The 265,873-nt window shown below is 47.3% G+C and overlaps 1 protein-coding gene across 1 annotated transcript; it reads right to left on the bottom strand.

Moving 5' to 3' along the window:
* Positions 1–62,851: 62,851 nt before the first annotated feature.
* Positions 62,852–246,835, bottom strand: LOC149352139 (neuropeptide SIFamide receptor-like). Its single transcript, XM_089581300.1, has 5 exons — positions 244,940–246,835; positions 80,069–80,168; positions 72,848–73,130; positions 69,773–70,176; positions 62,852–64,556 (listed from the first exon to the last, which is right to left on the bottom strand). The coding sequence occupies exons 1-5, from the start codon at positions 245,403–245,405 to the stop codon at positions 64,439–64,441; spliced, it is 1,371 nt and encodes a 456-aa protein (XP_089437426.1). The 5' UTR covers positions 245,406–246,835; the 3' UTR covers positions 62,852–64,438.
* Positions 246,836–265,873: the final 19,038 nt, after the last annotated feature.

Genomic DNA, 265,873 nt, shown 5'->3' with positions numbered 1-265,873 from the left:
GCAAACCCCTCAATCGAAAAAAAAAACTTGCAACCTAACAAAGCTGCCCTAAATAAACCAGTGTTTAATTTATGCCTATAGTCAGTTTCACAGTTCAGATTTTTCTTGTTAAAGGTGAACCGTCCGATACATTAAGTGGCGGTGAATGACTACGTTTTTCAATTTCAACGTCTTTAATTTTTGCGATAAATGGCGTTGGTTTGATTTCGTTTCTAGGCATCTTTCGAAGATTTAAGCAAGTTCAAGAACGTACGTGGTTGCTCCTCTTGCCGTGCTCGTAACCACGCACGTTCCTGACGTTAGAAATATATAACAGGTACAACGCAGATCATCGCTGAATAATCTGCGCATAATTGTCGAAAATATAACGCATCGACTGTCGTTGGTTTTAACGCGACAGCCTTAGAGCGGACGTCCGTAGGAAAAGCCGGGCGCGTTGTCACACTTAACTCAGGATTGGTCAAGTTTGGGACGTCCCAAGTTGAGCTGTGAAATGAAAACAAAACTCGAGTCAGATTGTAAATGGGGTCGTAACATAACTGAAATCTGATTATGACATACAAGGATGGGTGGGAAAATAATTATGCTGAGAAGGAAATTGGGGTAATTAGTTGGAAATCTGACTCATGACCCTTGGGTTGCGAGTCAGACACGCTACTTCTATGCCATTGGTGGTGGTAAATTTTTTTTGTCATAAAGACAGGGAGGGTGAGGGGTTAGATTCCGTAGAGGCAGGTACGTTCGACTTCGTTAAGGGTATATACATTATGTGCCCTTTGATGTGTAGTATGCCTACTGATTTATGCTATTAAGTGTGTGTAATCAGAGGTGCTAAGTAAGAAAGTGGCAAATAACCATTAGCGCTGTCGCGTCATAACCTTCAGGCGGAGCTTAAGCGTCCCCCTATCTAATCTCGTAGTGCGATGGCATAAAAACACTACAACCTACACTGTAACCCCGTAACGCACAGCAAAAAGCTGTAGGCCCGTCATTGCAGCTGCTTGCAAGGTGTTAGCGAATGACGATGATGACAAAGCGGAGCTATGAAGCATGCGCCATTCTCAAACAGCATCGTATCGCAGAGTTCTGTAAGTTGGCATGGTCGCACTCTCACCGAAAGAAGCGAAAGGTTTGGCGAAAGAATGCATTTATTGTGCACTGTTTGCCTTCCACCGTGGATAGACAGATAATGCCGGAAAAAGGAGGCGCGCCTTTGATGCACCCTAAAAAGGCATGGCTGACAGCTTCCGGCGAGTGTGTAGATATACATAGAATATTGTGCGGATAAGGCACAACATTAATATTTGCGGTATCACGTTGAAGACATTAAGCGGCGCTGGCGCTTCGCATTGCAGAGTCTGGTGTTGTCGAAACGTGGACGCGGCACGCGCAGGGTGCGCTTGTGCTGCCAAACGTGGCTTTAACTCGGTATTTTATTGTTTGCTGCTTTTGCGTGTTCCGCACTGTCTTCGTTCTAGACTACCGTTACGCAAAGTTGGGGAAAACTGGGGAGAACGCGAAACTCTGGGCATCCTGTATATATCAGTAGAGGGGCCGCGCTTTGTGACATTTTATTTCTTGGTTCTTTTCTTCGTCCTTGTGTAATTGGTAGTTGAATCTGTGACGTCATGAATGACAGCTAAACAAGCAAAGTCGTTTACCGCTTCCGCTATCGATGGCCGGGCTGACCAACGGCAGAGGATCAGACGAAAGAAACTCGAAAAAAAAAATCATCGAATATAGGACCCAGAGTACATGTATGAGCTTGGAAATAGGGTATAAGTAAAACACATGTGGCGACTCTCCACGTTAACGCCGTGAACTGCGCCTGCTAACTTGCATTTTAAAGTGTTTACATGGCGAGAATGGTTCATTGCTTCCTCATGCAAAGGTGTATCGACAGGCATGTGCCGTCCAAACAGGCCGAAAACCGCACGGCGAATGCCGTGGTCATATAATAATGCGAAGCGTCGCTTGCCTGACATGTTTTTCGCTCGTCCTGCGAAAGAAACTTTATAAGCGCAAAGTAAGCACCAGCTCTCAGGATTATTCGCCCTCTCGCCAATCGGTGAGGGCGACCTCCCTTGAGAGGACGGAGCGCAGAATGATGGGTATTGCACGTTAACGTGCTGCTAACTATATTGATAGCTATTGTAACAAAGGGCCCGTCTAATCGGCAGGTCAGGAATTTTTTTTTTTATTCGTTCGGTTTCTCTGATTCGTCGAGAACCCAGGATATTATAGGTCACAAAAATGACGCCGCATTGTGCGCGTTCCGTATTATACAGGGCTTGCAGTTCAATGTAAACAGGATCGTTTGTTTTTGTGGTACGTCCGTCTCATCATGTGTTGTCCACGTTGGTCGTAACGTTGGCTAAAAAGGCGAGGCAATTGAGAATGCGCTGCATTTATTTTACATTGATAGCTGCATGGAAGCCATTTAATGATCTTCTGATCTTCTGGGTTCCGTGTTGTTCTTCGAAGGGTAGGAGCCGGGTCACAAAAGAAACAGGTAAAAGAGCCTGCAAATTAAGGATAAGTGATAACTTCCGACGGAGAAAAAGTTTGGCATTCCTTTGCAGCTCCAAGGTCTTTTATGTGATATGGCAGGCAGTGGTTCCTTTAGTAAGCCAACGGAATTATCACGTATAAATGTTTGACTAGATTCAAGAAAATCCAACAGAAGAATGCAAAAAGTGCTAAGCAATCCTATGCCATCCAGCAAGCGTGTCAGGTGTTGGTTCCGAGGATGAGGAAGAGGAATATGTTTGGGAGAGAGAGCGGAAGAGGCTAGCTAAAAGGAAAGGAGGAAAGCTGCAGATCACGCCCTAACCGCGGAACCCAAGGCTGGCGTCTGTGCATCGATCATCAGGTGAAGAGATGGGAAAGGGGAACAAACAATTGATGACTGATTTATTAACGAAAAATTACGTGCAAAAGCAACATTGTGCGCTATGAGGGCGCCTGATTAATTTCAACCATCTCTCATGCACTGAAATCTCAGTACGCACGCGTTTCAGCACGTCGAGTAGATCGAAATGCACCAGTCTCCACTACTGCCGCCGAGGTCAGGCCCCTACACTTGTTCTGGGCAGTAGCAGAAAATACAATCGAAGGCAAGAGACAGGTGGGAGGACAGGAATAATGGCTGCTCCGGACGCGGTAGCTACCCTATATTACTGGCGTGCTTCGTTCTCTAGGTGGGTGAGATACAGGTTATCGCGCTGTGAACCTGCACCGGTTAAAGACAACTCTTTTACTCGGTTCTATTCTACCGTTGTTATCCGTCTCGCTGACTGGCTGCGATCACGACGGTAACGAAGGTGTGGCGGCACCTCAGTCGGTGACAAGGGATGAAAGAGAACAAGTGCAGAGTTGGAACAGGATTGTTATAAATCCCGGCCCGAGCAGCCATCCTCTGCAAGTAAAGAACTACCCGGAGAAGAGCATCCGGGCTGCATCTCTAGACTCGCGGAGGAAGTGCGCCAGGCTGCGGCAGCTTTTGTCCCGCGTGCGTGGGGATCTGCGCGGTCGCGGCGATGCCTCCAGACCACGGCAGCAAGGCTGAGCACTAGGTCCAAGGGAGAAGAGCTGGCGGAGCGCAGTGAACGCGGCGCATCTGAGCAGCGAAAGTTTGGACGTCCCTGGCTCGCCGCAGCTGTGGCGAGGCAGGGAGTGCGTGATAGCGCTCACGTGTCCCGTTTTGCAAGACACCAGCAAATATACATTTTTTATACTCACAAACTGCGCTCTTTGAACGAAGATAACATCAATTACAACCGAAGAGGTTCTTCCTTGACTCTCGATCTAAACATGCTTAGGCCGCCGTGGTGGCTCAGTGGTTATGGCGCTCGACTGCTGACCCGAAAGACGCGTGTTCGATCCGGGCCGCGGCGGCCAAATTTCGATGAATGCGAAATTCTAGAGGCCCGTGTACTGTGCGATGTCAGTGCACGTTAAAAAACCCCAGGTGGTCGAAATTTCCGGAGCCCTTCACTACGGCGTCTCTCATAGCCTGAGTTGCTTTGGGACGTTAAACCCCATAAACTAAACGAAACTATCCAAACTATTCAGCACTGAGACAGCTGCGTTACAAAGAACTGGTTACTTTTGGCGCAGAGCGGACACGAGCTCAATGAAAACGAAAAAAGAGCCTGTCTCTGATCATTGCGTTGACCCTGTATTATACGCGCTGTGGGATTTAGGCAAATTCATCCCGCACGACGAGAGAAAGCGGTTAAACGAGGTACGCACGCTAAAGCAAGATTTGCGTAAGCAAGGCCGAGGTGAGCGTTTGACCCGAAAAAAGAAAGAGGTTTCGCTTTGCGTCCCATTTGAGAATCCCGGCACTCTTTCACGAAATCGATTTGCTGCGCGCAGCACCAGGCCTTGGGGCAACGCAGGAGGGAAGAAAGCGAAACAGATTGCGCGCATAAAGACTCTGAACCCGCCGAAGTAACGCAATAAGCGGGAAAGAAAGCGGAAGCATGCGGTATCGAGTAAAGAGGGGGAGTCCGTGCTGTCAGTTCCATCCCGCTCCTTGACCAGTTTCACAGGAACGAACAGTCCCAAGCATTTCTTCCTTGGTTTTTACTCCTCGGCATCGCAGCATGCCTCTGACACAGCTGCAGCCGCACGGCTAGAAAAGGGAAACCCTCGAGCCCAAAGAGAACTGACTGCAGCCTACGGCGACAGAATGAAAAAAAAAAAAAAGGAGGGCGTAACGCCAAGGCGCAAGGGGGAAGAACATCGGGCGCAAAAGAAGATAGCGAGGAATAGATGAGAGAGGGTGATGTTGTGGGGAGGGGTGGGGGGGAGGGGGAGGCTCTCCTGCCGGAGCCAGAAATGCCGGCTCGCTGGATAGCGTGCTGGCTGGCCAGGCTCTTCTTCCCGGGCTCACATCGGGATTTCAGTCACATTCAGGAGTGCATTAGCTAGCAGCGCGTTCCCGCCAGCGTCGCCGATGCGTGCGGACAGCTTCCCTAAATCTACAACTGCTCGGTAAGCGCATGCCAGGGCCGGCGACGCCGAAATAGTCGCTGACCCCAGAGCGTATGCGGCGCACACGCCACGTCCGGTATGTAGTAAAAGGACCCGGCTTACACGCTCATGTGGCGGGATTTAGGATGGCTGTATCGCCCAGTGTTAACGAATGCGCGCGCGCCGGTGTCGAGCTTCTTCTCTCGACTCCGTACTTGGTCCGCATTTCCTCCAGTGGTAGGGCTTTGTGTTTGCAAACGCAGCGTGTATTCAGGACTCTATTGTAAGTGGAGCCGGAAGTAGGCTGCAGCGCTCATGGACGCTTTTTTTCTTGGTTTCTAACCTACAAATTACTCGAATATAGGTTCATGGGATCGGTCTATTTAATTTCTCCGTTCTGGCGACCTCTAGGACCCCCGTAACCAAATAAGCATAGGCAGGCAGCGGGTTGTGGCTTGAAAACGGTACATTACCAGGAATTCGGGACAAGCGTTTCTAGTTGACTTGGCAGCCACCACGTGGTGCATAGCTTTGAACATTCAAGAATAGCACGCTGACATCGTCCGTGACGTAAGAAAAAAAAAGAGAATGACCGAGTGGCTGCAGAATATAACGTGCTAGGCCGCTAGACTTAGCGGCACCGGCTGGGCGCAGTCCCGAACTCTTGGTAATGGATACCAGGACAAAAATATTGCTTTCTCCGTGAAGCCGATAATGCACACAAATACGCATCAAGAAGGTTAAGCCTTCTAAGGCGTGCTTGAAGAAAAATGTCGACCCAGGTTACCGAAGTTGCAGCGACATGGTCCGCAGTGCACGTTTAGGCATGCAGGTATGTAAACCGTGAAACGCAAGTGTGCAGGGGCGCCCGCTAGTAGTGGAAGTGTTCGTTATATTGTGAGGTTTAGTCAAAGCGTTAAAATGTACAGATCGGCATGCCAGACAATGTCTGTAAGTATTCCCCACAGACTCTTCGAGTGAAAAACTCTCTTTACGCATTTACCTAATACACTTCCCAGACCCCACGTCGGCCAGCTATGCTTCTTCTTTTGTGCATAAACTTCAAAAGGCATGCTACCGAACTTTTATCGCGGGGAAAATGTTGCGAAGACCCGCTTCCCTATTCCCTAACGCGGAAAATATTTTTATATCATATTTACTTCGCCTCATGTTTTTTTATGAACTTTCATAAAACGCAAGAACATTCCATACATTGGTTTCCTTGCCCCATAGCGTTGGTCGACGTAACTGAACTTGTGGTGTTTGTCGTGTTTCTGTGTGTTTTCTTGTGCAGACTTTTCCGTTAAAAGTTTTATCGCCATTACATTATTCTGGATATAATTTTTTTGGGGGGGTTTTCTATCGTTTATTCGTGCATATGTGCACGGGTCGGATAGAGGTATGCGAAGGGTAGATTAATTTTAAATAGTGCCCACGCACGTCTTCAGTACATATTTTTGTTCCGTAATGAGAGCACTAGCCAGAAACAGGAACTCGCGGTTCATCAGCGGGAAGTTATTCGTATGACACTGACACACTTCTCTGTTGACAGCCACAGCTCCTAGCTAATTGAAGGAAGACTCGGGATCGAAACTGCTTGATCACAAACTGCTTCGTGCCTCCTCGACACCGCCTTCGTACCCATGTTTAGAAGGAACAGCTGCTAGAACAGATCGAACCTGTGCATTGTCGACCCGAGTCAAGCGACGCAGATTCACCGCTATGCCACTGCTTGTATGTACTACTATTACAGTGGCATATATACCCTGCCCTTCACCGCTGCTCTCTTAGATCACCGCGTGCTCCCATTCGCATTGCAAACAACTTTCATTAAAAAAAAAAAGACGGACATTCTTGGTTGAAAGCGGTCTCGAAGCTAATCAAAGGGCGCCTTGTGCGAGCTCGCCCGGGTCATTGTTTTGAGCAGGGATTCACCTGTCTTCTCTTTCATGTCCCCGAAGCCTGTGCTGGCGCTGCGACTGCGCTGCACGCGCCTGATGGGTGGTCGGAGAAGCACCTAGAGCAACAGCTGTCAGGAAAATCTAATTAGCGCGACGCCTCCCTCTTGTGGCGCGACAATGTGGACAAGGGTTTCTAATTAGAGCTGAAAGGGCTGAATAGCCGAGGCTTGCCTCCCAAAGCCTAAATTTATCCGGGAGAAGTTCGGAGTTCAAAGAGTGGGCTTAAAAGCCTCTTCCGGGCGGTAGGCCTTGAAGTGTATGCGGCCTTGAAGAGACATTGAAGGAATAAGGAAACTTTAATTTGCTTTAAACTTTCCTCTGAGCTAAAGCAAAAATACGAGCACTGCAGCCTTTTTCCAGTCAGAACACCCCAAAAGAGAAAAGTGAATTCCCGCTAGCGCGTGGCATGGAAACACTCGAAATTCGCACGAAATTCTCCTCAGCTCAAGATACTTAGGACGTGTTGTAGGAATGGGTGAACTCTTCGAGTTCGTGCATGATATTAGGAAATTTTTGCCAAGTCTATCAAACGTGAAAATAAGAGCACATTTGAAAACGAGCCATTATTAGGGCTGAGCTTGTGGATTTTTTGCCACTGTGGTTTCGAAAGCCACCACCACACTCCCCCTAACCGGCACGCTTTTCTACTGCCACTTTCGTCATTTAAAGAAAGCATTCGTGCACGCTTGTTCTCCATTCAAGGCCCATTTTGCATGTGAGTCTGAGTGGACAGACGGAATTCTGTGGTGTTTTACTCTTAAAACGAATAAAAAAAAACGCACTTTTCTGCAGGTTTGTATAGGGGTTACTGCAGATAGGAGAGCAATCCCAATACGCTTCTGGAACTGTAGCATTGTTTTACCACCAGCTTAATCGGGAGTTCCAGAGATAGCGCCCCTTAAATTGCCAATATACAGGTTAATTTTTATTGCTTAAAAGCAAGACAGCAATGCCCCCAGCCAAAACGTAACTGTATTTGTCGTGCCAGCAACAGTCATAGGCCACGCAACCAAGGCACAAAATGGGTGAGGAGAGTAGGTGTGTCTACACCATTTTTCAGTGGAGATCACTCCTATGCAATGTGATTTCCATTTCGTAACGTAAGCGCCGGTTATCGCTTGCACAGGCAGCTTGCGAGGAGTGTCAGCCATGCGTACTAAATGCGTGTCGAAACGACTCCCGCTAGAATTTGTCATGCATTTTGTGCAAGGTATGCGTACCTTCGCACCTTATTTTATTGACGACAACGCTATTATCTCGCAAACGAAGGAACTCGCGCAGACGAAGATTCTGCGCGCAATTCATACCGGCCGATGTGTACGTGACGTGTCGCGCAACGGAAAGCGATCGCAAGCGGCAATACCGAAAAAAGCTTGATGCAGCAATGTTTTGCGGATGGAACCAATTCGTGCGTACAGGAAACGCGGGTAGAAAAAAAGAAGTCCTAGCCTCATTTTCTCACGAATCCATACGTGTTTTATCATTCATCTAAACTTAAGGCGCAATAGGAAGCGATGCCCCTTATCGGCTTACAGGGCCCCAAAGCAGCCCTCACAAATTATTTATGCCTTTGTGCAAACGCTTACCATGCTTGAGTTCGCTGACACGCTACTCTCTTCCTTCACGGGGCACCTCAGAAGTGGCACGTGAGCACTCGCAGGCGTGCAAGCCAGGAAGACAAGGGGATGAAGACGCCGTCAGAAACATGGCGGTCGTGCCCGTTGACTGGTTCAGCGAAAACCTTAAAAAAGAGAAAACCTTAAAAAAGAAGAACAAAGAGTGGTGATGTTTGCTTGGATTAGTATATCTAAATCACCTCACTTCAACTCCATCCACTGTTCAACAGGTCGTACTGAGAGCTCACTTACGATACGCCTAGTTTCAAACTTTCGACTGTGAATCGGAGCTCAGGTGGGGCTTGCATGGGAACATAACTGACCTTGAACGAGGACTAATGAGTGACTTAATTTCAGTGTATGTCACCCGCCTGCGAAACTGAACATAAGACGACCACTAGTGGGATCTTTTTTTCTAGCTCTCTTAATCCTGCAACAAATATATCGTGGGAATGGCAGCGACCCGAGAATTTCGCCATTGTCTAAGTATACTATATGCCTTATAGATCTTAAAGCGTTGGTGGCTGCATCTGTGCACAAGCATAAACAAACGATAGGGATAAACAAAAGAAAAGTAAACAAGTAAAAGGGCAACGGGTGGCGACGTAGAAGCGATAAGACGTCCATTTTGAACACGACAGGAAACATCGCGCCAAATGGCGCCCATGCCAGAGGCAGAGGCGAAGTTTGCCTCCGATCTTCGCGCTACCCTCCCTAAGACTGCTCAGAGAGCCTCGCTTGCAAACACTTCGCGGGCGGCCCGCGTTATGGGCGGGCCTGGATGTACGACGCCCACTGGACCCTCTCTTCGAGCAGAAGCAACATTTTTGTCGCCGACCGACTCGCAGCGCAGTTAGGCGAATGGAGGGACCCCTTTTCGGCCCTTTCCTCCTTCCTCTTCTGTGTCCCAGCAGCCGCCGTTTACTGCCTCGCAACGAGGATTCGAGATAGGCGCAGGGAGGCGGAGAGAACACGGGAAGGCGCATGCGCGATGCGAGGGTCGGGATTACGGCCGCGAGCTTGCATTATAGAGCAGCCAAGCCGTGCCGCTTATCGCCATGCTCGAGCGGGACACGTTTCGACGCGAAAAAGCAACGCTCGGGATCACCTGAGGTTCGTCGCCTGCTCATTCCCTCGGTCGCTGCGAGTAGGGTGCCCGCTGCATGCGTCGGTGTGCTTCCCGGGCAAGTAGTGCCAAGAGCTGGCCCAAGGCAGAGCGCCGCCCGTTACTCTGTTGCGCTTATTTTTTGATGCGCGGCGAAGTCGCGCTTCTGTCTCGATCAGTGGTCTTTTGGACAGCCTCGGGTCGCGTTCTTTTTCCGATAGCGCCTAAAGGCGGTGGCAGGGCTTTTGTCTTCAAGTGTGTTCGAACGGGAGGGTGAACATCTAGCGAGGAAAAAAATAAAGAAAGAAACAGTTCTGTCCCACGCGAGAGCAAAGAAATGACTACAGTAGGGCAGCAAGGGACCCTAAAATGGAGGCTGGTTGGAAATACGGATCGTAAAGCTGAATGCGATGGAAAGAGAGCGGCGAGCAGGCTCCCAAAAACGAAGAATACAAAACACAAACTGCTACGGAGAAAACTCCCCTTAATATTTTTGACGCGAGTCGCCGATCGTACTAGTAATATATATATTTTCGTCGAACACAGCGTTGTTGGAGAAAATCAGCGCCGCGTGTCGAAAGAGCATTGAACACGCAAAGCTCGCACAAAGGGGACAGACACCCCGAGACATTGGCGCGCTATACGTTATGCACGCGCCATCGTGAGTTACGACATCACAAACTTAGAAAGAGCCGTCAAAGTTTAGTATTATGCCGGTCACAAAGGGCGCAACGTCTGTCAGTTGGCCGCCTTTGCGTTGCTACGGAGCTGGTCTTTCTGTACGAATATCCCGAAAATGAGTCAGAAAAAATGCATATATACAGACGTAAGGTTGTGCTGCAGTTTCGCGAAGAATATGACATCCCGCCGGAAGGGTAACGCTCATCCGCGTCCAGGGTAACCCTCTAAAGAGCACATTTCGTGGCTGTTGCACTGCCTTCGGCCAAAAACCCTTCGCAAAGTAGCCCCTGCAGCAGCTACGACCTTACGATGCCTATGCTGCGCAACGAGGTCGTTTTCCAGTTCAAGGAATCTAACATAAAGAGGCCAGCAAAGCGAAGACCTTGCTATCATATAGGTCTACGCTGTGAGGGAAAAGAAATGAGAAACGCTATAAAAATAGTAGGGCTGCAAAAACACCAAGAAAAACAGAACATGCCGGCAAGCGCTAAGATATTCCTGGAGGTATAAATCTCGTATTGAAGCACATAACAGTAACACCAAGGAAAGGATGTGGTGGGCGCCTTCCCTTTTCTCTTGCTTTAACCACACCGGGTCCGTTAGACCACAAGAGCATCCTCCGTGTAACTGGTGCAAGACATTCATATGCACCAGCTCACTCAGCACACAAAGACTGGACAGGTAAAGACAGCCACAGCACTCTTGAGCCGTCTGCAGGACAAGTGATCCCAATAATGAGCGCCAACACTTCAGACAGTTGCTCTCACTTCGCTTGAATTCGAAGAAGAGGTTGAGCATTTAAAGCAGATATATTCCTGTCACGAGCAGCGTGTAACATCCTGTTTTCGTACTACCGGCGTTTTAATCTAAGTGAGGGAAGAGGGACTTTCAATCAAAACACAGTGTTATATGCAATGTTGTTAAGGGTGCCCTGAAGAGGAATCTGAACTTGTATTTTTACCCCAGGAACTCAATCTACACGTTCCGAGCGTTCTTAGAAGTTTTGAATTATTGCCATGTGCGGCCGATTTCTCTAATTTAAATCCGATTAAACGTCCCGGCACCCGCCTTTTTTTTTTAATTCCCCGCAGATGGTGGGAGGAGTCACCCAACCTTTCAGCCAGACCCGTGGCAGCTTGCCGCTCCGCCATCGGTGGAATGATACTTAGCGATCGGCGAAAACAAAGAGTCCACGCGTATTTTTATTTCCATGGGCCTAATTTGCAGCTATGTAGTCTCTGACTAGACCTATTCATTCACGGAAACCTAAAAAACAAAATAAAGACAAAAGCAAAGCCACCACGCGACTGCATTAAAGACACTTCATGCGTTGGTTGACTCCTCTCACCGTCTGCGGGGAATTAAAGAAAAGGCGGGAGCCGCACTTAAATCCGATTTAAATTAACGACATCAGCCACACAGGGCAATAATTCGAAGTTTCTAAGAATGCTCGTAATGTGTAGATCGAGTTCCTGCCGCAAAAAGACGAGTTGAGATTCCTCTTCAGTGCACCTTTAAATGACGTAGAATATGCTATGCACGAAGTCTGTGAAAACTGACTGATCATTGTTTGATTAATGCAGCAGTTAAGCTACTGACGAGTCTTATAGCCTGCATGCATCCTTTTCTGTCTAGAGAGCAGAGCGCGTGTAAATGAATGAATGAACAGTGAATGAAATAAAAGCAGCGTTAACGACGCACGAACGCACACGCTGTAAAACAGAAAAGTGAGAGCTGCACAATTCACATCGCAACAAGAATGTGTTACAATGCAGGAAATGCTTGTGTGAAAGAGAAAAAAAATTGCAAGGACAACATCATAAGCATGCGAACAGCTCTTATATTATGAGCTGCCTCGGCTTATTGAAAAAAAAAAGTAGTTTGAGATCTGTAAGGGGTAAGGCAAGATGTTTTTTTTATTAAGGCTATATTAATTCAAACCATTCGGCATAAAAAATTGAAGCGCCTCTCCTACACTGTTGGAGGGTTCTATAATTTTGGTTCACAGAGAAAACGATATTTCTTCTTAGGTTTTCATTTGGCAAGGAACAAAATAAGCTTACTGTATACGATAGGAGATGACCTCAGATATTGTAGTGACCGCTGTTCTAAATGTAGCTTAGCATGACTGATTTTATAGTAAATAAAAAGTTCTTTTGTGTGAGCCAAATGGCTGGTCGAAGCCATTATTCTTATCGCTTAATTATTCTTAAAAAAATATCAGTTTATTGATGTCTGTTTGTCCTTGATATAGTGACTCAGGACAAGCGAAAGTAGTTATTATATGATTGAAATGCTGCAGTCAAGATTAGCAGATTTACTTACGCAGGCAATTTTGATAATTTTGATCTTCAATGAACACCAACAGATCGAGATAGTTTCTTTTTGAAATATGTAGAACGTCCTATGTTCTACTAAATTCATACAGACATCAAAATTTACTCCAAGAGGGTTTAAATCATCAGGAATCTGCATTCTAACGTTACCATAGAAAAGTGACGCGGGCAATGGGATTTTAAAATCAAATGCAAAAAAAAATGTTTACATTTCATCTTAATCGCAAGAAGTCAGTTTGATGTGGACCATCTGCATACAGATTTGAAGAAAATGCTCCCCCTCCTTATTAAATCATTGCATCATAAAGTAAAGCTTTATGTAGAAAAGCTGGCAGACCAAATAAACAAGTTGACAATACACGAGAAGCATGGCAGTGTAATGTCAGCAACAAATTAAATTGGCCTGTTTTATATAGGCTCTCGTGGCGTGATTAACGCAGCCAGTAGATTTTAGGTCATTATGATAGTAAAAACTCTCTCCGAAGGTTTTGGGTAGAAAATTATAGATTTTCCAGTATGTTTAGTCGTAAAACGTATGGATATATCTGAACTACCTACAGGAGTTAAGACGTGCGAAAAAGTTAATTCACTGGCAAGAGATATATGACCCACCCATAGGCTTACCATCGGTTTTTATTATTAAACAACTGCAGAAATGCTTCGGGTCATCTTTACTGATATGCCAGTTTGACTCATCTGAATTAGTACAACAGAAGCCAACAGCCACAGAAACCAAGAGGCACAGGGGATTTTTTTAAATTTATTTATTTAATTTGTGGTGTTGATCAGTTTAGAATATTACTGAATATGTTATCGCTTAATGCTAACTGATTAGAAAAGCAGAAAAAAAACAACCACATGCCGCCGGTGGGATCCGAACCCACGACCTCCGAATTACGCGTCCGGTGCTCTACCTCTGAGCTACGGCGACGGCTACCAAATCTTCTGCTTTCGGGGGTATTTATGTTTACAAGTAACCTAACCTTGAGAGTGTTCATCAGCGCCACCCACGTTCATAAGCGGCGGACGTGGAACGTCCTGAGTTACCGCAGGTGTGACGTAGAACGTAATCGAACGAAGAGGGTGGAAGCTACGTGAGAACCCTCTTATGCTTCCTATGGCGTCAAGGCTGCGAGAACCGAGGCCCTCGCTAAGCAATTAAGCAAACAAGGGAAGGGGAATGAGGGGCTCAGAAGATTTGACAGCCGTCGCCGTGGCTCAGAGGTAGAGCACCGGACGCGTAATTCGGAGGTCGTGGGTTCGGATCCCACCGGCGGCATGTGGTTGTTTTTTCTTCTGCTTTTCTAATTAATTAGCATTAAGCGATAACATATTCAGTAATATTCTAAACTGATCAACACCACAAATTAAATAAATAAATTTAAAAAAATCCCCTGTGCCCCTTGGTTTCTGTGGCTGTTGGCTTCTGTCATTTATAACGAGCCCCTCATTCCCCTTCCCTTGTTTGCTTAATTGCTTAGCGAGGGCCTCGGTTCTGGCAGCCTTGACGCCATAGGAAGCATAAGAGGGTTCTCACGCAGCTTCCACCCTCGCCGTTCGATGACGTTCTACGTCACACATGCGGTAAATCAGGACGTTCTACGTCCGCCGCTTATGAACGTGGGTGGCGCTGATGAACACTCTCAAGGTTAGGTTACTTGTAAACATAAATACCCCCGAAAGTAGAAGATTTGACAGCCGTCGCCGTAGCTCAGAGGTAGAGCACCGGACGCGTAATTCGGAGGTCGTGGGTTCGGATCCCACCGGCGGCATGTGGTTGTTTTTTCTTCTGCTTTTCTAATCAATTAGCATTAAGCGATAACATATTCAGTAATATTCTAAACTGATCAACACCACAAATTAAATAAATAAATTTAAAAAAATCCCCTGTGCCCCTTGGTTTCTGTGGCTGTTGGCTTCTGTCATATTTATAACGAGCCCCTCATTCCCCTTCCCTTGTTTGCTTAATTGCTTAGCGAGGGCCTCGGTTCTGGCAGCCTTGACGCCATAGGAAGCATAAGAGGGTTCTCACGCAGCTTCCACCCTCGCCGTTCGATGACGTTCTACGTCACACATGCGGTAAATCAGGACGTTCTACGTCCGCCGCATATGAACATGGGTGGCGCTGATGAACACTCTCAAGGTTAGGTTACTTGTAAACATAAATACCCCCGAAAGTAGAAGATTTGACAGCCGTCGCCGTAGCTCAGAGGTAGAGCACCGGACGCGTAATTTGGAGGTCGTGGATTCGGATCCCACCGGCGGCATGTGGTTGTTTTTTCTTCTGCTTTTCTAATCAATTAGCTTTAAGCGATAACATATTCAGTAATATTCTAAATTGATCAACACCACAAAATAAATAAAAAAATAAAAATCCCCTGTGCCCGTTGGTTTCTGTGGCTGTTGGCTTCTGTCATATTTATAACGAGCCCCTCATTCCCCTTCCCTTGTTTGCTTAATTACTCTCAAGGTTAGGTTACTTGTAAACATAAATACCCCCGAAAGCAGAAGATTTGACAGCCGTCGCCGTAGCTCAGAGGTAGAGCACCGGACGCGTAATTCGGAGGTCGTGGGTTCGGATCCCACCGGCGGCATGTGGTTGTTTTTTTCTTCTGCTTTTCTAATCAATTAGCATTAAGCGATAACATATTCAGTAATATTCTAAACTGATCAACACCACAAGTTAAATAAATAAATTTAAAAAAAATCCCCTGTGCCCCTTGGTTTCTGTGGCTGTTGGCTTCTGTCATATTTATAACGAGCCCCTCATACCCCTTCCCTTGTTTGCTTAATTGCTTAGCGAGGGCCTCGGTTCTCGCAGCCTTGACGCCATAGGAAGCATAAGAGGGTTCTCACGTAGCTTCCACCCTCTTCGTTCGATTACGTTCTACGTCACACCTGCGGTAACTCAGGACGTTCCACGTCCGCCGCTTATGAACGTGGGTGGCGCTGATGAACACTCTCAAGGTTAGGTTACTTGTAAGCATAAATACCCCCGAAAGCAGAAGATTTCACAGCCGTCGCCGTAACTCAGAGGTAGAGCACCGGACGCGTAATTCGGAGGTCGTGGGTTCGGATCCCACCGGCGGCATGTGGTTGTTTTTTCTTCTGCTTTTCTAATCAATTAGCATTAAGCGATAACTATTCAGTAATATTCTAAACTGATCAACACCACAAATTAAATAAATAAATTTTAAAAAAATCCCCTGTGCCCCTTGGTTTCTGTGGCTGTTGGCTTCTGTCATATTTATAACGAGCCCCTCACCCCTTCCCCTGAATTAGTACAGTACGTTGTAAAGACCGCCAAGGCAGCGAAATTTCGGGTGCGTAAAAGAAATTTAAAAGGCTTACACTGAAGAAGCATGGACAGCTGGGCGAGTTTGTAATAATTCATCATGGGGGGCACAGCGCGAAAAAGACGAAGGACGAAGCAAGAAGACTACACAGACTACATGGGCTTACGCTCCCTGGTTTCCGCCTGGATTCTGCATATCACTATATACTTTATGTGTATTCAACAAATCTGATTGACTTGGTTAACATGATCTTGGGTACGCTGGACTTTCATTGTATTACGTCTTTATGCTTTACTTTCAGTCAAGACACTGATCGTAGATCAGCTTCAACACGTTTATGAAGATTTCAAATATCTCATAAGACATCATCATCATCATCATCATCTTTAGCCTGACTAGGCCTACTGCAGGACGAAGACCTTTCCCATGTGTCTCCAACTAACTCTGTCCTTTGCCAGTTGCGGCCCCCCTATCCCCACAAACTTCTAATCTCATCTGCCCACCTAACTTTCTTCCGTCCCCTGGAACGCTTGCGTTATCTTGGAATACACTCCATTACCCTTAAGGACCAGCGGTTATCTTGCCTTCACATTACATGACCTGCCCAAGCCTATTTCTTTCTCTTGATTTCGACTAGGATGTCATTAACCCGCGTTTTTGCCTTCACCCACAGACACAGAACACTAAAAATTCACCCCCAGTCGGTAACATTTATTTTAGGGAGTGACGTGAGCTTTCACTGACAATACTATGACAATTCAGCATCTCGCTGAAGAAAGCATGCACGAGGATGGAAATATGGCTCAGTGAGAACTAATGTCTCATGCTCTCAGCACACGCCACCGAGGAGACAGTATCTATAATAAAAATATCAAGAATGCTGGCATCAGTCGATGTTTTGCTTGTGGGTGTTTCGATTACGTTGCTGTATAGAAACTAGATTGCGCACAGCCCGGTGGGTAAGTTGTGATGACGTCACAAGGTCACGAAACCTCTCTCGACTAATCAGGGAATTTCGGGACACCGGACATTGGTGGGTTTCTGGTGTGAAAACTCTAATGCCGTGCATTAAAACAAGAGCTCACACATCTGGCCGAGCGAGCGTCACGGCGACGACCATCGATTACCTGTCATGTGTTTTCTCCCAACTTTAACCCCGTTCCTGTCTATTTGCATCTTTCTATGCATATCAGGTGAAACACCTCCAACGAACGCTATATTTTACGGGACTTAATGAAAAGATAGTATGTAGGATACCACGCGAACAGAGACATCACTTGGCATGCGGGGAAAACTACTCCACTTTTCGTCGTGCGAAGAAAACCAACGAGCTCACCGTACTGTCTCGAAAGCACGCGATGAGATTGACGGCACTGGTGATAGTGACGTGGTTGCTAAGGTTGGGAGCTCGGTCGTGGGGAGGTGATTCCTTTGCTCCGAAAGACGTACAGATGCAGCGCGGCTGGTACCCGTGGCAACGGCAGCGCACTCCAAGTGGGAATGGCCGTTATGGGGCCGCAGATGCCGCAGGCATGGACTTGGTCAAGTGACCAGGCCTCATGTCGGAAGAGAAAGTGGCGGCCGGGAACCGCGGTAACAACAGGTCAGTATCCTGTCTGAGGTCTGTAGATGCAGAATACTGTTCGCGTCAGCGCCCCGTCCTCTTGAACAGCAGTCGACAGTCAGTCGCCGGCATGGGAGACCGAGGCAGGAAGCGGTCTCAGGTCTAAATCATGACGGAACCGATGAACGCTGAAGTTTTTTTCTTTTGACGGGCTTTGTTCTGCACGTTCTCCTCCTGTGCGTTCACGTTCTTGTGGCCAGCCTGTCAGCAATTGCCCACACTCACGACGTCGGAGTAGTCGCCGTGGGTACGGGCCATTGCTACGTGTCTCGGTCTAAATTCCTAGGAATATCTTCGCATATAAGTTACGGCTCGGCGGTTGCAGTAGCGCACATAATTTCTAGACATCGATTGCCCCAGAAGCTGCCCACACATGGTATTATGAGAACTGCAGCCGCTGCCATTGTTTACTCTGTTATGATTGCGTAGCAGACATAGAACACTCTATCGCACACACCTGCTGGGAATCAGATACTCGCGAAAGTAGTAGTGGTTGACTGCTAAATAGCGACACCAGAAGCTAGGAGCTCGAAGCCCGGCCACGGGCAGGCCACAGGTTGCAGCCGTGGTTCTGCGAGGAGCGCGGACTCTTTCTTTGGATATAGTAATGAGTATGAAGCAAGAACGCGAGCACCTCGTTTTAAGGAATAACACAGACGATTTCTTCCAGTCAAAAAGGGGTCGCGCCTATGCTGCAGCATCATTCTCCAAGTACGATGAAGCATCCGTGCTCTTTGCAGAACCACATCGTGATCGGCGGCTGGTTTATTCACTGTGACTTTGTGTAACTGATTTGCTTGAGGGGGGACACTTTTGAGGGCACCTACAAAGCAACGCGGGCGATCATAATAACGGGACAATTTTATTGTTAGCGATTAAGATGTTCGTTAATTTATCTTTGTTCATTAGCAAATTTAGAACATTTAAATATACGCTGACGTGTTGACGACGACTACATATCAATATGCACTAGTCGAATCCTCGGAGAGGACGTTACCGTTTTTTTGAAGCTTGGCACATGTTAACTGTCACACCCTGTTCACACATTGTACTGTCTGAGAACTTGCAATGAGTTCCCTTCGGTCGCCCTTCAGAAATTTCCGGATGCTGTTTAGTTAAGACCTTCAGCATGTTCTGTATCATCCTAGAGTTTATTTCTATTATCGCTCCATCAATGTCAACTGACATAGGTTGCGAAGGCAGGGCTCGATAGCGGTCTGGAACTAAGTGCCAGCCACATCAAATGGAGTGGAACTGCAGCACCAAAATTGTTAATGAGGACGACATCAATAAGAGAAAAATAATTGTTATGTATTAAGGCGGAAGCCTTTAATGCCTCATCGTTGTAAGCAGGAGCTGTCGACAGAAATGTCACGCTTTTCAGTTGGTCGAAACGGTCGTGACGTCAGAGTGCGCGAATTTCAAACGGGGCCAATTGTACTTTGGCTACTAACCATGCAACCAATTAAAGGGATCGTATAGTGATCCAAGTAAGTTTGACTGAGTTTATTGAATTGATTATTTAATCAATTAGTCTAATTAACCTTTCTAGTAAGACCAGATTAATAAATAAAAGCTAGTAGGAAATTGGCCGAGCTTGGGAATCAAACCCCGGTCTCCGGAGTGCGGGTCGAGCACGCTACCACTCCGCCATGCCAGCTCGATGGTTTGGAATGAACAAAGGTGCGTCTAGTGAATATGGTGTCTTCGTTCACTCCCATCTTCCTCCCTTCCCGTTACGGCGAGGTTTAGGGGTCCACCGAGATATGAGAGACAGATACATTTCCTTTCCTCAAAAACCAATTTACCGACGAGCAAGGCGTATTTCTCCGCTTGTCGTGACATCACAGCGCGCTAATTTTGACGGGTGTCCACCGAACTTCCTTTCCTCAAATACAATTTTCGACTACTGTCTACTGAGATATGTGAAACAGTTACTGCGTAATTTTCTTTCCTCAAATACAATTTTCATTTTCTTCATTACGGCCCCTCTTTCTTCTTTCACTCACACTTCCTCCCTGCCTGTACGGTGCGGCTCAGGTGTCCACCGAGATGACAGAGAATTACAGCCCCATTTTATTTCCTCAAAAAGCGTTGCGTTCAAAGGGCAACGCATCGCACCGAACGGGTGGTGGCGTTCGTTGAACTCCGTGGCAGCGTTACAACACGCTGTCGCGTTCCACTCCTAAAGGCGAAGCTTAAGCGTCATTAATTGGCAGTTAATTAATGCACCAACAAAATGTACAGTGAACAATCGCGTAGCAGAATGCAGCACTCAGGCTTTCGCCTTTCACCACTTTAGCTGCTAAAGTTCCGCGGAGTTTTTTGTGGTCTTTTTACCGCTTTAGATACCAGTACATTTACTGATTTTGAAAGTGGTTTAGTTTTGTGCATTTGGTTGGAAAGTACAAAGCTTTTCTTTTATAAGTTACGTTGGCGTTCCCTCGCAGAAACGGGCAACGGCTCTAATGCCATCCATCGTGACTATTCTGCGTCTTGCCTCCAGCTGTCGGCTTATCTCGTCATCTAGGGACTTCTTTGCTCGCGGCTGCTCGCCTTTTATCAGCGTTGATTTCAAGTGCTTGGTTACTTCTTTTATTTATTTATTTATTTATTTATTTATTTATTTATTTATTTATTTATTTCTACCTCACAGGCACCGAAGTTCATTGCGTAAGGGGGCATATCAAAAAAAGGAATATGCAGTAGTTCGACAGCACTACTTCACAGGGTCAAACCCAACCAGGAATCTCGCGGCGTCCATGAAGTTGTGGGCAATAAATAGATAAATATTGCCGCGACCAGGTTTCGAACCCACGGCTACGCGAAGAGTTCAGCTCCGCTGGCCACTGCACGAGAGCCCTAGGCTATCACCGCTTTTTTTTCTTTACTGCATTTTCACAACGGGTACAAAGAAGTAAAACTTGTCAGCAACACTTGCACTGACACGGCAGCGCCGCAGCCGACCACGCCTCGTGTTAAACTGCAGCACACTCTCACGCTGTGCATTGCACAGCAGCCGAAAATGTCTTATAAAGTCAGTGTGGGAGCTCAGTCACATCTAGATGTGAATTTCGGTTGATTGCTTGGCAGTTTGTATGGAAGAACATGTTACGTAGTGATTTCTGTCAATTTCCAGGCACATGCAGTAGGATTGAACGATTGTGTTTTGTGTTTACTGTGCTGAGTGAAATATTGCATAACAACGATATATGGTCAAGAAACGCTACAATCAACGTGCACTTGGCAGTAATTAGAAGAACAGATATGCTTTATATCCCTCTGAATATTGCAGCATGCTTTGATAATAGATAAATTTATCGCGCTATCTTTCGCAATACGAAGAGAATGCTGCCTTGTATGTTGTCTTGTATGTTGTATGTTGCCTTGTATGTGTGTTGTGTATCACAGGTCCTGGCCTTTAACAGAATATAGGAATGCTCAAGTGCTGTTTCTATTCGTGTGTTAGGCACAGATCAGTCTGTAATGTGGTCACTTGTTTCATTGAAGTCTTCCTTGGTGGTCGCCTGGAGCACGTGGCTGCTTTAACGTTTCCTGCGCGTGGAAGGTCACTATCTGTATTTTCTCATTTTCCCGTCCCTACCCTTGCTTTCTCCTTCTGTGGGCGCTTGATTGAATGTTTCACTTGGTCTGCATAGGTTTCGACTATCCTCCATATGTTCTAAAAGGCACCTATATATTCGCTGGGAAAGTGCAGGGCTATTTGCAGCACTCTTATGTCATTTATGCACAGGAAGCAACTAGTTTGTTCTCTGCACATGCAACTTGTCACGTAGGTTAATGCAGCCACTTCTCATTGTATCACTGTTAAAAGTTTCTGTTGTAGCTGGCAACAGAGAAACAGAATTTTATAAAAAAATTGCACTCTTGTCTCTTTATATAAGTACAACTCAGCCAGCACAATTCCGTAACACGCATATTGCTCTCAAACTTGGGTGCAGAAAAACAGATCCCAAATAGGAAGCTATAAATATACCTAAAAATGCAACTCTTGGCCATTAAGACAAGTAGATGACCCTGTTGGCACGCTAGTGCCTTGCAGTTCAGCGTGACATGTACAGGAGGCGAGCGTGAAGGAAAAAGAAAAAAAAAATGACATTCGTAGTCGGTATTCGTCGTGTCTCCTTTCTTCGCCCTTGTCTCGTGTGTCCCGCTGAATTGCAAGGAACTTCGAGGCGTTCGAAGATTTATTTTGACCACCAAAAAACACGTGGTTATCCCGTCACGGTTTTGATTTTTTAGTTATGAGGTCATTGTTTAGTTCGCTTCACACTCGGAAGACGGCGCTGGCTCCGCACCATGACTACATGTTTTGCACGTAAAGCCTTCTATGCAAGCAGCGCTACCACTCTACGTCTACCTACGTAACACCACAGAATCATGTTAATTCTGTTTTTTACAGAACGATTCAAGAGGGAGGGCTTTGGCCTGCATACTGGCGGAATGGCAAACCAGGATGCCGGACCTCCACCAGGGGAGGTCAAAAACCTCTACCCCGAACTAGATATTAACCTTAATGGCAGCAAAAAAAAAAAAAACGAAAGCCTAGGCAAAGCACCCCAATTTTTGGAACAGCCTCACCGGGCACTGAAGAGCAGGCTATTGGAAGAAGGTAGCAGGGTTGCAGCAAAATGCATGTGGAACTCAGTTCTCGAGCACGCAGTACGAGATGAGACTGTGTTCCCTTTTAACTTCACTTCGTCTTCCCTTTCGGATGCAAGTTTCCTTTTTCAAATTCCGTAATTTTCTGTTTCTTTTAGATGCTTGTCTTTCAGAAGTAAACGACTTTCAAATGTTCGAGCATTTGAATAATGTTGCGCAATCATCATCTCTCTGCGTGGAATGCTAGTGGCCTGCTAACACTACTTCGTAGTGACACGTGGAGTTGCCTGGCGAAGCTCGAGAAAAAAACAATGGTTTTGTAGAGTCGTTCAAGCTGCTGCCACAGTTGTGTCTGCAGCGACCGGGCATAACCCTCATCGTTCACCAATCATTAAACCTAAATATGATCGCACCCCGCTCAGGACAGCTTCTACGAAGCTTAAAACTGCGAAACAGAACAGGCACTGCGAGTGGTTGTGAAGGCCGCCCGAATTCGGCCCAAGACACTTAACTTACGCCATTCGGGTCACTTTTCTCATTGCTTCGATTAAGACTAGTGCTGCTCTGGATACCGATCGTACTACTCACCAGTGAGCTAAATGCGAGCTTGTTACATTTTTTTTTATGCGAAGCATATTACTAGAGCTACACTACAGCCCGTCGAGCGCGGCAGTGGAGCTACCATTGACCTTTAGCGTGACCACGTGGCACCACGTGACAACATGACGTCACAGCAGAGGAGAGATGGGCTGCCGGCTCGCGCGGTCGGCCGCGGCGGTGGAGGCTCCACATCAGAGGCGCTGCAGCTGACCACGTGACGCTACAGCAGCGGTATAAAGCTGAGCTTGCCTCGCTCTCCGGGCACTTACGAGGCGGCCAGGTGTTAGGATGCCGCCTAGAAGCAGGGCTGATTTGAACGAGAAGCGAAAGCTTCAGCGTGCCACAGAGACCGATGAAGAGCGGTATGAACGTCAACCAAGGAAAGCCATGTATTACCAAGCCTAGCCATCAATATGCTTCGCATCTGACTAGGCTTAACCTTAGCTAAGCCTCAGCCATTTTTTTTTTTGCTGTGAACCAATAGAATTGAACTGACTGACCCTTGCCCCTTAGTGATATTGCCGATTGATAACCGCGTTCTGATGGTCAAGAGGGCACTTTCACTAAAATCGAAGCCTTTATAATTCAGCACAGACGCACAAGGGAAAGACAGGTATCGCCGCCACAGGACGTTTTCACGAGCAAACTCCCACAGGTGGCCGTCGAGGCTCACTGAAGCTAGATCGCACCGCTCTTCTATTCTCTCCAGGGATCAAGGTGCTCTTAGGACATTCGACGTAACAACAGGAGTCACGAGTTCACCAATGCTAATCACCAGCGTCGCAGAGCAGGAGGCAATAAAATACTCCGATTAATATTTCTCTTTCAGCCAGTTGGCTCCTACTTGAATCATAAAAGGACAGCGCGAAATCGACACGGAACACAGAAGTTCCGTCCTCTCCGGTCCTGTCGTGTTCTGTCATCAGCGTTACTAGTCACCAGCCGTCCTTTCTTCAGTGCTACTTCTGTGTTCCGTGTCAGTTTTGCGCTGCTCATAGTCCTATGATTAAAAAAAATGCTCCAAATTAAAAACATTCAGCAATAAATGCGTATTTAAGTGCGGAACAAACCGCTACAGAGCCGATAAAAGCCGAACTATCTGATTTTAATAAGATAAATTCGGTGTAACTATCCTTAGTGCCCCTTCGAGAGCTACAGAATAAATTTTTAATTGGAGGCTTTAACACGATCATTCAAAAATTTTAGTTTTCTGTGGAAACCAATCGGCTAGCTTAGTTAGAGCAACATGTGAATTTCCCAGCATAAGTTACGGAAACTGAAAAATCATAGCTTGAAGGACCTGTGTAGTACTGGAACGCGCTAGTGGCAGAGTTATCGCATTTCCGAAAATCGCAGTGAAAAAACACCCAATGTGAAATGGTGTTTGCTCGTTTAGCGTACTTCGCTCGCTACAACGCTTCGTCCTGCGAAACAATATTAAACAGAATGGCGCTTCTGACATGTCCAGAGTACTCTCCAGTTTGGGTGAGAAAAACTTTTATTGCTGCCTGCTAGCTCTGGCTTAACAATGTGTGCGTTCCAACAGCGAAACCTATTGCAGTGAAGAATTAAAACATGGTATTTTCCATCTTGTCGACCACAGCGATACATTCATACAGATCCGTATGCTGTCTTACATATGCCTATGCACAACTCGATTTGGAATAAAATTTGTGAAAATAATATTGTTCACTGAAGCTCCAACGCACTTTCTCAGCTCCTAAAAAAACATGGAAAGCTGACGGCAGCACTTCCCTAGACAGCCAATATTCTTGTCTTCAGAATCGAGCCTTGAGCATCTCTTCCGAGTAAGTCTAATATCTGGAGCGAAATTGCGCTCATGGTGTCAATTGTACGCAAAACTTCGAGAAGACAGACACACGTGAGGGTCTAAACGTTGTATCCGCCAGCACAGTCACAGCAACGCACGCACAAACTGTACGCACAGACGCAGGCGTGCGACACAGCCACCCACAGCATCGCGCGCCATATAATCTGTCAGAGCTGTTTCCGAGCCATTGATTTCCATTGGCCGTTCGAAACGGCGTGCTGTCAGACAGACAGCGCGGGGGTTTCTCGCGAGTATCGCGTCCTTTTCCATGCCCCCCCCCCCCCCCCCCCCCCCCTCTCTTCCTCTGGGTCGCAACTCCTTCCAGCCGCTGACAAACGACCTCCAAAGTGTTCGGGAGCGGTGGTCGACTTAATCAGTCGCCGCCGTCGCTGCAATGCCGAGGCTACGAGGATGCGCGCAGCCGTGCGCGGCCCCCGCCAGCCGCCGTCATCTCCGCTCGCAGCTGCTGTCGTCGCCATCCACAGAGCAGGCGACGACGGAGACGAGCGGCGCTGGAGATAACCACCCCCGCAAAGGAGTGCGGCCGCCGCCTTCTTCCTGCCGACTCATCCCCACGCATTGGAGTCGGAAGCCAAGGAGCTGGCAGGGAGGACGGAAGAGAGGGCAGGCGACGCGGGTTAACAGGCGGGATATTTGTGAGGATTTGTCTCGCCCCCGCGGGTTCGAAGCCAGATTATTACTACGATCAGGCTACCGAGAAATAAATGCCAGCGAGTGCCCCCCCCCCCCCCCCCCTCGCCCGACACACACTATCTCCTCACGGCTTGCGGAACTCTGCGCTGCGAGAATTGAGTCTGTGACCGCAACTTTGCATGTGGGCCAACGAAGGCTGCATTTCTCTTTCTTGCTTCTTTCCTTTGAGTGGTATAAACTTCGTGCCGCTGCTGTGTCTGCAGGCTCCAAAATTACGAAACCAAGAGAACTGCTCCGAAGGCGGCAGATCACCAAAGCGGCCTGGGATGAAGGAACGTCTTCCCTGTGATTACGTAAAGATGCGCTTCGTGGCAATGCCGCTGCGTAGGAACTAAAACCCTACAAGTTTGTTGGTCATAAAAATGGGTCGACTGGAGAGAGAAGATGCTAGCGATAAAAGAGGGCACCTGTAGAGGAGTAGGCGCAACAAGCATAACACTCCCCTAAGGCCGGCTATACATAGCGCAGAAAAATGCGGAAAACGAAAGGACCAATCCTATAAAACATTTAATAACTAATTACTGGTTAAAACAAGAATATTGAAGGCATTTTGTGCATTAATATTTTTTTCTTGTGGAAATAAAATAATTGCGCAATTTTACGCGTCTTCTTCCCTTGGTAAAGTTTTGAGTTCGTGCTCAAATGTAAAAACTAGACGTAGTAACGCTTGCGACAAAGAGCTACCACAGGTCTTCCGAGGCTTCTTTTTTGAGCAGGTAAGCGTTTTTGCGAAACAGGAATTTCATGCACCTTGTGGCTAATATGTGGTCAGTCGTGAGAAAGTAAGACGTGTATTACATTTTTCTGAAAATTTTTGTTACTTTACAAGCTTTGGGTCAATTATGCGGGCCCCATGCACCTTGTACATCATTGCGCGATGGCTGCATATTTTAGTGGCGACCGACAGAAACGCTTTAATCTTGTGACATCCTTCTACCTATTACAAACACAGAAATATCTTTATCACCTTTGTTTTTAATTTTGAGAATTTTCTCCAGTATATGCGCGGCTAGCTCTGCGTGGAAGGGACAAAAAGATGAGCATTAAATCAATGATAACTGAATGGGTATAAGTGACAAGCACACTTTTCCCTGTTTTCTAAGTATAATTTTCCTCCGTACGTACAATAAACACGAGACATTTTCAGCTTCATTCCTGAAATAACCACATAATTCTTTCTTGTGTGCAAACTGAGTATTCCCGATCATGCTGGAGCTGCCTGTGCTCCTTGCACAAAATCTATGCTTCTTTATTGAAAAACTTAAAAACCTATTTTTATGGGCGTATAGGACGGCAGCTGGGCCTTTTCTGCAAATGATATGGCTGTGACAAAATCCCCGAGTAAGGCTTGCATTCTTTTCGTTTCTTATCTGATCCGACATCTTTCATCTATATTTTATCTATCTGGTCAGAAGGTTTGCAAAACCATTTCGTAGGTTAACCGGCAGTCTTCGAGACAGATTCCGCCATTTCATTGCCCCTGCAAGTGTGGCCGGGTATTGTCAGCTTTTCGCGCTAGTCGTTTTATTTCTTGTACATTTTAGGCCGATGTGTTTCTAGTTCTGCCATCTAAGTCCACATGAAAGGGAGACTAACCTCGCATAGAAAGGCGTTTGATTCAGAAGTCTTTATACTTATCATCCCTTCTCTTCGTTCTTGACGGAAACGTAATCGCACAAGAAGACGGGGGCATGACGCACTTTTTCAACAGCGACACATCAGATTTTTTTATCTTGTGCGCTTACGTTTTCGTCAATATTCTGAGCAACCAGCTAGCCCGAAAAACAGCCTTCGCTTTTTTTTTAATTTTTGGTCCATATTTTTTGGTATATTGAAATTGCTCATGCCGTCCCCGTTGGCGCGTGTCTGTCACAAAAAAGAAGGCTTTTGCACCTAATAAATGGTGTGGACATTCTTCCTCATGGTCTATTTATTTAGGTGATAGCGAAAAAAACCATTCCATTTCTCCTTTTCTCTCTGAGGAGTGCTGGGGGGCTGGGGAGTATGGCTTTTCCTATTTACCACCTTCAGCTGCAAAGTAAGACGTCTAATGTAAACACAACTAACAGTAAACGCAGAACAAGGCAAGCGCAAAAATAAAATAAAGTGGATACAGCCTCAGGTGCAGAGCACAAACTAGCCACGACGGATTAGCGGAAAATAAAGCGCGCTCTTACCACTCGCAGGGCTGAGACAAAAAAAAAGGGCAGGGGGGGGGGGGGGGGGGGGGACTCGCGAGGAGAGACAACTGGCGGCATTATAGCCTCCCTGCCATTGCCTGCAAACTTCCTGCGGGCAACGTCAGCGCTGACGTGAACGATGGCCCTCACCGCTGCTGCGGCCAGTAGTAGGGAGGCTCGAAAGGACGCGGCACAGCCGCGCGCTCCGTCACCGTGCGCAATACAAAGTCAATCTGGCGCTGACGGGAGCAAGGCGAGAGGGCAATGGAAGAAAGTGGGGGGGGAGGGGGGAGTTCTGCCCTGGCGCCCTGCTCCTGGCGAATGGCGACAGGTGCCCCATATTAGCGGGCGTGTCTACGCCGAGAAGGAGAGTGAGCACAGCAGACCGGCGGCTATACTCTCTTGCTCCTTTTACGCGAATACCGTTTACGGTCTTCTTGAGATTTCGCCGATTTTTCTCTTTATTGCTCTATTCCTCGCGGCGCAAGCTGCACACAAACTTTCCTCAGAGCGGGGAATTATGTGGAAGGGACTAATGCACACGGAAATGGAGAACAAAAGTGTAGCTTTCGGCAAACACGGACAGCCGCTCTGCTCGGGCGTGCTGCGCTGGGACGGGAGCGCAGCTCCGAGGGGTCCTGCCCCCTCGTGCATGCCCGATAGCGCAGCGCAGTCGGCGTTTCCTTCTCCTTGTCAGCTCGTCGCCCCGAGAGGCCTGCGGCAATTGGCGACGGCGTTTGTTTCCACTCGGGGGATTCTTCGTAACGCCCCTGTGAACAACGTCTTCCTCTGCGCCAGCTCATGCTGTCCGCTGGACTCTTGCAAAGCTTCCGCCGATGATGTGCTTAGGAGGAAGGCGGCGGAATTAAGCTTGTGGCAGCAATACGCTGCGAGGAAAAGTTGCATTAATATCAACATATAGGATCTTTTCTGGAGCAATAGCTGTGAAGGAGTGGAAGGGGCCTTAAAAATTATAGAAATTTCGTCTTGTGTTATTATTAGTTACGCAATAGCGGAACATGACACGTTCAAATGAAAACATTCTACAGAGGTCTCTCTGGTAGGGAAAGTAATTAAAGGGACTAAAAAGGCAAGCTGCAACTCGCCCGCGTTCACACCTGATAAAGGAACCGAGTAGGTTTTGAAAAAGTTGAGAAACTGCGCAAAATGAAGAGGGCAGGAGATAAGAAAACGAATACGACATAACCACGTATTCGTTTTTTTATTTCCTGTCCCCGTCCTTTTGAGCGGTTTCTAGCCTTCATCGAAAATGAACCAACGAGCCCACAAGAACGTTCTAATAAATCAGGTTCCGAAAGATTGGGTTATTTCATATTGCGTTGGCGTTCTTGTCTCACTTAAATAACTTGCGTTACTTAAGAAGACAACTACTACTTCCCCGATAATAATAAAAAAGTTACATTGTAGCGGCAAGGTCATCTTGAATAAATTAGCGGTTGCGAAAAATCGAAACGATGAACGCTAACATGCACCTTGTAGGTGAGGGTATTTATTTATTTGTTCTGATACCTAAGCGCCCGTTGGAGGCGTTATGGTAGGGTGGATACAAGGAGAAAAATGCATTTTCATAGAGAAGACACGCTATATTGAAAAGGTAAAAAGAACAAAACAAGTAAAAGTATCAATACAAACAAAGAAATACGATACAATGCATCCTAATCTGAAAACAAATGAGTACTAAGGGAGAGTAAAAAGCACAGGAAGGCAAGGTAAAATTAGTTTGTCATATAGCCAGCATACAGCAAGAACACAGTACAGATTATCCGAAAGCAGTCAACTACAAACGGGAACATACTATGCCGCTCCTAGATAAAATGTGTGTTTAGGAATTGCACAGCAAGACAAAACGCATAGCACTGTCAAAAATACCATTTGAACAAAAGACACGCCAAAGTATTTTCAATATAAGATGGCGAGGCTGACGCAACCGCCTCCGGCAATTTATTCCAATCGTGGACTGTTTCGTGAAAGAATGAGTTTTTAAATGTATTTATACGGCGCATATATTCTTGAAATTTCTTAGTATGGTCTAAACGGAGGGTACATAGCTGGGATCTTTAATGTCCGCAATTTTTATCAAACCTGTCGCATCTATAAAGATACTGTGAAACATCTTCAGCCGTAGATACTTCCGTCTCTCTTGCAAGAGAGGCCACCCCAGATTTCTGCATATGATGATGATGCTGGATTTTTCATGGCGCAAGGGCATCTGTGGCCAAAGAGCGCCACGGCACAAGGTGCTTTTCGTCTTCTCGGGGTGGGGACAAAGACCCATTTCCCAAGAATTTCGCCCTAAACAAGCCGAGCACCAGACCAGGGGAAAGCTTCTACCCATTGTATCACAGCTGGGTACCCGGCGCGCAATGGGGATCGAACCCCGCACCTTCCGCATGCGAGGCGGATGATCAGACCAGTAGGCAACCGCTGCGATGTTTCTGCATATCTGAGAGGAGCTTTGGGTAAAATTGTAGTTTGAGGATACGAACCGCGTCGCACGTTTCTGGATCCGTTCAAGTTCGCTGGTCTTACAGTTTTTTACGTTTTCGTGCGCATAGTGTCCTCCCGGCTAAAATCAGTCCAGGCTTGAAAATATAACCACAACGTTCTTCCCAGTCCCGCCTAAACTAGTCGTCGTTCATTATTAATTTTTCACAAGTGGTATTAAACGCTCAGCTGTGAATTGAAAAGTTGCCGACCGCCATTAAAACGGTCATATATAGGTGCTTCCACAAGGTAGCCTTAGCGTGTCCCTTTTTTATTCTGGGAAAATGAAAGCGAGCTAAATTTTGAAATGTACCTACCCCAAGGAAGCGTTCTTGATGCGCCGGAACGCACCGCAATTATAGCGCTCTCGTCCACGGCTTGGTAACGCGATACCAGCTTGGCACCTTTAGCGCTGTCCATGGGAGAGCTTCGCGTTGGTGTTCCGTCAGCAGCCGACCAAGGTGTGAGCAATCACCTCCGCGATCAGGCATAAAGGAACCGTTTGCTAAACCTGCTTCTGTCCTTCCATGTCACTGAGTCTTAGAGGCCATGTATGGGCATTATCAGCGACACCCCACGAATGTACCGCATCGCGGCGCTATACCCTCGATCCCGTGCAGACTTATAGCGGCAGTATGCTTTGCAGCGTCAGAGAGGGACATTTTGCAACAGTCGTCTGAGAAAACTCTGATGTGCCTCTTATGCAATAGAATAAGGAGCTCGTCTTCTCGTTTGGCGGTGTCCGGTGTCACAGTTGGGTACCGAATGTATGGTCTGTGTCGGAGTGGATCATGTCACGGGACCAGACGTATTATCAGGGTCCTGCGGAGTCATGGTCACGACTCAGAAAAAAGACTGTGCAAATGTGACGCTACCAAACTGAAAGTGATGCCCGGAAGTGACCTCACTGAACCGGAAGTGTTCCGACAACGTGTCATCACGGGTGGTGTGATGTCCAAATAACACTAAGTAAGCGCTAAGTCGTGTGGGCGATGTCTACGAGATCCTTGTGCTATCGCAAAGCAGGCTGGGCATTGTCTAGGCATCCGCTTAGTTTTCCGAAAAGGTCTGAACATTTTCGATTTCTTTTGAACAATCTCAAACACGCACTATGTGTTTCTGTCAGGAAATCGAAAATGAGGATATTTGATTCTCGGAATAACGAAACGTTGGGTGAGTTGGTACACAAAAACGCACACGAAAACAAGGGCAGCGGAATAGAAGAACAGATAGGCGCTATCTCGTTTCTAGATATTTGATTCACTATTCGGAACTTTGAAATATTCGCGCACGGTAACACTTTTGAGGTTCTTGAATACACTGTATCCTAATGAGCCCACTTCTCCCGAATTCTTGTCCCCTCATACCTTATTCCAAGCGCGTTGAGTATGTCATATATGTGAGATTTAGTGGCCTGCCATCCTGCGCGTGATTTAGCACGTGAAATAGGAATACTAAATGAAAGAGCCTTCTCGTATAAAAGCAGATACGAAGAAAGCACAAAAATATGGCAGAACGCTAGCGACCGCAGTTCATCCTTCGGACGATTTCCTCGGCTCCTAATTTTATCATCCTCTTCACGGCCAAAACTCATGTGCGGGTTCTATGAAGGACAGTCGTTGGAAGCACAAAAATTCCTTGCCCAGAAGTGGACGACACTTACTCCTAATTATTTTGCATGCTGCTCGCATTTGTAGACCTCTAAACCACTTTGCTGCTTCGGCTGCCGAATGCGGTGCAAGAAATTCACAGCGAAGTGACAATTACCACCATGCTCTAGCGGAGAGGAAGAAGCCTACGAAGCGTTCGGAACGACAGCCGCGTTTGTTCAAGATAAAAACCGACAAATTGCGGAGAGACTGGGCTCTAAAAAGGACGTGGCGGGCCGGAATTTTGCAACAAGCCGACATGCCCAAAGTTCGTGTCTTGCTGGCGGCAAGTTGGATAAAAGGTTCCTTTAGAAAGTATCTCCAAGCCACAGTGATTTGAGCCCGAAGAAGACTAGTTGGAGGCGGACTTCTTGTGGAAGACATTGCGAAAGTGCGAGCCCACAGACCGTCAGGAGTAGCCAGGTATCCAGAAGACGACGTGGCTAAAGTAGCGGAGATGCGAGCTCACAGGGTCCGTCTAGAGGTACTTCTTTGAGAAGACGATATGGCTAAACTACGACGCAGATCCGTAGAAGACTAGTCACAGCAGTGCTCCTTCGAGAGACGACATGCCGAGATTCGTGGTGGTGCGAGGTCAAAGAACACCAGGTACAGACAGGCTTCTTTCAAAAGACAACGCGACCACAGTAGCGCACATGTAAGCATGCAGATGACTAAGGGGTGTGGTTCTTTAAGAAGACATGCTCCCAATAACTGGGATGCGAGTCAGCAGATCTGAAGGAAGAGCAGTGCTTCTGGAAGACATGTCAACAGTAGCGCTGATGCAAGACCACGATGACTATGTGCAGCCCGGCTTCTTTAAGAAGACGACATGTGGAAATAATCCGTGGTGCCAGACCGCAGAGAACAAGGCTGAACCGTGCTTCTTTAAGAAAACGGCATGCCGACAGTCGCGGTGATGCATGGCCATACAGGACCAGCTGTAACCGGAGTTCTTTAACGAGACGACATCCGGACAGTAGCCGTAATGCGACACTGCAGGGCACCCGGGCAAGACATGCTTATTTAAGACGACCACTTATTTAAGGCAACCACATGCGACAAAAGCTGTGATGCGCGTCAGCAGAGACCAAGACGGAACAGCGCTTGTTGACGAAGATGACACTCCAAGAGCAGTGGTAATGCCAGGCCAAAGTGGACCAGGTGTCACCGGGTATATTTTAGAAGACATGCTGACAGCAGCCGGGATGCGAGTGGGCAGAGGCCCAGGTGAGGTAGTGCAGGTAAGGAGAGGATATGCCAAGAGTATCGCTGATTGGAGGACAGAGCTCTTCTTTAAGAAGACATCTGTGCAGTAGTTGTGGCGCGACTGCGCAGAGGATCTGGAAGAGACTCGCTTCTTTAATTAGTCGGCGTGCCCACAGCAGCCATGATGCGAGTCCACAGAGGCCGGAGACGAGCAGAGCTTCTTTAAGAAGACGGCATGTCATGAGTGGCGGTGATGCGACGCCAAATTACAACAGGTGCAGCAGAGCGTCTTTAAATATCCTAGATTGGTATAGTGCCGTGATGAGCTTCTGCTTAGGACTAGGATGAGACGCGCTACTTTAAAAAGACGACATGCCCATAAGAGCTGTGATGCCAGTATGCTGAAGCCTGTGAGAAACAGGTCTTCTTCAAGAAGGCGACCTGCCAAGATTAGTGCGGTTACGAGGCCTTAGAAGAGCGCCGGGCTTCTTTAAGGAGACGGCATGCGGATAGAAGCCGTGATGACAGTCTGCAGAGTACCATGAGAAGTTTCTCTAAGTACCATGTTTCTCTAAGCGGATGGCATGCTAACGGCCACGGCAACGCGAGGCCACAGAGGGCCAGGTAGAGCAGGGCTTCTTTAAGGAGACGACTTGCGGACAGAAGACGTCATGCAAGTCCGCAGAGGGCCACGAGGAGACGCGTTTTTCTAACAATTCGACATGAACACAATAACCATGATGCCAGTCCGCAGAGGCCCAGGCGTAGCAGCGCTTTTTCAAGAAGACAGAATGCCAGGAGTGTCGATGTTGCGAGGCCGCAGAAGGCCAGATGCAGCCGTGCTTTTTTAAACCGACACCAAAATGACAGAAACCGTAAAGCGAGTCCGCATATCAACAGGAGGAGCAGCGCTTCTTCAAAAAGACGATAGGCTAAGAGTACGGGTGATGCGAGATCGAATACCAGGAACCGCCGTCGAAAAGACAACCCGAAGTGGGAGTGATGCGACTCCGCACCCACCAATACGGAGCCGTGCGTCTCTAAAGGTGACATGCCGAAGGTCGCAGTAATCCGGGCCAACTGAAGACCAGATGTAGTCGGGCTTCTTTCAGAAGACTAAATGCATAAAGCCGCGGTGATCGGATCCCGAAGAAGACCAGACGGCGCCGGGTTTCTTTTAGAAGACGACCCGACAAAAGTGCATTCCCACGGACTGCTATGGCAGCTAGAATCATTCAAAAAACGACATGCTCGATGTTCCAGAGATGCCGACTCGCAACGGTCACCTGGAAGTGTGCTTGTTTGCGAACACGATATGCCCAAAATAAATGGGATGTGATTCCGCAGGGGACCATACGCAGCCGTGCTTTAAGGCGACAAACCTTTTTGACAGTGCTGATGCAGGTTCGTAGAGGACGCGTCGGAGCCGGGCTTCTTCAAAGAGACTACACGCCGGAAGTAGTCGTAATGTGAGCCCGTGTAGAGGATGGAGTGGGGGTGGGGGCATTCAGCCAGAAGACAACATACCGTGAGCAGTCGTGATTCGAGCCCGTGGAGGAACAGGAAGAGGGATACTTAGAAGGTGATATGCGCATAATAGCCTGTAGGCGAGTCCGCAGCGGACAATGTGGAACCGTGCTGCTTAATTAACTCGAAATGGCTAAAGTTGTGGTGATGCCAGAAGCAGAAGACCAGGCGGAGCCAGTGCCAAAACCCTGGATTGCGCGAGCCGGCACGAATGTATCTAGCTCTACAGTTCTTTTGGAGACGACGTGCCCACAATAACTGTGGTGAGAGTCCGCGGAGGACCAGGTGTGGCCGTGTTTTTTTGTTTTTTTTTTTGAAGATGACATGGCGAGTGTCTCGGTGTTGCGAGCCTGCAGAGAACCAAGCAAAGCGAGCTTTCTTTTACTAGACGACATCCCCATACCACGGTGATTGGAACCACAGGACGGCCAGACAGAGGCGAGCTTCTGTTAGAAGATGGTATGCCGAAAGCTGCAGGGATGCGAATCCGTAGAGGACCAGGCGGAGCCGGGCTCCATAATTGACACAGCCATCATTGGCACAGGTACAACCATCATTGGCACAGCCATCATTGGTACAATTATCATTGGCACAGAGCTGAGATGATTGTCCCGTTAGCGATCCATACGTTTTTTTTTTATTTTTCGCCTTTCTACAACCTGAGGAGCCAACTCCGCCAACTGCATAATAGAAGTCGGTATAACCACTTTGGTCTCTGCACCACGGTGTCCAAGAAGCATAAGCAATGTATTTAAGGAAAGCCCAAATATGGAGTCCAACTAAGTTAACCAGGACAAATAGCAGATGGCAAGGTGAGGGCGAATAAATGAACAAATCGAAGCGGCCGCAGGGCGCGGCTGAATTAACAAGTTGAATTGAGAATCGTTTTAGAGCAATGTTTTAGGGAAAACCCAAAGGTGGAATTCAACTAAGCTAACCAGGACAGCTTGCCGAAGGCCGGGCGAGGCTAAATTAATGAACAAATGGAATCGAAGATGGTGTAAGAGCATTGCACTGACATAAAGTCCCACAAGGTAGAGCAGATTTGTAATCAGGCAGTAATTACTCTTTTGCATCTACCCGAACGGAGGCATTCGGCCACAAAGAAAAGCTTTACAACTCTATAGCTTTGCTTTGCGGCCGTATGGCTGTGCTCGGGTGGATGATAATGACTAACTACTCGCTAAATAACTACAGCTAGAAGCATTATCGATATCCGGTGAGGTCCTAGACTCTGATGAGATCGGTTGACGTGAACCGGTGTTGACAGCGTGGGTATTATATCGACAGTACTTTGCCGACAGGGATGTAAAACAGATCACAAAAGACACTAGAGAAGCAAAGACGAAAAAAAATGGCTTATATAGTGTCTATAGGGCTTGGGGATACGAAACGATTGTTGCAAAGGATGTTGTGTTTAGCAAAAAAGTGAAGTAAACTTGTTTTAGTCGTCAACTTTAAATATCTCAAAATATGATTTTTTGCTACATGAGACCCATTGCTACAAAACCTGGGGAAGAAAAAGGCCAATTTTGTTCCTGATACACACCTACGCAGTAGTTTTTTTTTTCTGAAATATAAGACGGCAGAAAAAACATGGCTTTGGCAAAAGAGTTACAGAACTGTGAATGCTTGTTATGAAATAATTCTAGTTCAGGGTAAAGAAGACAAATTTGGGAAGAATTGAAAAAATTGAATTAACCTGTTTTTTATGTTTCTGGGAAAATGGGATTTAAAATTATTGCAATATTCACGTCGGAAATTTGGAACGGCTCCTAGCTGGCGCCGGTGAGCCTTGCAGGCTATAGTACTTCTATGGAAGAAGTCTTGCTTCTTGGTAAAACTAATACAAAAAAGAATACAAAAAATTGGGTTATGCAACTCAGCCAGCAACACAGTGATAACTTCAGTCAACGAGGATTTGCAGATGAGTTTTACAGACACAGTTTATTTTTGGAGAACGGGGGGAGGGGGGGGGGGGGGGGGGAGTGGAACCCAGTTGCGCTAAATTCATGGCAATTACGGCATACTGAATGTGCGTACGGCTGCAAAAATACTCCATTTGCGAGAGTAAAATTGGCGCATTTACCCCAGTATCCTAAAGAATCTTCAGTGTGAAACAAAATAGACTTGAAATTAGAGACTAATTTCTGATTGAAATTTACCTCACCGCATCCGTACGGCTGCAAAGTAAAGGTCCACAGCTTCCATAGGAACTTCGAAGAAAAGAAAAACAGTCTTTGTCCAGAGGATATGAAGACTTAATATATTTGACACCTTTAAAGGCTCAAACGATTCTCGGGTGTCTTCGCCCTATAAATTGTGATGATGTGGATTATGTAGACCCTTGGTTTCAGGGGACAACGACGAAGTGTGGCCGTGTGCGACCCGCGCCAATCTCAGTCTTTGGTTTGTTAATTTAAGTCACCAAATCTGCTTTCCTTTATTTAAAAAAAACATTTTGAGCACCTGTCAGTCTCCGCATGCGTCTTGGCCAAGCACCTGCAGTGGGTACCCGCCATTATCTTCTTGAGAACGAAAGCAGCAGCAACTAACGTCGGAGAGCGGCGTCAACACAGCCCCGGCTGTGCGTTGCTGTGCAGCCAGGAGTCCCTTTTTGAAGATCGGCGTTTTCTACAACCAGCTAGCAAACACCGGTCGGGAACATGGGCCCGGACTATAGCTGCTTCGAACGTACCTGCCATCCTGCTGCATTCTGGCGCCTACCTCCCAGTAGCCAGGCGGCTTCCACGTGTGGCCTGTGTGGACAGCAGGCACCCGTAAAAGAGGGAGTGCGGACCCCTCACGAGTGTCAGCCAAAATGTGCGGTTTGTGGTGGTGGCCATGCCACGAACTCGCGGGACTGCACTGCAAAATATCGCCATACCAAGCCAGCCGCCCCTAAGGGCGGGAAATCCAGCGGGACGGGCAGGCAGCCACGTCACCCAAGCAGCATCGGCAGCGATGCTTCAAAACGGCAGACGCCTACCAGCGGGAAGGACGCCAAGACCTGTCAAGTGCCACCAACGCCCCCACACGGCGGCCAGGAGAAGCAAGCCCGCTCCCAAGACAACAATGGCGCGACCGGCTCCTGGGCCAACGCCGTCAAAAATGGCAAACAGGTGAGCGGTTCAGGCAGGGTTGCCTCCTCCTCCCACCTCCTCTCCCCTCCCCCTCGCTCGGCGGCTGACGCTGAGCTCCACAACATTGTAGCTTCTCTCCGGGCACAAAACGAGATGCTACTTGCCAAAATTGAAGCCTTAGAGGCTAAAACAACTCCCCCTCCCCCTAGTAACTCCGACACGGACGCTATGGAGAGCGAGACGGCGGCGACGCCGGCTCTGGAACCTTCCCTTGCCGAACTCGAAGCACGTCTAAATTCCAAATTTGACTCCCTGTTGGAGACAGCGATGGAACGCCTCATCGCTAGAGTCATGGAGGCTATCCCCTCTATGATTGCTCAACACGTCGCGACTAACACCCGCCTTTCTCGCAGAGCCGGTCCTCTTAAGGACGTATCTGGTCGGCCCTCCAGATTGTCCCGCCGAGTAAATGACCTTGACGATGACGAAGACAGCTGCCCCCATCTAGGTGCTGAGCTTCAGCCCCTGGTATCTGGCTCGGGGGCAGCCTCACTTCCACCTCTCACCTCTAAATCTGAGCATGGCGGGACACCCCCGGTGTAGGCGCTCCCCCCTTTCCAAATCGGCTTCCCCCATTACGATTACTCAGTGGAACTGTCGGGGGCTCCGGTCCCGTTCCAAGCGGGCCGACCTCCGACTTTTCCTTTCAACCTTTGAGCATTTGCCAGCCGTGGTTGCCCTCCAAGAGCCAGTGAAAGGCGCCGCACTAACAAATTATACGACGTTCCAGCAGGACCCCTCGTCTTGTCTATTAGTCCATAGAAATTATACAGCCAACCAGGTCGACTTAGACATACAACTTGAATACTCATATGTCATGGTGACCCTCCTCCCACTGCGCAAGCAGGATGCACCGCTACACATACTCAATGTATACTGCAATCCGAAATTGCCGAATGTATCATTCGCGGACCTCTTTAGCCGCGCGCTGAGAGTTGCGGGTCGGAACCCCCTCCTGATTGTGGGCGATTTCAACGCTCCCGCTCGGATGTGGGGTTACTGTCGTGAAGAGAAGCGGGGACGCAAGTTGGCGGAGCTTGCGTCAACGCTGGGCCTCACTCTTCACACTGACCCAGTCCACCCAACTCGTATCGGCAACTCCGTGACTAGGGATACCTGTCCGGACTTGACCTTCACCCGCAACATTCAGTATGCAGACTGGGTCAACACCGAGGAAACCCTCGGCAGCGACCACTGCCTCCTGAACACAATGATTAGGACCCATCCTTTCGCACGACCAACAACGCAAGCCCGACTCCCAGATTGGACCAAGTTCAGGCAAAATTATAACACTACCACACCCATACATGAGCAAGGCTACCAGTCTTGGTCACAACATTTGGTCTCTTGCCTTCGCTCCTCCGAAACTCAAATTCAACTCTCAGAGGTGGTCTCGGATGTGGACAACCACCTGCTCCACCTCTGGGAGGCCCGGCATTGCCTCGTCCGTCGGTGGCGCCGGCAAAAGCACAACCGAAAACTTAAAGCTCGCATCGCCGAGCTCACTCAACGAGCGGCTGAGTATGCGGCCCAACTCGCCGACTCCAACTGGGTGGCCCGATGCAATACGGCCGCGCGGCAAATGTCCAGCCGGAACACGTGGCGGCTCTTTCGCGCCCTAATTGACCCAACGCAAACACGCATGGAAACTCAAAAACACCTCCAAAGAGCAATACACAGCTTTCAGGGCAACACAACTCAATTGGCGCACAAGCTCCGGGACCAGTACTTGTGCATCACACAGGACCCCCGCGGGCCGGCGTACTCTTATGCAGGTTCTGAGAACGTTGAGCTGGATCAACCGTTCCAGCTCCACGACCTGAGGGCGGCCCTGGCAAAAATGAAACGCGGCACCGCTCCGGGTCGGGACAAAATTACAGTCAAATTGTTAGCCAACCTCCCCGACCTGGCATACCTGTCTTTATTGAATTACATTAACTCAATCTGGCTTGGGGAAGTGCCACTCCCCATCGAGTGGAAGACCGCCCTGGTCACCTTCATTCCTAAAGCTGGCAAGGCCATCAACACGGACAACCTCCGCCCCATCTCTCTGACTTCCTGTGTGGGCAAACTCATGGAGACGATGGTACGTGACAGGTTGTCCGAGTTCATGGAATCCAAACACCTTTTCGCAGACACCATGTTCGGGTTTCGCCCACAAAGATCTGCACAGGATGTCCTGCTACAACTAAATCGGGATGTCCCCGACCCCGTCGAATGCCCTCACAATGACAAGGTCGTACTCGCCTTGGATTTGAAGGGTGCATTCGACAACGTTACCCACGAGATCATTCTCACCCACCTCTCTCAAACTAACTGCGGCAAAAACGCCTTTCAATACATTCGGCAATTTTTAACCGACAGACAATCTTACATTCGAGTCCAGGATAAAGAACATGGCCCTTTTCATTTAGGAACCAGGGGTACACCCCAGGGCGCGGTGCTGTCTCCCCTGTTGTTCAATTTGGCTATGATGCGCCTACCGGCCCAGCTGGGCGCTGTCGCCGGTGTGCAGCATGCGCTGTACGCCGATGACATCACCCTGTGGGCTACACAGGGTTCCCTTGGAGACATTGAGGCCAACCTGCAGGAGGCGGCGACCATAGTGGACCGTTATGCTCGCCGCTGCGGCCTCCAATGCTCCACCCAAAAGTCTGAATTTGTGCACATACGCCCCTCACCAAAGTGCACAGCCAAAATTTCATTGTCTCTTGAGACAGGTCCAATTCCTGAAAATATCGAAGTCCGGGTACTGGGGCTCTTCATACATCAAAACAGACGGTCAGAAACAACATTGGCCAAACTCCGTCAGGTGGGGGACCAGGTGGGCCGCTTGGTCCGCCGGGTTTCTAACAAGCGCGGGGGGTTACGATGTAAGGACGCCTTGCGGCTGGCGCATGCATTTGTAACCAGCCGAATTCTATATTCGACTCCATACCTCCACCTGCGGAAGCAAGACGAGGATTCACTCGAAGTCATCCTCCGCAAAATTATTAAGCGAGCTCTGGGCCTCCCCGTGAACACCTCCAACAAGCGCCTCCTGGGGCTGGGCATGGTGAACACATTTCGGGAGCTCCGGGAAGCCCACTTGACCAACCAATACACACGTCTCTCAAAGACATCGTCGGGTCGCCGCCTGCTTGCCCGACTGCACATCCAACACACCACTCTTATGGAAGAGCGCGTACGTATTCCATCCCAGTGGAGATGCGCCCTCCACGTGCGCCCTCTTCCCGCGAACATGAACCGTGAAGACCATAATGGCCGGCGCCTGGCGCGGGCGGAAGCCCTGGCCCGCCACTATGGATCGAAACCCGGCGTATTCTACGTGGATGCCTCCGGCCCCCACCACGGGGGATGGTACACGGCCGCAGTCATCCACCAATCCAAAACAGTGAACGGCCTTACTTTCCGAGCCCGTGACATAACACACGCGGAGGAGGTCGCCATTGCTTTGGCTGCATCTGATTCCAATTCAAAAACAATTATTTCCGACTCGCGAGGGGCATGTCGGAACGTCGAGCAGGGCTGGGTACCGTATCTAGCCTACCGCATTCTCCAAAACAGCGTCTACACCGGGGACCCCGCGCACCGGCGTATCGTTTGGGCTCCTGCTCACATGGGCCTTGAGGGAAATGAGGCAGCTGACGCCGCCGCCCGCGCGCTCTCTCACCGGACATTCCCCTCCGACCCCGACGATCAGGAACTCGAATTCACTCCCGCTTAGTCCTTTAAAGACATTGTTTTACATTATCAATCTGGCCATGGTCTTTATCCCCGCCCGTGTAAAGGTCTCTCAAAGGCGGAGGAGCGGCTTTTGCTTCGCCTGTATACCAATACTTTGCTGTGCCCGGCAGCTCTCAAACACTTCGACCCTTCTTTCTCGGGCAGCTGTCCGCACTGTGCGGAGAAGTCTTCGGACATTTACCACATGGTGTGGGCCTGCCCCTCCAACCCTGCTATCCCCCCTCACCCCAACCCAACCCGGGAGGACTGGGAGGCGACCCTGCTCGGCTGCTCTGACCTGCAGGCCCAACGGGCCTTGGTCGCGCGAGCCCGGGCGGCGGCCGACGCCACTGGGGTCCCGAACTAGGGACCTCCACCTAGTACTTGTAAGGGCTGGCCCCCTCTGGGTCAGCTCATGCAATACCTCCAGTAGTGCATGTGTAAATAAATGTTTTCCACCACCACCACCTTCCACCACCCGCGTGCCTGATGGCACCTACCTTTCATTTAACCAGACCGTTTCCGCCACCCTGGTGCTTGCTGACGCCTGTTTCCCGGTAACCAAACAGCTACCGCCACTCGGCTGCCTGCTGGCGCCTGCCTACCAGTAGCCAGGTTGTTTCACCCATATGGCAGCCTCCTGATGTCTGCATCCCGGTAGCCAGGGTGTTTGCGCAACCCATCCGCCTGCTGGGACTGATTTCCCAGTACCAAGACTGTTTCACCACGCGGTCACCTGATGACGTCGGTATCCAGGCAGTTTCGCCATATGGCTGCCTGCTGACGCTTCCTTCAACGTAGCCGGGCTGTTCGCCACCCCTCTGACTCTTGCCTCCTGGTTACCAGGATATTTCGCCACCTAACTGCATCTGATACCTACCCATCGGTCATGATGATAATCATCATCAGCCTGATTACGCCCACTGCAGGGTAAAGGCCTCTCCCATGTCTCTCCAATTCCCCGTCCTTTGTCAGTTGCAGCCACCGTATCCCCGCAAACTTCTTAATTTCATCCGACCACCTAACTTTCTGCCGCCCCCTGCTACGTTCGCCTTCTCTTGGCATCCACTCCGTTACCCTTAAGGACCACCGCTTATCTTGCCATCGCATTACATGCCCTGCCCAAGCCCATTTCTTCCTCTTGATTTCGACTAGGATGTCATTAACCAGCGTTTGTTCCCTCAACCACTCCGCCCACTTCCGATCTCTTAACGTTACATCTATCATTTTTCTTTCCATGGCTCGCTGCGTTGTCCTTAACATAAGCCGAACTCTCTCTTTGTTATCCTCCACATTTCTGCCCCATAGATGAGTACCGGTAATATACAGCTGGTATAGACTTTTCTCTTGAGGGACATTGGCAAACTGCCATTCATGACCTGAGAGAACCTACCATATGCGCTCCAACCCATTCATATCCTTCTAGTTATTTCCCTCTCATGATCCGGATCAGCGGTAACTATCTGCCTTAAGTAGACATATTCTCTTACTACTTCCAGCATCTCGCTACCAATTGCGAACTGCTGTTCTCTTGCTAGACTGTTGAACATTAGTTGCGTTTTCTGCATGTTAAGCTTTAGCCCCACCATTGTGCTCTGCCTGTCTAACTCATTGATCATGCTCTGCAAATCATGTCCTGAATTCATGTCCTATGGCAGCCTTGAGGCCATAGGAAGCATAAGAGGGTTCTCACGCAGCTTCCACCCTCTCCGTTCGATGACGTTCTACGTCACACCTGCGGTAACTCAGGACGTTCTACGTCCGCCGCTTATGAACGTGGGTGGCGCTGATGAATACTCTCAAGGTTAGGTTACTTGTAAACATAAATACCCCCGAAAGCAGAAGGTTTGACAGCCGTCGCCGAAGCTCAGAGGTAGAGCACCGGACGCGTAATTCGGAGGTCGTGGGTTCGGATCCCACCGGAGGCATGTGGTTGTTTTTTCTTCTGCTTTTCTATCAATGAGCTTTAAGCGATAACATATACTGAAATATTCTAAATTGATCAACAGCACAAAATAAATAAAGTAATTTAAAAAAAATCCCCTGTGCCCCTTGGTTTCTGTGGCTGTTGGCTTCTGTCATATTTATAACGAGCCCCTCATTCCCCTTCCCTTGTTTGCTTAATTGTTTAGCGAGGGCCTCGGTTCTGGCAGCCTTGAGGCCATAGGAAGCATAAGAGGGTTCTCACGCAGCTTCCACCCTCTCCGTTCGATGACGTTCTACGTCACACCTGCGGTAACTCAGGACGTTCTACGTCCGCCGCTTATGAACGTGGGTGGCGCTGATGAATACTCTCAAGGTTAGGTTACTTGTAAACATAAATACCCCCGAAAGCAGAAGCTTTGACAGCCGTCGCCGTAGCTCAGAGGTAGAGCACCGGACGCGTAATTCGGAGGTCGTGGGTTCGGATCCCACCGGTGACATGTGGTTGTTTTTTCTTCTGCTTTTCTATCAATGAGCTTTAAGCGATAACATATACAGAAATATTCTAAATTGATCAACAGCTCAAAATAAATAAATTAATTAAAAAAAATCACCTGTGCCCCTTGGTTTCTGTGGCTGTTGGCTTCTGTCATATTTATAACGAGCCCCTCATTCCCCTTCCCTTGTTTGCTTAATTGCTTAGCGAGGGCCTCGGTTCTGGCAGCCTTGAGGCCATAGGAAGCATAAGAGGGTTCTCACGCAGCTTCCACCCTCTCCGTTCGATGACGTTCTACGTCACACCTGCGGTAACCCAGGACGTTCTAGGTCCGCCGCTTATGAACGTGGGTGGCGCTGATGAATACTCTCAAGGTTAGGTTACTTGTAAACATAAATACCCCCGAAAGCAGAAGGTTTGACAGCCGTCGCCGAAGCTCAGAGGTAGAGCACCGGACGCGTAATTCGGAGGTCGTGGGTTCGGATCCCACCGGAGGCATGTGGTTGTTTTTTCTTCTGCTTTTCTATCAATGAGCTTTAAGCGATAACATATACAGAAATATTCTAAATTGATCAACAGCACGAAATAAATAAATTAATTAAAAAAAAATATCCCTGTGCCCCTTGGGTTCTGCGGCTGTTGGCTTCTGTCATATTTATAACGAGCCCCTCATTCCCCTTCCCTTGTTTGCTTAATTGTTTAGCGAGGGCCTCGGTTCTGGCAGCCTTGAGGCCATAGGAAGCATAAGAGGGTTCTCACGCAGCTTCCACCCTCAACGTTCGATGACGTTCTACGTCACACCTGCGGTAACTCAGGACGCTCTACGTCGGCCGCTTATGAACATGGGTGGCGCTGATGAATACTCTCAAGGTTAGGTTACTTGTAAACATAAATACCCCCGAAAGCAAAAGCTTTGACAGCCGTCGCCGTAGCTCAGAGGTAGAGCACCGGACGCGTAATTCGGAGGTCGTGGGTTCGGATCCCACCGGCGACATGTGGTTGTTTTTTCTTCTGCTACTCTATCAATGAGCTTTAAGCGATAACATATACAGAAATATTCTAAATTGATCAACAACACAAAATAAATACATTAATTTTAAAAAAAATCCCCTGTGCCCCTTGGTTTCTGTGGCTGTTGGCTTCTGTCATATTTATAACGAGCCCCTCATTCCCCTTCCCTTGTTTGCTTAATTGCTTAGCGAGGGCCTCGGTTCTGGCAGCCTTGAGGCCATAGGAAGCATAAGAGGGTTCTCACGCAGCTTCCACCCTCTCCGTTCGATGACGTTCTACGTCACACCTGCGGTAACCCAGGACGTTCTAGGTCCGCCGCTTATGAACGTGGGTGGCGCTGATGAATACTCTCAAGGTTAGGTTACTTGTAAACATAAATACCCCCGAAAGCAGAAGGTTTGGCAGCCGTCGCCGTAGCTCAGAGGTAGAGCACCGGACGCGTAATTCGGAGGTCGTGGGTTCGGATCCCACCGGCGGCATGTGGTTATTTTTTCTTATGCTTTTCTATCAATGAGCTTTAAGCGATAACATATACAGAAATATTCTAAATTGATCAACAGCACGAAATAAATAAATTAATTTAAAAAAATATCCCCTGTGCCCCTTGGTTTCTGTGGCTGTTGGCTTCTGTCACATCAGTAAGGCAATGTCATCAGCGAATCGCAAATTACTTAGGTATCCTCCCTTAACCATTATGCCGAACTGTTCCCATTTCAGGCCCCGGAATACTTCCTGTAAACAGGCGGTGAATAGCATTGGCGAGATCGTGTCTCCCTGCCTGACACCTTTCCTTACTGGAATTTTATCGCTGACTTTATGGAGGACTATGGTAGCTGTGCAATCGTTATAAATATCTTCCAATATTTTCGTGTAGCACTCTTCTACACCCTGATTCCGCAATGCCTGCATGACAGCCGAGGTTTCCATTCAGTCAAATGCTTTCTCGTAATGAATGAAGGCTATATATAGGGGTTGGTTATATTCTCCGCATTTCTCTATCACCTGATTGATAGCGTGAATATAGGCTATCCTTTACGAAAGCCTGCCTGATCATTTGGTTTATTGAAGACTAGCGTTGTCCTGACTCTGTTAGCGGTTACCTAGTAAATGCTTTGTAGGCAACTGGCAGTGAGCTAATCGGTCTTTAATTCTTCAAGCCCTTGACATATCCTTTCTTCTAAATTAAAATAACGTTAGCGTTCTTCCAAGCTCCTGGTACGCTCGAGGTCACAAGGCATTGCGTATACAGGGTGGCAAGTTTTTCTAGCACACTACCTATCGGTAGCCACGTCGTTTTCACCCCTCGGCTGCCCGCTGACAGCTGTCTCCCGGTAGCCAGGTTGTTCCTGTTACTCGGATGCTTTCTGACACCTTCCTCTCAGTAGCCAGTCTTTATCCGGCACTCGGTTGCCTGCTGTCTCTTTCTTCCCGTTAGCCAGGCTGCTTCTGCCGTCTAGTTGCCTGCTGACGGTTGCTTCCTGGTTGACAGGTTGTTTCTGCTACTGAGATGCTTTCTGACGAAAGCCTTCCGGTCGCCAGGCTTTATCCGCCACTTGGCTTCCTACTGCGTCTTTCTTGGTGGTAGAGAGGCTGTCTCTGCCATCTAGTTGCCTGCTGACGACTGCTTCCCGTTATCCAGCAGGCTTCGCTATCCTGCTGCCTGCTGTCGCCTGCCTCCTGGTAGCCAGGTTGTTTCTGCTACTGGGATGCTTTCTGACGCCTTCCTGCGAATAGCATGATTGTATCCGCCATTCGGCTCCATGCTGTCTCTTTCTTGCGGGTAGGTAGGATTTTTCCGCCCGAGGGTTGCCTGCTGAAGCGTACCTTATGTTAGCCTGGCTGCTTCCGCCACCTTGCTGCCTGCTGACGCCTGTCTTCCCATATCCAGGCTGTTAATGCCACCAGGCTCTCTGCTGACGGTTGCAACGGACTGGCCGGCCTGTTTCGGCCACTCAGCTGCCAGCAGTAGCCTACTTTTCCGGTGACCGGGCCGCTCACCTGACGTCCGCTTTAGTTCGTCGCCGAACGGAGCCTGTCAACAGCCGACCGCCTGCGGCGCTCAACGGCATGACGACGGAGCTACGCGCACCCGAGTAGGACGTTTGGGTTCTCTTTTGCTTACTTTTGTTATGTTTAGGTTGTGTTTAAGTTCTCCGCAGTGAGTGTATGTGTGAGCGTGCTTGTTATGGTGTTTCGAGACCTCGTGGCTGAAAGAAAAACATTGTGTAGGCGTGAGTATGGCCTGTTTGTGTCTGAGACTCCTAAACGGGCCAGGGCCTATTAACACTCACCAAAAAAATTTGGCGCTCAAAGACTCGCGTGTGGAAAGGAAATTTGAGACTGCGCAGTAGCACCATATCTTTACGAATGTTACTTACTCACTGCAGTGCCACTTTGTTGTTTCGTTATTTATTTCTGTCATCTATGATGCATAAACTTAAATGCTATTGGTTAGGGTTAGAGATTCTGACATTTTCTTGGCCTTCGGCAAATCCAGGCGCAGATTCCTTTTCAATAGCTACCGCACGCAATTTAGGTGCGCACGTTTCTCTAGAGAAAAAAATTCATATCCGTGAAGCTGAAATTTTGCCGTCATATTTTACTGCTCCAAGGCAGCCCGTAAAGTCTATTTAAGCCCCGGATGTTGACTTTACTTATGCGAATAAGCGCTTCTTTATTAGAGGCCTCGCTTAACTTCCATGTAAGATAAGTTATATCGAACGCTGATAACGAGTGTACAAGGCGGCTTGTCCTTTAATTAGTTCATTGCGCTTCTGATTAGCTCTTAATTGTTTTTTCATTGTCCTTCGTTCTAAATTTTTTTCCTGGGGCTGCCCTTCAATCTGTCCATGCAGGGAGCAGTGCTTTACAGCTTGAATGCCCACAAGATGCCGAGTTTCCCCTTGACTTCCTTCGAAAACTAATTTAGCCCCAGTTCCAGCAGCCGGTCGAAAGGACGAGAGGAGAGTCCGGGATAAGCGTCTCAAGTGATTTTATTACGCGCCGATCGGAAAAGACAAAAGGCGCCCCGAGCCTTTCTTCATTGAGAGGGCCGTTGGTTTTATTTTTTTTTACTCCTCTGTATGGGCTCCGCAAAATGGTTTCCTTATTTACATTTCTGGCGAGCGGCGCTCTTATACCTCGCGTTCTTGCGCCTATACGTCGTCCCGTATCTCGTGCCTCCGTTCTTGCCTGAGCGCGGCTATTGTAAGTGTCGCGGTTCTGCGCTCTTCGTCTTGTTTCGAGCATCTTTCTGCAAGAATCCAGGCGTCAGCGGTCCGGTGCGGACTTTTTACTTTTCTCGGGTCGTGCTCAGGCCGTAACTTGGGGCGGAAAGTGGTTTTGTGTTCGTTTCCCGAATGCTGCGTGTGGACTTACCCCGTCAGCAAGCCCTTCGCGCTGATGAAAACCTGCACTTTGTATGGATGAAAGGCCGAATTCCCGCCAATGCCTCTAATATTGCACCGCCAGTGTGGTGAAAGAGCAGGACAAGTAGCTGAGCGCTGTTTATGAACTGTGTCTGTTGTATTTCATGCCTGTGTTATTACGGCCTAATCAGATTCAAACGAAGCTTTTTTAAGAGTACCATGCCAAGTTCGTATATTAGTCCTTACTAAGTGTGTTCGACTGCGATGTTTGCGAAACAGCATGCGTCATGTCTGATAGGCACTTCCTCGGAAACAAAGGGCAGAGTTATGTTTCTTGGTGCTGCTTATTGAAAAAAATCAGGACACTCATAAGGTCTATTTCTTTCATTGCCTCCACTCAAGTGATGTTATGCCATTCACCTTGCACCAAAACGAGACTACTTCCATGCAGAGTACCGTTCTCATTCCTTTGGGAGCACGCTATGTAAGGCTAGCCATGCGCCAGAAGGCCGGAACTCCTCAAACATAGGTGTGTTTAGAGTGATAAGTCTCTCGCAAACTCGACTTAGACATTGCAGGGCTCGGAGCACACTGCACACTCGTGCTTGCGAAATTGACAACAGAAAGCTTCTTTTCCGTAACCGACGTTCTATACTGCACGCAGTTCTCGCAGAACTCTCGTCTGGTGGAAGCGGTGTAGCACAGGAACAGCATAACTCCCAGCAAAATTTTAGATAAATGTATATCAAGAGCAGCGAGCCTCGCCCGTTACTTCGCACTTCCCCCCTCGTAACCTGAACGCAACATTTTCTTCGTCGCGAACATCGGACCGCAGATACGGCGAAAATGGCGCCTCTTTTTCTTGCCCGGATATGTGCAGGGCTATAAGAGCTCCCCATTCGTCCACGCAGAAGAGGCCTACGCTCTTTGTTCTTCTCCGCGAGGCACAGGGCGTGCGGAAAGGAGCGCAGGGTGAGCAAGAGTTGACGCCGTCTTGAATTTCGGCTTTGCTTTACGCGGGATTCCAATGTGCTCTGAGCGGGTGCGGGTCCGCTGCGGCGGCAGGCGCCCTTTGTTTTTCGGTATGCGGGCATATTCCGTACTGCGGCTAGGCTACGGTCGTTATTAAATATGCGGAATGTCCCGCGCATGTTTTTCGGAAGGAGATCACTCTCGCGCTCTAGCACGAGTTCGTCCTGTGCGCGGCGTGAGTGCCTTCCATATAGGAATGCCTGACGAATAGCCGACAGAGGAACCTGAGATATCATTCCCTTTCGAACATAGGGAATTCTCGAGTTCAATGCGAGCGCGGCTCCTTTCAAAGCTTGTCAAATGTCAAACGTGCATCTTTCACCGTGGTATTGAGGCGAAAGCGGGGCGTCCTAAATGTATCTTCACTTCGTTTTTTGGATTTTGTTTTCTACTTTGCTATCGCACTTTACAAAATATTTTGAAGTCATGCGAAGAAAATTTCAAGCGCACTTTCCCTCCGACTAGTTCTGAAGCTCTTCTGGCAAAACATTCTTTTTCAGCATAACAAGCTAATAATTTCTTTAGCACACTTCAGTTTCTGGGCCCCGCACATGCACGGCGACTGCAAGATCACTATTCATATTTTCTCATTTTCCCGTCCCTGCCCTTGCTTTCTCATTGTGTGAGCTCTTGATTGCATCATCTTTTCTGCGCAGATTTTGATTGTACTAATGAAAATTCCTGCCCTCAATATGTTTTACAAGTCAACCGCAATTCACCTGGGAAAGTGAGGGCAGCGCTGATTACAGCACTCTTATACCATTTATGAACAGAGGGTAACCTGCTTATTCTTTGCACATGCAACTTGTCCTGTGTGTTAGTTCAGCCATTTCTTATTGCGTCGCTATTCAGAGTTTAAGTTCGTGTTGTGGTATTCAAAGAATAAACGGACTTTCATAAAAAATTTCCTCTGTAGGCTCTATGTGTGCAGAACTCTGTGAACACAAATCTGTAACAACGGGTAACTCGCAAACTTGGATGCACAAAAACAACTCCGAAACAAGAAGCTATAAATGTATATAAAAATGTACCCATCAGGCATTAAGACAAAAAGCTGGCCCTGCTGGTATGTCAACCCCTTTCAATACTGCGTGACGCACGAGACTAGGGCAAAGGAAAAAGACACAAGAAGAACTCTCTGGCCAAAAAGGGCGTTTGTAGTCGGCACTCGTCATGTCTTCCTTCTTCGCACTTGCCTTATGTGTTGCAAGAAACCTCGAGGGGTTCGAAGATTAATTTTTACGCCAAAAAAACACGTGGTTAGGACGTCACAATTTTTTTCTTTAGTTATGAGTTTTGACGTCACTGTTTAGTTGGTTTTACCCTTCGAAGGAGTCGCTGGCTCCGCAGCGTAAAACACCATGTTTTCAACGTTTGGGCTTCTGTGCAAGCAGCGCTACCACTCTACATCTACTTTGCGCGCTGTACCATCTGTCGCAGATATCACCAAACGCTCGTTGTTGGAACAGGCTTGCACACGTCTCTTGGTGAAACCGCGGCGTTGATTTGCACGCCGTAGCTCTAGAACGAAAGTTCTATTCCTGCTCGACATCTTTTTTTTTTCTCTCAAAACCCCCTCTGGCAGCGGTCACTTCGTGGTCGCACGGCCTCGCGCACTGTGTGTGTGTGTGTGTGTGCGTGCGTGCGTGTGCGTGCGTGTGTGTGTGTGTGTGTGCGTGCGTGCGTGCGTGCGTGCGTGCGTGCGTGTGTGCGTGTGTGCGTGGGTGCGTGGGTGCGTGCGTGCGTGCGCGCGCGCGCGCGCGCGTGTGTGTGTGTGTGTGTGTGTGTGTGTGTGTGTGTGTGTGTGTGTGTGTGTGTGTGTGTGTGTGTGTGTGTGTGTGTGCGTGCGTGCGTGCGTGCGTGCGTGCGTGCGTGCGCGCGTGCGTGCGTGCGTGCGCGCGCGTCTCTTGGCATTGGTGGTACGTACTTGCTCCATATTTATTGTAGGACAGATTATCCTTTTAGTTTTCTTTTAGTGCATTTTCGGTCCACTGCTTTGTCCGGTTACCCGCAAATAGATACGTAGCATAGGCTTCGACGCGATAAAATTTTCACGTGCTCATTGTGCCAGAGACGTCACATTGTCGTTCTGCTGTTGCGCAGCAATATGACGGGTTCTCTACCTCGCTCAACCGGCTGCACTTCTGTTGGTGAATAATGCGAAGTACCCGTGCACATAATATTTCACTTGGTGGTTGTAGATTTTAAACAGAAAATTTTTTTAGAAGGTCTCCACTATGCATTTTCCTCTTCCCACCTCCCTACCTGCACTGAGTAAAACATATTAGATGTAAAAATGATTCAACTCCTGTCTTTCTAACGATATTAACTCCCAGTGCTACCAAAAAACTGGATGCGGAATCACAATTTAGCAGTGCCAGTACGCACTTATATACTTTCTGCGGGTCGCGATGACTCCCTCTGTATCTGCGCACTCTTGGCGATATGTGCTCGTATTCGGAACGCTGTCTCTAGCCCTATCGAGTGCCTTCGTTTCTTTGACATTTCTTCGAAGCCTCGCTCTTTACATTTCCTCATCGAAATGCTCGTTTTTTCATATCGGTGTACTCTTCTTTATTTCTACCGTTATCACTTTTTTGCTGAAGACGGCCACTCTCCAATTCGCTTGTTCTTTTCAAAAATTCTCTTTAGCATCCAGTCCTTCTCAACGTTTTCCCCTATCAATCTGTTTTCTTATCCGCGCGCAAATGTAAAAGCTACGTCCATGGTACTACCGGGAACATTTCTGAAGGGAGCTTCTTTTTCTAGCTTTCTATTTCTTCGTTGTCTTCATTTTTTTCTCTCTCTGGTAGCAAAACAAGCCCGTAAACTTAATTTTCATAGGTTATCCAAGTGAAAAAGGGCAGTCCAAAAGTGGACCCGTATTTGCTTCAAGTGACCATCGCTCAAAGCTCCCAGTAGCTGGAATCATGCCGATTTGGAGCTTTAGATTTTGGGTTTTTACCATTGATGCGGCACCGCTATCGTCCCTCGCTTTAATGGGGATCGGACGTCTGTGAGAAAATTAGGTTTGCAAATAAACGCGAAAGCTTGTACAGGTACGCTGTTACCATGGCTTGGAAACGACGCATTCCGATATTCATTTCAGTTTGTGCACTTGATTACATTATCTCGTCCACTGCTTCTTCTGGAGATCTAACCGTAGCTGCCTTTAATGGCTGAATCGGTTAAACAGTAAATTTGCTGTCATATATGCTTCCGATTGGCAGTACCTCAACTCAAAGGGGTACAGACACTAAATTTTTAGTAGCGTGTCTTTCCTCTGATGTGATACACAAGACATTAGTGTTTAAGATGAGCCACGAGAAGGCGCTAAAAAACTGAGGTCTAGGACCTTTTTTAAAAAAAGGAGGGCTTTAATTGTGCACCCTAGCCAAAAATGACAACCACAGATATCCGAGTGCGCGTGCCCATGCTCTTCAGCCAGCGATCTTCTTCTTCGCTGGTGCAGTGAGAGAGAGACACACAAATTTATTTGCCGCAGGTATCAGGATTTAGGGCAGGTGGGTCCTGTGTGGCCCCCAAGGGGGTAAGGGGAAGACGTCCTGAGCCCGCGAAATGAATGCAAGTTGAGAGATCTTGTCTGACTGGGTGAGGAAGTGGCGCAGTAATCGGTGCGGCGCGAAATGTGAGGCGTTCAGTTCCAAGGGAATTAGCTTATGTATTGGCACTGTAGTGGCGAATCAGTCGGCGAGTGTCAGTCGGGACTCTGTAAGTCCCTACGAATCGAGCTGAATTATTCAACTTTCGTGGGACATTTTCAGCCTGCACGAGCACTACGTCGCAGACTTTGATTTCAGTGGTGTGGTTGTTCTTTACGTGGTGTGTGGAACGAAGTTAGAGGATATACTTCTTCATCCATCTACTCCAAAAATTCTTGACAAAGCATTGCCTCTACGTATATCTGTGAACTACATCCACTCGCGTCGTAGTCGCTGTTCTGTCAACTCTAATGTTCTGTGGTATCGACATGAGTCTTCGGCCCAGCAGGAGGTCGGAGGGCTACAAATACGAAGCACATGGCTGTCCAATGTCTGACTTGATGAAGGTAATCGGTCTGGAGTTGACCACGGCTTCTATCTCAGTCACCACTGTCATCAATTCCTCAACGCTAAGACATGCCTTGCCCAGAATTTTCCCTAGGGGAAGCTTGATGGTTCTTATTAGCCGCTCGCACCAGCTGGCCCCTGAAGCGGCGTTTGCACGCTACATTTCCACGTGATACGTATGTTGCTTAGGTTCCAGCTACATCCTGACTGGGACGCATTTGCTGTAGCCGCTGGAGGTCGCGAGAAGCCTTCTTGAAGGCCTTGGCATTGTCAGGTATATCACATGAGGTAGGCCTTTTGGGGCGACGAAACGGCATAAGGACATCAGAAATGCTTCAGCGCACATGTTAGAGGTCAACTCCAAATGAACGGCCCGAGATGCGGCGCATGTGGCCAGCGCAAATTAGCACTTCGTTTCTCCGCTGAGCAAGGACACAGAGCGTGCCTGCGGAATCAATGCCAATGACTTTCGTTGAAAAAAATCAGCTACTCGAAATATAGTTCTGTAAGAGCGCTTCCACGCCTAATCTTGAAATGTTGACATAAAAAGTATCCTCAGGTCGTTCGCCTTGCTAATGCCCGTGCTTGGCAAATCAAGCGGCGCTCTCTTAGCTGTGGCAAAGTATCGCGGATACCCCGTGCAGCTCCTCGTAATGAGCTCTAATCACCAGCAGCTACGAAAAGTATTGAGGGCTTGGAAGGATGGCAGGGTGCTTGCGCTTATCTGCTGAGGATAGGTGGGACAGACGTCAGCCGACTCGAAGGACGCCTTCCCTGTCTAATAACGGGTTGTGATGGCTTATACGGGACTTCTTGTCGACTGAACCGCCCTGAGACATGCAACTGATCTACGGATGGAAGGCTTCTTTTTCAACCCTTCTGGCCCCTTGTAGCCCAGCATACAAAAGCTTTTCGGCTGTAAACGAGCCAGTTGCTGTATTCCTGAGGCGAATCGAGGAATCGGAAGATCCATGCCGTAGCCCTGAGGAGTCGCTGTATATTGCTGTACCGTGGGAAATCATTCACCAGGCTCAGAGCCTTAACAGCGGCCGCCGCATGAGCCACAGGCATCTCACTTCTGACACACGTTTCGCTGTCCAGAGAGCTCGGCAGCTGCAACGACCATTGATCTTCCAATCCGTGCAGCCGCTCGGGTCTGCGCCACCATGTGGGGCTGCACAATACATAATATCTTGTCCACGGACGGCCCACGAGTCAAGGGCTCTCCAAGATTGTCTGGTCCCAGACAATGGCTCCATTAGGAAGGATCGGTTCTTTCTCCAATTTCTGTAATCCAGTTATGTTTATATCGCTTCTATTTATTATGCCATTTGGTTTGTAGGTCTTCAGGAAGACCCTTATACGACGCTAACAGACTAATACCGAAAAGCTGAAGGTGTCTGGCACGGAATGCCAATCAATGCCGCGCACTTTTACTGATTTATCACGTGGCCGGACTATTTCTCTACCAGTCGAGTGTTGTTCTTGTTACAAGATGTTTGTTAACCTGTCCGAGATCGTAGTCCATTTCGAACTGTCGTTCCCGCTTCGTGCATAAGGGCTTGGGCATCGCTCCACACAACTACAGGAATGCTTCGTCTGTATCCGCACCATTTATGAGATCATCGACATAAAACGATTCGCCAAGCACCTTGGAAGTCGCAACTTTGTCGGAGGGTGCTTGTTTAGTTGTATTGAATGGTGGCAGTAAGTCGAAACTGGTCGTAGGTTCTTCCAAATGGCACGCTCGTCATTTTCCACTCTTGAATGTCGTGTTCAGAATACGCGGAGCCGGCTCCTTCTCTCAACCAAAGGAAGGGAAGCACGTCTCTATATTCCCTTCTGATAGAGATTTGTAAGAACTCCTTCTTGATTTCGGCTGTCACGGAGACGCGATGTGTTCGGAAGCGCAGCTAGATCTTCACTAAGTCTTGGTACAAATTGTCAATATCTTCAAGACAAACTTCAAGAGAGCTGCATCCTCTGACATGTGAGGAAGGGTGAAGAACCACCCTCACTTGTAGTCAGGGCTTGTTCTCTGGTCACTTCCTTGAGCGGACAGTAATAAAGCTTTTCTGGGTTTGTAGTAATGCTTTGAGGCACTCTCTAATTGTCCGGTCATGCAGGAGTTTCTTTAGTCTTGAGATCGTCTCGGCTCGAGCTTAGTCTCGGCGATACAGGAGCTTCCTTAGTCTAGTGTCGCGACATGGCGGTCGTCGGAAATCTCTGCTCGCTGCTTCCACGGTAGTGCGACTTCATATCTACCATCGCGAAATCGGATATTTTTATCGAACTCTTGCATGGTCGCATGCAAGCCTAGTATCCGAGATTCCTATGCCTTTCAGTTCCCAAAATGAGTGGAGCCATTCGTTGCTTTCTGCTACGTTCGTTAGGGGCATGCAAACCATCATTCCTGATTTGATTGTCTCTGCTCTCATGCACTTCGTGATGCACTGAAAGGTCCATCCGAGCTTGCACCGCAAAGTTATCAGTGACTCAGCCGTGTCGCATCTACTGACCTGACCCGTCATGACAGCCAACATCTGGTAAGATCCAATTCGGACGCTGATGCCGCCTGGCGTAACAACACGGGTGTATAGCAGCTCGTCTGCAACGTGCTTACTGTGCTCGTTAAACGATGCCACAAAGGATGAGACCATGTGCGTCTCTTCGATGCCCTGACAAATGTGAGGAATCGCGATAGTGCGTAGCATGACCTCAGTATCTGAAAACTGGCTTTTCAAGCGCACCTTTACGACGCGTCCTTTCTTGGCCTCCTGGTCGGACATGTTTGCAAAGGTATTGAGGGCGCTCGTGATGAAGCCCATGAATTCTGAAATATAAGTGCCTTGCCAACGCTTCAGTGATGAAAGTACGTTGACTGCCGCCATCGAAAATTCCTCTAACATAGCGGCAGGCATCAACACTCACTGCCCAGGCACGAAAAGTTCCCAGTTCGTCTCACGACGACAATCCGAGGGAGGTACGCACAGTTGTGCCGGTGTTTACTCTATCCTTGCCGTGGCGTGCCCTCCAGGTCGCGCCAACGTTGCACATACCATACGCGTGCCTACGTCCGCAGGTGGGCCTGGATATCCTGCGGCGGCAGTCTCGCGCTTGGTGTCCTTTTGTCGCGTAACGGAAGCATCGCATATTCTTTGACAGGAGCTGCTTCTTGTTTTGAAGAAGCAGCTCAGCTCGGCATAACTCAGTCAAATGTTAGTGAGACTGGGGAAAAAAAATGGGGTCTCCGCAATTTTTAATGAGCGGCCATAAAGAACTACCGACGTTGGCCTTCGTACACGCACTCTCCCGTACTGGCTGTCAGGGACTGTATTACCTGTTCTCGACAGTCTTGGTAGTCAGACTTCTCCAAGCTCTCGCGACTTCCTCAAGCGGGCATTGTTGTTGTGGTTGCGTTAGTGACATGGCACATGCCCACAAATGGGGATTGACCAGGGTTCAATGAGGAGGACCAGCGGTCTTCTTCGCTGGCGCGGTAATCGGTGCGGCGCGAAAGCTTGAACATTTGTGAACATGAATCACTATGTGGAATTCTTCAACGCTTGATACTTAATTTAAGTATGAATTTCCTCTACTCTACTGTTTCAATTTCGGTTTCAGCTGTCCGATAGTGGTCGCGACACCACGAGTATCATGTCACGGGAGGCATACAAAAACTGCAATGTAATAGCTTTTTTGTCCACTCACTGCCTTTCCAGCTTCAGGACCAGGCTAGCGTAAGAGTTACAGTAAATTTAAACGACAAACCAGCGACTATATAGCACTTTTTATATGGCTCACGGGATCTCACGCCTACTTGTAAGTTCGCAACTACCATTCGGCTATTGAAATTGAAGTAGAAACTGCTGAAGAGAAGGAATTTGGAAGCTATTTACCCAGGATAAGAGAGTTTCAATCGGTGAAGCATATTTACAAATCTCCTGTGCATCATGCCAAAGAAATTGACTTATCCGTACCCTTAAAAGAAGCAACGGCTATACCCCGAGAACATTAAGATTGTATGTTTAGACGTCGTTAATAGTTATGTGACTATGCAAATATTCCGCCTTGACCATGCCATTAGACATCGTTAACAGCTATGCGACTATGAAAATATTCCGCCTTGACCATGCCACAGTCAAGAAAACTTTCCAAACACTTTTGTCACAACGTCCTGCACAAGTAAACTTTTTCTTTCACCATCTTACTTTGGCTTTCCTTAAGCCATTTATTTCCGGGGAGCTCCTCCGATGATGTCCAACTGCATTTCTTACCTTTGTACACAGGCTAGTCAAAAGCCACAGCAAGGGATGCAGTGTCAATAGCAGCACCTTCAGTTTGTGAACGAAGCACCGCACTTTGTCTGCATATGAATCTATCATAACCCGAGGCATTTGAGCAGACCATAAGAAAAACACCTGCTCGAGATCGTGGACAAGCATGCCTTGATCAGCTCAATTGGTGCTAGACTACTTGAGGGGCGTGCCTTTGTTGCATCGCTTTGTGTCTTTCCTAAGGTCCGTATCTAATCACGTTCTACTGTCACAAATTTTTTCATTCTGTTTTGTTGCGATCGTTTAATTATACATATGTGTCTTCAGCACCAAAGTCATTGCAAGGCCATTCCACTCGAAATTAGGCGCCGGCAGCAATCTCCAGCCGGCTTATACCTCGTTCCCGAGGTTGCACGAAGCCACCGGTGAGTTCCGGTCATCGCTGCGCCATTTTGGGCTTGCTTTTCTATCGCTGTACATTTATAGATCTGCCATCTTTCTTTAACAAAGCAAAGGTTTCGAGAAGTTTTTGTGTTTTTTTAGAGCGAAAGACTCAACTCATCCCATGCTTAGCATCAAGGTCAACTGGCTCTTAGATTTGACCTCTAACGGGAGGCACGCTGCATGTGGCTATGACGTCATGCCATGTGACTCCCCGACGCCACAGCTGCGCGCTTGGCAGTCACGTCCGCCGCCGCGCCGACCGCCGCTCTGGACGCTCGCTCTTGCACTTGTGCCTCGTGATACATAACGTGATTTGCTCTCGCTAATAAAATTGCAGCGCTTCCTGACAGCTCTCGCTCTGTATATCCTGGCTCGCCTCAACTGAGTTGAGCCACGGCCACTTTTTTTTTTCTTCACACAGTAATAGCTCTGAAGAAGACAGTTCTATTTTCAATGCAGAAATTTCTTGGCGTCATGCAGCCGCGCTTATTCGCAGGTGGTTCATATTTTTTTTTATTATTTCACTGCATTATAGTGTTGTAGGTGCCATGCTCAAACGTCGCGTCTGCTTCGCGTCGAGCCAAGTTCCGCCGCTTGTTTAGCTTCTTGAAGGGAAATTCAGTGCGCCAACAAGCGCGTGCTCCGCTGAGGAGTACTTGTCGTCCGTGCCAATGTTATTGCTTTTCTTTTATCTGCTGCTCCAGCTGCAGCTCTCCTAGTGAATACGAATTTACCAGCGTCAGCTTGTGCTTATCGCTAACCTTATCCTTTTTTCCTGCGAGGCAGGGCATATTTTCTTTAGTGCTGCCAACATCTTCAGAGCACACTGCAGGTTATTTGGCTGCCGGCCGCCAGTAACGCTGCCGCGATTCAGAGCGAACAGAAACGAAAGCTTCAGCTGTTTTGGGGCAGTCTCCAAGAGAAAGTAAAGCCCCCGGTTGGAGACGGATGAAATGCGCTAGAGCTATTTTACGAGAGCGGTTTGAGGAAGCAACGCTATCCGAAGAACGAGTCTTTTAGAACAGCTGGCGCGATAGGAGAGCAAAAGGCGCCACTTTCCAGAACTCAGCCGGATCCCCTGGACCAGCCCTTGATGCTATGGTTTTCGCCGCATCCTCAACATATTTTCGGAAATCATAATTCTTCTTGTGTTTTAACCGTTGATTGTTGTCTAAAATGTGTGACTCTCAAAAAGGCGCTATAATTTTTCAGCGAAATGAGGAAAGCTCAGTGTGGGTCAGCATCCGCCTGCGTAGTTGCTGTTTTTGGTACGAGTCGAACTTCATGAGCGACAATTTCACTAGCTAATTTTGTCAATAACGACACAAATTCAGGTCGAGATTTTCGCTGTTTATTGCAAGCATGTCCTCACTAAAGTAGTTACATGGTCTGTCTGGCAGATGAGGGCAGTATGTCCCCACTTTTTCCAGTATGTTACGTTTCATGTAAACAGGCCTCGAAACACGTTTTGCGACCCAGTTCTTCGCTTCCTTTCATTTCTTACCACCTTCCGCAGCTTCGATGTAGCGTTGAGGTGCCTTACGTGGTGTCACTGAAATCAGTGCCCCCATTGTCCAGTTTTAATTTGCGTAAGGATGGGAAGCATGTTCATGGTCTGCCTCATAAACAGACACCGATTCTGTGATCGCGCCCATCGCCTGCTCTGTACTGGTGATTTTCGCGACATCAACACCACGCTGCGCAGACCTCATGAATCAGTCCAAGAAGAATCGGCGCGCAGAATCGCGTCGCTCGTTCCGTTGCTTGAGTGGTTGGGGCACATTCGAACGTTTTTGTCAGAGTTTTGCTGGAAAAATATTTCTTGGGGGTGCTACGGCAGGGATGTATGCAAAAGAGCCGCTAAGTGCCACTGCGATTCTTTTTTTATGTTAGCGATACAGAAAGATGGTGCGAACAGGAGGTGTCCACGTTGCAGTGAAGCACTCGCAGAATCATGACAGCAGAGTTCTCACCAGATAACCAACCTATTGTTCTGATAGGATGATTTGCCTGGACCTGAAGGTCCGACGTAAACACGGGGGGCTATATATATAAAAAAAAAGACATAGCCGACCATACATGACTAATGGGCACATGACAAACGCGATGAGTTTTGTGCAAGACATTTTAACTGCAGGCCTTATTGCGTCATGCGTGTATGGTTACATGGGGCTTTCTTATCCGCCTAGGGGGCTGGTATATTGATATCATTCGAATTCTGCAGCATTTTGATTACTATTGCACCTCCATTGTCCAATGCATTCGCTGTCACTCGAATCAGCCAGACAGACTGACGGATGACAAGAATCGAATATTAATGAGCGAAAGTAATTGTATCATAGCGACCTTTGATGCATTTCATGCCTTCCATCCACTGCATGCGAATAACCTGAGGGCACAAGGCGTGGTTAACTGCTCCCAGAAAGCAGCGCGCGAAAAAGGCGACTGATCGGCCTCGCTTTCGACCTGTACATATATGGTTAGAAATCTATGCTCATTTAATGTACCACAAGGTTAATAACATTTATGAATATAAAAAACCGCAATATGTTGCACATTTATCAGTTAAAAACCAAGGATCATGACTAACAAGATTTTCTATGCTGTTTTGTGCGAAGCAGCATGACAAAGTGGCGATTGCCGGGTCTTGCTAGCCTGATATAGCCACTCTATAAGATTCTTCACCCTCGATATTATCGATTTTAAATTCTCTCCAAACCGCTTGTCGACCGTCTACCACTTCATCTTCAGGGCGGCCGTTTTCAAGCGCCAGAGCGCGATTTCTTCCTTGTTTCTCGTTTGATTCTTTACATCCTCGCGAAAAAGGGACTATCTGAATCACACGAGGTTGCCTCCATCGGTAAACAGGCGCGAGTTTACCGTGAGATTTTAAAACAAGCTGGGAGAAGCCGTCCGTAACATTGCTTTATTGGATCAATTAAGGTGCATCCACTTTGCCATGAAAATCGCCAATACGCCGAGCGATCTCCTGCACCTCTAGGAAATAGCAGTGTCGAGGCGAGAATGTCTGCGATTTAAATAAACTCAAATTCAAAATTCAAACAAACATCAAAGCGTCACGTATGCGCTCGCGCGCGCAATGCTCCCCTTTTCTGTGAACGCTCTCATTCAGCTCACAAAGGAGCGCAGGTAGCGGATTGCAATTCTTTGTACGATACAGTTTTCCTGGCTCTCCTGCGAGGGCTATCATGGCATCGCGTTTATCTGGATTGCTCGGATATCCATCACCCACCGAGTTAGGTTCACTACTTAACGGCGCGCAGGATTGGTTTTGGTCTTACTAATACCTCTGTCTTTACCGGGCTCGAGATGCAATTATTCAGAATCCTAGAAGCATCTCGCTGGAACGACGAAAGGCACGGCCGGATAAAAAAAAATCCCACCTTGTGGCTTTGTGCTGTCTGCTTACACCTATATTTCGCAGTAAGCCTTAGGTCATTTCGCGCAGAAATCCGTGTGATTATTCAATTTAACATTGAGTTTTTCAGAAGCAGCACTCGTCTCACAAGCTGCGCAGTGAACAAGATAGCCATGGTATAACCTGCGCTAACCAAATGGTTTTCATTACATTCGAAGCGTGATGAAACGATGATCTGATATACGAATATTGTTTGGGAATTAAAAGGACGCTACTTCGATAAGAATCGAGCAGTATTTTTGTTGTCATGTGGTTAGGGCAGCTATTGGTTTACTAGAAGCAACATTTATTAATAATCAGATTAATGTGTTTTTCTTTTCCACGTGCCACTGAAGCAGCTTCTCGAAACCTCAGTGTGTATTTGTGGTCTGTAATTGAAGAAATGGAGGGGCATTCCTGTCGGCTAGGCCTCGCGTAAGCTAAACAAGTGATGTGCAATGTTTTGCTTATTGTAAGCACTTCCTGAATATACTGTGCAATATGAACTAAGGCTTGCCCATCTGCAAAGGAATTGCAAGACAAATACACACTCCTACCTCGCCATAACCGTGGTGGGTCCCATATTTTTGGATACAAGCAAAAATAAATGTCTTTTACAATTCCTGATAATTCTGTCGATAAGATATGATTATGCGGGCCGAAATGTTATTCTTCGGTGGTTGGTACATCTTGATTGCCCCCCTGTTTGAAACGCCGCTGTTTACTTGAGTCTGCCCCAGGATTGCGAAGTGTTCTGTTTCATCTGCAGAAAGTTTAACCGCTCAGAACAGCGTTCATGGGTGGCAAATAGAACAGCCTGAGAAGAGGAGGTCGAGGTGAGGGTAGGTTTCTAAGAGTTATTTGGAAACGTCGCTTCAGTTGAAAGAATAGTCCATTTTCGAACACTCTGAAACGCATGTGCTAGAAAATTCTTGTCTTCAGTATCGCAGAAATATGGCCGAGATACCCTTGAACTTGCACACAAAAAACAGGTAATTCTTTATTGTCGTGAAATACGTTCCTGATGACGTTACGCCAATTGAAGCTTTGGGAAAAATGAAAAAAAAAGAACTGTTACTCACGTTGACTTGTGAAAAATAGCAGCTCTACCAGGACTTACCACGAATCTGTATTTAGATCTTAATTCTTCAGAATTACAGATAAGTCTCCAGACTGTCGACGAAGCACGCGCGTCGATTTGTCTGTTACTCGTGCCGTGCCAAGTTTTCATCTGTGCACAAGAACTGACCAAACATTCAATTTGTTTTTGAGACCACTTTGTTAATGCTAAAGTTTCGTTCCATTTGACACGAGCAAAAAGCGGTGTTTTCTCAGTACTGTGTCCATGACGATGTGAACGCAGTCTGAATTACAAAATTCATGAACTTCATTGGAAACTTACTGCTGTTTTAAGTAGTTTTGCAGCACTTTGTTGGCGAAGATATTGTAGTGTGATCATTTTGGCAGGCCTCTTGGGCCGCTGCTTACGAAGGAAATCAAGCTGTCTTGAGCAAAGTCTTTATTTACTTCACGCACGCACACACACACATACAGTACATACAGTTCATAACGAAGTACAAAACAACAGAGCATATGTTGTCTTTTTTTTAGGTGTTTAGTTTTTATGGCACCCCAAGCGGACGTGAAAAGGAGCCTTCATTTCATCAGCAGGTGTGCTGCAGGGCTTCGAAACCCACGTCCACCCTTGCAGTTAAGCGAGTGCTGACAGCAAGGAGCAAAGTGTTATTTTCCCTTTATCGAATGATCAATAAAAAATTGCTTCGAGATCATTTTATCTCAGATATAAATGAGACCAGGACCACTGCAGATGTCAAGCGCTTTCATTTAATCTTTTGGACATCTTTTAGGTCCCCGGTTGTAGCTGACACTGATTTATAGCGCGAATACCGGCGCCCGAAAGAGAGTTTAACCAGAAAGAACAAAAAAGGAAGAGAGATTGCCATCCCGCTTGTAAGATTCCTGTTTCTGGACAAAGAAAGAAGACCGACAACTAATTAATGGGCAGGCAGGCAGGAAAAAAAATGGCAGTGGGGGAGGCCTGAGTGATCGCTTCACTCTGATTTTGCGCCGTAACGAAACATACGAGCGGCCGCAGGAATTCGTAAGGGATTCAGTGAACATTTCCATGGCTCAGTCAAGGTTACAGCTATTTCGGCTTCGATAGTATTTCCTTTCGACATTTCTTATCACGCAATATTAAGATAAGTAGAGAGAACTGTCGTTGCGAATTGTATCTCAGCAAGCAATTTATTTCTGATGTTCCTCGACGATTTCCTGCAGCTATCACAACTTAATTCTTTTTTGCGGTCTGTGTTTCTGTGTTTCAATATGTGCATTCCTATTTCTTTTTGTTGCCCCATCTCCAATGTCTAGCCGAAGTCAAAACTTCCGCATTAGGTTCTCCTATGAAACCTCGTTTTGTGAGCGTAAAATCTGTGTAATGATTTTAGCACAGATGAGCTTTCTGTACTCCCATTCTTGACAAGAAACTTTCCGTAAATATAACAACCTTAAGTGACTCAGTTTTGTCACTTTAAAGTTAGACACTCCACATACTCTTCTTTTTTTTTCCGCACTCCAGTTTATGCTACCCACGGCGCTGAATTGTTGTGTGCCGGGAAGCCGCGAATTCAAAAACTTTGTTTTCACTTTTCTGGCTTGTTGCGCTTTTAATTAGCATTCTTCGAAAGACTACTGATTGTTTCAATAAAAGATTGCTATTTATTCAGAAGTAATAAACAGTTAGGATGGCAACACCTCTTCCGCAAGAAGATTTACGGGGAGCGGCGAAATAAAAAGAGAAATATAACTCGCAATAAGGAAATAGAGCAAAATCACAAACAGAACCGAAAGGACCGCGACGCTAGTTGACGGTGCGACGAGCGATGCTCGCTGCTGTCAGCAACGTCGCGACCGCATGCCGAACGGCGTCGAAGGTTGGCTCCCGCACTCCCACGTGGGACAGGTTCCACCGATCCACGCACTTTTGTACACTGGCAGGCGCGAACAGCCGTGCAGCGGAAGCACAGCGGGAGGAGAGGAGAGCGGGACAACGGCTAGGGCACGTAAGGGTTAGGCTACCAGGGACACCTTCGCGTGCTTTTCTTCGGCATCCGTCCGGCCGTTGGTTAGCAACGTATCTTTTTTCGCGCTGGCTCGAGGGTGCGCTACGCACTCCGGAATCTCAGACCTGGGATCACAAACAACGTAGCAGGTGTTATAGCACAACAGCAGGGCCATCGCTTTTGCATGCGCATCGCAGCACAAATAGGCACTCGCTATACACGCATGTTGTCATTCCTAAGCGCATCCTGCAAGGAACGGTGCGTGGCGGGAATGTGTGCTTGAGAGGTCATTGAAAGTAAACTTTTTTCTCCTAATGAGTGCCGCTAGCGCAGGCCTTGTGGTTAACTGGTCTCCATCTCGAAGACTAATCTTCTAAGGATAGACACTGTCGATGGCACGTGTGTGCGTCTACGACGTGACTCTGTTGGAGTGCTCCTAACTCACAAAGCCTTCGGACTGCTGCACTAAGGTAGTCAGTTTGTTATAAAAGGCGGCATGTGCGTTCTGTTCCTGATTAAGACTGCGCACTTACAGCAGCTTGTTTATCACAGTCCTCTCTTCTATCTGTGAGTGGATTTCAACAGAACTATTTACACCTATTCTTAGCCTTAGCAGAAATAAGTCAATTATCCATCACGAAGACGAGGACTCCAGCACGTTAAGAAAAATATATATATAAAACTGAAAGTAAAAGTATTCGTAACTTTTTCATTTGTTACCTACTTAAAATAAATCATGTTTTACTGACTAGAGTGAGTATTTACAAGTTGGAAACATACGCGTTTCCTAATAGTATGGCATTTGAAGCTCTCCTCGTTCGCTGCCGCTGAAACAGCAGACCCACTGTCATCGTCCTAGGCCTTTTTGGAGGATATCTGTCATGTTCTGTCACACGTCTAACATCCCACTTTTTTCACCTTTGTTTTCGCCCTGAACTTACGGTCTTTGTAACTGAAATAAACAACTCTCCTCCACATCCTGATGAAGTGTGCAAATCTGATATAAGGCAAACCTGACATGAGCTTATGACGCAGTATTAGAAGTGAATGGGCTATTATTTTCCGTTAACAAATCGAATGAACCACAGCATGTGATTAGACTATCTGTGACTTGTCTTCTTTAAGAATTTCCTCTCGGATTCATATGAATTCCTAAAAATCACCTCAACGTATCCCCATTCATGTTCTAATAACGAAGATCTGCTGCCATTGCAATAGCGTCGACAAACATTTTCACCGATATTGACGATGTAGATCGACCGCACTAACAAAAGACAAGGTAAATATGGCCTTCCATTTCATCCCCCCACAGCATGCTTAACTAACCATAAAGCTACACCCAAACATTACGTGTGGTCATGGATGCATTTGCTTAGGCCCATAGATCAGAGTACACCAGCATGGCGCGCCCTCTGTCTTGTCGTGTTGAAGTGTTTTCGAACTATAGCTGCACATTGATGGTCGTTTTATAGCGGCCCTTGTTCAAAATCATGAAAGCTTCTCATGACTGATGGCTTCGTTGAGGCTTCGTTGAGGTATGAGGCTATGTTGATGCTATAGTCGTAACTGTCCTAATATCTCTGACAAGCGGCGCGGGTATGCTTGGTAGCTACAGCAACACGTGAAGCAGACCTTACTGAGCCACTTCCCAGGGATAAGATTGTTATGAGAATTGTTGAAATGTATCACTATGCTAGGGTGTCTTGTTTTGTGGCAGCGAAAGCTCTCTGGAACACGAATTCAAAGACAACCATTGGGCTCTTAACCTGCAAGCTTACAGACTTACACAAGATGGACGTTTGATGAGCTTGCTCGAAAGCGAAAACTCCTTTAAAATAAAAACAGCAGGAACAGTAATTACCGGTTGGATAAACGCGTAAATACCTTCTGGAAAATGGCTGTCACGATGTGCAAGCTTCGCCATTTTGTATCTGCGTCAACACCTTTGTCGCTTACAATAAACCACTTTCTTTTCAGTTTTTTTTTCTGAAGTACTGAGAAATATTCTGACAGCATCGCCCTTACCTTTCCTTCTGAAGCTTACGGCATTCTTCGCGAAGCTGCAAAAAGCTACACGCAAATTAAAACATGATTTAATTTAGTTTAAGCGGTTCACACAATTTCAACAATTATCTAAAGAGTGCACAAAGTGCAGCCAACTCCTCTTTGCAGTCTCAGCATTTGCGTAATGTTCAACATAAGTAGCTGTAGCATACTACGCGTACTTTTCTTACGAATCGCTAAAGTTTCGAAACAGACGATCCAGAAAATTCAGTCGCTCCTTCTTCAAGTGACCACATTGGGCTAACTCCGTCTCTGTTAGATGCACGAGTCGTCAGCCAATAAAACAAGCATTGAAATCATGACGCGTGATTTTGTCGAAGCCTAAAGATTGTTTTGCACACAAGTAGTAAAAAGAATTCGCAGTGCAGGCAGAAAAAGTGCAAGCCCAGGGACAGCAGCTCAGCAAGAAAAAGATACACAAGAGAACTAATAACGGCAGGTATAATACAACGAGTCTATTTCTTGGACTTCATTTCATTCTTCTCATTTTAAGCATCGGGTGACCGGTTCTATGAGGAGGACCGGTGTGAGAATGTTGAAAGGTAGAAAAGTCCCCATGGAAGCGGAATAGATTCGTTGTATTAGTCTTTGCCGAAACCGCGGAGTTGTGCAGAAGACAAGCTTGTAAGCATGCATACGCAAGGTGGCAAGCAGAAGCAGCCAAAGCGTCTGCAGCAGAAGCAGCACCGATTTAGCAAGCGACAGAGCACGACAGATCAATTTTTTTTATTAAAATGACATAATCTTATCACTTCTCAACACATCACACAAGAGTACCGGAACAACAGAGTGCCAAGCAAAACTGTAACGTCACCACAGCACAGATGTAACCAGAAAAAAAAGCAGCAAAAGAGAAAGCCAAGGTGTTTTTAATTTCTTCCTGTCAGTTCCGTTCGCTCGTGACCACCGATAATTATCTAGCGTCATTTTTTATTTTTTAGACTGAGACTCATATTAGAGTATAGAGTAAGTAGCTGGCCACCATAAGCGCACCGGCTAAACTTCAACATCATCGAACATCGTGTCTACCAAACAGACGTGGTATTTAGCTGTGGCTATTTTTTCTATACTGTCATAAAACCACGCAACTATTCGACATCATCATCACTGCAATCTTTTTTGGGTGAGCTTTGCTATTTTACAAGCGTCACTTTGTAGAGCTTGGCTTCCTTTCGGAGACACGATTTCCCGTCAACTTCCCTGGTTGCCACTTTATGCGTCTCTCTGAGTTCTAGATAGTTTAAACCCAAACCATCGGTGTCAAGCAGAGTTACATGGTGTATCACATGTTATTCTTGCGCAGGTTAAATAAAAATTTAAAACTAGAAGTTAAAACTAGAAGCGAAAAATTATTCCTCGTGGTCATAGCTTAACACAAGTAGGACCTGAGTCCCGTTTTCTTAGTTCAGATTACCTAATCTTTGGAAGCACTTGAAATATCAAGTTCACAGCGTGAAATTGTAAGGCGACACAGAGATCGCTACTGACGTGAATTTCATATTAGAACCATTGCTATTAAAGTTCTTTACGTGCCCTGAACAAAACGCAGCCGATTAAAAATGCGAGTCGTACCGAGAGTTCCTTTTCACCATCCTGCGTTTGGCGGCGCTCGCTGACCTCGTAGTCGTCACAGCGTGCATTAAGGCCGCGTTGCCGAACGCCTCTGCTGTTGGTATTTTGGTTAAGAACGTCATAACAATTCTAAACTGTTAATAGCAAACCGCATGCATCATTAAATACGTTTCTGTTCTATCTAGTTCTCTTTTAATCCCTAGCTCTCTATTTTTTTTTTATCAAGGCGCTAAAATTAGAATGCTCTCTTACTCTCTTGCACTAAGCTCACATTTTAATCGTTTTTAGTCAGCCGCTGGAAGCCGCTGACGCGGAAGTTACAGCTCGCGCCAGTAAGTGAGTGGCTATTTTGAGAACAAAGTATCAGTGACTGCAGGATAATACTCTTTCTGCTTACTCTCGCATATCGGTACTTTTCACTGTAGCAGCCTATTCATAGAGTTGCCTCAGAATAAGAGAAATAACCTTCCCTCTTTGAACCAACCCGCGTGATTGTTCCCCGCTCGATTTTCTATTCCGCTCTAATCGTAACGATTTAGCTGCAGGGCACTTGTTGCAGTTCTTTTTTTATATCATTATTTAACCTGCCTACCACTAATTATTGTTTTGTAGGAAACATCGTCCACGCTTTCCTTTTTTTTTTACGTATCTTCAAAATTAGTGCCTCCCTATTAAGCACCCGCTTGCTTTAATAATTTTTAGTAACTCGGTAAGCGCAGCATATTTTGATCCACGTTGGCGTGTAAACTGTATTTTGAAATGAGAGAGGGGAAAGCGTGATCATTCGCGTTGTATCAGACGAAATATAGTCGTTTTCGAACAGCCTGCAAAAATTTAGGAATTAGGCGTAAAAGTCATCCCCGTATTTTTATACAATTGTAACTTCTTCCAGACCTGAACCTCAGCTTTTGTAACAAGCTTACGTAGCTAGGCAGCCAACCTCTTCTGTTGCTGCAAGACGCGGTGTCACGAGTGAAAAGAACAGCCTATGCGGCTTGCAAGTTTTGCAGATTTCTTGAGGCGTTTTAATAAAAAGGAGGCCATTTAGTTGTTTTTTTTTCACAAGCGCACACTACAAAAACGGTGGCGGAGCCAACAGCTTGCACAGTTGCTGTATTTCCGCATTATTATGGCTCAGAATCGACGATTAAAACAAACATGTAGGTGAAAGAGAGAAACAGAAGAGAGAAACTTCTAAGTGCGAACATCTAAGGCTAAAACGTCTGTTCCAAAAAGCTTGCGTGAATTAATTGAGAGCCTTCCCCTAGAATAAAAAAAAAACGTGACATAGCTCACTCTTCGGACAAGGGGACGCGAAATAAACGCGTGGTCAGGCTCTTTCCTGCCCGTTTACAGCCCAACTTGCAAGCCGTATAGCACCCATATCCATCGCACCCGGTCTGGGCAGAACCTTTTCAGCTGTGCGGTAGGTTCTTAACTATTCACAACATTACGACGATTGCCATTAAATGAGAGGTAATGTTCACGAAACAAAGACGGAGACAGACATGCGCCTCGAACGCACGCACAGTACAGCAGCAGCAGCAGCAGCCTCCGCTCCGTATGCCGCGCACCGAGCCGATTGCAGCATGCTGCCGGAGCCGTTCAACGGCACCCAAGCTACGCATTCGCTCCGCCCTCAAGCGAGGCCAGTCCCGGGCCTCAGACGGCCGAGGTGGAGAGGTACTCGCACTGGGTATCGTACCTGGAGAGCCCCCTGTGGGCGCCGCCCGCGGCCGAGCGGATGGTGGTTCCGCGCAGCGAGCTCGGCTCGCGCAGGGTGCCGCAGCAGCTGCGGCTCTTGACGATGGCCACGAACCCGCGGCGGAACTTGCGGTTGAAGTACGCGTACAGCACCGGGTTGATGCAGCTGTTCGAGGCGCCCAGCCACTGCGCCACGGGCGTCAGGATGAGCATGAGGTTCCAGTCGACGCTGCCTTCCTCGGGGGCGCTGCCCAGTTTGAGCCGCGTGAAGATGATGTAGAGCGGTAGCCAGGAGAGCACGAAGATCACCACCACCACCAGCATCATCTTGACCACTTTGAGCTTGGACTTCTGCACCATCAGGTCCGTCTGCTTAGTCTCGCCCGGGATGTTGCGCCGCCATACCTGCGCCAGCGAGCGAGCACGGCTCTCTGTCTCGAATCTCCCGAACGCCGCTGGCTGCGCTGCTCGTTAGCCTACGGGGTTTCTGGCCGTTTATTCCTGGCGACATAAAGACGTCACTGAGTGCGCCGTCTCTTTCGAACGCCGGAAATGCCTTTACTATCATACTCTTGTGCGACAAAGCCTAGGAAATTCGAATATCACTGAGTATCCCAATTTGGAAGTCACCGGTGTGGCTCATTGTAGTTGTTACTGGTGCGTCTTTACATTAAGAGTGCAGAATCCCGGTCATTGACGGGGCGAGGCCCAATTTTCTGGAAGTATTCTTGGAGTATATGCTGTTCCCTTGAAGGGGAATTTATAACTTGCCGCTACCTTGAAAGGCGATTACGATTTTTGCTTTCCTGCCCTCACTACCGTTTGGTTTTTTGTTAACGCTGTGAAAGCGCCAGCGGAACGTTCTAGACAAGTAAACCTGCCGTTGACGTTCTCTCACTCAAAGCATTTACACAAATATCCTATCTGCAGTTTCGAATTTTGGTTCTCCTGCTGTATATCTCTAACGTGTAATGTACTGCAAGTAGGAAATAAAAATGTTGATGATAAGCGTTGGAGATATTTAGCAGGCCAGGTGAGTCATAACGTACTTCACAGGTGTGCGCTAATCACTAGAGCTGAACTTTGTCGCATACACAAAAAAATGCACCACTATCGCAAACGACCCAGTAGTTACTAGTCTAGTCATCCTCTACTTTCAGACCATTTCAGTGTCGACGTAGACCTCACCGCAAAAAAAAAAAAAAAATAGCGGAGGTTTTGCTCCGGTTAAACCGGGCAAGTTGCGCAAGTAAGCAGCAACTCTTCTGCCCGAGGCGAACGCGCGTATTTATTCCCTGTTTCCCAACCGCTTCCTTTTTCCTCTCTCCACATTCCGACACAAGCGTCGAGAGCGCGCGGCTACGCGCGCGGCACCGGCGGCGGCGCAGCGACTGTCCTGCCGCCTGGTGGAGCGCGGCTGAAACGGTTGCTATGGCAACGGCACTCCATCTGTTTGACCTCGGCCACCGCCGGGAGCTACGCGACGGCTCAAAACCTGGCGCAGTATTGCTTACGCAATAATATACATATTCCGCCATGTTAGAAGACATACACTCGACATACACTACGTTTCAGCTGAGGTATCTCGAAATACTTCTCAACAGGGCATGTGAGGGACACCAGAACTTTCATAAGGATCAGTTTCTCACAGACGAAGACATCATCAAACCAGCACAACAGAATATACTTTGTTGCCTTAATGAAACTAGCTCATAGGAATAATATTCTCAATCTCACTGCTGCTAAGTCCCATGACTGCTTGTGTATGCAAATCTCGGTGCGAAGCAGCCATTTGTGCTTCACTACGAACCAACCAAAAAAAAAAACAGAATAGTGTTTCTGTATAGGTTGTCGGAAATCACTGTGTCTTTCTTCTTGTGATGAAATATACAGATAATTTCGTGGACGCTACCGAAATTTCCTAGAATGAGAGTACATAAGACACCTCGGAGGTTTCGTTTAATAGGCTACCTTAATCTTCTGTGGGTGGATGTACGAATTTTATCGGCACTCCCTTGAATCGGGGTCATGGTTGGCGCCACCTTGCCGAACACATTTTAGTGTCAAATTAGTTAACGCGCATGCCCCATGGCATAGTAGATGACAAGGATTATCCAGCATTTGTCCTATCCTGAGTCATTTCTGCGACGAGTAGAGCGACCACGCACAAGGGACTCAACCTCATTTACATAAAGGTAACGAAGCATACGTTCATTAAGCGTGGTAGCCGTTCACTGAGTCATTTGCTGTACTCCACTCAGTTTCATGCGTTCAAAATTGCTGCATTGGTACACGGGGCAGCACCGACCACTATTCGATAACACCCGCGCTACCTCCTTCCCTAAAATTTGCTATCGTTACTGCAGTCAAGAGCGAAATACCACACATTGAAGCGATTAGCCCGACATTAATTTCTAATAAGTGCTGGCGCCAGCATTCACCCGCTATTGCCACTGCGGAAGAACAACAAGCACGAAACCTATGAGTCCTCCGGCAGTCGTGAAAAACGCGACGTCCCACGACGGGTGCTACAAACGCGACGATATTACCGCGGGCCACGCAAACCGCGCAAGGAAGGAAGCGGCGCGGTGTGCACGCAGAGTGGTCGCCCGCCACCGGGTGACCCATCAGCCTCGGGGGCGGCGCTGGTCGCGAGCTAGGCGGAGTAATTACGCTCTGTCAGCTGCGCGACAGGCCGACAGCAGGCGACTGCGACGCGCTGTTCTGAATCGCTGGCAACGCTCGAATCATCACCAACCTTGCTTACGCCCAGTGAGCAAACAACGCTGAGCGGTACGCGATGGCCGTCGCATAGCCGCGGGTTGTGTGACAGAGTGCGGTTTCATTGCATACTGTACAGAAAATTATGTCGTTGTCGTCCGAAAGATAGGTGACGGGATAAAGGGCGCAAGCACTGATCGAAAAATTCTCGTTAAAACCTTTTGCCGCACGTCTAACTAAAACCGTTCCAGAGTCAAGCACCTTATACAGCAATCTCTCCGTAGTGCCGAAAACAATTGCGTGCTTAAAATTCAGCGTTCGGTCCCATTAATATATGTGCAACGAGCGAGCGTACCTTCACCCATATGCAGCCGTAGCACACGACGATAAGCAGCAGCGGGAAGATGTAGCAGAGCACGAGGTGCGCGAGAATGAAGTAGAGCGTCGAGGAGCGCTCGTCGGGCCACTGCTCGACGCACAGCGTGACTCCCGGTATGCTGGGGTGGATGGGCTGCAGCGTGAAGTAGAGCGCCCAGGGAAACGTGATGGCCACCGAGAAGCTCCAAATGACCAGCAGGATCTTGCGCACGCTGCGCGTCGACAGCTGGCACTTGAGCGGGTAGCAGATAGCCAGGCACCTGCGAGGACAAGCCCCTCCGGACAGTTTACACTGGCACCAACAAGTCGCCCCATGGCAGTAAGCACCGAAAGTCTCTGAACGCCGCCTGGGACGAGACAATTAAGGATCACCGTTCGCTGTATTCTGGCGGCTGTACGGCCTACTCATCAGCAGGGTAAACATTGAAAAGATCACCTGTCGTATCTTCACGTATCATCTTTTTATTTATTAATGCTAAAGCTTTATATGGCTATGTATTAGCAGAATAGCCAACCGGAAGAGGGGGGCGAAGGAGAGAGACGTGTAAGCTGGCGCAGGCATTCATTGTGAGCAGGGTGTATGCGCTTCCCTACCTTAAGCTCGATGTCACAGAGAAGGGTAAGGCAGAAGCTATGATCTGGCAAGCGTACAAGGCTGCTTTGGGCCTACACAACAGTGCATCGACGGAATGCTTAATGAGTGGTGCACAATACCTTCGATGAGTTAAAGGAGGCGCATTTAACGATGCAGATGGCTAGGCTCTCAAAAACAGCAGTTGGGAGAAACATTCTAGAGAAGATCGGCATAGGGTTGGAAGCTCAGCGAGGAGATAGGAAAACACAGCTACTGAAGGCGGTACGCAAGGGGTTGTACATCAATCATTTGCAGAAAAACAAGCATCCGGTGCATCATGAAAACAGAAGGTGAGGGTGAAAGCGCTCTACGCGAAATATGGGAAATACGAAGGAGCTGCCTACGTGGACGCTGCTGAGTATGGAGAAAGGCAAGCATTTGCGATAACGGTAGTGGATGCACGGGGACGCTCGATCGCTTTCGGGACGATCAGAACCAGGTCCTCCGAGACGGCGGAGGAGGCGGCAATCGTTCTAGCGGTAGCTAGCACAAAGGCTGATCTGATTTTTAGTGACTCGAAAACGGCCACCTGCAATTTCACGAGGGGCAGGATAACGGCTACGGCGTCTCGGCTTTTGAGCCGAGTCAGACGTGGAGGTATTAGAGGTTGAGGTGGTATGGCTAACGGCGCACTCCGGAAACCCGGGGAACGAGGCGGCTCACGCACAAGCTCGAGGTTTCGTCAACCGAGCAGGTGGGTCGCCTGTTCTGAAAGGGTTCCCGAGAGATGGGCTGGTGTCCTTCCATGACATTACAAATAAGTACAAATTGAGCCGGAGAGTTTTCCCGCAGCAGGATAAAACATTGGTCAAGGAGCAAAGGAGCAGGAGTGTGTTTAAGAGACTCCAGACGAGATCTTTCCTAAGTCCTTATGTACTCAGCAAAATATATCCGCAAGAGGTGAAGCCAGAGCGTAAATGGTTTAGGGACCCGGCGGCATATGATATATCCTATGGGAATGGAAGAAAGAGCCGTCCCCTGTGGCTCTTGAGCAGTAAGAGGCCGTGTTGGCCAGCTGAGACCCAACCGTCCAGGTCCGGGCCGTGGAGTGGGCCGCCCAGGTCTGCGTCAGTCGAGGACTGATGGCCACCTAGCACAGAACCATCTATACGTGCTTCTTACGAAATAAAGTTTTTCCTCCTCCTCTTCCTTACATGGCTATGTCGACGATTTCCTCTCCGCAAAACGTTTCGGGAGCGATTTCTCCGTTCGTGTGAGAGTTAAGCGAAAAAGAATGTCTGTGTGTAATAGAAGATGATACATGGACGATGGAGGACAAAATTTGTTCCATGTGGAGTAGGCTAATTAGTTGATTAATTACAGCCAAAATGTCACTTAGACGACCAAATAGTATCGAACGTCGATATAGTGCGAGGACGTGAAAACAGTACTAGACGTCAAAATTAGAAAACAACCACGTGACAGATGATGATAAAATGGCGTTGCACAGCAAATTTGATTGATCTCGAATAAATAGTTAATTAATGAGAGGCCAACAGTTCATTTAGACGTCAAAATAGCCCCGAACGTGCATATAGTGCGAGGAGGTGAAAATCGTGGTAGACGACAAAACTAGAAGAAGTAGAAAGAGAGGCAAGCAGTCAGAAGAGAGAAAAAGAGGCAAAAAGAGAGGCAAACAATCTCAAAGAAAGGCGACGAGTGTGAAGGAGGCATCAATGCTTTCGCATTTTCCCAATGCGGGTCGCCGCAGTGACCTCTAACGTTTTTATTATTGTGACTCACTATCACTTGCAGCTTCTGTTTATTCGCGAGCAAAGTCTTCCAGAACACACGGAATTAAAGGCGGGACTATAAAATTTCACAGAGCGGAAAGATTGAATCGTAATAGGAGTCGTTTCAGTATCGTACAGTTTTCTCAAGCGCCACCTCAAGCGCAGTAAGGGTCTGCTGCAGAAACAATAAGTTGAAATTATTGCGCAGCTCCTGTTACAGGGACCTGGTGCTTTGACCTGTACCGCTTCTAAGTCTACGCGGCTGCACGTGAGCGCGTTCATTTCCTGTCAAACCCAAGACCCGTTGAAATCCCGATTGAGATTGGCAGTATTTCTAATACCCCTGTCACACGGGCAATCTCAATGCTCGTTGAGTCAATGGCCATCGAAATTTTCGAGGGTCATCCAGGTGCTCTGCTGCCACACGGCGAATTTCAATGATCATTGGGTCAGTAGTAAGCATGCAATCCGATAGATGTCGCTAGGGTTAGCAATATTGAGTAAAATACGAAGTGAAGCAGAGTAAAACGAGCCGAATATTGAGTAAGTGCTATTTTTAATTGAAAGTTAGTTCAGTAAAGTTTTTCAAATACTTCACAGTTCGGCGCAATCTGGGGACAGCGATGGCGGGGCGACGGAGCAGCGATGCGTACTTCGTTACAGATGCTACGGCGAAGCTGCGGTGACCGTGACCGTGCGCTAAGAGGCGAGAACGGGAGAAACGGAGCGGCACACCGCGACGTCGCACATCAGAAACAACGGCGATTTGTTTACATTTGACCCATGATCTGACCACCGGTCGATCTGAGGAGCTGTGATTTTGACTACCGAATAAAAATTTGTTTATGAACTGGATAGTGTAATTTAGAATTTTGTTATTAAATCAAAAAGTTCTTTTTCTTTGTTTCTAGATTTTAGTAAACTGACTTGCATGAAAATGTCCAGTGCAGGCAAACAGTGGACATATTTTTGTCCGTATTCATTCTTGGGAAAATTTATATCTTTTGTTAAGCCTTTGAGAGTGACCGTCAATTGCGGAGGAAGATGCGGAGGAAGCAGGGCATCGCAGACACTCGCTGGTAATTTTTCCAGAGCAAAGCAGCTGAATCTACCTACGCCTACATGGAAAGGTGAAATAGGAAATCATTATTCAAATTTTGCGGTTCCACAATCCCGAATTCAAGAATGTGCATTTTCCTTGCTGCAACGCACATGTAAACAGGCGAATGTCTTGCCTTAGTCGCTTCCACAGTGCCATCCGCTGGAAGAATTTGATGAAAAAATGATCAGGTTTTGTAAATGAAAGCTTTTAGCTTAATTGGTCGTAGAAACTCGTTGTATATCCGTCGCAATTGAAACTACCAACGTGGCAGTTTCTTCATGAGCATTTTTACTTGCCATCTTTTGTCTGTGATCCTACATGACCTTGCGGTCTTACCCTTGCACACTTTCGTACTGGAAGTCTTTACACTTCAGAGGTTATAAGTCTGAATTTACCGTTGAATTGCTCACACCAAACCAGCAGCCCGGCGGCGACCAACATCATTTGAAAAGCCTTTACACTTCATGTCCCACTCTGCGACGAAGAAGTGAGTGCTATTACAGTACCACGTTCCTCGCGCCATGAGACCGCCTACTGAAAACCCCACATCAGCCAAATGCATATAGATTGCTTTATCGCACGAGGAACACTATCAAAAGCGCTCACTTTTCGACCCATCTAGATTACATTTCCAACAGCAGTAACGATAACATTCCCAATAACGATACGAGGGACGCGGGAGCTTTTCGTTACGATGGAACGCGCCGACGCCGTTTATTCAGGAGAAAATATATACAACTATCCCTGCAAAGTAAATAAATGCGGCTTCCAGCGAAAATACATTTTTTTTTTTTCAATCACACCGCTGCGCATCTGCACAGAATGCGCGTGAAAGAAACACTAAAAGGGGGTACAGTCCTCTTATTCTGGCGAACCTGCGCGTCCAGACAGAATTAAATAAAAAAAAACGCTGGAAGCTATTCGCTCAGGCCGCATCAGCAGATAGAAAAAGATCAAGCGACTAAATTACTTTTCCGCCTGCAGCACTGCGCAGCAGCTGGGCTGGGGAGCCTGGATGACGAGCAGTCTTCAACGTGCCACGAGAAGGGACAGCTAAAGCGGGCCACAGAAATCTATTTTCACGCCAGGGAAGAATTGGAGAGCCAGGCTCTCGCAGCCTATTGTGGCGTCTTGTTGGTGTCTATAAGATACCGGGGAGGAAGGCAATGTGTATAGGGCAGGATACCGATATGAGGGCATTGCCGACGGACCAAAAGCTTTTCTCCTTGATGCTGCAATTAGTTTGCAAGCTAAAAATCTTTTGGTCTGCTCTGCTTATCAGCATGTCCAAGCGTACTCAGAAAAGCAAATGTCATCTGTTATATTTACAGTGTATTCTTTTCTTTTTTTTTTCACAGAGTGAAAATCATGAAACAATTCGCATAAAAGGTTTCCGAACTTCCCGTCCTCCCCTTCCAACTGGCGGATTATTCCGCTGAACGGGCACTATGTGCTGTAAGTGGAAAGCTGGGCAAGTTGGCCTTCATGAAGAACCAAGGCGATAGTGCAAGTGAACACGTACAGAGCCCGAGAAAAGGGACGACACAGAGTGCACAGTTAGAGCTCTGGTTTTTAATGTAGTCTACACTGCCGCGATCATCTCAGCCAATTTAAGCGCACACGAATGCAGCGCGAAAGTAAGTGCTTCTTCTTGTTTCACGCTTTATCAATCCCGTCATCTGACTTGGTGAGGACAGCGTCCGCGTCAACAGGCACTGTCGCCAGATTCACCGTTCAGCAGAGTGGCGGGAGAGAGGTTTTCCAGAGGAAATGGCACTGGCCGCAGCCTCGGGAAGTCAGGCGGCGATCTCTCAGGCGAAGTCGAGAGAAAACAGGACAGAGTTTGAGTCTAGTGAACCGCGGAAAAAAAAATGCACTACATTTAATTTCTCCGCTCCTGCATGCATGCTTTATAAAGTTCTTCCGCAAATAATTCGTTCGACAAGGCGCCCGCCGTACTAGTCTCCCGGGGCGTTTCGTGTGATAAGCAGAGAGGGATATTATCAGGGCTCTAGGGTTCTTTTAGGCGCCGTGCTATACACTTGACACGGACGAGCGATACGTGACGTCTTCCATTTTGCGGGTCTAATTTTACGTGCAGCCTTGTTACACCAAGACGAGCACAAATCAGTTTTGAACTTTTTAAACATGTGTGTTTCGAGATGCCAGGTCGACTAGCGTCGCAGAGCGAAATGTAACAGCATTTTTATCTGTTTGCTTCCCTCATCATTTATAGAAATACACCACAAGGAAAAAAAATAATTCAAGCACGTCATCAGCACCCAGAGTAAACTTTTTTTTTTTTTTCCTGTGTGGACAACATAACAGAAGATTTGGAAATGGTTAAACCTTGGTGTAAATGGTTGAAATCTTAAAACGGCCTCTTGTTTAGTGACTAGGAATTGAATTTTACATGCTTCACTATAAGTAGGGCCCTTCGTTTTCACGTAAAATTCGATTTTGCTTTCTTTTTTTGCACAGCGAGAAAACCTCTTAAATAATCGGCTCGAACCCGATTTCTACTCAAGCAGAAGCCTCTTAGGAAACTTAGTTGCCGTGTGCAGAAAACTGAAAATACCGCGAGCAAATGAGCGGACAGCTTGTGCGGAGGGGAGTTTTCGGTTGAGTGGTTATTTTCAACTTTGTTTAGTCTGTTTATTTATGACGGCGCTTAATTCGGGGCCGAGTTCGGCGAGTACGCTTCGGAAGTGAGAAGCAAAAATGCGGGTACTGACCAGACATCTCATTAGCGTCACTGTGTCACGCGCTGCCCACGCTAACAGCGGTCTGCTTCATGGCCTTGCTGCGTTTAAAATTATCGCGTTAATGTGGTGCAAGTATTGTGACAGGGTACCAACAAAGGCAAATTGGCATTTCGTGGGAGCCGAAATGTGCGTGGTTAATTAATTATAATAAATGAGAAAAAAATAATTACCGTATTTACTCGCATATAGGTCGACCTTTTTTTTCAGAAATGCTGCCCATAATTAGTTAGCGACCTATATTCGTGACCAAAGAACCTCGACCTATATTCGTGACGCAGGTCTCCATCATCATCATGCGGGTGCACACAGTGAATTGCTGTGTGTACCTGCATTGTTATTTCACTCATTTCTGTGGTCTTACCGTGGTAGACAGCTTAGGAAGCAGTATATTTTGGCGTTCTGGGCAGGAGCGGTGTTAGTAAAGCACGGAAGGTTTTGGAGGCATACCACATAAGAACAAGACGAAAAAGTTGTGTCAGCGATACATCTGTGAACCTTTTTAAAGCTGAGATTTCATACCTTGAACGGTTCCGTTGATTGCACATCAGGTTTCTTTCTGCGCATGCCTAGGTTTTTCTATATTTGCTCGCTTTTCAGAGATTAAAGTAGGATGAAGTGTTCGCTTGTCCTACGTCGTATGTGCATGTTTTCAAAAGATATGGGTCGACTTATATTCGAATAATGTTTTTTTATTTCTTGGCGAGCCCAATGTATAGGGGTAAAAACCTATATTCGTGGTCGACCTATATGCGAGAAAATGCGGTATCTGATTTTATAAAAAGTCCGCAGTGCATCCTGCTATTTCCATATTGTTTACCACACAATGCGCTAAAAATGGAGCGTTTGACGTCCCGCTCGAAAACGAAGGCTTACAGCGCACTGTCTGCTGTTATAAAATATGACCCGATAAAACCCCAATTATGGAACCTTTTCTTGAAAGGCCCGATTCGCAGCTGTCACTTACCTGTCCATGGATATAGCTACCAGCGTGTTGATGGAGGCACTGACAGCCACGCCTTGAAGGTACGACACCGTCTTGCACATGAACCAGCCGAGCATCCAAGCTGCACAAAAAAAAAAGAAAAGTTGAAGAGCGTCAGAACTCTTGAAAAGTTTTACAACAAGAAGGTAATCCTTCTGCAGACATCCTGAAAAATCTACCTCAGACAAAAACAGACCTGTTTGTCCTGCTCCTTAAATAAGACGGAAATTGAAGGAGAGTTGAAATCTGGGTTAGTTGGTATATACTTAAGAAAAAAACCAGCCATAAGACGTGGGCAAACGAGAGACGAAGCACACACAACGAGGCACACACAACGGCACACAACAAATTAAACTTTGTCACAAGCGGCGCATAAAAAAACTTTCCATAGAACCTATCAGACGTTGGGCCTCTGAAAATATTTTATACACTGATTCATCTTTCCAGCGCTCAAAACACACGGACTGCGGGAGAGTATGACACCACGGGCGCTGGTTGAACAATGATTTGCACATATAAAGGAGAGAGGACAGGTCCAAATGTAATATTGGGACCTGTTACCACCGAGTGCTATATACTGCCAAATAGCCCAGCTGTCTACGCTTAGCTTCTATTGAAACGCGTGCTTGTCACACCTTCATTTTGGGGAACTACTAATTCTCTGTCAGCAGATATGACGAACCTGACTTCTCGCAAGTATTGTAAGACATGAGCTAGTTCTATTTAAAATTTGGTGACTGTGAAAACGGTGGGGCCAGTCTTGACTACAGGACCGCTGCTAAGAAAACATTCTTTTGTTTGAGGAAGACCACCCCCGCGTTTTCCGCTGCATAGTTGGCGCGTTTCCGTTGCATAGTTGGCATACAGGTGGGTTGTACGTACACTCAGGGAAAATCTAAATCTTAAAGCTGCAATCTGCCTCTCCCTCGGCAAAGAGAGCGGCTTTATTTCATCTTTGTATCGTTCAACAAACACGAGGGCCAGCAGTACGTCATGGTGTACGCAGATCACACGGCAATTTGAGGACTTGCATTTGCAGCCGTAGGTTTAACCTCGCGCCACAGCGGCCCTTATATATAGAGGTTCGAGTTTTGAGTTTAACACCCCCCCCCCCCCCCCCCAAAAAAAAAAAAAAGAAAAAGAAAAATGAAACTTGCGCAGAACTATTTTTCGTTTTAAATCCGGTATTAAACGACAAAGGTCAGTATCCTTCAGATATGTGCGATTGTTCGCTGGCTATTGAGCACGAGTTACAATCGGTCCTAAGAGAGAATTAACAGAGCGCAGAACCAAGGACCACGATGTGACAACGGAATGGTTGGATTAGGTAGTGGGGTTGTACAATTTAGGCATTGCTCTGCTGCTTTACACAAAACGCCGAGTGCTGGCCGCGTCGCTCAGCTACCTCGCCAAGCTTCGTATACTAGCGTAGCTCCTGCTAACAGACTATCATCATTACAGTTTTCCCACCGCGTGTAAGGGCATTGACAGCGTTTTGCAGAACAGTAACAGAACAGATGTTCTGCATAACAGTAACCGTCTGCTTTGCAGAACATCCAGTTCTTATAACCAAATTTTTATTATAACCTATTAAAATCACACAATCGTAATAATAAGGATAGCTAGCGACAAGCACAGCAGTCTATGAGGCCTCGCTGAGCCGACAATTGTGTTTTTTTTTTGCAAAGAATTGCAAGGAACTATAACGTCTATCACCTGGAATAAATAGGCGCCGTTGTGCACACAATAAGACCCAGCGTATTGCAGAAAGTACAGCAGCATATAATTCATCATAGCGCAAAAAAAAAGCCAAAGAATTCAAAGCATTCATTGTTTACTTTCGTGTTTCGTGCTCCTCTATACTTGAAACTAGCACAATATGTACATTAACGTGGGCGTGAGAAAATTATAAGGCAGCGACTACCTCTGCAGTTCATGGGAAACAAACATCCTGAAGTCTCACCATGGAAAGATGACATACTGAGAAGAGGAAACGCGCCTTCTTAGTTAAGGGGCGTCGGCCGATCTCCTGGTGGCAAAAGCATGTCCTACTTGAAAATAAAAATTCAATCTTTCCTGTTGAAATCATAAAAATTTTAACTGTACTATTAAAAGTACGCTGGGCGCTAATGGGTTATGACCATTAGTTGGGAGGTGGTACATAGGGCTGGAGAGGGCTTATATTTTATTACCTCACGAGTGGTTTTGGCAAATTTCATAGGCCGTACAAGCGTCGCGGCTTTATTAATGGGAAGCAAACCAAAACCGCTACGATGCGTTCCTAGGTTCCTCAAAATGTGAACGGCTCAGTTCGTGTCGTTAACAGGGGGCCGACGCCTTTGAACAGAAAAGCCTTCGTTCACAGCGGTAAAAGATGAGCATTTTCGTTTGTTGGTTAAGCTAGGCGGAAACTTTTTTTAAACGCTCCGTTGGCAAGTTCATGAGTGCTAGGAAAGCTGCCATCGCCAGTGCAACGATTAACTCGGACATTTGGTTTACCAGGAGTACAACCACACACCTCTGGAACGCCACGTCGGCACTTTATTGCTGTCAACACGCTGATATCTTAAAACCATGGCCATAATGTACCAAAACACAGCCAAGTCGCTAGAGTGCAACATTTGAAGAACTAGCTTCTGAAACTAGGACTGCCTGATCAAAGACATTCACCCATTCACAAATACATCGACCTCTTCGCCTCACTCTATAGTTATGATATATCCTCTTTATCTCAATCTGCGCACTTAAGAGAAAGCAGAAGGAAAACTTTTTCGCGTATAGAATACAACAAAATGCAAGCTCCACACCGGCACCTGTCGACTAAAGCGGTTTACTTGCGTTTCTGCTGCATTTTATTTTTTTTATTAATGTGAAATACGGGTACGATCCCAATTTCGGATCACCTTAAAACTTCATTCTAATTTCTTTTTCTTTCCATTTATTTGAGAAATCTGCGGCAAAGAAATGTCAGGCGGTCAGTAGTGTTGTCCAGCTAAAAGGTTTTGAAACGAAATAAGGGGGAAATGTGTCCCTTTTCCCACTCCTAGCATCGAATCGAGCGCTTAAAAATAAAAATATCTATAAAAACAATTGGCCTGCCCCAAACTGCGGCAGACACAAGAAAACACGAAAATAGGCAAGTGGCAGCGACACACAACAGGAAGCGAAGGCTCCAGGCCAGGAAATCGATACGTTTTCGATCGCGCCAGGCGAGATGACAGAGTGGAAAGCAGTGTATTCGGCGCTGGCAACATCAAAACAAATATAATCTCTCGTCTGCCGTCTCCCCGTGAGGGGGTGTGGTTCGTCTTGAGGCTGCAGCCGCTGAGGGGTCCAGAAATCCAGACGTGTAGCGCGATCGATTTCTTAATTTATTACACTTGCAAGAAGAAGAAGAAGAAGAGAACACAGCAATGCGAGAGACATTGCTGTTATGAGGCGTGTGCGCAGCGCTCGGGCCCTAGCGACAAGATTAAAATATTCGGCGTAGAACGAGACGTCTGGCTGTCTGGAGAGTTCCCCGACTTCCGGCAGATTTGAATAGAAACGTCAGACAGCTCATCTCGGTTTTCTTTCCGCAAAGTCACCCGCTTTCACAAGCCCTATCTTTTAAGCGTCAAAGTATACAATGGTGCGACGTGCGACATGCACAGAATAATGACAGTTGTCACTTTAGGAGTGTTGATCCCTCCGAGGAGCGTATCGGAAGCAGACAAACAGCGTTTAAGGCTAAAGGTATCGTAGATTTCTCCTCCCCGCTAGCGGGTAATAGACGTGATGTTTTACCGCTTTGCCCCGCCGCGGTGGCTCAGTGGTTACGGCGCTCGGCTGCTGACCCGAAAGACGCGGGTTCGATCCCGGCCGCGGAGGCTGAATTTCGATGAAGGCGAAATTCTAGAGGCTCTTGTACTGTGCGATGTCAGTGCACGTTAAAGAACCCCAGGTGTTCGAAATTTGCGGAGCCCTCCACTACGGCGTCCCTCATAGCCTGAGTCGCTTTGGGACGAACCAACTTTATGCGTCCGTCCGTCCTTGTCACGAAAATGAAGGTGGCCTACCTGTCACGGTGGGCAGGTGCCAACCTTTCCGCCAGGGAAAGCGGCAAGGAAATTAATTCAAATAAATTCAACCCGATTGCCATTGGTCTACCGTGGCACTGTACATCAGTCCATTGGTTGAGAGACAGACAGCCTTCCGAAGATCTATCTGTGCGAAAATGCGCCTTACAGGAGCTCGGGACAACCAACCTGAGTCTCACTAGCCTCACCGGTGGCTCTGTTTTAAATTGTAACCTCCTGGGGCAGTGAAGCATCGCTTATGTGGACTCCCCGCGATCTATGAATTTCTGATAGACAAGGAATACTTGCGCGGGAGGGATCTGAAGGGCAGGTTAAGCGTCGTCCAAGTTTTTGAGTAGCACTCTGCCCGCGACACATTGATGGTGTGGTCGCGGTCTTCTACTATCTGCCTCAGCGTGCAGTCTGTCGGTTTAGACCTCTGTGGAGTAAATATGTAGCAAGAGCACCCCTGAATCGCCCTGTGAAACAATAACCAACTTAAGCCTGCGTAGCTGAGGCAGCACAGTGGGTAGTTCCATCAGTCCCGGAGAAACAGTGTAGATTTCTTACCCCAACCAACTGTTCTCTTACATTCCCTTTCCCCCTTCCGGCAATGCAGAGTAGCCAATTGGAACCCTGTATTTTTTTTTTTTACGACACCGCGGTGGCTCAGAGGTTATGGTGCTCGGTTGCTGGCCCTACAAACGCGGGTCTGATGCGGCCGCGGCGGTCGCATTTCGATAAAGGCGAAATGCTAGAGCCCCATGTACTGTGCGATGTCAGTGCACGTTAAAGAACCCCAGGTGGTCAAAATTACAGGAGCCCGTCACTACGGCGTCCCTCATATCCTGAGTCGCTTTGGGACGTTAAACCCCCATAAACTAAACTAACCTTGTTTTTTTTTTGTGTTACCTTCCCATCATTTTTCCCGCCCTCACTCTTGCTCGCTCTCTATCTGCTCTCGAGTGCTAAACTTGGCGAACGGCCACTCGCTCAACTTTTAAGCCGCAGAACCCAGCTGTTCGTGACAAAGTCATTAGGATCGAATAAATCGGGCAAGTTATATAACATCCCTGCAGGAAAAATGTCTTTTCATTTATTCAGTGATCTCCATTCAGTCCCACCATGGGTAAGTAGCGCCGCCTTCCCAATCCAGCATGCTCCCCTGATCGTCACCCAAGACACCGTAGCAGCTGCTGGGTTGTCCAACCCGTGGATAAATCAAGCAGAGTATGGTTCTAAGCCATTTCATGCAGGTAGGGCCGCTAGGTAGCGCTTCGTTCCTATATTAGTTGGGCAAAACTGTAAATCGCTTTATCGGCTGCAGATGTGGCGAAATTTATGAACTGATAGATCGTTTTCACTACTATGAAAATAATGAAGTCAGCATATAGCCCGCATAATGAGAACAAATTGGCCCTCCAAAGCAGGTTAAGCAAGTACGCCCGGCCACCTCGGTATGAGGCGAGAATCCAAGCCCCCAAGAACCAATCTTAGCGGCCCTTCATGCCATACTAACCAGTTCTCTCACCTGCCAAGTTTCCTGTCAGTACATCCCTTTTTATAAACGATTGCAAGAGGCAGCCGCACAAGAGAGCTCGCCATCGCCGCTTCCTTACGGTACGTAGATGCCGTACGCGCCTGAGGCATCGTGCTGTCAGAGCACGAACAATGCTCCCTGATATATAAGATTCTCTCTCGGCGCGTGCGTTCTTTATGACACCTGCTAGTGCAATTTTAAACAGCACACGAAGTTCGTAAGGGGACACCGGCTGATGCTATTTTGAGTCCCGCGTTGATCCCGCGTATCCCGACCAGCGGGCATCGCATGCAAAAGAGTGCATGTGGTTCGCGCTTCCAAGTTTCTAGCGGCTACTTCCTGCCATGAAAAAAAATAATAATAAACGCGAAATAACTGGTTTTGCGTGACCTGCGCACGTTAAGATACATGGGCATATGACATATACAATGCGCACTTTTTTTAGTAGTTTCCTGCCCCGAAACTTGAAATTCCAGCCGTCGCCCTGTGTCGTTTGAGAGATTTGATTAGATTTTTTTTTTTCAACAGTTAGAAAAACGACTAATTGTGGTTTTACATTTTGCCGAGAACTGAGAACGCAGGTGAATAACAGATGGCGTGCCCCTCAACGCCTAGGCTACAATTAGACGGGTATTCGTTGAACGTATGATTTTCCGCGACAGAGCTCAAACGCAAGAATGCTTGTTTGCTCGCCTTCTGTTTTCGCGAACACGAGCAACCCTGCGTTTGTTTGTGTATATGTGCCGGTGTTTCAAGCCTGTATTTTGTTTTTCGTTGACGCGCCTCTCCGTGAATACCTGGTAATTAACCAGAAAAAACTGAAGACGATTCCATGGCGCTTAGTAATTGCCAAGCTCCCGTTAAGACTGGCTCTCAAGCGCGAACACGCTGCTCTCGTTTGGTGGAAGTGGCCTAATTGGCGAATCACAAGAAAAGAGACGCCAGTCGCAGGGTTGTAATTATAGCCCATAAATGCCGAATTTCGACCTTGTCGCTGCTTTGCGGGGCCGCACACAGTCGAAAGAATGGGCAGTCGTCGAAGCTCGCAGTTAGTGCCCCCAGGTGACTTCCGCATGCAACATGCATGGGACCCGGAGGTTCAGACAAAGGCTCCACTGACGCCGAATGATGAGGTGGTTGCTACCGTGAGTGTTCCGTACCGTATAACCTTTGGCGGTTGCTTTTCCACTATATTTTTCGGTGCTTTACTTCGTGCTCTTTTTTTTTCACGGGTCAGTAGTCATTCTCGATCGAATAATGAATAATTCATTACGTCCATGCGGAATCGTCTGTCACCCCGCATATACATAGCCACCCACGAGGAAGAAACAACGGCTCGAGTCCTTTTTTTTTTTCGCCTCCTCTCTCTGTCTTTTTGTCCCTTCCTTTCTTGTCACTCCGCTCTCTCCGGTTCTCATTTCACCGGCGTCTATCGTCGACTGGCCGTCCGTTTATCTTCAACTAACCCCCCCCCCCCCCCCACCCCTTCATTCGGTGTCGTCGGCGTGGACGGTTTGTGCACAACGCCGGACAGAGCCGACAAATGCGTCTCCGGGGAGGCCGAGCGCGGCGGCGGCGGCGGCTTTTGTCGAACTTTGAAATGCGATTCAAGCCTCTAGAAACGGTCGCCGAGAGTGCTTTCTCGCTCGGAAAGCAGACACGCGCGATTAGGGGCTAAAGTGACGAAGAGGGCGAGCATCCTTTATTACACCCGACGTAACTCATGGTCTTTTTTTTTTGCTTCCATCTGGCGGCTTTTCCTTTTCTGTCTTTCTAGGCTTCTTTGTGCGCAGTATTTTAAACCCTCTAAAGTCGGAAGTGCGCATCTTTCCTGCGCGCGTAGGGTTTCCGTATCGCACTAGCCGAGCTGCACAAGCAATAGAAGGTTGGTCTCAGCGGACATCAAGAAACTTGTTGATCTGTCACTGCGAAACGTATGGTACGGAAGTACCCTTACGCAAAGGAACGAAAATGAGAAGAAGGCATTCAAGGAACGCACATCACGCTGAGAGAAAGATTATAGGTGTTAGCTGGCTCTTTCGTTGACGTTAGGTCGATGCCGACAGAATCACAAAGCGGGAAGGCCAAGGAAAGGCGAGCGCAGGTATTGAATAGTCAGCGAGTGAGTAAGCAAGGGAATACCTGCCAAACACGAAGGCGAATCATGTCAAGGCCGCTGGCTTTTGTTGGCGTGGGTGGACTCGCTGCGTGTACAGATACTCGCATTGTATTATTCTGTACATATTGTATTGCGTGTTCCGGCATAGTATTGATGTACTTCTCTAGTCAGCCCTTGTTTTCGCGGAAGAAAAAAGTGGGAAGAATCCTATGGGACCCCCTGAATGGAGCCGGTGCTTGTGCATAGCAATCGGCAGAAGTTTGCAGCTTGCGCTCTTTGGAAGTGTGTAGGTTCGGGAAAGTCGGTAATACCTAGCAACGGAACAGCAGAGAAATCAAGACAGTGCCGAAAGAACGAACGAGGATGGAGCTCTAGCTTACAACAATTTTTTTTTTATTTAAGGCACACATACATACATTCTTAATAATAACAGTGGGTTCTGTGTGCGTGTTAAGGATTTAGTGCGCCGCGTCCTTGATCGCTCATTCACCCGTCCTCTTTTCTGCGTAGCTCTTGCTAAGAATGCTCCTCTCAGTGTATAGAAATCGAAACCTGCGCCCAACGGGCGGCATCTGGAATTATTTTAGGATTCTGCGGTGAATCTATTTGTTTTCTTTTTCACGTCGTGAACTACATAATTTGTTTTTAAATAACATGCTTTAAGTTTCATTATGTATACATATTGCTGTTTCGTGTGTTCTCTGGTGCTTCCTTGTTGTGCTTGTTTTTTAAAATTGTATAAACTCTTGTGTTGCCTCCCTGTCAATTATTAGGATTGTAGACTCGTCAAGCTGCCCAAGGGCAGCTTTTTTGTACGATTCCTCCATCTGTAGTGTTAGATGGGAAATAAACTTTGAAACTTTGAAACTAGTTGGCTCAAAGACGTTTTGTGAAAATATATAGTGATGCGCAAACGCGCGTGTGCCCGTGGTCGTTCGTTCATACAAATTCCGCTTTCTATTCGGCCTGTCCTCGCTCCTTACCTTGTTCTCTAATCTGTGCCAGTCTCAAATTACAAATGTGAAGAATCTGCGGAAGCGGACGAGAAAGAATATAAAATGAATCCTGCCTAGCATCCCCTCCCTTCACCCCCCACCCCCTTCCTCGTTTTGCCCGCGTGGTAACACATAGTATTATTGGGACCATGCAGCATGATAGAGGAAATTGGCCAGCGAGGCTAAAGTAAAGGGGCTCCAAAATCCTGTTTTTGAAAAGTTAAGGTTTAAAAATTCGCCACAGGCTGCAGCTTCTAGCTCTGACTATCGGCAACTTATAGACAAAATCAGCAGTCTTCAAGTTTTCTTGCACGATTCGGTCTTACATGAAAGAAAAACTCTCTTAGGCAGCGTACGTCCCAGGTTCTCAGCGGAACATTGAGTTTGGCTTTTAGTTCGGCCTGCGCATGCCAAATAGGTTTTGTGTTTTTTTTTTCCCCACTCTCCAAGAGCAAGCGCCGTCTTACTTTTGCTTGATCGGCGCTATTGCAAGGATGGGAAAAAATTTGCCTTTTATACTAACGAGCTCTATGAACGCCAATTACACTGGCTCAGCAGAATGGAAAATTGGGCGAGTTGGAAGCTGTTCATGATGAAAAACGGGGCGCAAACAAAACGTAGAGAAGAAGAGAAGACAACAGGACGAGGCGCTCGTCCTGCTGTCTTCTTTCCTTGTCGCCGTTTTCTTTGCGCCCCCTTTTTCATTAATTACACTGACATTCGGTTCAAAGTGCAAATAAGCAGATCCCCGATATAGCAAGCAAGCGTAACTCGCCAGCAAGTGCGAGCGCAAGTTAATGCTTCCTGTAACCCGCAACGCAAGGCTTTAAAGAAAGCAAACAGTTAACCGCGCGTAAACGTAACGTAACTGAGGCCGCTTATTCTGCAAATGCTTGCGCAAGAAGCGCTATATTTTACTTCACGCTAAATTAAATAACAAGAACAAACCAACCAGTTTTAAAAAAGCTGGAGTTGTGTGGAAATGATGAACCAAACAGTTGTACCGCGCCAAAAGGAACCACAGAAGGCTGGTTTATTGGGGTTTAACGTCCCAAAGCAACTGCAACGTCCCAAAGCACAGAAGGCGTAATTTTTTGCAATATAAGCTTAATTGCAAAAATGCCCTTTTGTAGTCATAATGAAGCGTTCGGCATACAATACATCCGCAGCAGGATCGCCTGAATTACGTTACTTCGCAATATCGTTCCTTTCTTTTCGATCATCCACCGCCTGGCAACTATGCAGTCGCGGCGCCTGACGTGACACATCCGAATTAGAGCAGCCGGAAGCGATATCAGAGGACGAGAGAGGCCGCAGTCTGACTCTGTTTGGTATTCCGTGTTTCCTTCCCATCGCAGAAAAAAAAAAACAGAAACAAAATTGTTTGCACAGACCTTCACATTGATTCATGAGACCTTCGCGTACCTCCAGTGTTTTGAAAAGGTAAATAAGCAAGTAAATATTAAGATCCGTAGAAAGTAAGGAACGGGCCGACAAGTATAGTTGACCATGCTGAATACTGTAGAAAGATTATTTCTACTCAGCGTACATTTTTTTTTCTAAACCTGCATGTCTTGCTGCAACGAATCAAGTGCGTAGCCGGCGGAAAGGTACACAGTGCTATCACACCAAACTGAAGGCCGCATCTCGTCCCCCCCAACCTCCCCCTCCCCTACCACGCTCTTCCAAACACGCCCTACGCTGACATGCGATGGGCCTCATAAACAACACACAAAGTTCTCCGTTCCCCCTCACTCGAGAAGAATTTTGGTCAGCGTTAACACACGGGCGACCTTCTATAATTTCATTGCCACGTATTGCTGCATCCTTCCTCTCCCTCACACTCAACTAAAATGCAAGTAAAAGAAATAACAAACAGCGTCAGAAGCTAGTTGAGCCACTGATCTGGCCCTCCCAATGGAGATAGGATGCGTTCAAGCTTCCTGTGTTTTGTCTTTTCCCTCATCGCGGATGAGAAATCACAGCCATACTGCAGTCGCGTCACTTTCGCTGTCAGGCACGATCTATCTGGCAGTAAGGATGAGAAATGGGGCGAATACGATGGCCTTGCCAGTACCTACGGGCTCGGATGGGCCGGTCAGTTTGTTTCTCCTGCGGGAAGCTCTTCCGGCAGGAAATGAAACGGACGGAATGTCTGTGCCATTACTCAAGCTTGCGTTGTTCAATGAACGGATCTCTCAAACGCTTGCACTCTGTCTGAGATTGCGTTGCTTAACTTTTCAACACTTATGCATAAGAAAGGCTCCTGAGTCAATGCCCACCCGGCCTCTTCCGCTAAGCTTGTATACGGACTTAAGTAACTGAAATACACACACTGAACATAGCAAGGACTCTTTGAGATAACAGTCAACTGCATAGTCAAGAAAACGAAAGCGCGAAATTCATGGGCAGCTCTAAAAAAGCGTTTTCTTGCCAGCCACGAATCATTAATAGCAATCGCCATGCACGAATTAAGTTGCACACGACGGATATATCTTGACAAAGAGCTGCACCTTTCACTGCATGCGCCTCATGCGAACAATAAGCTCTCTCCATCATCAGTTTGTCTTTTCTCGAAGTCATACAACTGGGCTCTACTTGTACCTTGAAACAAAAACGAAGAATGACTCCATGTAATATGAGTCGTGTCAAGAGCAAATTTTATGGGTCTCGTCCAAGCCATGTATGTCATTACGGAAAGTGCACTGCTCAGAGCTCAGGATGTGCACTTCTCGTAAAATTCTTCTCTGCTCTTTATCACGGCGCTCCTTAATAAGCAATATAGCCTGGAATACGAACTGATCAGTCGTACTATGCTTTTGAGTGCTTATTCTTCACGGTTCAAGTCTCTCTCTCTTTCTTTTTTTTTTTATTCTGACGGGCAAAATTAGCATGTCTACTGCAGCAATCCGACATTAATAAAAGCCACACCTGTCTGGTTTTCTTCGCTTTTATCTCAGTTAATCTCTTTGATCCCTAGACGTCACACTTGAAGGGCCACAGAGCAGCCTCTCGGAAAGTGCGAGCGTATACCTCGACTTAAATCGCTTCGAACAGCGACCCAGAGAGAACCATATTCATTTCGGTGTTCCTCTGCAAGTCGATCCGTGAAATGAGAATAGTGTGCGATAGAACCACCTAGATGACATCATTCTCGGGCACAGAGTCACAATCGTAGACTTCCAGAGGCTTTCAAAAAAACTCCACACGAATGTAAAAAAAAGAAAGAAAACCTTACAGTTAGCATTTCAAGTGCGCCCGCCCACGATCGCCGAGATGAAAGTGAGACAGCAACCCCGACTTTTTTTTCCACTGCAGTATTTTAAACTTTCGAGCGCTGGCTTTTCTTTTTTTCTGCTTCGTCGTCGCCTTTTCCTCCCATGTGCCCGCGCTTTCGCGGTGCAGGTGAGCGGCCTTGCAGAGAGAAAGAAAGGCACAGTCGGTGGCATTGCAGTGTCGCAACGCGACAAATATCATTGGCTGGAGATCTCATCAGGCTCCTCTCGATACTTTTCTCCGTCTCTTCCAGTGTGAAAAGGCATACGTACGAAATAGAACGAAAAAATAAACGAAGCTGGAGTCAGCGAATGGAATCACATTTTCAGTTTCCTTGCTTCTCGGCCCCGTGGTTTATGTGCCGTTCTTTCTGGCACCACTGCGCACACCTCTTGTGACATTGGAAGCCTTGTCGTCTTCTAGCGAGCGCGAGTCGCCCGTTAAGTGTGAGCGATGATCCTGCACTAGCGTCGCCGACGAGAGGCGTTATTTTTTTTTTCTTCCTTTCGTCCGCTTACCGCAGCCAGAAACCGTTTTCACTTCTCCGCTCGGCCGAGCCCGCCGGCGACGAACGCGCGCCGGTTTCTCGAACTCGTGTTCCGCACCGGAGAGCACGTGCTCCTTTCGAACTGTGGAAAGGGTCCCCCTCTATACTGTAGGCCCGATGGTACGAGAAAAAAATAAAGATTGAAGAGAACAGAAAGATATCCCGTGACCCCCGCGGAGGGCGTCACGGTGTGTGCGCGAACCCGTGAATATTCGAACCCGGGGGATAGCGACGACAATCCTGTTTCGGCGAGAAACTCGTTGAGAACTTTGTTGTACACGAAAGAGGACAGAAAGAACGAAGCAGGTAGACTGTGAAAGACACACAGACAGGCGAGGAGCTAAGTTCAGCTCCTGGATGGGGCGATTAAACGAGGGCACCGAAGAAGGAGTGGGAAGTAGGGGTCTCGTTTGGCGAAGGCCGTAGACGCGCTTTAGGAACTCCACGTCGCAGCAGTCAGGTTCTGCACTCGAATAAGACTAGCTAGTCAGTGGAGAGGGCGGAAAATGAGCCGAAGGATCTGCACGCACCAAAATTTGCCAGCTCTGTTTACACAGGGCTTTGCGTGAAGGTGTGAGCTTAAGGGCTAGCAGAGGTCTTCCGGCCGAGACGTGTCTGGATTAAGCTTGTCATGCTCTCCTTACTGACCTAACGCTCTTGAAATCCGTGCCGACTAGAATTGTTGCATGAATTACACTGGTGTAATCACGTCGAAACGATAGCTAACAAGCGTTATCATTGGACAGTTATGACAAGCAGCGCACTCGTCCCTTAGATCGTTCGGCACAGGAAGTTTTACCGATCACAGGGCGTGAACCACTGATCTCTCATGCTTCTCCCAGAACAACGAGAAAAAATAGAGCCTGATGCCTCTTTGTTGTACTTTCAAAATGAGCTGCACAGGCTGGGATAAAAATGAAATGCAGTTATCGCTACTTCAGAGTGTTTTCGCAGGCACACATCAATGAATTCAAGCGTTTTTAGTGCTGCAAGTCTTTGAGGCTGCATCACACCGGCATCTAAATCCAGTAGGTAATCGCGGAGTCCCTAATGCACTCGGCGCCATCATCACCGCCGCGAACTTGAATGCAGTGGTGGGAAAAAATAGGTCATTTATTTTTAAAATTCCCAGCCATAAATAGTTTTTTTTCTCTCAAACAAACGCACACAGAGCCTTGAAAAGAAAAAGTCCAATTTTACAATCAACTAAATTTTGATGGAGTTGTGCGCAGTGTCCCTTTCGCTCCACATGATGCCGAAGCATAACCACCACCGCGTCGAGACACCATGCACTACAGAGCCCCTGAGAAATTTTCTAGACGCGTCGAGCTGAACTCTGTACCCACGACTGAGGATGTCAGTCGAAATACTTAGAAGTGGGTTGTGATTACTCGACCAGCATGACTTCACTTCTCTGAAACGACAAGATGGCGCGTTCCCATCCCGCTTCCTACCCTACAGCGGAGTCGAATGCACGGCCATTACTGGCCCTGAGAACGGGATTTTCACAATGAAGATTGCACAGTTATCGCTCCGAAAGCTGCCTCGTCACACTGCCGCAAGCCGAAGCGCAGAGAAAGAGCGCATTTTAGAATGTATTTCATTTTTATAGTGCATCGAGCAGTAGTACACCACCAGGGTGCAGACAGCGTGTGCTAAAACTCGTGCTAGAAGCTTAATTAATTTTTATCGTGCGCACGACAATGACAAAATATTTGTAAATCGAAAGAGCCCGCTACCACAGCGCTGAAACCTTATCCAACGCGGCCATTCTACGCAGAAAAAAAGATTCCACTCTTGCAAACAAGATGCTCGTGGGTATAGAGGCACTCCGGAGTCAATACAGTGTTGCCGTCACTGCTCACATAGCTTTGATGGTCGCGTGATAGGACTACAATCACCTAGTTACTAGCCCTTTGTATAGTCTTGGAAAATATTGAGACTACTTCATACAGCGCAGGGCTAATCTGAAGAGAAGCGCACAGGTACGACGCGAACGGCAAGAAGATTTCTCGCTCTTGGAAAAGATCGTGCACAATTTAAGCAAACGAACAGCAAATAAGAAGTACTTTCTTTTGTTGCGTTGCCACGCACCAAAGAGATCGTGTGTACGCGAGGATTTCTGAGAGGGATAACAGGAAACGGTCATATGAAAGAATTACGCAAAGTGTCGTGTTAGCGTCATAGAAAAAAAAATGTAGGAAACTTCTGTGCTATGTGAAAGGGCCTGCATCAAATAGGAAGACAGGCGCATAAGCTATAAGTCATGCAAGCGTAATCTGTCTTGCAGAAACAGATCACGTGCTTGTATCCCTACACAGTGTGACTGCTGCAAGCGCATGCTGGAGTACGCGCCCGCGGCCAGAGCGGACTCGCAGCCCAGCGGGGACGCTGCTGTCTCCGGCACTGGACACTGTTCCTCGGCTGCGAGTGTAAACTGGCTGACGTAAGCCTGCGTGTCTCCTCTTTCGGGCATTATCTGTCTATCCAAGGTCTAACTGGAACAGTGCACACATGGTGCATTCTTTCGCCAACCGCTTCGCTTCTTTCAGTCACAGCACGCCCATAACAACGGACAGAGCTGACTGATACGGTGCTGCTGGAGAACGGCGCATCCTCAATTGCGATAACGCCTTGCAAGCAGCCGCAGTGACGTGAAGACAGCTTTTTTCTGTGGGCTACATGGTTACAATACCGACTGTAGTGCTTTGATGCCATCGCAGTCCGAGATAATAATCCAAGGAGAGTGAACGCGTGATGTGTTCGACAGTGATGCTGATTGATCAGCGATGGCATCCGTTGCAACTCTTATATTTCAAAGCTCAAGATTGCTGATGTCTGTCAGCGCGGCTTTGGTGTAGCCGGAAAGTTGTTGGCTGCAGCCCAAACGTAGCGTGTACGAGCATAAAAATCACGCGCCACATCTGGGATGTGAAATACCGTTTTGATTTACAGGTGAACTCGGACAGAACTCGTGCATGGTCCAAGCCCCCAAATTCAACTCGGGACTGTCCTGGCGGCGGTAGCAGTAGCAGCGGCAGCATGGGTCATCGCATCGAGCGGCGGCAGATGTGACGATGACCGACTAGAGCCGTTTAGTGACGTAACCGACGAATAGTGTCGGCGTCATCTTCGCTTTTCGAAGCCGTCGATGCGCTGGTTGCGCGACGAGCTAGGCGACGACCCGCGTCTGCGGAGATTGCTTGGCGGGCCTCAATCGCTCACAGTCGAAGAGCACGTTCTCTGTGCCCTCCGATTCTACAGGAAGCGTCGGTTCAGACCGACACACTGTATATCGCCGGGGACGCCTCCGATGCGCTGTGCAGAAATGGTGGCTCCCTTTTTGCAATACTGCAGCCAATCATGCTTGTATTATGGAACGTATCCTCCTTCGTGACAGTATCACAGACGTCGTGGGATCCGTACACTCTAAAGAAGAATACGCCTAAATGAGAGTAAAAGGGGAGTAAGGCGTCCTCTAGCAAACCTCCTTTTATAAAAGGAAATGCGCTAGAGTCAGCTTACTCCTTTGTTCTCCTTTCTGTTTAGAGTTTATATGCCACACACACTGTAATAAAAGCTCCTTCAAAGTCTAACCCAGATGTGACCAAGGAACCAGCGAGATTGTCTTGCGCCAGCCAGGAAAACATCGACCAGGGGAACAACATTTAGAAACATTCACTTGATGAAATGTTTAAGTGATGCACAGATACGAAATCAAAATAACGTCATCTATCGCAATGATTAAACACTTAGAAATTGAAAAACGTACTCCATTCGCAGCGAGTTCAGATTAAGCGTATAGTTCATCTTAAAAAAAAAAAGAAAATATATTGAACTCGGAAGGCGAGTATAGGCATGAATTAAATATAGGTCTGTTTAGGGCAGCTTTGCTCTGCAAGTTCTTTATTTTGTGATTAAGGTGCTGCTATGACACAGTTGTTTTATGAAATAAATTTGCGGACCAAGAAAAGGCCACACGAGGATATCTGGAAAACAGCTAGGACCTGAGTTTCACAAGATTTTACTTCAGATTAATTGCTCAAATCTCCAGTGATTCTATGTGTCGCTGTTTTGAGTAAAGTTGATGAAGACGGCGACGTGTAGTGCACAGGCGACAGTGTGTTGCAGTTTAACACGAGGCGTGATCGGCTGCGGCGATTACATAGGGCTCTTGTGCACAGGCCAGCGAAGCTGATCTCATCTGTTCGCGCCGCTGTGGTTTCGAAACCAAGTCGTCGCAATGTTAATTTTAGTAAATTGTTTATTCAAGGTCAGGCTTCAACGATGAAACGGCGTTTGCAGCTTTGGTGGAGAAGTAGAGCTTACGCTCTAAAATATTTAGGCGTGAGCTAGCCGTCAGCCATAACAACCGTCAATCGCACATTACAAATTGGGCACAGGTAAGGCTAGAATTAATCTTCAGTAAGCGTATTTCTTTTTATGTAAGCTAAAAACTATTCAAACGCACGAGATCGAAGCTCCCGATCTTGCCCCAGAAGTGAAAAGCGGGAGCGAAAAAAATTAAGTGGGATGATCACAGGCTAACGGGCGTATTGGAATACTTGGAATTGGAATGATGAAATGAATACATGCATGCTTCCTTCACGGTGCTGGATAGTCAGCATTTCTTCCATATATTTATTTCGCACCGATGCAACGTGCAAAAGCGGCCGCTGGTGATGAAATACCGAACTTGAGTGCAGCTATGGGTAAAACTTAATGCAGCTCCAAAGAAGCGCAGAGCAACAGACAATTTTTCGCCGTTCCTCCGCCGCTGCCGTAGGCACTGCGTCTGCTTTGGTCACACATGACTGTGCAAAGCTAACCTGTAGAACCAGCGCTCCATTGAAATCACGCGCGCCATCTACTAAGTCACGTGACAAGAAGCTCCGACCCCCGCAGAATTTCTCTGTGAGCGTTCTCTTGCGGTACAAGGAATTATGCAATGCATTACGAATTATTCTAAAGCGCATTCCGTGCGCAACTTGCACATTGTGAAATGCTTATGAAGTACCGTAAAATGCATAACAATAGTGCTCTGAAAACATTGCTTTCATAACTTACTTGCACAGGTAATGCATTCTTTGGAACAATAAAAAAAATCAGACACCGACAGTGTGCTCACGTCAGTCGCACTCTGTCAGCCATAGAGTTTCTAAGCATTACCTAGAGGAAAAGCTGGCGCCATCGTCTATGCGAGTTTCTTACAGAACACTTCATCCACCGCGGGAATGCCGGGAAGGCGAGGTTTCGTGTTTGGCTTGGATATTGCATGGCCGAAAGCGTGGCTTGTACCCCGACGTCGGTAGTTACACCACGATGCTCTCCTCTGTGCGCAGATTAAATGATTTCTCCACTGCGTTTTCCACTTTTTCAATAGATTTAACACAAGTCAAAGCTCGGTGTTAATCTGGTGTGCAAACTTGCGCAGCATTTCTTCGATAATTTGTCCCAAGAAGAGTCGTATTCTTACAGATGAATCCACTTTTTATGCCCTACAATAGCCAAGCCAGGTAAGCAACCTCGTCTTCCCGGCATTCCTGTGCCTCTCCATGGTGGATAAGGCGCCACCAGCTTTTCCTCTGGTTATATTACGAAACTCTATGCTGTCGGCCTTCTGAGAAGCACATAGGTGACGTCCAAACGGTGATAAACTCAGACTGACTCTAGATAACTCATTGAATGCCGATGCGTGCTGTGAGGTGAATTTGATACCGCCGCAAGAGCTCGGGGAGATCTCTATAGTTTCCCCAAAGTCGGCGCATCGTGCATAGCACCCCTGCTTACTTTTTACCTTCCCGGAAAGGAGACAGCGAGCGAAGGCTTACGCCAGCCAGTTTAAACTCGCAGCCGGGCAGCAGGCGTGAGCGCCGGAGACCGCAACGCCGCCGCGGTTGTTCGTTTGCTTTTGGTAAAAACGGTACGTCCCGCAGTCTATCAGTCCGTCGCCTAACGCTGGTGCTCCCGCATACCTCATCTAAGCTGCCGCAACAATGGAGGCAGTTAGGGCGAGCACGGTGCGCTGCGAATTCAAGGAAGCGACATCTGACCACTGCTCACTGTTGCAGTAGGCGATGCAGAAGCGTGATTGAAATCCACTGCATAAACAAGACCCACAAAAGCGTGGTTCACATAAAATATTTATTCACTCGAATTGCAGCACTGGTTGCGAATGCTAACCACATGTAAATACATTGTTTTTGTACAACCCTTATAAGCTTGCTAAGCAGGCATACACGGCTAATGACTGCGATCATTTATTAGCTCTGTGATTTTAGTTGTAGAAATGCAGAAATTATTAGCGAACGGAGAATTTAGGACAGTTTTAGGACTAGGAGCTTAGGAGTAATTTAGAATATAAGTCAATTTAGGACTGTTATCGAACTTAAATAGCTTATTTTTGATCTTCACATACTGAATGTGCATGGCAAGCGCCGCTTGCTATGCACATTGAGTTAAATTAAAGCTCACGCTTAACTCGGGCACTTTCAGTAGGACGTATATAGCCCACAACTCCATCCTCCTGAGAACTGGTAACGGGCAAAGCAAGTCGCTGAAGACTTCCGCACTTTAGCGACTCGTCTTTGAGTCGTTGTCGCCCATCACAGTGACTGTGTTAAGACTTGAGGCTTCATATAAAGACTGAAAATAGACTGCCATGCTTTTATTTTTTATTTTTTCGAACACGCCTTGAACTGTTACCATCCAGTGAAGAAGACAAGACTCCGCGGTCGATTCAAAACACCCATTGCCTCATTACTGAGCTGATATAAAGAAATGGGACTTGAATAAGCAAAATACAGAAAACCAAAGTCCATTTTCTTGTCTCCACCAAACACAACACATAAAGACTGCGCGCAATAGATCCACAGCTAAGCTAAGTCAAACCCAACCACATCTTCAAGAATGTCATCCTTTATTCCGCCGCCGCAGGACGACCTTTCCGATCAATCTGTCCGCCAGTATACTATTCATTCTTCAGGATGTAAAGGGGATTCAAAAATAAATCAACCAGCACGTGAAGAACGCAGCATAATGGTCAACAGAAATCAATGTCTGTAATGGCACAGCAGTTTATCTATTATAAACGGGCTTGCAGAGAACTATTCCGCCAGTCGCAGCTCAATATTTTCTGGACAGAGCAATGACGCGCCTTAAGCGTGAAGCCGCTTTTCCTCGACCTTACATCGGGAGCGTGGTATCGTGAAAGGGGAGTTTTGGCAAGTTTCTCTAATGTGTCTTCAATGAACGAACAGAAAAAAGTGTAGAAATAAGTTTGAAGGCGGGGGCTGCCTTCGATGAAATCATACGCAGGCTAGTTTTTGCTGTTATATATATATATATATATATATATGTATGTATGTATGTATGTATCTATATGTATGTATATGTAATATATATATATATATATATATATATATAAAATACCAATCATCGCGAGGGGCGTGTATGTTCTATCTCTAAGGAAAGCTCCCAAGATGATCAGGAGGAAGCAGTAACAAAAAACTAATGACCTCCACACTGGTCTGATACGCGGTAAAAACAAAGAATAAATTAGGTAAAAATCGTTGCAGCTTCTACAGCCGCCAGATGATTCACTCATGTGTTTCTGAGCGTTATTGATGGAGTAATCAGCGCCCAGGACCATTACGACAAAATTAAAGGTAGCCACCCCGCAACGACATTTTCTTTTTTTAAGCCAACTCTTGAACCTCTCATTTGAAAGCACATTCTCAGCGGCCGAGAATCATTGAATGGCGCAGAGTTTTTTTGGAACTCATAGCCTGATATGCAGTGAATGCTTGGAGCTCTTCCAAAACATTAAACTTGTCAGACTAGGTCCACAGAGCGCAGCTGTTTCTGCTTCAATGTAGTTTTCGAACAAGGAGCTGAAAGTAAGTAACGCGAACATTTACAGAACACTGCGGTGTTCTGCATGGATGCAAGTGACGCGGCTTTTGATCACATATCCGATTGTGGTGTTTTTCTTTCACTCAGGCTTTACTGATTTTCTAGTTTATAATTGCAGATTCACTGCGGAGTTCCTCCGAGCACGTAGGTAGCGATGATATATACTTAATTGCGCAGCATTTTTTTATAAAACCACTCAACCCCAAAAACACGCTGAACTGGGCGAGTTGGTGTTGCCCTTTTTTTGTATTTGTCGGTGTGCGCCCAAACCTTCTTTGAAGATAACATCATGCCTTCTTCTGCTGCAGTAAACCCGCGTTTTGTAAGCCCCGTCCGTTAATCACAAACCGAAATCAAAAGGTTGGTCGCACGATAGGGGGAATAGTTTATGAGTTCTCAAACGCCGATGACGCCAACGACAGCTTCTACACAGCTGCCTGATTTATTGCAGAAAATTAAGACCGCAGCATTTTTATAGAGTCCATTCACCGCGTCCCACAGCGTACCTCTTCCACTAAGACGAAATTTTTATCATTTTCCTGCACTTAAAATGTGTGGTGCCGCAGCAAATGCATCGCCCTCTAAAATCAAATGTTAACCAAAACCGCTTCGCTATTTCTCGCATTGCCCACTTCTTGAGCCGCTCTACGCTAGTTCCCAACCCCGAGTTGTTGTTTCCCTCTAGTTTGCTACCCGCGAAAGCAATCGGCGATTTTCTGATTAGTTTTTTTTTATCCCTATTTGGTCCTGAACGTCGCTTGTCTGGAATAGTCGTTCGTCCTGTCTTATAGCGTCAGGCCGTTTATTTGCCGCTCAGTATATCTCAATCGAGGTTTCTTTTAACAGATGTTCTCTTCGTTCTAGCTTGAGGGTGCTAAGACTGGCTGTAGGTCTAGTATTGTTTTTTTTTAACGTCACACGCCAAGAAGTTTGCGGGGATACGGGGGCTGCAGCTGGAAAAGGACAGGGTTAATTGGACATACATAGGAAAGACACTTGCCCTGCAATGGGTGTAGCCAGGCTGATGATGATGATGATGACGTCACACGCCGTTTAATTTTATAAAGAAGCGAGGAGTGAGTGGCACGCAGAAATCACAATTTCTCCGTCTATCTACTTCTAACACAATCACTGCTTGCCATTAGCAGTTCTCATTTGCGTTATTTTCAACGAATTTTCTAAAAACGCTAATTCCTCCGTACGTTACAAGTGGGGTAAAGCACCTGGGAAGCCAGCTGAAAGGGGGGGGGGGGGGGGGGGGGGTAGAACGGGAAGGATCTGATTAGAAATTATGCCTCCCCTTCATCACCTCTTCCCATCGTTCTCAAGGCATTTCCTTTTTACATAGCTGCCGCGATAAATTGCGAAAGAAACTAATTAAAACACAGGTGTTCTATTTCCGTCCTGTGCCATTCGTAGCGCATGAGTGTCAAGGCCTTATTTTCTCTGTCCTGCTCCGAAAAAGGTATTTTTTTCACCTGAGTTCCTTTCTAAAGGACACTTCAAATTTCGGGTGCCATCCCCAGTGCCACAGGCTACCCACTGGTTTTCCAATGGACATAAGTTTTCCCCTGCCTAGTGCTCGGTTTTTTTTGGAGGGAAATGCTTGCATAATTGGGTCTTTGCCTTCATTTGGTGTAGACCAAAAGCCGTTAGTTATGGCGCTGTTTGGACAAGCTGCCATCCAGCCATTAAAATCAAACCAAAGCGTCATCATCATCATCGTTTCTGAAAGTTAGCCTGAACAGTTCCCCACATAAGTAGTTAACGTTTGGAATAGAACACATTGGATGCTAGACCGCTAAAGCTTGTTTTCTCCAAAACGCATTGACCATACACATTTTTCATTTTTACGCACATCCACATTCACGTTTTTACACTCCGTGTGACAGGTGATACGAAGGGCATTACTGCGTCAAGGAGATCTCATAATGACGCATGAAAAGGTGCATCAAATAAAACTTTTGCTAACGGAGCGGGAACACCACCCAAATCAGTTCATTCGTACTCTTGCATTCGGTTTGTGCACCGTAACCATTCGCCTCCATGGTCTGTTCAAAAGTGGATTTCCAGAAATACAGGAATGCACTTTTTCGTCACCCCTAACCGCGGCAAAGCTTCATGAGAGATTTTCGGCTTGTTGTGATGTTGCAACCTCTGCTAGTTTGTGGGACTAATTGTCACCTTCACACTTAAGCAACAGATTTTTCTTCTGCGCCAATACAAATGAAAGCCCTGGTCAGGCAACAAACGCGAGTGTTCGGCTTGAACTCAAGAGCCAACCCTGCTCGGAGTATTATACCACGGGCTGGCCTACATGCTAACTTCAGCGCTCCCTCGTTTTCCCCACCAGTTCACAACCGACCCCGCGCCCAAGTTATTGGTGACCATCTCTGCCAAGACCTTTTTTGTCTTGCGCCCTTTACACCATGCTCATCGCTGTTGTCTTCCCAACAGCCGACCAACGCCGACATTCCATTAGCGCATGTGCAAAGGGCCGATTCTATTCCCTTCTTTCTACACCGAGCTTGTTGCCCCGTCTATTCGCTCGCACGAGCAAGCAGTCAACCCTGTAATACTCACACATTGAAAACGCAAGCTGAAGATAAGATGAACTCCAGGATTTCATCAAAGCGGTCCCTTCTTTGCAGATATGTAAATAACTTGGAGGTACATGAAATATAACGTGATTCGCGCGTAAGTAAAGTTAGTTAATTTCGGTGATTTCTAAACGTCAGAGGAGGACAAGACTGCAAGTGAATACACAGACACACACAGCAAATCAGGAGCAAATATTCAAAACTGCTCCATCGCCGGCCTATGCAGCCCTGAGACCACATAAATTTTAGGCTCATTTCTCGTTAGGGTCAAATTCTGCATGAATTTTATTGTTATTATTTTATTGTTAAATGGGCCTCCTGCGTCTCTGGCAGCTAACGCTTGGATCTTGTTTTCACAAATATTTTGGAAAAGGCTGTTTCTACAAGTATATTCTCAATTCATGTAGTTCTGAAAGTAAAACTTAAAACTATTCACATTTTTACACTCCGTGTGACAGGTAATACGAAGGGCGTTACAGCGTCAAGGAGATCTCACAGTGACGCGTGCAAAGGTGCATCAAATAAAACTTTTGCTATTTTTATTGGGCTCGCCGATCACACGCGCGCGTAGTCAACAAATGCGTTGACACGCATTTGCAGGGTGAACAGGGCAGAAGGATAAAGGAGGTTACGCACGAGGGGTTGAAAGAGACGCAAGGTGACGCACCGGCCACCGCACGAGGTGCAGCTTACCCCCTACGCTTCGCCTAGATGTTGCAATCAATTTAAGACTTGAGCTTCGTTTTCGCACATATGCGAGTTGCTGACAACTGGTGGCATCTAACGCCTTCGGAAAAGCGGGATCACCAGCCTTAAGCATCTAGATGCAGCTGGAGAAATCAACAGGAGCATCATGCAGCTACCTCTTATTGAAAACGCTGCAGCCAGTGCTGTCCTCACTACATGAACCAGCATCGAGCGACGCCGGCGCATTCATGCTGCGGCACCGTCTGTAAGAACCAGAGCGAAAGGCAAAAGTAATGTCAATAAACAAACCCAAGGCAGCAGCGGCACACCGGGCGTGTCGCACACGGTTGGTCACTAGAATGACAGTGGGCAGTCTAGACGGCTATAAATGTTCGGAACATGCAGGTTCTTCGAGGCACTCAAGGTGCCAGCAGCTGCCATTCGGACGAAGTACGCCAGAACTTTCACCGATGGCAGTGGACGATGGGTGAATACAAAGCATGAGGAGCAGTGTGGAGGTCCCGTCTGGAGAAGGCTTGAACTATGCACGCTGAGCATTTCAGTTTTTCTTGGCGCTCTGATAGGTTGCATAGAGCGCAGTTCTCACTTTGGTTGCGTACTCCGCTTACTATGCGCCTGCCTGTACCTATCGTTGCCACTTGGTGACAAAATATATTACATCTAAAAATAAGGGACAGAGAGAGAGAGAGAGAAAGAGCTTGACAGTGGAAAATCGAATTGAGATTTCTAAAGCCAAATACCTTGGCTGTTTAGATTTAGCCGTGAAAGTTTTAATAGTAAGCGCTTGTGTGTAACTGTAAAATGCTCTCCTGCAATCGACGAAGAGGGCATAAATCGGAGCCTAAAGGTCGACAGCACTTTTAAGTCACGCAGAAGCAACGCAACTTGGATGACACAGCTCCCTGTTCCCCGTAGTCTCTTCCGATATCAATGTTATATAGTGAGAGTTAAAAAATTACGGAGAGCCCTTAAGACTACTTAGGCGCTTTGAATGCGAAATTATTGCTTTTACTTCTTAATTTTATTTCTTATTTTTTTTAAACTTCTTTCCTCTTACTTTCTATGACACATCTACTCATTAGAATACCATGTAAGGCAATGGATATACTAGATTCACCTTTGTTCTCCACGAAGCAACGCAGTTTTATCGCCGATGGCTTGCGTGCCCGCCTCACAATCTGAAAGTCCTGGGTTCAATTCCCCGCACTTTGGGAGAGTATTTTATTTGTATTTCATGCCACGGTGACGTCACACGGGGTTTTTGGGGCCACTTTTGCTGTCAGCGATGAAAAACTCCGCGTTCCGTTGCTGATGAGCCATATGATGCTTCCGAATTTGAAAAAAAAAAAGTTAAATGCCTAGATGCGCGAATACACGACATTTTCTTTTCATATTTTTTGAGCCGACGCCGGATGTTCTGCAGTACCTTGTTTGATGACTGGGGCTATCTTACTCCACACTCAAAGATGATGCCAGATTTTAGCTTTCAGAGAACCTGGCAGAGCGCCGCTTCGCCAGCCGAGAAAGAAGCAAAAAAAAAAAAGAAAAAGACGGCCACGCACATCTACTTGTCAGAAACGAAGATTCAGCGCTCCAGCTCGCAATTCAAAGGCCGGCGCTCGGTCGAATGCGCAATGAGCCCACCAGGGCCTGCAAGAGAGCGGGCGTAATGCCGGCGGCGCACGGGGCACGTCGCAGGACGAACACAAGGCGCCCGCTTCGCAACGAGGGAGACGACGAACGCAGTCCGTTCAGTTCCGCGCTCCAATCTTTCATAGTGGCCATGTGCTATCCGCTCTGAACGCTACAGCGGCGACAGACAGCAACGAGAAATGCGCACTGGATAAGCGCAGCGGACGGCGGTGGGCTGCTGGAAGTTGGGCCCATTTCATGATTACTCCTATTACTTCTTTCTTTCGGCCCCGGGATAGTTCGCATTTTGAAAGGATGGAATAAAAACCAACTGGAGAAGTAGCCAGATCCACAGCGCAGTGAGAGCTCTGCGCTGATCGTATGAGGTGGGGGAGAGCGCGTGAGTCTCAAAAGAAGGCAGAGCTGTACACGACTGGAACGTGACCGGCTAGGACGTGCGGGACTCTCAGCAGAAGCCATGCGAGCTTGTACGACTCGGGAATGGGAGTGCGAACCACGCTGACAAAGTTTACTGAAGGCAAATTTTGTGGATGATTCGGGGCTTGAAATTCAGAAAGCGAATGTGTTGGGATAGTGATGCAGAAGAACTCAAGACCAACTTTCTGCTTACTTCCAACTTCGGACACGCCCCGAAGATAATTGTTTGAGGTGTCACGAATAACATTGTTTGAAATTTAATTCGTCTTCGCAGTCCAGCTTCAGCAAATTGGTTCACACCTGAAACAATGAGATAAATAGCCCAGGTTCCACATCCGCTTGCAATGACCGTGTGTGCACATTGAGTTGCAGGAAATGCTCTCCATGCAATGGACCAACTGACCATTTACCGTGTGTACAAATTTACCATCGAATCGAAGTTTATTTCTTCTCCTGTGGACAAGTATGGGCGAAAAATTTGCGTTTTCAGCAGAAGCTAGAATTTTCCAGCGCAAAACTGCATTTCGCTGGTAAAAAATCACCTGTGGCTTTTTCTGTGCTGCCCGCTATGTCCGAATAGAAACCGCAGGTGGCCAGCAAAGCATACAGAGCTCTGAATGGAATAAAAAATAGAAAAAGAACAAAGCGTCAAGCAGCAGCATGTACGAGGTGTTTGCGGGAAGAAGTAATTTTCAAAAGTAGGCTTTCTGACATAAAATGATAATTCTCGCGCGGTAAATTAATTACCTGGATAATTAGCTAAAATTTGCTAATTAACTTCTAACTTCAGTAGCTAGGCACTTCGTCGCAATTGTAGGCAATTGGTCGCAAGAATTGTAGCGGGCCATCAAGGCAGCCAATATGAATTGTTAGAAGTGTAGAAATGTCATTGCCCATGGCGCTATGACGATTGGATTTTCGGCTGTCCAGACGCATCGAAGGGACACACGGCTGCTGCAGCGTCCACATAGTCACGCCCACGGGCTGACATAGTTCCGACCGGACGCATGACACTCCTTCCGCTCGTTCCCTCTGGCTCGAACGACGGGACGCGACGGCTCGAGCAGGCAGGACAGAGGTGGGCGCGGCCTCGCTCGCACTGCGACCCCCACGAGCGTTTTACATCCATCTGGATAGCCGAAATTCTTAGAGTGGCATCGCCAAGAGCAGTTACACTTCTCCACAACTAACAATTGACACTAGCTGCTCTGATGGCTCGCTATGATTCTGTAATTGCAACCAAGTGCAGAACTGCTGAACTTCAAAAGTTAATAAGTTGATTTTAGCTAATTATCCTGATAATCTAGTTATCTCAGACGTTTTATGACGTCCGCCAATGTAGTTGGCGCCGAATAATTATGATGTTATCTTAAAATACCTATTTTTGAAAATTAATTAATGCCCTCCGGTGAAAGGCCGAAGCGGTGGCTCAGTGGTTATGGGGCTCGGCTGCTGACCCGAAAGACGTGGGTTCGATCCCGGCTACAGCGGTCGCATTTCGATGGAGGCGAGATTCTGAAGGCCCGTGTACTGTGCGATGTCAGTGCACGTTAAGGTACCCCAGGTGGTCGATATTTCCGGAGCCCTTCACTACGTCGTCCCTAATAGTCTCAGTCGCTTTGGGACGTTAAACCCCCATAAACCGAACCAAACAAATAACAGCCTTCCGGCGGACGCCCTGAAAAGGAGATGCTGTAGAGCCCTGGCTTCGGGAAATCTGCTCCTGCTGGGTTGTCTCGAAGTTTGTAGGGCGTTCAGAGGGTACGTTGTAGCCTTCTTTGTCCCTCGTTCTTCCAAATGTTGCGGTGGAGTGGTATAAAACTATATAGTATAGAATCTAAGGAGAATATTACTTCTCCCCACTTATGTTTGTGTTTGTTCGTGCTAACATTTATCTTTTGCCTAGAAAAAGTAACGTATATGATTGTTCTAGTCTTTTGCTGGGTTTACGGATTACGTTATTTGTTTTTACTTCAAATATGGTATTTGATTATACGTATTTCTGTATTTAGCTGCCTCGGGTTTCGATTATTGCGAGTGCTACTGATGTCGAAGTGAATGGCGGCGCGGTTGCGATCAGTGAGTGTATCTTTGGTGAAAAAAGTGCGCTTAGGATTGGCATTGGGAGGAAATGCCAGTTCAAGCCGAAGTGCTCTTTATTGGGCTGTGAAGAATGAGTGGAGTGCTAGGGAGCATTTCCTGTGGGCAAGATGATTCGGTCATGAAGTGTGCCTGATGAGGCTTTGCTGCCTCTAGGTGTTGTGTGCGTTTTGTTGTGTTCATTTGATACGGTTGGGTTGCGTTTTTCTGGATTGGGTGAGGTTTGATATATTTGCAAACTTATGAGTTTGAGAGTCGAAACTTAGGGTACGTGCTGTTATGGATAATCTAGTGTGTCTTAAGAGCTCACCGGTGTCAAGTATTCCAATTAGTCCATTTATGTTGTCTTAATGTTGAAAATACTGTTGAAGTGTTAGTGTCTTGAGTGTGTCTCATTTATTTTATGGCATTCAGGCTGTTTCATTTTAGGAGGGATATATTAAGGGGATTTCTGCTCATTAAGTTCCCTCGATGCTCCTAATGCAGTGGGATATCTTAATGTCATTTCCCTCCAACTTTGTTTTCTTTTTCTCCTTCGTTTCCCTAATATTCTTCTGAGACGGTGCTTTTGAAGCCACTGCTTCTACGTTCACTGCTTTTGTCTTCTTTCACACAATGATTTCTTCTGTCCCCCTTTCAGCGCTCTGCCCGACCCACTGCTGGGCTGATTTCAATGGCTCGTCATTATTCGTGGCTTTTGCATCTGTTATTGCATTGCTGAAAAAGAAAGAGCCGCTTTTGCTGTACTCTTTTTTTACGCAGGAGGAAGGCAAAGGTCATTACCAAGTGTGCCTTCACAAATAAAAGAAGAAGAAAATTCCCATTGCACTCGCGCATGACGATTGACTAGGGATCGTTTGCGCTGCTTGTGATGAACAGAAACCGCAGCTGTCGCTTACGGAGCAAGAGCTGAACCAGGAAGAGTGGAAAACCCTAAAATACGAAGAAAGTGCACCGACGATTAATGGCGTGTCTGGTTCCCATTGAGTTCAACGTAATTAGTGGAGGTTATCCGATATGTGTGTGCAAAGCCCCAAAACTGATGTGATTACAGAGCCTGTGGAGGCACTGTACAGCCATGGTTCGTTACTCTACCCGTCGATAAAAACCGGCAAAAGCGTAGCGCATCAGGACGGACCATATTTGTTCTCTGGACGTCTTTAAGGAACCAATTTGAAGCCTACCATTATTTGCGCAATTTTCTGACTGTACATATGTGGGACGGATAGCTGCCTTCGTGTACAAGCTCTTTCTTCTGCATCAGTTAAAACAATTCTAATAGTTTAAAAAATTCAATAACTTTGTCTCTTACACTTTTATTATTGTTTTGCCCATTCGTAAGTTGTCGATAAGGATGATTCATTGGCTGTCCCAAAAAGCAGTGGCCATGGCTGCTGCAGCCAAAAATTTGGCCTTCGCTTTCGGTTTCAAGAAATGTTGTTCCGTGCTTTCACTGCTCCTTTCGACTCGGATGTGTGATGATAAATCCATGCGTGATCCGCGGCCACGAATCGACACAGAGAATCTAAAGGATTGCGATTAAGCATCGCCAAACACTCCATGAGATTATAATTTCGCGTCCCCTTTTTATGGACGGACAATTTTTTTTATCATAACTTTTCTAGGCGGTTTTTGAATTCAAATGTATACCCTATCAGAGACTCTCGCACTTTTATGCGGTGGTCCTGCATAACGATGGCAAGAATCAGTAAGTGCAAAGTACACGACATAAGGAAGTTTAATATGGAGAAAATAGTTAAATAGTAACTTAAAGAGAGACTGAAGCACTTTTTTTGAAATATCAGGCTGGCAGCAGCGTCCTATAGTTTTCTATGCTGTATACTGGAATATTGCATCCAAATAAGACAAAAACAAGCGCGAATTGCCTTTTTTAGCCGGAATATGCGGCCTGTGCCGCGGGACACGCTGCGCGGCGCGCCGCCGCCTGTGATTGGTCAAGAGAGGTCGTGACGACACTTTGAGGACCGCAGAAGCTGCCGATGCGGATCCGGCGCTGCGTTGAGTGCAGATCGCCGCTTTCCGTGACGTTCTAAAAGCGAATACGGCGACTATTTTTTTACTGACCTCCAAAGAAAAGGATAATACAGTTTGTTCATTCCACGTATCACCTGAAAGCAAAAAGACACAAGCAAAAAATTCTACGCCTAGCACAAGCATACGCCAGCGTCAAAGACGCGATGCAGACCATGCGTAAAAGGTGCCAGCCCAACCTCGGCTCGTATTCTCGGAAAGGAAGGGGTGCGAACAATACTCAAGTCAATTACCACCACCAGTTTACCATGATTGACCGACTAGCTCAACAACGTACGCTCTTAACCCACCCCCGGACGCCTCCTGGCTCGCCTGAAAGAGCGTCATCCTAAAGAAAAGGCCCAAAGCGTTGTGTACGAAAAATCCTGTTCTCAGTACCCGGCGTTGCAGGTTGGGGCAAGAAAGTATTTCAAGGAAACGATGGAGCAGCACAAAGTTGATGTCAAAATGAGCGAAGCGTAGTGGCCAAGCACTGCGAGGCATGTGACCACAGTATAGTGACGCAATCATTTTGCGCTGGAAACCAAGCCGAATACGCGCACAAGGCTGCTTCTTCACTCGTGGCGCGTTCAGCAGATGCCAGAAAACATTAATCGCTGCCTTGGAAACGTTCGCCCTTCCTAGATTTGCAGTTTAGGTTCAGTGAAGTAGTGGCCAATTATATGTGTGTTTAAAAGCCAAGCTAGCTGCAACTCGCCCGCTGCCACAACTTGATGAAGAAACCGAGTAAGATTGCGGTGTGTTTTTGCAAAAACTCCGTTGGCATTCATTTCTCTCATAAATTTGCACCCGAAATCAGAACGTCGAACGCTTTCATTTTAATCGCTTAGCGACGATTAAACGAGACGCCGCATATGAAGAGCTTCGATGTTTGCTTGCTTTGCTTTATTGTGCTTTGCTCTGCTTGCTTGCTTGGACACGTCGAACCAAGTATAAAATTACTAACCGAGCCTTGCTGAGCACGTCTCAGGTGGCCTGGGCGCACCTAAGCTGAGGAGAGCGACAGATGCTTAAGCCATCTTTTCAGGGGCTAAGTGAGCATGTTTCTACTTTTAAAAGAGGCTCTTCTTCGGAGTGGTGACACGCCTCTCCTGCGCGAGAAAATTGAAGGAACTGCGTCATGATTCAGCCGCACCTTTTCGACAGAAATTTCCAGAGGTAACATTAGGGACAACCTCTGCATGTAGCCGCTCTTACGAAAGTGCTTCGAGCAGAGCAGGCTTACTTTGGTCGGCTTGAATTCTTCGTCACAGCAGCGAGCGCTTGCGCTGCGAGCTTATGGTCTTGAGAAAAACAGTGGAAGACGACACAGTCTCGGCCGCATTTGTTCATGTACACGAACGCAGAGTAGCACCTCGTGTTGAATATGATTCTCAAGGTCAGCTGACACGCTTTGTACGTCACAACGCACGCAGCACGAGAAACAACGCGCGCTGAAAGCTCGCTCGGGTGCGCCGAAGTATCCCCGGCTCCTCAACCTGACGTCACGTTGGCTGACATGGACGAGGTTTCCCTCTCCGCTGTTCTCCTCTCCTGCGCTGGCGCGGAGCGCGGGAGATTTGAACATCGCGTTTTTAATTGGTGATTGCGCCACTGTTTTAGCCAAAATCGAAAAAATAATTTCACAGACGTGATCAGCAATGACACTACTTCAAAACCCTAAAAAATTAGCTAACTCGAAAACCGCCTCAGTATCCCTTTCAAGTAGCCGACGAGTTCAACAGAAATCTATCATAACGTTAGTGAGAGAGAGAGTAGCGCACAGCAATGTGACATCCCGCCAGTAACGAAAGATGAAGTAAGGAAAGTTTTAGCAGGAATGCAAAGGGGGAAAGCAGCTGGTGGTGATCAGGTTACAGCAGGTCTCTTCAAGAAAGGAGGGGAGACTGTGCTATAAAAACTAGCCACCCTGCATACGCAATGCCTTATGACCTCGATCATACCAGAAGCTTGGAAGAACGCTAGCATTACGGTAATTTATAAGAGAGGAGACGTCAAGGACTTGATGAATTACCGACCGATCAGCTTACAGTCCATTGCCTACAAGGTATTTACTAAGGTAATCGCAAATAGAATCAGGACAACCTTAGGCTTCAATCAACCAAATGACCAGGCAGGCTTTCATAAAGTATACTTGACAATAGACCATGAACACACTATCAATCAGGTGATACAGAAAAGCGCAAAATATTACGAACCCCTACATATAGCCTTAATTGATTACGAGAAAGCATTCGACTCAGTGGAAACCTGAGCAGTCATACAGGCATTGCGGAATCAGGGTCTAGAAGAGTCGTATGTGAAAATACTGGAAGGCATTATAACGACTCACAGCTACCTCAGACCTTCATAAAGTCAGCAGTAAAATTCCAATAAGGAAGGGTGTCAGGCAGGGAGACACGATCTTGCGAATGCTATTCACCGCATGTTTACTGGAGGTGTTCCGAGGCCTGCACTGGGAACAGTTGGGGATAAGAGTTAATGGCGAATACCTAAGTAATTTGCGATTTGCTGATGACATTGCCTTCTTAAGTCACTCAAGAGATGAGCCGCAAAGTATGATCAATGAGTTAGCCACGCACAGCAAAACGGTAGGTCTTAAAATTAACATGCAGAAAATCAAAGTAATCTTCAACAGTCTAGCAAGGGAACAGCAGTTTACAATTGGTAGCGAGGTTCTGGAAGTGGCTTAATTAAGTTAAGGAAAACGCAGCAAGCTATAGAAAGAAAAATTATTGGTGTAACGTTAAGAGGCCGGAAGCGGGCAGAGTTGGTGAGGGAACAAATGCGGATTAATGACATCCTAGTCGAAGTAAAGGCGAAGAAATGGGCTTGGGCAGGGCATGTAATGCGAAGGCAAGATAACCGCTGGTCCTTAAATGTAACGGAGTGGATTGCAAGAGAAGGCAAGAGTAGCAGGGGGCGGCAGAAAGATAGATGGGCTGATGAGATGAATAAGTTTGCGGGGATACGGTAGCCGTAGCTGGCGAAGGATAGGGTTAATTGGAGAGACATGGCAGAGGCTTTTGCCCTGAAATGGGTGAAGGCAGGCTGATGATGATGATGACGATGAATATAAATTTTCGCTACATTGTACGTAGTGGTGCAATCAGTTGAGACTCCCGAGAGTACTTTTCTTGAGTGAATGTCCTTACATGCTTAAACTTGTTCATACAAACTTAAACTTGTCAGGACATTCATACTTTATTCTATTCAGGTTTGACCTGGGGCCCATCAAATTCATCAAACAGAAATGTCTTATCAGTGCATAGAACTGAGAATAACTGATAATTTATACCAGAAGTTTTTTTTTAGGGGAATCCTCCAAGGTGGAGTATATTTGTAATAATGGAGTAATTGCTCATTGACATCCACCCAAGCGCAGCCAACGGCTACAGAGGAAAGCTATACAGCTTTCTCAGAAACTTCGAAGATAAAGAAAATTTCGTCCTGGTCTGGGGTTCGAACCCGGGACCACTGCTTCACCGGAGCAGTCGCTCTACCAATTGCGCTGACCGGGACGGCAAGCTTGTGATAGGGAGAACAGATTGATCAATAACTCGAAGTGGGAACAGTGTTGGTAAAATAATTTTTAGGGGAATCCCTCAAGGTGGAGTAGATTTGTAATAAGGGAGTAATCCCTTTTTGGGCCACCGCTTCACCGGAGCAGTCGCTCTACCATTTTAGCTAATTGGGACGGCAAGCTTATGGTAGGGCGACAGCGAATTGATCAAAAACTCGAAGTGGGAACAGTGTTGGTCAAACGTTTGTACGGTTTCCTAATTGCTACTCTGTACCGCTTGGACTCGCGTCCTCTAACAGAGTCCAACGTTCTGGGGCCTTGGACACTACCTTTCTCACAAAGGACAGCAGTGAAAGCGCTCCTGAGATTCTTAAGGGACTCGGGGTTGTATTCCCGTCTATAATCTTGAAGTTTTCAGTGCGCGCCCTCTGTCCCCATGACATAGTGGTCGCTGGACACTTAGAAAACTCATTTCATTGCCGCTCTTTTTCCTTTTTTCCCCTTTGTTCCCCTCCCCAAGTGTAGGATAGCCAACTGGGCATCGCCAGGTTAACCTCCCTGCCTTTCCGTTCATTTCTCTCTCTCTAAGGGAGTAATTACTCATTGACATCCACCCAAGCACAGCCAAGGGCTACAAAGGAAAGCTATAGAGCTTTCTCAGAAACTTCGCAGAGCTGAATTGAAGGGTAATACGTACATGACGTCCCTACACTAAGTATTGCACCACCTCACACAAATTTGCCACTCGTATCAAGCGACCTATGTATGATGCGGCCACAGTGCCCAGGAGAAGAACGCTTTGACTGCTTGCCCGATTCTGAAACAATGACGTGTGGGCAATAACGCTTACTGTGGCGCTTCCTGGTGGAAATTTAGCACACGACTCAGATGACGGCCGTATATTGAGTTTAATATGACCACAATGGCCAGGAACAGAAAGCTGCCTGCCTAATTTCGAAGCTAACCTATTAGGTTATATTTGCCGAGAATGTGAATACTTGCTGGTCGCACACGTGCGAAGACTACGCTGACAAGCACAGCGTTACCAGCAAGCACACACAAGAGGGCGTTGTTTCCCGTTCTCATCTGAGCTAATTTAAGTAAGCGGTTCGCAAGAGATGAGTTCGACGAGCCGCAGTACCCGTCCAGGCGACTGCTACGCTTTCCCTTTCCCACAGTTTGCCCCCTATAAGTCATGCAGCACTCTATATAACATGGCCACTCCGTCAAACCGCGCAGCGAGGGGGAAGTTTTTGATTGAGTAGCAGTGTCTCTCGTCGCCTAGAGGCGGCCGCGTCATCAGCTTGAGCGCGATCGCCCCGCATTTCAACTTTCCTCGCACGAAAAGATGGAGAGTGCCCGAAGGAAACTGCAGGCGGAGTAAATCGGCAGTGTTTTTCTCCTCTAATCCAGTTCGTGCAAAATTTCTTTTGCGCTCACCAACTGCTGTGGGCTGGTATTGGAAGCAGTAAACGAAGCGGCACAGGATTAAACCAGGAGCTTAAAGAACTAGGTCAACAAACTCCTTCGGCTGATACAACACATTACTTTTCGTCATTGGGCTGTGATGACGGTGTGAAGAACAAGCGCCGATAGCCTCGGACTTTCATAGGACTCACAGATGTTAAAGGTTCATTGCACCGTAAAACAGAATGCAATGAGGGATGATTGACAAGTCTGAAAATCAGAGTAATTCATGCAGAAACTTAGAGTAAATGAATTTGGCAAGCAGCTTTCTTCAGTGCAGTTCCAGCCAGCTAGTAATCAGCAAGAGTGATCAGCGAAGGCCTAATTTTTAATCAGCGAAACATTACGTTTCTCATAAACTAAGATCATGAGCGGTCGCTAAGGCATAAGAGCACATTATGAAATTTCGAGAAGCGCAAATGCACTTTATAGCGGCAGTTTATAGCAATATGGGAATGCAAAGTGAAAATAAAATTTATATTTCATACGCTCACACGTTCAGAGGAACTATAAAAAACAGTAAATTAACCCACTGAACGTTTTACATTGCAGCGCATTTCATCGCTTTACAGCAAGAAAAAAACTTTAATGCCTTTCGTTACCGGTGGTTGTCGTTCTGTTAAAAAATTCTTGAAATAATGCATCTTTCAGACGTAATCTTTCAACACAACGGCCTCAGAACCTGATTCAGTCAAACTAATTACGCAGAAATATTGAAGCCCTCTGTCAAGCTCTACTGGTGCTCCCAACACCGGCCTGGCAAGGTAAACCAACGAATGCTTCCATCTCTAATTATAAGAGTTTTGCTCCACAAAACTAGAAATAAGAGCAGGAATAAGTAAAGTATAAATGCAGGTTTCTGCAAATAGTCTGAAAATTGGCGAGGCAGATTGTAAATTGCAAATTTTAATTCGTGGGGTTTAACTTCCCGAAGGGACTCATTAGAGCTACACGGGACACCGTAGCGGAGGGCTCCGGATTAATTTAGACCACCTGAGGTTCTTTAACGTGCTGAAGAAGCGTAGCTTGTTGGGCCAGTTGGTGCCTGGTAAGTAGAAAACCAGCGGAAAGGATGCGTTCACAAGGAGGAGAAGTACACAGGACAACGCTGGAAACAGCGTTGTCCTGTGTATTCTCCTGCTTGCGAACGCGTCCTTCCGCTGGTTTTCTACTTATCTTTAACGTGCGCATCGCACAGCATACAGTCTTTTTGTACTGCGCCACAATCGAAATTCAGCTGCCACCGAAGCCACTCAGCCACCGTAGAGTGTTCAAAAAGAGTTTGTGTACTCCTGAAGATATAGAAGCGCAGTATGAAGGAAAGGTTTTTCATAGCATTTTTGCTCCGGCATGCTCCCAGGTCTGCTCTGTGCCCGAACTGTTTGAATTAACGACAAAGGCATGGTTGTCTAGAAAATATTATTATCTCTCAGTATACTTCATTTTTTTCTTACTACTGGACAAGAGACTTTTCATCATTAAGGGAAGGTCTATGCTACTCGTAAAAATCTTTCAATTTTTTTTTGAAAACATAGGCGCGCTCTGAAATCATCCTGCATAATCTGCACTGGGTGCTTGCAGTCTTTCGTTGCGCATAATTTGCACAGATGGATCATGCCACAAAATAACGAACATTTTCTGAAAGCGCCAGTTATAACGGTGTGAACTTATGTTAGAGCTTTTTATTTTTTTGCAGCCGCTTGCTTCACGAGCAGTAATTTGCGCTCGTAACATACAAAAACAAAATCGATATTTGACGTATCGAAGTATCTCTAAACGTTACAAGTTCCGAGGTGGAGGTCACTCCCGAGCCGCACATCACAGTGTCCTTCATAGCCTCATTCCTTGCACACTAATTGGGTACACTAATTTTCATCGTTGTGATGAATAAATCTCTACTATTATTATTATTATTATTATTATTATTATTATTATTATTATTATTATTATTATTATTATTATTATTATTATTATTATTATTATTATTATTATTATTATTATTATTATTAACTCCGCCGATCGACTTCTGTTCTATGCGAGTTTTCAAACCTCACATTGCCTTGAATTCGCTCGGATCCGCACGAACAAACCCACCTTATTTTTGTCCTTGAAGATAAACAGAAGTGCACCGCCTCGGATAAAGGTATCTTCTATCTTCAACCAATCCCGGCCCTCTATCTGGCACACCGGGTTTTTTAACGAAACGCACAGGTACTTTTCAAAATAGGCTCATTGAAGTATAAGGCTGGCTTTTGCGGCATAGTTTTAGAAGTGGCGGCGGACGTCACGCAAGAGCGACTAGTATTAAAGATTTCTAGCATACCGACTACCACCACCGCCACCACTTGCCGCGAAACCGCGCGCCGCCACTGCACACGAGCTGAGTGATCCCCACGAGACAAGCGTGCTCGCAGCTGACGGTGTCCCTGATCTCCACTAGGTGGCTGGATGCCGCATCCCCGCTTTCCGATGCGAGCGCGCAGTAAAACCCACCGGAAGTTGGACGGCTTCCCACGGAAGTCTGGTATCTTTTGTGTATTTCAGTGCAAAAAGTCGCGTTTTTTCTCCTTTCATTCAGTTTTGCGTTGTTCACGTGTAAATCTACGGTTATACCAAAGGAATAAGCAAATAAGCAAGCTGAACGCGAGAAATGTGAGCATGGTTTTGAGAACCACTTGATATCAGGGAAACCGAGGGAAACAGGCATGCAGGTTTCACCCTGTAGAGGTAGAAGAGTATGCACACAATAAACTATTTTCTTGTTTGGTTCTTGTCTTTTGAGTGTAAAACTTAAAACCGAATTTTCGCGTAGCAAAGAAAAGGCGAACGATGGCGGAAATCCGGACACTCGTCCCTCGAACGGCCGCTCGTTAAACAGCTGTAGTTTCGGTTTTGAGTTGTAGGCAGCCGATGTCCCGTCTCATTGATGGTGCATGAAAATGTTTATTTCTTTAGGACGTAATTTGTCTACCAGTCGTGCTTTTAGCCAAACTCTAATACGCAGCCGCGTTTGTACAGTTGCAGCTACGAGAAGCACGCAAAAATATTTTTGGGCTAGTCATTAGCATAATTAGAGATGCAGAGGCGAGAGAAACGACTGTCGAGAACGACGAATGCTGCAACGCGAGGCTTTTTCGATCTGCACAGCGCGAGAGAAATGGCCGACGATAAAGACCCTTAGCGAAAAAGAGGATGTGCTTAAAATGCATTTCAAACATATTGTATTAATTTCATATTTATTTCGCATTTTTTTGTCCCTATCCTTAAACTGCAATACGAATGCTTTCTATGCATGCTACGAATAATATATTGAACATTCTTTAAAATACGCGAAGAGTACATTTTTGCCCGCTTAGCATATTTATAATGCATTAAAAATATACTAAAAATACCCATTAAACACATTAGATTAAATTAGAAATACACTAAAAATATACATTTAATACATTAAAAATATATTCACTTCGGCTTAAAAAAGGTAAACATCACAGAATGATACGGGTTAATGCTTCAACTTCAGAATAAATTGTATAAGCGCAATTATCATCAAGCACAATGTACATGTGATTATAAGGTCACGTGACGGCATGGGAACGGCAAAGATACCTACACTGCAAACCATCGCGGAAGGGCGCAGAAAACAAATGCTCCGACAAGCGCCATACTTGGCTTGCCTTATATATACCCACCAAGAGCGACGCACTATCTTGCCCGGTGAGGCGTTTATTTTCGCAAAGACTGCGGGCCCGAAAATTATCTAAGTTTCCTACTGGTCGCGTTCGAATCGGAAGGCGATCTAGACCAGAATTGCTAGTCCAAACTTGCGTCAAAAATAGGTCAGGAGCCAACCTGTCAACCAACAGATACACGGGCGTCTATGGGAGCCGGTCGACCTTGCCGGCCGTGGTCCTTTTCGCTGGCATATTCGGGCCCGGAAATACCCAAGGCGCATTCGCCGGTATGATGCTATCACGTTCTCCGCACGTGGTGTAAATAAGTGGTGATTACCTTCCTGCTAGAAGTTACCATAAACGAAAGGACTTCAGAACAGAAAAGGCTTGGGCAGGTTGGTAATTCATTGCAACACAGTATATCATAGCGCGGGAACAACGCAAGCGTTCTCGTCCGATCTCGTCTTTGTCCTGCGGTGTTCCCGCGCTATGATTACTGTGTTGCAACAAAAGGACGACAGGAAAGGGAGAGTTTTCACTGTTCCCTGGAACGTCATTTCGAGCTCTTGATCACGGCCTGTCAATGGAGGCGCACTTCCATTGAGCGGCCGTGTCTACATTGTTCCACGGTGTTCCACGGTGTAATGCAAATATGTTTACGCGGACTGCCCATTTATCCGAATCGAAGTATACTTGGACGGATTAATTGCGTATTTACGAAAGTACACCTTAAAAACATTGCCAACATTAAAATGCGATTTCCCTAAACTCAATTTCGAGCATTAGGTTGTTTAAAGGCGGCTTGAAGTGTGCTGCAAATATTCTAAGGCGGACTGCCAATTTGCTAGAATTTAAGTATTCTTTGGACGAATTAATTGCTTATTTACGGAAGTGCACTTCAAATACGTTGACAACACGCAAATGCCTTTTCCCGAAACGCGATTTCGAGCACTTGACTGTTGAACGGCAGCTTGAAGTGTGCTACAAATACGTTTAAAAGGACTGCCCGTTTGTTAGATTTGAAGTATACTTCACATAAATTAATTTCATATTTACGAAAGTACACTTTTAATACATTGACAAAATGCTAAAACTACATACATATGCGTTTACAAGGACTGCCCGTTTTTTCGAATTGAAGTACACTTTGGATGAATTAATTTCATATTTCCGAAAATACACTTTTAATACACTGACAAGATGCTAAAACAGCATACATGTTTTTTAACGTATTTGAAAAGTGCTCGAAGTATGCTTTAAGTGAAGTATTTTTTACATATTTTAAGAATATATTTGAATACCAAACATGAAATTTTAGAAACGTATTTCCTACATATCTTTAGTGCATTCATGAACACAAAATATGTCGCCCCCGCGGTGGCTCAGTGGCTATGGTGCTCGGCTGCTGGCCCAAAATTAAGACGCGGGTTCGATCCCGGCCGCGGCGGCTAGAATTTCTTTGGAGGAGAAATTCCAGAGGCCGGTGTGCTGTGCGATGTCAGTGCACGTTAAAGAACCCCAGGTGGTCGAAATTTCCGGAGCCCTCCACTACGGCGTCTCTCATAGCCTTAGTCGCTTTGGGACGTTAAACCCCACAAAACCAAACCAAACAAAATATGTCTAAAATACAATTTAAATAGCCCACCGTATATTCCAAACGTATTAGTTTTTGCTAAGGGGAGGAACGGACGACAAACGCCGTTAAAAGTCAACTGCCCCAGGTATCACGAATAAAAGATCATTTAGGCATAATTTAGTAACATACGAAACAGTACTTGATACACTTCGTTGGTAAAGCAGTACCATGCCTTTTGGAGGCGCTCATGTGAACCAGAAAAATTACGAGGAACTTTAGCGACTAAAGTGGCGAAAGGCGAAAGCCTGAGAGCTGCATTCTGCTACGCGGTTGTTCACTGCACACTTTGTTGGTGCATTAATTAACTGCCAATTAATGACGCTTAAGCTTCGCCTTTAGGAGTGGAACGCGACAGCGTGTTGTAGCGCTGCCACAGAGTCCAAGGAACGCCGCCTCCCGTTCGGCGCGATGCGCTGGCCTTTGAACGCAACGCTTTTTGAGGAAAGGAAATGGGGCTGTAATTATCTGTCACCTCGGTGGACATCTGAGCCGTACCTTACAGGAACGGAGGAAGTGTGAGTGAAGGAAGAAAGAGGGGCCATAATGAAGAAAATGAAAATTGTATTTGAGGAAAGGAAATTAGGCATTAACTGTCTCACATATCTCAGTAGACACTAGTCGAAAATTGTATTTGAGGAAAGGAAGTTGCGCAGTAACTGTCTCACATATTTCGGTGGACACCGGTCAAAATTCGCGCGCGGTGACGTCACGACAATTTGGACCAATCTTAAACGCGGACAAATACGCCTTGCTCGTTGGTAAATTGGTTTTTGAGGAAAAGAAAGGAAATGTATCTGTCTCTCATATGTCGGTGGACACCTAAACCTCGCCGTAACGGGAAGAGAGGAAGATCGGAGTGAAAGACACCGTATTCACTAGATGCACCTTTGTTCTATAGTGCCTAGGCACTATATTTGTTCATTCCAAACCATCGAGCTGGCATGGCGGAGCGGTAGCGTGCTCGACTCGCACTCCGGAGACCGAGGTTCGATTCCCAAGCTAGGCCAATTTCTTACTCGGTTATATTAATTTATCTGGTCTGACTAGAAAGGTTAATTAGACTAATTGGTTAAGTAAGCAATTAACTAAACTTAGTCAAACTTACTTGGAGCATCACTATACGATCCCTTTAATTGGTTGCATAGTTAGTAGCCAAAGTACAATTGGCCCCGTTTGAAATTCGCGCACTGTGACGTCACGACCGTTTCCACCAATTGAAAAGCGTGACATTTCTGTCGACAACTGCTGCTTACAACGATGAGGCATTAAAGGCTTCCGCCTTAACAACGTCGGCACCCCATCAGGTAGTAGCCGGCCCTCACTCCAGTTCGATGGAGGCATTACTCGATAAAGTGGTCACTGCAATGTCAACTGTCTGGAGGTTTCCACCTGTCCCTTCTTAAATTTATCGCCCACTGATAATATAACTTGAGCTTAGAGCGCGGGAACCCGCATCATACTAAAGCACAGGGTTGGCGAAGCTAGCGCAACAGCATTGACACTAAGCTGAGCCGACAAGGCTAGCTACGTGTTGTGCGTAGAGACGTCCTATCGTCTGCTAGTATCTTACCACTTAGATGCAAAGGAGCCTTCTTTTTGAAACGGCTTTCCCGAAAACTTTACGTGTATCCTAATGCTGGAAGCAACAGGTAGGCATTGCCGCGGAAAAGACGCAAACTACCAAGAGACTAAATGCCAAGTGAAAAACGAAAGCTGAAAAGCCATGATAATGTTCTATTTCATGGACAGCCAAAGGCTGACTTTTGGGACGAGGCCGCTTACTTCCGGTGGCTTCACTTTCGGGCGCCTGATGCGCCATCCAGCTCCCCTAGTGGAGATCAGTGCGTGGTGCCATCGTGAGTCCTCAGGTCGATCTGCGCGTGCGCAGTGGCGGTAAGCGATAAGTGGTAGCGGCGCAAGTATGCGCTGCGCTAGAAGCCTCTGTTAATGTTTTTGCGCCAGCCCCCGAGGGACAGGAGAGATCACGTGACACGTGCGCCACTAAATGACGTGTACTGTTTGGCATCCCTGCACGCGCGCCTCATCCGCGCGGTTTTCGAATGAAGCCTGGGACGGCCACAACGTGTTTTGGCACAGCGCCGAACGTAATCACGTTTCCAAAATTATAAAAAAAAATCTGTTGGGACTATTACCCACGGCCAGCTAGGAATTTGTGATTGCAACCAAGCGCCCAATCTGCAATAGCTAAAATGTTAACTATTACAGTGAGGTCATCCGCCTACTATTTAACACGAAGCACCTGTTTCCTGACATCCGGTCCCAGTTGTATTGCATGATGCAAAAGTCATTTTTATGCCTAAAAAAATTTAATCTTAAAAATTACTGCTAACAGTTCTTAGAAAACATAGCGCAAAAAGGACACGGACGACACAGAAGTGGACAGGACAGGCGCTTCTGTGTCGTCCGTGTCCTTTTTGCGCTATGTTTTCTAAGAACTGTTACCAACTAGCCCAAACCAAGCTACTATTACTGGTAAGTTTGCTGGAACACCTGGTATACAATGCCACCATCAATGTCTTAAGTTTACACTCCCCCTAAGACCCCCGTGCTCTTGTGAGAACAAAAAAAAAGAAAGATTTCTGGAACCCGTCAGGGGCTGCCTTTGTGTAAAGCTTGAAATATGTGGTTGCAGTGTACACGGTGTTTGACGCGTTTCAGGCTTTTCAAGGGCGGGTTGAGAAAATTTTTGTCTCGTTCATCTAATATATCACTTCCTCGAACAAGTGCCCTTTCTAAAAGAGCATGAGGCTGTCTCTGAAACTAGAAGTGTGGGTAAGAAAATCTGTCTTGTACCCGCCCCACTGGATTAGTCGCTGTCCCGTTCATCTACTGAGCCCAACCTCGCGGGCTTGTTACAGGCAGGGCGAAAAGACAGCATATTGAGTGAACAAGGCGAAGAAAACGATGGGACAACCTAAAGCACCTCGCCCAGCTATTCGATAGCAATTCCGGCAGCTGCAACTGAGTTTTCATGCAGGATAAATGGAGAAAAAAAGAAAAGGTATTGAGATCTCCGCCCGCGTTAAAGAACCCCAAGAGATCGAAATTAACCTGGAGCCTTCCACTATAGTGCGTGCTTCACAATGCACAGTTTTGCTTTGGCACGTAAACACCATCAGTCAATCAAAAACGGTCTTTTGTGCACCGCATGCGATCGGAATATGAGATTAAACTTTGGTCTGCTCGACCAAGACAGAATCAAGCAACAGACTGAGCAGGCCGGATCCCCCCCCCCCCCCCCCTCTTTCACCCTCTCAACCCTTTGTATCGCAGACCCCATTCACAGGATCAGAATGAAACGCATATATTCTGTTCGTTTCAACACGCCAGTGTCATCGTTCCGTTCAGCAAAGTGCAGAGCCGAGGGACGAAAGGCGTTCCCGTATGACCCGGATGCATTCGTAGACGTGAAATTCAGGCGAATCCGGATGACGCACCGAATCACCGCACGCTTTCACGCTGTTTTTTGACCGGGACACCATGCGAATGCATCAGCGCCTAATCGCGCAAAGCGAACTAGGCTTGTTTCCCAAGTTTTCTATACAGACGTCTTCGAATATCACGTGATACTTCCCTTTCGCACAAACCCAATCTGCGCCACGCCACCGCAGAGTCACTGCGAGCAGATAATAGATAATCGATAATAGATAATAATAGTGCAGGCGGAGCGCGCTTTGTGTGTCCAAGAGTGGAGCAAGTGCTGGAGCTTAACAAAGAAAAACGACGATGGTGTAGCGGACCGCGTAGTGGAAGTATATGACAGTGAAAAACTACGCACGCTTAACTCTCGGTTTCCTTTTTTTCTCTTTCTTTCTTCCCACACATGCTCATGGTTGCAGTTTTTTTTTTTTGTTCTTTCTCATGTGATTCACCAAAGCTATGTCACAAAAAGGGGCCGGAAGGTAGGAAAACGCCTAGTTTTTATTTATTTTTTGTTTGCATTTGTTCGCACCACCAGTGACTATGCGAACTACAGGCAAGGGAGCTAATAAGCGGTCCAGATTTTTCGGGGCTTGTTGCCGGTGAATACTCTGAAATCCTGCCCTGCGTGGTACTATAGAATGTACGCTGAGCAGGCATTTGTCAATGCCAAGCGTCCTTTATCAGCTTACAAGCTTGTTTTGAACCAGAAGAGGCGGAACCTTCGAAATTAAAGCTGGGTAATGACTGATGTGTTCTAGTGTTTTCATAGTTTTTGTAATTATTTTCAGATAAACAATCTCTTTGGTGAGACTCTGGCTGCCTCTGCCTCTACTTAGAGATGCGTCAATAAATTTTATTCGCCGAAAATTGCTTTGATCCCGTAATAGCGAGCATTAGGCGCCTTCCCATGCACGTAAATCTTGTGTTCCTTCTTCCTGAGCTGCTACGACTTTCCAAGCAGGAACGAGTGGTTGAAAATATGGGCTATGTGTTTACTGCCCCAGTTTTTCAACCTAAAAAGCAGGTCAGCCAAAACACACCGATCAATCGTATATGTGTTCCAAGACTCAAGATATATGGTGGAAATGGTTTGGAAGGACTGCACAATACACATCGTTCCTTTCATACTAAACATTGTTTTTTTTTTTTTTGAAAAACCATGCGATTCGGCGTACTCCTGCAACAAGAAATTTAGTGCGGCTTTGTGAAAATTACCAGCGCCTATTTTCTGATTTTTAGTGCCTGAGAAGCTATTTTATGGTGATATTTTTTCAAGATAGAGTGCCTATACGTATAAAGTTTAGGTACATAAAAAGAACTTTTTCAGTGGCTAAGTATTTGGTATCTCGTCATGCGCAATAACTTTGCGTCATGTTCGAGAGAATCGTTACGGAATTTTCTTTCTGGACTAAGAAAATTCAATGCTCAGCACTTATCTGGAATTTTTAAGATATTTATTCTTCGCAAAGAACATTTCTTGAGAACGACTTGAGAGAGCGTCTCTCTTTGTGCGTGCGTGTGTGTTTATTTTGCTTCTGTTTATTTTCGTCTCACAGTTAATGCATAATAACGGAAGGGGTTAGAGTCTGATGAAATTGGCTCGGAAATCTCCTATGTGCACCTTAAGTATTGCGAGGCTCTGATGAGGGCGTGGTGGTAATTTGCAGTGGTAATTTCTGCCTGCATCCCTGCGAAATGCATGCCGTCCTTTACTAACAGAAAAAAATCCTTAACGCCCCTAAAATTTCAGAAATCGGCATGTTGCGAAATAGCAACAACAGCCATTGGTGCATTTTGTGCAGCTAGTCTGGGCTGTGTGGGCTACCAACTCGAAGGTCTGAAACGAACTCGAAGGCGCCAGGGACTCTAGAGAATTTTTTGCCCAACAAATATATTTTTCCTGCGATACTTGTCAGAAAACAAGAGATGCGGAATTGTCGAACAGGGGTTGAAAATCCGCAATTTGCGCCTTTTTTTCCTTCAGACAGCTTCCTTACATTTACATTTAAACATTTAGATAGGGAAGCGCTGGCTACTCAGAACATGTTGGCGCTAAACCTTGTATGGAAGCCTCCTGTAGTAATAAGGAAACGGGGTGCAAAAGGTATGTCACGAATTCGCGACGCTGGGTTTGAACGGCGGGACTCCATGTCACCACAAACCCTTAAGCCCATTCGTTTACGGGACTGAAAAGTTACAAAGTACGCAATACAAGAGGCAGCGTTTAAGGCTACGACATCAGCTTTCTCGACATTCTGCGCGCAGAAATGGTGGCTTTAGCAGAACCACTTGTGCCGGCTAGCTTCAGCGAAATCTAAAGAAACTCGAAGAACTGGAGATTACCCAATTTGAAAAAGTTCTTAAATCTGACCTCACCGGCTTCCCTGTTGGGCCTCTAACAACTTCATTTTGGTGTCTATACGCTCGCGTGCATATTCAGCCTTCTTACGCTTGCGGTCTTCGGCTCAATCGAACCCGACACGGCGGCCGCGTTTCGATGGAGGCGAAGCGCAAAAGGCACCCGTGTGTTGTGCGATGTCAGCGCACATTAAAGATCCCCATGTGGTCGAAATCATTCCGGAGCCCTCCACTGCGGCACCTCTTTCTCTGTTTCATCTTTCAATCCCTCCTTTGTCCCTTCCCTTACGGCGCGGTTTAGGTGTCCACTGAGAAGCGAGACTGTCACTGCTCCGTTTCCTTTCCCCAAAAGCCACCAATTTTCGCCACCACTGGCTCCAGCGCCCGTTTGCATTGAGCAAATACTCTAATTCCCAGTACTGTTTTATTCGCAGTCTAAACCCTCCGTTGATTTTGAGGAAGGGAAAGGCGCATAACTGGCTCTCTGGGTCAGTGGACACCTCAATCGCAATCTTGGGTGGTGGTGGTGGTGTACATCTAGTAAAACGCGTTACGCCTTTCACAGCTGCCGTTGAACCCACTAAATTGCGGTTACTAAATGGCTTTTACAAAGGTAGAACAGCGTTCGATATTTAAATCCTTTCCTATATTTAAATCAAGTAACCAATCCATGCTAACAAATTACAGACCTTTCTCGTTAACCAGTATTCCTTGCAAACTGTTGGAGCATATCATATCATCTGCCATAATGAAATACTTAACCGAGCACAACTTCTTTTCCCCAAATCAGCATGGTTTCCTACATGGTCGTTCGTGTGAGACGCAGTTGTTTGAATTAATAACCGACCTTCATCATGCCGTGAACGCTAAATTAAGGATTGACGCTATATTTATTGATTTCGCGAAAGCGTTTGGTAAGGTACCCCATTATCGTTTATTACTGAAGCTAAATTCTCTCAACATTAACAAGCATATTATTACCTGGATTACTAACTTTCTTACTAATAGTTATCAATATGTTTGTGTAAATGGGTGTTGTTCTTCCCCAACCGTGGTAAAATCTGGCGTGCCGCAAGGCTTGGTGCTTGGACCAATTTTGTTCTTGATCTACATTAATAATATAAGTGAATTTATTACCTCTACTACTAGATTATTTGCTGATGACTGCGTTATATATAGACAGATTACCAACCCTGACGACACCAACTCTTTGCAGAAAGACCTCGACAGAATCACCACTTGGTATGAACAGTGGCAAATGCAGACTAACGTCTCTAAAACAAAGACTACAACATTCGCTAGCAATAATCAGCTGCAAAATCAGTGTTATTCCATGAATAGTATTCCCATTGAGAGTGTCTCCACTGTCAAATACCTTGGTGTTCATCTTTCGTCTGATCTAACATGGAATAACCATATCGATGCAATTGTCAGTAAATCATCTAAAGCACTTGATTTCATCAGACGTCACTTGCACCAAGCTGATCCTGCCACCAAACTTTTAGCTCACCCTACACTTTTCCGCTCAAAAATCGAATACGCATCCTTAATCTGGAACCCATATCAATTGTACTTAATTCACAAACTGGAGTCAATACAAAATAAATCAGCGAGATTTATAACTAGCGACTATTCACGTCATTCCAGCATAACGGCAATCAAAGCGTCGCTAAAGCTATCATCACTTGAAAAGAGAAGAATACTAGCACTATTATCACACTTTCACAGATTGTGTCACAGTCCATCTTCTTTCGCTTCATACTATATAAGACCCGCCCACCGTATCTTTCCGCGCTTAGATCATGCTCTCAAAGTCGAACCCGGGTTTGCACGCACCCACCTCTTTAGTCATTCACCATATGCTTCTTGCCGTGCATCATTGGAACAAGTTACCAGATGACATTGTCTTCACCTTAAATCATGACGCCTTTGTGCAAAAACTAAAGTGTTTTTACAAATAAATTCGGACTAGAAAATCTCCATTCCTCCATCCTATCACCTTTGAATTTTCTGTACTTTTTTTCCCCCGCGATTTCACCTGTGGTTTTAGATTTGTGTTGCCTGTACAATTGTGTGGAATATTGTTTATTTCTAACTGTACACTCCCCCCCCCCCCCCCCCCCATGTAATGCCCGAAAAGGGCCTTCAGGGTATGTGAATAAAAAAAAATGAAATACCACGAACCCCAACCAAGAGCGTATTTTGACTCTTGTCTCGTTCTTGTGGCCATTACGTCAGTAGAACGCCGAGGCCAAGCGCCTAAGTCAGCAATTCTGCCTCCATCAGTTGCGCACGGAAAGTGAGCTGTAAGTATAATTTGACCTCTTCCAGCCTGCATTGTCATAAAGATGTCGATTAGTTTGGCAGAGGTCTGAAATCGCTATGAGCTCGGTATATCCAACGTGCATTTCTTTGAATGAATATGGCTTGCACCAATATTAAACCGAGACTTTCGCTATCTGAGCACAGCGCAGGACTTGCCGTAAGTTGTAACTCAGCTCATTTGCCATATTTTCTTTTGCTTTCTTTTTATGATATTATGCGGCAGAAGCTGTTTTAAAGCTTTGAATCAAGGATACGTCACTCGTTACGTGGCTCAGGACGCGTTTATTTTGTGGGTTTAAACGAAGGTTACAGTTTACAGCGACGGATGCATTATATTTATTTATTTATTTGAAATACCTTAAAGGCCCATTGGCCATTGTGTAAGGGGGGCAAAAAAATATAATACAGTGCATTAATAACCAAAGGAAACAAAAGTAAACATACGATCATGATAAAAAAAGAAATAAATCTATACAGTGCATTAATAACCAAAGGAAACAAAAGAGAAACATACAGTCATGATAAACAATATATGAACAAATTAGTAGAGAAGAAGAAACGACGAGGAAATAACAACAGGAAAAGAGAAAAAAAAAAGAATAGAATATGACATGACATGACAATATGATATGACATGATTTAATGTAACTTGAGGGGGATGAGATTCTGTACACTGAGTCTCGTTTACTGTCTTTAAGTGTCACACGATTGGAAAAAATGCAATTCGTGGATGCCAGCTTCGGCAATTATAAAATAAACATACAACCAAGATAGGGCAACGTATACGTTCAAGTCGTAATTGCTGGTAATGGTGTTAACGTACTTAAATACCTTCTTTATGATAACTTAAAAGCACATCCAATTTCAAGACCACTACCTATAGCACTTATCCATTACAAGTCAAGACAAACCTTAAGCAGAGCGACTACTCAAACAGTGTAAACAAACTACATGGTGATGTAGAACAACAGCGACGAAAGGTTAATATTCGTTTTGAGCGACATTAAATCTTCCAGTCTGACAGGGGTATAAGTAGAGCGATGGAAAGGACAGACGTTAGAGCCCAACCTGATTTAGAAAGGGCAAAGGATTCCAATATTATACAAAAATAAAATAATAAGAAGGGTGCGGGTGGGATATGAGAAAAAAAAAACTAAATCAAGCAGATCTTGTCGAAATGCACTCAGCAAGTCCAGCTTATGCAGTCGGCAGCACAGCCTAAAATCATGGCGAAATCTACAGCGCACCTTTTTATTTTTTTCACTGGTGCTTTGAAGCCCGGAATCGACGCCTGCTCCGCGCACCTGACTGCGAAAAGCAAAACACCCGCGCGTGGCCTTCAGAGTCAAATGCGTGCGCGCTGAGGGAAGGGCTTAACAATGCACGCCTTCGAAGCACAAAAGGCCGCGCGCCACACCTCGCGACTTGGCGGGCCTGCCCGGCGTAAGAAAACAAACGCCACTCAATCCTCGCGAGCAATTGCTGGGCTCCATATTACGCCCACTCATTCAGAAGAACGACGAATGGCTTCACCCCCAGAGGCCTGCAAATGGCACACAAAACGGCCGCGCGCCCCAGCGATGATCAATGAGTTGGCCGGCAGGGAATGCGCACGGCTCCTCTGCCGCTAGCTGCTGCGGCGGGCGCCGAAGACCTGCAGCGGCGGACCAGCGCCAAAGCAAAGATGGACGAGTGAGTGAGCGAGCGGCTGGGTGCGAAAACCTGGATCAAAGCTGGGAAAAGGGTTGGGGAGGGGGGAAGGAGGGGGGTGGCGGTTCGCAGTACGGACCACGCTGTTCCTGCCAGCAGTGCGAACTCGGCCCGGCTGGCCTATCGACGGTGGCGCCAGAAAAGCCACGGGCCTGCTCGAGTACCGGAGCACAAAGGGAGCACTTGGGACCGCTGCCCGCCCAAGAGCCGGCCACTTGGCCCGGCGACTGCCCAACGTCAACCGGGAACGGGTTGCACGCGCAGCACGGGCGAGCGCTCTTTCGTGTCTCTGTTTGCCGACAGGCCCGACTGTTCGTACCTGGACATGATTAATGCCGCGGCGCTGCGTCGCCGGCATCGCCGCTGGCGGGGCCGGTAACAGATTGGGGGGAGGGGGGTTCCAGTGCTGTGCCGGCAGGCGAATACGAGATTGAAGATCCTTCCCCTCTTCGGCGCCCCTCTATTGGCGCCCGCGCCACGGAAGAGCGTTCGGCCGTGTCGGCGGGCTCCCGCTGCGCGGTCAGCGACGACACGAGCCGCGGGAGTGTTTTTTTTTTTCCTCTTAGCGCCCTTTTTTTTCTCCGCAATTCCGCCTTTCGAGTTCTGCGATTCCCGCAGCTGGCCATTTTCGCTGGTTACCACCGCTGCCGACGACGCGCACATATGAATATGCTACTTGTACATATAGAGGCCGCGCTTCCGTGCAGCCTCTCAGTGTTTTGTGGCGAAGCAGCCCTTTCTCAGCAGAGCGGTCGAATGAAAGGGCAATGCGTACTCACATCGATCTTCCGGGGCTAAAGGAGACACTGCACGGCATTTATGCGCAAGGGGTCTTCGAATTTAGGACATACATTTGCTGTAACCACGCGATAACGATGTTGTCGCATGTACAGCTGCTCAATTTTCGGAGGGCAACCACTACTGAGTAACAAAAATATGGTCTACTTTTTTGTCTGTGTACGTAAGCGCAAAGCCAGACTGATGTAACGTATACTACGGTTTCTGGTTGACCTCGACTTCTATGTTTATCCTCGTGCCGCATGACATCGTTTGTAAGCGACGCACCATGAACAACTCCAAGCAAATAAAGAAACAACAATTAGCTAGGTATGCTGAGAGGCTTGAGGCCTCGCAGATTCGATAAGAACTCTTGCCCATAATAACTATGATAACCCTTCTGATGAGTAGTCGCATGGAAGCCAAAAAATTAAGAAATAAAGGGCACCTCCCTTTTCTGCAACTCCACGAGCAAAATTTTGACGACCTCTGTAGACTTCAAGTTTTGAGCATAGATGCCTCACACTCATAGGACACACAGTATGTGTTGTGTTCCATGCGCTTAAGTAACAGTTCACGGGTCATGCCTAGTAGACGTTCTTGCAAGCTAAATGTCTTTCTTCTTCATGTCACCTACAAAGCCGCCGAAGAATAAACTGTCGCCAGCATGTAACAGCCTTGTGATCAAAAGTGTCGCAATATAAATTCAGTAACTAGTCTGCTTAATTATCATTATGCGATGGCAACGCGTTAGCACTGTGTCTTCTAGCTTTTAATTGCGTCTCTTATATTTAAATTCTATTTTCTTATGCACTTTTCCATGTATATCTTTGCTCATTAAAGGTACTTTGCTGAATAACTTTGCTTCCCTCTTTACTTAGTCATTCTAGAAATTTTCATATTTGATGAGTCATTCATGGTAAGTTTCATTTTTGCTGAGTCGTTCATAGTCCTTGTTAGTCATTATCACTTTTTGCAAAGTCATTTCTTTAGTCTCATATTCTTTGGTGGGTTCTTCCCGTGGCAGCCCGCTTCCGGTCTCTCCCCTGCAAGTGGAGAGGGAGATTTTCCTATCTCCGCTTTGCCACCTGCGAACCTCGGCAGCTGGCAGGTGATGTACACAATACTGCGCTCTAAACAGAAAAGTGTAAAAAGGGAGTAAAGTTGTCCTCTAGCGCGCACCCTTTTATAAAAGGAAATGCTATAAGACAGCTTACTCATCCTTGCCTCCACAATCTCTGTCCATGAGGTTACTACCTTCATGATCACCTTCCAAAACGCCTTAAAGTTTCATTTGTTGCTCCGTACTGCCAAATCATGCAATCACTTTACTCCTCTGTGTGGTGCCTTCGTGCCTTGAAAGTATATAAATAAATGAATGCACACCTGCATGAGCGGCGTAACACTTTCTATCATAGTTTGCTCAGTTACAATAAATTGGCTGCCCTCTGAGTACATTTCATGTACTGGCTTTGCAGTACCCTGAATTTTTCACCAAAATCGCACAAAACCTTTGAGTGAAGTGAAGCAATTTCTTCCTCGCAGAAGGGACAAAAATTGAGTGTCTTTTTTTATGAGCATATATTGCATGTATGTATGGTTTCATGGTTTTCTGTTGACGGTTAATAGTTTCTTCTTGTACGGGCAATCATAATATGCATGCCTCGAAAGGCGTAAAGTCAGCCCGTGCACCATGGCTTGTTTCGCTTTAGCCTCATGCATGCGCGGGATATGCAGTGTAGCGCTCGTACTAACTTCTGAGATTTTTTTTTTTTCGAAGTAAGATATTTCAGAACTATTCACGGAAGTACTCCATTTGTCTCAATAGTCAAGTCGATATAACGTTTCCAGAAACTAGAAAGAGACACGAATACATAAGTAATAACTAGCATTTCAACTGATGAACTCGTCCCAAAAAAAAATGTGAAAATGTTATACTGACTGCTACTAGAATACATGGGGGGCGCTTAAGCTTCACCTTTGAGAGTAGTAAGAGCGTTATTGGGTCCTATTCGCAACGCCTACTCAGCACTCACTCCACAAATTAACTCCTAATTAGTATACTGATAATTACTCATGCATGCATCAGAATACGTGTCTCTAAGACAGTTCACCATGTCAAAGACCACAACGCATTCAGTGGGGCCACCTTTACCAATGCGAAACCATTTTACTGCTCATCGGCAACGAAACCCGGCGTCGTTGACCAGCAGCAGTGGACCGAAAAACGGCAAAGATCGCGGCAAAGATCACACGAGCTGCCGCTGGCCCGCACTCTCCATGCGAGCTGCCGATGGTCAAAAACAAGCACGCTCTAAATTGCGCTCTGCGTTTTTTATTCTTTTATCTGTTTGGTGACCTGCTTGTGCAGTCAGCGCGGCAGCAACCGTTTATCAGCAGCAGTACATAAACTTAAGGAGATTCGCCGGTGGCCGTTAGAAACGGTTAGGGGTCCGCCGTAGACTTCCCTAATCTCGAGCATGTGCTCCGCCAGTTATAGCAGGACGTGGTGCTGGCATACGAGCGGCAGCAGCTGGCGCGCTCTTTTTCGCAAGCTTTTCAACTGTGTAAGCTGCACGTGTGTTCAGCGTATTCTATCGGCACAAACCGAAGCGCTATCTCATTGAAATGAGGCAGAACGGCTATCACACGGGATCACCAGGGCGTGGGATGCGGTTTGGATGTTTCGTTTCCATCTGCTTAACACGATGTAGCCATAAAAACTTGGCCTCCGAAACTGGGCGTCGTTAACGTCGCGCACTGGCGATACGAGGAAACGGGTAGTCAGGTTAGTTATGGTTTGTGAATGGCTCGCAGTTCAAACGACGCCAATAGCCCAAGGATGAGCCGCCTTGCGTTTTGCAACGCATATTTTGTCCAACAGCCAGGGTTTGCTTTCTTGTGTGCGTGCTTCACCCGATTTTGTTTGGATTTGCTGCAGATAACAAGCCCTCGTGTCCTGGTGCATCCCATTTTGTTTTCCGAACATACTGCTCCCGCCCGCCATTGCAAAAAACCTCTCTCTCCCAGCAGAACACGTGACCGTAGCGCCACTTCCTGGAAGAGGAGCAACCGAGTCCGTATTCCCTTGCTCAGCTGTGCCATTTGGCGCTCCCGCGCACACTGCGGTCCCCGCCTGTGTACTGTGCCTCTGCTGTGCCCTTTCCGATTCGACCGATCGGTGTCCTGTTCCTTTCACGGCCTGCAACTTCCTCCCCTGACCACGCCTGCTTTTCTTCCATCGCCTCACAATAGCGTGCCATCTTCCCCGCGGGGAGCTAATTGGGGCGACATCGGAGATCGGACCTAGGCTCCTTCATTTGCCTTTTTTATCTCTCACGAGGCACCACGGCAAGGCGCTAATGACCCTCTGCCGGAATCATGCAAGCCACGTTTCTGTAACAAAAGGGGGAATGTGACGCCCCTAACGACGTTCCTTCTGAGAGACTGCGACGAAACTCGCCGGGCATAAGCGAGACGCTTTAGGCCTTCGCGGACTCTAGTTTCTGCCTTCCCGTGTCTTGTTGATCTTAACAAACTCTTTCTTCCCTAGTGCGCTGTGACTACAGTTGTGTAATTCCCAGCAGGAGTAACTCGTTGGCAATGGATCAGGATGCGTTGGTGGCTGAGTACGACGGAACGGGCTTTACAACTAGCAGAAGCCTGACGCATTTCTGAAAGACCAACGTAACTGCAGTAACTTAGGTGCTTGCTTTTTTCGGCAACTTTTTCTGAGAACTGAAGCTAGACCTGATGGCTCGTTCAGCTTTCACTACATTTAACTATTGCCGGACTGCTGATACCGTTGTAGTCACACGAGTTTTCTTCGTCGCACGGGCTCCTGAAACTCAGCCGACGCGTGTGATTAAAGATTTTAAAAACAATAATTTTCATTGGTAAGCAAACTTTTTCTATTCTTTTGTAACGCGTCGCAGAAGCAGCGTGACAGCAGGGTCAAGGGTGGTCCGACTTGCCCCAGCATTGATGCTAAGATTAGGACCTCAAATCAGCTTTCGTCGGCACAGAAGGCCGCCGATACGTTACTTGAACATTTGAAATCTGCATACTTACGAAGCGGAAGGCTTGAATGGTTGGCATTTCTTCATTTTGCTGGCCACGATAAGCATGGTGACAACGACCATAGGGAAGAGACACGGGCACGATGGCCTAAACTTTTCTGCCCTTTTCTTAACGCTTACTAGGTCTCAGAAAAATCACTAGAAACGCTACGCAGTTCCCACAGCCTCAGCAGCTTCGCACATTGCAGCTTCTAAGCTTTGCGGAAGCGTTCGATGTGTCATAAATATAATAACGTGAAGATTCAGAAAAAAATCAGGGGATCGAGCACTTTAGCTCCGCCTTTAAGGGTATGACCCGACAACGTTAGTGGCTCTTTTCAGCGGTTCTTTTCACATAAAATCGCTGTTCTTTGTTCACATTCAAAAATTTTTCGCATTTATTGCAACACAGTTTCTATATTCTTGTCAATGAACTCTTCCGCACCACTGCAGTTTACGCGCTTAATGTTATTCTAATCAGTGTCTAAATAATTGGCACGTCTCTAGTTCACTCCACTAAATATCGCATTACTAAGCGTTAAATTAAGCCAGCACCACGTGAACATCATCAACCCCCCCCCCCCCCCCTTGCGTGCCTGGCTGGCGACCCAAGGGTTAAAGTTTATGGAAATTTTTCTTTACGTAACATCGGTTACTTTACAACAGTTACGTCCTTTGAGACGTGCGCTGACGTTTAATTCACATTGTAAGTTCTTTTTTCAATCATTTTCATTCCAGACAAACAATCATGACCCGCCGCAGTGGCTCAAAGGTTACAGTGTTAGGCTGCTGACCCGAAAGACGTGGGTTCGATCCCGGCCGCGGCGGCCGAATTTCGATGGAGGCGAAATTCTAGAAGCCCATGTACTGTGCGTGTCAGTGCAATTTAAAGAACCCCAGGTGGTCGAAATTTCCGGAGCCCTTCACTACGGCGTTCCTCATAGCCTGAGTCGCTTTGGGACGTTAAACCCCCATAAACTAAACCAAACCAAGCACTCATGACGTCACGTCCGACGTGCGTTTCTCGACGCAACAACAAGGCCGCCAGGATGACGTGAGGTGGGTTTCATGACTCAACAACGCCGCCGGAATGACGCCGGGTTTTTCGCTGAACGGGAGCTTTAAGGCTGCCGCGTTAAAATCCCTGTGAGGGCACCTCAACGCATGCATTTACTGCATGTGTTGGCACAAGAAGGCACTGAAAATACGATTCGTTTATGTTAATGCGTTTCCATTGGAACGTGGAGAACCGGATCAGGACTAGTTTCAAGAAACCTGCAGCCTACCTTCGTGTGTAAAACAACGTTTTTTTTTTTCCTGTTTAAGGAAGTTTCATAACTTGGTGAAACTAAGCCAAAGGCTTCATATATTTTCAGCTTCCAAGGTCTTAAGAAAACTGTAGGGAAGTAGGATTTTTTCTGCCCGCTTTCGCGCACTGCAGGCAAAAGGTCCCTACTGCCCATGTACTTAGATTAGTCCGTCCTACTGCCAAAGAATCCTGTTTCGGTATTTGTGGTCATGCGCGCAACTAGTGTCTTCTAGCGTTCGTTTGAATAGTGCTTCCCAATGCTTAAAATAAAATTGGTTTCCTGGGAATATCAAGTAATGGATTACAGCGGCATCGCATATCGTGCTTTCGCGGTACGTTTCAGCTGCTCTCGTCCCCCTCTACCTTGACACAGTAGCACATCATGAACCAAAAACTCATTGACGGAAGTCGGGGGATGAGTTGTGTACATAATCTGTAGAGTAATAAAACCATACACATTCGGCACACTTCATCCCCTTTAGGAAAGCTTCACCGTATTCCTTCTTTCTCCCCTGTACCACTTGCAGCTGCACCACATGTGAAGTCAGCCAGGGCTGGTAGCTGGCACATATCGCGAGTGTCCGACTCCTGTCTTAAAGGCTCGGTTTGCCCGCAAGAAAAAAGGCGAAGAGAAAAATAGAAAAGTGCTAACAGTCATTACAAAAGAAGACCCCAGGAGGTAAAAACGCATCGTCTCGTAATGCGAACCTTCTCCGCCGAACACTACCGCATGTGCACGCAGGACACAAAAAGAAAAAAACTCTTTCTACGCAACAGAGTGCTGACGGAAACACCTCTCTATGCCTTAGACGCTCTCCTTTCTTACACTTCTTCCTGAAACACGCTGCCTCCCTTTAGACGTCGCCGGAGAAGCGAAAGGTCACGTTCTCGTTCGATAACGGGAACCTTTTGTTAGTTTTTTTTTTTTTGCAAGAATCTTCAGACATGTTACAACTTATAAAGCGAGAATTTAGTTTAAGATTTTTTACAAGAGTATACATACTAATGCAATAGAAAAATAAATAGTTTAGTTAACGTCGGAACTGCAAACTCGGGCACATTTTTATATCGTTTTGATTCCTACAGCGCTAAAACGTGTAAAAAGCCAAAAAGAGTAAAAACCAGGACAGATAACTCGACGGAAGGCGGCAGTGGTACATTGGTTCTAAATGGGTTTCGCAGACTCCTAAGTTTACTGCAGGCGGATGTAACATGCCGCTGCGCGCGATTCCTACGGACGCAGTACGTTTCAGTGTTGTCAACGGACATAAATTCGTGATGTTCGCTGCTGCATGAGCTTAGAAATAAATAACGACCCGTGCTCGCCCAGAATACTTCCGGCTTCTGGGAGCGCTGTTGTTTTCACTGTCACTATGTCGGAATCTATTTTTCGCACCCTAGTTTTAGAGCGAATCTGCCATTTGATTGCAAGTTTCCTGCGTTATGTGAGAAAAGATAGCTCAAATAGCAGAACCAAAGAAAACTTGCAGTAGTATTTATATTTCCCGGGTATGGTGCAGCGTGCAATCGCACTTAATATTGTCCGGATTTTGCTTTCGGGGAAGCCGTCACGCCAGTCACGAGTTATGTAGAAGAATTTTGCGAACTCATACGCTAGCATCAGAATACAGCTGGAAGGCTGTTTTAGGAAATGGACTAGAAGCGCCCAAACATAAATCGGAAAGCACGAGAACGTCCTCGAAGAAACTCCATTTTTTTCGAGCCAATGATTAAATTATTTCGCCTTTCATGGGATTCATAAGCAAAGGCGTTACGCAGTTATCGTATAGTTCGCGATGCGTACGAGGACATCTTCCGCTTCTTCTTGAGGCCCAGTGAACTGCCGCACGAGCTTCACGAACTCCCGTAATGTAAGCACTAAGCCCTACGTCATGGTCCGCAGGAACATGAACGTTTCAGTGCAGTGGGGCCGTGCGGGGGCCCAGGGGTCTGTGAGCCCCAAACTCCTCTGGTAAAAAAAAGTTTTTATGATGATGATGAAGCCCTACGGCAGCATCCTTATCGCCGTCATTTGACACGTCTTCATCGCTGCCAACAAGACTCGGTTGATTCTCATCGTGTAAAATATCTCCCCGTCCACGTCTGCGGTGGCACCGGTGAAGGAAGATTGTGATATCGGCTGGCTGCGAGGTCACCGAAATCGAGGTTAAAAAAATACCCTTGATGGAAAAAAGCCAAAAGGAGAAATGGAGTATTCAGTTTTAACCTAAGTTTTGCGTTGCAACTCGTTGTTTCAACATGACTTAAGGCCTAACGATATGTCACGATGTCACTATACGCTGTGTGTGTGCGCGCGCGCGCGCGCGCGCGCGCGCGCGTGTGTGTGTGTGTGTGTGTGTGTGTGTGTGTGTGTGTGTGTGTGTGTGTGTGTGTGCGTGTGCGTGTGCGTGTGCGTGTGCGTGTGTGTGTGTGTGTGTGTGTGTGTGTGTGTGTGTGTGTGTGTGTGTGTGTGTGTGTGTGTGTGTGTGTGTGAGAGAGAGAGAGAGAGAGAGAGAGAGACCTGTGGCTTTGAAGCTTCTTCTGTAGTAAAGGTAAGCTTGATGGGACCGCGTGAAGCTTTCGGAGTCTGCAAGCAGCCTCTTCATGCAGCTTATCTCGGTAGCAAAACAAGTCTTAGCACCGTCACGCAACATTCTGAACCCGGCTCCCTTAACGCAATTAATGATCAACTACTTGTTTTCTTCCTTCGCGCTCTCCTGCCGCCATCTGAACAGCCATGGTTGTGGTCCGCATAGACGAGCGTAATGTCGGAGACACTACATTGCACTTGCGGTTGCTGCTCTGTGTCCTTTCTTAATTGAGCAAAGTGGACTCACTTTAATCTTATCGCTCTTGGTTTGTTTTTACAGACATGCGCTCGCGGTTACGGTGGCTGTGGTATTTTCCACCCCTTCTTAGACCTAATTTCCTTTGGGGAAAGCTTTTTCAAGACACAACGTTAAATCGCCCTAATCAGTAGAAAGGCAAGTGTCGCTGCTATTCCACACCAGGGTGACATACAATATTACTGACTATATATATTTTTTTTCACACAGCTAATCTATGGGAATTACTAGATGGGTTCCCATGGCTTTCACATTATGGCCGCATCCTGACCGGTCGCAGCAGTGGCTGTCTGCTCATCAGCTCGTGTCGTGGACGACGAGTACATGGGTACCAGCTGGCCGTGAATGCAACTTACGCATGAAGAGAATCATGAATCTGCCTACCGCTGCGTTAGTCTTCCGCAACCTTAAGTGTAAATGGGATTCGGTCGCAGCTGGCCCGAATTGCATTGGCCACAGTCTCGCCGTTTCGCGTGCTCTCTTGCTCGACCATACTGCGCATGCGCGAGGAGGAAGTGACGTCACTACGCACAGCTGGCGTGCCTCACCACGCGCGCTCGCCGCTGCGGACTACTGCGCATGCGCGATGAGATTGTGCCGCATGTATAAGTGGGAATAGGATAGGATAGGATAGGATAGGATAGGATAGGATAGGATAGGATAGGATAGGATAGGATAGGATAGGATAGGAAAACTTTTAATGTCCAACAGACAGAGGGTAGCAAGAGGGCTACCCGCCTAGATGACGGCCGAAAGGTCTTGACTCTCGGCGGCGGCTTCGGCCAGTCGGACGAGTTGTAGGTGAGTTAACGAGTCGGAGCTCAGTAGTAAAGTCTCCCATTGGTCTTTCGTGTTTATACCTCGTCCCTCCCGGGGCGGCATGAGGACATCCCCATAGTATGTGGTTCAAGGTGGCCCTAAGTTCGCAGTTTGCGCATTTGTCTGAAAATTGCTCTGGGTATATAAGACTCCAGAGGGCCGGCTTTGAAAAGGTGTAAGTTTGTAACCGGCGCCAGTTGATGGCTTGGTATCTGGACAAAGATCTATCCGTTGCAGGAAGTCTAGCTCGCTGCAAACGATAGTGCTGTGTAATTTATCTGTATGTCACCATGCGATCCCTGTCTGTAAGGACCACCTCGCTCGGGCCCGCCCGGAAGGAAAAGCCTCGGGGGAACTTGCGGGCCGTCTCATTACCAGGCAGGGATGCATGCGCTGGTGTCTAGACTAGTGTAATTTTCCGGTCTATTACATGACGGCTTAGAATTGTATTCGTTAGAGGGGAGACCTGGCCTCTGCTGAAATTCAGTATGGCAACTTTGGAGTCACTGATGATGCACCTCGCTATTGTGCCTGCACAAGCCAGTGCTATGGCAGCTTCCTTTGCAGTCTCTGGGTTACCCGAGAGTATGGAGGCACTTATTTTGAGGAGTTGTTTATTACTGACGACCGCGAGGGTCATCATGTTGTTATCATACTCAGCGGCATCCACGCAGACCACGTCCTCGTCTCTGTAAGAGCGGAAGCGTTTCTCTAGCGCCTCTGCCCGTTTGGCCCGGCGCACTGAGTGATAAATAGGATGCGCATTCCTGGGTAATGGGGGTACAATTATATTGTCCTGAATTTCTCTGATCATGTAAACTTTGGCGGTTGTTCTGTTATCTCGACTCAGATGGAGTTTTTCTAGAATGGCCCTGCCGGTTGTGGTTCCGGCTAAGTGTTCGATTTGGGACGTTCTCACTGCTTCCGTAATTTATTCCAGGGTATTATGCATGCCTAGCTCTAGGAAGCGGTGAGTGGATGTACAGTGGTGAGCAGCCTTGTCTAGAGCGCTCGGGCGGTGCACTTCCTTGCAAACAAATCCAGATTTTGTGGCAGCCTCTAGGGTCCAGCTGCAACGCTTGCACGGAAGTAGCGCCAGATAGCCTCGTAAACAAAGCAGGCGCGAAAACTTTGCCCTGTAATGAGGGGCTGCTCTCTAATTTCGGTTTTTGTTACCAAGTGCGCACTGCTCAAGCGCTCTAGACAAGGCTGCTCACCACTGTACAAATGGGCAATCCTAGAGCTTGTTTCGTGCACCGCCTGATAATTCCATCTATCTTTTCCTTTTCTGAAACTTTAAGATCAAGGAAGGGGGCAGCATACGAGATGCGGCTAACTACGAACGCCTGTACCAGCCGCAGGAGATTCTGCTCTTTCATGCCGTGTCTCCTGTTGGCAATCCGCTGTATGAGTCGCATCGTTAGTTGCGCGCAGTTCTGCATGTTAGTTATTGCATCACCGTTATACCCGTTGCTTTGTATAATCATGCATAGAATTATGATTTTTTTAACATGAGGAATCTCCGCCCCTTAGGCTTGTAATTTGATGTTAGGGATGGTTTTAGTTTGTCTTTGATGCAGAGGTCGATAAAAAAGAAGTTCAGACTTTTGCGGCGAGCATTGCAAGCCTCTATGGCTGACATAGTTTTCGACCTCATTTATGGCCCTCTGTAGCGTACGTTCGATGTGCGCGTCGTGTCCACGGGTCATCCACATGGTGATGTCTTCCGCATACATGCAGAAGTTCAAACCATCTATCCCCTCCAGCCTCACCGGTAGCCGTATCATGGTCACGTTGAAGAGAAGAGAAGAAAGTATCGAACCCTAAGGGGTGCCTATTTTGCCCAAGTTTATGTCTTGAGACTGACTTTCACCAAAGTGGATGCGCGCTATCCTGCCCGAAAGGAAATTGGCAATGTAGTTGTATGTGCGTTCCCCGACGTTTAAAAGAGCCAGGTTTTCTAGTATCGCCTCGTGTATTACATTATCGAAAGCTTTAGTGAGGTCAAGTCCAACTATTACTTTCGCATCGAGCGACTTAGTGTCTAATATGTCATGTTTGAGCTGTATCATGACATCTTGCGTGGACAAATGCGATCTAAAACCTATCATCGAATGGGGGTATAGGTCGTTGTCTTCCATGAAATTGTTTAGCCGCGTTTGTATCACATGTTTCATCAGTTTTCTGACGCAAGATGTGAGGGATCTAGATGTGAGGGATGAGGGATCTAGAACTTCTAGATTGAGCGGTTTCCCTGGCTTAGGTATGAAAATTACCTTAGCGGTTTTCCATTGTTTGGAAATCTCACCCTTCTCCCACATTATTGCATGAAATTGGTCAGCGCTGTTATAGATTTGTCGTCTAGGTTTCTAAGCATTTTGTTGGTTACACCATCGGGTCCGGGGGCTGATTTGGTTTTCAGCTTTAGTATTTATGCTGGAACCTGTAATTCGTGAATAGGGGCGTCTAGTTTGTTGTTGCATTTACCCTCATAACGCGGTAAGGGAGTTTTGGTGGTGGCGCCTATATATCGACAACGAATTGCACCGAGGAGTTCCTGCTCCGAACCTTCAAATGTATAACTTAATTTCTGTAAATTTTCTCGCTGTGTTAATTTACTACCTTCTGGATCGAGGAGGTGCCAAAGGAGGTTCCATGTTTTGGCGAGGCCGATATTGCCCTCAAGCTGGTCACACATTGTTTCCCAGTTCTGATCGCAGAATCTAAGTGCATATTCCTCATTCTCTTTGTTGTGACGCGCTAGGCGTCTTCTGAGATTGCGATTCCACCTTTGTCTCTTAACCGCTTTTCCATACTATAGCTTTGGCCTCCCACATATGAAGAAGGCGGCTGTCTAGTACTTCGAGTTCCGCATTGTCGTCGAGCGGTTTAGTCGCATTCTTAGCATCACTGCGGAGTTCCTCCGCCCATTGTTATATGTTTGTGATTTCTGCCTTTCTCCCGTCCTGGTTACGAGCGTCGCGGAAAGCGTCCCATTCGATAATATGCGGGGAGCGCGTTTGGCGCTTGGCAGGGCCAACGTCAGTTTCCGCGACAAGTATGTAATGGTCACTGCCTAGGTTTAGCAAGGAGTTGGACCAATTAGCTGTACGCACATTCTTCACCACGGTGAGATCTGGGGACGTGTCAGCGCACACGCTGTTACCCATTCTTGTGGGGGTGAGAGGATCCGTGAGCAGGGTGAAGCCCATTTGCGGTATGTCTAGCCATAGCTCTCTCCCCTTCGTACAGTGGAGGGCTACACAGCTACTACGCCGAGTTCCATGGAGGAAAAACTCCAACGACAATGAAAGCAATGAACGCCGACCGCCTAGGGCTTCAGCGCCGCGTTTCTGGCACAACCTTAATTGTCAATGCCTGCAGCCCACATCTCTCTCTCATCGCCCTACGTGCCTATACGCACGATTCAGGCGTCCACTGACCTAGGGAGCCATTATGCGCACTTCCTTTTCTTAAAATTATCGGAGTGTAAAACGTTGTCAACGCCAATGAACACAACGAACGCCGACGGCCTATGGCTTCACCAAAGAGGAGAACAAGAAGAGCAACCATAAGAAATAAATAAACGCTTCACAATTAATACTACACATTGTCTCTTCTTTAATTTAGTCATAGTTACACGTACCGGAATTTCAAGGTTTAAAAGGGGGGAACCAAGCTAATAACTACAAGCTTAACAAAGATATACCAATACCTCGCGCTACGTGTATCCTTGCAAAGCAGAGCTAAGCCACTGCCAATTTTTTTCGTTGCGGACCGATCATGCTTTTTAATGTGACCGCGTTTAGGTTGTCGGCTTGCGAAAGCCATTGGGTCTCTCCGTAAAGAAATTCCCTGAGTGATCGAGAGGGTGGTCCCATCATCAGCCCCCAAAAAATTTGGAAATACGAGGACTAGAATGTTCGAGTACCTTCTGTTCGATTATCGCATGGGATCATAGACACTTCACCCACTCTTCCACCTTAATCCAGCCGCTAATCCATACACTAATCCACTTTATACACCAACTAGTCCCCCCTAATCGATATTAATACACCCACCAATTTCCAATCCATATTAATACGCCCACTAATCCACCCATCTTCTGGGGTGGGCCTACTTTCAAAATTTGGGACGTCCTTCGGAATATTTCGATGTGGGCCAACTTTCAAATCCTATCCCATTTTCTTCTTGAATGATGTGTTTAAGGAGGCTCCAACAATTTTAAAATGGTCAATGAAAGTGCAAACGCACTAGAAAAGGCAAGGCATTGTTACGCGCCGGAAATACGAAGTACACATTTAAAGGCAGCCTAGACAGTCCTTATTGATTGTTACCCTTCGGTGCATTGGGGAAAAGGTTCGCGAGATGGTTGTAAGAACTCTGCATTGCGGGGTACGCCATGAAATTCAAAAGCTCACTGACCACCAGGGAACGAATCGCAAAAGCACCAGTGGCTTTACTGTGTCTGTGAGTGAAATCTCAATGACTTATGGTGCACGAGAGGTGAAGGGTGCTACTTTAGGAAAACAGTGACAGATGCATCAAGTCTCCACAACAACTTCGGCTTCATGCTTTTTTTTTTTGTTCTTCTGTCGACAAAAACACTAAAAAAAAAACGAAATTTACAACAGTGTCTCGCATTCGGGGCGAGTCAACTACGCCGAATATAAAGAGTTAAGCCTCACCATCTAGGAGCGCCAAGTGAAACGCTGCGGTCGATGTGGCATGCTCTCGACTAGATTGCCTTAGTTTTTTTTTAGTTTTTTTTTTCCACGGAGAACATCAACTAATACTGCGGAACCTGCAAAAGAGAGGATTGTCATGGCCAACACGGGACAGATTGTGATCTCTGCGGTCACCCGACTGAAGAGGTTAAAACCGGGTTCACGCACTTCACGCCTTGCTAAGGGACGCATTATTAAGGCGGAAGCCTTTAATGTCTCATCGTTGTAAGCAGCAGTTGTCGACAGAAAATGTCACGCTTTTCAATTGGTGGAAACGATCGTGACGTCACAGTGCGCGAATTTCAAACGGGGCCACTTGCACTTTGGCTAGTAACCATGCAACCAATTGAAGGGATCGTATAGTGATGCTCCAAGCAAGTGGGACTGAGCTTGGTTAATTGCGTAATTACCCAATTAGCCTAATTAGCTTTACTAGTCAGGCCATATAAATAAATAAAACCGATTAAGAAATTGGTCGAGCTCAGGAATCGAACCCCGGTCTTCGGCGTGAGAGACGAGCATGCTATCCACTCCGCCATGCCAGCTCGACGGTTTGGAATGAACAAAGGCGTGTCTAGTGAATACGGTGTCTTCACTCACTCTCATCCTCCTCCATTCCCTTCCGGCGAGGTTTAGGTGTCCACCGACAAATGAGAGACAGATACATTTCCTTTCCTCAAAAACCACTTTACCGACGAGCGACGCGCACAACCGAATGGGCGATGGCGTTCTATGGACTCCTTGGCAGCGTTGCAAGACGCTGTCGCGTTCCGCTCTTAGGGGCGAAGCTTAACATCTTAACCACACATCAGTGACCACACTTTAGGTCAAAAAAGTGCCCCCCTGAATTTTGACGGGTGTCCACCGAGATATGTGAGACAGTTACTGCGTAATTTCCTTTCCTCAAATACAATTTTCATTTTCTTCATTACGGCTCCTCTTTATCTATCTTCTTTAACTCCCACCTCCCTTCCTCTACGGTGCGGCAAGGCATCGCGCCGAACGGGTGGTGGCGTTCCGTGGACTCCCTGGCAGCGCTACAACGCGCTGTCGCGTTCCACTCCTAAAGGCGAAGCTTAATCGTCATTAATTAGCAGTTAATTAGTATTCAGGCATTAGTCAGTAATTAACAATTGATTAGTGATTTGCCATCACTTAGTAATTAGTACTAAATTATATGTGACGCCACCAGTGCCACAGAAACAGCGAAGGTGGTGCGGAAAACGCTTCCGCCTCTACCCACTTTAGACAGTCAAAGTGCCCCCTGAATTTTGTTACCGAACAGCAGCAGGCTGCCTATAGAATGACGGACACGAGCGGGACAAAGGGCGTCGTTTGAAAAGCCATGGAATCGCATGAATGCCAGCAGGAAACAGAGTCGCTGAAAAAGCAGCAATATCTGAAGGGGAAACGCATTCTCATTTAAGTTGTTCTGAAATAGCATCCCTACAAATTTATTTCACTGACACCCAAACGATACTCCTGAATTTCGGCACACAAAGGGCGATTTTCTTGCAATTAAGAGAGCCTTGCGCGCAGTGGATTCTCCGAGACGTAATTACCACAGCAAGTCGTGGGACTTGTTCAATAAGTTGACACGAAATATGATGAACGTAAAAGGAAACAAAGGCCATCACGTGGCACCCCTGAAACTGTAGTTTAGCCTTCATTTTTTTTTTCATAAAAGTTTCTGAAGTGAGAGTGAAGGCACGATTTTACGTCCGCACTGTGATGCACGAGGTCAAGAGTGAAAGATATAAAAAAACGCTAAAAGCTTGTCTGTGTGAGAGAGAAAGGGCGTTCTTCCGGGCGCAGCACTTTGCAGCTCGAGCCTGATGCAGGCGCTTTGAACCAACGTGAGAGCTCAGGCACTACATATGGCTGCGTCATCAAGCGTGGAGAGGGATGCCCAAAGGCGAAGAATGAAAATGAAAAGTGCTCCTAAGCTGAGCAGCCTACAGCCTTCCTGCCTTGACTGGAAGTAGACTGGCGAGGGAATACGTTGTATAGGTGAAAAGCGCACCGAGCAACAGCTGGTAAAGAATGCAGTCACTCATAGTCTGCACGTAGAAAAGGGCAGCATAAATCCGTACCACGGCTGCGAGAAAAAAACTATAGTTCGCTTCCAAGGCGGGCCCAACTGGCAGGTAAAGAAGTTGGCGCGTACGCACTTATAGTACTGTAATGGACGGGTGGATTTCACCCGTCCTGAACATTGGTTTATGGCATTTGTAGCTACTTCTAAACTTCTTGCACATTTCTCTCGAAACTCTCTTTTTTGTCATTCCTTCTTAGGCGAGAACTTTTAACTTCATCCCTGTACAAGATATGTATTGAAAATCTCTACATTTAATTCTTTTATATCGAGCCGTACAATGAATCACAATGAATAAAATCTTGCAATTGTTTTTGCTGCTGCATTTGTTTTAAACAGATGCCTATGCACGAAAAGCGCTGTCTTTGGTCATTTCCCTCTTACGCAATGAGAAGTGATGGTATAATTATTTTGGTTCAATGCACAGCTTCATGTGCATAACACCCAAAGCAATTTAATTCGCGATTAACTCAAGTAAACCATTGACTGATGGCATCAGATGTATACTCAGTATATTTTAAAAATAAATATCAGTTTTTTTTCATCTGTTTCGACATTTTTATTATGATAAAACAACGTCCTTCTTAACACGAAGAACCGATTTTCGGCTTCTATCTGCATTAAAATCTTTTTCCGGAAAAGAGGCCTATACATTAAACCCATACCATACCATACCATACCATACCATACCATACCATACCGTACCTGATCGTACCGAGCCATACCTTACCATACCATACCATATCATACTCTACTGTACCGTACCATACTATTCCATAGCATACCGTACCGTAACATACTATAACACACCACACCATGTTACCACATCAAAGGGCAAGTGCGGTCCTCGAAACGTACTGTATATAGACCTAACCTCATTCATCAACATCATCAGCCTAGCTACTTCCCCTGCAGGACAAAGGCTTGCTCCACATCCCTCCAAATATCCCTGTCGCCTGCCAACTGCGGGCTCCTTATCCCTTAAACATTCATAATCTCATCTGCCCATCCCACTTTCGGCTGTCCCCTGCTACGCTTACCTTCTCTTGGAAATCAGTCCATTACCCTTAACGACCATCGGTCATCTTGCCTTCGCATTCCATGCCCTGCCCAAGCCTATTCTCTCTTGATTTCGACTAGAATGTCATTAACCCGCGTTTGTTCCCTGACACACACTGCTCTGTTCCTGTCTCTGTCATTGCCTATCATTTTTCCTTCCATAGCTCGCTGCGTTGTCCTCAAATTAAGTTCAGCGCTTTTCGTTAGCCTCCATGTTTCTGGCCCATAGTGCCGGTAGGCATTATACAGATGTTATATGCTTGTCTCTTGAAGGATACTGGTAAACTGATCCGAGAGTACCTGCCAAATGCTCTCCTCCCATTCTTATTCTCCTAACTATTTCCCAATCGTTCTCAGGATCTAAGGTCACTACCAGCCCTAAGTAGAAGTATTCCCTTACCACTTTCAACGCTTCGCTCCCCATCGCAATCAGCTGCTTCCTGCCTAGACAGTTTAACATCACTAACTTTCTGCACATTAATTCTTAGAACCACAGTTCTGCTGTTCCTGTCTCGGTCCTCAAACCTTCTTTGCGATTCGTCCCCTGATTAGGCAGCAAAGCAATGTTATCAGCGAACCGTAGATACTAAGGTACGTATCATCCCTTAACTTGCATCCTCAGTTCTTTACAATCACGTTCTATGAATACCTCCTGTAAACACGCGGTGAATAGTAATGGGAAGACGGCGTCTTCCTGCCTGGCACCCTTCCTGATCGATATTTTATCACTTTCCCCATGAATGACAATGGTCGCTGCGCAACCGCTTTTGATATTTTCCGGAACCCTTTCATACGCCTCTTCTACAAGCTGGTTACGCAACAGCTGCACGACTGCTGATGCTTCGAGTCAGTCAAAAGCTTTGTCGTTATCTATAAAGGGTATATATATAAAGAAGGTGGTTATATATGTGCACTTTCCTACATCACCGGACAGATGAAGTGAATATTGTCCATTGTAGAGTAGCCTTTCCGAAAGCCAGCCTGGTTCTTTGGTTGACTGAAGTTTAAAATTGATGTAATTTTACCGGTAATTACCTTCGTAAATAGTTTCTAGACAATGGAAAACAAGCTCATCGGTATGTCATTTTTCAAATCCTTGACATCCCCTTTTACATGAATTAATACTATGTTAGCGCTCTTTCAAGATTCCAGAACTCTCTAGGCCATGAGGCACTGTATATAAAGGGTGGAAGGTTTTTTTAGCATAGTGTCCCCTTCAACAAATCTGTACGTGCCTGATCCTCACCAGCCGCTTTCCCCATTTGCATTGCATGTAAGGCTTTCTTTATTTACGATTTCGTTTCGGACTGGATGTCCAGCTCTTTCACAGGACTGTAGATACTTTATCACCTAAACAGTTTCCGTGCGGCGGCTTTTCGGCATTTCGGGAACGCCTTGCACAACGCCATGCAGACGCTGGAGAAAGCAATAGTGTTCTTTAAGCCGAAATGTTGAAGTGTATTATTACCAAGTTCGGTGCATATCCCGTTACTTCTACGCTGCAGTAGCAAATGCAGAATTTTTTTGCAGCCTCTACGAGGACTTAATAATCTGTGAAAAGTTCTTGGAGTTAACTCGTGGTGCAAGCAGTTGCGAAAGACAGGAAATAAAAGGCTGCAGCGGGTCTACTAAGATTTCTACAGAATGGTTGCAGTCTATGACTCGGTTGTATTTTAACTGCTACAAAAATAATTCGCCAACTAAATCTTTTTTCTTCAGTTCTTGCTTGAACGGGAGCCCACAAGGCGACACACCCTTCCACTAAAAAAAAAAAAACGATATTCGTCATTCTGTTTTGTATCGAAGCTTTCCTAAATCTCACTTGCATGCAGCACTTCCACAAATGATACAAAGTACCCGAAAGGTTTGGTTTGAGGCACCAATGGCTATCGGCAATGCATACAGTCGCGAAATAAAGGCATTTTTTGATTGGATTATCTGAGGTGGGGTGCCAATGCACCGAGTGCCAGGAAATAAAAAATGTGAACACAGCACACAAATTAATCTTGCCGCTGACATTGTTGCTCTGAAAGAAGCATCGCATACGAATGAGCTCGGAAGCCGTATCATCTGAAGAAAGGACTAAGCCGGCTGCTGGAGCTTATATGGAACTGTCCGTTCCCCACGTGTAGTGTGTTATTCCGCGGTCTATTAGGACTGTCCTATGCCCGGAGCAATCTATGCTGCTCATCAAACACGGGATGCAGGTAAGCCATCAGCGGCTTCCATCGCGCATTACAGGTGAGGAGATATGAGCAGTAAATTCAAACGAGTGGAAGGAAAGCTAGAAAGAAGTTGGCGCAGAGTGCCATTGTTGTGCTCCTCCAGCGGGCAGCTACTGAGTACAAATGCCTACATCTCCATATATTTTGTTGACAGGGGATAACGGCGCGGTCTAATAAGAAGTAAGATTAATTAACGTTGCTTTCACAAAAACAGCCTAGTGTACGACGCTCGCACTTTATAGTTCTTAACTACACTTTTTATTTACCTTTATTTATCTGGTCCTTCTTAATTAAACAGACAGAAAATGTGTCTCACAACACGCAAGTAGCGCAACAAATAAAAAGCCGAACACGCATGTGAATTCAGTCACCACGTTCGTACGAAAACCTTCTACACGACAGTGGCGACACTGCGAAAGGAAGCTCATTACATGTTATATAGAATTCAGCGCAAAAAAAGAACAGACAAGGGACGAAGTAAGGGACACAGAGACGTTCACGAGCGCTATTCCTATTTCTCCTGTGTCCCTTACTTCGTCCCTTGTGTTTTTTTTTTTTTTGCGCTGAATTCTATATAACAAGTCTCACTAACTAGCCCGGCAGCTTGCTCTCCTGAAGCTCATTACATGCATCTTAAATGAATAAATTTTGAGGTTGCACATTCCGAAACGACACATAGGCTATGAACGACGCCATAATAGAGGGCTTCGTATTGATTTAAACCACCTGCGGTTCTTTAACGTCCGCTGACATTGCACAGCACGCGTGAGTTTTTTGTATTTCGCCTCCATCCAAAAATTAGGAGGACGCTTAAGCTTCGCCTTAAGAGTAGACGCGATAGCACCTTTTTTTTTCTCTCTCTCTTTTCATTCCGTTTATTTCTCATTGCTCACCGATTACCAGTCGACCATGACATTACCGATCATGTTCATCGATTACAATCACAATTATCGATCCCTTTAGCGATTACCATCACTAACCAATCACTGTCTAGGTTACACTGAACGACATACTACGCAACTACATACTCATACAGATACGCCGCTGCGGTGGCTTAGTGGTTATGGCGCTCGGCTGCTAACATGAAAGACGCGGGTTCGATACCGTACGCGGTGGTCGAATTTCGATGGAGGCGAAATACTAGAGGCCCGTGTACTGTGCGAAGTCAGTGCACGTTAAAAAACCCCAGGTGGTCAAAATTACCGAAGCCTTTCCCTATGGCGTCCCTCATAGCTTGAGTCGCTTTGGAACGTCAAACCCCCATACTCATACACACCATTTGTTTCATTACAATGAAGCACCATAACATCGCCTTTTCATTCCGCGCAATTTATGACGGCTAACTACCATATTTATGTTTTGTTTTATTTTTTTATTATTTTACGTTAGTACACATCTGCAACACACTTTACTGCAATACACACCACAACACGTTCAATTAGTGCCCCTCTAACACGCTTGAACCAACGACCCTTTGTGGGATCAAAGTATAGTGTAAGTGTTAACAGTGCTGCTGTCAGTGGTTTTCTATTATGAGTCACAAATTGAAGGTATTAGCTTATGCAGATGACCTCACGTTTTTATACGACGATAAGCTAAGCATCAATGAGGTTATTCGTTTAACGGAAGACTTCGGTTAAGTGTTCGGTTCGGTTCAGGATTAATCGTTTTAAGAGTTGCGGTAAATGGTTTGGTTTGCGGGGAAAGACACCTGGTGAATATGCTGGTATGCAATGGACACGTACGCCACCAAAGTACCGTGGCGTCCCTCTGAGTGCCTATAAGCACAATGCGCATTACTGGACGGACAGCGTGCCAACTCTTCAGCGCTATACTCAGACGTTTGTGCCCCATGGTCTCTCGATTTTTGGCAGGGCGGCCGCATGTAACCTGTTTCTCGCCACTAAAATTTATTATGCAATGAAAATTATTCATTGCATCAGACTTAATATCCAACGTTTGCACAAAGTTCTTGCAACTTTTTTGTGGGATTCGTCTTTTGAATCAATGATGCGTGGCAACCTTTTCCGACCTGTAAGCGCTGGCGGCCTTGGTTTAGTCAACCTGCATGTCCGACAGACAGTTTCATGTTTCATGGTTTTCCCAGACACTAAACACCCAATGCTGAGTGCATTATTTCAGGTCAGTTTAGTTTGTTTTTTACCGAGCCTCATTGTGTCTTCGAATGTTTCTGATCGACCATGTTTGTGAGGATTCATGCATGAGGTGTATTTGGCTGTCCGTTTCCTTCTTGTTCCTTTTTATCCTGAGTTCCTTGTTTCAGTGTCGAGGAAACTGTTGTACAAGGACTTAATCTGTATGCTCTTTCCTCCGCCAATGTATCGCTCTTTGTATTTTGGTTTACCGGGACATGACGTACTGAAGAGAGTACGTAAAATACCCCTCTCGCCATGCACAAAAACATTTTTGCTTAAGCTACACACTGACACATTACCAGTTCAAGCACGGCTAGATAAAAAGGGTGTTCTTGTGTCTACGGTAAATTTTAGCCTTTGTGATGCTCCTGAAACGATTGAGCATTGTTTCATCCATTGCAAAGATGCCACACTCTTCTCGGACATCATGCAACGGACTTTGAAAGAAAGACAATTTGACGCCGCATTCTGCACGATATCTCACTGAACTGCCATTTGTTTCTGAACCCTTAAATATGCTATTTTTAATTGGGTTACACAGCCTCTGAAAAATACGCATGATAGACCGACATCGTGAATCTGTTGTTTCTTCAAAAGACCATTTCAGCAGATTGACTCTACACCTAAAAGAGTTGTGTGCCCAGACCGAGTTCGAACGGGAGTAGCATTCACTCTTACTGCTATACTCTTCTTTTGCTTTTTTGTAGCCCATTGTTTGTTAAATGAGTGGAATTATGATGTAATAGCTACGCGCTCTGCATTGACTCTTTCTTCGTGCTTGGTTGCTTAGGTGTGTTGATTTGCCACCGTTTTCATATTGTCCGTACATAGCTCATGTACCTAAGACATTGCACCATTGTAATAACTACCGCGTTGAAAAAAAATACCTTTGTTCAATATGCGCTTCGTGCCCGCCTTGCACGCATATGGCCTGGTTCGAGCCCTAATGTCGCGAATTTCTTTTTTCATTTGGAACTTATGGGAATGTTCCCGTCAGGTTTCTAAGGCCTTCCTGACAATCCTAGGTCATGGCGATGGCTTTTTGCCCGAATGAGCTGCACACTATATTGCGTAATACGGCTGCCGAGGCCGGCGTCAAACCCGCCACCTCAGTCATGCATCTTCGACAGATTCGAACTTCAAGTAAAAAACACAACCGAAGCGTGAAAATGTTGCAGTTATTTTTTCACAGCCTGACTGGTCTAATCACGCCGCCAAATTGAAGGCCATGTCCAGCGTTCTTGGACGAAAATTTTGAATATTAGAAAAAAATGTAAGGTACTGTTATGGGAACATCTTTCGATGTGTAGCAAAATCTTACTTTTCAAGTTTTCCATCAGTCGCATCGAGAAGTTAAAAAATTCCATAGAAAATCAATGGGGAACGCTTTTGACGATAGCAAACGCGTTAATAGCAAAAAATAAAAATGAAAGCCTGCCGACGGGGGACCTGCGGTTATAATCACTGTTATAGTCAAATCTTGCAATATATGAAAAAATTGGACTCATAAACTCTTTCAATGGAAGATTATTTTTCGGACCCCCACCTTTCATGGTTTCCGTAACCTCGTTTAAATTACTACTCGTGTGTTCATAACGCATAAAATCATGCACGGACCCCGACTCGTTAAAAAATGTCGTTCTTTCCCTTCTTTTTCTTCTACTACTTTAAGGGGCACCAAGCTTCTCTTCGCAGCAATGCCGACCAACATGAAGCGCATGCTAGGCCAAGAATACGTGCAGTAACGACAAAACGCTGTGACCAAAAGACAGAGGAAGAGCAGTTGGTACTACAGGGTATAAAACCAGCACGGAGAGATCAGTACACGGGCGTCCTTACATTTTGTCTTCATCAAGATAAGGTGGTTCACAACCTCATGCTAGGGGTGAAGCGCCATAGACGCTGAGCCATAACCATGGGCCACGATTTTATGAAATACAAACTAAGGCTGCATGATAAAGGAAATGCTCAAGTGATTTAGGAGGATGTGTTTGCAGTCCGGTTGCTAACACATGATGGGCCCTAACGACGCGCAAAAAACACAGGACGCTGAGAGCGTAAAGCATGCGCGGACCTCCAAACTATAAACCGACGAGGCGAGAGCGAGCGTTGCTAACGACAATGGTTCCACCTTTTAGTGATAAGCTCCGGTGCGTTATCGGCAAGGTTGAGCGTGTGCGCACCGAGAGGATGAGACAACAGCCTAGGCCTACACTGCCGTCATTTAGGGTCAACAACGCGAAGGACACTCGCCCACGTAGCGATAGCTGGCAACGGCGCCTCGAGAATAGCCTGGCTGCTTGAAACTGGGGAGCTGACAACAAAGCTATAGAGCCCAGTGCTGCACAAGAGCCGAAAATCTGTGTGTGGTAACAGAACTTTTTGCGAATGCATTTGCCAAATGCAACATCGTCCAGAGAAGCGTGCTGTTAGAAAAAAAAATAATAATAAATTGCGGTCCTTTCCGTTCGGAGCACTTGTCAAAGATTTCTATCCGTTTTGCATGTTCGGGTGCGCCGCACGCGGACAGAATGATAGCTGAATTGTCGCAGTATTATAATAAACACGTGCTGCTAGCTGGCGGTTCACTTTCATGGACTTCCATGGATTTGTACGACCATTTCTGAGATTCGCGCCCTTCGAAAAAAAAAGTATTTTTTTTTCACGCCATTTCTTAATGGTTTACATCCGCAATTTTCGTACGTACACAGTTTTACATCGCCTGTGTTGGGTTATTCCGCATCGTATATTTATTAGCCGGCAGTCTCTCCTGAATATAACCGAACTGACCTCCACTTAAGTTCTAGCCATCTCCGCCCGCAAGGGACGATAGCAGATATTCCAGTCAGGTTGATCGTGACATCAGAAATGATGCGTCCAGCTGGAATTCACACGCGGGATATTGTTGTGTCTAGTTAGTGGTTCACATTAGCGCTGATGCAGTCGACAAGGGTGTCCTCCCACACTTAATTCCTGAAATAAGGATTCCACAGCCACGCAAAAAAGTCTCTCACGTATCGCTTAGTCTGCGGATGACAGAAGAAATATAAATTCGCCGTGCTTGTAAAGCCGGCCAGATGCGTCTGAGGGCCGCCACTACAACCAACAAATGTTGCTGCGTCAGACAGCGCGCGCCGCCCCTCGTACAGATGAGGAAGGTGACTCTTCCTTCCTTTCTCCGGCAGCCGTTGCTCGTCGCGTTAATGAAGCATATCCTGACGCCAAATAAGCAACGACTCCTCTTGGGCGGTTCTTGGAATACCACAGAGAAAAAGCTGCGCAGAGGGGAAACAAGCGTGTGCTACAATGGGTGCGTAACGGGGAAAAATGAGCCGACGCGCGATTATGTATGCAGTGAGAGGAGAAATAATATTCGGACAGCCATAAATCAGCACACCGTCGCTTTTTGCGAGAAGTTGTTTCTGTAAAAGCATTCCCTCTCAGTTTCATCGCCTTTCACAAAGCCATTTATAGGTTACGCGCTATTGTCTCTGAGCTCTTTTTAATTCCACGTCACTGCAGCTGCACTGAAACAGCGGTTTTATTTCCCCCCCCCCCCCCCCCCCCCCGCTGAGGCTAAGTAATGCGAGGGCACTGTGTAACGCGTCTTTGATAGCCCAGATTTTTTCTCGTTGTTGTTGTTGCGCGTTCTGATGTTGTTATGCGAACTCAAGATCTGCTCAAACTCTCGAGCTATAGGGGATCTGAATGAAATGACCAGAACAAAATAATAAAGCGCTGTGTTGAATAAAAACATCAGAGAGTGAGAAACAGTATTAAAGAATTAATGTGTCAGGACATACGCACGTGCTCCACGGAACGTGAGCCAAGAGCTCAAAAAATTTGTGCAGGATGCCGGAATCACTGTGAAGGCATAGTCACTGAATGCGAAGAAAGAGCAGGAGTATATTTTATTTCACATAAATCTAACATATTGGAGTTGAATACTCAGTTTCTAAGCTAATGGAAATACGTTGGAAGTTTGCCGAACATGAAAGGCATTTGTATATATCACATTTTCTGTACATTAATTTCTGTCAGAAGCATTTTTATTTGTTGCAGGAGGCACGCAAAATTCTGCACGAGCACTAAACTGCAACCGCCGGTGTTCTTTTTCCTCTCTTTTTCATTATCTATTCGAAGTAGTTCAGGCGCCGATCTTTCAGTGAGGCACTTACGGAACCCGCGACAAATTTCTTCCTTACATCCGTCATCAAATAAACCCTAATGCAACTGCGGCTGACAGCCCCGGCCATTTAGCGACCTTCTTGTTCGCTTTGTCATTCGTAAATGGAGCAGCGCTGCCCAGCCCTGGACGCTCGAACATGCGCTCGATCGTAACATGGACAATCAAAATTTCACGCGCTTGGCGCGCAGTGTGGAACGCACATAAACTATGAAGCTACCGTTACAGAAATCATTTCAATTCTGGGTTCCTTTGAAGCTGTGCACTTTTCTAATTGAAGATTTTCCCGCACCTCTCTCGGCTTAAATGCTCATTATTAAATTCGCCCCAATGAGTTCATGAGACCAAAGAATATACCTTTGCGTCAGCAAACTAGGCGACCGCTAACAATATTGCTAACAATACGGTTGCTAACAATTATTACGCCCTCAGTACATATCACCCAGAAAGAACACCATTTTTGTCATCTTATTGTTTTTGAACTCCATCTCTACCGTGCCTTCAACCCTTCCACCACTCTCTCCTTTAAGTTTCAAGATCAGCGTGATTATGAATGAAAAGGCTCAGCGCATGCGCGGTGCTCCCGCTAGGATCTGCGTCCGTCAATACGGTACTTGCTTGAAGTTAGCGCTCGTCGCGTGCACTTCTCTGCCGTCGTTCTGGTGCCTCTGAGCTTTTACAGCCTTACCATAAGGACACTGCTTCAGTTGCAACTGTCTCTAAACCCTAGCCTGTTGTGCGCACGCGGTGCAGGCAGGGGCATATTATTTTTATTTCCTTTTGGTTGCCCCAACCTAACAAATGTCTCTAAACCCTCAGGTCACATTACGTGCGACATTGAGCAAAGCTATACAAGCGCTGCTAAGTTCTGCCTTGCAAAATCTGACTCCAAGGCGCCATGGCCCAGTTTATGAATCCGGGTTCAAAATAAGGAGCGGTAGCGTAACATAACATAAAAGTGTACAAAGCGTTGCACAGCTTTCCCCAGCAAGGAAAATCTCACATTATATAGCCAAGTATAGCCAAGTATAGCCTTAATCTGCTTATCATTGTACATACTGTAAAAGAAGTTATCCGACACATTGTTAAAGAGCATATTTAGCATTGATTTCACGTCACTTAAGTATGCAAGCGTTCTTACATACCGGGTGTCCCAGGTTTAATAAAGATGGAGTGTCTGAGATCACTGGAACCTACTGAGTGCTGTTGAGAGCCGCGTACCCGAGTCTGCAGTGCTTTTTTTCCTTCCATAAAACTAATTAATAAGTAAAGTCTAATTGCCTAACATTCTAAATATTGGCTTCCGAAACAAAGTGTAAAATGAGAAGTTGTAGATCGTCTTTAAAAACAGCTGGCTGAAATGGAAGAAAAAGTTCTCAACACCCTGCGGCGTCAGCTCAACGGGGCACCGAATATTTGGAAATATAAGTTACTGCAAAGGGAGCTACTCAGCACAGCGTGTCTTCCGTCACTGTGTCCAAGTGACATGTCTGCCCTCTGTGCTGGTTCTACAAAGCCTGGCCTGACTCTCCTAAGCTCTCACTGCATTCATTAGCTGAATTTTTGACGCCACGCACATCAGGATGAAATAAATCTCCGCAATGATTGCGGAGATTTTAGTTCCTCAAAGCGGTATTCTTAATTAAAAATAAAGGGTTTTATTACAAAGTTATCATCTCCTAATGGCCCATAAAGTCTACAAAGCTCTCAGGTCCAATACGGGCCTTATTGAAGCAACGAGAGTGGCAGGTTAGCGGCGAGCACCTTAATAAGAAAGAGCTCGAGTTACGACTTGAAGCAAAAGCGCGCGGTTCCCAAGGCAGGACATAACCGAAGCGAGTTTAGTACCTACTTTTAATGGGATCACGTTTCCTTTCATTCCTGTTTCAAAAGCTTTCTTAGCTTCCCACTTGAGAAAAATGGAAAATTCGAGGGCCACCGCTGAACCGGGGCTTCGCGAGGGTGGTGTTACGCTAACCGGCGCCACCAACGGCGAGCCGTTTTCTCTGAATGCGTTTCTGCGTCGGGAAGCGAAGACGCGACGCGACGTCCCTCGCCTCGCGCCTTCTCCGCGATTGGCGCTGCGAACAGAGCGCCTTGGCGGAGCATCGCCATTGGCGGCTGGTGGAGTGGCCGAGCCTGAACACGATAGGAGCGTGGCTGCGCATCGTTTGTTGTCCGCCGCAACACTGTTTGCTCATGAGTCTTTTCGAGCGTAACGCGCTTCGATACCGAGTCCATCGCGTTAGCAGAGATGGCGTTGCATTAGCGTCTCCCCACCCCCCTTTTTTTTTCTTTCCATCCCTGCCCGCTCCCTTTCCCGAGGAAACTTTGCAGGCGAAGTTTGCGCAAATGAGGGCAGGATCACTACATCAGACACCGAAGGGACGACCAACGAAGCCACGTGGCAGCGAAGGCGCGCTGACGGAGTCGTTTTCGACTCCGAGCCGTTAAGCTGATCGCCGGGCGGAGTCGGCGCAGCCGGAGCTGTCCGGCCGCTTATAAACGAGCGTTGCCGCGTGCCGCGTATCGGGAATCTGTTGCCGGCTCAAACTGCTTCATAATTCTCGCGGTAATTATCTGAACTGATGAGGCCACAACTTATAGCGATGGTCAGGCAACGTCAAATGCATCATGGAGCAAACGCATCGGCTGCTGAAGAAGGAGCCATCCGCAAAAAGAAAGTATGCAACAGAGGAAAGCGACTGCTACGATAATTATCTTGGTCAGCCGCGAGAGTCAGACGCAGCCTAATGACGCAAACATGAACCGCCTATGGAAGCAACCAGTCTGAAATGGTTGATGAATGATGATGGAGACTGCACAGCAGGCTTAGGGAACACCGAAAAAGATTTCTTAAAAACAGGGCGCAAGTTAATTGAAACCTACGCTTGCAGCGTCGCATTTGGCACATTAGTCGAGCCGCTGATACGACGCCGTTAAACGGTATTTAATCTCTCCGCAGCGTGCATTCTCCCCAACAGAGCTATCACATGCCCAAAGGCACGGAGGCTTGGTTAAATCTGCCACGCAAAATGCCTGGAGCACCATATACATATTTTTCTTATAAATTTACTATGGTCGGCATGCAGGACACAGACATCGTTAATTGTGCGTCTCTGTGGTCGTTCCCTTTTTTCGGTCGCGCTATGCGCCTTCACAGCACAGCAGCGGGCCAGAATAATACTCAGTCGCTGACCTCTATACGTCCCGGAATGCACGACGCGAACGAAGTGTGGCTGTGTAGGAACTATTTGAAGAACTCCGCGCAAACAGTGTTGTAAGGTGCAGCGCAGCCAGGAATAGTATGCATCCTATTTAGCTCGCAAACTACCAAAGAAATAACACAGGGCTTAAATGCACTTCTCTCCGGTGTCATGCGGCACGACGTAACAAACAGAAGCAGCATTCAGCCGTCAAAGCAACGCCATAACTTTATTCTGCGTGACGGCACTCCGCAGCGGTTCATTGTGGGCTTGGTAAGTTAGATTAATATGTTTGAGCAAGCATGCTCATTACCCTTAGGTGGGATTCACAGAAGCCTTTCTTCAAGAATGTTTATCACCATTTGAAATAACACTGGCTTCTGCAGTGTCTGTTGTGAAACAAGACGGCTTATTTAGTGGTTTCACTTTAGCCGTTCCGTTACCTTTTATGAGGGTACCTAAAAATGACGTTCTGCGCGGCAGGTTCTCTTGGGCTGTACCTTTTATTTTTAAAGCAGACGCTAATTGGGTTTAAATAAACCTTTGTGACTAGCTGCGCTGAACACACCAGATACTAGCCAAGTTTTACGGTTTGATCGTACCGGACGTGTGAAATTTGCAGGAAATGCCTGCGGCTTCCATAGCGGCACCGGAAATTTGCGATGTCTTCTTTGCATCCACATAAAGAAAACGCCGATTTAAAATTCGCTCACGCCATACCTTCTTAGCCAGTTATAATGCAATTATACGTTATGTTCGCCGCACGGCGTCCTGTCTTGATGTTTGGACAATGTAAAGCTGAAATAATCAAGCTGGAAAAAATGAACCAACAAAGATGCGTGATCGAGAGTCTTCTAGATGCTGACGGTTCCTTTATGGGTAATGAGCTTTGAAAAATCGTTCGAATAATTTTGACAGCCCAGTAGAGCAAAGCTGAGAGAGAAAGTCTTCAGCAGTGTAAAGAAGGACGCTACTCTGTCGTGCTCCTCTTCCTCACATCTCGTGGTTGAGCAGCTTCTATAGTATTCACAAACTTTGCAAACAGGCACAAGAAACAGCTGCTTGATTACAGACCTATACAGACTATACAGACTTTGATAGATCCCTCTGCGCAGTGACACGCTGATGTGACGAAGTTAGCGTAAGTCAGATAGAGGCTGGCTCAAAAGCCAGAAATACAGCACGAACGGCTTTGCTTTTGCTTCTGTAGAACAAGCGCACCACATAAAGAAGTCGGGAATTTATAGTACAACGTATATGTTTTCATACGGCCCCGAAATCTTTGTGATACCCGTCTTTTAGGGAGAGGCAGACAACGCAGCAGACGGTGCAATGAACCAAAAGTCACTACGAGGGGGGGCCGAAAGCTGCCGGAGTATGGCTTGGTCTTTCTGTAGGACCTCGTTATCTACGGATTATGGTGGAATGCCCAGGGCTGTTTGTTGAGCATTTCTGTCAATAACCCTATAGGGGGCTGGCCGCATTGGTTATCTGAAACGAACAAGGAAGGCAGTGAGTACAGCATGCTCCTAGTCACAGGCGCCGAGTGTAAGTATCACGAAAGTTGGACTGCTTCATGTTGCTCGTGCTGCGTCTGCCGACGTTTTCGTTATGCAAATCCTATAAAGAATGTGATAGGCGTTCATCTAGGCTTGAGTCCCACGTTCTGAACCCATATGTCTTTTGTGTAGACAGAAATTATTTCCTAAGAGCTTGTGTGGTTTGAAAAGGAGGACCGCACAAGCTATCAACAAGGCAGATTAAATGACACAAGCTGTTAAGATCACAGGGTGGTTACGAGTGTGTAACGCGAATGTTTCAGTGTTAGCTCTGGTGCGACAGCAAAGAAGCCGGGCGCTGGGGCGGGGGACGCTTGTACCCAGCCTTGTGCGACGGTGGGTTTCGAACCAACCTCTTCCTGCAACCAACGGGAACGCCCAAGCCACTAGGCCAGCCGTGCCTTCTCACCCTCTGTACCTCTTCTCTCTCCTACTTTTACTCTCCCTCATCTTCCCTGAAACTGAAGAGGGAGATTCCCTCTTCTCACTTTGCGGCCCGCTATGCGAGGCAGGTGGCGCTGCGGACGTCGACGACAGCGCGAAAGTGGGGAACGAGCTAATAAGAGCTAACGCTGTAATATGTCGTAGGATGCCTTGTTGGAAAGCTTGTTGTATGTTTAGAAAATCAGCGCGCAAGCACTTATGTTAGCGAAAGAGTTAACCTCACTGACCTCTTGTTATTTGCGAGATACAAGAAAAATACGTCGTCCTTATGCCTTTAAAAAGACATGATATCTCTACCAGTCACACATTTGTTTTCTTTTAATGTATGTATAGAGTATTTCATGCTTTAAAAGAACTATTAAACTAAGAAAAACACCGCCTCCACCCGTTTGAAGAAAGCGAATTCAACTAGTTCGAAAAAAGCCGGTTTTATGACCAGAAACAGAGGGTAATATGCTAGCCTTCTCTAGGCAATGCGGGTCAGTCGAATAGAGCACAGCCAATTTTATTTGCATGATGAGATTGCCGCCTGAACATCACAGTCACATATAGGTCGTGCTCCAGGATATGTGAAGCCCGTCTGCTTTATTACCCTAACTTTTCTCGTCATCGTCAGCAAAAATTTATGACAGGACCTAAGACCTAACATTCACAATCCGCCTTTTGCTCATCTAAGTTTTAAAATGATGCCAAATTTCTATTTATTTTCCTCGTTTCACTAAACCACAAGATATAATGTCTGACTGCAAATCACTGCCCTTTCGCCCTTTAAAAAAAATGACGATAACACTGAATGCACTTGTCATGGATGTCGGCAGATTGACTACTGTACTTTCTTCCTCAGTACATTTCACTAGCAGTACATTTCACTAGCATAGCATTTGTTGTCAGTGATTCGCTCGCAAAAACCATATCTTGATGAGGCACAATGGCAGCCTACCCTCGCGTATAAATAGCGCAGAACCAGAGTTCTAATGATGTTGTCGTGCGCGCAAAAGAGCATCGAATAGCGTGAAATATAACGACAAACTGCAGTACCACTTCCGTGCATGTTTGCCTGCCTTGCCTTCCCGCGGCAATTGTACCCAACGACTTCATGAAAGAATCCCGCTAGCCGACACTAGAAAGTAAGAATAAAAACTGCGTCAAGCTGCATTCGCTGCTGCTCTTTCATTCATCGGAAGCCGTAATAATGAAGTCGCGAGCCATTTGATGTGAACCCATTCACCGAAAATCATTCCTCCTGAGAGGCACTTGTTTATTTCACTTTCGGCCCTTCCTGAACGCATGAGAAACGGTTTTCGGAAAGCACCCATTCAGGATACAGCATTCGAGACTTAACGTTAATGTTTTTTTTTTCTTGAGAACTTATGCGGCTTATTCCACAGAATGGGAACTAGACATGCACACGACAGCATTCGAGTTTGTAGTTCTATCATGGTTGGCTGTAGGTCCTCCACGCTCACTGCCTGGGGACATATATCATTGCTTGGCTGCGGGATCTCTCAGTCCATTTCTTCGACGCTATACTACACTGATCGCCTTCGCTAAGCAGCTCAACAAGCGAGACATGCAAATACACAAGAGGATGGAAAGTCGGCCAAACCATGAGCTATGTCGTGCGACCGCCGACATTTCTCTTCGCCTGTGCCTTATGACGCAGGGAAATTGCAAAAAGGTCAAGGCTAAGCGCGTACTCAAAAAGCGCGTGTAGCTGGGGACGTTTGCTAGGCTGTTCCTTCTTCCAGGCACCACCCCTTAATAGCATTTCCGGACACTGCAAACGGGAACCTTTGCGAACTTACATATACTAAGCAAAATGTACCCGGATCAATACAGGGACATATGCTCATGGTGTGGGGCCAAACCCACCCTATATCATATCACGTGGGAATGCAAAAGGAACGAGGCTTTCCATAGAATACAAAATCCGAGTGCGGAACAGTGGGAGAGTTTGCTCCCCAGCGGCAATCCGGTTCTCCAGAGAGAACTGGTCATCCATGCGCAGCGAGCAGCCAAGCTCAGCGGTGCGCTGGAATAGGGGCGCCGGCCTCTGTCGACCGTAATAACTTGTAAAATAGAGCAAATAAAGTTTATCCTACCCTCTCCTATCCTATCCGGACAAAACCGACAGAATGCACACGCACGTCAGCACTCGCACGCGTCTCGAACCAATATGCCTGAATACCAACTGGATAGATCATTTTTTCTTTGCGTTTTACGGGCCAAAGGTTCACATTCCAGCAGCCGGTCGAGAAACTAAAATAAAAAAACTGGCCAAGCACGCTCAAACAAGAGAATACCGGGAGCATGGATAGTTCACTTTTTTTTTTGCTTCCTGGCGGCAACGCTTTACTAGTCTGCAGATATAACTGTTGTCAATGGCACCCGCTACGTCGAGATCTAGACTTGATAGATCTGCATACAGACCTTCAGATGATGCGCCGCTCGATGACGTTCCTATAGTTTTCATTAGCGCTTGAGCCACGGCGGGGCAGCATTTTGACAGGTGCTGCAAACTGAGAGCGGCTGTAGTATACAGTTGACCCGCGTTATGACTAAGTCGAATGGGTCTCGCAAGTTCTTTATTATAGCCGGTATTTCATTACAACGTTACGATTTCTTAACTACAACTGTGGCATGCCAGCGGGCTTCCCTGCCAATGAGCATAGCGAGGACAACATAGCGAGCGTTTAGTGTGCCGACGTTGTGTATTGCGGAAACCTTCAACGCGCACACCGAGAGCCCACCGCGTGGCCGAATATATACGTAGTACACCGTCCGAATATGTCAGCCTTTCCAACGCGCACCCGTGTCTACCGCAAGCAACATGGAGCTCAGAACCTAGAAAACTGTTTTCGGAAGAATAATGGAGTATAGCACAGGGAGAGACCTGTTCAGATTAAGCCACCGCGGTGGCTCAGTGGTTATGGCGCTCGGCCACTGACCCGAAAGACGCGGGTTCGATTCCGGCCGCGGCGGTCGCCTTTCGATGGAGACGAAATGCTAGAGGCCCGTTTACTATGCGGTGTCAGTGCACGTTAAAGTACCCCACGTGGTCGGAAATTCCGGAACCCTTCACTACGGCGTCCGTCATAGCCGGAGTCGCTTTGGGACGTCAAATCTCCATAAACCAAACTAAACCTATTCAGATTATTTAGCTCCGTTTTGTAGGCGCTGGAGCCGATTCGGGCCGTTGTAAAAGAGGGCGCGCTGCGGCGTTTTCATCGCGAGTACCCGTTTTGTTCGGCTTCGCCGCACAGCTCATGAGCGTGCGGGTCGTAAGCACTTATTCGCATGATAGGAATGCCTTGCGAAGCATGCGTACTCCAGCCTGAAGGTTTTGACGACGGCCGCCTTCTGTGTCAATGAAAATTGTTTTGCGCTTTCGTTTTCCGCCCCTTGAAGCGGGACCTCTATGCCGTCAAGCACGCTAAGCGCGCTGGCAAACGGGTTTAACGACGGGGAACATGCTGCGAAAACGAAAGACAAACTACACTTGGAACCCGAGCGGCAGAGCGCGCTCGCAGTGGGCGATGTGCAAGCGAGGGGGTTGGAAAACTGGGGAACAGCAATGAGCTTGGCGACTATTGTTGGAATGTTGGGCACCGTTACCAAGTGACGCGCTCAGCGCGAAATGGCCAGTGGGGTATACGGGGGGTTCGTTATAACTTGTCGTAGGAAAATTTTACGTCGTAAAAACGCTGTGTCAGATGCGTGGGCTTCTATGGAAGCTTCCTAGGGGAATGGCTATGCCGTTTTTATATTCTTTATTCCCTTACAAACCGATTTGTTATCGCCATGCTTGACTGCATATTCAAGGACTGACAACGCCCCTACTTGTATTCCAGACTCCCAGTGACACTGCAGCCAGGGTATATGACGCTATGCAGATTAAACCGGATGGGGTGACGCGTGCTCCGGTGCTAAAATGTCCTCGAAATAGCTTTTGCTGGAAAAAGACGCGCCTCAACGGTGCACGCGTCGTAGGAACAGCGTCCGCCTAAGCGACAACGACGACTGCTGCTTGAGCCACAGGTATCCCCCGACGTAGCGCATGGTGCTGATAAAAGCTCTTTCTGCAGACGAATAAAGCGTTTACGCCAAGAAATGAGAAACGAAACACCCCTGCTTTTTAGTTATACAATGTTCAAGCTTCCTTGGAATGTATTTAAGTTTTATTCCTCGATCGGTTGCTACAGTGTTAACCTGAACGAAAAATCGTAGCGTCGAAACAGGACACAGAAAGATGAGGACAGGACGGGGCTACATGTGTAGCCCCGTCCTGTCCTCATCTTTCTGTGTCCTGTTTCAACGCTACGTTTTTTTGTTCAGATTATGTATGACCAACTGGCTCCACAGTGTACTCTGTTAAACAGTGTTAATCACCAGCACGTATACATTAAGAACAAAACGTTCCGCCCTCTCCCTATCAGCACTCAGAGAGCTTGGGTTGAGACCCGTGCGCGCGACGACGCTCCTGCGCATGCTGCTGGCTTGTCTGAAATGTGAGCATAATGGGTGACTTCCGTAAGAAGGATCAGCGGAGCAGATGCTGTTTCGTGAGCATGCGTGTAGTCTTACTGTTAATTAACCTCTTCGCAACTTCGCTTCGCCGTATAAGGCGCTGGCGAACAAAATATTCGGCGGTCGCGCGCGATAGTTAATGATTTCTCCGCCTGTACATACACAGCCTTATACTCTCGTCTTCTTTCAGGGGCTGTTTCGTGGAAATGCATATGGAGCGGATCGCTAGACATGAGAGATAAAGCCGTTGATTACTTGTCGCTGTCTCCGTTTGACGCATGCTCATGAAGCGCATTCAGGTGAAGCCAGCATAAGCTATCAGTGCTGCTGTATAACGAAGGTGCCAGCTGCAGCTGTAGACAGTGACGCTGCATCGTATTTTTTTCTTTTCATTAAAACAATACACACGTACGCACACACCAGCCGCATGGGACGTCCCTTAGATCTTATCAGGTCGTCACGGGTGAGGGAAGCGTGTGTTCAGGTACGCAGTTCTAAGATACAATCACATGGAGGGGAAGTCTTGGTACACGGACATTTGACAACGTCCAACCACAAAGACAGGCGCAATAACCGAAAAATAAACTCCGAGACAGTTCTTAGCAACTGTACTATTTGAACCCTTTGTGTGCGCTTCTCTTCTTCGAATTTACATTAAGGTTTTTATGGTCCTGAGTTCTCCAAATATCTGCAGTATAGAACACGTTCTTCTAGGAGGTACCCGAAGTGCACATTGTTTGTACAGAATTTCCTGTTCTAAGTGAACAATTGGACCGACAATCGGGGCGTTTGTTGTTCCGCACCTTTCGAACACCACCTCTGTTCGCATCGCCTTAATCTTTGTAACATCGTGTATTTGTGTTCGCGGACTTGCGCACAAGCATTGCTTCTAAACGCGTACAAATTACGGCTAGGCTTTGTTTTCCCTGAAGCGACTCACAGCAGTCTAGCTCTCTGACACCGTGGGACGAATGATGTGCAAACTTAACGGCATTCGTGTGCTGCTGACGAACCCTACATGGCGGTTTGCGTGCGGAATGTTCCTTTTAGCCTTGTTTCTTCCACAATCGCTCCATTACTGGTAGAACTGGCACGCAAATGGGTAGTGTTGCAGGTGCTGATAACAAAAAAACAGAGCAAGCAAACATCGGTTCATCGTTAGTGAAAACGACAGCTAATCGCTCTGTGTGGTTTTCCTTAAACAGGAACCAAACTGAGCCTCGAATTCGATCTATCGTGTCCCGCACCTAGCCCCCCCCCCTCGAGTGCACAAATTCACTGGGCTTTCTAACGGAGTGTGTTGAGTCTTAACCGACGTAAACCAAAGAGCGAATGACGCGCATGGATGTTGAAAACAAGGCGAGGGAAGGTTAAATCGTATAATAACTTTTTACCTCGAGCCCCAACTCAGCAGGAAGATGAGTCTTCGCCATACAATGCGAATTCTCCCCCGCGGTGATACTACGCTGTTGTGCCGCCTGTGGCTGGGAGTGGCGTTCACAAACGCCTATTCCCATCTGATCACAATGGCTGACTCTCCTGCGTGTGACCAGTGCGGTTGTGACGAAACGATCAGCCACCTCCTCTGTGACTGCCCTCGTTTTGAGCGAGAGCGCGGTGTCCTAAGTGTTTCTCTGCTCCGCTTGGACTCGCGTCCTTTAACAGAGTCTAACGTTCTGGGGCCTTGGGCTCAACCTTCCAGACAACGGAAAGCGGTGAAAGCGCTCCTGACTTTCTTAAGGGACTCGGGGTTGCATTCCCGCCTATAATCTTTAAGTTTTCAGTGCGCGCCCTCTGTCCCTGTGACATGGTGGTCGCTGGACACTTAGAAAACTCATTTCCTTGCCGCTCTTTTTCCTTTTTTCCCCTTTGTTCCCCTCCCCAAGTGTAGGGTAGCCAACTGGGCATCGCCTGGTTAACCTCCCTGCCTTTCCGTCCTTTTCTCTCTCTCTCTCTCTCTCTACAATGCGAATTGAAACGCTCGCTGGAGTCGATGTTGCAGTCGGCCTGCTTGGTTTTCCCTTCTTGACAAAGTTGGCTGACTGCGCCTTTCTCTTCCAGCTCCCCCAGGGGCAGCCAGGCAGAAAGCTTTCATACTTGCGACTGGATTGCTAATAAAGCCCTGAATTATTACAGACCGTATCTAAAAAAAAAAGTCGTTTTATTCCTTGCATCTGCGCCGTGTCTTTTAGCTCAATTAGAATAACCTTTTAGCAAAATTCGTTGGAGACGAGGACGGATTCAAGGTTAATGAGAGTTTTATTACTTTTTTTTTTCGACGGCCTTTTTTAGATGATGTCAGTGCACGTAATCCCACTTTCGTCTTTGGCGGCGAAAAAGTGCCTCTACTTCGTCGTGAAATTTCACTTTACTTCCTTACGACAATATTCAGTAGTAATACCTAGAATGCACGTTTCCACATGCTTTAAACTTTCCACGCGAAAAATGGATTCGCTCTATTTCTGTCCATTAGTCCTTTCAGCAATCCAGGGGTTACTGCAAGCTGCAAGCTAGCACTAAACATGCACTTTCGAGCGCCTCCTACCCTTCGGCTCATTGTCAAAAATAAAAAGTCAAGCTATTCTCTGTAAATAAGCGACAGCTCAACCAAACATATATTGACCTTAAACCAAGAGACACGGAGCGCTTACTGCCTGTCGAAAGGCTTAAAGTTACTAAGATTGAATTCTGAACGTCAATGTCTTCGGTGAATCCAAGACTGCGCTTTCTTTAATTGCTATTAACTGACCTGTTGCTCTCAGGAGACCCCCTGCCAGAACCATGCCCGTGATTTTTCGTTCGCAACGCCGACACCGGGTTTTCTGGAGCACGGGTCCTTTAACGCTACGGCGTTAAAAGAAAGCGTGGAAAGGCGGCTTCAACACGACTCGCGAGGCGTACTAAGCGTTCCTCCACGTACAGGCTAAGAAGTCGGTGGGCCGGAATTCGTAGTTAATTGCTCATTCCGGCTCCTGTGGTCGTGCAGACCGCCTGAGCCAACCAGCCGAGAGTGGCCAACCGCTTCGCCTCTAGGCGCCTTGGAAGGCCACCACCGAGCGAAATTTCCTGCGGCCGGAAGCTGATGCCCAGCAGCGCTTGGGTTCTCCGAGGGACCACCTCGGTTGCGCAATGGTAAGGGGTGCGGTGACGCAAGTGCTGACCCGGTCTTCACCTGCAGAAGTGCTGCATCCGCAGTTCGCGTTGCGTCACCCCACTCCAGCGCCGGAACGGCATTTCTTAGGCAAATTAGGGAACTTCGCTCGGTTTCGAGCAATTCGCCCTCGTGATTAAAATCAAACTCGAGAAGTCTCCCCTACGTGCGGAATTGATCCCGCTGGCGCATGCAGAATGTGAAGTCTGTCTCCTCCCACCGCGAAACGACCCTTGACGGGGAGCTGCGCACAATGCCTGCGAAAAAGCTCTTCTTTCTTTAATCTTTTTTTTTCTTCGTTTTTCCACTAAGCAGCCTCGAACTTCTATTTGTTGCCGACCACCCTTCAACAGCCCTCTGAACCGGCAGTCTGAGCATTAGGCACGCCCCGTATGCCGCATACTGGTCGGGGAAGGATGGCCACAGCTCTCGCCGGATGAACCGAAATAATAAGGCAGCCGCTCCAGTGAAGAGAGGTGGGTCGTGTTGACGTAACATGCAGACTTCTGAGCGACGTACCAGATGGCGCCCGTATAAAGCGGTTCCGGCACGAACGTCGCGCACTGCTTTCATGGCACGGGCTCGTTTTCGGCGAATAAGTAATCGTACAGAAAAAAAAACAGTCAAATCCCGACGAAAGAACAGCTGCTGGCAACCACGCTGCTCACTCTTCTTGCAAATGTATTTCCGCGCAGATCTAAAGTTAAGCCTATAAAAGAAAAAGTTGACGCAGTATGGGCCTCCGGATAAAAGCAGTGGAAATTAATATCCCTTTTTGATGACACAGGCGGGCCTTGCGATAGAACTATCCGCGTAATATATCTGTTCCAAAAGCGAGAAATTGTGCGGATACTTGAATTTCGATCGATGCGCGTGCCCACTTTAATGTGACAAACTACGGACCCGAATTCCAGCCTTTAAAAGACGGCGGTGGTTGCCCACGGCGTATTTGACAAGCCATAATTGCATCAGTGGTCAAGCGTGCGTGGCAAAGCACGCTTGCCACCCATTCCGTCAGCGTATCACACTGAACTAAGAAAGATCTCCGTGCTCTAACTCCTTGGTAGTTTTTGTGTGTGTGTGTGTGTTATTTTAAGCAAGCACGGCTCTCAGATAAGCGACGGCTGGGACAGAAGAAGCGAAAAAAAAAAGAACGCGAATTTTGTGCTGGAGCCACTGTAACGTTTTTTTTTTCCTTTCTTGCGAAATTAATTTAAAAAGTGAAGATGTGTAACAAATTAAGACTGGGTTCGAAAAATTCGGCGAAAACAAGCCGCAATTTTCACACGTATACAATCGTGGTATGTATTGGCTCGCGTCGCTAAGTGAGCCCATTTCTACCACTAATTTGCAATGACCCTTGCAGCACGTTTGCTTCCGGGCCCACCCCCACTACTACGACGCGCCTTAACCGTGCTGCAACCGGACGGAAGAGTTGCCGTGGGTTCGCGCTCCCGCCTCCGCCATCGTCAGCCGCTTGCAAAAAGCCCCTCTTCTGAACGTACGGGTGGGCAGCATATGGACCGCTGGGCGTCGCTTCAAACACGGTCTAGCTAGGGCGCCTCGATGCGGGCATCAGGGCACCCTAGGTCTAGCAGTTATCAACGCATGTCCCAACTGTTACCGAGAGGAAACCGTCCAACACCTCCTCCCACGGTATCCGGTGCCCACACCGTCTTTGCTGCAAGCGCTCCGCCGCATGAAATTCAGCTCTAACCACAGCGACATCCTGCTGAATCCGGCGGGAAGAGCCCGTGCACATGCGCAGATGCCGCGGCCGCTTCCTTGAGGCAGCGGGCTTAGCCTTGCACCTCTCGTTTTAAGGCGAGAGCCTTTAATGCCTCATCGTTGTAAGCAGCAGTTGTCGACAGTAAATGTCACGCTTTTCAATTGGTCGAAACGGCCGTGACGTCACAGTGCGCGAATTTCAAACGGGGCCAATTGTACTTTGCCTAGTAACCATGCAACCAATTGAAGGGATCGTATAGTGATGCTCCAAGTAAGTGGGACTGAGCTTAGTTAATTCCTTATTAGCCAATTAGCCTAATTAACTTTTCTAGTCAGGCCATATAAATAAATAAAACGGAGTAGGAAATTGGTCGAGCTCGGGAATCGAACCCCGGTCTTCGGAGTGCGAGACGAGCATGTTATCCACTCCGCCATGCCAGCTCGATGGTTTGGAATGAACAAAGGCGCGTCTAGTGAATACGGTGTCTTCGCTCACTCCCATCCTCCTCCCTTCCCTTCCGGAGAGGTTGTGTCCACCGAGATATGAGAGACAGGTACATTTCCTTTCCTCAAAAATCAATTTACCGACGAGCGAGGCGTAGAACCGAATGGGCAATGGCGTTATATGGACTCCCTGGCAGCGTTGCAAGATGCTGTCGCGTTCCACTCTTACAGGCGAAGCTTAACATCTTAACCACACATCAGTGACCACACTTTAGGCCGCGGCGGCTAGAATTTCTTTGGAGGAGAAATTCTAGAGGCCCGTGTACTGTGCGATGTCAGCGCACGTTAAAGAACCCCAGGTGGTCGAAATTTCCGGAGCCCTTCACTACGGCGTCTCTCATAGCCTTAGTCGCTTTGGGACATTAAACCCCATAAACCAAACCAAACTTTAGGTAAAAAAAAGTGCCCCCTGAATTTTGACGCGTGTTCACCGAGATATGTGAGACAGTTACTGCGAAATTTCCTTTCCTCAAATACAATTTTCATTTCCTTCATTACGGGCCCTCTTTGTCTTCTTTCACTCCCACTTCCTCCCTTCCTCTACGGTGCAGTTCAGGTGTCCACCGAGATGACAGAGAATTATTGCGCCATTTCCTTTGAGTTGAAAGGGCAAGGCATCGCGCCGAACGGGTGGTGGCGTTCCGTGGACTCCCTGGCAGCGCTACAACACGCTGTCGCGTTCCACTCCTAAAGGCGAAGCTTAAGCGTCATTAATTGGCAGTTAATTAGTGCACCAACAAAATGTGCACTGAACAATCGCGTAGCAGAATGCAGCACTCAGGCTTTCGCCTTTCACCACTTTAGCCGCTAAAGTTCCTCGTAATTTTTGAGGGCGCCATGGCTCTGGCTACAACCGCTCGGTTTATTTATTTTATTTATTTATTCAATACTGCAGGCCTGCCTTAAGGAGCCCGTATACACGGCAAAATGTTGCGTGTCTCGGCACAGCGTAAGCGTAACAGTGCCTAAGCAGCTCTTAGGCAAAGGCGTCGAAGTGTGCATCGGTCGTCGCGCAACGGTTGTGCAACTGCCTAAGCGAGATTCACCTTTGTATTACGTCGATCGCGTGTTTTGCTTAGCTTCCCACTGTGTGCTAATGCATTACGTGATCTTTTATCTCGGAAATGAGAAAGGCGACGCCAGTGAAGCTAATCAGGGTACGAGCTGCAGACACGTATACCTACACTATGCTTTCGAGCAGGAAAGTCGCGCGTCGGGGGTCCCGAGTTGGGGTGGCCATAATTGCGGCCATAAAGAGAGGCAGTTAAACTTTATTTCGAGGCAGCTCTATTCGTCGAGCACATACCGAGCCTTACGGTCTGGATGAGCCGCTGAGGAGTAATTGTGGAACAGTGCATTGGGAACTAACTGCGTTGCCATAGCTCCGTTACCCCGTTAGGAACTAACAGCATGGAGTAGCCATCTTTCACGAGGGCTAAGGAGAGCGGTAAGGCGCTGTTTTGCTTCTTCAGAGCGTCTAGAATTGACTGTGCACCTCGCCCCTTCTCTCTTTCCTTTCTCAATCTTGTCACCCCTCTTCCGCAACGCAGGGTAGCCACCCAGAATACCCTTCAAGTCAACATCCCTTCCTTCCCTCTTCCTCTTTATATCTCTCTCGCTCTCTCATATTGCAAGTTTTTAGCTTAGTGTGTGACTGGCCATCCCTGGAAACTGGTTTCACTTCCTTCATTCCATGCATTTTTCCCGGCTTTTCGTATTTATATAATTCATATATATAATTCATATTGCCTTGCGCAATAATCGACACTTAAAAAAACCCTCCGCTGTCTGGTGTTACTATACGGCGCCCGTGCTACCATTTACGGTAGGCAGAGGTGGTCCTCCGGCGGTCATAGAAAGCTTATTGAAAGTCCTCGTCGCTTCTGATGACGCTGCTTGGACAACGTGTAGCTACGTGTTGCATCGGACAAATGCCGGAGCATTCTAACTGTGATATAAGCAAGCGGCCGCAGATTGTAAACTAATTTCGTTGCTCGGCTGTGTTTACCTTTATCAGGTATGATCCGCTCCAAATGTCGCTGCTTTATTTTTTCCAGCATGCAGCAAAGTAAACCCGTGCCTTCTACATGTGCATCAAGCTGGATATGGATGCGAAATACAGGAGCACTTAAAAGCGAAAATTTTGCGCCGCCATTCGCAAGCAGCCATTAATTAGTATGTTCACGGCCTTTGCTTTTTGCAATGAAAAGTTCAAACTCCCGAATCCCCGTTCAGTCCGCTTGCTTTAAGATGCGGGAAAATTGCTTCTTTGGGCTTCCCGTCTGTCGCAAGCAGTCTGGGCTGCCTGCGCGTTCGTTACCGGCCTGTTTCTGCAGCGCATGCGCTACCCCGTCAAATACACAAAGAAAGGCCTGCTTTATCATTATTTTTTCTTGCGGTATACGGATGTCAGCATATTTCGTCCCATCTTTGAGAGTGAATCCTCACATGTACCATACATATGTGCATTGCGCATGAAGATCTCCGGTTAATTTCGACGGCCAGCAGTTCTATAGCTTGCGCCGATATTCTCGGTGCAGTGGGGCTTCTGAATTTCGAACCAACTGAAAACCAGGCGTTTACTGCACCGCTGTTGAACGCGCACACTCTAATTCCGAAGCGGAGCTCGTTAACCAGTGAGTCGTCGTGGTGGATTCTCTATACACGCGTTGAATGAATGGCGCTAATTATCAGTCAGCACGAGTAGGAGAGCTAATCTCCATAAGTAAGGCACACTACCCATGCAGCGCATCGAAATATAATTAATCTCCTCACAACTGCATTCCTTCGGTTTCTCTCTACAAGCCCCTTCCTTTTCTTTCTTTTTTTCTCGTGCTGCGGCCACGGCGCATTGCTAACAGTGCGCCAGCAACATAGTTGGAATAGTAACTATCATCGTGCGCTCCTCAGGTTGAACCCTCTGCGTGTGTTCAAGGCGTAACTGGCAGCAAGGTTACGCGCCCCGCCCGCATTCGAGGCAGCGGCCGGGGATCGCTACTCGAGTATCTCCCAATTTGCCGGCCGCGTCGCCCCGCGTGTCTGGCATCCCGCAACGGAACTTCGAAAACCTAACGAGGTATTTGCCGTTCCGCCGCTGTTGACGCGTTCTCCCCCTCCGGGCAAGCTGCTCAGACGCCACGGCGACGACTGCGGCCCTGTGAAGCCGCAGGAGGGGGGCAGAGGCGGGGAAAGGATGGCGGGTCGGAAGGGGGGGAGGAGGCGAATTGCCGCGTGCGCAGCGGGGCGCGTTATACCGCCACCCGGGGACACAGCTGGGGCGAAATGAAAGTCGCTCTCCGTCCGAGTCAAATAAGCGAAACGCGCCTCGGGGCCCTCAAAAATTGCCCCTGAGTGCGTTAGTCGCCTCGCTTGTCTCGGCCGAGAAATTTCATCACCAGAAAACATGCCGCGGAACGATTGGCTTTCGACCTGTTGTTGTTGTTGGTGGTGGTGGTGCCGTTTCTGTTATGTACGTTTGTCGTTCAGACCTTTTTTTTTTTTTTCTTGCGTTCAGCCTACAGCCAACTTGTATGCCCCATCCTTTGGTGTTCGCTGCACGAACCATGCTGAGCTCGATCCGTATCGTCCACCGTGCAGCAATGGCACGAGCGGTGACACCATGCCTAGCACCGTAAGGGTCCTTCGGGGACTCGATTTGCGAAATGTTCTTTTTCTCTTTAACGCCACAACGAGCGCCCGCGCCGTGCACCTCTTCACGATGCCGCTTATTGACCGTGGACTTTTCCGAACCGTCCTGTCTGTTGGCACAAAGGCGCCACTTAGCTCTTCAGGGTCACATCTCATCCTCTAACACCCGCCTCTCTTTTCTTGTCCTCCTCCCCACTCTACCTCTCTTGGTCGCTGCCCTTTTGTAAGCGCGAGCGCGTTCATCGCTCTTGATGCGCCGTCGTGGTTGTTTTTGTTGCGACACATCCAATCCCGAGTAAAAGAGTCACGTGTGTCTCGTCCAGTTTGCCGTCTTCCCCACCGCCTCTCACGGCTGCGCGGCTCTCATCTCGCTTTCATTAAGTGTCCCGACCGCGCGGCCACTTCATTGCCTCTGCAGTGCTGCCGAAAAGCGCGGCCACTATTCGTTATTGCCCGCCGGAGATAACGAGAAGACGAGGCATTGCGAGCGTGTCCTGCGCCTTATCGGCTAGATTGCCCTTGGCACTGCGCGCTGAAATAACAAGACGACGAGGATGGTTAGTACCATCGTGGCGAGCGCGGAACAAAGAGAACCCACCCCTTTCTTTCTCGGTAGCGGCGAAACTAGAGCAGGTCCAACAGGTCAGCCGCCGTAGAGGCATTCCCTGTGTGCCTGTACACCGCTCTGCTGCGGAATTAATCGCTATGTGCAACAAGGGACATCCGAGAGCCGCAAAGCGTTCCGCCCTTTTGTCACTAACGGTCTCGCCAACGGGATATTTGCCTTTGGCTGGCAAGCAATAAATGAGAGAGTTTTATGTTGCCAAGGTATGTTTATACGTGTGCAACCAAGGACAGCTATCGGGTCAGCGATGGGGATACCATGTCGCGAAATGGCGCAGAATCGTAGCGTGTGCAACCAAAGACAGCTATCGGGTCAGCGATGGGGATGCCTTGTCGCGAAATGGCGCAGAATCTTTGTTGATGGCCATGCGAGTAATGTCTCGGTGAGACATGCTTGCGGAGGGGCTTAGCGCCGCTAGGATAGAACATTCCACATGAAATTTGAGAGTAACCGGACTGAAATTTAAGGTCGTACACACCATCATCATAATCCTGCTTGTTTTCTTCTATGTTCTAGTAAAAGCGAGAATGAGCAGAACTCTAGTGAAACGTTCAGTGCGTCCTTCCATTCCGTGAATCTGTTTGAAATTCACCGAGTCATCAGTGTGCAACCAAACTTGGACGTTTGGTGCGTAAGAAGCATGTTATGGCAGGTACAGCAACAGAACGTTAAGTCGCTGACTTGATAGTGACAAGAGGTTCTACTTTTTCAAGCGTTCACTTTGAGCAAGTAGCCGGAGAAGGGAAAGAGAAACTCTGTAGTCAGTCCACCTTCGTTGATCTAAATACGGTCATGTTCAACGTCCCAAATGCGGACGATGTGGCGCAGATAAGAAACGCACGTCGTGTCGTTGACTACTCCCGCGCTGGTGCAGACTACCTGCCAGAAGAGCTTCTTCTCATGACGCGCGATTCACCTCAACCGCGGCTAGTGCGCCTTTCCTCAAACACCTCGTTCCGCGAATTTTTTCTGCCTTCGGGACGCACACCGATCGCTCATTTTTGAAGCCGGGCACCAAATCCGGCGAGTACAACGTCAAAAACTTCGAAAAGGTCATCGGAGTCAACCAACTGATAAAGAGCAATAAAAAGAAAAGGGTGGAGAAGCAAGCCATTGTAAAGAGGTGCGCATCTCATCTTTCCATCCTCAAGTCCCAAGTCAAAGGCTCGACTTTTTCGCTCTCGTCCGGTGCGAAGACACTTTGAAGTGGCGTTTGGCCCAAATATTGCCCCGACGACCTTTTCTGGCGTTACCCGCATAAAAAGACAACAGATTTCCTCCACAACAGTGCCGCGCCAAGACGCTCAGCTACAGGTGGTGTCGACGCTTCGTAAGCCTAGCGCAAAAAAAACTTCATCAAGTGCCCGACCACCTTGTGGTGCGAAGGCAGAGAGAAGCTCAACGGGAGGAGATCGCGAAGCTCCAAAGCCACCGCGGCAGCACGCAGAATGCTGACTGATCGATAGCGAGACACTGCATGCCGGAGACAGCCGCCGAGAGGTTTGCCGTGGAGAGGCAGCCAGGCTCAGTGCCCTTGGCGTTTCACATGAGCTGAGTGCCTCAAGGAGCGCGGCCTGGGCCACGCACGCGGCCCTCTCTAAAGCGCCGAGAGCAGCACGGTTTGCTCAAGCGCGGTCGCCCCTCGCATAGGCTTCTCAGAGTTGCCGTTGTTTTGCCACGGAAAGAGAGCACAAAGCCGCCCGAGACAACGCGAAGGGGAAGAAACTGTACGGAAACGAAAAGACAACAGCGACGTGAGCTATATATAGGCCTAAAAAGTAGATACTCAAAGCGGGACACTGAAGAGAGACTTTGGTGCAGATTTACAGTGCGAGTAGCGCCTCTCCTTGTGCCCGAATGAATTCGAGCGTCCGAATCACGCTTAAGTAAGCGCGCTGGAGAATTTCTGCTTCCATCGCGTGTTTGTGTTATTTAGTTCCCTGTGCCTTTAGTCCCAAGGTGATCTTCGGAGGGGCAAAACTTGAGACACTTTGGTCTGCGGTAAGGCAAGTGAACTTGTCGCAAAGCTGAGGTACTAAAGCAAACTAGCTAAGGGACGATTTTCCTCCTTTGCTAAGCTGTCAACACGGGAGTTCTCTGTTCTCGCTATTTTAACTAACAACTCTGTAAAGCTGACAGGTGCCCTCAGTGTGGCGCTGTATCGGACATTTGTGATGTGCGGCACTTGTTGTGGACGTGCCCAGCAACGGCTCCTATTAGAAAACGGCTCCTCACGGAGATGGGTCTGCGGTGGAAGCGCGAATGTGATTATAAAAAGTGGACTATGGACTTCACCGGCAACCTCTGCGACTACCTCCGCGAAACTGGTCTTCACTCCTTCGTTTAACTTTCTATCTCTTGCATCACACTCTCCCTTCTCAACTTATGCCTCGTGACACACTTCTCGAATAAAAAAAATTCTGTGAAGCTCGAGGATAGAATACGGGCATATTTCGCTGCCAGGTTGCATGCGTTACAGTAAAGCGTCCCGGCGTGCCTAAGCACCACCCTGCACCTGGACCGGTTACGGAAAGGCTCTGTTTTTACACCGCCTGTCACAAAATTTTGATATAATGAGAGTACAGAAACGGAGTCACCAACGAAAAGCTTGCGCTTTTATTTTCGCGAGAGCTTTGCAAAACAAATTTAGTCACTACTCTTACGGCAACGCGTGGTATTCCAGGCAATATATAACACACCAAGACTGCGCGATGAAGCGGTTGGAAGTCGAATGAAACGCGATATCTCTCTTAGCAGCCATCGAGTTGCTTATTTCCCGAATACTGAGGGACAGTGCTTATGGCTGGAGTCTGTCATTTGAAAGAAGCAATCGCTGTAGCTTTCACTGCACGCGGATAACTGAGTTGCAAGAACGTGTTAATGTACATTTTCAAGAGCACCTTAGCGCAGGCACTGCGGCACACTCCGAAGTGGTAGCCGAAAATCACGAACAATTGTTCTTGTTCTATATAGCCCGCTGCGGAGCTCTGTACCGTTTGCCTTGTAAGGTCTACCTGTGCCTTCTGCCTTTTTATCAGCGAGAAGGATCCAGACACCATAAAAAGCTGGGGCGACAATGGACACAGCGCAGTGTTGTTCGTTTAGGTGCGACTATAGAGCAAGAAATAAAATATGTTCAAAACGTGCAACGTTGTACACATTGTTTGATTTGACTGTCGTTCCCTATCCATTGTTTGAACACATTTCGTTGAAAGGCGCCTAGTGCCAGGAGTGCTACTCCAGAGGCCGATGCGCAACCATTCTACTCAGAATGCTTTATCGGGTTGTAGTTGTGCCTCCTTTGGCGATGCGTTCACGATTTTTATTTTTTTACATTTTACGCACATCTTACTTATTAGCACTGTGCTGGTGCGCGCTTTGTTCTTTGTTTTCTTTTGTTTTAAACTTTCTTAACGACGCTTTGTGGCTTTGAGTTCCCATTGCGAGAAGTAGTAGCCGGCGCTTTCTTTAAAGCACTTACACGTCTCCTCCTCTAGAACAACCAGAGTCGTCAGAGCATAGAAAAAAAGCAAACCGTGAGTGCGCTTTAAATAACGCCAAGATACTACACGAGCCCGCTCACGTGACGGAGAACTGGCTTACGACGATTTCTGCAGCTGCCATTTCAATTCCCACTGCGCCAAAAGCTATCATACAGTTGATGTGCAGCACTTCTTTGCATCCATTTTCTTTTCTAACGGTCTGTTAAGATTGGCTTTTACAGGCAGGAAATATCAGCGTTTATTTCAAATAGGTGCGACAGAAATATGGAGAGACTTCGACGCAACAAGGCTACAGCTGAATAACTTAAATTAGGGTGATGCCAAATTTTTGCTGAGAGATTTATGATGCTTTCAGTTCGTATAGTGTGACTGTTCAGAACATAGTGTTTCGTCCGGGAGGCTGCGAATAAATAAATGTACGAAATCGACGCAATGTAGCGCATGCAGCATCCGCGGCAGGGCGCTGGCCTCAAGTCGGAGGCTTGCTACGAACGCCACTGCGACTACCAATCGTAGGTCGCTGAACAGCGAATGGCCGAGAGCGACAGTTCACGGGTTACATTTGAAACCTGGCGCACGTTGACAAGAAACGAGCTGCAAAATGAACGGACGATAGCGCCGCTGAGAGGCAATCGAAATATCCACTACGATTCATCATTCAGTGAGCGCTATATTTTGAAATTTTCAGATTTTTAACGCGATATAGCTTTCAGAAGCCCTTGCCACAGAAAAGGAGGCGTGTGCGTGGGATGACTGCGAGTGAAAATCCGCGAAAAAGTCTTCACAGAAGCAACCTAGGTGGGCCACATAGGTCACATACGACTTTGCGGCGTCATCACAACCTGCCCACCGGATTGTGAGCAAACTGACCACCGTGGCAGGTGGCAGTTAAATTAATGATTGTTCACGAGTGGTGGCTCGGGAAGAGCAACCTGGGTCGCTCAAGTCCCACCGGTGTCAGCACCTGCCATCACAGGGCAGTGGAGCATCGTTTAACAGCTGCACCGCTGCGCCGGGAGTGGTACGAGGACTCCCAGAGACCTCTGAATGCTAAGCAGAGATTGACCAATTCCGCATATATGAGTAATAGCCCATCGTCGTACCTTTATAAGGGAGCTTAAGTGTCCCCTTCATTTTTGTAAGGAATATACGAAAATTTCAAAAATGAAATTCGCGTGCTCCCAGATAAGGAATTATGCAATTTTTAGTCACGTCCTGATATGCCCCACACCATGACATAACAATGCTTTCAGGATGTCAATTACATTTCTATCCACTAATCCCTGGCGTAAGAAGTCATCATATAAACAAACCAAGGCATTTTAGCCAATTCAAAGCTCTCGTGTTTCCAAAACAAGCAAACGAAAACACACACGTACTCTCCGGCGCCTTTCCAGACGTGTACCGTGAAAAACATAACGTCTGTTGTGAAAGAAATTTTCCACGCCTATTTCACATGCATGTCCCGGTATTGTCCCAGGCTACTCGTAGAAAAGGGCTCCAAATATAAGCTCCAGCCATTTGCACTACGTTACACCTATGAAATAGCCAAAGCTAACAACGAGTAATAACGAGTACGTATAGACGCAGTAAGCAGAGAGGATGTAGTAGCTGCTAATGCGCCTGAAAGTTGCTCTGTCAGCGACTGCGACCTGATATGCAGCAGCCAACTATTTCACTTTCGCTTGCCTCTTAACTAGGAAAGACTGTCGCGGGCGTAGGCCAGTTCTGACAGCTTCAGCGTAAACGGCTGATAATTTTAAGCGCGACTATTCAATTGCAGCTTTTCGTCCCTCATAGCCTGAGTTGGTTGGAGACGTTAAACCCCCTTAAACGAAACCACAAACCATCAATTACAGCTTTTAGTCAGCATAAATGGACACCGAATGTAGAACTGCCCCCGTTAAAGAGCCACGGAAGAGCGGCGTCGACATTTCTTTCTTTTTTTACAGAGTCCGACACTTACCCCCGTGACGCCAGCATGTGGACAAACCTGACCTAACAAAACCGTAGTCATTCCTTACTAGTCCACCACAGCCCTGAGCTCCAACGCTGTGTCCTGCCTGTCCCTTGCAGGGCTTGCAAATGTGTCTGTTCCGATATTTTCCCAAGAACCCGGCGATATGTCAACAGTGGGCCGGTATAAGCCGTACCGAAGGAGACGTGCATTGACAAGGCACATAAGATCACTCATTTGCGACTGTCTGTGCCGTGGACAACGCGAACGAGAGAGTTGCTTTTTTTTTTTTTTTTGCATGCGTGCGGTTGCGTCATGACCGGCCGGCACAGCGCTCTACAGTTTTGTCGCCATCACGCCCGCGTGCATCTGGATATTCAACAACGCCGGACTCCTTCCCAGGAAAAGGAAGTTGCGAAAGGCGCCACAAAGAGCACATTATTGGAAGAATGCAGCCAAAGTGCCGGCTGGAAAGAAAGGGGGGGGGGGGGGGGGGGGGAGCTAGCACTTTCCCGCAGACCACTGGCAGAAATGGACAGGAAATGGGGTGGCGAAAGGATCCGCGGAAAGCGTGAAAAGCAAGAATCGGCGCCCTCTCGAAGTACCTAGAGCTAACATTTAGTGTTGCCCTCGCTTCTGTATTTTTCACCGTGCGCCTAGTTGGCGCTGAATGTGATGAGGGCGAAAAAATCACGGCATGCGAGAAGAACACAGCGGATGCTACCGTGTGAAGCGCTGCAGCGTCGAGACGAAAGTGAAAAAAAATAATAAAGTAAGGCAAGAGAAAAGGCCTCCATTGAACGAAGCAGGAGCTGGCAGCGATTGCACTTTGAACTCTCTCCACAAGAATGAGAAGTTACGCGGAAATAGAGGTGAAATAGCACCCCCCCCCCCCCCCCCCCCCCCCCAATTTTTGCACTTGGGAGAAAATTTCTTTCTTCACAATAACGAGCACGATCAAGCGTTATGACCTGAAAAGCGTTCGCCCTACCACAGAAAAAAGGCAGAGTACAAATGCGCTCGCTTAAGCGGCAAAACAAAAAAGCACCGTTTACGAAAAGGCAAAGAGAAAGAAAATGACGCTGGGCGTCTTTGAACTTTTCAACCTTATTGGCATCAATTTGTAAAAATTGGCCACTGAACGCACGTGCGAGAAATATTGAACGAGATACCAAAATGAACGGCTGAAGTGGGGCTTCTAAAGCAAATGCCACAATTTATAGTTAGTGCCGTAGACGCGTGAATGCGGCAGAAACTGGCAAAGAAACAGTGGACGCCTAGTTTAATTATACGACCATATATATAAATGATGAAGTATGTTCAATACGTTGACTATAAAATATATTAAAAATCGCGAAGGAATAAGTGGCGACAAAGGGCGGTGTGCTCTCAAATGTCCTCTTCACTTCAGTGAGACGATTGAGATCAAAGCAGCTTACACACACACGACTCTCTTTTCATCTGGAATGCTAAGCAAGCTTAAAGGAACCCGCTAGCCCCATCGCACCTGCTCGCCATTTCACCGGCTCTTGTTCAGCTCCTTACTTTAAATGCCGGACATTGTCGTAGATAAAGCCGGCCGCATATGGGAAGCGCAGATGACTAACCATTTCGTATCGTGTGTATGGGGCGACGGAAAGTTTGCAGCTACAACGATTCAAAAATGCTGGTTGTAAGCGGAGAGTGACGAGACGCTACGTCGGGGAAAAGTGCGCTCAAAAACAACACGGGTATCCACACCCCCTGCCACTGTTTACTATACGGAAGAAGCGCCACGCAAAACTACAGGGGAAAAACTTCGACCGGAGCACAACCACCCCTCACGTTACGCAAAAAATGATTACCTATAACTCAGCGGGTGAAGCACTCTGCGGGCGCTTGTACCGCTGCACGGCGCCGACCTTTAGCCGGGTTCGTGTAATCGGTTTACCACTCCGACTAATTAAATCTACAAGTTCGGCTCGCGCTAACGGGCTGCTGTTGCGGAGGCCTGCGCTTCGCCAAGCAGCACCGTCACGAGACGTCACTTTTGTTAGCGGCGCACTTTCGTCAAAGCGGGCCGTCTCCTGCACCGTGCGTCGACGGTATGTCCGCGGGAAATTAATGACAACCACAGAAGGTTTGTGCCTCCCTAATTCACGCTAAGTGAAACGAAGCGCGGGTTCTAAACACTAGCTGCACGTTTCCCAACTGTTCCCGCAAACTCGAAGTTGTTTAGTCATAGCTGAAGGTGACGATGTAACTGTTGAATCAACAAGACTTCGCGGTGTAAAGCGCTTTGTACGTTTTATTAATGCAGTATATTTCTTTGCGTACCTTGGCGTTCATTAGTTTGGCCGTTTTAAAGCAAGAAATAAATATTTCTCCCAGCCCGCTCGACACCGCGTATCCTTTCTGTGATTCAGCCTAAAGTTTCTTCAACTATACAAGTTTTTTTTTTGTGCGTGTGTCTATATGAAGGGCCACAGAAGGTGCTTGAGTACGTGCGAGGCTCCTCGCGGAGCTCCCCTCGGCCATTCTTCGCGCCTGCTTAAAGCTTAGCAACGTACAAAGTTCACAAATACCCATACTGTTCATCGTGTCTTCTCGGTCGTTGCACTCCATTTCCACTCGAAGACCATTGTCCCCTGCGAGCAGCTCTTGCCACCAACGAGTACATGTTTTCCATAGCTCGTACCAAGGCAAGTGCACTTGTCCCGTAGGCAGCTTTCAGTGATGGCACGTATTAGTCTTTTCATACGATCCTCAGCAGCCATCACCTCATTTGCTCACGTAGCTGCGTTTGGTAATATACCTCTTCACGCGCACTTTACATCGCACGGCACAACCTTTCCTGACCAAGGTAACGACATCTGGCACCACTACTTCGACGAATTGCAGCTCTTCGTGGTGCCATTCACTGGTAACGAAGAGGACGCTCAGGGATGGACTGTATTATGCGATTGAAGTGTTTCCCAAGACAACAAGGTGTACTGAGATAGAGATTACCTGCACAGCTATAGTTTCCTAATCAGAGAAATTCATCGAAGCGCCCTCACAAAATATTCCAATGGCCGCCGAGATTCGCAGCTTCGTTGAAAGTGACCACGCGGTTAAGAAAGTTCGATCAGGTCATAGCGACAGCTAATGCGCGTCCATTAACATCTAAATAATGAACAAAGCAGTAATGTTTCGCTCGCTCACGAGTGAGCTCGCGACACTGACACTGTAGAAGTACAGAAAGACTTTGAACTTATTTACATTCCTTGCATCCTTAACCGCAGCTCCATCTTCCATCTCACTTACTGCGACGTGAAGAAACGTTGCTGTGTTATTTGTGGCAAGATGTTGGATTTAAGACCAAGTACTCATTCACGATCATGACGCAAACGGCCTGGAACACAGTAGACGTAGCGAGACGGATCAGCATGGTCTTCTTCTATGCCGATGCTTTGGTGTAGAAAGATAAGCGCGGTTTACGATACCCGATTGCCTAGATTACCAGGAGCTGACAAAGCACAAGATGCTTGGGCAATGGCCGCAAAGCTCACCACACCTGAAGGATATTAAGTGGCGCTTAGGTTCTTGAGTCCGGACGACTTGAGCAGTAGGCTGCGTACGCTGTGCGCGTCGTCTCGTTTGTGTGCCTTATGCCTTTCTTCCTTTCTTTCTCCTTCACTCATCCTCTTGTTCCTCTTTCTGTTTGTTTCAGTGCCTTCTTGAACTTTTTTCGGTCTTTCGGTGCCCTGTCTTCTCTATTGCTCAGGTAACAGTCTCAGCCTGTGCCCCTCGTCTTTACGTTCATCATGACCAAACAAAACGCGAATTCGTACCGCGGTGAGCATGCGGTTTGCCATATGTTGCAAAGCAGAGGTAGTGTGTACTACTTAGGCGTGCGCTCGTGGTGGCGAACACGGGAATGAGCGAATGCGGACTGAGTCGTTTGCTAGATGCTCAGACAAATGGGGCACTCCCAGGCGAGAGCTCCGGGGCAAATCTGATCGCCATGCACGCCTTGAGTGGTTTCGATTGGTGGGGCCACCACCCTGAGCATTCTTCTTCGGCGCTATTATTGTTATTGCTATTGAAGTACAGCAGCTTGAACGTTATTCTGCCTCGAAAGCCCCTGAAAGAAAGCAACGACCACCTGGTGGAAGGCGGACAGCAGAAAAGAGAGAAAAGGACAAAAAAACGGGGGGGGGGGGGGGGGGGGAGATAGAAATGCCTTGTGTAGATACCATAGCGAACAAAGGAAATGACAGTTGTGTCTGCGAGAAAGCCTGTCATTACTCGGCGGGCGTCATCTCGGCGCGACGCTGCTGTCAAATTTCCACTAGCGGCATGTCCCGAGGATTTCTAGATGACAGGCAGTCGTAAAAGCAGATGTGGCCACTTTTCGACGTTAGCCGAAGTCGGCACGTCTCGATGTTCACCTACGTTTGGAGTTGCCCTAACTACGTAGACCCATATAGCGTTTAGGTCGCCGATCAGTCATACACTTCTCAATGTGAGCACGCATGCGCGCATTGAGCAGAGGAAAAAACACTGGCGAGGTGTTGTCCGTACTGAAAGCATTAAAAAAAAATTGCAGCGGGGGAGCGACATGACGCATCGTGCACTAGAGTGTTCCATAAGTGATATATAACGACAGCCCGCTTGTCCTGTCTGCATCGTTCCTTCGTCCGTGTCTGCAAACCACGCTGTTGTTGTGCCACCTATCGTGTTGGCGAAAAGAGACTGAGCCAGACTGATACAACAGCTGAGCGGATACAGTTCACGCGCTTTCTGCAAGTATGCTTGGAACTTTCGAGTCTGCATTCTTCAACCTAAACGCATCAAATCGAGTTGCTGCTGGTATTAAAGGAAAAACGAATGCTGGTAACGTCAGGTTTAAGATTCAATTACTAACCACGCACCTACCCGCGAAAAGTAACTGAATGTTCATTTGCTGCATTAGCTTAAACTCTTCTCCAACAGAGATGCGCAGAAAAGAAAAATGAGGAAACTGCGCTTCATGTTCTGAATTATTTGAAGTGCTGCGCAAGATGAAGCATATATCCTTTCAGACTGAATTTGTGTTGCGCTAAAGTTTCTGTTTTAAAAGGCCCGTTCATTAAGGAATAGGGAATTTCCTTCTTTTGTGGAATACACTGCAAAATAAAAAAAAACAATATAAAATTTCATGTTAGATATATGTTTAAGGCGCAATTTTTTTCTTGTGTTCTGTGTAGCAAACGCCAGATAAGAAATCCTTGAATATTTTTTTCTTATCGAAAACAAGTTTTTTACATTAAATAAACAGAACATGGCCATGCCTCATTGGAAATATTCACAGCGTTGAAAGCTTCCGGTACATCTCGAGTTTCTATGCACTTTACAAGAAACTGAAGTTGCACCAAAAGAAAAACCACGACATACTACCTCATCGAGAGTGCCATGGCTTCTCTTAAAGTGCCGTGTGCTTTCCTAAAAGCAGGATTGCTTTCTAGCGCAATTCGAAAGTAGCACAAAAGGCTCTAATGGAAACACGCGAAGACTAACGGCCTAAAAAGAAACTGACAACGGATCGTAAAGAATCATCCTAGTGTGTTTTTTTTTTTTTTGAGACCGTTATTTAATGGCATAAGAGAAGTTTGGAAGGTAGACAGAAAAAAAAAGGGGGGGGGGGTGTTAAATGAATGAGAAAAGGCGGGCCGACCTAATGAAGGCGAGGAGGGCGTGGTAATGTGGCGTCTGCGTCCAAGCAACATATGAGGACGGGTTTTTTGGCGAGAGACCCTCTGCTGCCAGGTGCCGAATTCCCGTTGGCTTCAGCGCCGGGCAAACCAACAGCAAATGGTGAATATCAGCCTCAGTACCGTGGTATTTCTTCCACCTCCCGCTTATAGTCAGTACGTGCAGTAACGTTCACAAGAACACGTTTGCCAAATGCATGGCGACCATTCTCTTCTCACTGAGAAAGTGCCGGAGTGATCGGATAAAGGTGGTCAAACCCGGCGAAGCAAGTTACGTTGATAAAATATGAAGCAAATTGTTCAAGTAATTGAGAAGTTAGGTGGCTGCCAGCATTTATTAAAAATAACTCGGACGCTGCGAAGAAGGTATTCATGTACGTGGATTGCCAGGCAAAAAAGGTACGAATGTCGCCAGCTGAGGCACAGTGGCCACAAAAGCGAGTCTTCTAGGGAAAGCAACGCTGTTGTCGCTAGCACCACTCGTGAAACGGCGGCAAGCCGGAATGTACATGCAATTATCAGATTTCCCATCGAGGCCCGTTGACAACCGAGTTCATGGTCCCACTCGAACGCTAATAAAATGCCACTGCAATTGCTTTGAGTGTCAGCGCCGTATCGAAGTGCTGCGGACAGAAAGCAATCCATGTATTGCACCCCCGCTTTTAGTGAGTTGACCGACTGCCACCTTCATTTTTATTCCTAAGCAATAGATACCAGGAGTGAAAAGCATATTCAAGGCTTTATAGTAGAGAGCAGCAAAGATATTACATGAACACCCAGCCCAGCTCCTGTGGAGTGAACAATGCGCCGGGATAAACGCTTGAAAGCATGAGCGCAGATGGGGCGTGCAGCAACAGTGACCATTGTGACTATGACATCGAAAATGTTTTGACAGACAGACAGACAGAAGGACGGATGAACTGACTGACTGACTGATGATTTTATTGACTGACTGACTGATTGATTGACTGACTGATTGGCTGATTGATTGATTGATTGATTGATTGATTGACTGACTGATTGATTGAGTGATTGATTGATACATTGATTAATCGACCGATCGATTGACTGACTGACTGACTGATTGATTGATTGATTTATTGATTGATTGATTGCAGACAGCTACGAACGCCTGAATACACCGCTAAAAATGGCATCCAGACATTGCTTTCCAGATATAAAGGGATGTTTATTATGTGAGTGTTTTCCAACGCTCTCACTCCTTGCTGCTTTCTGTCGACGGAGTCCCTTTGTGTCTGCTAAGACAAGACCTTGCTGCAATCAGTTTGCATGCAAAACGGGTGCTCTTTCTGGGTCGAGGAAGGCATAGCTTTCGCAGTTGTGCTGTCTTCAAACAGGAACCTGTGTCAACAACGCACACCGCCGGTCACGGTGCACCTGCGCTGTCATCGAAGTGGCCAGCTGACACCAAACGCGCCGTAGGCGTAGACGCTACTAGAGCTTGAGTTATGAGGTCGAAGTGCTTCCAATTATTACAGTGCATTCGCAAAATTATGATCGAGCATTTGCTCAAACAACGCTGTGTTGCCTTCTTTTTATCGCTCAGCTGTGCCTTGCATGGTTCCGTCTCTATGACGACGTCAGCGCATCGTATTGGTTTGGTTTATGGGGTTTAACGTCCCAAAGCGACTAAGGCTATGAAAGACGCCGTAGTGGAGGGCTCCGGAAATTTCGACCACCTGGCGTTCTTTAACGTGCACTGATAACGCACAGTACACGGGCCTCTAGAATTTCTCCTCCAAAGAAATTCAGCCGCCGCAGCCGGGATCGAACACGCGTCTTTCGGGTCAGCAGCCGAGCACCATAACCACTGAGCTACCGCGGCGGGCTCAGCGCATCGTATTACATACCCGGTTATTTATATTCCACTTAAACTACTTCTCATGCCACTTAGGCTAGTACTGATGGAACGTCCCTTATTTATGTATCAATGCTTCCGTTTTCTCTTAACTGGGGAATGCGGCTCCGTGGAGAACACTTGCCTAAAATGCCGACGCAAATAAAAATCGCAATCCGCCACGGCGTTCTCAGCAACGTTGCTCTACAGCTGAAAGACGGTGACACAGAGGCCACAGTAAAAAAATTAATATATTTTCCCGCCGACTCGCAGTCAGTCGCATATAGAGAGCCCAAGTATACTCGAGGCGGTTTCGGTTGATGGATCCGCGTTTCGTGCACGTTTCCGGTGTTTCTCGGAAGAGGAACTCGAAATAAAAAGGGTGCATTCTGTTCGTCAGAAATAATCACAGCCTCTGTAGCATCACGCGGGTGTCAAGAGTCTCGGTCCGCAATCACGACAGCCCACAACAGAAGGCGCCCACCAAATCGGGCACGGCCGGCCGCACGTTCCGGGTATGTATACGGAGCTGCCGTAAGGCAGAGGAAAAGGAGGGACGAGGCGGCTGGAAAGAAGGGGGCACGCTTCGTTCGCTCCAGCTTTTCTCCCTCCGGGGGATATCCTTCGCTTCCATTCCCCTTCGTTCTTTTTCCCTGCCCTTCTTTTCGGTCTCGGGTATGGCGCAGAGAAGCGCAAGTGGAGCAGAAAGCGGAGCGAAGAAAAGAAAGAAAAGCCGTATAGCCTTCGGCGGATGTGTATTGTGGTTCTCCTCAGGTGATTCCCGAAGACCTCGCGGGACCGCCCCCTCGGAAGCCACCGGATATATCTTCTTCCAGGTTCCCGCTGCGGTTCCGCAGCCGTCATTGCCTGCGCTGACCGCAGCCGACGGAGCGCCTTATCTCGCATCTCACGTCGCACGGCGTTTGCGGATGCTTCGCGAGCCTTTTGTTGCAACGAGAAATAAAACCCCCGTCCGCGGATGATGGCGGCGAGAGACGCAAAAGAAGAGGCAAATAGCGGCGATAGAACACATGGAGGCTGGCGAGGAACTGTCGGAGTCAGTGGACGCGCTCTATTCTTTGCAAGTTCCTCCGCTTAGATTTCCAGTCTCGGATAAAAGCGGCCGCGCGCCGTAGGCACGACAACAAGTGGCTGGGGAAAAAAAAATACCGAAAGGCTCGAATGAAGTTGCGAAATCCACTACGGTTGGGTGCTCACAGATGCCGCGTTTCGTGAAAGCCATGTGTAGTATTGTTTCTTTTTTCTTCTCGCCTCCTTTCTCTGCTTTTTGGTTTCCTAAGCTTTTTTTTTTCTTCCAAAATTGACTCCGTTTCCTGATGCCACGCCGCGTAAACAGGTATTTATCGCAGAAAAATAGAAATCGCAGTAAAAAAAAAGTTTCTGATATGTGGACGCCGTTTTATTTTTGACTCTGCGGTGATGGTGTTTCGGTTTTATTCGGCGCTTTAAGACACAATTGGGAGCTGGCTTTTTGGACGGGCTCAACACTGTATGCTCGTCTTGAGAGGGGTGTCAGTTTTTATCGCGCTTATATATGCTGAGCAGGCGGCCAAGTTACGGCTGTGCGCGCTTTAATACCGTGTCTAGTAAATATACGCAGAGTGGTGAAAGACGGGCTTCCGGGCTGGATGGGATCACTTTAAAACATTTAAGTTCCCCAGGAGAGATGCAGAAGCGAAGAGCTACAAACCTTCACACGAATTCAACGCGGGTTCTGTGATTTAAATAACAAAACCACTGTGGAAGCAATTCGCAAATTACTCCAGCCGCCTCAATGTGCGAAGATTGATTGCACTTTTTGTGAAACAAAAAACGAGTAAGAAAGAAAAAAGCTGGAACGCTTATTATGCAAAGACGCGAAATTTGGAGAGCGAAGCACCACAGGAAAAGCGAGAGTGTCTAGGGATGGAGAGACGATGAAGATACTCCTTTGTGTAGTCACTTGTAACAGTAAGGAAGTACGTTTTACGAGTTAGTTTTCTGAGAACTGCACCGACAATTGGGATAATACCGCCGCGAAAAATTTGCAGAGGTGGGAGAAGGTTACATCAAATTTGCAGCCCATAGCCGAAGGAAGGACTACTTCGCAGGAAAACTTCAGGGTTGGCCCCAGGAGATTCGTGGAGGGGTCGCGCCGTGTAGCGGAGAGTAAAATGTTGGGTCGGCGTACTGCTTTTCAAAAAAATAAATAAAGTAAACAAAATGCAGTAGGCCCACATCGCAGTGGCCCACCATGGTCTGCACTGTCATGAAACGTACTCCCCGTCAGGGTATGGATAAAGCGCTCACAAATTTTTCTGTGCCTCGCAAATGTTGGGGTGGCGACCTCCACAGCTCGCCTGCCCTTGGCGCCGTCACTCATAAACTTGGGTCGGATCGCACTCCATGCAGTCGCGCGCACGGCGATGCGCGGTCGTACCAGGCGCTACAACTCCCAGTGCCTGGTCTTGGCTTACATTGTACACTGATGTGCAGTTAAGGAGCCTCCGGCGGCTGTGCTCCACCGTTGCCAGATCCCTCCAGCGCGAAGGGAGTCAGCTCCGTCGCATACACTACATCGGCGTGGCTTATACTGTGCTCCCCGGACGACAAAAGAAGGAGAAAAAGCACGGTCTCAGCATGGGTCTCAGTTACCGTCATTCAGTCAGTCCGACTGCCCAGAGGCGCAGGCACGCACTGTAGCGCTTCATTTCCTGTGGCCTCCGCATGGAGGCGCTGAGAGCTCCAAGGCCTTCGTGGCTCGCTCGGCCGAGTGTTGACGTTGGGAGGGCGCCGCTCTGCGAGGAGGCTTCCCCGTGGCAGCCCGCCTAGACGCGCGCTTCCCAGTGTATTCCTTCAATGAGCCGCGAGGACAGGGCAAACATCGAGCCGGGTCTCATACACCTCTTGTTCGCCCCGCTCGCGTTGCGGCGGCCGCCCGCTGCCACGCAGCGATGGGGCCCTACCGCAACGCCGAGCTGCCTTTCGCGATTGTGCTGCTCTTTCAACAGCAGGCTGTGCGGAAACCAGCCGCGGATTTCACCGGTTTGGTAGTACGCTGACCATCAAACTTTGGCGTCTTTTTCTGATGCTGTCCGGTTTGCAGGCAATCATCGAAGCATAACATGGTCAGAGCGACCACTCCGAGCGAAGAGCTGAGATTAGCATTTAAATGACACGGAGTTATTTGTTTGTGTGAGGCTGTTTTTTTTTACCGTTTTTTTTTCTTTTTTCTTTACCAAGACGTTTTTAAGTGAGCAGAAAGATAAACCTTGCGGGGAAATTTGCTTCCCTCTAGAGGCGTGTTTAACGGTTCCAATATCCCAGCTGTCGTCCGCAGTAAATGCGGGAGGTGGGGGTGAATGTCGCATTTAAGAGTTTACCCTGCACATTTCCCCACACGATTTAAGCCAATGCTAAATATAGTAACTGCTGCAAGGTGCCAGCATGAAACATAATAATTTTTGCAGGCACCGAGATCGACGTGGGGTTTAGGCGAGTTAAGGCCCAATTAACTGCATCGTTCTAGACACGCGTCTAGAAATGAGTGACTGCAAACTATAAAACGAAATTAGTTATTGTCCGCGCATCATTGATACTGCACTTTACTTTTGATCCCGAGCTTAGTTGATAAATCCAAAGTTCAGGCTTCGCATTACTTGGCGTTCGCATGCATTGATGTTCGCTATGTTCAGGAGATTTGCGATACGTTAACTTTTCATCTGAAGCCGCCGGCGTGTTCAGGCGTGAAGCAAAAAAAAAAAAAAAACAACTCCCTATCTTATTTTCTCTCTGTGCGTTCATGTTCACGGCAATTTTTGCCCTCAATCCGCTCATCCCGCCGTGGAGTGAAGAAACGCTGGTTATACGCTCTCTCCGATCAGGAGCTTTCTATTTTTTTCCCTGTTGCTTCCTTTCTCTCCGCCCACTGCGCTCTTCACGTAACTGTGCACATTCGAGCAGTCATTTAGGACATTTGATTTGATTTATTGGGGTTTAACGTCCCAAAGCGACAGAGGCTATGAGGGACGCCGTAGTGAAAGGCTCCGGAAATTTCGACCACCTGGGGTTCTTTAGCGTGCACTCACATCGCACAGTACACGGGCCTCTAGAATTTCGCCTCCATCGAATTTCGGCCCCCACGGCCGGGATCGAACCCGCGTCTTTCCGGCCAGCAGCCGAGCGCCGTAACCACTGAGCCACCGCGGCGGGTCTCATTTAGGATATTCCACGGTTTGTAGCGCTGCAAACCTAATACCAGAAACAAAATTTGTCACTTATCCTCTCCTCAAGCCCGGCTCGCATTGAGCGTATTTCGCACGCTGTCGCGCCGCCGAACTTGCCCCATCGCGGGGGGCGAGAAGGGCCCATGATAGCGTAAGGAGCGTTTTTGTGCGCGAAAAATGCTCCATGAGGGGCAGGCTTGAGAGGTTTCTCTATAGATTACAGACTCGTTGAGGACCTGACGAACAACACGGAAGAGGAGACCTAGCTGTACTAAAGGACTATCAAATAATGTACTCTGTTTGAGGCTGTGCAATTCTTGTGACTAAAAAGCGGAGGAATTTTAATGCTGCATTCCTGAGCTCGTACGACAAAGTCGGCAGGGCCACGACAAAACTAAAGCTAAAGACAGCGGGTTCGGTGCGTCCGTGTAAAGAAATGGGTCGCGCTATCCGTTATTTCGGTCGAATGCAGCTTGATAGGTGTTCGAAGTGTGCGAGTTGCACAGCAGTGTTGCCAGGATCGGCGTTGTTGCAGAACAATCGCGGTACAAGCCACTGAAGTAAATTGCCGTGCTACTCAAGCATACGGTTTGAATTGTTGGCACCAGCTTTCCCTTAGCGCAAACGCACAACTAAAAAAATCGCGAGAAAATTATCCGAACAGTACGGGCTACCGCGAAAGCGCGCGCATCTACTATACATGGCCACCAGCGCAACCGCACACTTATACAAAGCCGCGCTTTTGCAACACCGCAACACACAAGGACGACGACTTCTGCGTAAAAGCGGTGCCCCGCACAGTGTTTTCTTTGACAGGGCCACTTTGTGCGGGAACGCATGCACAAACAAAAACACGCACGAGTCTAGTGTTGCTTTTATGGACGCGCCCCGCGTCTCTCGCCGCCAGCCTCCTTGCTCAAGTGTGAGCCACCGCGTGCGACACGTTTAACGAGAGGAGGAAACGGGACACCCACGGTGCCTCAACAATTGCCACGGCCGTAGCGCTGTCCAAAAATAGCTCACGAGACTTTTCATAGACTTGCGTGCGTTGCAGCAAAAAAAAAAAAAAGAGAGAGAGAGAGCTGCCGAAATAAGAAGGAAACGCCGCCGTCGGCCAGCTGTCAAAGCAAACAAGGCGGGCTTGTGGAGAAAAGACTGCTGGAAGGAGGAAAAGAACACGGCAGCGGCTGGCGACGTCTTGTCAGAAGACTCCGCCTGGGAGGCACACAGATGAGCGCTGGGCCCAAGGAGAGACAAACGCGTACGTCGAGATAAAAAAGATAAGAAACTATTAGCAAGGAAGGCTTTCGATTCTGCGCCGCTCTAGCGAAGCGGCAACCGACCGTCAGCCCCACTGAAGGTCCGGCAACGGTTCACAAGCACGTATCGGAGCTGCAGTGTTAATTTTCGCGTCGACAGCTGCTCGCTCTCTCGAACGACACAAGACCGTGGGCGAGGAGTGTCGGCAACTGACCAGGCTCAAAATCGATGCCGTCGACGATGGCGACTCCATGATGGGGGGCACCGCGGGACCCCTCGTCTCTTTCTTCCTTGCTCTTCTGTTCTTCCTGGGCCCCGCAACTACGGAGCTTTGCTTTCTCTTTTCTCTGTCTCTCTCTCTCTCTCTTTATGGCCTGGATATTTTCCGCGTATTATACTTCACGCTCGGAATCCCCGTCCAAACGGATCAGCTGCCTTCCGGACCGTGTTCCCGAGCGAAATGACACCGTCGAGCTGCTAACCGCACGGCTGAAAGGAGGTACGTGCGGGTGTCGCGCGGTTCCAGCCACCCCGTATAGATATGCATCCGTAAGATCTTGCTCTCCAGAGGCTCTGTAAACGTCGACGCGCGCGCAGCGAGTACTTGCACTTCCCTTGCGGCGATTTTGGGCCCCTCCCCGCTTTTGCTTTGGAGGAATGCCCCGGAAAATTATCGGAGAAACTAGACTACGGCTTAGTTAAAAGAGGCGGCGAGAGCCGTCATTGGTCGCATATCTGATGCGCAGGCAGCAGCTGTGTAGCGATGGGGGTTCCTACTCACTCACTGCTGCGCGGCCTTGCCAGAACGAACTTAGTCCGAGACGGCGGTTCAAGGTCAGCCCCTGTTGCGAAGAAGCCATGGTCTGCGTAAATTTGTGTGCGTGCGTATGCGCCAAATTGTACGGACTGCGCTTACACTAAGGCTCAGGGCGGGTTCCGCATGAAGAATCCTGCCGCAATAATAAAAAAAATTCGGAGTCGGGGAGAAAAACCTTTACTGACAGCCGGTAGCGTACGACCCTGTCACGCTCATCAACGTGACCAGCACCTGTAACGACCCCGAGTGCCTCCCCTCGTAATTATAGAAACAGGCGACGGGACAGTGCACTACGGTCATCGGCGGTCAAGCCAGCTTTTCACTTCTGCAGAAAGTGGCGCCACAGTGGCGCGCGGCTCTTGAAGTTCAATACGTCGTATCAGCGGCGTTGGCGGCAACGAAGAACACTCGGACCCCCAAATTCCTAGATTCTGGGAGTCAGTCGCGGCTCGTCGGAGCACTTGCGACTGACCTCGCTACTCGGGAACTTTAAGGCGCGGGTTGCGAGCGCTGAGGTGCGGTGACGTGATTGGTGGCCCGCTTCAGAAACGAGAAGAAACACTGACGGACTACGGTACGTTCCGCCCCGAGGCATGAACCTTGAGTTGGACTGGTGAACATTTTTTTCAAATGCCATTTAATCAAACACTGTACGGAGTGAAGGGAACCCTGATGTAATAAGCAACCGTTCGATCTCTCCTCCTGGAGTCCCAACATCTCTCCAAGGTGGCCAGCAGCACGGCCCAAAAGATCGCCGGCCCCTATAAATGTATACGGGCACGGCGAGTGAGCGAAAGAAACCACTTTGAAGACCAGCGTTCCAAAAGACTGTCACTACTCCGAGCGAGCACGGCGGGTAAGGGGCAGGCAGCGACTTCGAAGTCTAACTGACCCTTTGAAAAGGAGCGCTTGTTCCGCTCTAGGACCGCTGGTGATCCGCCGAGCCCGAATGACGCAGAGCACTCCAGGAAGAATGGGGAGGGTATGATACGGGAAGTGACGGCAGCGCGCTTCATGGGCATGTACTTTGTGGTGTCTGCCCTGATCTCCGGGCAGTTGGCACACCGAACTTTATCACGCCATCCGAAGGTGCAGAAACATTATTAGTGGGGCGAGGATTTTGAACTTTGCGGGGGATGTTTGCTTGTTCCACCCGAGTACAAAAAAAAAGGGCAGCGATGAGCCCTCAACTGTGTTATTAATAGCACGACCATATTTAATTCGTATCTACACCCTTAGTCAAAAGTTAATGAAACGCATTATTAGAGAAAAAATAAAGTTGAATTTGCGCGAAGCCTGTTATAAGCACAGGCAGCTTAACTGCCAGTGTGCGAATTACACAGGGCACCAATCAATTTCAACGTGTGCGCCCTAGGTGCATGCATGCGCTCAATTTCCACACACACACACACACACACACACGCACACGCACACGCACACACACGCACACACACACACGCACGCGCGCGCACGCACGCACACGCACACGCGCGCACACGCACGCACGCGCACGCACACGCACGCACACGCACACACACGCACACGCACACACGCACGCACACACACACACACACACACACACACACACACACACACAAGAAAAGAGAACGGGACAGAGCGCCACTCACAAGTAGTTTATTTTGCAGAACCCAGATACATATATACACTTTGCCAGCGCCTGCGCAATGAACAAACTGATGCATCAATGTCTACATGATAACGAACGCTCAAAAAACTTTTTTTCGGCCTGATACAGATGTTTCGCTGACACAGGAACTGACTTTGTTACTGATATAAAACGCTTCAATCAGGTCTCTGGCTTTGATATGGCTGCTTCTGGCAAGAATCCGCACGAATGAGAAGCATGGCTCACAAGAGCGTGAAGGGCAGGATCTGATATGTTTCGGCAAATTTGGGCCCGCTTTATTTTATTCTACGTTTCGTTCATGTTCCCTGATTCGCTCATTAACGCAGCGCCCTGTATGCCCTATATAGGAATGACCGCACGAGAGGGGAATTTCAACAACCCCTTCGGCGCATCTCATGAAAGGTCGCCCATGCTTAGTACTACAGCCTCTTTTCTGTTCTTTTTCTTTTGTTTTGTCGATTCGAGGGCAAACGCTTCCGAGCTTCAGGGGGGCGGAAAAGACGAGCGGGACACCATGCCTGCTCACAACCTTCTTCAGGTTGCGGGCCAACTTGTGCACGTACGGCACCGCCACAGGTCTCACCTCTTCACGAGGAAAGATTAGGGCAGTGAGAGCTGGGACAGGACCCTCGTGAAGAGGTGAGACCTGTGGCGGTGCCGTACGTGCACAAGTTGGCCCGCAACCTGAAGAAGGTTGCGAGCAGAAGGTCCCGCTCGTCTTTTCAGCCCCCCTGAAGCTCGGAAGCGTTTGCCCTCGAATCGACAAAAGAAAAGAAAAAGAACAGAAAAGAGGCTGTAGTACTAAGCATGGGCGACCTTTCATGAGATGTGCCGAAGGGGTTGGTTATGAAATTCCCCTCTCGTGCGGTCGTTCCTACATAGGACAAACAGGGCGCTGCGTTAATGAGCGGATCAGGGAACATGAATGAAACTTAGAACAAAATAAAGAGAGCCCAAATTTGCCGAAACATATCAGATCCTGCCCTTCACGCTCTTGTAAGCCATGCTTCTCATCCGTGCGGATTCTTGCCAGAAGCAGCAATATCAAAGCCAGAGACCTGATTGAAGCGTTCTATATCAGTAAGAAAGGCAGTTCGTGTGTCAGCGAAACATCTGTATCTGTGTATCAGGCGGAAAAAAAGTTTTTTGAGCGTTCATTATCATGTAGACATTGATGCGCAAATTTGTGCCTTGCGCAGGCGCTGGCAAAGTGTATATATGTATCTGGGTTCTGCAAAATAAAGTAGTTGTGAGTGGCGCTCTGTCCCGTTCTCTTGCGTTGTGTGTGTGCGTGCTGCGTGGCTTTTGGCGCCTTTACTTTACAATGAATTACCAACTAGCCCAGCAAGAAGTTCTCTTATGTAACTGCGTTGTCTAAATAAAACACTCTGACTTTGAGTGAGAAGAAAGGAGAGACAGGCGGCTGGCTTGCTGAGGCAGGCATGCAATCTCTATGCAACAGTATCAGACACTCCTGCACTTCCAAGATTTGTCTTCGACGCATTAACTTCTTCAGATGTCACACTGTAATTCTCAATTTACATTCGACGTATAAGCGAGTTTGAGTTTTGGTGCTGCCTGTTGGCGCCATGAAGGTATTTTCACTCGAAACTGCCGTCGCGAATAGTGGCTGTTTCTGCGGAGTCATGTAACACTTGTCCCGAGGACGAACACCGCGGTTCTGGCCCCGATGAGGATTGACTGTTCCGGGTGTTTCACGGAAGGCCACCAGTAATTCGTAAACAGATGCCTTGCTACATACATGGGTGCATTTTGAGACATATTAATATACGTGGTGCTCACTTCAGAAAGCAGTTGAATCATGCATGCTAATTAGTCATTTGGTTACCTTTTTCCTACTAGATTTAGCTGTTACAGTTGTAATGAAATGTTTCTAGCTGGCCGTGAGTATGTCCATATCATTTTTTTAGAATTTCAAAAACATGAATCTCGAAACAAATTCGCCACCAAATGACGTGATCCGATGGGTGTGACTGTGTGAGCTCAAAGCCGCACAAATTTCGAACGAAGCAAATGACAAAGTGGAGCTTGCGCCCCCTCTGCCCACGTATATCGCTTCCTATACTCTATAATTCACACTTGTTCTCTAGTGATGCGCACCCGGTTTTCATGCCAGACACTTCCAACTGTGTAATAGCTGAAAAAGAAGTCTCGTCATGCCCACCAAGCGCTCCTGTACACCTGCGCGGCGGCAACACTGCGGTAGAAAGCCGGCAACTCCTTTTAAAGGGAAGCTGGACCATTTTTTTTTTCAAATTCCAAGACCTTCAATGGTTCGAATGTGCGAAGCTTGCAGAGGAACCATGGCAAGTTTATTTGCGCTAACGTTAAAAATGGTAATGTTACCGCAGATTAGAGCTAGGACGACGTTGTTGAGGCTTCTCCTCACAGTTTGGTGCTGTGCGAAGAAAATTTAGTCATGACATAATCTACGGCCAGATTTCAGATTCACCGCCTTCGACAGCGCCCCGCGTGCCTAGTAGAATGATATTCGTATTCATATATTTTCCATTCATGCTTATTTCAGTGTGCGGTACATTCAATACATGGGGCTATTAGTGTTACAGAGGGAGGTCCCGAAGTAAAAACTGTCCGAGGGAACCTCCAGTTCGAAATTGAAAAATTACAGTGTTCCAGCTACATCCAATTAAAGCTATAAAATGTGCAGGAATGAAAACTAAGGAAGTACCATAATACAATGCTAACAAGCAAACCAAAAAAATACACAAAAAGTTAAAATACAACGAAAAAGCAAAGTATAGAATGAAAGTAGTATAGGTAAGATATGCATGCCACAATTTAACCATTAGATTAACATCAGCAAATGGCATACGAGGCAGGAAAAAAAAGCACTAGTGAGCAGATAAAACCACGGCATAAAACAAGAATGTCCTCAACGAGCGCTGAAATAAATGTAAATTATGGTGTGGTTTTATTTCGAATGGCAGTGAATTCCACACAGAGATGATTGAAAAGTATGCGGTTTGTTTTCCATATTTAGGGAACACTCTCGGTAATAGTAGGTTTAGTTGCTCAGCAAATCTAGTGTGGTCGTCATTAAACAGTTTCAATGACTAAAATCTATTAAGAACGATGTGATTAGGTGAACGAAAGATAAGTGAGGCCAACCTGAGATGAAGCTCTGACGACAATGGGAGAATGCTTACATTGCAATAAATAGCCAGGACGGACGCCCGGAAATAGCTTAAGGTAATTAGTTGTGTTTATGGGAGTTTACCGTCCCAAAGCGACTCAGGATATGACGGACGTCGTGGTGAAGGGTTCCAGAATTGTCGACCACGTGGGGTTCTGTAACGTGCACTGACATCGCACAGCACACGGACCTCTAGAATTTCGCCTCTATCGAAATGCGGCTGCCGCGGCCGGAATCGAACCCGCGTCTTTCGGGTCAGCAGTCAAGCGCCTTGACCACTGAACCACCGCGGCGGCTGCTGAAGGTATTTAGACGGAGAGCTTGATTTTGAAGGGGGCTGATGCATGATAGATGAGTGTTAAATGTGGTGCGCCAAGATGATGTGCAATACGTGATGTGGCTATATGTGAAAGAAAAATACAACGTACGAAGGGTAGGCAGCCGAAAATAATGGTGGGGTTTAATTATGACGCGAATACCAACAGCAGTTTTAGACTTAATGCGTTTAGTGTGCTGATAAATTTTAAATGACTGTCTGAAACGACACCAAGAAATGTGGCCCAGTCTGATGGGTAGATAGTACGGGTGCTAAAATGCATCCGGAGCACTGGAATGACTTCCTTGATGCGGGAATAAAAACGCATAAAGGCTGTTTTCTTTGGATTTATTTGCAAATGGTTATTTGGCATTATCGTTAACATTCAAGATATCAGCTTTTAAGGTCGTGCTTAGTGTAGGTATACGTCACTATCGGAGGAAAAAATGGTAGTGTAATAGGCATAAAGAATGGAACTACACTGGTTAAAGCATTCTGATAATTCACTAATGTACAAAAAGAAAAGGAGAGGCCCTAGAATAGATCCTTGTGGTACGCCACAATCGATTAGTCTTGGGTCAGAATATGCGGCACCAAACCAAACAAACCTGCAATCCATCAGTGAAATAGTTATGAATTAGATAAAATGCAGGACCACAAACACCAAAATATTCAGCAATTAGAGAAAGGATATTATAATCAATTGTGTCGAAGGTTTCACCTGAATCAATAAAGAGGGCATCCACAAAAAGACCGCCATTCAGCGAACGGCTAATATGGTCAATCAAATCAAGCAACGTATGGTTGGGTGTTAAAAGATTGAGTTTTAAAAGATAGTTTGTTGGACGATTGACAACCAGTTCTCAATTAATTTACTTAAAAGGGGTAATATAGTTATGGGACGGTAGTTAGACGTAATACTTCTATCACCTTTCTTAAACACTGGTACCACTCTTCCGCGTTTGAGCTGTTTAGGGAAGCTTTCGGCTTTGGACAAAGTGGTAATTAAGTACGCCAGTACAGGTGAACATCAGCAATGAGTTTTATTTTTCCAAGAACTATGCCGTCTAACACTGGTCCTGTATTTTTAGTTCATTAATGACGTGCGACAATCTGGCGAAGTTCGGTGCAGAAGAAAATGATTGTGGGGAACGGGTGTATATTCATGACTGGCGGTGAGTGACCGTCACTAAGCGTAGCGGAATTGGGTTCCCAGGACACCTAGTTTAGAAAGTCTTTTATAGGCGGCCAGTTTCTACAGGTAATGTTTCATTACTTGAAATGTGTGTTCGGTAATAGTTTCGCTGACATTCTTAAGCACCGCTGTCAGTGTTTGGGAGCACTTTTTAAAGCTATTCAGAAGAGCTAGCTTAAATGGCATTTTTGAGCTTTTAACGCAGGTTATCTTTTTTACAAATTGACCGCAATAATCTGTTTGTTATTCAATGGTTTTTAGAGGTGGAAACCATTTTGAGGTCAGGCGACCACAGCACAAGCTATCGGACAATATTATGACGAAGTTAGCGAAAGCTGAATCAGGGCAGCTGTCCTTTGAACATTGTTCCAGTCGACCTGGGCAATGATATGAATGATTTTTTTTTTCTTGTGATGAGATGAGTGTTTGCTAATTCGTTGTTGTATGTTATGATTGATCTCAAAAAGGCGACAAAAGAGGCTGGTGGCATGGCATTGCTGTGTTGCTTGACTGTGTTGCATGACGTGTCCATTCGTTGTCTCGTGTCGTCCTTGTCACCACTCAGCGCAGTCAAGCAACAGAGTAATAGTTGAAACTGTCAAATAAAAGAAAAATAGGATAATGATCAGTAATATGAAAATTAACAACTCCTAGAGTTTGGGGGAACTTATGTTAGTTAATATAGAGTCAGTGAGTTTGTTGGGGCTAAGAGCGACGCGATGTGTGGGTGAATTAAGCAGCGACTGTAGTCCTTGACCATGGAGACAGTTGTCATAGTGTGGGCAGCAAGCGTCAATATCATTAATAATATCGATGTTGATGTCCCTCATTATATTGATGTTTTTTTGTTTTCTTGGTTGAATGTGGTCCAAATTCGATCGAGCACACCGCAATATTCAGTGTACGAGTATAAAGTTGGGCGGTATATGGTTTCTATCATGGTGTTCTTATTAGAGAAAATTTTTTGTCACATGTCCAACATTTTTGGACAAATATTCTGAATATTGAAATATCGTAAGGTGTTGTAATGGAAATATTGAAGGTAAGGGTCTATTCTTCCAACGTGTAGCAAAATATTCCTTTTATATAGTGTTTCCATCACTCGTATTGAGCAGTTAAGACTGCCATAGAAAACCAATGGGGAACGCTTTTGATGACAGCAAAAACGTTAGTAGGAAAAAAAATTCAAGCCTGCCGAAAGGATATCAGCGGATGTATTGGTTCTTATAGTTAAATTTAGCCAAATACAAAAAAGTGCGTTCATAAACTGGTTCCCGTACAAAAATGCTTTTAACCAGAATGGTTGGGTAGGTTCCATCCAAACAGATTCACAGCTGTCAATTTAAAATGCAATCTCATGTCGGCGAGTGAATGCTAGAGCACTGGATATAAATGAAAAAAAAAAAGCATGGCGGCATGGACTTCACCTTCAATGGCAGTTTCCCTTTTACGGTCATGTGTTTCTTTTTTGGGATGGAACTCCTACCACAGAACATGGTGCTGGGCTAGTTGGTAGCGTTCTTTTGTGTCTTGTCCTCCCCTGTGGTTGTCGTTTTTTGCGCTGTCTTCCCACCAAGTATGAACTCCTACCATAAATGGCGTCATCATGTGGCCACCATCTGGTGCTATAGTGCGCTCAGAAGCCTGAACGCTGTTATGGCTTCAATCGGCGACAGTGGTCATCATTTCAAAAGCTTGCTAAAAAAAATGGCATGCTTTACCTGCGAGTTTCATACATTAGCGCTCACTAAGCTCATTGAATTCGAATACCCGTTTAGTTGACTCTTGCCCCAGCCATATCTAGGATCGCGTATAAAATTGTTCTTTTTGGCAGTTTACTCCTGAATGGTAGAAACTGCCTACTGAACGGCTGATGCGCGAAATGGGTCTGTGCTTTTGAAGTAAGAGTAAAGGAAGGGTTGGCAGCAGGTGCCTTACACGGAAATAATAAGGGGTTTTACGTTCGAAACAACGCCGCAGGCTGAAGGCATGCCATTTCAGAGGGCTAGGGATCAATTACGACCACTTGGGATTCTAAAACGTGCAGCGACATCGCACACACCACAAGAGCATTTCTGCAATTAGCCTGAATCGAAACGCTGCCGGCGCGGTCGGTTTTAGACCCGCGCAGTCTAGTGTCAGGTAGCTGAACGCCTTAGCCGAACAGTCACAGCGGTGGCTGCCACAATGATCAATTCACGCTGACCTAGCCGCACTGCTCGACTGAGAATTACATTTTCGAATTCCTGTTGGAAAACGTTACGTAATCGCTCCCTAAGAAGCGATGTACGCCGACGACATTACCGTGTGGACCACCCAAGGGTCGCTAGGAGAGAAACAAGATCGGTTACAAGAAGCTGCCACCTGCATAGAAGACTACGTAAGGGAGAGAGGCCTGAGGTGCTCGACCGAAAAGTCGGAGATCATCAGAATAGGGAGACACCCCACCCAAGCTTCACTGGATGTCGTCCTCGAAGGACAGCTGATCCAGGAAAAGAACCTGGCCCGCATCCTGGGTATGTGGCTGCAAAGTAGCCGCAAATGCAGTCACACCTTCACCCTGCTCAAGAGGGCCGCGGAACAAGTGGGAAGAATGATCAGCCGAGTATCTCAGAGAAGATACGGAATGAAGGAAGAAGACACTCTAAAACTCGTAAACAGCTTGATCGTCCGCAGGGTCATGTACTCGCTGCCTTACCACGCTACAACGAAAGCGGAGAGGGAGCAGGCCGACTGTGTCCTCAGGAAGGCCTACAAGATCGCTTTGCACCTACCCAGGAACGCATCAAACGAAAAACTGCTCCAGCTCGGAGTCAGCAACACCTTCGACGAGCTCGCAGAGGCTCAAACGGGTGCACAACTGGTTAGACTCAGAGGCTCCCCCACAGGAAGGGCGCTCCTGAAGAGGTTGGGTCGGAACACCGGTGGTCTGGCTGACAGATACACAGAAGTACCAGACGACCTCAGAAGGACTTTCAATGTAGGGCCATTGCCTAAAAACATGGATCCCAACTTACACGAGGAGAGGCGGAGGGCTAGGGCCGAGCAGATGGACAAAAGGCTAGGCCGATCCGAAAACACACTATATACGGACGCTTCTATGTACGCAAGCGTAGAGAAGCGCACAGCCGCTGTAGTGGTAGTCAATGGTACAGGGGAAATGACCTCCTGCGCTTCAGTGGGAGTGTCGGGGATAGCGGAGGCCGAAGAGATTGCCGTCGCGCTGGCGGTAGCCGAAGGCTATAGAAGAGGCCGCTCCCTGAACATTCTAACGGACTCGAAAGAAACATGCAAGAGTTATACGAAGGGCAACATTAGCGGCATCGCCCTTAGGATCATCGGCGAGGCGGCAGCTTCCGCTGGAAAAACGCCTATACAGCATATCATCTGGGTGCCAGCTCACGCAGGCGTAGCAGGAAACGAAAGGGCGGACAGCCTGGCTCGAGGGCTCACTTACCGAGCAGGCTTATCGGACGCTCCGGAGTTACGGCTACTCGCGTGCGAGGGAGGCTACGCAGAGACCCTACAACTTTATAGGGGAACTAGATTGAGGTATCCACCACCACACAGAGCACTGACTAGGGAAGAGGCTGTAGGATGGCGTAGGCTACAGACGAACACTTTTCCTAACCTGTACATATACAGCAAAATGTCACCAACGCAATTCAGATCAGACTGTCCCTGGTGCGGCGGTACACCTACACTCTATCACATTACCTGGGAGTGCGAAAGAAACATAGCATTCCACAATTATCAAACACCGAGTGAGGAGCAATGGGAGAGCTGTCTCTCCAGCAGCGAGCTCGAGGTCCAGAGGGCCTTGGTACAGCACGCTGTTGAAGCGGCACGACTCAGTGGAGCCCTGGACTGAGGGCCCACCCTTGCTCGAAGACTCAAGTCGCCAGCGCCCAAGCAGGACGACCAAGAAGTCTTCATCTCCGCGAATCTCTTGAAAGAGCAATAAAAGTTTTCTCTCTCTCTCTCTCTCTCCCTAAGAATCAAAAACAAAAGGCGCTGTTGTTTACCGACTATCAACCTGCATATTCCCGGGCCCCCCTATAGAATTCGGTGTCTGCTTCATTCGTGCAGTGCCGCCAGTTTTCTGAACAAATACCACGAGCGTTACATCGGGCACTTGAGCGCCGTATAACCTGCACCCTTGAGCTTCTGTCTTTCACAACTGTGCAAGCGAAGTAACGCTCGCCTTTAATGGCGCGTGAAGTAGAAAGAGCGAGAAAAAGCTTCTTTGAGTTGCACGAAATGCAAGTATACTAAAAAAATGAAAGTTTTGTATTGCAGAAATGCAAGAACTTCACAGATAAAGCTTCGTATTTTGTTGCGCAGGTCCCGAAAATTCCCACTGGGTGCCTATTCAGAGGGCGCGGGAAATGTAGCGGTAAATTTACGCGACCTCTCGTTGCTATCGCTTCTCACCTTTATTATTTTTTTTTAATATCAAGGTCGCACTAGGTCGCAGCATTTTATTAAGGCCGTCGCATTTATTCCAATGAACGCTGACCTCTCTCAGCCAGTTGCGGCGTGAGAACGGAGATTGCAATATTACATAAGCTAAAGACTTGAAGAGCTCTGCAAAACATTTGACCCCCTTGCGCTGCTCTTGTATCTCTTATATTCCAGCAGGCTGCTTTCTATTATGGTTAGTTACACGCGCAGCACTGCCATTCCACTCTCGAGCTTGGTGCCTTCGTCGTATTTTTTTCCATGAAGCTGTCTCGTGCGACCATCGCGCAATCTCGCCCGCCAGAAGGCAGCGGCAAAGGAAGAAAAGTATAAGCCACCATATTAGATCCTGCGCTTGTGAAAGCGGCGCACATCATATGGCGGCGGTATACTCCCATTGTGGGCGGCTGTTTGTGTGTTGTAGGGGGTCACGGTGTCTGAGCATCAGCCAGACAATGGGGCGGTTTTCATTTCTGGACAGCTGGCCAGGCGAACCAACTTCCGACCTCAGTGATTTCACCGGGGCCCGTTCTATTACACGCCTTTCGTCTACCGCCTCCCTAGTCCTGATGTGTGTGCGCGTGCGTGCGTGCGTGTGTGTGCGTGTGCGTGTGTTCGTGTGCGTGTGCGCGTGTGCGTGTGCGTGTGCGCGTGTGCGCGTGTGCGCGTGTGCGCGTGTGCGCGTGTGCGCGTGTGCGTGTGCGTGTGTGTGTGTGTGTGTGCGTGTGCGTGTGCGTGTGCGTGTGCGTGTGTGTGTGTGTGTGTGTGTGTGTGTGTGTGTGTGTGTGTGTGTGTGTGTGTGTGTGTGTGTGTGTAAAGATGAACCACTCAATTTCGGCTATTTTTCTTCTTTTTTTAGTCTGCGAACCCTTGCCGATTTACTTTTTTTCGATCTCACACTTTTTTTCCGCGCGCGTATAACAGCTGGTCTCGCTTCCTGTTTTGGGGCCATGCATCAGAAAGCCTAAGTGGAAACTCTGCTAGACACTTCGGTTGCTAGCACCTTGAACTTACGCTAATGTATTGCGACTCCCAATGCGCGCAAGAAATGGTGCCACTACCACGGCTGCCTTTCTCATTTAGTGACTTGTTTTCGTGCGACCTTACGACTGTATGGCGCGCTGCTAATTAACGAACGGGGCACCACGTACAAGAGAAGCAAGTCCTGCGCCCGACCAACTGACAGGCACGACATTTCTGCCTTCAGGCTGAATTTTGAGAAGCAGTACGTCGGGACCAGCAAAAAGAGGGCATATATGAAAAATAAACTCGTAACGCGGGTGATTCGAGACAGTGGCGTCCAACAGCAAGGCACGAGTTCCCTGGTTCGATACTCGAAGTCAGTGGACGCGCTCGTCAGTGGGATCAAAACTCGCCTTCCTCCTCAACGGCTTTCATAATCGTTCACAGTGCGGCTCCGCATCGCAAAAGGCGCAGAGAAGTGTTCAGGTAAGATTTAGATGAAAAAAGTGAAAGTAAACAAAACGTCGCCAAGACAAGACGACACAGAGAGATTCAAGTGAAGCGCTCGCTACGCGTCTTCTCTTTGTCTTGTCCCTGCAGCGATAATTTCTACTACGCGTTCGTACGCGAACACCATTGGTGGCTCGCACGAACATCATTAGGAAGGGTGAGTTTTCAGAGCCTTTCCTTTGATTTTATTCTTTGTGTTCGCTTGGTATATGCGTCGATGTGTTTGCTAATGTACTTTATGCCCTGCTCTTGTTTTCCTTTCGCTTTTCATCCGGAAACAATGCGAGATTTGATGTAATATCTAAATATTTATTTAATTCATTGCTACTGTGTAAGCGCGTTAGCCCGCACGTTAAGCTTTCCTTTCTACCCCGAAGAACGCTCCTCCCACAGGTGCTACCATGCTCCGTATTTTTAGCTTTCTGTCGTCCAACCCGAGTTTCAGCATCAACACAGCCAGAAATTTTCTGCTCGCTTGTTCGCTAGCCAGCGACGCTGAAGGCGATAATGCCTGCGACGCTGCAGTTAAAGCGAATCGCTTTAACTGCAAGGCTGTCATCAACGAATCTGCTGCACGCGTGAGGGTGAGCTGTGAAGATGCAGGGAAGGTGCAGGATGAGCGTGCAGGGCAACTGCGCCCTGCACGCGTTTGCTCTCGTGTTACCTGGCAAGTCACTACCGAGAGAAACCGAGCTGTTACAATCAAATAATAACAAAGAGTGGAGGATGTGTCACCTGGCGGTGTCGGCATCTCCTGATCACTGAGGCTTGCAACAAAAGACGACCGGACGGTCAAAAAAATGGGCATCAGTAAAAAAAACTTGGAATATAAAATGCAGGGTGTCCAAAAGTGAACAGAAATGAAGTTCAATAGACGTCTGACGCGTACCCCTTCTCTGCTGCATTAACAGCTGCAGTCACCGCGTGAATTCATTCATTCATTCATTCATTCATTCATTCATTCATTCATTCATTCATTCATTCATTCATTCATTCATTCATTCATTCATTCATTCATTCATTTCACATTCTCACCGATGAAGGAAGCAAAAGCTGCATGCAAGCAGCTTGAGGAGCCCTCGACACCCTGACATGCAGCAGCAGCAGCGGAAGCCATATACACACTTCCTTATGGAGCATTTTCACAGGGTGACAGATAATAATAATAAATAAATGAGTAAATAAATAAATAAATAAAACAATGTGTGCAATACGATGTAAGAAAAATGTATATAACGCGAGAATAAAAAAACGCGATTGCTTCAAAAACAGAAGAAATAATAATAATGCAGCATGAAATGTATGGCAGTTGGTGGAACATATTGATTAGAGGTAACATTTCATGAGCAACTTGAACTCTGACGGAGTTTGGTTGAGAATTTCTGTGCCTCTATTGTGAAAACTATTTAGAAGTTCGGGTAGGCGGCACTGAAGCATTTGATCATCATTCTTAGTTCGAGACCTTGGAACTCTCCCTACATCTGTATGGCGAGTTAGTCGTACTGGTGCAGGGTGTCCCAAGTTTGCGATTTCAGTGAATGTCATGCAATGTATTCGAGAACTGAAAGAGAATTGCTTTCATAGTCTTTCGTATATATCTGCTCAATTTTAAGATTATATTTTTCAAAGACAGGTTCAGTGTGGTCTATAAAGGGTAGGTTTTCAATAATATGCGTCTTTTTTTTTTGCAGTAACAGAAGTTTGTCAATATTGGATTCTGTTGTCCAGCCCCATACCGAAGTGAAGCTGTGAAGACGCACAGCTGCGAAAATACAATACATGCAGCGGAAATATTGCCTGTGTGTACGAAAAAGTTGTTGTGCATTTAAAAAATACCCCACAGGGCAGAGTGAAGAGTATACATATACAACGACGCTATTGTGTGTCCATTATTCTCTCATGTGAGCTCTTTCTTTACGCTCAGATAATGCGTCACGTAGTCAGTGAGGAACTCGATAGACTTCCTGCCTTGAATAGATTGTAGACTGGAAAATTTTATGTCGCGCCCAGTCTAAGAAGAAAGAAACTAAATGACGCTTAAAGCGTGCTTTTCATTGGGTGGTGCGCCGTTAATAAGTAAAAAAAAACAATTTTTTTACACATAAACACTGATGAAACGCTTTCCTTTATGGCGAAGCTTTTGTTCAGGACCGTAGCAGCACAGCAGCACACAACTATGCATTCACATCAAACCTTGCCTCTAATTTAACGTTTGTAGTTTGTAGCGTTTGAATGCTTTGTACGCGAAAGGCTGACTTCAAAGAAACAACACGCATATTCAATTTCTTTTGTTTATTTTGCTGGCCCTATGCGCCGAAAAGGAGAAGAAACAAACGAAACCGACTACGAGAGAATAAGCCGTGAGGATTATGCATATTCGGACAACAGAAAGCAAACAACAGCGCTCCTTGCCTCGCAGTAAACGGATGCGGGATTCCCTCTCTGGCTTCCCCGCTTTGGAGCATATTCGTACAAGGATTTCCTTTCTGAAGTGTGTTACTTCCGCTCGCACTGTCACCCCTGTCTTTGGGTGCACATAGTTTGATGAGTATCGGTGAACTCGGGTCCCGGAGCAGGGTAAGTTTTTTTTTTTTTTTTTTTCATCTTGCTTGCTTTTGCGGAAGCCGCTTTCCTTCCATTTGACTCCGCGCGTCCGGGCGAAACGATTTCTCGCCACAGTGCCGCCACGCGGCTGCAGTGAAAGACTGATGCTGACAGCATTTCCTAAGTGTTCCCGGCGTGCCGCCTTCCGGCAACGCGACGGACCGACTCACCCACCGTTTCCGTGCGTACACCGTAAACAAAATTTGACACGCGGTGCGCTCGCTGGAAGATGGATGTGATTTCCCTTGTCTCTCTTGTTAAACAGCGCCGCGTCCCGAGATTGCGTTCTTCCCGCCGGAAGGTGCTGACTTACTGCAGGGCAAAATGAGGCTGCTGCGATGCGGTCCATGTATAAGTTAACGTCCGCAGTAACAAACAGGGACTGCTTGCCGACCATCGCTTACGCTAAGCGTGAACCGCCCCAGTGTAGCTTCTGCAGGCGAGCCAACGCGCATACGCTACGCTGCCAGTTGCTAGGCGGCGCTCGGAAGGCGCCGGTAATTGACTCTTGATGGCGCTGTTCAGTTTCCAGCGCACCAAGCCCATGTAGGTTGCCAAGCCGAGTTAATATAAGGACCGGTGTTCTTATTTACAGCCTGGAAGCTGCCATCACATCCATGCCGACAGAATCATATAACCATCCTGCTTCTTCCATTTTATTCCATTCTTTTCTTGTTGTCCGCAGCATCTAGGGGCAGATAAAGGCGGTAAGGGGAGGGGGAGTAGCGTCGCTGCAGCCGGCGACCAAGCGTGTAAATAATGCAAGTGGCAGAGAATCAGTATAGAAACCTTATATTTTCCCGGACCACGGTGCTTCGATAACGCAGGTTCAAATTTGGCCTTTTGGCGCTTCTATGCGGCCACCACGGTGGCCAGTGACTCGGAGCACTGTAAATAAATTGTGTAAGACATATTAGCATGCGTTAAGTGTGAAAGGAAGCCTCATTACATAGGCTGCAAAAATCCCAACCGTCGTATACGAGACGTGTGAACTTCGTTTTTTTTTTTTGTTGTTAAATGTAAGGCTGGTGCTGCGCGTCTATCCACCTTTTTTCGACACGCTTAAGAAGTGAGGGCTCAACTCTCTCCACGTGCAAGGATTCAGGCATACATAATTGAAGCATTTAAATGTAAGGTGTATTAAACATTTAAACAAAAGTTATCTGGTATGATAGTGGCACTATTTTTCTTTAGGCTAGTTTGGAACACATGGGAGTGTTTTTACGCGCTCGTTAGTTCAATAGCTAGGCAAGATTAGTCAGTGCACGCGCTAGTCCGAATTATGCAGTGGTCAAACTTTCAAATTTAAACTTTAATGAAGGAGGCGAAGGCGATCTAGGCGGGAGTGCTACCGTGCTTAGTGGCGCAGTCAGCTCACTTATTTAAACTGACATTAATGGGCACGCATAGACATCGTTCTACTCCACGCGAATAGCGTTTATTGGATCGTCCCGCCTAGCCTGAGTCGCTTTGGGACGTTAAAGGCCATAATACCAAACCGTTTATTGAACGCCATGCACTGCAATCTACTCTGACTTTCCTTCATCGGCGACGTCTCACCGCCATCTGTCGTTTTCTCATAAACCTAAACACATAGGCAAAAAACAAGCATAACACTCTTCAAGCATAGAAAGTTGTGCATTTTGTCATTGAAAAGTGATATCGTTAACATTTTATTTTTGAATACGACTCCTAACGAAGGGCCGGCCGATTGCTGCGCACTTTACTGTTTGATCTCGCTTCATACGATGTTTTGACTGTGTGATCTCGCGTGTAATCCAGGGGCATGGTTCATTTAGTTACTTATGATAGAGCGACACCTACCAAATAATACGTACGGTTACCGTACTCTTGAAGTGTAACCACAATTCGTGCGTACTTGCTCGGCCATCAGGGCATTTTTTAAAGCGAAAGCCTTTAATGGCTCATTCTCCAGTCCGTCCGTCCGGCGTTACATCCAACGCCTGGGGTGACTCATCGACGAGCACAGCTGGCATGACCCATGACTAATTAGACATGACTAACTAGTCATGATTTGTTAATGACTAACTAGTCATGACTTGTTAATTGCTAACTACTCATGACTAAGCAGTCATGACGAGCTAATGACGAGCTAGTCATGACTGGTTAATGATTAAACAGTCACGACTATTCATGACTGGTTAATGGCTAGTTAGTCATGAATAATTTGTTAATGACTAACTAGTCATGACTGGTTAATGACTAACGAGTCATGACTAACTAACCGGTCATGACGTTTACTGGTCATGAACAGCAGGAAGACATCTTTCCCGACGACAACCTTGATGGTCTCACTGACTGATATGTCAGACACAGAAGTACAACAGACCGCCTCCTAGTACCTCACTGCAATACACAAATCATTCACAAGGAACACAATGGTCTGGTCTCAGTCGTGACAAGCATAGGCAGTCATTGGCAGTCGAAGTAGCGCGACAAAGGCTCTCGCCTAGCGCACTTTAGGGTGCCAAAGTGCCCCCATAGATTTTTAATAAAGGGTCATACTTCAGCTCAAGGACGTCTATATAGAATGCTTTGACCCTTCACTTTAGTAAAGCCGCAAACCGCATTTCTTGCCTCTTGAACGCTTGGTTAGAGCAACTGGACTTTAAAAAGCAGATATGCCGGGTTTTAAAGCGGATATGCTGGGTTAAAATCTCCGCTGTAAAGCTCAACTGACTCTCATTCGAGTGACTGCGGACGGGCGACGAAAAACGCTGTGCGCTGCGCTTCAGAAGCGTTCGTCTTTTGCACCCATCAGGGACCGCCGCTGCTCAGGCCACAGCCACTATCGTCGCAGCGCTGGTTGGGCACTCGCGCTTCTTGGTGAACGCAAAGCGCGCGAGGAGGCCAAAACTGGCTAAGCAGCCAAACAGGAAGCACATCGAAAATGGCGGCGGTTTGTTTACATCTGGCTGCCTACGGAGCTGTCAGTTCGACTAGCAAATGTCGACTAATTTGCGGACGAGTTATAATGTGGTGTATAATTTGTGGCATAAAGCATAAAATTTATAGATACTTATTTTCATCTTGTACACGTGGTTCCCTTCAACGCGAGGCCACTCTCAATAAGCCCTTGGGACCTGATGGCCATTCGCGAAAACCACTGAGTGCATGCCCGTCCATTTCAATGGTAACTGAAAGTCGCTTTGTCGGGCCGGGTGATCCGCATTGAATTTGATGGCCATTGAATGAATAGCACTGAGGCCGATCGTGTGAAAGGAGTAGAACCTGCTGGTGCGTGTCCGTAGTGGCGTCGCTCTACCGGTACGCTGGCAGCCAGCCAGCGTGATGTTTGGAAAGGAGACAAACGACGAGCCAGGGAAGAGGAATGGAAACGTTGAGAGCCCAAACCAGTATCAGCGATAACTCCTGCTCGATACAGAGGTACAGGACAGCCATCGAATTATCGAGTTGTGTACACTTTTGGTGCTACAGGATACTACTAAAGCAACTGCATCTACTACTACTGCTGATAGTAATAAAAATCTATCCCGATAGCTTCGTTTCAGATTCAATATCCAGCGATCCAGCGAAAAAAAAAACACTTAACAAACCAAAGCAAATTGATTTTGCATGATTCGTGGAGGGCTGAAATGTCTTGGAAGGTAGCATTGAAAGAGCAAGGCGTGCTTGATCGCAAGACATTAAAAATCCATAGGATCAAGGAAAAGGGTATCCATCACGGATTGACTAGAATGCGACGAAGGAATCTTCATTCGCATGTTTTGCGACGAATAGGCTCAAATCGCCCAAAACGAAGACAATGAAGGTCATTCAGTTGTTAGAAAGAGAAGTGTGTGAGAACGTAATGGGGACCACATTTCCAGGGCAAGTCTGCCATCTCAAAGGCAGTGTGCAAACTTTCTGGCTAGCATGCACGTCTTAGAGCTTTTAATGCGGATCACTTTTTTTTTATGTCGTACCAAAGTAGGGTGTTCGTTAAAAATGTGCGGTGTACATGACACCGCCCTAGTACCCTGTCATAGCGAATACCGATCCTAGAATAGGTTATGTAGAAGAATATTCGCTTTTTTTTCTGAACGATGGGTATTTATGCACTGCAGAGTTTTATTACCGCATTTCCCAGCTGCTTATGTAAGTAGGCGAACATATCCTATTGTTTTGTAGTACGTCTGCCACAGGGCTTTGCGTCTGCTGTGTTTGTCGTTGTCAAAAAAATGCAATTACATTATGGCAATAGAAATTGGAATAACAAGAAAAATGAAAAAGCGAATATTTCATGGGCGCCTTTGTTAAAGGCAATGGTCACCTTCACTTTTTCTTGCGGCGTTATGCCACAGCTATGAGAACATACACGCTGACTGGCTGATGCTATTTGTGGCCTACACTTCACAGCCAGTGAATTGTGACAAATATATCACCTTTGTGTGGCTTGTATTCGAAGCTGACTACACGAATATAGAACCCACACAACTGTGGGCTTGTCCTTCCACCATGGATGATTGCATGCTTACACATATGAGCCGCGAAGAAGCAACATAGTTACTGAGCGATCAGAACTACCAATAAATTCGTCTGCATCAAGCTCAAGTGTCAGCTGCTCAGTGGGCAAAGATGCTTGTTTTTCTACCCGCCATTCGTTAGGGTACGACGAAATGAGCACGTCGAGTCGCTTCGTGTGAAGCCAGGGAGTCATGCCATTTCAATGCCACTGCAAAAAAAAAAAATCATCATCGTATGAAAACACCCCGAGCCAACGCGGTGAAAAGAACTATGAAATGAGCTTCTACGCGCCAATGCTACACCCAGCCATTCATGAGGAACGTCGTGGCGGAGGGCTCATTATAAATATCGACCACGTGGTGTCCTTCAAGTCACAATGAAATTGTGGGACACAAGCTATCTACGTTTAGCCTCCGTCGAAATGCAGCCGCCGCGGCCGGCATCGAGTCCGCTGGCTCTAGATCAGAAACCAGTCGCCGTCACAAGAGCTATTATGGTGGGCTAGCGCGTGGCATCTTGTCATTCTTCGTGAAAATAGAATTACGGAGCAAGTTAACGAGTAAATGTAGAGCAGTAGAGATCAGCCACATATTAGGCGGAAAGCGATAAGGAACACGAGAGGTATCGTTCGTGCACCGCGTACCTAGACGGCGGAAGCGTAGAACCCCATAAGCCGTTCCCTACAGTTCTATAATGTTTCACCATGACATGCACTCATTGGCACTCCTATATTGGCGCATGCGCATGTAACCTTTGTTGAAGCTCAGTAAGATGGCTCATGGTTACGAAGAACAACTTCTCTAAAAGGATCACGACAGACAGACAACAGCAGCGCGTAAGCATGCACGTTTTTTACCGAGTTTTTACTATATTTTGACGGAACGCGTACGCTATAACTCTCGTTGCATGGAGAGGAAAATCCGCAAGCGATAGTGCTGGCGCTGTACTCGTACTTGAATCGCCTCCTGAGAGTCTCCATGGTCTGCCCACACGGCAAGGGATTGTTGTCGTAGGCTGCCGACTACGGCGCTCGTAAAAGGGATACCAACGCTATCGCGAATAAAAAAGGGGCTGTTTATGCTCAAGCAGAGGAAGACTATAGAAGGACGCATGGAACGAGAAAGCTGCAAGGACGCGCAGTAAAGTAATGCAAGGTAAACATACAGCCATTGTGTTGTTGGCTGCAGGCTGCGAAATACGCGAGTAAAGCGCACAATCTGCGTGCGTCACTATGCAATGGAGAAGCACAAGGTGTAAAGCCCAGCATAGAATTGCTTTCACTGCCGGTTTTTTTCTTCGTTTGTTTATTCGTATTTACAAAACAACACTTCATAGCGTTGACAGTAACTATTTCCCACTCCTCTCGATTCTAAATACACTGAGCTAAACGAGTTCAGCTGGGCCGTGTATAATAACGAATAAGGAAGCTATGCCTTCTTCTGTACGTATGAGCTATGAGCGCAACTGATAAGAAGTAAGTCCGTCGTCTACTGTCACAATGACATTTCCATATTTGCTAATCCGCGCAATATAACTCGTATGCCCATAAACCTTACGGTGTGTTTTTGTTGAACCAGCATGTGGAAAAGCCGAAAGTTGATGCAAGTTTTTTAAAGCAAAGTGTTAGCAAGAGTCATGACATGTATATGGTCTCTCAGAGCTGGGACATCCCCATTCAAGGGACGATCCCTAAATTGCCAACGGCTGTTCTCCATAAGATCTCAGAAAAAGAGAGGAGGGAATTCTGAAAAGCAAAAGAAAAATGTGTGCATAGTTTCTTACGTAACACACGTAGTACGAACCTTTAAGCAGTGAAAAATAAATAAATAAACGCAATTTCTAAGCAATTAAATCGCACCAAGGTGCTCGCTTACAGTAAATGTATTGTAATTACCATACTAGCCCTTTTCCTCTCGCTTTAGCTTTAACGCTTGGCCCATTACACTCCCTCGTTATTAATCTTAAGCTCGCAATGCTCGCTCCAGTGACTCACGCAACGCAAGAGACAAAAACAGTGCAGATTTGCCTTCCACGAAAGGAGCACCTCAAGGGAGGTTGCGAGTGCCTGACTGACAAGCATTATTACACAGGACAGCTTAATGAAAGCTTTCATTTGACGAGCCGGACGATTACAGCCGTGCTGCCTCGCTTCAGGGACGCATGTTCTGCTCAGTATCAATTTGGCACCCCGTAGGGCTGACGAAGCTGTCTTTCTTTTCATCGCAGCGCCGTGAGCTGGCCTGATAGTACGTGCCTAACGTAATTAGAACGAATATTCTCCTTTTGCCCCGGGCGCTAAGCGAGTGTCGGAGGAAACCCAGGCTTGACGTCCCGTTCTCTCTCCTTTCATCGTCTGGCCTGTCACTATACTGAGATTTTCGAAAGGTTCGCTGTCTTCTTTCATGTCCAGATCTTATCTTCTACGATCGCACTCAAACGGTGGCGAAACAGCCTCGATCTAACGTAGGTGTTCGAGCGGTGCAGTCGCTTTAAGATCATCTGTCGTCTAGAAAATATGTTTTCATCATATTTCAACGTTGCCATCCTCTTATACCGAAAGATGTCAATCCCTGACACGAAATAATAATAACTGTGGTGTATATATTTTTGCCTACGGAGTACATATTCTTACTTCACTAGAAGCTAGCCACAAACGACAGGACAAGGTGTAAAAAAATAAGAGGGAGGTTTAACGTAGTTAACCCGAGCGGACGTGCGAAAGCAGATATTCATTCTTCAACTGGAGGGGATAGTTAAGTACCGCGTTAAGGGTATGACGTGACATTTTTAGTGGGTTAATGCCCATATATGCATAACTGACCATTCTCTACTTAATATTTACAGATGGCGGCGAGTCCTCATACCCCTACCAGCGCAGTGGCACAGCGGTTAAGAGTTGCCCCACTGCACTGGCAGGCGGCTGTTTCTATCACAGCCACTGGTAAAGATTGTGGGATCCATGTTGCTCTTCTCGAGCAACCTCTCGCGCAGCTGGCGCGACGCTCCTCCGAACTTACCTGAGTTACTACCCGTGCTTACCAAGTAACTCGGGTAAGCTCGGGTAGTAACTCGGGTTGCTAGGCAACGGCACCAGGTCGAAAGAACGTACGTGCGTACTGTGACAAGATTATTTGTCGGTGTTGGTGAGCATATGATTGTTTTCGCACTAAAAGGGACAGCTTTTGCGTGTCAAAGAAAGTAAATCCTGGCAAAGCGAAGGCTGCATACTTACAAACTGTGTGGTGCGTATAAATGACATGATACTCAATGAAAGACACGTGTGTTGTGATAGGCTCATATATGAGCAGCCGGAAAAGTGTGTCCCATCTATGCACGTGTTGCGGTGTGCAAAAGTGGTGCGCTGTCCTGGTCCTGGGGGAGGCTCCGTAGATCCCGCTATGCCCTTCGGTGACGTGCCCTGTTTCGAACAGCCACCTGAAAAGGTGGCTCGATGTATGTTACTCTGCTGTCTCGTGATTGTCTCTGTGCCGTCTAAGTGTTACATGCTAACCCTCCTCATGGGTGATGCCCCGGCCATCAATGGCAGGCAGATGCGAAAAATAGGGCCCCAAGTGAGCTCCTACAGCTCGAGGCGGATTTAGGGTTGTTTGATGGCGGAACAAATCACTGGCCCGTCAACGCAGCGATTTGGTCCATAAGCCTTTTCCCAAGCATTTTAACCTAGAAAAGCCGAGCACATGTCCGAGGGAAATCTTGTACCCATCAACAAAACGGTGGGTACCCGGCGACACCGGGGATCAAATCCACCACCTCCCAAATGCGAGGCGGATGCTCTACCACTTGGCCACCGCTTCGTTGCGGTCTCAAGGTGAGGTCAAACACTCATTTCCCAAGCATTTCACCCTAAACAAGTCGAGCACGAGGTCAGGAGAATGCTTGTTCCCATTGTATCACCGGTTGGTAACCGGCGGCGGTGGGGATCGAACCCCGTACCTCCCGCATGCGAGGCGTGTGCTCAAACCACTAGGACTCCGCTGCCTCTACGCTACTCTCGGTTTCAGTTGGACTGCATTGGCGCGTCGAAACAGGCGACTGTGGGAACAGTGGCTGTAGAAGCAGGCGACGAAGTGACCGTTCGTGTTTGTAGGCATGTCAGTTCATTTGTTTCGATACCCGTGGCACACCTGCGTGGCGTTAACGACAAAAAGCGACGAAAGGACAATGAGTCACGTGGTATGTAGACTTTTGCTTCTTGCAGCACGACCCACGCGTAATTGGGGACAATACTGACTTTGAAAACCGTGTTCAGTTGCATCGCGCCGCCGAAACAGCAAGTGGTATGCACCAACCGTCCTCACAATGATGCGCATGCCGCTCGCACACTCATTGGCCGCATGCCAGTCACCGGAAGTAAAAAGCCCAGTCTGTGCCATTTCCTTTGTTAATTTAATGAACTTAGGTAGAGTTGGTGGCGCATAAAAACGCACGGTGCGTGCTGTGTTTAATTTAACACATGACCTGTCGGCTATCTCTGCTCTAAGGAAAAAGAACCAAAGACTGCGTGTTTTCCATCAAGTAATAGCTTTTGACGCTAATAACTAGAGTGTAATAGCTGTGCAGAGACATACACTACTGCAAATAGTGATAGATCAGACGACCACGTCCCCAGCGCTTCTTCTTCCACGGAAACAGGACTGGCTTGAATAAACGACCGGAGATAAGGCGAGAATGGCCGCAATTCTTCGTTATTTTGCTTGGTGCACGCCAATGTGGGGCGTAATTTTTTGGAAAAAATTGCAGAGCAACACAGAAAAACGCAACGTACAAAAGTCTACGCGAGAATTCTTCGTCATGAATCCCTAACTAGACAGCACCCTCACCCTAGTGATATTTTTTTGGTACTGAATAAAGGAAACCAAACAGGGACAACATTTTCAGGACCCCGAAAGATTTTTTTTCCCCTTTTGCTGAGCGCATGCTTCTTACGAGTACAAACTCACAAAACGGTTTGGGGCTCAAAGGTTCGTGTATTTGCCAATTATTTAAGCGGCATTACAGAAACCATTTACAACCCTTAAAACCCTTTAAATCGGATGGATAAAACGTGGAATGCTCGGGTGTGTATTTCTCCATTGCCGAAACCGTTGTAGTCGAACAAATCCGTCGCTTTGTACACGTGGAAGCCGATTAATAAGGTTTTGTGGCTTAATTTACCCGTTGTTCACTTGTCGCGTGGGTCACCTGCGATATATAACCAACGAGACCTAATGTGGGGTATCTAACAAGAAGGGCGCGCTCCGATGTGAGTTTCCGCTTTCCACGTCGGCTCGAAACCGCCGCCTACAGTGATGCGCCAATAGCCACGTCGGCTCTGCAGCTTGTAGAAGCCCCCCTTTTGCTAAGCACAACTTTGTTGACACAGCTTCACATATGGGGAAAACGACAGCTATTCAAGTAAGCAGAGAGATTTGTGAGCACTGTTTGATTCATTTTTGAACATATTCTTCCACGAAATTGCAAAGGTCACTACTAAAGGCATGAATTGTACGAAAGAAAAAGAGAAGGACGACTGTGGTAAATGTAACCGGCTGTCAACTTCACCTCTCATGTTAAGCGGCTGTTTTTTTAATCAAGTGCACGGGAAACTTCAGGAAGATAATTTCCACCTTTTTCCCGATCAGAAAAGCGTCATGTTAGCCACAAAAATTTAAAGATTAACCTGACCTTCTTAGTGGCTTCGATTGGGTCCGATCAGCCGTCTTCACTGCTGTTGGAGGCTAACTTGCATAGGAAAGCAAATTTCTAACCTAAACAAATACTTCAAGCGAATTCACATATCCTGTTTTACAATTTTGAGAACTATCGTAGTCTTTTATTAATGCTTGATAACAAATCTATGTGCCCTCCTGTCAATCGATGCTTGCCCTAATTTGCGTCGAATAATTTCGGGGCCACACAGAAGAAAACACCATAAAAGATTTCTGAACTGTTGACGCCACGCCAGGTTATGTATATTATTTATCGGAAGCCGCAGAACTGAACCTCTCGGGGTTAGCTGAGTGCATTACCGGCTTTAAGAATTTAAGAAAATTGCCCGGAAATATTTCACAATGCCGGCCGGACGTCGGTTCATACAGTTTTTAAATCTCTCAACTCCCCCTCTAGTCCGAGCCTGGCTGCGACGCCAGTAGCTGGTTATACACCGAAAATACACTGCTGTAGTGTGTCGGCTGTAAAGATAGTGACGATGATGGAGGATTTTAGCAGCGTAAAAAGCGCTTGGTGAAGAGCGCCATGGCATACGGTATTTTACGTCTGCACAAGGTGAGGTAAAAGAGCGAGCATTTCACGCCCAGCATTTCACGCCGCAAGACCGAGCGCCAGGCCAGGAGAAAGCTTGAACCGACTGTATCACCGCTGTGTACCCGGCAGTACTGGAGGTCTAAACCCGCGCCCACCGAACGCGAGGCGGATGCTGAAACCATTAGGCCGCTGCTGCGGTTCGGCTAAACAAGCTTGCCAACGCGTCGGCCAAAGCTATGAAGCACAATGGAAGCTTCTATAACACAAACTTTTTCCCATGCCTTTTGAGCAAGCAATGGTTTCTTAATGTTTCTACCGTCTTTTGTTTTCATTTCCCTTGCGTTCATTTTAAGCTCTTTTGTAGTTGTGATAACGCAGCTGGAAATGCAAAGTTAGGCACGAGGCGGCGAAAATCGCAGTCGAAGCTATCACTGTCATGGGGCGCCTGCCAAAGTTTTCTTCCTGAACATTTTCTTCTGGATGTACGGCCTGCACAAAGAGCAACTGCAATGCAAACGCGGTCATAGCTGCTGGAGCATGCTAAAGATAACGGACTGAAATGGACAGAGCGCTGAAACGCCAACCCTTGCGCACAGCCATCTAGCGAAGCACAGTTCCGGCTCGGCGTTCCCCTCCTATCAACGAGCTTTCCCGCAGCCCCAAACGACTCGTTTCCGTCTCCGTGGTTGTCGATAAGACCGAGGTCACCACTGATTCGCTCGCGTGAGAAGTTTGACGCTCATGAAAAGCCATTCCGAACTCGAGTTACCGCCTCGAAATTCGTTGCAGTGGCGCCAAAGAAGCTTCGGTCTTGTCCTAAATCTAGCGCAGCGTTGCTAGCGCCACTGGCCAAAGCGCACTAGGAATTGACAAACAGTAGAATGGGCAGAAAAAAATGACTAAATAGAAAATTGCATTGATAGTGAGCGGCTGCACAGAAGCCACATCTTGCATATACGGTATACGCCGCCCTGCCTACGGGGCTTATAGAGTGCAGTTTTTTTTTTTTTTTGGCGCTGAGTGAGCAGTATACGTGATTTTCAAGCAGTGTTTTTTCTCAAGCTCTCAGCCTGGCATAGGTAGCGTGTAGGTAACCACACATAGTGCAGAGTCCATCGGCGCAATTCAAGCTCCCAGGTGACCCAGGCAACGCAAATATCGGCCAACCACGAGTGAAGATGCTCCGTATTTTTACCTTCTTTTTTTCTTTTCGATACGCTAGTCATGTTGTCGTCTCCACTCATAGCACGAAACCATAATGAGATGACCCCCCCCCCCCTTCCCCCTCTTTTTTTTTTTTTTTCCTTTTGCGTCAGTCGCTTATTGTAAGTGGCCCGACCAAACTCAAGCCACGATTAACGCCGAGGTATTGAAGGACACGCAAGAATCGGTCGAGGAGAACAACCGCGCTTTCACAGAATTTTAAGTTGGACGAAAGTTTTGGCACAGTTCCAGTTCATTGCATATGTCCCCTTGTGACTAATGCAGCTGACAGCACACATTTAGCTGGGCGTCTGAAGGCATGAAATGCATTCTGTTTAGAGGAAAGGAAACGTTTTCAGATGAGCTCCGCGTTGCCTAAAATGCGATCCAGGGAAAAAGAAAAAAACATGCACGAGTCAGACGCAAATAGAAAGCGCGACGACGGTTTTCCCACTACGCCCCTGGTATACGAGGTGTGCAAAGCTGCAAAATAATCTCATCACTCATGATGAGTCACTGCTTTCGTGCAGGTTGTTTCCAAATATAACACAGTAAAGAAGGAAGACGATGGGGGTGTGGGTGAAATGAGTGCTGGCAGCATTTTTCCCCCTTTGATGTAAATGCCAGCGGAAGCGAACGCCTTGCAGTCGAGAGGCATGCTGGGCCTATAAATTTGTTTTGCACATTTCTTGCTAATGCAAAAAGCAAATGTTTGATGAAGAAAGCTGGGAGCAGTGATTTTCTTACCCGGTGGACACCCGGCCCACGCCGTGAGGGAAGCGGAGAAGGGGGTAGTGAAACAAAGGAAGTAAAAACGAGGCGGCGTAGTAGAGCGCTCTGCATTAATTTCGATCTAGGCCGCTTCTTTCACGTGCACTGACGTCGCACAGCGCAAATGCGTTTTTGCCGTTGAAATTCGGGCGTCTCGGCGGGAAGTTAGTCCCGTGAACTCGTGCTCAGCAGCCGAAAGCCACAGAAGCTCAGCATTCGCGGCGGCTTCATTTAGTGACATTATTAAGTTTCTCGTGCATAAGCAACTAAGTTGAACCTCGTTAGAACGAAGTTGAAAGGGCCCGGCGATTACTTCGTTATAGCCGTAGCTTCGTCATAACCCGCGTTGACCGAGCTTCCAAAGGAAATCGCCATTCCTTTCGTTATATCCATTATTTCGTTATAAACCGCTTGCTTACAAAGAGGTTCTACTGTTACAATTCCAACTAATGACGCTGCCGCGCTAGGTTAGGGATGAACTGTAGCGCATGAGTGAGGACATATAGAGACAAAGCACAATGGTATTCTTAAGAAATAATATCAAGAAAAGTAATGTTCAAACTCTGGAGAGTCAACAACAGTTTATAGAGTTAAGTTTTTCGGAAGCGTCGGATGGCCAGTTTGATCTGGTCGGATGCTCGTCGCGAGCGACGAATGACGATGGCACGCTGGCCGGAGATCGTATACATGGAAGTTAGCGGTACGAAGTGCACTTCGCGTCTTCATCCGCTCGTCCGGCGACACGTTGCCGTTTGGGGCAGCAACTCCAACTTCTTGGCAAACAAAATTGATTTGTTAAAGAATAGACCAAACTACAAGCAGTAAGAAGAAACGGCACTTTAAAAAAGGCAGTATAAAAGCGGCCGAGCCTAAGACTCGGCGCGCTCCCTCAAATCTTTGTTTGCAGCTCGTTTTAAACCCTTCGATAATTGGGCGGAGCTTTACTAAATCTGCTCTCGCACAATTTCGACCAATCACAGTGCAATGGTGCCATACATACAAGTGGGCGGAGCCCAGGGCTCGCTCGAGCCCGACTCGGCGGACCCCGCACTTCCTGGAACGTACAGGGCGCGCTCGTTTTGCATGTGCATCTCGCTACACCTGCAACCCACCGAGGCGCCCCCGCATCGGCCTTACTGTCACGGCTGCCAGTAAACAGAACCAAACCGCTTAGCTGGACAGTCGGATGGTTTGAGAAGTCGCCGGCCCTAAAGGCGCGTTCCACACACTTAGGGCTGCTGGTGAACATCTACCTGGGTCAAGTAGGGGCCGCAGAAAAGGTCCATAAGAAAGCGCTTACCGCAGGACAAGACTGGTGCAATATTACGCGCGCGCTCGTAGATGTTGAATACAAGCTTACTAATATCGCTCCAGAGGAAAACATATGGCAATTGTGTCTTAACAGTTCACCTATGGGGCAGAAGCTTGGACGCTAGCGAAAAAAGAGCTGGAGTTAAACTGGGGACAGAGCAGTGTGGTACGGAAAGGAGAACGATAGGGGCAACGTTAAGGGTCGGGAAGGGAGCATATTGGGTCAGTTAACAAACGCGAGTTATTGATTTAGAGGGCCTCTAGCCAGGCATGCAGAGGGCGGAGAACCGATAAACGATGCTGCATTTGGAGAACAGATTGGATTCCGATGGAAGGCAAATCGAATCGCACAGAGTCCGGTTGGAAGATTAGATTAGGCATAATAGCTGACCAGTCGCGACTGGCGCAGGGCAGGGCTAACGGGATATAATTACGGTTTACGTAACTGGCTGCTGATGATGAGAATGACGATTCACTCATGTAAAGACAGTTTTTGATATGCGGCAACAGGGAGAAAAAAATAAACAGATATCACGATTTGTTGGAAAGGAAGAAGCGCTGGAAGAAAAATGGGAATAAGCGCAAAGTAAGTGGGAAAGGAAGAGCAAAAGGGAAGAAAGAACCGGCGCGCAAAAACAATGCGTCAGGATCGCACGAATCTCATAAAGCTATCGGTGTAATTTCTGCGCACATTGAGGTTGAAAGCGGATTAAATTTTCTTACAAGCGCGTATGTAGACCTTGCGAAAAAGCTAGGTTTTTCAGCTGGACGTGAAGGACTTGCTTATTTCATTACTCGGCCGCAAAGTAACTGGCAGTGATCAATTTTCGATCGCGGACGTGTCTCACACTCACTTCACCACGGAATCCTTTCGCATTGAATGTAAGGCGGTTATGGACTTCACTGACGATTTCAGGCGTCCGCATTTGCGTCGCTTAATCTATAAATTCTCGGGCCACTGTCCTCGAAAGAAGCCCGCGGTAATCGGCAAGGATATTTTAACGTAGCAGTTCCAGCGATGCAGTTCTTCTGGCTCTTATTTCGTCCATTACTCGAGCTTTGTGGGGGGAGAACAAAAACAACAAAAAAAAAACTCCCGAAACTTTTGCGCGAGACTAGTTTAATGCAAGAACGCTGCTACGCAGTCACTCTGTTGCGGTGAGGAAGCCTGAAGCGGCGAATGCCCGCACACTCAAAATACTCAGCATAATAATTTTCGAGGCCCCGTAGCGTACTGCCGTCTATATTCCTTTACGTTAAAACTGCGCGCCATCATCGGAGGCGGGGGCGCGCGTTTCCTTATGGCTCGCCTCTGCTATGCGTGTGAGCGCAGCCTGCTGCTGGTTTGCATACAAAGCAAGACTATTTCTGCTGGAGAATACGGCAGCAGCAGGGACTGCAGCGGCTTGTGGCGATATTATACACTGTGCACGAAAGGGATACAGGGTAGGGGTGCAAGGGAGAGGAGAGTAGGGTGGGGTAGGGAGGCAAACGAGCCCTGAGGAGAGCTACGAAAGCGAAGGAAATAGCCGAGCAACGTGAAAAACGGTTCTCTTGGAAATTCGCCAACGTTTGCCAAAGGGCGCCTCATTCCGCGCCGCAGCAGAGACGCACTGTGGGTAGCAGTACACAATGAAGTTTTGGAAAGCCTCGAGCCGAGCTGCGGCCGAAATGCTTTTGAACCAACGCCCCGCGGTCTGCGCCGCTGTCCGCGCGAGGCCCCCGCGAATAGCGGCATGGTGGCGGCAACAGCAGAAGCCGGTCCAAGGGCGGCTTGACCCGAGGCGGGCAGACCACCACATCCTCCCAGAGGAAATGCGGCAAAAAAAAAAAATTGCGCATGCACGTCTGTTCTCAGCGCGATAACAAGGACAGTTCTCCCACTCGAGAGAGAGACGGGCTTAGCATGTCTGGCCCCTATTTCAGTTTTCGGAAGGGACAAGTTTCACAATCGCCCTGAGGCGCACTACATACTTCTAGAGTACTTGAATTTCTTCCCTGGTATCTATATAGGTTGTCTTTCGTCGCTTTTATCTATTTCTTCTTCGCCAATTTTTTTTTTATTCGTCGAGAATCCTCAACTAAGCCTCACTGTCGTACTTAACGTCATGGAACGCCGGGTCACGGCTCTAGGTTGCGTCAGCTTCCCGCAGCAGTCATTCCATCCTTTAGTATACGCTTCTAGCATACGGCGTTTTATGTGTTTCGGAGCTCCAACTTAAAGTATATATTTTAGTTTGCAGCTTCTTCTGTTTTTTTTTTTTTTTTTGCTGCGGCATCCATGAGCACACTTCTGGCCCTCGCGTGCTTTTATATATTGTTTAATATTACTTTTGTTTTATTCGCTCGCGCTGACAAAACTCCACCCATGTGGAGTTCTGCCTCCGGGCCAACAAACGGAGCGGCTGTTCTCTGCTCTATAACGACGGTGGCGGCTCTCGTAGCCACTTCCGTTCTTGTGTCATAAATTTAAGGTGTAGGTCCCGCAATAGGAATCAAGATGTCAGTGGATGCTACTTACGCTCTAAAAACTGTGCCCCACGATTCCAAAGAAAGTTTGCCTCTTGATTGAAGAACGCGCTGCGCTGTAGTATTTCGTCGTGTTCGAAATCAGGCCAACTAATTTGCTTTCGGGTTCTATCGCTGCGAATTCTGAACTTAGCGCGGTTCACATACTTGCGCAAGAAAAGAGCGAGCGCTGAACCGCTAAACCTCTAAAAACGGCTTGCCTCTATTGAAATTTTGTATTGTTTTGTAAGATACGGAGCACGAAAGAGGTGTCCGCAGCAGACTGTCATCACTGGTTTGCAGACAGCAGAAGAGCCTCTATCACCCTTACAAAAAACAAACAAAGAAAAAAAACAAACAGGCAGCGTACTCGGTCCACTCAGTTTTCAATCCAGTGCCGACGAATTGTGGCTCAGAAAATTACCAGCCGTGCTTCGGCCACTAAATATACAAGTGCGCATAAAAGCCCGAAGAGCATCGCGCACCAATTTTTGAAGAAAAGCCACTTCTCGTGAGCAGGAGCGACGCTGAGCGATCACTGATGCCACAACGCTCCCTCTCGAGAGATAAAGGACGTCTTCAAGATTTCACGCGCTGCAGTGCGTTTACTTTTGTTCCCGGAATCTTAATATCGCACGGCGTCGGCCCATAGACGCAAAACGTGTCGTAATGCGCAGATAAATGCGCGTCTTTCCCACGTTTCTCGCGACAGAACGCGCTTTTGCGCAACGACCACTCCCGGACTACGTAGGCTTTGGCGCGACGATCTCGTATGCCATGCTGTAGGCACGTTTCACAAAGTACCTGCCAGGATTCTTTTCGCACGCGTGCTCTTTGACCTCTCCGCGCGAAATGTTGGGGCACAACGCGTATGTGTCACGAGGCTGTATAACTCTTGTGCCGCCGTCGCCGGCATCCCTTACACGTGTTGAAAGCATGTTCTTGTGGCGAACTTTTAAGTGTGCGTTTAGCGACTCGATCTTTGCGACCTTTTAAAATGGGGGTCAAATCTCAATGGGTATGCGTTTATTTTCTCTTGAACTGATTATGTTTCGGCCGAACTCCTAAGTAAGCAACTGCTTTCGAAAGAGGCTGGCACCGTGCTGTCATTGCGGAACACCGTGCTGCTTCATCCCTAATTACACTTTTCCTAATCATGCTATCTTACTGTACCTCGATTCCGGTCACTCTGTATAGATAAATTTTGAGACGTGTGAAGCTCACGAAAAATCAAGCGCAAAATTTTTTCCCATTTATTTTATTCTATTCTTAACAGTTCTGCCCAAGGCTCTCCCTAAGGATGGCAGCGGAGCCAAGCCGAGCGTCACTAAGTGCTCATGGACGGAGATTAGGAGAAAGGGGGACATAATTGCTACAGCCTCCTGGAACATGTGTGCAACAGTATGAGAGTCAGTTAGCCCTGCATGCCTGCATTTCCATCGTGCACCCTAGTCACACTAGGGATTTAGAGCTGAAGGAAGTCAGCTGCAATAATTTTGGTCTGCAATTAAAACCGTAAACGTACGTTCAGACACAGCCATGAAACAACGCTTGCCGCCAAAACCACAGTCAGCGGTACAGAAAACTTAAGTTTGTTGTGAGAACGCACGTTCATATGTGAAAAGGTATGCGTTGCAGCAATAGTTTTTTGGCTTCTGTTAATATCTAGTCCTCATCGTTTGCTACTACAAAAAGCTGGCTCATTGAGCTTCTTTAATAGAATAAATTCCAACGCGTCCTTCATTCAGAATCTTTTACTTTAATAATAATGGTTTTGGAGAACACCTAGGCATTATGCAAATTCCGACGCTGTGTTGTCGGATGCACACGGGAGTGCGCGAACGATGTTGACAGCTCACGTTCCAGCTAAGTACCTACCTGGCTTTGATCGCGCTCAAAGGGGAGCACGGGTATGGTGCGAACTGTCTCATAATTGTGTTCGGCAGCTGCGCTCACTCTGAGAGCGGCCCAAGCTGCTCCTCACACTTCGAACCCGGCCGCTTGCCGCTTCTTACTGTGACCCTTACCCAGCCCGCCTAGATTCACACGTCTCTCGAGCTTCAAGCGCCCAAAGGCAGCGCATGGTTTCATCGTACCAGATGAGGAAACTTTTTTGAGCATAACCAGAGAGTGTGGACTCGTAGTACGCTGTTTTTGACATGCAATTTATGAATTACTATACTCGCAAGCCTCCCTCTCAAGGTATCGACTATCCCTCCGTACCTCCTCCTTTACACGTAATGCGGGAGGTAACTGGGAAAGTTCACTGTTGTAATTTACTTAAGTGGTGCAAAAACTGTTGCAATTATCAGTAGTTGCCAGGGCAGAGAATAACTGAAGCCGACCAGTCTGCCTTTCTTCGGGAATAGATTCGCTCTTTCTCTTTCATGGTGGGAGCCATTTCAAGCATCACATTTTCTCACAAACGGAGCTGATCAATGTTTGTTTACATTTAGGATCGATCTCGAAAATTCGTGCCATATAATGAGTTCGCTAAGTCATGCAAGAAATGAGCTGCAAAGCATGATCATTGAGTTAGACAGGCAGAGCAGAACGGCAAGCCTTAAAATTCGCGTGTAGAAAACCAAAGTAATGCTCAACAGTGTTGGTCAAATGTTTAGGGGAATTCCCCAAGGTGGAGTAGATTTTGTAATAAAGAAGTAATTACTCATTGACATCCACCTGAGCGCAGCCATAGGTCTACAAATGAAAGCTATACAGCTTTTTCAGAAACTTCGCAGTTAAAGAAAAATTCGTCATGGTCTTGCAAGAGAACTGCAGTTCGCAATTGGTAGAGATGCTGGAAATGGTAAGGGAATGCGTCTACTTAGAGCAGGTAGTGGCCGCTGATCTGCGTCATGAGAGGGAAATAACTAGAAGAATAAGAATGGGGTGGAGCGCATATCGCAGGTTCCCTCAGATCATGAATGGCAGTTTACGGGTATCCCTCAAGAGAAAAGTATACAACAGCTGTATCTTACCGGTACTCACCTATGGGGCAGAAACGTGGAGGATAACGAAGAGGGTTCATCTTAAATTGAGGATAACGCAGAAAGCTATGGAAAGAAAAATGATAGGTGTAACGTTAAATGCGCCCTAAAGAGGAATCTGAACTCGTCTTTTTGCCGCGGGAACACGATCTACACATTCCGAGCATTCTTAGAAACTTCGAATTATTGCCCAGTAGGGCAGCTTTCCCTAATTTAAATCCGATTAAACGTCCCGGCTCCCGCCGTTTTTTGAGTTCACCGCAACCGGTGGGAGGGGTCAACCAATGCATGGAGTGCCTTTCAGGCAGTCGCGTAGCGGCTTTCCTTTCCTTTAACTTTTGTTTGTTAGATTTTAGTGAACAAATAGTTTCAGTCGCAGGCAATATAGCCGCAAAATAAGCACGCATAAATAAAAATACGCGTGAACTATTTGCTTTTGCCAATGACTTGGAGTAGGCAAATGGAAATCGCGAAATTAGTAGGAGTAAATTCTATTACTCTTTCTGGACACGCTGTTATGTAATATTTTTATAAATCCGCTACATAGTGGTGGTTCAAGAACATATCACCAAAAAAAAAGAAGCTCGAAGCAGCCTGACTATGTTTTCACGTCTCTGAAGATGCCACAAAACCGCAGGAAAAGCACTAGAATACAATAAGGTTTATCCTTCCTTCCTTCTTTCTTTCTCTCTCTCTCTTTCTTTATTTCTCTTTCTTTATTTCTTCCTTCCTTCTTTCTCTCTTTCTTTCCTTCTCTCTTTCTCTCTTTATTTCTTCCTTTCTTGGTCAAATGTTTAGGGGAATCCCCTAAGGTGGAGTAGATTTGTAATAAGGGAGTAATTACTCATTGGCATCCACCCAATCGCAGCCATACGGCTACAAAGGAAAGCTATACAGCTTTCTCAGAAACTTCGTAGTTAAAGAAAAATTCGTCCTGGTCCGGGGTTCGAACCCGGAACCACCGCCACACCGGAGCAGTCGCTCTACCAATTGAGCTAACCGGGACGGCAAGCTTATGGTAGGGCGAGAGCGAATTGATCAGTAACTCGAAGTGGGAAGAGTGTTGGTCAAATGTTTAGGGGAATCCCCCAAGGTGGAGTATATTTGTAATAAGGGAGTAATTACTCATTGGCATCCACCCAATCGCAGCCATACGGCTACAAAGGAAAGCTATACAGCTTTCTCAGAAACTTCGTAGTTAAAGAAAAATTCGTCCTGGTCCGGGGTTCGAACCCGGAACCACCGCCTTCTCCTTCTTTCTCTCTTTCTTTCCTTCTTTCGTTCTCTCTTTCCTTCTTCCTTTCGTTCCTTCTTTCTTTCTTTCTTTCCTTCTTCCTATCCTTCTTCCTTCAAAAGGGCTGAAAATTGGGCGAGTTGGTACGAATTCATACTGGTGTGGCACCACAGGGACAGGGACACCTTCTTTCTTTCTTTCTTTCTTTCTTTCTTTCTTTCTTTCTTTCTTTCTTTCTTTCTTTCTTTCTTTCTTTCTTTCTTTCTTTCTTTCTTTCTTTCTTTCTTTCTTCCTTTCTTTCTTTCTTTCTTTCTTTCCTTCTTTCTTTCTTTCTTTCTTGCTTTTTTTCTTTCTTTCCTTCTTCCTTTCTTTCCTTCTTCCTTTCTTTCTTTCTTTCTTTCTTTCTTTCTTTCTTTCCTTCTTTCTTTCTTTCCTTCTTTCTTTCTTTCCTTCTTTCTTTCTTTCTTTCTTTCTTCCTTCCTTCCTTCCTTCCTCGTCGTCTGCTGCCACAGGGGTGATGCGCCCCACCACGCTGGCTTCGGCCTGCTCCCAGGAAGCGCTCGCCTCGCTTCTTTTACTTGTGATTTGTCGGTGCACGCGTTTCTACTTTCTTGAAAGTACCGTGTATGCATCACTTTCTACTTTTGCTATCACGCGACATCCTTTGATCTAGACTTTTCCGTGTGATCTGTGGGACGCCATCGCGTTTTGTTGCAAGTGCTGTTCGGTTCGTGAGTGAGATTTTCGCGACGTCGGACGTTTGCTGGGTGAGGTCGTGCCCTAATCGGACTTCAAAAAACTGCCCAAAGGGCCTACGTTTGTTCTCCTTGCCGGTGGACGAACCGCGACGTAGCGCATGGCTGCGTTGCGCAGGTGCGCGATATCAACGCCGAGAAGCTACCAAAGCTTCCCCGTTTCTGCGCTGAACACTTTGAGGAATGCGCTTTCCATTGGTCCGAGGTGAGCCACTCCCGTCTGCGGTGGAACGTTCTGCCCACGCTCCGATTTCCCGTCGTCGATGGAACCGAGCAACAAGCCCCGAAGCGCCAGAGAGTCCTGGTAAGTATTTCTGCGAATGAACTTTCATTTCTTAGCATGGCGCAAACGTATCGTTCAGTATAGGGTCGCTGACTCGAGCATGCGTCAGGTTCAAAATATAGTTTGTTCTCAAAGTTACGTGGATATATCATGACGTGCATGTTCATCATTTGCAGAAGCTAAAGAAGTAAAAGTGCTCCGTGCTTCGCGTTCGTAAGTGTGGGGTCAGTCTAGATGAACTTAGAAAATTTCTGACATACATCTTGTTCGGCAATTTTACGCGCGCCGTAGAATGCTTCTGTCAGCTAAAGCGGTGCATTCTTAGTGCTCAAATTTCGAGCAGAAATGGCATTTGGTCGGCAGTGCTGTTTGTTTGGGGTGCTTGGCAGGTTCGATCGCAAGGAGAGAGGTATTCGCATCGTCTGCTGAGAGGGCGAAGCAAAGCACGCCGCAATGCCAGCGATGGCACCATCACATTTAGTTTGTAACAACTCCACCATGGAGATGGAGTGTTTGTTGTTACTAGTTAAATAATAAAGGAAGGAAAAGCTGTTGCTAGCCGCGGCATCTTCCATCGAAACCTGAAGCACCTCAGCTGCGGCTAGTAGGAATAAAAGGAGAGGCAGAGGGCAGCGAGGGGAGCCGGCCCACGCGATGTTTTTGTCGCCGGCACTGACTTGTTTCCTTGCGCGCGGGGGCAGAGACGCACACTTCGCCTTCGCGCACCTCGCGGTCCAGCTAAATGCTTACATTGCGCGCGCGTGCGTGTTCTGTCACGGGAGGAAAACAAAAAACCAGCGCGGCTCTGCGCACAACAGCCTATGTGGAAATGCCCAACTATAAAGCACCTAACGTTACCCCACGCGGTGCGTTCTGTCACTGCGCGAAACTACCTGACGCGGAATAGACGGGACGTCAAGCCCGTTCGAAGTATTCACAGGGGCTCACCAGAGCTCGCTCATGGGTATGCGCGCTGCCTTGCCTGCCGCCACAGGAGCGTCGTCAGATTGCCTGGGATGAGGCCGTGCGCCCTGTAGGCCGCTATAATATCGCGACGCGGTTCGGAAGAACGCGGCACAACGGAGGAGCAAGTGCTCCAGTGTTTCAGCCGCGGCACATTCGCCACACACGTCGCTTGTAGCTAGTCTGTGGCGCACCCGTCTGTACCCGGTCCACACGCATCCTAAACGCGCACGAATGATCTTCTCCGACTGCAGCCGTGTCAGGGAGCGGCCATAGACTCTTTTGATGCGCTCACCTTGTGCGATTCGCGGGTCGGGGTGCTGCTGTCGGAGGTAATCGTAGATAACCGCTTGCATGTCCTCCAGTGCGAGAGGCAGGTCGCTGGGAAGCAGCTGGTGTGCGGCAATCCCGAGTTAGTCAGCTTGCTCGCAATTACTCAGTGGCCGTGGACTCACTGTGCACGAATGGCGGAGCCGTGCTGCGCTAGGCGCGCACGGATTTCGCACAGTGACTGCCGAGGCCATGTTCCGGATAGAAATTGATGAAGTACCTAAATCAGTGTATTTAATGTGAAGGCGTGAAATGTAAAGCAACCCAGAAATGCTATGTTGCACAACCTCCAGCTTTCTAAACCGAAACGCTTTAGAAAGCAAAGTGGCTGATCTGCCTTTGTACAACCATCTTTCAGAGCAAAGTCCCTTAACCAGATCCTTCTGAGGCAGGACCTTCAACATTTGCAGCCAGCAGCTGTCCGCACCAAGACAATGGTTCTGTCGAACACAGCACTAGATCCGAAGCAGTCTGTAAGTCCTTACTGTATTTCGCAAATTCTGTGTGGATAAATATTTGCTTACCTACAGTGGCAGCCGCTGCGGCTTCTCCTGCCCGTGTCACAGAGGAACCCTTGCTGCTTCCACCCTTCGTCCCGGTCACATGCAGTAGTGAACCACTTGACTGCATATCTCCACAGGATGACAGGCCAGACTCTGACTCCAGCTACTCTTCAATCCACCATGATGACATCGAAAGGTGGGCTCTTCACATGTGCATGGGTTTTGGGGCTAACAGTTGGCCCCATTCCGATTTCAGTGAGCCGTGCGCAGAGTGTATATCTTTTTAAAATTCAGGTGTCAAGAAAAAGCTGGCTACGGCAAGCAAGCGGGCGGAGCTAGAGATCTGCACTCAAGCAGCTACCAACCACAAGTATTGGACAGCATAGGCCGGAGGAGGCGATGCAGAGCTGGTCGTCGACATCTGGCGGAGTATGCAAAATCACGTCATCAACCAGCACTCTGCACATGGCGGACTGCATCCAAGGTGTCTCCGCGACGACATGCCGGAGGGGACAAGGGTTTGCTAAACTTTGCCAAGAGAGAGCCAAAAATTTGCTCTGGAGGCATTCCACAGCGTCTCGATTGACTTCGCACCAAATCCTCCAGATCGTTAGGCAGAATTGCCACCCTATGCAATATCCTCAGCTTAATTAAAGGACGCGACTTGCCATCCGGCCTCCACTTCAGTGAAAATGTGGACCGCTCCTAGGCTCTGACAAAGGAAGGCAGTTCACGCTGGATGATGCAGCCTACCAATTCGCAAAAGGGCCATCACTCAGTGTGTCCCATCAAAACAGCTACCACATACAGTAAGTATTGTGCTTCATGCCGAATGAATAACTTGGATGGAGTCTTTTGGAATGATGCCATGTGAGGACTTCATTTCCAGTGTATGTCGGAAAGCTTGTGAAAGAAGTTATCAGCAGCAGCAAGCTCTGGCGATCCCTCTCTGCTGCATCAGAAGCCAGCACAAGCGCTTTCCCAGCACCAATGACCTCGGCCTTCACAAGGCCTTCTATTCAGGAGCTTGTGGAAGCGACGAGGTCACGCTTCAGCCAGGGTCCCCAGTGAGGCTAGCCTCGAGTCCATGTTATCTCGACCAAACCAAGGTGAGGGTTACATCTAGCGTGTTTGAAAGTCTGAACTGTCTGCTGAGCAGCAATATGCGTTGCTTCCCTTCTGCTGCATCAGAGGCCGACATAGCATCTCCTTGGCATGGCTCGGCGTCTTACTTTTCAACTAAAATGCGCACCAATGCCAGGTAATGACACACTGTGCGCGGCACAGCCATCACGCACAGTGTGTCCCATGAAAACAGCCCCGACTTTCAGTAAGGAATGTTTCCTTTCGTATGAATGACATTTGGGGAGCATTTTGAAAGAATATCCTGTGCAGATTTCATTTCTAGAGTACGTCTGAAAGCTTGTGAAGGAAGTTATGAGCAGCGGCAAACTCCAGGGATCCTTCTCTGGTGCATCAGAAGCCACCATAAGTGCTTTCCCAGCACCAACGATCTTGGCTTTCGCGAAGGTGAGGTTTACAACATCCAGCGTGTTTGAAAGTCTGAAGTGTCTGATGAGCAGCAAGATGTGTGGCTCTACTTCTGCTGTATCGGAGGCCGACATGAGCGCCTTCTCGGTACATACTTTTACGAGTTTCTTGCAGGTCCAGGTCCAGGTTTCTTGCAGGTCCAGATTTATGTCTGCCGACAGAGTGAACTTTTCCTGCGATAGCAAGTTGCAGGGAACAGAAAGTTTAATCTGCTGCCGCGGTGCATCTACTTTTCTTGTCGCTAGTATCCGTAGAACGTCAACGGTAGTAAATTCAAAACGTTTCAAAAATAATCAGGCACGGGATACTCACGATCACCCCATCGTTCCATGGAGAGAAGTAATGTCCTTAGACTTTGCCACTCAGTGTGCTTTGGCCTAAGACACTTTTCTCAACTATTTAGCCCCAGCCGAACCGAGCACCAAGTCGGAGGAAACTTTGCAACGATTAGAAAACCGGTGGGTATCCTGTGGCGCTGGCGATCAAATCCAGCGCCTTCCGAATGCGAGGTGGTTACTTTCAGCATTAGACCACCGCTCCGGCCCTGTGACCCAGGTATCCACGGGTTCTTCAAATAGGTGGAAGCCATGGCCCGGCCTGGTGCTCGACTTTCCAGGGTGTACGGCTTGGGAAAGGAGCCTGTGTTTTCAAATCCCGCTATACTGTGAGAGATCATCGTGCTGTTTCTGTAATTGCTGTTTCTGTAATTGCTGTTTCTGTAATTCTGTAACTTCGAAAAATAACTCCTATGAACATTAATGCTTTTTTCGTTTTCTATTATGGAGTTGACGTCTCTGAGCTACTCAACCTATGAGGGACGCCTTAATGCAGGGCTGCGGTAATTTCGACCATGTGGGGTTCTTTGGTTTCGTGCACTGACATCGCACACGACACGGCCCTCTGGCATTTACCCTAATTGAAATGCGACCGCCCGAAATCGAACCCGCGTCTATCGGGTCAACAGCCGTGCACCATAACTGAGCCACCACGGTGGTTCTTGAAAATTAATGGCCTGTAACAAAATATCAAGCAAGCAGCGGTAGTTCATTGTATAGTGTGAGTAAATCTGTGCTACAGCAAAAAAGGATGGAAGGAAAATAACCCAATAGTAATCGATTACTTTCCTGTAATTGTTCAGTTACTTTCCTGGAGCTGTAATTGTCACTATAACTCGTTAGATATCAGTTAGAGTAATAGTAATTGCGCCTGATTAATTTATTTTTATGTAACGTGAACAATACTGGGTATTCACGATACCCTCGAACTTCAATGTCTCTGTAGGGGGTAGGAAAATTATCCTTCTCATCTATGAGAACCTTGGTAGCTTCAATCTTAAGTGCCATAAGATATTGCTGAAAAGCAGTCTTTATGGCCCGAAACTTTTCGCGCACCCAGTACTGCAGCTAGCATCAGGTCCGTTTATAGGCTGTAGAGAACTTTACGACAATGGAAGCGTAATGAAACTCTCTTCCTTTATCAGAAGAAGAGCTGAAAAATGGCTGTGAATGAAAAAACGAATTCATGCAAAGATACGAGGCTCTTGTGCACAGCCCAGAGTCACGGTCAATAAAGCGGCAGGCTGCCTCCACAAAACCAAAGGGGGCTTTAGAGAGCGGTGACTAGTATGAATAGGGGACACAACTTTACTGCACTTTCAGATATTGCCTCCACTCACTGAAATACGAACCATGTGGCAAGCACAAGCGCTATGCCGTCGAGCTGTCAGTATTGTTCTATTGAACTACGGTAGTACTAGTTCATTGTCTCTCTAAGAAGTGACAGCGTTACGAAAATAAGAGCTAGCATCAGAAAATTCGGGCCATGTTTTGCAAGTATTCTATTCGTGATACATTATTCTGCCTCCTTGATGTTGGTCAGCCGCGCCTCTGATACTATTAATGCCGGTGAACGACACTGCTTGCTGCCTATGAAGTATGACGTCACAGGCCGTGGCTGTTAATGATAAATTGTCCACACAATATCGCAGAGCTGTTCGAACTTTAAGCCGGTTCTTTAGTGGCTCGTGCCCCCAACTTCGGAAATGATGATAGCCTCGCCTATGATACAGCCGAGGCACCTGGCACTCACAATTTGTTCTGACGGTAAAACCGTAGCTTGCGCACGCCGCCACGCTTGAGTGAGACCGAGCACAGCGTTGAAGTGTTGCGCCACCTTCTACCGACCTGGAAATGGCAGGCGCGACTGCAGCCGCAACAACAAATTCGCTGCTATTCGCAGAGACCCTGCGCGCACAGACGAACAGCGTAAATGCGAGGTTGTGTTACTAGTTGGCCGCTGGCTTACGGGCGCCGCTTGTAAGTGAGAAACTCATTTGGAGACGTCGGAAGCAGCCGGAACCTTCTCGTAATGTTAATAGGACCGTACCATCTCGGACCGTAAGGATGCGCGCTGAGTGTGAATGGGGCAATTTATTCCTGGCGCGAGGACCGCGTCATACCGGAGAAAATGGGTCCCAAACAGGCCTCTCCACACGACTTCTGCCGCGAGCTGCTCAAGTCGCCGCTAATGGACGCCGCAGTCACATAGGGCGAAAATAAGGGTGCGTCGCCGCTGTCTTTTTTATTACTGCCCGAGGTACTTACTCGCTTCTGTTAACAGCGTACCACTCTGTCTCCCTCCACATCAAGCCAAGCGACGTCCCTTTTCACGTGCGCGCGCTTAACATAGTACATGAGATAGACTGGTTCTTCACTTTTTTGCCCTTCTTCCGAACAAAAAACTCCTCAGTGCTCTTAGCCGAACAAGTCACGATGTTCTTCTATAAAGGGATTTCACGAAAAAAAAAAACGTAATATCTAACTCGGCAGACGCGATTATGCTAACTGCTCCTCCGTAACAAGGGAGTAATCACTCATTAGCATTCAACGCAGCGTAACCGTACACCTCTAAAGGAAAGCTATATAGCTTCCACAGAAACTTCCATCTTGGTCCTCCGTGCTCCAGGAGACACCATGGCAAGAGCTTGTAGTAGGCAGGAGCTTGTGGCGCCGATGTATTGACTCTACTGTGTTTCAGCTAAGCGATTTAAGAAAAAAAAAACCTAAATGGTGAGAAAAAAATGTACTTTAAACCACAACAACAGTGAATTGCAGCTGTTTTCATACGCAGCCCCCCCCCCCCCCCCTCGTTCTTTCTCTTCACCCACCGCAAAAAAAGAGCACATGGGGTGCGCAAATGTGTATCTGTTCTGCTGAGCTGCTCCCCTTCGCAGTTCAGAGACAGCTGCTTTTTGGAACACTATTCACGAGAGGCAGCGAGAGAATGCGGTCAGAGACAGCTGAAACTGTATCGTGCTCATGGGCCCATGCGCAGTATCTGCTACATCAGGTTAGTATGGCACGTGCCTTACTCAGCATTTAGTTGATGCTTTTAAGGTTGTACGAGGAAAGCGAAAGCGCCACACAGTTCATCGAGTTTAGTACACAGTTGGAAGTACCGGCTCGGTTCGCGTCGATTGAGGGTTGCCCAAATAATCTTAGCAGGGAACCGGTGCAATGTCTGTCCTCGGCAGATTTTCTTTTCTTTTTATTTTTCCATAGATATCAAACTCTGAGTTTAGTTGGAAGTTAAAAGAATCTAAAGATGTATGAGAAGGAAAACAAAAAAAGGGCCGAAAAGCCAATAAACCGGTGCCGGGATTAAACGTCACCGGCGTCGGCAGGCTGCGCTGCCCGCTTCAACCTGGTTACAAAGTGCCGAAGCGTGGACGGGGTAAATCATTTGCATTTGCCGGCAACATTTTGCACGCGGTTCGCCCAGGGCTAATGGAAGCCACGCTCGCGAGGCAGCAATTAGCTGGCCGTCGGCAAACAACCGAGAAATCCCCGGTCATGCAGATGAGCGGCGACGAGGGCGACCCCCACCCGACCGAGCGGCCGGAACGAATGTTGCGCTTTGCTTCCGCGAGCAGCGGCTGAAACACCGCGCCGTTCACTAACAGAATGCGAGAGCAAGCTGCGCTCTATCGGTGAGTTTTAGAGGCGAGTTTGTCGCCTCTGTGTTTGGGGGAGCCATGTCCGCCAGCCCCCGACACAAACCGCGACTGTCACGCAAGGCGAATTAGGGCTTCCTCAGCGAGCGAGTGAAATGAGGCGCGTAGCGGAACGGCGAAAACGTGCTCGGGTGTGGCGGACGACGGCAGAAAATTACCGAGGTTCTTTCGTCAAAATGCTGAGGCTAAGGCTGTAGTCAGATGAGTGGTCGCCCCGTGAACTTCATAAGATTGAACCTACGTTTGAAATTCATTCACGGGCCGACGTCTCAGTTTATGAACGTATCTATCGGAAAGCGGCCGTCGCGTTATAGAGATCACCACGAGAACGCCATAGTCGCAGAGAAGAGCCAGGCCGGCGGGTTCATGACAGGCCGCAGGGTTATGCAAATGCACAACCAAGGTGCGCGGTGAAATTACCGTTTCTTGGTGGGAACAGCCGAAATAACAAAACGCAGACACAGAAAAGAACACACAGAATGTAGACGAAGCTGACTGTCAACTAAAATTTTATTGGAAAACCCGCGCTTTTTGTTTCCTTGTCAAAAAGATCTTGCTTTTATCTCCCGTGGGGTTCGTTCAAGAAGGAAATTTCTTTTCTTGATAGAGAGATTGATGGTGTACTAACGCACCGCTGTCCTGTTTCCCGTATCGCCAATGCCTCAAGGATCTCACGTGTCACTTGGTCTGCGTATCTTTCCATGACTTGAACTTCATGCAACTTGGGCTCACACTTGCGCTCTTTTTTGCCTTTCTTGTTTTCTTTACAATCTCTGCAATGCAGGGCTAGATTGCTGCTTGGGGCACCTGATAGCGATAATGCATGTTCTCTTATCCTATCATTAAGGCACCTTCCCGTCTGCCCTATATACTGTTTGCCACAGGCCAGAGGGATATTGTAAACCACACCTTTAACACACTCGCTGAATCTTGTTCGGTGTGCGATCTGGCATTGCTGCTTCTTTTGCCTGTTGATTCGAGCACACATGCTCATTGCCTTGTTCGGTGCAGAGCAAACAACCCGGACCTCTCTGCATTGCAGAGATTGTAAAGAAAACAAGAAAGGCAAAAAAGAGCGCAAGTGTGAGCCCAAGTTGCATGAAGTTCAAGTCATGGAAAGATACGCAGACCAAGTGACACGTGAGATCCTTGAGGCATTGGCGATACGGGAAACAGGACAGCGGTGCGTTAGTACACCATCAATCTCTCTATCAAGAACAGAAATTTCCTTCTTGAACGAACCCCGCGGGAGATAAAAGCAAGATCTTTTTGACAAGGAAACAAAAAGCGCGGGTTTTCCAATAAAATTTTAGTTGACAGTCAGCTTCGTCTACGTTCTGTGTGTTCCTTTCTGTGTCTGCGTTTTGTTTTTTCGGCTGTTCCCACCCAGAAGTATGAACCAACTAGCTCAGTTTTCTACTCTTTTAAATTACCGTTGTTTCAACCCGAACAGAGAATGCGGTTACGTGACAACGAACAATTAATGCGACGCTTCGCTGCATCAATTTTATAACATCTCTCACTACAAGATGTGCGCTGCAATGGAACGCTTCCGTCAGCTTGTTGTACGCTGCGTGAAACGGCACAGGAATTGAAGGCACGTGAGTGTGTGCACTTTGAACTTCACCAACATTGTCTTCGATGTATATGGTTTGGTTTGGTTTATTGGGGTTTAACGTCCAAAAGCGACTGAGGCTATGAGAGACGCCGTAGTGAAGGGCTCCGGAAATTTCGACCACCTGGGGTTCTTTAACGTGCACTGACATCGCACAGCACACGGGCCTCTAGAATTTCGCCTTCAAGAAATTCAGCCGCCGCGGCCGGGATCGAACCCGCGTCTTTTGGGTCAGCAGCCGAGCGCCGTAGCCACTGAGCCACCGCGGCGGGGCTCGATGTATATGAGCAAATTGGCTAAGTTTCCTCTACGCCACAAGGCTTGGAGGTGGTTTTAAGCATTTCACGCCACACTGCGGTGCTCCCTAAGAGCGAGACGCATCGTATAGACGGTTCCGCTCACAGTGCCAGTCAGAGGTGACAAGTTTTCTAGGCGATCTTCTTACGTACAACTGAAAATGCAACCGAAATTAAGAACTTTCGTAGTTTCCATGTCCTCAGGATCTGTAGGTTCCCTAACTGTTGACACTAATTAAACCAGGATCACGGATTTCATGTACTCGCACCAAATATAAAAGTGAAAACCTCCTGGTGTCCACAAATGTCCTGACCGAGATATAATGTATTAATAATATATAGTTGCGAAGGAGGCGCTATATCAACCAGAAGTTATATACTTATAAAGTAGACTGATACAGGCTCAGAAGTATAACAAAGGTTTACCCACGTCTCCACTGGGACCAGTCTTCAGTAGCCTTCATGAAGACATGGCTCCCAGTCGAAACGTCAGTAAGCGCTTGTAATGTTTTTTAGAGTGTGTCAGTCTGCTTTTTAAATACATATGCGAGGTGCGATAAAAAGTAATGAGACTGGCAACACTGTGCGTGAACAGACAACGCTGTTGTCGCCCCCGTCACTCCAAAGTTAGGCTGGATCGTGCCCAAGGATCAGCACCGGTTTGAACTGGCTGCAGTTGCTACATGAGTGTTGAGAGCATCTGAAGTGAGGTTGTGTCTATCAATCGCCGTATGAAAATGGACCGGCAAAAGTATGAGCAACGCTCCGCCATGAAATTTTTTGTGAATCTTAGCGAAACCGCTACTGTGACCTATGAAAAGTTAAAAAAGGCATATGGAGAACATTCTCTATTTAGCGCACAAGTGCTCCGATTGCACAAGTGCTTTTTAGCAGGCCGAGAAGGAGTGCATGACGAAGCTCGTGCGGGACGACCTTCAACGATGAACTAATCGAAAATTAAAGGGGCGGAGAAACCAAATTTTGAGGCTATAAAAAGCCTGCTATGGGATTTCTCTGTGCGCAAGGGCACTCACAGCCAGGTATTGGACACAACGAACGTTTAAAAAAAAATATTTTAATTCGGTTCCATAGATTACCTAAATGCTCACTCTCACGATCTAGACCCATCGCTAGCGCGATAAACGTTGACGTCACTACGCTGGTAGAGTAACCAACGTTTTTGCGACGTCATACCAAAATACAGTGACGTACAATGAGCGGGCCACAGCCACAGTCGTGAGGCTCGAGTGACGAGCCAGGCGAGCGCAGTTGATGCACCAACGAGCCGCATTTGCAGCGAACAGACACTCGCTCGGTTAGTTTTTGTCAACGTATTGCCGAACTAGCCATGCTTACTGGCATTTCGCAAAGTGCTTCACATCCTCACGTGAACCCGCGAAAGCGATATGAGCGCGCGATCGTGCGATCAAAAAAAAAAAGTCGATGTCCTTATTGGAATCAGATTCGTCAAAATCCAAGCTGCTGGGACTAGCCATGCCTTTGTTTGTTTTCATGCGCTGGTCAGCACTTGTGTGAGAAAGCAGACGATGCAGCAGTAGGTGCGTCACAACTTTGTGGGCCCACGTGACCAGGCAAAGTAGTTGAGCATCATAAATAGTGACTTCACTGTCCAACTCGGCGTTCAGAAACCGAAACCGAAAATCGTTCACCTAAAAATGCGATATTAAATTATTCACTGTGAATATATGAATCTTAGAGTGTGTATCATGCTTCTCGGGACAATAAGAAACGTTTGAAACAAAGAACGCTCCAACCACAAATCTGGTGTCTCCACCCCTTTAAATCGGCGCTCATTTCTTTTTTTCTTTTTTACCATCGGGGGATCAGCCACAAAGAATTTGTGCCCCCGGGACAAACACTCGATCAAACTTTTTATCGTGCAGTCCTTGAAAAACTCAAGAAACTGGTGGCAGGTTGAGACCAGGCATTACGCGGACATGGATGCTTCACCACTGCAATGAGCCCTGCCACACGGCAATGTCCATCAATAATTTTTTTTGCAAGATATAGTATTCCTGTGGTTCCTCAGCACTCTATTCGCCGGATCTCAGTCCCTTAATTTCGACTTCTTTTTATTCCCACGGCTCGATACCCACTTCAAAGGGAGGCACCTTGGTACTCTGGATAATAGCCAGAAGAGTGTAACAGACGAACTGAAACGTATTCCAGCAGAAGCCTTCCAGAACTGCTACGAAGGCAGGAAACAACGTCAACGTCACTGCGTAAATGCAGAAGGGAACTATTTTGATGGGGGGCAGCCTTGAAGTGTAAAAATAAAAAAATTCGCGGCTAAAAAAAAATTAGTCATTTCTTTTCTCACACACCTCGTACATAAACCTAATTGAGTATGTATATATATATATATATATATATATATATATATACGGTAACGACACAACCGCAAAAATTGAAACGTAAATTTGATTTTAGTTCACTGACGGCTCCCGACTGTGAATGCGTACCGTGTAATTTAACCCTAGTTCGGTAAAATAGAGCCGAATAAAATAATACCTGCGACAGATAGCGTCGCACATGCCTAACGGAAGTGCTCACATGTACGCCGCTGTGATTTGCCCACTAAAGGTCCTTGCACACATTCGCGCAGTCCCCTCGGGTTTGTAATTTTTGTTTAAAGTGTCGAGTTAAATTAGCGCGCAGTAAGCATGACCCTTCCGGGGATCTGCAAGAACAGCGTGGACGGGAGGAGTAAGCGACAAATTCTTGCAGTTCAATAGAAAACCAAACCAACTCTTAAACGACCGGGAAGAATGAGGGCAGCTGGACCCTGAAATGATACGCCACAATGCAAGCGGGCCGTGACTCCCAAATAATTACAGAGTTATGCTGGCGGCACAGTTCGCCAGCCCCGGTGTTTCCGCAAGAGAACATGTCTTTGTCAGTTCTCTCACAAAGACAGGTCCTCTAGGGCTACTGAATCACAAGGCAATACAGGCACTCTCACTGGCAATTAATTAGATTTGACAAAAGGAATAACACCTCGACCCGGCGTAACTCTACCGCAGAAACCGCCTGCTGCCGAAACCGAGGGCCAACAAACCAGCAAGCCCGTGACTAAAAATGAAACGGTCTCACTTGCGATAATTACCCTAGCCACGTCCCACCCAGCTCATGCTGATGAGACACGTGACACACGAGCACTACCGCGCTGCCGAACGCTTTACAATGCGTAGCAGGTTCAGACGACTTTGGTGAGAAGCCAAGCGCGGCAGCGGATAGACGCAGTGTCCAAGTGTCCTGGATCTCTCCATCGCTGCGCCGCTGTCTGCGACGCCTCCCCCAACGAAGCACCTAATTTATCTGCTATTGCGAAAAGCCGCCCGCTCGAATCTAGTAAAGCGGTGGCTGGAACGAAAAGCCTCGAAGGATACGGCGAAGTGCGGAGTTTGCTTCCCGAAATAGCTCCTGGTCGTTTCTACTCCTCGACTTGTCAAAGGCGCAAAGATATGCTAGTTGGTTATGACTTAAAGCGAAATTTAAAGTTAGGGGAACCGCGCCGAGGTGGAAGCTTCGGTTTCGTTTTTATTCGCCTTCCTTCGCCCCCTCACCCGCTATTCTTTCGACCCACTGCTGCTGCGCTACATCCGCGCCAGCGCCCCTTCGCAACGGCATATAACTCAATTGCTGGTTAGCGCCAGTTTCTCCCACCCATTTATTCGCTTTCCATCGCGCCGGCCGAGCGTTCGCGCTACTTAGGCCGCACGCTTTCAGAGTGCCGCCAGATGCAGCGAGGCGAGCGCGCATCCCCCCGCACGCGCCCGTACTCACGGACAAAGATGTTTCCGACGAGCGTCGCCGGAATGCAGAAGACGACGACCAGGATGTCGGCCATGGCCAGGTTGACGATAAAGTAGTTGGTGACCGTGCGCATGCGCGGTGAGCGCGCAACCACGGCCACCACGAAGCTGTTGCCGAGCAGTCCCATGATGAAGACCACGGTGTAGGCCAGGCAGAAGACGGCCACGATAGACGGCGAGTAGCGCATCCACAGGTCTGACGGGATCGAGTAAAGGTCCTCATAGTCACTCGCGTTGCTCCACGAGCCGTTGTCCTGCACTGACGGCGAAGCTGTCTCGGTCGGCCCTCGGCCTTCTTCGCCATACGGCTCGTAGGCCTCGCTGCCATACGCCGCTATAGCGTCCGAGGTCCTCGAGTAAGAAGGAGTCGAGTTGGCCGCGGCCAGCCAGGACGTGGCGGGGCGCACCATGGCCGCCGGAGGCGTGGAGCGCAGCATAAGCTCCAAAGAAGAGGCCGGCGCAGACGCGTTCCCCGGGCCAGGCACCACTCCGACTGGCGGTCGGCTCCCCAAAGTCCAGTTTTGGCCGAATCTTCTGGCGGACAGGCGTCCCCTGACAAGTGTCCCGTTCGAGTCGCTGAAGGCGCGCGCCTCACAGTACTGGCACCGCTCAGACGGGCCCGCGTCCAACGATCAGTTCAAATTCGTCAGTCTTACGCTGCTGCCAGCAACGGGCACTCGATGAATCAGCGGGCATGCAGTGGCTGCATTCGCTTTTCTTGCGCGACGCGTCGCTTCCGTCCGTGGTGACTAGCTATAATTGCCTTCTGTGGCGCACGCAATACAGGCTCGGTAAGTAATCCGCGCTCAACGAGTGAGGAAGTGGCGACACCACAGTCGCGGGGAAACGCGCTTGAGAGGGATTCCAAAGGAGCCGAGATGAACCGCTAGGGAAGACAAAAAAAAAAAAAAAGAGCGACTTCCACGGGCCAACGGAAACGGCCTGTGCGATGTGCCCAACTGAGATCAGTGGCCCAACCTACGCTACAGTATGAAACAGAGAATTTTGGACTAAGGTATTGATGATCTCCGTGATTGTCGCCGGTGAGCTTAGAATTGGCTCTTTTGGATCAGGGCAAATGATGTGAAGGGGCTCCCAAGTATCTCGCCCAATATTGTTTAATGAGCCATTAGTTGAATCTGTGCAATACGGCTTCAATCGTAAAAAACAAATTGGCTCTCGATAAAGAATTTTATGCAGTTAACTCTTTCTAGGCGAACCATTAACATTCCGACGACGAAGCAAAATCTGAGTAAGTCGAACCGCCCCGCTTTCGAACAGATATCCTACGTACAATTCAAATGGATGTTCTTTGCTCACTCTACAGAGAGTTATTTATTTTTTCTCACGAGCGCCAATATTCTGACCACCCACCTGGACAACTTCTTCCGGACGTGAAAGACGATGGGGGTCGCCTACAGGCGTTTTTTTCTCGGCTATGTGTCTGTGGGGCTGTCGACGACCCGACTTCTTCCTTAAGTTTTGTTTTGCAAACTAGAACATACAACGTAGGCACTCTTACGTCAGCCCCGCAGGAGTTAAGCAACATGCGACACCTTTTCCGATCAGTGAAGGGACACTGGAGCGCACAGCACTTCGTTACTTGCAGCGTGCGACCACGGCAAGGCGACGCGTCGCGCGGAAAAGGTCCGCGACCCACTTGAGAGCCCGGAGAGGAAGGAGACAAAGAGTTTGAAAGACAGCGGACGTGGAAACACGGAGCAGGCAGCCGAAGGCAAACAGATGTAGCGTCAGTCGGTGCTGTCGGTCTGCTGGAAGCCGTCGCGACTCGTCTCGTCAGGTGGGCCCGGCGCTGCGCGAACACACGTGCGCTGTCCCGCGCTCCGGGCGACTGAACGGCCCAAACGCGAGCGAAGCAGGCCAACAAGCGCCCGAGAGACCGAGGTTTGCGCCCTCCTGCTCTCTCCGTGCCTCTTCTCCTCGCCCGCTTTCTGCGGGGCTCTTACAGGTAGCGCCCTCTGTCGAGGAAACTTCGCACTGACCGGCGCGCGCCTTGGCGCTACTCAGCCGTGCTGCGTTCCGCCGCATCCGACCGACACACACTGCGCGCCTCTCTTGGGCGCTTGTCATCTGTCGTTGCCATTGCGGCGCATACTGCTCTTTTCTCTACCTGTGACAAGCTCGACAATAAACGAGTGCAGCTGTAGTGCGCTTCTTTGTGGGTGTTCACAGGCCCTGGTTGTCGGAAGTTTCAACTTAGGAAAAGGGTTCACGCTATCTGGCTTTTCCTCGACGAGACTTTCTCTTCGTTTACGCCAAAAATTCGTTTTCTCCCTAATGATAGGAGAATAAATTTCTTGTGACCCGCTATGTTGGTTGAGTGCCTTTGGTGGTCAGCATCTGAGCTCAAAGTCGCGGGATCGAAGCCCAGCCGAGGCGCCCGCATTTCGATGCAGGTGAAATGCGAACAAGGCGCTCTGCGTGTCAGTGCAAGTTAAAGAAACTAAGAGGTAGAAATTAACACCGAGCCTTCAACTACGGCGCTTCTCATTGCGCATGTGCAGCTTCGGGGCTTTGAACCCCACATAAACTATATACCTTCTGACAAGTTTCTGGGTGTTTCATCATCACTTACAATAAGTTGGTTTCTTCTACAATAATGAGCATATGGATGCGTGAAATGTACTAAATGTCACTTCTGTTTAGAGGCAATGAAGTCCAAATTTTGACGCGTCGACCTCAATGATTTCCCTTTGATATAAATTCCCCTCAGCGACAGCAAATATCGCCACCGCATTCAATGGCCCAATAGCGGAATGTCGCTTTGAGAGCCAGCTTTGAGTCACCCGCTACCTTTACCGGCAACGGCCCAGAAGGGCAGTCTAAGAATGTGAATAACAATGCCCGCTAGTTTTACGGACAGAGAAAGGTTGACATGAAAATGTCGTTTAGATCACCGAAACCAAAGCAAGCTTTGAGGCAATGCAATGATGACAATTTCTTTTGCTAGCCAGCTATAAATATGTCATTTACTGTTAAAACGTCGTTTCTGAGTGTGTCGTTGCCTTCGAACAGCAACACCGAGATTATCAAGGTTCGTATCACTAAACTTTTCTTTCGATTTCTTTTGATTGGCTGTGTTTTTATTTCGTGGAAGACAAGACACATAACTAAGGCAGCAAGCGTTGTTATGCCTAAACATAACTAATATACTAAGCTTTTAGGTGCCTCGTCTTCTCAAAGGCGGCTATGCATGCATAAGCAGGGGTGAGTATTCCCCGCAATGCAGCTTATATTGGCCGAAATGATAGTCCCATACACGTTTACCATAATCCAGTTGTTTAATCACATTTTTTTGCCTGGCAGCAAGGACAGACGAGGTCTCTAATAACAAACCTGACGGTTACTCACATTGCGTTCGCTATATCCGAAGGTCGTAGTATATGGACTTCTCACGCTAATGTCAAAAATGAAAAGGGAGGCAAATTTCTTGAATTTCTTGAAGACATCTTCTTGAAGACAAAATTCTTGAAATTTCTTGAAGACATCTGTTGTACACGTCTCTTTATTTTAGGATGATCCTACCACGGCACTTTCAGAGCTCTCTAGAGCGGTCATTTGAACCCCACCGACACCCTTGCTATACCGACTAGATTCTTTGAGGAGGACATATTAGTAATCGCGATTGAGGCGTTCCCTCCTCAACCGCGCATATTGCGCATATCCGCGCAGAACGTACTGCCGCTCTCTTTGGCTGCCTGCTAACACGGAAGGTGCGCAGAAGGTGGAAAGCCGAGTAGGAAGTCGACACGCTTCACACTACCGCTAGGTGAGCACGGTATACGACGTGAGTATTGAAAATTTTCAAATCGCTGCAGTTGCATAGTTGATCACCGGCCATACATGTTCCGTCGTATCGCTTTAAGCGTTGCCCCTATCTCGCACCCGCCAGGCGCCTGCTTATAAATCTTTGTCTAGCCGGTATACCAGGTGTTTCAGCGAAGAAGTCATTTTTGAAAATAGGCTTTTTGGGGTAAAAATATGGCTTTTGCGTCATAATTGCGTAGGCGGACGCCGGAAATGAGGTGAATTGTCTTAAGTAGTAAGTTGGTTACTTAATTTCTGATAATTAACTTTTTAACTATGTCAGAAATTTGTAGCCGGTCGTTTGTAATAGCCATATCGGTTTTTAGAATTTCGAAAACGAGATTATCCTCGGCGTTGTGGCTCGACAAACTGGCTGCATCGTGCTAAAATACATGCGCTTTTGAAAAGCATGAAGACAAAGCAACCTTTACATTGCACGTTACTAGTAAAAAAAGCATAATTTTGTCGAGCAACAGCGCCAAGGGTAATCGCGTTTCGGAATTCTAAAAACTGATATGGCTATTGCAAACGACCGGCTACAAATCTGAAGTTACAGCTAGGCGCCTATCTCTAGTTAAAGTTAATTATTAAAGATTAGTTAACCAGCTTACTACTGAAGAAGATTCACCGGTTTTCTGGTGTCCGCCAACACTAATAATACTAAGCTGAAAAAGCCATATTTTTACCTGAAAAACCTATTTTTGAGAATTTAAGTAAGTCTTCCCTGAAAACCTGCCCTGGTATAAGCACGCACTGACTGGCCTTGTAGCCCGTCGGCGCGCGATTGGCCGGTTAGCTGCAGTTACGATAACAACTTAGCTACTTTCTTTCTTTTTCTTTTTTTTTTTTTTGGGGGGGGGGGTCGCCTCGTTCTCTTAACAGAAAAAAAGGGGGGGGGGGGCGGGTGCTATAACGACCTTCGGTCTCTGTTCTTGGGAGCGTGAGGGTGAGTTTACGTTGTCTCCTCGTTCGCTTTAACCGAGTGCTCAGGCTATGGTTGTTCGTTTTATTCGAGACTCAGTGCCACAGACCTAATAGTACATATTTCGATGGTAGCACCGCCATTGCTCGTAATAAGCGTGCGTTCGGTAAAACTGTACCTGTTATAAATGGGCCCGACTGTTGATCAAGATGACCGCGAGGGACCAGGTACAACGACTCACAGACAAGTTTCATTGCATTTTTTGTTGTTGTTTGACCGATGGAGCGGGAGGGTTCTCAGAAAAAGAAAAGAAGAAAAAAGGAAAAAAACCTATCTATTTTGTATAATATGTTCACACATTTAAATGCATGAAGTGACATGCTGGCGTTCTACCTCGTACCCTGGTATTCCTTTTCTCTTTACGATATGAAACAGATGCATACATATAGCAGCCGCGGTGGCACAGTGCTTCTGGTGCTCTGCTGCTGACCCAAAAGAAGCAGGTTCGATCCCGGCTGCAGAGGTCACATTCCGATGGAAGCGAAATGCTAGATGCCTGTGCCATGTCGGTGCATGTTAAAGATCTCTAGGTGGTAGAAATTATCCGGAGCCCTCCTCTATGACGTACCTCATAGCGTGAGTCGCATTGAGACGTTAAACCCCATTAAACTCACGGAGAAGATGCGTACAAGAAACAGAATGAATTCATGAAACAAAGTGCGTCCGGTGAATTTTTTAGAGTTCAAGCAAGGTCCAGTAACCTTTTCTTTTTTGCCTTACGTTTTGAGTAATATGAGTACCTCTCGAAGTAATTGCTAAAATAGCCATCTATTTCAACAGAGCGATATGAGTAGAAGCAAGGAAGGTTCGCGATGAAGGCAAAAAACAGCGCGGCCACAAGAAAAAAGGAACCAGACGGGACCGGCGCTGGCTATCAACTGAAGGTTTATAGTAAAAAAACAAAAAAAAACAGGAAAATATACTGTTTTTTCACAACCAGGGCCAAACGAAAGAAAACACTGATACTTCAATTGTGTTGATCAAGATACACAAGTTCGCAGTCATTAGTAAGTACGGAAGGGGGGCTTGGGCACGTGTCGGGTTTTTTTTTTATGTGAAACGCTTCACTGCTTTCCCTTGTCAGCTTAGATAGTTTTTTTTTTTTTTACCTTCAGAATGTACGAACTAGCTCAAGTGTCCGTTTTTGGAAGGTTCGTGATGAGTCGCATTTACGCACATTTGGATAAAAAACACGAGCCGCTTCAGGTACCGCATATAAAACCCTGCTTGCTACGGCGCGAAGTTCGTTCACTCAACAGACTCTAAAAAAGTGCAAGAAAAAAAATGACCAAGGAAGGATCCGAAATGAAAAACAAAACTATTCAGAGCCTACCATCAAGTCTAACTCGCAGAGAAGAGTTGACGAGTCGGGACGAGGGGACTCTTAAATTAGCGTGTGTGGCAGGGACAGCACCGACTTAAAGAGAGAAGAAAGTCAACAGCACATTAATGAGTGAGAAACTTCTGCAAAAATAAATAAATAAAAACGCGCCCCTGAAATCAATATGCAAATAGGGCGAGTTTGAGGCAAGCCCGGCGGCCTATTTAGCTGAAGACGCGGATCCCTTCATTCTCGGCCAGGTTTCGGAAACCGAGCTTGACGTCGCCTCTTTGTACTCCCAGATTCCTCGCTTCATTGCTAAGCCTGCCGTCGGTGAAACCTTATGCTGGCCCGCGAAATGCATGAACTCGGGATCATGATTTTTTTTCCCCGGTGACTGTTGGGAAAAAAAAAACAGCGTATTTTTTTTTTTTAGCATTGGTCTGCCATTTGCATGTTCAGGTGACGTCCACGAATCACACGGGCCAAAGATAAAAAGGAAGCTCAGCATTCTCCAGTTTAGAAATCTCCAGTTGAGAGCAAGTGTGTTGTGCGCCAGGCGAATAAATCAACGGCTTCATTTATTGGATTTACTATATTATTTGTTTTCATACTCCGTCCACCTTTCTGGCCCTGCGTCCGGTCCCTTCTTTGGGGTACCTCGTGGAAAAGGCGGGGACCTTATGTTTTTTATTTATGTTCTCTATGCCGAACGCGATTTTATTCCTTTAAACAGAGAACGGACTACAATCTTTCGCATGGTCTGGTACTGACAGCTTATCCGTACCTCTTGCTCATTCCTCATCTTGCCCACGCCTCCTTCGAGGAGCGGCTGTTCGACTGCACCGCGGTTATCATCGGCCGGCTGAGCGGGTTGATAATGGTAGTCGCATGCATCGAATGGTGGCTCTACCCTGGGGAAGTTCTCCCTGCTTTTGCGCTGTCAAAGTCATTAACTGCTACCACCACCGAAGCCATGACGGCTACTCCCCTTTATCGGTAGTTTAAGGAGGCACCTTCTAGAAACCCACAAGCATATGCGCGACGCCTCTTAGTAATGATCGTCAAGGATGTTACTTGGAAGTAACAGATTGCTTTATAAAGTTATAGTGTGTCTGTATTTAAGAAAAAACTGACGATTCTTCCCCCCCCCCCCCCCCCCCCCCGATTAAATTTCAGCTAATTCTGTATACTTAGTTTTTGAGTGTGTGTTTTTCTTCTGCTTTTTTTTAATGTGCATATTATGAAATGTTTTGTTTATTGTTAATTGATATTTATTATTGTCTATCATTAACTATTTTCTATTGTGATCATGTTTTCTCATTGTTTTTTATCTTTTGTCCATTCGGCCCCCGTTTGCATGATGTGTTGATCGGGGTGTAGGCCTTGTCAGGAGGCATGCTTGGTCTACCTCCTTTAGCCTCACCTCGAGGGCATATTGTATATAATATGGCCAAATAAACATACTACTACTACTACTACTACAAGTCTGTGACATTTGAACACTTCAGCAAATAACCACGGATGTAGTCACAGATACATTACTGCATCTTTCTTCTCCATGAAAGTTCATTCTTGTTTGTGGAATCAATGTCGATTTCACTAGGCGTAAAACAAGCGCCTATGTGAAGACGTCACAAAGAAGACGAAGTTAAGGAGGTAATCCGGAATAAAAGCAATTTATATGCGAAAAGTGAAGATATAAAAAGGCAGCAGTGCAAACTTTGCAGATACGAGTGCGAAAAGGATAGTATCAGGGAAGCAACGAAATATTCCGCGGAGCTTTGGGGAATGACCTCCAAAAAGTATGTTCTAAGAACACATGATTATATATAAATTACGTTCGACGGAGCATGTCAAGGATCACGTTAATCATTTTGCCAGGTAAAATCTGCCTAGGGCAGGTCCTGCAATCCAGTTCATGATAGTGACAGCAATATTCCCCGCTGCATTTCGGCGAAGAAAAAAACAAACGAAAAGACCGTTCGACCACCATTTTTTTAAAGTCACAACAACTAAAATCAGCACGAGTGCTAAATTCGCTGCTCTCAAGTGACAAGTAATGAAGCTTAACATCCGCAGAAAGAACACAAAACAGGAATCAATTGTTTGTCCGGCTTGAGAGGGCACGGCTTCATGAAAAAACTACAGAGAATGTTTACTACATTCGAATCGGAGCGAAAGCACAGATTTGTGCTGCGTAGAAGACGACAGTGAGCAGGCAGTGCCGCGGGGCGGAGCAGATGGAAGTTGCTGAAGACGACGCTTTCCAATACACAGCAGCGATAGCCTAGTGGTCTCGCTGAGCGGGCCTTAAAGGGCTACTGAAGCGGTTTTAGAAATTGATGAGTTTAAGGTTGCCGAGTGTGCGAAACGTGCTGGTAAAGCCTGCGAAATCGTTTTGCTCTAGCATTTGAAATGGTGGCGTAATCGCCGAATAAAGTCGTCGTCGGCGTTCAGGCTTCTCTGAAGTGCACAGCGACGGGCAGAGTCCCCGATAATGACTTCACGTATGACGGCACTACGTTTCCAGCGATGAAACGGTTATTTCATGGAAGAAAACCGACGCCATCGAAGGTGAAGCTCACGACGCATTGTTTCGCGCCATCTGACGACACACAGCAGCATGCAGGCGTAAGCAGCGGACATCTGAAATTTCGGTGATAATGACGTTACTGACGAGTTTCTCCGCACTCCTCCAACGTAGTGAGAGGAAGCCTAAACATTGTCGCAGTTTTAATCGATGATTATGACACCAGTTTAAATGCTAGTGCAAAAATAATTCCCATGCTTTATCTAGAAGCTTGATAGATTCGAATTCTTGAAAAACCTCAAATTCTCAAAAAACCGTTTCAGCTTCCCTTTAAAGGGGATGTGTTCGCGCAGCCGCGGCTTCGACTCCCAGTCATCAATATTGATTCATTTTCTTTTTCTTTTTTTTCATGGCTGACCTCTAACTCAGCTGAAGCTCAAATTTACAGGTACCGCGATTGAAGCCCGAGGTCCCGTAGTGAAGCTTTCGATTCAAAAGACGCTGGCACGAACCGGCCGATTTCGCTAATCACTTCGAACATGAAATGAGAGAACATGATGAAGGAAAGTCGTTTTCCGACACTGGTCAACTAAGTAGCATGCTTCAGCCTTCAGAGGGAGTGTGAAGCGAAGTGAAAGCGGTGAAGAACGGTCGTGGCCCCGGTCCTTGCATTCTCACACGTTACAGAAGGGGCTGCTTCCTATAGGAATGCAAAATTAAGTTTCGTGACGCCACTTACACCATTTCTTTTCCTTTTCCTGTTCTTCTGTGAGTGTTCCGTCTCGCTGTACGTAGCTTTTCTTCTTGGATAGAAGCAAAGTTGCCGGCTGGAAACTTTGCTACACAAGAAGTAAACAAGAGTTACTATGCCCGGCATTGACTGCTTGCTGGCCAAAACTGGAACACGACGCGGTTAGCGCTGTAGGGACAATGCGTGGCAATCAGTGAGCACTGAAATAGTTTCGGAATTTTTAAAACTGATATGGCTATTACTAACGGTTGCCTACAGGTCGCCATTTCTATCAGGAGCCCATCGGCAATAGCTAGAAAGTTAACTATTAGAATTTAATTCATCACTTTATAGCTAATATGATTCGGCTGTTTTTCAACCTCCGTCAACACTATAGTAATACCATGCCGCAGAAAAATTTTACCTCCAAAGCCCTATTTTTAAAAGTTACGGGCGGGCGTCGCTGAAACATCTGTTATAGATAGCTTGCGAAAATGAACGTCCTTGACTGCTGTAGGAGAAAGTAGAGAAGTTGGGAAAGGCTTTATTTAAGGGAGCATTTCTTTTGGCCAGAAGCTGGCCTATATATGTATATATATATAATTTTCTCTGTACAGAAGAGAACGAATAATTCTTTTGGAACTATTCAGTAATTGAACATGCTTAATTTACCTTTGTTCTCATTATTTTTTATTCTGTAGAACGGTCTGGACATCTTCGCTAAGTTCTGCACAATTTTTCTTGCGCCTTTTATTTTGTCAGCACCAACGAGAGCTGCCCAAACTTTCACTTGCATTCTTTTCTGCACACAATGGGTGCAGGCGCCCCGGTGACGCATGAGTACTTTTTGGATCTGTATCTTTCCTAGAGTAGTTTCGAGGGAAAAAAAATTTACATTGTCATACGACTGAATGATTTTTACTGGCGAAAGAAACCTGCGGCTATGAGGCAAGGCCGTATTTGAGAGGCCAGGAAAATACGGACACATCAACTCGACCAGACGCTTCAGTAGCAGTTTGAATAAGCAAAGCCGAGGTGGCAGTTAGAGCGTTCTTTAAACTGACGTCGATTTTTTTGCGCTCTCAAGACCTATTCTAACCGGTTTGGTGAATGTTCTGTTTTTATACAGTTGTGTGACATTTATCTCAGTCTTTCTTACCTGCTTATTCGACGACGTGCCCAAGGAGGCATCATACTCTCGGGAAAAAAAGCTTTCCAATAGATTCATGGCCACAGTTGCCTTTTTCATTCATTCGCGCACTTTTCGCGCACTCAAATGAGCCTATTAGCCATTTGGTGGTAGCCTAGGCGTAAGGCCAGCACTAATTCTGTTCACGGCTGAGGGGCTCGCATGAACGTAGTTTATTATTTAATTGCCATTTCTTGGCGTACCTGTGTGCGATTATTACTTGACTGCGCTAAAGCTGGACAACTTTCCGCACCTGCCTTCCTGATTACGTACAAAGAAAATCCAATAAAGCGCTAAAATTTCGAATTGTACTTTGAAGATGACCAATCAGCAACTTGTTCAGAGCAGCACCCGGCATAAGCACACCAAGTAATTGCCACTTTGTGTCAGACGTAAGCAGTTGGTGAATTAATTGGTCTTGAAATTTCTTGCTACTCTGCATTCGTAGCTTCGTATAAAAAAACTAACAAAATTACTGAGGTCAGGCCGGCTTTCTGATTAAAAGAAGACGGCACTTGACTGGTGGCTGCTGTCATCTGCACAGCGCTGCGTTATTTCGTGATTGCTACGAAGTGTAAGAACAGCTCGGCAAAGGTCATCATCATTAAAATGGCCAGTCAGATTACGAATGCTGCAAGAAAAAGGCTCCTCCCCGTGACCTTTAATTAATCTTCTTTGGCAGGGGCGACGCACGTACGTACAATTGTGCACGCGCCTAAATAAATAATAAGGGCGATTTTTTTTAACAGTTAGCAGATTTTTGTTTTGAAGACTGTGCGAGATACGTCGGTGCGCTATCTGCAGATGGATTGCGCAGCAAGGTGCACACACTAATGGAGCTTAAAATTAGGTGATTAATTAATCGAAATAAACAAATCAACTTTGTGTTTTGGATTTTAGGGGAAAACGTTATATTACGAAATTGAAGGCTGTCAACACCACGCTGTTTTTATATTTTCTTAATCGGCATTGTGCTGGTATTATTGAACGTCAAAAATGCGTATTTGAGAGCTCGTTGAGTTGGCTTGCACGCATTACATATTTACAAAAGGCGCCGCTCGGAATTTTAGTACGTCGAATACCGACGCCATTTGTGTATTTGATGGTATTGAAGAAGGTACTTTGACTTTGGCTCCATACCACAGGCAGCAGCGGCATTTTATAAATATGCATAGCGCGAAAGCAAACTCAATGAACTTTTAAATGCGTATTTTTCTTTTTGACGTTCAGCATTGCGAACCACACCGCCGAATAAGAAGATTTAAAATAAGGGCTCGACTTGAATGTTGACAGCCTTCATTTTCACAGTATAACCATGCCCCACAAAATCTAAAGCAGAAAAGTTGATTAGTTACTTTAGTTAATTAAGCGTTTAACTACTGAGCTGTATCACACACGTAAGGTCCGATTTGCTGCGCAATTCACGTGCACAGACCTCACAGACGCACCTCTCACATCCTTTAATATAAAAATCTCTAAACCGTTAAAAAATCGCCTTGCTTATTTTTCAGAAGCAGAACAAACAAATGAACGTTAAAAAGACAACCTTATCCCGAATGCAAGGCTTGGATTCAGGCGGAAAGGTCCCGCATAGAAGCTGAGCATAACGACAAAGAAAACATAAAGCAGGTGTTATCTTTTGAAAATTAAAATACAATTCAGTTAACTCCTCACGTCGTTTATAAAAAAGAGAGGGGTAATGATGAGAAATTGAGAAGAAAAATTGAATGATTAGAGTACTAGAAGTATTTATTTGATATAAATGAAGCCAGACTACGTTGTTCAGGAGTTGTAAAGCTAATTTATTTATAAGAATACTGATATCCTGTATAATGATTGCTTCTTAGTATGTAAAGAAACACAACCGGTAAAAGATATTCACGTTTGTAAAGCTGAAATGCTCTAAAATTCACGAGAAAATAGAATGTCGAACCAATTGAATTCCTGCCCTTTCATGCGTAGTTTCCTTAATGACTTGAGATAATTGTTGACCACCTAGAAATGTATTCATTGTAACATCAGCACGATATGTCTAATTTATTTTTGGTTTTGAATGTTAAAAACCGCAACACAACAGATAGTAATACACCAGTCGAATCTTAACAACTTCGAACTGAAAGGAAATCAATAATTACGCAAAGTTTGAAATTTGTACTAGCCCAATCGAAACGAGAGGCCGATTCATTACCTCTCGCGGGAACCGCGTATAAAACGCGTCAGCGCACTACGTCTTTTCACGCGTGTGAGACGCGCCTGGTACTGAGGGCGAGTGAACAGTTGGTAGTAGCCTCCGACATGTGATGGTAGCATGTCGGTGGACAGTAAAAGAAAGGCGGAAGAAAAAATGCGGAGGGACGATATTGTACATACCTGCGCTATCGTGCTTAGCCGTCCGAGACAGGTCAGCTGCGTATCCTGTTCGGTTTGACCGTTGCATACGCTCATGCTTTCGAAAGGCCGGGGGTTTTCTCTTAACGAAATGCACGTGATTTTGAGAGGACTAAATTCCAATAAAGCATACATTGCGAATGAACCGTAAGGTTAAATTAAGCGAGATTACACTGCATTTCATCCCTGAGTGATTCTAGAATTCGCACAGGCCACACTGTGCTAAGGCAATTCGATAAGGCTCGAAAACACAGGTGGGACAGTGCTAGACGAAACCGGATCATTTAGCAAGTGCAGTCACTACGAAAAAAGATTAGCATAAGGACGTCACCGGAGGAACGAAAATCGCACCCTGCGGCTGGTGCAGCGCCATGCCTCGCGCTCACGTCTGGTACTTTTGTTATCAGATTCAAGAATTGCTATCTGCCGCTCCAGTGGCACGTCACAGTGCTAATTTTTTTTTTCTAGTCGTGACTCTACGATTCAGTAAAGCTCGTGCCTGTGCCTGTTTTTTTTTTTTTCAGGATGTAGGTGCTGGAGGTTGTAGGTCTTCTCTTTATTTTAAATAGTTCGCTCTCATATACTGTAAACAGGCCATACTAAAAATTATAAGTTTGCGCACGTAGCATGAAATTTTTATACCGCAGCTCTTGGGCGTTCGTTGCTGGCGTGCGCGTCGTCGTCGTTGTTATCGGCGTAAGAGGCACAGATATAGCAAGGCGAAGTGCATGGAGAATGATGAAAGTAGGGCGATTGCGGAGGGAGGGCGAGAATGGGAAGGCGGAGGAGGGTGTAGCGGTGAAAGAGAGAAAGCCGGAAGCGTAAGGTGGAAAGTGGAGGAGGAGGTAGGGCGGAGGCTGGCGAGAGGGGTCGTGTTCTGTTTGTGCCGTCTCTTGCGTAATCACTTCCTAAACGCGTTAAGAGATAGCCGTCATGCTTAGAACGTGCACCGCAACCACCTTCACAAATACGACTGCGGTGGATGCGGTAGCAGGCAGATACCCCAGCAATAGCTCCGTTTCAGGCAGCACACAATAGAGGGTATGTGAAACACAACGCACTCTCTTGCCGAAGTGCGGCAATCCATTACACAAAAATTGTGGGTCCCTTAAATGTCGCTAGGTGAATGGCTGACTATGTTCGAATTAGCGTAGATCTACCACAAAACTGCTAATCGCAACTTAAGTCAGCCATGAATGGGCAGTCGAACCGTCAGCCAGCTCATGCCTGAGGGTCTATAGGGGCCGTTTGTGAGGTCCATACCGTTTACCATGAGTACGGGCAAGCGCTACTTTGAACGTGCGGACCACGTTCCTCGTGGCCAGCTCCAAACGAAGACACGTCCTTTGTGGCTTCAGTTGTTTTCCTTGAAGCAATGCGACAAGCACGTTGCAACACGTCCTTGCAGGGAACAGCGATCGCGGGAGAGGACACCGCAGCAGGTCAAGGGTTGCACCACGCCGCTTTACACCACTGAGGAACGAATGTGCGTTCAGTGCCATAATTTAGATGCCTTGTGCGACATAGCTGCAGTGCTTCGCATTGTACTATTAAGGGTAGCTCGAGCATCGTCCAAGTTTTCTGCCGCAATATATCGCAAAATCATGCTCAGCTCAAATTTTATAGCAGGGTGTACCGTAATCCTTGGTCAAGTTTATCACCTACACCTGCTAATTCCGTATGGCATAGCGTGTTCGAAACATCGACCTCTGACGACCATGCATTTTGTTTAGAGCAGTTGGCACTGATAAGCATGCAGTGCTCGGTTGCACGTGCACGATGTTTTCCAAGGCGTCGAAATGTTTTAAGTGCATGGTATTACGTTCTGCAAAACTCAGGTCATCACGCATTACACAGGCTTTACACGCTTTACACGGGCCTGTTTAGTAGTCCACTGTTGAGGGCAATCCGTCAAGGTGGAGTAGATTTGCATTAAGGGATTAATTACTAATTAACATCCACCCTAGCGAAACAATACGGCTGCAAAGAAGAGCTATTACACTTCCACAGATACTTCGTAGTTGAGAAAAATGCATCCTGGTTCCCGATTCTTTTCCTCTGTATCCCTATGGCTGCGCTTCGGTGGTAGCTATTGAATAATAATTTTCTTATCACCTGTTTCCTAGCAGGTCAAGAAATATATGCTTAATCTGCGCGCATTGAAAAATGTTGCGTCTGTTCGACACCTTGTATCGGTTCCACGTGTGAGAGACAAGATAGGCTTCTCCTGGCAGGTCGAGAAATACAGGGTCTGTTCTGAAAGTAGTAGGACTGGTTTTTTCCTGGGCGAACGGGCGGACGAGAGGTGGTCTGCACGTGCGCGATCGTTGAAGGGGGATATTGGGAATGCTGGGGAAAATCGGCAGTCGGCTCTCGGCCATTGAAGAGAGGAGGTCGCTTGTACTGTGAATCCCTGTCGAAACGTCTCGTCACGCAGAATCGTCGAGCGTTTACTGGATCAGCGATACGCTATCAAATTTTTAGTAAATCTTGGTAAAATGGGCAAAGAGACTCACAACATGATTAACGAGGCCTACGGTGACGCTTCCATGAGTAGATCGGGTGTTTTTTGAGTGGCACAAGCTGTTCCGAGAAGGTAAGGAAAGAGTGGAGGAAGACGACCGTTCCAGACGCCCTTCGACCAGCATGACCAACGAAAATGTGTAGCGAGTGAAACATTTACTTAACAGTGACCGTAGAATGAGTATAAGAATGATTGCTGATGACTTGAGCATTCATCAAACCCAAGTTTTTGAGATCGTGACAGAAAACTTATCCATTAGGAAAGCGTGCCCGAGGTTGGTGCCGGGAGTGTTGTCAGAGGAGGAAAAGGCCAACCGGTAGGATCTTCTTCATCATGTGAATGAGGACCCCGATTTTTTGCCCAGCACAAGGCGGCAACGCTGCCTCAGCCCCCCTACAGCCTCGACTTGGCCCCGTCAGACTTTTTTCTATTCCCGAGAATAAAATCGACGCTTGAGGGGAAACATCACGGATCGGTAGAGGTGGTTCAACAGGCCGTGACGAGGGAGCTAAACAGCATTCCGGTCCAGGCGTTCCTGGAGGCGTACTAAAACTGTAAAACTCGTTGGCAGCAGCGTGTAGGTTCGGAAGGGTGCTACCTTGAAAAATTGCAACCGTTTGTACTATTCTCTTGAATAAATTTTGTTTAAAAAAATGAGTCCTACTATTTTCAGAACAGACCATGTATATGCTTAATCTGCGCGGCTTGAAAAATGGAGCGTCTGTTCGGCACCTTGTATCACTTCCACGTGTAAGTGAGAGACACGAAATGCTGTGCATCATTTCAGGTAAAATAACGATTTCTTCAGTTTTTCGCCTCTTCCATTTCGGAGATATAGGCTGATGGAGCTGGTGTTATTGTGAGCTGTGTATGCGGCCCCGTACTTTTCACCTATCTGTATGAGACTTCATCCTTCTTACCTGTGTATACTCCTTGTCATCGCTTGGGCTCTTCGCTCGGTGCACAGTGGTTAAATCGAACAGGATACGCAATTTACCTGTCCCGGACAGTTAAGCACCACAGCGCAGGTGGGATATCGCCCATGAGCACGTTTTTTCCCCACCCTTTCTTTTACTGCCCACCGACGTGCCACTACCCTTTCTCTCAGTGTCATGCGTGTCCCATACGCTTGAATGGATGTAGCACCTTGACGCGTTTTATATGCGGTTACCGTGAGAGGCAGTGAATCAGCTACCCTGAGGACGTATGTACTCGCTCTTTGTCGGCGTGTCAATACCATCATGACCGAGATCGACCGTGTTTGCCACGTCTCCAAGGCTATCGCCTCTCTTACATTCAACGTCCTTGCAGTTCAAAGCCTACCTCCGTCGATGCCATCATCCCAACCTGTAAACGCCTCGACGAACTGCAATCCAACCGTTCGCAACCTGACCCGGCTGCCTCCCTTTCGCCCGCCGACTCCGACCTTCATGCGTTAATTCGAGCGCTCATTCGTGAGAAGCTTCTGGCTCATGGCTATTCGTGCTGCAACGGGCCCGCCTCCTGCACCGCCATCTGCTGGTACCGGGCTTGGAAGCATCATGAAAGAAAGATGGCATCGATGACCTGCTGTATGAGACCAGACCCTCATGCTCTTCGTCCCACACCCAGGTACGCCCCGGATGCTGCACTGCCACCTGTCTTTGGTTCGCCTTCAAAATCGGTGCCTACAAGCGTGTTGTAACAGCCTTCACACCACCCACCCCTACACCACCGTACAACACTCCTTGTCGCCCAGACAGCCCGATTTATCATTGCGGCTTCCGGGACCATACTTTCCGCTTCTGTCGTCGGCGCCTCCTAGACGAACGTCGTGGCTATGAAGCGTTCGGAAGCAACCCCACTGCTAGTTCTCCCACTTATCAACGCATTTCCTTCTCTGCCTCTTCGCGACGCTCTTCTTCACCCTCCGACAGTTCCGCTGCGCCTTCAGGTTGTTCGCTCACCAGAGGCCAACCCCCTTTGCTGTACCACCGGTATTCCTCTCCGCTACGGCCGGCTTCTCCGGCGCCTGACCTGCACTCGGAAAACTGACTGGTGCAGTTTCTGGAGGCAAAGCTGCATGCTTCGGACCAATAAAGATCCCCCCGGAACGCCCGTCAAATACGGTTTCAGTATAGGTTGAAGGTTTGTAAATTGAGGCTTTCACTGACACGAGCGCTGCTGTTTCTGTAATTCGCTCCGACTTGTGTTCCCGACTGCGGAAAGAGAGAACGTTGTACGATGAACTCCAACTGCGTGGAGCTAACGTCCTCGTCATTCGCCCATCAGCAAAGTCGATTGCGAGGGTTTTTAATTGAAGGCATCCGTCACCATGTACTGTTTACTGTGCTGTCTCCTTGCGCTCACCTTCTCATTTTTGGCCGGGATTTCTTGTCCATCGCATGTGCTTTTATTTCTTGCCGTGACCGCACCGTCCACCTGACCGAGAGTGACCCATCCTCTGTTGCTCCCGAGCCATGTCATGGGGATGGGCTCATCATGCCTTCTGATCGGCACCTAAGCAGGAAAATTGCCTTCCCCACTAGTCTTGTTTGGTTCGAAAACGGGTCAGCCGCCATCGCTGCCTTGAACACCTCCCGTGAACCTCCTGTGCTGTCCAAAGGGACCTCTTTCTTATGCGTGTTAGACATTCAACCCGTCTCCCTCGTTGTGCTCACAGCGCCCTCCTTCCAGCCTCCACCTTCAGCGGACGATTCTCTATCTGTCCTCTCCATCACCATCAATCCAAACCTCCCTGCTTCCAAACGCCAAGGGTTACTGGACTTGCTTCGCAAGCACCTAGGCTCTTTTGATGTGAGTTATGATACCCTGGCAAAGTCTTCTGTTGCCGAACACCATATCGTTACCGAAGGTGCCTCTCTTTTTAGCCGCCGCCCGTAACGCATTTCTTTATTTGAACGGAAAATCATAGAGGACAATGTGAGCGATATGCTCCGCCGAGACATTATTCTCCCCTCAGTCAGTCCTTCGTCTTCCCCAGTGGTCTTAGCAAAGAAGAAGGAAGGGTCAATGCGGTTTTGTGTTGATTGCTGCGCCCTCAACAAAATTACTCACAAAGACGTTTACCCTATGCACCAGACTGGTTACTCCCTCGACTCTCTCCAGGGAGCTGAATACCCCTCCCCTCCCCCCCCCCACCCCCTCCCTCTTAGATGTTCGTTCCCGTTACCGGCAAATTCCCATGCGTGAAGCCGACATTTCTCGTTGCCCGCTTCCGGAGTTTTCGTGTCGTTCTGCTACACCACCTTTTTCTTGCCACCGCGACGCCGCATCGTCGTCAGCTGTTCTGCACATCTCCGCCGTTCGCTGTGTCGCTTCTGGCAATTTAAACGCCCATCCATCACATTAGCGCGCCGATGCGTATTCTCGCTCCCTAATCGACCGCTTCAACGGCTCGTCCGACCCTCCTAACGCTAGGCTTCGTAGGTAGCTTCACCAGTTCAAACTGGAGATTGGTGCGCTCTGCTCCTACGTTTATTGCACTGACGGCACCCGCTGGGTTCCAGTGGTGGCACTCACGCTTCGCTCCCGTATATTATAGGCCCTCCACGGTTACTCGAAGACCCATCACATAGGTTGTCACAAAATCTATGACCGCATGAAAAGCCGTTTCTTCTGGCCTGGCTTTTCCTTAAGCTTGGCTAAGTACGACGCATCTTTCCCGCTGTGTTAGCGTCGAAAAGGGCTAACTTCACCTTCCGCCGGACATCTGCACACCTCTACCATGCCGAGCCACGCCATTCGCCGTCCTCGGCATCGACCTGTACGGCCCGCTTCCTCTCTCTACGCGTGGTAATCGTTGGATAGTCATTGCCATCGACCACCCGCCATGCTACGCAGAAACGGCATCCTTGCCTAATGGCTCGGCGCCCGAAGTTGTCACCTTAAGTAGAACATGTTGTCAGGCTAGTTGGCGTATTTATTTTGACATGGTGAAGTTGCCCGAAAAAACACACGCACACGACAGGGTACAGGACGAGCGCAAACTAACAACTAATTTTATTCATAGAATACGGCACCATTTGAGGGGAACCGAAAACAAACCACACATGCGCAGTCAAATAAGAGCTCAGGTTACATTCTGCAGACGCCAAGGACGAACCTTACAGCATCTAATCAAGAGAGGCTATTTTACTGTTATACAACTCAACAGAGAAATCGCTGATACAGTAACGCCATTCTTCTTTATGATATAGGTGGTGGCACAGTGGTTATGGCGCTCGGCTGTTCACCTGAAAGACGCGGGTTCGATCCCGGCCGCGACGGTCGAACTTCGATGGAGGCGAAATTCTAGAGGCCCTGTGTAGTGCGATGTCAGTACACGATAAAGAATCCCAGGTGGTCGAAATTTCCGTAGCCCTTTACTACGGCGTCCCTCATAGCCTCAGTCGCTTTGGGACGTTAAACCCCAATAAACCAAGCTTCTAACAGTTCACGTGCGTTAGTGTTGCAGCTCATGCCCAAATTATGATCCCACCCATCAGTGGACTACAGTCCTGGTGAGTCAAACAACGTTTAGGCAAATTAGAACTCTCCTCTGTCGACAACGATATATCATGTTCCTGTGCTCGGTGGTTAAAGCGGCGTCGAGTTTGGCATAGGTACTTCTAATTACCACAGGTTAGTATCCCGTATATGACAAGGACGGCGCATTCCACAAAGGATCTAGAGTGGTTCTTGCCACAATCACTTTCCTTTGATCCTTGTTTGGTGATGCGGGGGCATAGCTTTGTCAGTATGAACGGTGCAGTGAATACGATTGGCACTTTCTTTCTGTTCGCCTCAAGTAGTGCCACGTTCTACAAATAAAATTAGTTGTCAGTTTGCGCTCTTCCTGTACCCTGTCTTGTGAGTGTGTGTTTTTTCGTGCAACTTAATTTAACATGTCAGAAGTTGCCACCTTCTTTTTGGAATCAATCGTACTGAGCCATGGCACCCCTCAGGTGCTTCTCAGTGACCGCGGTCGGACAGTTGCTGCCGAAGTTTTTGAACCTTCCCACAAGATGACCGCCAGCTACCACCCCCAGACAAATGCCCTGACTGAGCTGTTCCATCGCACCCTTTAAGATATGATTTTCGTGTACGTCGAACGTGACCACTGAAATTCGGACGCAATCCTTCCTTTCGTCACATTTGCCTTAGATTCTTCGTTGCAACGAGCCACTGGTTGCTCTCCGTTTTTCCTTGTTTACGGCAATCCTCCCACTAACCTTATCGACGCCTGCGAGCTCCTCCCTCTCTATTCCCAACCAGTTCCTCCGCTGAGTGGACCGATGCAGCCACCTTGCTCGCGTCAACACTGAAGCCTGCCAGGATCATCGCAAGAGTCGCTACGACGCGACGCGCAGCGTTGTCTCGTTCCGCCCTAGGAACGCAGTCTTACTCTCGACACTTTAGCGCACGCCGG

Source organism: Amblyomma mixtum, chromosome 3 (genome assembly GCF_055824585.1).
Source record: "Amblyomma mixtum isolate Tamu chromosome 3, ASM5582458v1, whole genome shotgun sequence".
NCBI classification, from domain to species: Eukaryota; Metazoa; Arthropoda; class Arachnida; order Ixodida; family Ixodidae; genus Amblyomma; species Amblyomma mixtum.
This window is presented reverse-complemented; position numbering and strand designations above follow the sequence as displayed.

Bases quoted from the DNA above. Each gene is read 5' to 3' on its own strand.
- LOC149352139 (XM_089581300.1), bottom strand. From the start codon at position 245,405: ATGCTGCGCTCCACGCCTCCGGCGGCCATGGTGCGCCCCGCCACGTCC. The intron at 80,169-244,939 runs GTGAGTACGGGC...TTTTTTGTGCAG, and splicing joins CGTCGGAAACATCTTTGTCC to CTTGGATGCTCGGCTGGTTC. The intron at 64,557-69,772 runs GTACGATACCCA...TTGTGATCCCAG, and splicing joins GCCCACAGGGGGCTCTCCAG to GTCTGAGATTCCGGAGTGCG.